This window comes from Cupressus sempervirens, chromosome 9, assembly GCF_028749045.1.
Source record: "Cupressus sempervirens isolate cs-2001-9-10 chromosome 9, ASM2874904v1, whole genome shotgun sequence".
Taxonomy (NCBI): Eukaryota; Viridiplantae; Streptophyta; class Pinopsida; order Cupressales; family Cupressaceae; genus Cupressus; species Cupressus sempervirens.
Genome location: NC_143126.1, coordinates 341,162,055 through 341,450,412, shown reverse-complemented (window position 1 = coordinate 341,450,412; position 288,358 = coordinate 341,162,055). Strand labels below are relative to the sequence as shown.

The window sequence follows — 288,358 nt, the reverse complement described above, 5'->3', positions numbered from 1 at the left end:
TTTTATGTGCAAATCCTTTTACAACTAACATGACTTTAAATATTTTCTTACCTCCATCCTCTTCTTTTAACCTATAAACCCATTTATTCTGTAAAGCCCTTTTACTTTCAAACAACTTACATAAATCCCAAGTCTTATTGTTCAGCAAGGAGTTCATTTCTTTTTCCATCACAAACTCCCACTGAATCATAGTATCCACCTACATAGCTTCATCATAACATTTAGGTTCACCAGCATCAGTTAGTAAAATAGAGTACTAAGAGGGAGAAAATCTTCCTAGAGGTCTACTTACCTTGTTGATCAACTAACATTCTAGGTGTGGTATTTTTTTCTATAGGTCATGAAGAGTTGTTGGAACATCATCTTTTAGAGAATCATCCATCACTACATAATCATTTTCTTTCTTCTCATGTTGCTGCAATAGATCTTTGTACAAAACTTTCTCATTGAATATAAAATCCATACTTCTTATAATTTTACAATTTTCAAAATCTAAAAGCCTATAACCAAATTCATCAATGTCATATCTAAAAAATTTACATTTCTTTGACTTAGCTTCTGGCTTGGTTCTATTTTGAGAATCTATATGTGTAAATGCTTTACAACTGAAGATTTTGAGAAAAGAATACTCACCTTCTTACCAGTCCATGCTTCCTCTAGAATACCACAACCTAAAGGACTAGAGGGACCTCTATTAATCAAATATACAACAGTATTGACAATCTCTACCCACATGTTTAAGGGCAACCCAACAGGCAACTTTATGCTCCTTGCATGCTCCATTACTGTCTTGTTCATGCATTCAACCACTCCATTTTCTTGTGGAGTCCTTGGAACAATTTTCTATCTATGAATGAAATTAGTGGAGCAATAATCTTCAAATTCATGACTACAATACTCACCACCATTATCAGATCTGAGACAGTTTAATCTCTTACCAATCTCATTTTTAACCAAGAATTTCCATTTCTTAAAAGTTTGAAATAAAATAAACTCATACTTTTCTAGTTGTATCATCAATGAATGTAACATAATAATGAGAGTAATCAATGGAAGATACCTAAGTTGGTCCATGTACACTATAAATGTGTCACACTCTATACCCTTCTATCCAAGTGATTCCATGAGCTGGAATGCTTGAATGTTGGCTTAGAGCTCTCTATCCATGGAGTGCAAGAAGTGTGTTTTAAGCATGAAAGGGGCTCTCAATAGAGGCTTAGTGCCACATTCCTTGCTAGTAAACCATGCAATAGGAGGTTCTTTGAGACAAGAGCAAGAATGCAATTTTCCACAATGACTTCCTCAAACAAGCAATGCAAATATGATCTACACTAGAATGAGATGCACAAATCCAAGTAGATTAAGCCAATTAGATGTGTGACAAAACTAGCCTAGTTATACTATGTGAGCTAGAATATTGCAAAGAGAAACTAAGCTACATGCATCTACACTAAAATGCCATGATATGAGAGAATGAGACAAGGATATAGAAATTCTCCACAAAGATCTCAACAATATCAACGATAAACCTACATCATAACAATACTCAAGAGTGTGGATCCTTTGAGAAGGGGAGAGCTCTTTCTTTTAAAGGTGTGTGAATGGTGGAGATCAAGATCAATGGATAAAGGATCAAGGGTGAAAGTTGAATTTAGCATGATCCATGTGCAAGAGGAAGTCAACTAATAAGAAAAGAGTTGACTTTACATGTGAGACAAAAAGATTTTTAAAAAGAATAATTTGAAATAGGAATAATGCTTTATGTGTGCACATTAAGTAGGTTAGAAGAATGGGGTCTTTTATTTAAGTAAAAGGAGAAATGTTATTTTAATCAAATAATGAAGTTAGGATAGTATAGTCAAACTATAGGTTATAATCTAATTAATTAATTTTTAGCAATTTGGTCTAGGCAAATGATTAATTAATTTAGTCAAAATGCTGAGAAGGCGGCTAATAGTCTAGGTGACTATTTTCAAGTGATTACATTTGCCCCTCTTTGACTTATGTGTGATCGATTTGATAACACATGATGTCAAAGAATACATAAGCCAAGTAGGCAACAATAGATAGAGATATTCAATTTTGAAGAATGAAATGTAGAAAGAGATAGAAAATCCTGAATGTGCAGCCGAATAGCAATAGTACTGAACACTAGGAAATAGATGATGTTAGAACTCAAGAAAAATGCTAACATCAAGAAAATTAGATGGATAGAGAGAAAATGAAAAGATCAAACATATAGTCCTCAAAAAATAGATAGTTGTAGCAAGCGATGATAGAGTATTTCTATTCCCTCACGATTGAAATTGAAATGAGATAAAGAGAGTACAGAAAAAAGCTAGATATAAGAAAATTGAGATATAGAAAATTCCATGATGAAAGATATATGATTAGAACCAAAGAGTGACCATAAGAAAATGATAGAATGCCCTAGTTTGACTAGAGCTGACCATAAAGGATAAAGTGTGAAAATTAGGTCAAATCAAGTAGAAAGATGATTTAGAAGTGAAAGTTCTGAATTGAAGTAGATATGAAGTGTAGAAATGGTGAAGATATGGAGAAATGAAGATGCCCTAGTGAAGATTCAATGATTAGACCTCAAAAGGTTAACTAATTGCATAAAAGAAGGTAGAATTTTGGAATGCAATTTTGACTATCAAGATGAACTCAAATTTTGATTTCAATCTCGAAAATGGAACCATGACATCGAATTAGCTAGGGGTGCAATTTTAGAATTTTGAGGTGTCCAAGTGTCATTTTCAATTCATTTTGTCTTTTGTAATCTTGAGAGCTTTTGAGTGGTCTGGAGAGAGAGAAATGGCTTTAGCATGCATTCCAATCCACAAAAATCATTTTGAGCATAGTCGACTACATAACCTGTCACCTCACTATGGGGCGCTAGTAAGTCATCAAGATTTTGTTGCATTTTTTATATATTTATGTTATTTTTGCATGTTTTAATGGTTTAAACATGGAATACCATGTGATATTTTAGAAGTATCACATGATTACTTTGAGAAATATCACGTGATATTTCTGTTACACAAAAATTATCACTCGACTTTGTGACGTATATCATCTCAAACATACCCAAATATTGTCTAGTTCGGTGCAAAGTATCACTCGGGCAAGAAGTATCACACACAACACTGCATCAACAAAATGTATCGCCTAGATATAGAAAGAAGTATCACACAGTCTATTTTTTGATTTTTTAAGTTGAATTTTGGCATGCTTGATCATTTTTTTGATTTTACTAATTTTTCTTGATTTTGTTTTGCAGATTGTGTATCCTGCACTTCTTGTCAAAGCCCACCAAGGTGGTGGGATTGTGTGTTTTACAAAGATTGACTGATGACAAGAGGATCGCCATATCAAGTATGGGGCTAAAGTGAGTCACACGGATGTCATACATATAGATGGGCCATGAGTTGTTGACTGTGCTAGCCAAGAGATGGCATAGTGAGCACAAAACATTTCATTTGCTGATTGGAGAGGCTACCATCACATTGGAGGATGTATATCACATCCTTCGGGTACCATGCTATGCCAATACAATGAGTGTTATGTTTGATTTCTTTTTTGTGTTTTTAGTTTCTGATATCCATGTGAGGTATATTAATGTGTGGTTTTACATGTCATAGGTTTATTATGACCAAACCTCAACAGAGGGGAGAGTAGTCGTTCAGGAGATATTTCAAGATGTTACCATCCTAGACCACCATTTGAGCTAGGAGAGGCTCATAAATGAGTATGGGGACGAGTACCCATTACAATGTTTGATGTGTTCACTGGTCTCTTAGGCTCTAATTACTGATAGGGGCCATACGAGCTTCCCACTAGAATGGGGTAGATTGGTATTAGATTTGATTGGGCAACCCCCAAGGATGGCATGGGAACCAACTATCCTAGCAGATATGTATCATGAGCTATATGAGGTTGTATATTGTAGTGAATAGCCTTGGGCATGTGGGTCTATGTTGGCTCAGATATGAGCTTGGGAGCACATTGTAGTGATTGGACTGCATGTGTAGTCGTGAGAGCACAATCAACCCTTTATCTTTAGATACACAGGGTTTATACCACAAAGTCACAGCAGGGATGTGACATACTACTAATGGTTCTTGGATGAGCTTTGTGTGGCAATCATACCAATAGTGTTATAGATGGTCCGACTCTTGGGAGTTAGAGTACATGTGCTAGAATTGGCCACTAGTTGGAAGGCACACATATATAGTTGTGTGCTTCATTCTTAGCCAGGTATGGTGCTAGTTTTTTGAGCAATAGGTGGTCTCAGTAGAGACTACAAATTATGTGTAGTACAATGGAGAGGAGACATAAGGTTGGCTTCCTATGCTTAATTATCATGTAGTTTTATGAGAGACATCATCTTTGATGTGCAAGCCCTAGGACTATCGATTGGAGGTGGAAGATGTGGGGGTAGACCCAACATATCTATATGAGATGCAAAGGCATCCATTTTTGAGGTTTACATTACTAGAGGCCTCACTTGCAGTAGCAAGGCAAGGGGGAGATGGAGGAGATGACAATAGATGTCGAGGCAGAGGAGGTAGATGGATGTAGGTCAAGAAAAGCTCCTAAGAAAAGAGGAGACAAACGTGGGCCTAGGCCGCAAGGGATGAGGAGGATGAGGAGGAGGAGCATCCAATGAGATGCAGGAGAGTTGAGAAAGTGGAGGTACAGGTAGAGTAGCCTACTAGAGAAGAGGGAGGGGATGGAGGGGTTGGTGAACAAGATGCTAGGTTTTAGGCTATAGAGGGAGAGTTATAGGCAGCACGAGTGACCATCACAGTGCAGGACCAACAACTAATAGATGAGTGGGCACGAGGAGAGGTGCTCCACAAGGAGTGAGATGCTGCTAAGAAAGAGTCAGCACATCATGGGGTACGAGTTGCATACTATTATGAAACAAACAAGGGTGTGGTACCACTAGGGTAGGGACTTCCTAACTACTCAGAGCAAGATAATAGATTAGAGGGTGCAATACAACCGCCGGAAAGGAGACAAGCTCCTCCACTAGGGCCACCACTAGCTGCAAAGGGTGGGAGTCAGTCTTAGGTCTAGGATTGTAATCACCTAAAAATGGTCATCTAGACTATTAGCCCCCTTCTCAGCATTTTGGCTAATTTAATTTAATCACTTACCTAGGCCAAATTGCTAATAATCAATTTATTTGATTATAACCTATAGTTTGACTATGTTATCCTAAGTTCATTATTTGATTAAAAGAACATGTCCCCTTTTAATTAAATAAAACACCCCATTCTTCTAACCCACTTAAAGTGCACACATAAAGTCCTTTTTCTATTTTACAATTAAAAGAAAAGGCTTTGTGACTTTTGTCTTATATGACAAGTCAACTTATATTCTATTGGTTGACTTGTGTGTGCACATGGATCACTCCTCTTTTCAAATTCCATCGTTGATCATCCACCATCTTCATCTTGATCTCTATTGTCCATACATCTTTAAAAGGGAGAGAGCTTTCCCCCTCAAATCCATCCTCATTTTGAATATTGTTATGCTACAGGTTTTCTAACAGGTTTCTTTGGAGCTTTGTGGAGAACTTCTATTTCTTGTCTACATTCTCTCATCCATGGCATTATGGCATTCTAGCTTAGCTTAGCTTTCATTTTTACATGTATCTTAATCTCACATAGCTTAATAATGGTATTGTAACACTCTCATACATGTTTTAGCATAGCTCCACTTTGCATCTCATTCTAGCTTAATTTTCATTTGCATTGCATTCTTGAGGAACTCCTTGGGACATTTGCATTCTTCAATCTTGTCTTTGGAACCTCCCATTACATGGTTTACTAGCAAGAAGAGTATCTCTAAGGCTCATCTGAGAGCTCTTGAACTTGAAATACACTCTCTTGTACTCCATGGATAGGGAGCTCTAAGCCGGCATCCAAGCATTCCAAAATTTTTAGGATTTTTTTCAGCATCATATATGATTTTTTTGGATTTTTTAGAATAATTTAGAGATCACTAGTTCTCAAGCAAGATCACGTCATTTTCTCCCAATGTCTAGCAAGGTATAGGACACGATGGAGAAATAAGTCGGTGGATAAGCAAAGATGGATGAAAAAGGAGCATGAAGCAAGTGAAAGTGATCTTCAAGGATTGACTCCTCAAGAGTACCCAAGTTAGGGAAAGAGGTGAAATGGTCATATGAAGCATGTGTTGGATAAGAAATGGAAGTGATGAGAAAGTTAGCATGTAGGATAAGAAATGAAGCCAACAAGTGAAATAGCATGAAGCATGTAGTCCAAAAGAGTAGCCATGTCAAGAGACCTATGAGAACCATGTTTCATTTATTATGATCAAGACCAAGGGGTCAACTAGATAGGATAGCGATGGGATAGAGAAACAAAAATAAAGCTCAAGATAGAGGCTATGAGTGAATGGGAGAGCACGATGGAAAGGGATATCAACATCTTTAGAGTGAGCAACATGGTCAAAGCCATCAATAGACTCATAAGTACCTTTGATAGGAACAACATTTTTAATAGAAGCACTTGAAGCTTGAGCACAATTTTGAAGTGGATGTGGAGAAGTAGAACATGAGGGGATGCTTTGATCTTGACAAGTAGCCTTGGATAGCATATGAAGAGAACTTTTCTCATAATTTTCAGTAAGCTCAAGGGAGATAGTGGAAGTGATATCTTCATCATACTTAGGAGGTGGACAAGATATAGGATATGGAATGGAAAAATCTTGAAAGAGATGAATGGGTGCTTGATCTTGATCTTTCTTGACATTTATAGCTTTTTCTTTTTGAGAGTCCTCTTGACATGGAACCACTTCTAAGGAAACGGGAGAATGAAGAGTGAATAGAGTAGTGCATGGATTAGGCATAGTAGTGCATGAAGGTTGAGGATATTTAGGATTAGTAGCATGGAAAAGGTTTGCAGCCAAGTGAAGGTTAGCTTGAGTTTCTTTTAGAGGTAGCCCTTGAGGGTACACATATTGCATATGAAAAGCACTAGGTTTTTTGTTTGATGGAGGCATTTTGGAAAGCTTTGAAGTGTTGGGAGATGCATGAGTGTTGGAAGAAGTGGAAGATGTAATGGAGCCACTACTAGACATAGGTTCATCAATGTAATCTTGCTCAAGAGAAGTATCTTCACCACATGAGTCACTAGAGGTTCCAAGATCAACAATCTCATCATCAATGAGATCTTGGATTTTATGTTTCAGCTCTATACAATCAAAAGTAGCATGGTCATTAGATTGATGATAGGCACAATAGGTATCCAAGAATGGATTTCCATATGAGCTAGACTTAGGTAACATGATGATCTTATTGCCAAGAAGTTTTTGCAAAGTGTCATCATAAGAATCTTCCAAGGGAGCAAAAGTTCTATTAGAAGTATGTCTAGAGTCCTTTTTTTGTTTCTCAAGTGAATGGTATGCATCCATGTCTTCATCATTAGCTTGGTCAAAGATAGGTCCATCATGAAATTTTAGCATAGGCTCAAAGGAGGTACCACTTGCTTGTCCTCTAAAGAGGTCTTTAGGTCTAGAAGATGAAGACATTTGATTTCTTGAAGTAGAGCATGTAGACCTAGAAGAAGAGGATGACCTCAAAGAAGGTGATTCACATGCATGTAAAGACCTTAAGGAAGATTCATGTAATGATGCAATCTTCTCCTATAACCTTTTCTCAAGTTTAGACTTCATTTTTGTCATGCGCTTAGAGAAATGAAGGTAAGAAAGATCATTTGTCTCTTCTAGTTCTTTGTATTGTGCATATAGATCTTGAAACTCTTTAGTGACATGGAGGATATCATGATCATCTATATTTGGTTGAAGTTTGGTAGCATAAGGTTTAGATCCCATAGTTTTAGATGCAAAGCCAAGCATAAAATAGTCTAGAAGATAACTTGATGTTGAAACTATAGGAGGTAGAGTGTTCACTTGCCAAGATATTAGAGAGAGATTAAAGTGACTTGTCAAACAATATGTCCAAGAAATTTACGACATGAATGATTCAAGTCAATAGCTAGGCAAGATGCCAAAATAGCCAAATAGATAGAGCAAGCAGGGTGACAAGTGAACAACTTTCCCAACCCAAGAGTGTAGTCAAGAAATCAAGGTAACTATTTTAGCAAAAGGATAACTAGCAAGCATGCATAGACCATGAAGACAAAAAGACCAAGAGCACTAAGACCAAAGAGCCACTTTAAGCATGTTTAAGCACTAGATACATAGAAAATAAAAATAAAATGATGAGACTCCCCTTAGCAAGCAACACAAGAAAATATTTGCATTTGATGTTTTGACTTGGTTGACAAAGTTTGACAATAGTTGATAGCATAGCAAGTTTGATGTTCAAAAATAATTTCTTTCCAAGCAAGATAGTGACACATGGAGTAGTCTTCAAACAATCAAGCAAGGGACAAAGCAACCTTGCATGATACAAGCATATGTGAGGTCTTAAAAGAAAGTCGTATAACTATCATCATGTGTATGTTCCAAAGATTTTCACAGGTCTAGCACATTCAAGAACACATCAAGCAATATCTACCTAGACGTCATGGTTCATTACTCAACAACTTGGCCCACACTTGATGCTCCTTTGCCTCACACCAAGTGGTTTCCCACAAGAGATATTGGCTTTTTCATGGAAGTGCCATAAGCATAACCAAGGGAACACATATGGTGAGTATAAAAAAAATGATAAAATGCCCCAGTTTGATAAAATAATAATACACTCTCTTGTACTCCATGGATAGGGAGCTCTAAGCCGGCATCCAAGCATTCTGAACTCATGGAATCGTTTGGATAGAAGGGTTTAGAGTGGGACACTTTCGAGTGTACAAGGATGATGTTTCATGATAGTTTTTTTTATTGTACCACATGTATTTTGAGAAATATATCCTAATTTTGGATCTCATATTGTATATGTATTGTGACACATTTTGATATATATGAGATACTAGATTTGAGCAATAGTCTTGTGTACTTGTCTCATTTTATGGATGTTTCAATTTCTTGCTCATGTATGCATTGTTCTATGTTCATGTTGATATGTTCAAGGATCTCTCTCATGAATAGTTTTTAGCTCTCATGTGTATGATATGGACTCATGTTTTGAAAATTTAACACTTGGATAGATTAGATGTGATTGTTAGATTAACCCCTTTGTGATGATAGGATAGCAAAGAGGCAAAGCGAAAGATCAAGAAAGTGAAAAGACATGATCAAGAAGAAAGAAACAATGATATGAATTAAGTTATCTGATATGTCCAAGAAAAGATGAAGAGAAAGCTCTCCCCATATACAAAAAATGCAAGACTTAGCTAGGAAATGAGCATATGATGCAAACTAATATGCAGTTTGGTCTACTTGCAAGAAATGCAAAACATTTAGACTCTAATTTCATCATTGAGCATTTATTAGGGACATCATAAGATCATAAAACCATCACTAGTATAACTATGAGGATATGAATATGTTCGATATTAGCTAGGAATGTGGAATTCCAATCTAAGCATCAAAGACATGTAAGTCAAGATTTCTATGTGATTAGATTCCCCAAGTTTAATATAGCAAGATTACATGAGTATCAAAGCATAAGTGCTAGGATAACCCCCAACTCTGGTCTTGCAAAATAGACAAGGATGATATGTTTGTAGGTCCAAAGTGTCAAGTAGGACAAGCATGAATGCTCTAAAAATTGTAGACTAACAAAGTATACCCACAAGAAGAAAGAACATAAGCATGCCCCATGCCCACAGTATTCAAGTCCATGACATTCTTGAAAGACTATTAGAGAGGCCACACATAGAAAATAAATTTTCATAGACAACACAGAAAGAAAGATAAAGTTCATCATAGCTCAAAAATTTAAATGTTAAGTGTGTTCATGTAAGTCACTTGGTCATTTCTTCAAGACTTGATTCTGATAATGAGAAATATCACAACAATCGAGAATGTAGGTGTACACTTGATTTGTGTCACGCTCTAAACCATTCTATCCAAACGATTCCATGAGTTGGAATGCTTAGATGCTAGCTTAGAGCTCCCTATCCACGGAGTGCAAGAAGCTAGTATCCAAGCATGAAGGCTCTCAGCCAAGCTTTTAAAATGTGCTTCTTGCTAGTAAACCATGCAACGGGAGGTTCTTGGAGACAAGAGCAAGAATGAAAATGTCTACAATGAGTTCCTCAAAGATGCAATGCAAGATGGAAGACTAAACTTGAATGGAAATGCAAGATGTAACTATGCTAAACATGGATGAGAGTATTACAAAACCAAATATTTAAACTATGTGAGATTATTGCAAGAAATCAAAGCTAAACTAAAATGCAACTATGCTAAGAATGCCATATGATTTTATGCTAATATGATGGAATGAGAGACTGAGACAAGAAATGAGAAGTTCTCCACAAAGCTCCAAAGAAACCTGTTAGAAAACCTGCAACATGACAATATTCAAAAGATGGATGGATGATTTGAGGTGGAAAGCTCTCTCCCTTTTAAAGTCGTATGGACGGTAGAGATCAAGATGAAGATGGTGGATGATCAACGGTAGAATTTGAAAAGAGGAGTGATCCATGTGCACACACAAGTCAACCAATAGAATATAAGTTGACTTGTCACATAAGACAAAAAGTCTCACAAGCCTTTTCTTTTCATTGTAAAATAGAAAAAGGACTTTATGTGTGCACTTTAAGTGGGTTAGAAGAATGGGGTCTTTTATTTAATTAAAAGGGGACATGTTCTTTTAATCAAATAATGAACTTAGGATAGCATAGTCAAACTATAGGTTATAATCAAATAAATTGATTATTAGCAATTTGGTCTAGATAAATGATTAAATTAATTTAGCCAAAATGCTGAAAAGGGGGCTAATAGTCTAGATGACCATTTTTAGGTGATTACAGTAGGTAGACTATTTGAAAAGTGTTAAGAAACACTTGATGTCAAGTTGGGGGTAGTGTTGAGAAACACTATTTTTGTGATTTGCCAAAAAAACCCTAATGCACAAGGAGACCCCAATTGGCTAAGAAGCTATGCCCCCAAGACAAGGACAAGGGACAATTCCAAGCTAGGAAATGTGTTGTAGATTGAATGGATGAGATTGATAGTCATAGGTGTAAGGGTCTCAAGTAGCACCTGTTTCTAGGTTTTCACTACTGGGCAGATTTTTTTAGGACATTTTTGTATTTTTTAAATTATTTTTATGATACATCAAAGCACCTATTGTTAGGTTTTCACCAAGATGATCATTTTTTAGGACATTTTCTACTCTTTAGATTTTTTTTAGGATCAATAGATATGTACAAATAGCTAAATTGTGAGCCTTTAAGCATAGAACTTTTTTAGATGTAGGAAATTGATAGGCTCCACAAGTTGTTCCCTTTCCGGAGTATAAAGTTGATAGACACCATACCCAAATGTTGATGTGATAATGTAAGGGTCCAACTAGTTAGGTTCTGTACACTCGAAAAGTGTCACACTCTAAACCCTTCTATCCAAACGATTCCATGAGTTTGGAATGCTTGGATGCTGGCTTAGAGCTCCCTATCCACAGAGTGCAAGAGAGTGTATTTCAAGTTCAAGGGCTCTCAGATGAGCCTTAGAGATACTCTTCTTGCTAGTAAACCATGAAATGGGAGGTTCCAAAGACAAGATGCAAGAATACAAATATCACAAGGAGTTCCTCAAGAATGCAATGCAAATGAAGATTAAGCTAGAATGAAATGCAAAGTGCAGCTATTCTAAGCATGGATGAGAGTGTTACAATACCATTATTAAGCTATGTGAGATTAAGCTACATGTAAAAATGAAAGCTAAGCTAAGATGCTATGGTATGAGAGAATGTAGACAAGAAATAGAAGTTCTCCACAAAGCTCCAAAGAAACCTGTTAGAAAACCTGCAGCATAACAATGTTCAAAAGATGGATTGATTGAGGGGGAAAGCTCTCTCCCTTTTAAATATGTATGGACGGTAGAGATCAAGATGAAGATGGTGGATGATCAACGGTGGAATTTGAAAAGAGGAGTGATCCATGTGCACACACAAATCAACCAATAGAATATAAGTTGACTTGTCATATAAGACAAAAGTCACAAAGCCTTTTCTTTTAATTGTAAAATAGAAAAGGGACTTTATGTGTGCACTTTAAGTGGGTTAGAAGAATGGGGTCTTTTATTAAAAGGGGACATGTTCTTTTAATCAAATAATGAACTTAGGATAGCATAGTCAAACTATAGGTTATAATCAAATAAATTGATTATTAGCAATTTGGTCTAGGTAAATGATTAAATTAATTTAGCCAAAATGCTGAGAAGGGGGCTAATAGTCTAGATGACCATTTTTAGGTGATTACATTTTCCCCTCTTTGACTAATGCGTGATCGATCTGGGAACACATTATGTCAAAGAAAATCGAAGCCAAGTAGGTGATGATAGATATAGATGTCTAATTCCGAAGAGTGAAATGCAGAAATAGATAGCAAGTCCTAAATGCACAGCCTGATAGCAGTAGTACTGAACACTAGGAAGAGATGATGTTAGAATTCAAGAAGAATACTAAGACTTAGAAAAGCAGATAGAGTGAGATCAAGTGAGAAGATCAAAAAAATGCTCCTAAGTAGTGATAGAGTATTTATGCCCCCTCGGGATCGAAATTGAAATGAGGTAAGGGGATGCAAAAACTGGCTAGAAATGAGAAATTTAGAATATAGCAATGTCCAAGATGACAGATAGATGATTAGAACCCAAGAATGACTATAAGAAATTGATAAAATGCCCCAGTTTGACTAGAGTTGACTTTGAAGAATATAGCATAAAAATTAGGTCAAAACTAGTAGAGAGATGATTTAGATGTGAAAAGGTGAATAAAAGGAGATATGAAGCATAGAAATGATGAAGACATGAAGAAATGAAGATGCCCCAACGATGATTTAGAGATTAGATCTCAAAAGGTCAGCTAACTACTCAGAAGAAAGTAGAATTTTAAAAGACAATTTTGACCATCAAGATGAACTCGAATTTGGATTTCGATCCCGAAAATGAATCCAGGATGTTGAAATTATTTAAGAGGTCAAAACTTTATATAATGTGATGATAAGATAGAAAAGAGATGAAGCAAAAGATTAAGAAGGTTAAAAGACATGAACAAGAAGAAAGTAAATAAATATATGAAAGAAGTTAGCTGATATGTCCACAAAAAGATGAAGAGAGAGCTCTCCCCATATGCAAGAATGAAAGACTAAGCTAGAAAATGAACCTAAAATGCAAGCTAACATGCAAAGTGGTTTACCAGCAAGAAGTGCATAATATTTAGACTCTTAATTTCATCATTGAGCATTTATTAGGGACATCATGAGATCATACAACCATCACTAGTATAACTATGAGGATGTGAATATGATCGATATTAGATAGGTATGTGTAAATCCAATCTAAGCATCAGAGACATGTAAGTCAAGATAACTACACGATTAGATTCCCTAAGTTTAATTTAGCAAGATTACACCTGTATCAAGGCATAAGCGCCAGGATAAACCCTGAGTGCGGTCTTGCAAAACAATCAAGGATGATACATTTATAAGTCAAAGTGTTGAATAGGACAAGCATGAATGCTTACAACACTATAGAAAAACAAAAGTATACCCACAAGCAGAAATCAAGAAAATATGTCCCATGCCCCCAGTCTTCTAGTCAATGACATCCTCGAAAGATTATTAGGGAGGGAACACATGGCAAAGAAATCATCATAGATAGCACACAAAGTAGATAAATGTCAGCATAGCTCAGTCATTTAAGTGTTAAAGTGTGTGTGTGTAAGTCACTTGGCCATTTCTTCCAGACTTGATTCTGATAGTGAGAAATATCGCGACATCGGAGACCATAGGTAAACTATCTGAAAAGTGTTGAAAAACACTTGATGTCAAGGTGGGGGAAGTGTTGAGAAACACTATTTTGTGAGTTGTCCAAGAAACCCTAATGTACAAGAATACCTCAATAGGCTAAGCAGTTGTGCCCCCAAGACAAGGACAAGAAACAATTCCAAGCTAGGAAATGTGTAGCGAAGTGGGTGATTGAGACTGATAGACATAGGTGCAAGGGTTTCAAGTAGCGCCTGTTTCTAGGTTTTCACCACTTTGACATATTTCTTTTTTTTTTTTTCAAGGTTTTTTTTTATTTTTTTTTTTGAATTTAGATAGAGCTCAAGCTTTTTGAATGTAGATAGTGCTCCTATAGGAAAGATAAGCCATGATAAGCCAAGACCATACAAAGGTATGCTCAAAGATGTTGATAGGGTGATGAAAGAGAAATGGTAGTAGGAAGAATATATGGAGGATAAGAGTTCATGTATAGAAAGGAGGTGTAAGCTTTAGAGGATTTCATCTGGGTAGCTAAAATGTTGGACAAGATCAACATTGACACACACCTTGAAGGGTATTGGAACAATGGAGGAATCATGGATGAAATAGCTTGAGATTTAGATGTATGAGGTGGTAGAAAAGATTTGGAAAAAAGTGGAGTGAAAGGCTTTAGAATATTTTTAGGAAGATTTTTGGAAGAAGATGGAATGGAAACCTTTGGAAGCTTGAATGTCAACTTTGAAGTATTTTCAATATTCAAGTCTTCTAAAAGAGACTTGGGAATCCATATAGCTTTAGATTTTCCTTTGGATACTTCAAAACACATTTCTTCAATAATGGGTTTAGGAACCCATATTTTCTTTGATTTAGCTTTTTGAATAGTGGACCTTTGTGGTCTCTTTTGTGCATTCTCCTTAGCATCCTTAGCATTTTTTGCATTCTCCTTCTTAGCATTCACATGTCGATTAGATGGGACATAGTGATCTTTCTTTTTCAATGGATTCTTATGTTTATTCTCACTTCCAAAGGACTTGGGATTTGTGGATGAATAAGGCTGATATGACTGGTTTAGGTGGATAGATGGGTGAAAAGTCATCAAGGATGAGTGTCTTTGTTGATCTTGAGGTATGATGGGAGAGCTAGGAGTGGAAAGTGTAGGAGATGAAGGAACATAAGGTCCCAATATAGATGGAAGGTTTGAAGGCTTTAGCTTTGATGGATAAGGACCAAGGATAGACTTAGGAGATGCAAATGGATAGTGAAAAGAGATATCAACATCTTTAGAGTGAGCAATGTGGTCAAAGCCATCAATAAATTCATGAGTACCTTTGATAGGAACAACATTTCTAATAGAAGCACTTGAAGCTTGAGCACAATTTTGAAGTGGATGTGGAGAAGTAGAATATGAGGGGATGCTTTGATCTTGACAAGTAGCTTTCGATAGCATAGGAAGAGAACTTTTCTCATAATTTTCAGTAAGCTCAAGGGAGATAATGGAAGTGCTATCTTCATCATACTTAGGATGTGGACAAGTTATAGGATATGGAGGGGAAAAATCTTGAAAGAGATGAAAGGGTGCTTGATCTTGATCTTTCTTGACATTTATAGCTTTTTCTTTTTGATAGTCCTCTTGACATGGAGCCACTTCTAAGGACAAGGGAGAATGAAGAGTGAATGGAGTAGTGCATGGATTAGGTATAGTATTGCATGAAGGTTGAGGATGTTTAAGATTAGTAGCATGGAAAAGGTTTGCAACCAAGTGAAGGTTAGCTTGAGTTTTTTTTAGAGATAGCCCTTGAGGATACACATAGTCAATGAGGAAAGCATTAGGTTCTTTATTTGATGGAGGCATGTTGGAAAGATTTGAAGTGTTGGGAGATGCACGAGTGTTGGAAAAAGTGGAGGTATCAAGGAAACCATCACTAGACATAGGCTCATTAATATGATCTTGCTCAAGAAAAGTATCCTCATCACATGAATCATTAGAGGTATCAATAATTCCATTATCAATAAGATCTTGGATTTTATGTTTTAGCTCAATGCAATCTGAAGTACTATGCTCATTATGTTGATGATAAGCACAATAGTTATCCAAGAATGGGTTTCCATATGAGCTAGACTTAGGTAACATGATGAGCTTGGTGCCAAGAAGTGTTCTCAAAATGTCATCATAAGAATTCCCCAAGGGAGTAAAATTTCTCTCAAAAGTATGTCTACAGTCCTTTGGTTGTTTCTCAAGTGAATAGAATACATTCATGTCTTCATCATTATCTTCATCAAAGATAGGTCCATCATGAAATTTTGGAATAGGCTCAAAGTAGGTATCACTTGCTTGTCCTCTAAAGAGGTCTTTAGATCTAGAAGACGAAGACATTTGATGTCTTGAAGTAGAGCATGTAGACCTAGAAGAAGAGGATGACCTCAAAGAAGGTGACTCACATGCATGTAAAGAACTTAAGGAAGATTCATGTAATGATGAAATCTTTTCCTCTAACCTTTTCTCAAGTTTAGACTTCATTTCTATCATGCGCTTAGAGAGATGAAGGTAAGAAAGATCATTTGTCTCTTCTAATTCTTTGTATTGTGAATATAGATCTTGAAACTCTTTAGTGACATGGAGGATATCATGATCATCTAGATTTGGTTGAAGTTTGGTAGCACAAGGTTTAGATCCCATAGTTTTAGATGCAAAGCCAAGCATAAAAGAGCCTACAAGATAACTTGATGTTGAAACTATAGGAGGTAGAGTGTTCACTTGCCAAGATAGTGGAGAGAGATGAAAGTGACTTGTCAAACAATATGTCCAAGAAATTTACGACATTAATGACTCAAGTCAATAGCTAGGCAAGATGCCCAAATAGCCAAATAAATAGAGCAAGCATGGTGACAAGTGAACAACTTTCCCAACCCAAGAGTGTAGTCAAGAAATCAAGGTAACCATTTTAGCAAAAGGATAACTAGCAAGCATGCATAGACCATGAAGATAGAAATACCAAGAGAACCAAGACCAAAGAGTCACTTTAAGCATGTTCAAGAACTAGAGACATAGAAAATCAAAATCAAATGATGCGACTCCCCTTAGCAAGCAACACAAGAAAATTTTTGCACTTGACATTTTGACTTGGTTGACAAAGTTTGGCAATAATTGATAGCATAGTAAATTTCATGTTCAAAAGAAATTTCTTTCCAAGCAAGATAGTGACACATGGAGTAGTCTTCAAACAATCAAGCAAGGGACAAAGCAACCTTGCATGATACAAGCATATGTGACGTCTCAAAAGAATTCCCTAGAATTATCGTCATGTGTATGTTCAAAAGATTTTCACAAGTATACCACATTCGAGAACACATCAAGCAATATCTACCTAGAAGTCATGGTTCATTACTCAACAACTTGGCCCACACTTGATGCTCCTTTGCCTCACACCAAGTGATTTCCCACAAGAGATATTGGCTTTGTCATGGAAATGCCATAAGCATAACCAAGGGAACACATATGGTGAGTGTAAATCTTGGGGTGATCCGGGTAGTCCACTAGGATCAATCCTTGCACCAAGAAGTTGAGCGGCTAAAAAAGGTAGTTACTAACTTAGGGTTTTTAGATAGGGCTTCCGTTCATAGTGTTCCTCTTGCTCCCAATTACGGGACACCTCACCTTGCGATGAGTAACCGATCTCGCGATCACAAGAGTACCTTAAGCATTCTTGCCTAGTGATCTCCCTATGGTCGAAATCCCATAAGCAATCACACTAGGCGAAGATAAACACTACGTCTACCAAAATTTTGTGTCCTTGGTAGCCTTGAGTTTATAGTGGGTTGGAAGAGCCAGGTAATCGGCTTGTCCCCACTTGGGTCGTCCCTCTCAGGTTGTCCGAGAGCAGGCCCTCTAAAGGATCTTAACTATACAAAGTGGATCAACTTTCGGAAGTCAAGATTTCTGATTCACCACAAGGGTGAAGAGCATACTCTCCTATTCCAATTGTTTTCTCCCAAACACGCCAAGAAGATTCAGTTACCCCTTGCTTTTGAAACCAAATGGCAAGTCAAGATTTCTGATTCACCACAAAGGTGAAGAGCATACTCTCCTATTACCAAAAGACTCCAATCACAAGTTTTATGTGCCTATGAAAAATGAACAATTATTCAATGCCACACATGAAAACAAAAAAGCAAGAAATTTTGAGTTTTTATGCTTTGGGCAGCGCTGCAAACAATCGTTAGTAGCCCTTGTGCATTTGAAGCTTTGACATGCGTTCTTTTTATGCAATGTTTTGATTTTTTTCACAAGGATGGCAACCTGTAATCACAACTTGTTAGCACCAAAAGTTAGTATGAAATAACATAAAAATCTGCAATAAAAAGTGGTGAGTTGCTTCAAAAATCTAATTTATCCTCCAACCAAGTACATGCAAAGAAAGTGCAAGTTAATCACAAATGCTTTCATTTTTACTCTTTGGTTTTGACCTAGTCAACAAGATTGGACTTGTTTGCTATGATTTCGTATCCAAAAATGAAAATGAAAAGAAGAGACCCCTGTTAAAAATTAGAGAGCTTTTCAAAAATGTAAGAAATTTTAAAAAATCTCTTCATTTTCTCCCTAGAGATTGATTTTGTCAAAACAGGCCAAATTTATCAAATCGAGTTTTTGATCTTTAATACGATCTCAAAATTCAAAACACAAAGAAAGAACCCCCATTAGAATTGAATAAATTTTTTGAAAATGTAAGTTTTTAAAAAAAAATCGCTGATTTGCGATCAGAAATGACTTTTTATAAAAAACAAAGAAAAACTCATAACTCCCGAAAATCATGTCAAAATGCTCTGCAAATCAGACTGAGACATTTTGAGCATATATCCAACCTGTAAAAAAAATTTCAGAACCAAAATCCAAGCGATTTAAAAGATATGATCAAATCTTTAAACCAACTAAGTTTTTGGCCTTCAAACCAATTTACTTATGGCTTGGCCTTAAAACCAAAGTGATAATTCTACAAAAGCATTTGATTAGACCCAATATGCTGCTGTAAAAAACCAGAGATAAGAAATGAAAGCAAATGAAGCTGAAAATTTGATTCAAGCCCCACGGTGGGCACCAAAAATGTACACTCGAAAAGTGTCACACTCTAAACCCTTCTATCCAAACGATTCCATGAGTTTGGAATGCTTGGATGCCGGCTTAGAGCTCCCTATTCACAAAGTGCAAGAGAGTGTATTTCAAGTTCAAGGGCTCTCAGATGAGCCTTAGAGATACTCTTCTTGCTAGTAAACCATGCAATGGGAGGTTCCAAAGACAAGATGCAAGAATACAAATATCACAAGGAGTTCCTCAAGAATGCAATGCAAATGAAGATTAAGCTAGAATGAAATGCAAAGTGCAGCTATTCTAAGCATGGATGAGAGTGTTACAATACCATTATTAAGCTATGTGAGATTAAGCTACATGTAAAAATGAAAGCTAAGCTAAGATGCTATGGTATGAGAGAATGTAGACAAGAAATAGAAGTTCTCCACAAAGCTCCAAAGAAACCTGTTAGAAAACCTGCAGCATAACAATGTTCAAAAGATGGATTGATTGAGGGGGAAAGCTCTCTCCCTTTTAAAGATGTATGGATGGTAGAGATCAAGATGAAGATGGTGGATGATCAACGGTGGAATTTGAAAAGAGGAGTGATCCATGTGCACACACAAATCAACCAATAGAATATAAGTTGACTTGTCATATAAGACAAAAGTCACAAAGCCTTTTCTTTTAATTGTAAAATAGAAAAAGGACTTTATGTGTGCACTTTAAGTGGGTTAGAAGAATGGGGTCTTTTATTTAATTAAAAGGGGACATGTTCTTTTAATCAAATAATGAACTTAGGATAGCATAGTCAAACTATAGGTTATAATCAAATAAATTGATTATTAGCAATTTGGTCTAGGTAAATGATTAAATTAATTTAGCCAAAATGCTGAGAAGGGGGCTAATAGTCTAGATGACCATTTTTAGGTGATTACAGGTTCAAATTTCCCTTTTTGCTCTTCGTTCTACTAATTTTTGGGATTTTATCTAAGCACAAGTTCACCCACTTGGAACTCACAGCAATAAAATTTCTTGTTATATGTAGTAGACATGCACTTTTGATAAGCCCTCATATGGTCCAAAGTAGCCTGGTGACGCTCATCAAGGGTTTCTAGCTCTTGTACTCGCATAGTCCTATGATCTTTGTTAGTTATCAACCCGTGTAAGGAGACTCGCAATGAGGGGATCTCAACTTGTAAGGGGAGGACAACCTCAAAGCCATAGACTAAAGAAAAGGGTGTGGCCCCTATAGGAGTACATATGGTGGTTCCGTAGGCCCACAGTGCCAAATTGATCTATAAGTGCCAGTCTTTCCTTGATTTGTGAATTTTTCTATGCAAGATCTTGAGAAATGTCTTGCTAGAGGCCTCAGCTTGGTCATTCCCTTGGAGATAGTAGATTGAGGACCAATGTTGTTTGATTTCAAATTTCTTACATAACTATTTGAGGTCCTTATTCTTGAAATTTCATCCATTGTCAATAACAATGGAGGAAGGAATGTCATAGCAACAAATAATGTGGTTGAGAATAAATAAGGAAACATGTTTTCTTGTAGAATTAGATAATGTTATAGCCTCAACCCATTGGGTGAAATATTTAGTTGATGTGATAATGAACTTGTGGCCACTAGACGAACTTGGATGAATTTTTTCCACCAAGTCAAAGGCCCATTTTTGAAATGGTCAGTATGTAATAGATGGTATAAGCTCAAATCCAAGAGCATGAATCAAGTTTCCATGAGGGTGACACTTCTTATAGGATTTAGCATAACGAACAATGTCATCTTGCATAGTTGGCTAATAATAACCCAGCTAAGAAATTTCTGAGCAAGTGCAAGGCCATTGGAATGTGCCTTGCAAATGCCATCGTGGACTTTGACTAGTGCCTTTTTGGACTCTTCTAGCTCTAGAAACCTAAGAAAAGTTCCATCTAGACCCTTCCTATACAAGTCATTAGAGACCAATGTGTAATGTGAAGCATTGTGAAGGAGTTGGCATTTTTGATTGCGTGTGAGGTTTTCAAGAATAACCTAATCACTTGGTAGGAGAAAATGGTAGCATAACAAGATGAATTGTGACCCACAATGGTGTAGATAACATGATTATTAGAGGAATCATAGGAAGGATGACATAATTCTTCCACCAGGAACTCAAATCACGATTCATGTTCTTGTAACTAGAGGATAGATGCTAGAGTGGCCATAGCATCTACAACCTTATTTTTTTCTTGAGAAATTTGTTATAATATCACAAATTTAAAATAGTTCCTTAGACCATCAATCAAATTTTTTTAAGGTACCAAATTTTCATCTTTGTTTTGATATTCATTGTTAACTTAATTTATGAAAAGTTGAGAATCTCCCTAAATGTGCAATTCCTGTGATCCTCTATTCAAGAGCCATTTTAACCTCATTTGTTAAAGCTTCATACTCCACAATATTTTTAGTGCAAGGAAATAAGAGTTTGTAAGATTTTGGGATTGTATAACCATGAGGTGTAATAAATAGGATGCCTGCCCTAGCCCCATTCTGAGTATGAAAACCATCAAAGAACATTTTCCAAGTTCTTTCAGTAATGTACATGATTGAAGCATTTGGAAACTCAATCTACATAGGTGGTGCATCTTCTAATGGAAAATCAGCCATTTGATTTGCTATGGCCTGCCCCTTGATAGCTTTGCATTTGACATACTAAATGCCAAATTCAAAAAGAATCATCACCTATTTAGCTAGGCAGATGGTAAGCACAACATTACTTAACAAGTATTTTAGGAGATCAATTTTAACAATAAGATGAACCATGTGCACCAACTTATAGTGTCTAAGTTTTTGAGAAGAAAATACCACTACAATGCAACCTTCTCAATGTTGTAGTTCATCTCATAGGCCACCAAAGTGAGACTGATGTAGTATATAGCATGTTCTTTTCTGGTCTCATCACTTTGTGCCAATAATGCTCTTAGGGAGAAATCCGTAGCTGAGATATATAATATCAAAGGCTTTCCTAGTATGGTTGCCATCAATACCAGGGGTTTAGCCAAATATCCTTTTAGGTTATCTAGACTTTGTTGACAATCTTCATTCTAGATATAGGTAGAGCCTTTATGCAAGTTTTTGTTGAAAGATTGAGCCTTATCAGCCAATTGAGAAATGAACCTTCAAATTAATTGTAGACATCCTTGAAGACTTCTAAGTTGACTGATATTTCTAGGAGGAGGCATTTCCATAATGGCTTGCACTTTTTCAGGATCAACCTTAATGTCTTTTGCTGATATGATGTAGCCTAGCAATTTTCCTGATGTGACACCAAAGGCACACCTTTTTGGATTTAGCCTAATATGAAATTGTTCCATATGGTCCAATATCAAACTAGGGTCAACAAGATGTGTGTCTCTTTTTTTAGTTTTCTAGTGGATCATCAACATAATCTTCCATATTCTTATGCATCATATCATGGAAGATAGTGGTCATTTCTTGTTGATAGGTAGCACTAGCATTCTTGAGCCCAAAGGGCATGACATCCCAATAGAAGGTACCCCATGCACATGTGCACGCCATTTTTTCATGATCACCAGGGGTGATTTTGATTTGGTTATACCTGGAGAATCCATCTATTAAGGAGTGCATTTCATAACCTACTGTCATATCCACTATCATGTCTATATTGGGTAGTGGAAAGTCATCCTTAGGGCATGCTTGTTTAGATCTCTAAAATTAGTGTAGAATCAAATGGATTTGTTGTACTTAGGCATAAGTACAACATTTAAAATCCACTCTTCATAATCAATAGCTCTAATCAAATTTGTACTTAGAATTTTCTGATTCTACTTTAACTAAGAGGGCTACATGTGGACACATCTTTGTCATTTTTTGCTTAACAGATTTGACACCAAGATAAATAGATAGACAATGCATAATTAGATCCATGTCAAGATGGGCATATCTAAATAAGTCCATGCAAAATTTATTTTCTTTTCTTTAAAGAACTTGGTAAAACTCTCCTTTTCTTTAGTTGATAGGGTTTGAACCACATGAATAATTTAAGGAGATTCCTTTGTACCCAAGTTGATAGGTTGTGTGGGTTCAATGAGAAATGAAGATTTGTCTTGGAAATAGCTTGGTAGACTACCAAGTACCTCATCCATAGGCACCTCAAGGAGGTTTTCACCATTGGATATGTCTTTATTTTTTTACTCTTCTTGGGTTTAGATACAACCACAAAGTTGTTTTCTCCATCTAACCACTTTTTTTTTCTTTTAATTTTGTGACTGAGGTATTTGATTTTTTTTCTATCATTTTAACCATGGATTCATTGGTGAAAGAAGTCAAGGGCTCAATGGTGTTAAGGTAGCAAGAGATCTCATAGTCATTCTAGAAAGACAATATTTCAGGTCTTTAATGTTGAGCTGAAAATTCTATGAGATCATGGTGAATTAAGGAAAGAGATGTGGAGGCTTCAAGGTTATTAATATGTAAGGATTCATCTCCGAAGACATGAGAAGTTCAACCTATAATGAATGTTGCAAAGGAATCCAAATCAGGAATAGACCCAGAGGAAGCAGTGTGGTCCACTAAAGAATTTTGAAAACCAAACTTGTCTAACCCTAAACTAGACTCTTCAACTACATTTGGTTGGGTAGCATAGGTTTGAATGACATCTGTGCCTAATTCACAAGATGCATATGAGAGACTTTCCCATTCCTACTCACCAAAATATCTACTCTGGTTCCTAGCAATTAAGTGAATAATATTTTGTCTAATCCTTCCTTTTTTTAAGTCTTCATGGTTAGATTCATCTTGTTCATGTTGTCTAGAAGTAGAAGCTTCAACATCATTGTGGGCAATTATTGATTCTTCTCTCCAAAGGAGAGAAGTGGGTGCATGAAATCTTCATCTTGTAGAGTGGTAGCAACAAAGGGTGAATCATCATCCTCTAATTAACTAAACATGGGAGCTCTTCTATCAAATATAGGTATTTCATCTTCAAAGCCAAATCCTAAGCTAGTAGTATGTTGAGTGTTGTGACCTTCATTATGACTTAAGGGTTCTACGAGAGCTTTTTCCTTACTAGTTAACGATTGTGGCCTCAATAGCCCATGTTTGTCAAATTTTTTGTTGTAGCGCTTATGAGAGATGGGAGTAGTGACCATGACTTCTTTCTCATCTTCCTCTTCCCTATATATCCAATCCTTGATTGCTTGTTCTTCTTTTTCTACTTCTAGGGGGACTAAAGATTGAACAAAAGTGCCAAAAATAGTCATTGCAGAAGTTAAAGGCTTCAATTTGGTAGAAGGTTTCCTAAAAGATCTAGGGAAAACTAGTAAAGCAATGATAGAATCCAGCTTGTACTCGCCCATGCCTAGGCTCATCATTTTTAGGTTTTTTTCATACTTTGTAAAAGATGGTTTTAGCTCATAAGAAGAGTGATTGTGAGGAACTAATGTTTCTATAGTAGATAGCATGTTTATAGACATTGAGTTGTCATTAGGAACAACTATCTCAGTAATGTTGAAAGGAAACTTTATACACTAGTGATATGTGTACGGTATTTCTTGCATTTCATGAATCCAAGGCCTTCCCAACAACAAATTTTACTTGAGCGGTATGTCTAGGACTTTGAAAATCACATTTTTTCAATCAAACCAACTCAGATTGGGACCACAATGAGACCTTTAGAAGGTCTTTTGACTTCATCATAGGATTTGATAGTGATCTTTCGCTTAGGATCAATGGAAAATTTAGACATACCTAGTTGTTGAACAACATTGAATGAGATAATGTTCAACCCTACACCATTGTCTATTAGGCCTTGATGAACATGAGTATGAAAGATTTGAACTTCAACATTGAGGGCGGGATTGTGGGGATGACTAAGAGATCTTCCATCTTCTTTTAAAAAAGTGAGATATTGAGGTGAATAAATATGGTTCACCATAGCTTGGAATAACTCAACGTCAATATCTGTGGGGATGTTGGTAGAGCATAAGGCTTTTTTGAGAATATCCTTGTGCAAAGGAGATAGCTCTAACAACTCACAGATGGATGTTTGGGTTGGCATTTTTTGTAGTTGACTGATCAAGTCATAACTATATATTGTTGAGATAGTTTTTTTCTTGGAGGATGAAGCATTTTTAGGATTGTTAGCAACTTTAAGAACAACTTTGGATTTCCCCCTAGTGATAGCATTAAGCAGTTCACTCTATGAGGAAGAAGATTCTACCACTTAAAGTACTACCTTGAGTTGAGTGTTCTTATGTTGTTGTCACACATTTCATGTTTTGAGGAAAACCTTGGGTATTTCATCCTCAACATCATAATTGGGTTGTTTTTCAGAATTAAAACCCATCATGCAAAGATATTCAATGGGCTCAATCATGTTTCTAACATTGTCTGTGTCAGCGTATGCATAGTTGATCTTAGCATCATGGGTTTCTTTGTAGTCTTGGAGGATTTGCCTTTTTCATACTCTGGAAATGGTTGTTTTAAAGCTTTGTGATCAGAGGTTTTGACTAAGCCATCTGTGACAACTTTTCTAGCGTCTATGAGATCTTGAATGAAATCTTTGAGCTCAAAACAATGTTCAATGTTATGGCCTTTACTTCTATGATAACTACAAATATGATCCTCTCTCCACTAAGGGGGTCTGACAGGTGGGTCATAGGGGTGGAAATTGTATAGAAGCATAACCATTTTATTTGCAATTAAGGTCTTCAAGACCACTTCATTGGGTTCAACCATTGGTGTGTAAACACGTCTTCTCTTAGAAAATTTGTTATTTTTGTCAGATGTTTGAGGCTTTGAACCCTCTTGTTTTTTTGCATTGTAAATGGCATTGGAAAGGTTGAACATAGAATCCGTGGTCTTAGGAGCATCCACTATTCCATCATTGAAAACATATTTGTTTTTTTTCTAAGGCTCATTCTTGTCCTTGCCATTTCTGTTGCCATTCTTGTCTTTGTTCATGACAATGTCATCTTTCTTGATAGCAACATCCTCAATACAATGTGCACTTTCCACCATGGCATTGAAGAATGTGAGAAACTATTTTCTCATATCAAAGTAAAATTTTGGTACAAGCATATTGACAAAGATTTCAATCTTCTTGGTCTCAAGAAATTGTTGAGGTTATCTAGATTGTAAAGATCTCAATCGCTAGAGATATGTTGCAAACAGTTCTCCTAGTTTTTCCTTAATGCTACAAAAATCATACATAGTGATAGGATGTTGAATGCTATAGGAGTATTGTTGAATAAAATGTTGTGCAAGTTCATCAAATGTCTTAAGAGGGGGGGTCAATTTTGTGAACCATTTCATGGCTTGCCCTCTTAGACTTCTAGGAAACAACAGCATGAGATAGGTGTCTTCATGCATGAAATCCATGCTAATAGCATAAAAGTTCCTCACATGATCATGAGGATCACCATTTCCATCATATTTTTCATAGTTGGGAACCTCTATATCCCTAGGAAATAGAGGCATGTAAAGACTCCTATCAAAGGGAAGAGCACATATTGATTCAAAAAATGAAGCCTTAGGTTGTTCTTTGGATGTTTGTAGTTGTGTAAGTTGTTTCCTAAGTTCTTGTATTACTTCTCTCAAGATTTTAGCCTTGGTGGGCTCTCATTTTTTAATTATTCATTGCACATCAAAATCTTGAGGGAGTTTCCATCCTTTTGCTATCATATATTGAAAGCATTGGTCCTCATTCTGTTCTAAGACTTTGAGCATCAATTTTTGGGCAACCTCATCTTGTTGAAATCTTATGACCTCTTCACTAGTGATTACATCATCACTTTCATGATGTGATTGTGATTGTCTAGGTGGTGATGGACATGCTCCCACATTGACTTTAGGATTCCTAAGAGGTGTGTTTTTTCCATCATTTCCACAAAGAGGAATGTTCTCAAATGGATTGTTGTAGTAGCCTCTTCTATTTTCCTCGTTGCGTGCATGATTATTAGGCTCGGCTTGTTGATAATCTTTTTCTCTAGCACATATGGCCTCTTTGGGCCTTTCATTTTCTTGTGCTTGTTCTTCTAAGAGACATCTTATGTCTTCAAGATGTATGGTGATGAAAATATTGTCTTTACCTGTAGGTGTGTCAAAAGGTGTACCAAATGGGTTTTCAAAGCTATAGAGAGGATTATGTCGGATGTTGGTTTCTAGCATTTGATTAGAGTCAGGATCTTCCACACAAGGTTGTCCACAAGGGCGGCTAGGTGAAGTTTCTAATTGTGTGAAAGTGAAAGAGGGACGACTACCATTATCAACTTGGAACTTAGTTCTGACTGACATGTAAGATATATCTTTGTTTAGTAGGACAAGAAAAGTGTTTCAGATTTGAAGCTCGTACAATCAAGAATAATCACTTGTCAAAGTAAAATAGATGGCTTGTCAAGAGTGCTCAAGAATTTACAACACTAAAGACTCGAGCTGAGAGAGTAAGCAAGAAGCTCAATAGAAAATAGCTAGCATAGAATGGTAACTAGATTTTGACAAGTGATCATCAATGACATTTTGAGACTTACATCTGGAGACTAGACCCATCTTTTCAACTTAGGATAGTATGTAACACAGAGGTTTGTGACTAGATTCAGGAAGGATGAAAAAATAAGACCCCTAGATCAGCTAAGACATGTTTCAAACTTTGTTTTGAAGAAAAATTAACCTAGGCGATACTTTTCTGAGAGTCAGGCAATAGTAGGACAACAATTCGTATTGTACAATATAGTTTAAAGTAACTAGACGACACTTTTCTTGTGGGCGACAGTTTCTCTTAAGCAGGGCAACAAAGTTAAGTATAATCAGGTGATAGAACTCAAAAAAACCAGGCGATACAATTTTGAAAAAAAGTATCGTATGATATTTCTCTAGAGATGGTATGATAGTATGCCAATGAATTGCAAAGAAGGAAATTTTTTACTCAAAAATTTTGCATTTCAGTTTAAGACTCAAGTAGTTTTTAGATCAGAATGTTGTGTAAGTAGTGTAAAACTTTAGTTTACATCAAAGAACATCAAGGTTTGCAAATAGCATTGGTATTTTTCAGGTCTCAATCAATTGAACAAGGGACAAAGCAATCTTGCCAATACACATTTGTGATATCAGAATAGACTTTCCACCAAAGCTATCGAGATGCATGATTCGTGAGAATGTTTACATATGTCAACACATTTAAAAATACTTGCTAAGAATATGTACCTAAAATTCATGGTTCATTACTCAACAACTTGGCCCACACCAAGTGCTCCTTCACCTCACACCAAGTGGTTGCCCATAAGAGATATTGGCTTTGTCATGAAAATTCCATAAACACAACCAAAAGAACATAGATGGTGAGTGTAAAATCTTGAGGTGATTTGGGTAATCCAATAGGGTCGATCCTTTCACGATGAAGTTGAGCGAAAAAAGAGGGTAGTTACTAACTTAGAGTGTTTAGAAAAGACTTTTGTTCATAATGTTCCTCTTGCACCCAATTACGAGACACCCCACATTACGGCGGGTAATAGACCTCACGGCCACAAGAGCACCTTAAGTGTTCTTTCTTAGCATTTTTCTCATGGTCCCAATCCCACAAGTACTCATACTAAGCGAAGACAAACACTATCTCTACCAAGGTTTTGTGTCCTTGATAGCCTTGAGATTATAATGGGTTGGAATAGTCTAGTTCACTTGTCCCCACTTGGTTCGTTCCTCTTGCTTACCCAAGAGAAAGCCCTCTAAAGGATTCTAACTACAACAAATTGGATCCACTTTCAAGAGTCATGATTTCTGATTCACCATGAGGGTGAAGAGCATACTTTCTTATCTTGATTGTTTTTCCAAATACACCAAAAAAATTCAATTAATCCTCTTGTTCTCAAAATCCAAAGGTGAGTCATGATTATTGATTCACCACAAGGGTGAAAAGCATACTTTCCTATCATCCAAGGATCCCAATTACAAGTTTTATGTGCCTAGAAAATGAAACAACTAGTAAAATGCCACACATAAAATGAAAGAAATACAAGCAAGTGTTTGGTTTGTATGCATTAGGCAGCCTTGCAAACAAGTGTTAGTAGCCTTTATGCATTTGAAACTTTGACATGCATTCTTTTCGAGGTAAGTAAGCAAATGTTTTAAGGAAACACCCTACAAGCATAATCATTAGTCCACCACAAGTTAGTCCAAAATAGCATAAAAATTTATAATTAAAGTTTTGTCAGACTGTAATGAACTTGTAAAACTCGACAGACAAACAACGAAAATTGAGAAATTGATCAAATCTCCCAAACAACAAGTAATTTCAAGAAGGGTATTATTTTTTGTTGGAAGAATGTCATTTGATACTTCTCATTATACCCATGCGACACTTTTCATTTATGTGATATATCTCCCTAAGCCATACGATACTACTCACTATATCGAGGTGATATAGTTCAGTAAGGGTGTGTGATACTTTTACTGGCAAAGTATCACCTGACAGTACAAACAATATCATACGATACTGGCAAAATATTGCCCAATATCTGTGACAATAAAAATAAGTAAAAAGCCGAACAAAGAACAGAAAATGCAAGAAATGAATACAGATTAGGAGGGTAACCTAAGTGTTTAGCCCCATGGTGGGTGCCAAAAATGTACACTATAAATGTGTCACACTCTAGACCCTTGTGTCCAAGTGATTCCATGAGTTGGAATACTTGAATGTTGGCTTAGAGCTCCCTATCCATGGAGTGCAAGAAGTGTGTTTTAAGCATGAAAGGGGCTCTTAGCTAAGCCTTAGAGACACATTCCTTGCTAGTAAACCATGCAATGGGAGGTTCTTTGAGATAAGAGACAGAATGCAAGTGTCCACAATGAGTTCCTCAAACATCCAATGCAAATATGATCTACACTAGAATGAGATGCACAAATACAAATAGATTAAGCCAATGAGTGTGTTACAAAACCAACCTAGTTATACTATGTGAGCTAGATTATTGCAAAGAGAAACTAAGCTACATGAATTTACACTAAAATGCCATGATATGAGAGAATGAGACAAGGAAATTGAAATTCTCCACAAAGCTCTCAAGAATTCGAACAATAAAACTGCAACATAACAATACTCAAGAGTTTGGCTCCTTTGAGAAGAGGAGAGCTCTTTCTTTTAAAGATGTACGAATGGTAGAGATCAAGATCGATGGATGAAGGATCAAAGGTGCAAGTTGACTTTGGCATGATCCATGTGCAAGAGGAAGTCAGCCAATAAGAAAAGAGTTGACTTTGCATGTGAAACAAAAAGCTTTTTCTTTTACTTTTGAAATAGGAATAATTCTTTATGTGTGCACATTGAGTGGGTTAAAAGAATGGGGTCTTTTTTAAATTAAAATGGGACATGTTATTTTAATCAAATAATGAACTTAGGATAGTATAGTCAAACTATAGGTTATAATCAAATTAATTAATTTTTAGCAATTTGGTCTAGGAAAATGATTAATTAATTTGACCAAAATGCTGAGAAGGGGGCTAATAGTCTAGATGACTATTTTAAGGTGATTATAGTCCTCATACATTTATATGCACAAGCTCTAATTTATCTTCTTCTTTTTTTCCTTCCCACTCTTTGCAAAACTCACTCTCTTTTGTTTTCCACACACAAAACTTTCACAAAAATTCATATTGACACATTTTAGACATGGTAAAAATTTCTCTGAATGAAGTAATTTCATACCTTTCTCACTCATGTGCCCAAGTCGGTGATGTCATATCATTGTATTAAAATCTACAACAATTGTTTATTCTCCGTGCTCAACTATAGTAACTATTCCTAAACATTCATTTTTCTCTGAAACATTTAAAGTAGAAGGAATAGTATGACCTGTACAAAGATATAACGTGCCTATTTTCACACCTTTTTCTACTACAAGGGAAGTTTTTGAAACCTTCCAATTTTTATCATTAAAAGTAACTACGCAACCCTCATCATCAAGTTGTCCTATTGAAATTAAATTTCCACTCAACCTTGGAACATGTCTTACCTTATGTAGTAGACAATGATTTCCATTCTGTAACTTAATTTTACCTGTTTCCCTTTCCAACAATCTGACTAGGTTCATTATGCCCCAAATAAAGAAGCCCAATATCCCCTTGGATATGATCAATAAAATAACCTCTATAGGGTGTAGCATGAAATGAAGCCCTAGAATTTAAAACCCAATAATCATCAACACTTTCTTAAGAAAGAAGCAAAGCATCCTCTTTGAATTTTTTACTTACCACATTTGTCTCCTTGTTCCCTTCTAGTTTATCTCTTTCATTGTTCTTTCAAGTCCAACAATCTTTCTTCTTATGTCCTAATTTTTCATAGTACTAACAATCTCTTGGTCCTCTAGATTGAGACCTCTTTCCCTTTGACTTTACTTATATTCCATCCGATCGATATTCGAATAATTACAATATATTGTTCATTAATATTTTTCTTATTAATGTTTTAATGGCTAATATTAATATTTTTTAATTAGATGAGAATTATGTTTATAAGTGAGTTGTCTTTCATCACGTGAGTCAACTTTTTAGACATATCAATGTTTAGACCTTTAAATTAATTGCTTTAATTATTAACAATCATTTTGTCAACAAAATTTCAATTTTGCAACATGTACTTTCTCTTGTGAATCAAACATCTTGAACTTAGTGGAAATTAACTATTGTTTTTTTTTTTTTTTTAAATTGTGTTTTGCCCATATTCTAGGCACAACAACTTTCCTCTTGATTTCTCATGATTTCCTAAATTACTTCCTCTCGTAGTCATTCTGCCTCTACTTTGTGTGTTCAAAGCACTTCCTGATGTAGATCCTCTTGAAGTTTTCCTATGAGTTTCTTCATTTAGAATATTGCCAATAACATCATCAAATTTTAGGATATTAGATCCAAAAACATAATTACACACAACCATTACCAAGCCATTCCATATTTTCGACAAAGAACACAAAATCAAAAGAGCCCTAATTTTTTCATCAAAATTGACATTCACAGAAGATAATTGACTAGTAACAATATTAAACTCATTCCAATGATCTGCGATAGATCCACATTCTGCCATCTTCATATTAAATAAACGTTTCATGAGAAATACCTTATTTTTGCCTCATGATAATATTAATGAAGGATAGATATCAATTATTTGATTTCATTTATTAGAATTCATTTGATCGAAGCAACAATCATTAAGACTCCCTCTTAGCTACGAATGATGATTTCTATCTAAATAGACAATGCAGAGTGCAACCGTTACTTTATGGTAACATCAAGAGTATGACATGCCCAAGAATATCAATCGTATGATATTCACATAATTGTATTTTCTTTGGTATGTGCACTGGCATCATGTCTCATGATGCCTACCAAGGAAAACATTTGCACATTGTCCCTCCAATAGTACGTCTCATAGTATACACCATGCCATATATCAGTAATGTAATTTCAAAAGTTACATAAGAGACATGTACTATCATGATCTCCAAGGACATCAACCAAATTATATCCATCACAATAGTAGGTTAAACCATTGTTAAGATCGTCACCTTACAACAGTAACCACAAGTAAACTTCATTGAAAGATCATCAACTCTCAAGAAGTTTCAACAAAATCATGTAATAATTCACATGACATACACCACAATCCCTATCAGAGGGTGGGTCCACCATGAATAATCTAAAGTGGTAGAATAAGAGCATTCACCTCAAGCTTTTTTTCTCACAGAGAAGGACACATTAAAGTACATCTTAGGAAATCACTAATATTGAGTCCACGATCCATAACTCCAAGATTGTCTTCAATAATGTACAAATTTCACTTTGACAAAAGGATTTGAAGAAAACATTAGTTGCCAGGTCTTCAAGGATAATGCACTCTAAATGAATAGCATTCCAGGTATTCATTTATGGTTTTTGCATAAAGGCCTTCCAATCTACACATCTGAACTTCATCTAATGAGTCACAATCCTCTGACTTCTATCCATTTCGACATGGTCTACTCTCTTTGAATCAATATGACCAAGATCCTCAAAAGTCAATTGAAGCATATCTTTTATCTGATCCCTCTTTCATAGAAGTGTATCTTGATGCATAGTAACATGAGTGAATGTATTAACTTGTAAATTATCCTTAGGCTTGGCGGCACCAGATATTAAGATAATGCAATTTCTTTTTTTAGCTTCAAGTACATGCATTAACCTCCTAACCTCTTCATCCAAGGTTACCTCTAATGAAATGTTAGACTCCCTTTTGATATAGAAGGATCTTCATAATCTCGATCATCAAAGATATCTCTCTCCAAGAATCTCTTATTATCTGACATGATCCATATGTAGTTGAAAATTTTATATGAAAGACCACTTTGAAGCTACTATCATAAGATCAAGTCTTAGACCAAATAGTTATATGACCATCTTGACATTAGAACAAAACCCCCTCTCAGTCAATTCCTTCCCACTTCCTTCTCACTGGAAGAAACCCCATATATCAAACTCGAACACATACAACTCTTTATAATGTTCAACGGTTTTTCTTGACAAGTGCTTAGTATTCTCACAGTTGACATATGGACAGTTTTATCACTGATTCTACTACTTCCATGTAATATTTTCTCAAACAATATAATGTAACACTTCACTGCACAGATATAATTTGAAATACTTACAATCTTTACAAACCTAATCAATCAATCTGAATAAATTGTTACTTGCAATTCAGATAAAACTGAGAGATGTTATAAGTTTTGCTGCCTGTAATATTAGATCAACAAAACTTATTCAAATCACACTCTCACACTGTTATATCCTTCAATTTATACTAAAGCTTAAATTCCACAATCTTTCACTTTGAAAAGGATATGTGACATGATATTCTAATTATAATTGTAGATCACAAGCATGCTATAAAAAATAAAAATCTACACATGTAATGACTCTTGATGAACAACCTTTCAATCCAGTAGTTCTATCCTATAGCAACAAATAGACAATTCTCTGAATCTCTAATACTTGCAACCGATATATCTCCATTTTGTTTCCCTGTGCAAAGTTTCGTCATCTTATAAACTTTAATAGACCTGGCAATCATAGATGAATATTGACGCTGAAATAATTATTTCGCTGATTGGCTTAAATTGGTCCCATCAAGATATCGTCGTGTCTTAGAAGCGTAGGTCAAGATTTTAAACATTTTAAATCTTTTCCAAGCCATTTCGAAACCTGCAAATAAATATATGCTCAAATCAAAGTTCCATCTTTGTCTTCCAAATTTTGACCTCCGAACCGAATATACCATTATTGTTGTATGTGATAGGCAAAGTTTTACTCTACCATTCTTCTTTTAGAAAGATTCGCTCTAAGCACTCTTCTTGCCAACGAGTTATGCTTTTATATTTCTCGCGGAAACCAACGATTTTCTTTAAACATCAAAGACGATACATGGAGAGACATGAATTAATATAGATGTCTATGCACTATGCCCAATCATACAGGGGTCTCTGTGGTAGGAGTTCAAACACGACAATTGGAACCTTCATAATCTTAGATGACAGTGGTAGAAACATATTTGCAGATAAAGTATATCCCGAACAAGTCAATAACAGGTGCATAGAAGAGAATCCATATGAACAGTGTAGACTAGATTATTATAAGTATAGATCAACATTACAAAAATGTTACTAAGAACTTCACAACAAATCATTGTAGGTATGAAAGAGCAATATGTTATCACTTTTATAATTTCTTTGTTCAGATCTTCCTCCTATGTTATGTTCTGATATCTGTTAAATCATTGTATGCATATTTTAATTTATCATGTTAAATCATTGTATATATATTTTAATTCATTGTTGTAACTTGTAATAGCACTTGTTTAATTTCTGTATTTTCAAGTTATATATATATATATATATATATATATGATATGATATAAAGAGGTATGTCTTTCGTAAAGACATGCCTCTTTTTAATATCTTAATTAATCATATATCACAATGACATTTGCTCGATGAATTGTCATGATTATAATATATGAAGGATAGATATCAATTATTTGATTTCATTGATTGGAATCATATGATTGAAGCTACAGGCATTAAAAAAATGTATCTTTTAGATTCAGATTCATTATGCTTATTATTCTTCTCCCTTTTTACGTAGATCTTCCATAAACAAATAAGGCCTTCTTTTCACTTCTATAAATCTTCCTCATCTTTTGAGAGAGCAAAGAAACCATTATCTTCAAACTTCAAAATAACATAAGTATTGTTGATGGCTATAGTGAGAGAATCCTACAAATTAGGTAAAGAACAAAGAAATATTTGACATTTCTTCTCCTCATAAATCTTGTCACCATATAATCCTAATCAAGCCATCAACATATTAAATGTTTCCAAGTCTATAATTTCTACACCCTCCTCCAAGGAATATAGTTGATCCCTTAAGAGATTCTTGTTTACTAAATATTTAGCTTGATACATTTTACCAACTTTCTTCCATAGTTTTTTTTGTGTGGGACTCTTCATAAACATTGATTAAGGTAGAGCTTGCAAAACACAATCTCATTAGAATATTGGTTGTACACTCAATAACATGTTTAGAAACCTTTCCCTAATTTGGACGCCTCATAACATTCTTATCAACACTCCACTGATCTCAATCTATTCATAGATCATTTGCCTTCAACTTCTACATTTTTCATCTGTATTCTCCCTAATGAACTAGCCATCTAAAAATTACCACAACAAGGAATACAATATCTTCTACACAAACTCCCACTCAAGTCTGGATCAATTCAAAAAGCCCAAACACTCACAAATGAAACCAACGGTGACCATACTTTGGTACCTCTTGTAAGGAAACTAAGGTAGTGGAATAACTTCCTACACTAAGCTTGAGGGTAGGGCAATGTAAAAACTTGGACATATCTTTACAACAACTATAGAAACTTTATAGAAATAACATGCATGCCGCAATACAATAATTTACATGGGAAAAATCCTTTCAAGAGAAAAACCTTACAATCCAAAAGTCACCTAATATATTATTCAAATATCAATGACATTGCAATATACTTGTACAGGGTTAGGGGCATAGGCAAGAGCTTTTTATGGTAAAGCACAGATCACAAGGTCTAGTCTCCCCCCAACTAGCATGGTACTAGAGGATGCATCACACCTACATCACTAGTCAAATTAAAAAGTTTGCCTTGCACCCTACAATTTATAAAGGGTCTTATACTCAATTCCCACAATCTAAAAAAAATAAATTTAATTAGGCTTGTTCTTCATATGTCTTGGGTTTGACTCCCTTCCCAAATTTAAGAGTGGGGACTACATAGAAGTTGTGGATCCCCCTTCCCTATAGTGGACTAATTCTCACCTCTACTCGCCCAAGGCAAGGCAAGTTGGGCCACTAGGTTGAGCCACTAGAGTACTTGATGTACTCCAACATGAAGTTGTTGGTATGTTTTTCGTTGCGCCAAAAGCTCGAGCTATCAACGAACGTCACAAAAACCAGACTTACCCAAATCCACAAGAGATAGTTAAGCCATGTTGTGAACCTCGAAGGAGGTATTGACCACCAAGTCAATAATCTCCCCCTTAGCACCAAGGATTCCGCACCATCAGAATGAAGAAGACCTCCCAAGATTCAAACTCGTGATACAAGGCTCTGATACCAATTGTTGATATGTTTTCCATTGTGCCAAAATCTCGACCTATCAATGAACGTCACAAATACCAAACTTACTCAGATCTACGAGAGGCAGTTAAGCCATGTCGTGAACCTTGAAGGAGGTGTTGACCACCAAGTCAACATAAGTACCACATGATATTCGTCTCAAGTATAATATCTATATATCATACACTATATAAGATATTCATCCTAAAAAATTTGTTATACAAACTATTATATGGAAGCATCCATAAATGTCAAAACATATAGCCCCATCAAGCACTTCATATTGAGTTATAAATATCTTTACATCAAGTAAAAAGTCAGAAACTATTCACCACCCATAAACTTATGACTACAAGGAAAAATTGTGCACACAAAAGCATTGTTAAGGATGTAGGTTTCTAGACCTAATCTTAATATGTGGAAAAAGTACACATCCTTTCTTTGAATTGAAAAATATAAAACGTGCAAACATTTGGCCAACCAAATCAATTTTTGCTAATACAATTTTTGCTATTACAAGATTGCCTTGTTTGTTTTCTTAAGAAGATAAGAGAGAACTAGTCTTAAATTACGAACCTTTCTAGTCTCCAACTATTGGTTGTAACTTAAAATTAAAAACATATATGTCTTAATTCGAATCTATAACTTATGATAATCAGAGTAGCATAACAAAGGGTGGATAATTAATTAGACTCCATGATCATTTCATTGTTTCTTGACACTCAATTTTAGGAAAAATATACTATTATAGCCTCATGAGAACAAGATCACAAAGTGAACCAATAAATAATATACCCTACGTATGTCCTATCCTTAATAAAGCCTACCTAGATAAATACATAGTATTTTTTATTAATTGAAAAGAAAGTTTAAGGGACCCAAAACCCATTTACATATCAGATCTAAAGATATAAGCATTACTAACCCAAGTAGAACAAAACCAAATTAACGTGGCAAAATAGGAAGAAGCCAACCCAAAACCAAAAGGATTGTTGTATAAAGATGAATAAACAAGAAACACCATAATGTAACCCAAACCAATAAAATACATCTAAGATTTCCCTTCCACCTTATCCTTATGGAAATGAATGGTCATATCATAAGAGGACTAAGGAGATTTTGATTTCTTACCTTTACCTATAATCCAACCCTCTTCCACCTTAGCATATGTATAGTTACATGCCAATTTTTTGTCTCTTAAACTAATCATGTAGCCGTATACATTTCATGGGATTGGTAGTTAGTTAAAATCCATTGAATGTTATGATCATGGGAAATGGAAAATTTTGGTTGATTATTGATTCATGTGAAAAGAACTTGTTAGTTGCGAGTTGCCAATAAATTGAAATGATCATTATTATTAATATTTGAGCAATATGTTACTATCATGGAAATACTCTTTTTGGATGTAGGAGCCGATAAATGGGGGGGAAGCATTGCTATACGAGATTTAACAAATGGGAAACCAAAAAGGTCCATTGTCAGGCTATTAGGTATGGGTTCTAACTATCTTGGTGAAGGATTTAATGGCTAGACAACATAGAGTACACCTTAGACATTCATGAGTTACCCAATCAATTCCTAATACAAAAGAAACATTAAACATTTAAAAAATTAAAAGAAATTGTTACCCTCTTTTTGTTTTTGAGACGGTTCAGTGGTTGTCAGGATGTAACTCTATGTATTGACACCATGCTATTACGCTAACATGTGTGTGTGTGTGCGCGCGCACGCGCGCGTGCATGCGTGCGTGCGTGCGTGTGTGTATGTATGCATATATGTAAATGTGTGTATATGTATATATGTATATGTATGTATATATATATGAGTCATATGTGCCTTTAAAATTATGCATGCATATATGTATATAAATATATGTGTACGTATAAATATAAGTTATATCGAATAGCATGATGTCAACACATTCATATTAATCTTGGAATATATCTCTAAGCCTTTTTATTTGGCTCCATGACATTGAGTGTATGCCACTTTTAAATTGGCATATTCCCATTTTAATTTTAAAAATAATCTGAAGAGTTTCTTGTGCCCAATGTTGGACACACAAGTGGCATTCTTTGGTAACTGATGGAGCAATCAGGAGGCTTAATACACACTTTCTTCCACCTTAGATCTTTACTGAAAAAATTCCTTTTTTCACATTTGATTGTCTTGAGTTGCATGCAAGAAACCCTTACATTTGTTTCAACTCTTTTCAAAGGATCGTTGTTATACTTGTTGCATATCACAGTACCACTATTGTTGGAACAATCACGTTATCATCCTCAATACAGAAGCTTGTTTGGTGACTTGAAGCTTGTTGATCATAACCATCACTCACAAGTCATGCAAATTGTTACTCAAGTTATTTTACATTTTTTTTGTCTTTTCCAATTGTTTGAAAACAATATTTCATGATGGATTGTATGACTATTGTGCATCCATGATCATGGATATGCATACTGGCCACAACCAAAAGGCCCAAAGTATATTGATTTTGAAAGAACATGAGCTATTCCATCTTATTTTATTCTTTGTTTCATGCATATTAGATGACAGTAGAGTTCAGACCCACACTACCATGCATAGTTTGACATTGTTGTAATTGGATTTACAATCACTTGTAATATATTCAACATGTGCATTGTACATAAAATTGAATATATTATACATTAAGGCATATGTCTGATTTATACAGTTGCATCATCCATATGTCGTTGAGATAAGATTAGATTGAAGAAATCAAACTCTGATTTAAATTGTGAATGCAAATACATATAGAAATCTCCTAGTATACACCCAATAACTAAAAGGTCAAGCATAGATGGGTGAACAGGAGAAGTATCCTTGTAGTAACAAATTGAATGTTAGTAACAAAAGAAAATAAACAATTAAAATTGCTTAGACCAAGTCCGCTCATGATTGTCCAAAGTATACTTAGTTGTCAAGTCAAGCAATGGTAATCGAGTTTATATAATGCCCATCTAAATCCTTGGCCAAGGTAGGTAGATGCATGCTTGCCACAATTGATCATTAGAGGTCAGGGTGCTAGCTGACAGAGGGAAGGTTGATGGATGATATCCACCTACCTTGTCTAATGCTTTGCCAACGCTCAAACACCAATATGCTTAGATGGCAAGACCATGGTACCCCAAGCCTAACCAGAGGTAGGGAGAGTCTTTCTCGTAAGAGATTGTGTGGGGATAAGTTAAATGTCAATGCTTCTCCTCTTCACTAATTGTTGAGGCTTGCACAACATGTTATTAGTTATTAACACTTGTATGACTCTTGAGCTTATGTACATTCACTCATCTTATTTAAGGTTATTCCTTGAATTGTATGAATTTGTTAATGTGTTCATCATGGTATTAAATGAATGTGATAGAATTTAGTTATGGAAGTTATAGTAGTTTCCTTTCATGTATCTAGGAAAATGATTGTTTTCTTAAACTGTTGTACACATTTTCATGTTCATTGAATTTAGTTATTAGTTTCATTTCTAAATGGAGTAGCGAATATAACTGCTTTATGTCTTTCTGTTATGATGGATAGATTATCTCTAGCATTGATCTCTACCTTTCAGTTCATGAAAATTGGTATGTTACATGTATCCTGCCAAGAGATTGAATCCAAAACAAAACCCCCTCCTTGAGAGGGTGGACAAGGACCCAGGGATGGGTCAACAACTATAGCAAGTATAGCAATAGGAAAATGTGAGACAAATATTGTAAACAAAATAGGTTTAACAAAGGTAGTCAAGCCAACAAAAGACCAAGAAAGCAAAGAAGAACCAATAGGAACTTGACATCCAAAAGCAAGGATAACTAGAGAGGGACCAACAACCAATCGGTTAGGAACATCTCAATCAAAAGGTTGAAAAGAAATGAAATCAATGGAGTCACTACCCTTCAAAGACTCAACCTTAGCAGGGTGGTTGATCCATAACAACATCCACAAGATGATAAGAATAAACCACACGTGGATCTTACACAATGACCTTAGAAAAGATCATCTTCTAAATCAAATAGTGCTTTGAAGAGACACCCTTCAACTAAGAAGCAACAACTCTTTTCTTCCTTTGCAATCCACAATGAGAAGATACATGACCATGACCAATCTTAAAACATCTTCTACATCTAAAGATGATACCTTCATAATCAAGAGGTTGAATCCAAGAACCCAAAGAAGAATCAATTTTTGATCTCATTCAAAAGGCCCTTAGAAACATCCAAATCTACTAAAATGCGGTTGTAGGTGTAATGGTAGTTGATCCATGACAACATCCACAAGATGACAAGAATAAACCACACGAGGATCCTACACAATGACCTTAGACAAGATCATCTTCTAAATCAAATAGTGCTTTGAAGAAACGCCCTTCAACTAAGAAGCAACAACTCTTTTCTTCCTTTGCAATCCACAATGAGAAGATACATGACCATGACTAGTCTTAAAACATCTTCTGCGTCTAAAGATGATACCTTCATAATCAAGAGGTTGAATCCAAGAACCCAAAGAAGAATCAATTTTTGATCTCATTCAGAAGGCCCTTAGAAATATCCAAATCTACCAAAGTACGGTTGTAGGTATAATTGTAAATCTTGGGAGATTGGGAAGTCTAACCCAAATGGGATACTTGTTGAACAATTCCAAAGACAGATTAAACCCAAGGTTTAATGGCTTAAACATCATGTATTAATCCTCCCAAGCTAAAAATTTGATTACACAAATCCCTAGATCTATCAACATTATCATAATTTAGCAATAAAATAAATTTTACATGGGAAGATGTGAACAATACCCTATAGTAGAGGCTCCCAATACAAGGTAATACATTCGAGGAGGTGAAGAAGACTCAACAAAGCCCCAAAAACTACAAATAACCCAATGTGAAGAAGTTTTTTTAGAATTATAAGCAATCTCCAAATCAAACTCCTCTAACAACTTAAATGCAATAGACTTGCAAACTGAGAAAGGAAAAGATTGAAGAGATTTAACATTATCCATACCATCCACATAAGAAAGACTAGATCAAGAGCCCACCAGACAACCAATACAAGGAGGCACAAACAAACCTCCCCCACTTACCAAAAACTCATTGGACTAGCTAACAATATCCTTAAAATGAATGAGGACCTTGAACATAGTCACAAAGGAAAAACCCCCTTGACTCCCCATGGTGCACAAGAGGGAACTTGGAGAAAGATCCTCAACAAGAGAGTCACCCCCAGGAACAAGCATGAGCTAGATGATAAAGAATGACTAAGCATAGCGAGGCCCTCCGAAGAAGAAGATTGCACACTAGTCAAAGTAAACCGATAAACACTAATGTCGTGAAACTTCAAACTAGAGTTGGATAACATTATCGAACCCCGTAGGAACATAGATCCCAATGCAAGGCACCTTTGAAGGAGGATTCTCGATCCCATATGGAAAAAAGCTAGGAGGAGCCAAAATCACATCTTTTGCAGAGGAAGACTCCATAAAAGTAATAGGTGTTGAGGAAGCCCTAACTAAAGAGGCAATGGGAGGCTTGGAGGTAGAAGGGTCCTCAATGCTCAACAACATAATCTTAACCAAAGGGGGACAAACATTGTCTATAGAACAAAAGAAGCCCTAGCGCAGGAGAAGCAAAACAAAATTTTGAGTAACTAGATAAATACACAGTGTTAACCAAGATACAAGGTAATAAAAATAAATAATCAAAACTTGGTTAATTAATAAATGCAAGGTTGCACCCCAAAATATACTGGCCTTTTCGAAACTATGAATGCAAGGAAGCCAACATAAATCCTAGAATTTTTTAATGGGAGACAATCCAACATAAATAATAATAAATAACTTATGTTAATTATTAAGGAGTGTTGACCTAAAATCTAACAAGAGACATCAATTGTTATGAAGAGTAATGTTTCTAGCCAAGCATTATGTTCCTACAACTTCCCTTAAGGGCTATATAAGGAAGGTCTTCACTTGGAGAAGCATTGATTAGATCATAGAGTTTTAGATATAATTAATTGTAAAAACAATGAATGTTAACACTACATTATGAAGAGTCTGTCTAATTGCAAATAGATTGTTGAAAAACTATGATCCCCACATGAAGATATAATAAAAGGACAAATCATTTGAAGAAAGATATTGAGATGGGATTAAAAAAATATGGAATGATAAAAGAAAAATGGGAACAAGTCCTAATTAAAGATAAAAAGATAAATTGAAGTAGAATCTAAAAACATAATCAGCCACTAAGCAATTTGATCATTTATAAAAGGAATGAAATATATTAGTTTATAAAATAAGCAAATTTATTATAGATTTTAGCTATTGGAAGTGAAACTAAAATTAGAAGCAATCTTATACAATTTAGGAAGGAGACACAATTGGAAAGGAAAAGACAAATTCTCCATCTAAGTAATAGCTTACACCATGTGGGATGAGAAGAGTTCCAACTACTTGTGGGCCAAGGGGTGTTACATCATACCCTTGGGCGTAGTTATGGTAATTTTTTGGGCACCCCATCTTCCCTAATCCTTAAAATGATTAGTTGTTGGAAGTGCAACTAAAGAATAGAAACAATCATGTATGAGTTTGTAAGGAGATGGGACTTAGCCCACAACATGTTGGATGGACAAGAGTTCCTTCCATTTGAGCCAAGGGGTGTTATATCACACCCTTGGTCTTTGTTGTGTTGAATGTTTTGGGAAAATTCTTGTGCTCTCCTCTCTTATCCCTACTACGGTTGGTTATTGAAGTGAGAATGAGATATAAAAGCAATCATGTATGGATCATTAATAGATACAATTATAAGGGTAGATATGGACTCCTTATGTAGGTAGACTGCCCTATGTTGTATGAACAAGAGTTCCTGTCGTTTGTGGATCAAGGGTGCTATATAATGACCTCAAGCTTCATTAGAGAAAATGTTCTAGGCATCCTATCATGTTCTCCATTTCAGTCCCTCCTATGGTTGAATATCCGAAATGTAGCTATAGATTAAAGAATGTGATGATATTAAACTTAATTGTTTATTTACTTATTAAATGTTCAATAGTTATTATATGATCAAACCATAGAATACTATTTGTAAACAAATTATGTCGTGGAATTGTTATTTATTTTGTTACTTAGGGCAAAAACCATATATACACTAATTAGGGACATTATAGTTTCTTTGATTAAACATAATCAAATTAATATCTACGTTGAGTTTGAAGCTTTGCATTATTAAGGAATCAAGTCAATCATTTATTTTTCCCTCCTTGTTCATTTAAATGCAAGTTTTACACATAAAATTCCTAAAGATGAACTGAGTGATGTGATTGGGACTACTCAACCTCAAGGAGTTGAACATTCCTTTTTTTTCACCTAAATCGTATGTTAGGGAGTGTGACATAAAATTACTTTTCTTTTACCAACAAATCTTATTGTCAACAATTGAAAATTGAAAATTTAAGCTATCCAAACATAGACTCCCCAAACAAGGATGTAAAGTTAATTTTGGTCCCCAATAGAAGAAAATGTTGAAGTGAAAGTGGTCATCAACCACGAGGGATTTACTTAGTTAATCTAAATTGTAGAATGTGTAAGTAGCATACTAAGAAATCCCCCCTATTTTCAAAAACAATTGTCCCAAACTCCTTTTTTGTCACCCCCTACCAAAATACACACCCAATAACCTCCACACTTGTAAATAAAACCCCACCTCCGGTCCAAAAAAAACCCCTTCCACCCTATTTGCAATATATTACCCCCTTTTTTGCCCAGTTGAATCCCCTGAATATGAATGCATGTGGTATTGTATTGCTCCTTCTATGAAGATCCCATGCCATCAACATGTAGGAAAAGATGCTTGGTTCATAAAGAGCACTCTAGGACTTAGTTCTCACCAAGTTTGAAGGTCCAACATCATAAACCTTGAGACCATATTCAAGTCCCATGCAAATTTGGCAAAATAGAAATCCATTAGACCATAATACCTAAGCCAAAGGAAGTCAATAGCATAGACACTTAATCGATGAACACATTTGCAAGGTAAGTGTGGAACTGAATTCAATATACTTCCAACAACTAGAAAAGGCATGCATTGAAGGGCTATTGTGGGTCAGTAAAGTGCTTTTGAGTATTTTCAGAATAATCTTCTCATGCCTAGTAATTTGTAGTCTAGGGTTTCCAATGATGTAAAAAAAGATTATTGTACAGAAAATGCTATTACTAAATCATGTTAAATATTTAACATGATATTCATACTAGTCTGAGAAGTGCAAACTGCACCTTGATCTTCTCCCCCTATACCATACGAAGGCAATTTATATACTACACTTGACAAATAAATAAGGTGGCAATCCTTGAGGAAAAACATGTTTGTACTAATCATGACTAATTGTAATGTTAGTTACCATTATTGTTATCTTCTTATGGGCGCCAATTTATTTAAGTATTGTATGGGCCAACCCAGAGAGGGTCATGTCCCTTCAAGGGACATACCCTTTGGTCTTGGTACAAGGGGTGGATGTTATTGTAGTTTGTGGATACACAATAAACACAAGTCTGCTCCTTCAAGCAACACCGTCCATCCAATTTTATTGTAGAGATAATTAAATTCATAACAACATTCAACATTCTGATAACTCCTACATTCAGAAGTTAAAGAAGATTATTTGCATCAACTCAAGGGAAAAGTCTAATTTTATAACAGAATTTGTAGAAACTTTACATGGTATCAGAGCTATGGTAGTCAAACCTAAGCTCTACAAAATAAGTAATCAGACCTTATATATATCTAGCATCATTCGAATATCTTCAATGGCATACACAATCAGACCCGAGGACAAGTTTGATGGGAAAGAACACTTTGATGCCTGAAAATTCATAATTATGATGATTCTTGAAGAAAAATGATGTAAAACAATTTGTTGTATCAACATCCAAACAACCTACAATTGAATCTCATAAATCTATCTAGATTAAAGGAAATAGGAAAGTCATTCAGATCATATTAGATGGAGTGAAAAATGATATTGTACCTATGCTAACAAAACATCAAACAACATTTTCTATAATGAATGCTCTACTAAATGCATATGAGTTTAACAATGCAACTAGAGTTCTCACACTAAAAAGGCAACTAAATAACATATAAATAAAGAAGGGACAATCGATGAATTCTTACTTCCTAATGTTGCTAGCCTAAGAGATGAACTCGCAAGTATAGGAACCATCATTAGTGACACGAAACTAACACTGATGGCTATAGATGGATTACTAAATTCATGGGAAACATTCACACAAGGAATAAGTGTCAGAGATAAACTTCCTGACTTCAATAGACTTAAGGGAGATTATCTTCAAGAAGAATCTAGAAAACTAAAGAAATGAGGGAAATTGAAAACAAAACATGAAGAACTTCATGTTTTTAATACAAACTCCTATAAAGGCAAGAAGAAAAGGGGTAATCAAAAGAATGACAAATCTAAGAAAGATTTATCCAAAATAAAGTGCTTCAGATGTGAAAAGTTTGGACACTATAGATCCAATTGCCTTGAGAATTCTAAACAACAAGTGAACTGTACAAATATTACCAGGGAAGAAGATAACTATGATCCTAAAAATCGTGTATTGTATTTGTCACTATCAAATGAAGTCTCAAATAAAGCATGGGTGATTGATAGTAGATCATCTAGACATATTACAGGATACAAAGAAACACTAGACTCTATATCAGGGAAACTTAATGGCGAAATCACAATCAGTGATAATTTAACACATTTTGTCAAAAGAATTGGAAATTGCACCTTGAAACTAAAATTAGGAAATTATTTTCTTCTCAAAGGAGTACTCTAAGTACTAGGAATAAAAAAAAAATCTAATCTTAGTTACAACACTTGAAGATGATGGACATAATGTTGCATTAATGGACGATAAAGTAATAACTTGGGCTAAGAACTCCTCAATTAAGAAAGTAAAATTGATTGGTTAGAGAAAAGAGTATTTGTATGAATTAAATTCATAATCTAGTTGACTTATTCAAGCCTTAATTAATGAAGCTACGAACATAAATGAAATATGGCACAAAAGGTTAGGACATCTAAATTTCAACACCTTATCAACTATGGAGAAGATGGTTATTGGTTTACCTAAACTAAATAAAGACCACTCAAGCATATGCAAAGGGTGCGCTTTGGATAAGAACACCAAAAGTCCATTTCATGATAGCACTAAGAAAACTAACAATGTTTTGGAATTAATCCACTCGAATTTATGTGGACCTATATTTGTTCCTTCTCTCGAAGGATTCTGGTATTATATTCTATTCATAGATGACTTCTCTAGAAAAAATTGGATTTACTTCCTAAAATGCAAAGAATCAGAAGAAATCCTAAAGAGATTTAAAGAATTGAAAACCTTAATTGAAAACTTATTAGGACATAAAATTAAAACTCTTAGAACTGATAATGGAGGGGAATACAACTCAGATTTGTTTAAAAGGTTATGTAAAGAAACATGAATTAAGAGGGAGTATATGATTCCTTATAACACGCAACAAAATGGGGTAGCAGAATGGAAAAATAGAACAATTATAGAAGTTGCAAGAGCTATGATATTTGATCAAATTCTAGAATATTATCTTTCGGTAGAAGCTTCCTGTACTATTGTCTATATTCAAAACAGAAGCCCTCACTCCTACCTTAGAGATAAAACTCATGAAGAAGTCTTTACTAAGGTTAAACCCAATATAAGTCAATCTTAAGATTTTTGGGTGCCCTGTATATATCCATGTTCCAAAAGAAAAGATAACTAAGTTAGAACCCTCCAGGAGGAAAGGTATTTTTGTAGAGTATAGTGAAACATCTAAAGCATATAGGATTTTCATACCTGGATAGAAAAATATTGAACTTAGTGGGAATGTAATTTTCTTAGCATTCAAAAATGTCTTAAGTTCTGAAGAACCCTTTCCTTTACCTAGTTTTGAAAGAAGTATTGAATCTGATCTTAGAGGGAGAACATTGAAGAAATTGAAGATGAAATTCCAAATATTAATTTTGAAAAAACTCAAACATCTAAGAAAATACCACTCTAGGCCATTAAGACAATAAAGGAAGCACAAGACTTTGTTGCACCTTTCGGAACCATCAGAGAAAGAAAAAGACCCAAAAGACTTTGTAGTTATACAACAAACATGAATGATTTGTTTAAATCGAAACCAACCAATGTTTCAGATGCTATTAAACATACAACTTGGAAAGATGCTATGACAGAAGAATACCGATCTATTATGAAAAATCATGTTTGGAAAATTGTTCGTGAAAGAAAATCTGTTATTTCTTGCAAGTGGATTTTTAAACTAAAGCATGATGTAGACGGTAGCATTGAAAAATACAAAGCTAGATTTGTAGCTAGGGGATTCTTTTAGAAAGAAAGCATTGATTATGAAGAAGCTTTCGCTCCTATTGCCAAATACACCTCTATAAGAGCAGTCCTAGCCATTGCAACATCGAAGGGATAGAAAGTACATCAGATGGATGTAAAAACAACATTCCTGAATGGAAAGATTACATAAGAAGTATATTTGGAGCAACCTGAAGGATTTGAAACTCATAATCCTAACATTTTTGTTTGCAGGCTCAAAAAAGCTCTCTATGGGCTTAAACAGGCTCCAAGGGCTTGGTATGAAAGAATTGATAAGAATCTCACCAGTTTAGAATTCTCCAAAAATGAAGCCGATCCAAATCTATATTATAAAAGGGATGAAGATGATATGGTAATTCTGATAATATATATTGATGATTTACTAATAACAGGTGGTGATCATCTCATAGATCAATGCAAGAAATATCTAATTAGAGAATTCGAGATGAAAGACTTGAGACTCCTTCATTACTTCCTAGCACTAGAAGTAAGGCAGAATTCTAACAGCATTATACTTAATCAAGGGAAGTATACATCAAATATTTTGAAGAGATTTGGAATGTGGAATTGCAAGTCTATGTCTTCTCCAATGGAGACTAATCTACATAAACTTAAAAAAGCAACAATCGAATCACCTTTCACAGATTCTAATCTCTACAGACAAATGATTAGGTCCTTGATGTACTTGGTAAATACAAGACCTGATATTTGCTATGCGGTTAATGCTTTTAGTTAGTTTATGTGTGAGTCAAAGGAGATTCACCTAGTTGAAGTCAAACACATTATGAGATACTTACAAGACACTCCTTATCTTGGGCTCAAATATGAGAAAGTTGATTTCGATTTACATAGATTCATTGACTTGGATTGGGATGGAAGTGTTAAAGACACTAAAAGTACTTCAAGATGCTATTTTAGTTTAGGCTCAATGGTGATATCTTAGATATGCATAAAACAGTCTTTAGTAGCACAAAGTTCCATGGAAGCCGAATACATTGCAACAATGATGACCTCTTGGGAAGCAATTTGGCTTAGAGAGTTACTTGTGGGATTATTTGGGTACGCCATGAATCCTACGATGATTCATTGTGATAATCAGAGTTCCATCAAGCTTTCGGAGAATCCATTTTTTCATGACAGGTACAAGCATATCAAAATTCCTTACCATTATGTAAGAGATATGGTAGATAGGAATATGGTAAAATTAGAATACATTTGCACTGCAGATCAGACAATAGATATTCTCATCAAACCTCTAGAGTGAAGATAGATCACTTAAAAAAGACTTGGTATGGTTGAATTGTAATTCATTTGTATTCTTTAAATTATTAATAAAATAATTTTATTGTCAAGCTATTGACTGTTATGGGCTCCACCATCTATATGCATTATTTAAGAGGTGACGATCTCTAAAGTAATGAATACTTATATAAAAGACATTATGAGAAATGATGATTTCTTAGATAATGTATTGAATAGTATAACTGTTAGATCTAGGTGAGTTCAAGATCATTTGTGACATAAGCATTTCCATGTCTATGAATCACAATTTGGATGAAGGAGGAATTTATTCTTCATACTTTATCCTGTGGTTTGGTAGATCTTAACTCAAGATCAAGTTGTGATATAGGATTGCCAGTTCCTATGAATCACAACCTGGATAAATGAAGAACTTAAATCATTCTTCAAATTCTATTCCGTGTACATGCAATATTAACATCACTAGTATAAGTGATAAGTCATATCACAAGATGGTTATATGACTCAGTATCATATGTTACATGATACTATTTTTCTCAAAAGATTCAAATATATATAGAGTATCAATCTATGCTTATTCATCGTAATTGATGATGCTAGATATGTTCTCTCTCAGTATGATTATCAAGTTAAGAGGGAGTGTTAAATATTTAACATGATATTCATACTGGTCTAAGAAGTGCAAACTGCACCTTGATCTTCTCCCCCTATACCATACGAAGGCAATTTATATACTACACTCGACAAATAAATAGGGCGGCGATCCTTGGGGAAAAACATGTTTGTACTGATCATAACTAATTGTTATGTTAGTTTACCATTATTGTTATCTTCTTATGGGTGCCGATTTATTTAAGTATTGTATGGGACGACCTAGAGAGGGTCATGTCCCTTCAAGGGTCATACCCTTTGGTTTTGGTAGAAGGGGTGGATGTTATTGTAGTTCAAGGGACATACCATCACAACTGCAAGCATTATACTCACTAAAATTTTTGGATATTATCCAATGAGCAAATGGTATTGACCAAGCAACCAAAAATGATTCAATTGAATTTTTTCTGGCCCCCTAGATGAGCTTGGATACATGGAGATGCCCCTAGAGGCACCAAGGAAGCACATAACAGGGCTGTGGATGCACAGCCCTGTGATGTCCTTCCTCAGCAGCTCCAAGACGCATCCATCTCTGCCTCCAAATGCATCTGCATCTGGGGGTGGGGCAAGAGAATCCAGTAACTTCGCATTTTCTCACCGTTCACAATTCCTAACAAATGGGAATTTAGTAGAACATCCAAGATCGTGTGACCAACGGTTCAGAGGACACATGATAGCAGGTATGGCAAGGAAGGAATGCCTGCAGAACTAAAAATTGGAGTAGATATTATTTAGACTTACTGTAAGTTTCTGAGCTAAAAAATTTGAAGACCAGTTCCATATTTCAATACAAAACTGCTAGTTAATTTTCTTGTACTCCTTATAATCAAATAAGAATATTCAAAGAGGCACTTACAATCAGATGCATCTCAACCAATTTAAAGTAGAAGTAGATCATGTTACAAGGAAGATTTTAGTACCAGAATGCTTAGAGGACACATGCAAATCTCAGTATTTGTGAATTAGAAGTACGACAGAAAATTAATGTGGTTAATTTCATAGGAACCAAATTTAGAGAGGATTTACAATCTCTCCCAGCATAATAACTCTAAATTAACCCAAAGTATCTGCTGGAAACTGAATTTTACATTATCTGTACTTTTCAAGAAATACAACTCTGTTATTCTACCATCAAAGAGTTCAGTCTGCTTGCAATTTTGGCAGTTTTATAGTCTTCCCGCAGCTGAATAAATCTGCAAAAAAGACTCAATTATATACTCGTGATCCACCGACCATTAAAAGCCATATGTCCACACAAAAAAATATCATACCTGAAAGCATCTTTGCGAATACTTGGGCTTCCTTCAAACAAAGTGGGAAGACTTTCCGGAGCAACTATGAATACATTTGCCAAGCTGCAAATATTCATAATGCATTTTACTCACATCAATGTGAAAGATAATATGTAAAGAGTAGAGGATACAACTAAATTCATCTATAACTTACATGCCCAGTAATTCAAACTTTTCATCAACCGCAGGAGCATTGAAGCTCCGCACAAAATCTGTATACTCTGTAATGTCACGCTTTAATCGTAATCCCCCACTGCAAAATAGTTGGTGTTTCCCTTGTTAGAAACAAATTAACTGGCAGCAGAGAAGCACATGCTAGTGAAAAGTTCAGGATAGATTTATAGTCAAAAAATCTCCATGTTATAATTTCTTGAATTAATCACATATATATGTTGGAGTGTACAATGAACCCTAGCTTGTGGATCCATAACAACCTGGAAGTAAAATCTTGAGAAGTAAGATGGATTTAGAAAACAAGCATAAAAATGCAGGTTGACAGTAAGTAAAGGTTGCAGAATGTAAAGGATCATTTCAATGTTTTTGATTGAGATCTGTAGCTGCAAAGGTTGATCCATGCAGATCGGTTCCACATCTATAAATTTATTCCTTGAGTGCAAAGAGAACCCTAACAGTTGCAAACTTGGAATTGAAATGAAATAACATCCCTTGCACTACCATATTTGAGTGTTTTCTCCCTGGGTCTGCAGGCAAGCTTCAGCATCAGCAACAACTATAAATAAGAGATGATGGGGATCAGTCAGAAGAATTAGAAGATTTCCGCAGTTCATTAAATTGTGGAAGATAGGCAAGAGTGTAGAGGGTGATCAGTTTTGCATCCATTTGTTGTATTCATTCTTTTATGTTAAACTGTTAAGACCCTGGGGAGGTAGAGCATTTTCCACTACCAAATGACAGTTTCACCTTGTGGGGTTTCCAGGATAGATCATTGAGTTTTATGGGCTTACATTTTTATACTTTTTTTAAATGAGAATACTAAGAAGGATATCAAACAGATTAGGTACAGTTACATATCAACCTGCTAGCTATTTTTTCATATGTTGGTTCTTGTGAGCTTAAAATTCTGAATTTCTCACAATATTCATACCTCTTTAAATACCTTCATTTGTTTAACCAAGTGATTCAAGTCAAAAGGTGGAAATAATTTAAGATTCTTGATTCTATGAGCTTTAAGAATTACGGCTAACTTATCATTCAAAATAATGTATAAATAGAATTGATCCTTTTCAGTACTGTTTATATAAAATTTTAAGACTTGAAATAAAAAGTAACATTTCATTCAATCAGCTAGCTCATAAATGATAAATGAGATATTTATGAGCTGCAAAGCAAATATATCTCTGAGGGTTTATCATGAACCATCAGTTACCTATCAGAGTTGACTAGATTATAGTATTTCCCCAACATATATGGGTCAAAGATAGAACAACTTTTGTAACCTACAGCATCTAAAAAACTAATGAATTTAATTGTTCTTCAGAAATTTACACATTTTAACACAAGGAACCCATTTCATGCAATATCCAGTAATACAAGGCAGCTTAGAAAGTCAGATTTGGAATGTTCCATTTCATCATTACTGTGTTTACCACTTAGGGTAAACTAGATTAATGCACACTACAGTAACAAGATATAAGACATGTAATGCTTCAGGAACCAGAGATATCTTTCCTTAATGCTTTAATGCTTCAATTACATCATACACCAATACACAAGATAAATAGCAACGACTAATATTGAATGAATCCTTTCTCCCAACGGAGAGTGTACATAAAGACCATGAATGGGTGTGACTCAACCATCACTTCATAACGGAAAACCCTTCCGTTACTAACACCCTTAAAACATGTTTTACAAATCCCAATGGCATAACACAATTTTGCCAATAACATCATCCCCCCCAAAAAGAAAGTCATCTCCAGATGATATACAAAAATAGAGACAATGCAAATCCCAATGGCATAACACACTTTTGCTGACAACATCATCCCCCCCAAAAAGAAAGTCCTCTCCGGATGACATACAAAAATGGAGACAATGCTACTATATACAATACATCAAATAATAAGCTAGGAGGAAGGAGGGTGTGTCTTTGGAGGTTTTGGTGTTGAAGGCTACAACTGTGCTTGCAACTTGCGCACCTGCTCGGTCCTCTTCTTCAAATCTTCTTGAACCTGCATCTAAATCTCCAGTGTTGTCTTCATCATCTCTGCAATGTTTCAAAGTTTTGTCTCTTTTTCTTCAAACTCCTCTAGCGAACTCTTCTCTTGCTTCATTGTCTCGAGTTGAGCTAGAAATGTTGTCCTCTCTGATTCTTTCTCCTGCTTTACTGCCTCAAGCTAAGCGATAAGCACTGCCCATTCTAACTTCCAAGCTAAACTGCTATGGAGCCAAATTCCCTTCTACTGCAACTAATCGGGTAGTCATCTCCTCTCGAGCCCTCTCTACTGCTACTTTAATATGCCTTACTCTGTCACAGAACATAGTAGGTGTCTCGGTACACTTGCACTATCTCACGAGTAAGGGTCTCCACTCGGCTTTCCAATACCAACTCTCTAGCAATCCAATCCTGTCTCATTTTGGGAGTCTTTGTGTCAAGCCATCCTTATGCCTCGAAGCATGTAGTGAATGCAATAGGACAACCTACTCTCATAAATGAGAGAACAGACGATCACCACTTGGCGACCTCGAGTCACTGCATCTACTAAGTAAGCCTCAATGTTCTCTCCCATGTCCTTGGACAACCCTAATGCTAGCTGATCCTACGTGCCAATCGCCATATCTACTGCCTCCAACATCCTTTGAGCACTATCTACTGGAGGTGGTCACTCATCCACACAGGTGGGGTGACTCTCTCCATTTGGAAGAGCTATAGGAGATATAATAAGTTCCCTAACCTTGACCTCAAGTACCTCCCTCATAAGTGAGAGAATGCTAGATGCTTGTGCCACTAGTGTTTATTGAACCTTCGACTCAAATAAGCACTCAAATCCTGTGGTGTACTTTCCCAGTCGATACCCCCTCTAGTTGGGTTGACTAGCAATGCGACATCTACTATGACACCAATCACATCTAACCAAACCTGTGGCACCTCTTAGCTATCATGTGTCTACTCTCGCTCAGGTACCTCCACCTCTTCTAACAAAGCCCTAGTTGGCGAGGTGTGGGATTCCGTCTTCAGTATAGGAATGGTCTCAAGTATAACTACTACCTCAGGAATGGGCTAGCTTAGAAATCACCATGGGTGCTCTCTCTGCCACTACTACAACTGGAGTCATGTCAATAGATTACCTAATCTGTTTGAAGGTAGGACTGTGCATACCCATAGTGGTGATCAAATAGGTTGTCATAGAGAGAAGAGGTCGTGGGAACAATAATGGTGTCGACATGATTACCTCGACCTCCTTATCCTCCGTCTGTATGTTGTCCCCCTCATCTGTGTCACTAGCACTTTCAAATTAAGTGTCATGTCTACTATTGTCCATTTCCCATGCTCGGACCTTGAGCCTACATCTTGTCTACGTTGTTTTCCTGTCATGGCCTTCTGTCCGCTAGGTGTGTCCAAATGGCACCATTGCATAATGGGAAGTTCTCCTAGAGATAAGGGTCCTGGTTTGATTTCAAGCCTATCAACTGGAATCAATCTTGTTGTGGCATCCAAAAACAGTCCAATACCATAGTGCGACATATAGAATGTTTTATGCTGCAACGTCATAAATTCATACATACGCTTTGAAAGCAATGTCCCCCAGTCATATACCCTTCCTATCATAATCTCGTTCATCAATGCCACCTACAGAAATGAGATGTCTGAAGCACGATTGTACCCCATAAGTCTTCTCTTCACCAAGTCCATAATGCAGTGCCATAGTCCCTCTCCAATGTCTGATTTCTTCAGCCCTCTTCCTCTAGAAGTCTGCATCAAAGCTTGATTTTCTACATCAAATAGGTCTCTACACACCATGGTTACTAGTTGCTCCTTTGTGTCCTTTTGCATCTTCTTTTCTTTTAAATCAATCTTTTTGCCCCCTTTGGCATATCAAAGTATGCCGAATACTCTGGTAAAATCTTGTGCCTTGAAGGAGATTTCTACATCTTGGTCCACATAGAAAAAGGTGCTTGTATAGGTACCTATTATTATCCATAAGGAACCCTCAAAATCTTTAATGCAAAAAATTGGCTTTTTATTGCCCATTCTACCTGCGCTCTCCTTATGCTGCCCTTCACAAGATCATTGTCTAGAGTTTCCTACCACCACTTTTGGCACTCTAAGCCATTCAACCCTTCAAACTGTATGTTCTGAGGCATTACATGAGATGTTGCAATTATGGGTACCTTTGGCCATACCTTCTATTTTCCTATCTATCTGTCCTACAACTTTCACTCCTAAAGATAGTACTTGGGTATTCTAGGACATTGTGTTGCATAAACTTGAACAACTGGCTTGTGTCTATAGCTTTTCTTTCCATGGTCGCTTGTCCATGACAATTTCTTGATTTATCTTTTGCATAGGAAAGACTATTAGGGCTTTTCACTCTCCTTCCTTTGTACGGCTATCTCTCTACCGTATCATGTACTTGTTGAAAGATTTTCCTATTGTCGGTGCCATGCCCTTTTGCTCTCTAGTTGGTTGTACGATATACAGTGAAGATTGTGAGGTGCTTATATGGTCGCTTACACTTTGAGGCTATGGCTTGGTTTCTATGTCCTTGTGTTTCCTTTGCTCTAGCACTACTCCTTTCACTTACTACATGATTCTCTTCATCTTTCTCCCTAGTTGTATATGCATACAACTTCCCCCTCGTGACTACAACTTCCCCTTAGTGCCTGTGGACATATAATCTTTCCCAACAAATTTTGACCCTTTTCACTTCATGGCCGCACGGTACCAGTACGCTTCACTTCGTGCTTGTGTTTGATAAATTTCGCACAGTAAGTCAATGTTTGGTGTTGTTTGCTTATTTCCTTCAGTCACTTGTCACTTTTCCCTTCAATCAGTTTTCACCAATAGATATTGATGTTTGTTCCAAATATCATGCCTCATTCGTTCGAATGTGTCTAGAAAATGTGTACGCTGTCACAATTTTATACTGTGCTTCTCCTTGAATCATTTATACGATGTTTGATGACTATGTGTGTACATGACTATATTGTTTCCTTCTACTCGTTAAGTCGGGGTTGTATGGCTAACAATATGCAACCATATGGTATTATTGTTTTATTCCATGCGATTTGATTTCATCATATGTTAATTACTCCTCCCTTCCCAGCATAGTCATGGTGTTCCTAAACTATCATACAATCTTGTATATGTTTCCAAATTTGACTTGCACTTGTATCATATGGTACTCTGTCATTGTCATACGATACCAAAACATTGCAATTTTTTTTTCAATTTTTAATTTTTTCCTAAGTTATTTTTTTGCTGTACACGTGAACCATTATCCCTTTGCCCTTCATTCCTTTGATGGTAAGTCATGAGTTTCAAGCTATTGACCGGGTTGGCCAGCTCTTTCCCATCCAAAGTCCACAACTTGATTGCTCTATTATCGCCAACTTCACGTACTTTGTATGGTTCAGTCCACTTCACCTTGAACTTACCCAATTTAATCTCATTGTGCCCATATACTTCATGCAATGCCCTACGCCTGAGCTGAGATACTTCGGTGGCCCACTGCACCATTCATCTCCATTCATTAAGCTTGTTCAGATTGTACAACCTTTCTCTTAGACTCTCCATGTCACCCAACCTGTTTTCGATTGCTATCCTCAAGCTCGACACCGTAAATTCGACCGACACCAAAGCCTCTTGACCATACGTCAATTGGAACAGAATTTGTCCTGTCATAACCTTATAAGTCGTGTGGTAGGCCCATAATGTAGATGGCAGCTTTTCCTCCCAATCCTCTTCTAATCTGTAGGACTTAAAGATTGTTGATACCAATATCTTATTCGTTGATTCAGCATTCCCATTTGCTCTCGAGTAGTACGGGCTTGAAAAGGAATGAGAGATTTTGAACTCCCTTGTAACTAATCAGATGACATGTTTCATGAAGTGTCCTCCCCGGTCACTTGTTAACTGGATTGGAATGTCATCAGTAGTAATGATTTGTTCATAGATAAACCTTATCATACTTATTGTTGAGTTGTTTGGTAAGGCTCGTGCCTTTACCCACTTCGTGAGATACTTTGTGGCTATGACAATGTACCAACATCTTTGAGCTTTGCTTGCCTTCACGAATCCAACAAAGTCTAGCCCTCCTCGTTCAAAAAGCTCTTGCGCGTGTGATGGTTAAGCAGCATAGAGTCTGTCTTAAATGGCTTTCCTGCCCTCTGGCAAGTATGGCAGCCCATGACCCCTTCTTTGGCATTGTTATAAAATGTAGGCCACCATAACCCTGCCAAAAGTATCTTCTGTGATGTTGTGTCAGGCCCCATGTGTCTGCCTGTCGGACCTTCATGTGCTTCTCTCAATACGCTCTACACTTTGTCTTCCATAACACATTGTCAAAGGACTTGGTCAAGTCCCATCTTATACAACAACCTGTTAATTAACTAAAACCTTAGAATCCTCAGTATAAGCTTCCTCCTTTCGCTCAATAGCATCTCTCAAAAATTGCCTTGTTGAAAGGTATTCTCCAATGCTTGTATAGCAGGATGGCAGTACAACAATTCAAAACAAATGTGCATCCAAAAAGTCATCATTTATTCTTTCAGGTGGTTCTCCTGACTTGATCCTTGATAGATGGTTTGCACTTACGTGACACCATACACCATGTCTGAGGGCTTCCCTCTCCATTGTGCTATAATTACTTTTGCCTTTTCACAATAGTCTGCTAGCAAAATAAACAAGGTGATCTAATCCATGGTCACAAGTATGTGCTAGTGTTGCTCTGATTGCAAAGTTCAATGCATCCACGTGCACATGAAACTCCTTATCCCAATTCGGGTATGCAAGGATAGGTGCTCCTACCAATCTCATCTTCAGTTCTCCAAATGCTTCATCTTGCTTTGTTTCCCGCGTGTAACGCTCCCCCTTCCGAATCAACCTATCCAGTAGGTAGGACACTTGAACAAAATTTTTAATAAATCTTTTATAGTACCCAATGTGTCCCAGAAATGACTTTAGTCACGTTCGTGGGAGGTTGCATCTCCACAATTACTCAGACCTTTTTTGGTCCATCTTCAAGCCTGTTTTGCACACAATGTGTCCTAGTAGTTTCCCCTAAGGCACCATAATCTGCACTTTTTAGGGTTCAGTGCTAACCTCACCTGTTGGCATCTCTCCATACATTGCTCGAGGGCTACTAGGTGTGTGTCCTCCATGCTGAAAATTGACCAATCAAACAAGAAAACCTTAAAGTTCCCGAACGACATCTTGTCGAAGATGTGCAAAATGATTCTCTAGAATGTTGTTGGAGTGTTATATAGTTCAAAAGGCATCCGATTGTATGCATAGACTCCGTCTTCTACCACGAAAGTCGTTTCTAACTTGTCCTCTTCTTCTGCGATGAATATCTGGTTGTAACTAAAAAATCCATCCATGAATGAATAGATCTCATGTCCAACAACTTCCAGTAGAATACTATCTGTGAACGGTATTGGGAATGGATCCTTAAATGGTTACTGCATTCAGACAGCAGAAGCCGATACATATCCTTATTTGGTTGGCCTCCTTTTTGAGTGAAATTACAATTGGAGACACCCATTCACTTCTTTGTTCATGGAATATGATGCCTGCATCAAGCATTCTTGCAATCTCATCATTAACCTGTGCCGCATAATTTTTATTCATTTGGTACGGTTGCTTTTGCACAAGTACATGAGTGGAATCCAATAGACAGTGTTTAGGCAGGACCCTTGTTAGATCCTTTTAAGTCCAATATGTCCTTGATTACAGTAACGAGACTCGCCACGAGTCACCTAGGTCGGCAAGTCGGGTTACCCCTGCCAGGTCAAAATGACCCATGACCCTGACCTGCCAAGTTGTCAAATATTTAATATTTCTCTAAGGTATTTCTATTAAGATACCCTAAATCGTCAAATCACTGCCAAGTCATGACCAAGTCCAAGTCAGGTCACAAGTATAGACGCTCAAAAATGGTTCGCGTCTATTGTTTAACCACTTTCATACTAACACATCCCACTTTTCCCATTCCACTAATTCTGATCTTTTGGCCAACTTAATTAACATTTGAGCATATTGCAACAATATTCTTCATCACTTGTATCCCCTTTCAAATCAATCATAGATCATTTCGGAATCGGTTCCCGTCTTATCTAAACTTTTCGGAATCGACTCTGAACCATTTCAACATCATCAAAATCACATCAAATCAACCCAAAATCATCCCAAATCGACCCAGATTGACCCTAATCAACCCAAAACATGTCAAATATCTAAAATTTGTCATCATTTGTCCAAACCTAGGCATTATCGTGTCCCTCAGTGCCTTGGCAATCTATCAAACCTATCAAATCCGACCTTATGCACTGTCATGTCCCTCAGTGCTAGGTCAAATCTATCATTTTATCATCCGATTATTGACATTGTTGAGTCCCCCAGTGTCGGATCATGGCATTATCCAATCAACTTAATAACATTTGACAATGTTCGTTGATGTTATTTTATGATCAATCTTATCAATCAATTTCAATCATGTAGTCTTTACTATGTCCGTTAAATGTAACATGTTATTCATCCATGTCATGTGTCCTTAGTATGTTACCAATCTTAATCACTCAACCAATTTGATCATGGCTTTGGTCTATCCACCATCGACCTAGTCGATCCACATAATCATCTCATTTCATCAAAGGATAATCTCACATTTATTTTATCAAATTGGCTAATCATTTACTAATTTGACCTATAGGATTGGTTAACCCATAATCTATTCCTATGTCATTCCAACCCTTTTGATCTTGCATTACTAATTATTCTTGCTAACCAACATTTCTCAATAAATTGATATTTATTAATTAATTGATTCATCCTTCGCAAACTATAAGAATTCTCAAATTCCTAACTCCTATTTTCTATTTCTAATTTCCATTTGTGAGGAATAATGAATTTTTAATTCAAATATTCCACCTAGTCTTGACAAATGGACATCATATGTCATAGATTCTCCCTTTACACATGGCTAATATATGTCATATTTGACATATTATATTCCTTACACATGACTATAATAAGCCACCTTCGTCATAGATTCTTGTCTACAACTGGCTTTGAGGTGTCATATGCACATCATAGCTTCTCCTCCACTTTTAGCCATGTTGACTTTCATCATCATACAATCCTACATTTTGCATATTGCGTCATGTTTGTCATATATATTCTAGGGCCCGTTTGGTTGCTGGAATATGATTTGAGAATTAGCATTCAGAATCTTGATTTGGGATTCTAGAACTTGAAATCTAGATTATGGTTTTGAGAATTTGATTTGGGACCATTTGGTTCACCAAGAATTCATTATGAGAATACATATTTCCTCTGTTTGGTTGCACATTTCTAAAATTGGAATACTGACGAGAATAAGCATTTTTTTTACAAAAAAATTTAAAATGAATTGAATGTGTTTTTAATATATTGTTTTAGCATGATGTGATTAAAATGTACCTTACATATTATATGATTTTAAAGTCACTTTATTCAATGCCATTAAAACCGTGCTAGACATAGAAAATATTAACTCCCAAAAATAAACTACATTAATTTATAAATTACGGTGACATTAAAAAAATTTCACCAAATGTTCATATACGAAATAAAAATAGACCAAGTTGCAAGGGAAGTATATGGGATACTAAATTATTTTTAACTCCAAGGAAATAGGAAGAGCACTGAGACAAGATGAAAATGGGCAAGCTTTGCATTCCTAGAAGCTTGAGGCATATTAAAGAGTTTTTCAAACAAAGAGTTAACATGGCACTGCAAAGTTAGAAATAATAGTAATCATTTCTACAATGATAAAACAAAATCATTGCAAATGGGAATGGAGTGGCCCGATCAAATTTTAACAGGGATATCATGAGATTCTATTTCGTGCCTAAGACTTGCACAATTCTTGCTATTTGTATTATCTTACAAATCTCTAAAATGGTCTGCAAAAATCGACCCATTGTCAGACCCGAGCTGATGATAGCCTGCTCATGAGAAGGAAAGCAACATCAAAATCACTATGTAAATGATAAATGTTGGCGAAATGTTTGGAGTTAAAATAAGAATACCATGCATTTCTACTTTGATAAAACAAGATGCAAAAATAAAAACACTTCGAATAACAAACAGTCCATACATGCAGAGATGACAACGAGTAGAGAAAATATGAGCAGAGGGGGCAAATGCGGAAAAATCTCGTGTTGCAAAAGAGAGCACCAAATCAAATTTCAAATAGCTAAACGAGCGGACGTCAAAAAACAATTTTATTTCAATAATTTGGAATGCTCATATTTGGAAAAATAGAATTAGAATGGGTATTTGGGCAATTCCACCTATTTAGATGGAAGATCAAATCCTGGTTTATGAGGGTAAATGAGGATACCGGATTCTTTTTTTTTTGAATTCCCATTCTCATTTGACAGACCCAAACAATGGATTTGGAAATTTTGAGAATTCCATATTCTAATTCCTGCTCAAATCCACGATCCAAACGGCCCCCTAAGGAATATCATGCCAAGTTGCACCTTCGCAGTGACAAATGTCCATCTCCTCATTCATGTCTCACCTCTTGCACTTGGATTATAAATTGAGCTATCTTGCTCTCATTTTCGATCCTTAAGAGCCATATCCTTAGAACATCCTTAGAACCCCTATCTTTAAAACATCCTTACAATCTCTATTCCCACATCATGCCCAAGCCACACTTCTAGTACTCTCAACAGCATCATCATATCATTGTCATTTGCTTTCAATTGAGAGTGCACTAAAGGCAATTGGAGCTACATCAAAATGTAGAAGAAAGGACATGGGAACTACAATTGAAGAGGGGGTTTCACTTCCTTTTATTTTAATTGGTTTTCATGGCAGATTAGAAGGGTTTAGAGTATTTTGATTGAGTTTTTGTGGTTGCTCATAGTATGCTAGGTTCTAACCCGTTTTCTAGTCCTACGAGTCGGGTTACCCTTGCCGAGTCAGAGTTGGGTCCGAGTCTCGTTATTTTGGTCCTTGTATTCCACAAATATCTTAAATATTACTACTTTCAACACGGTGTTCTAGTCATCACCAAAGAAAAATGTTCTTTGGGTTGGCTTCATCCCCTAGGTTCATTGCATTCACCAAAGGTCAAACATATTTGATAGGTTTTTCCTTGTCAAATGCATGTGCTAGCATTTCGTCCATCTGTGCCCCCTCTTCTTTATATTCCCCATATTCCATCGGGAACGAGTTCTTTTCATCCCCTTCATCTACCCCTAGCATATTGTGTCCTTGAAACAACTCATTGTCTTCCATTTCCCAATGGAAGAGTCGATTTAATGAATCCAAGTCATCATCGAAACATCCCTTCAATTCTAGGATTCCCTCTTCATTAGGTTCCATGCTTCTCTTCCCTTCATCATCTTCTTCTCCGACTTCGAAATCGGGCGAGGACGCCAAATCATCACTCACCATTTGTGTTCGTAGGTTCATTGTGAACTTGCGACCCCTTCTTTCCATCAAAAGAGTATTCCTCTTCCAATCGTGTTTCACTTTTGCTTGCACCAATCAACCCCTTCCCAGGATTGCGTCATACCTTTCCTCTTTCGTGGGATCCCTACAAAGTCTAGGACAAAGGGTTGCATTCCGATCATCACCTTCTATGCCATTAGAGTCCCAAAAGGTTTAATACCATGTTGGTAAGCACTTACCAGTTGAAATGTCGATGACCACGACGTTGGTTACCCTAATTTCCTCCATGTTTCCTCCGGCAATATGTTAACACTAGAACCTCCATCTACAACGGTGTCTGTAAAGATAGTCCCCACCACTGCAACGTGTCTTCCCATATTTACCACAAGTAACATCAATTCCTGCTCTACCCCAAGAGGAATCTTCTTGCCGATGGAGTTTTCCCGTTCATAGGAAATCCTCTTCGCTGGCCCATCTGATGCCTTCAGGGATGGTGTCATGTTTAATATCATCGTTCTCAATTGTGGCATTGCAAGGAGGTCATTTAGTTTGATTGGAATTTCAGCTTGCATCACCTACCTTATTATGTTTTTCTCTGCCTAAGTGATTAAGGTGCTCGCCATATCATTCATTTCCCTTCTTTTTGTCATCATTTCCTTCTCTATTTCAACTTTTTCTTACTGCATCCTTCTTTTCTCCTCTTCAAGGTTTGGGTACGTGGCTTTCTTTCCTTGTGCACAGGTAACTGCTAACACTTCTTCACCACTTCCTTCGATGTTCAACAAGTTCACATCCGGCTTCAAGCATTGACTTGTCATGGTCTCCAGGACCACACCATCTACACCAAAATTGTTGTGCTTCACTCTTCGTATGGTCTCTGGCGAAGTAGCCCCATTGATTATAAGCACAACACTATATCATCAATTGCCCACTTGGGTCATACTACATACAGCTGCGACCTCCGTTGTTATTGTTGTTGTTTCCACCTCTTCCTCGTTGGTTGTTCCTATATCCTCTCGACACTGCCTCGTTAGTATTTGCATTCCCTATTTTCGCAACACCTGAGGTAGATACTTCTTGTGTCATCAAAACTTGTTGGTGGCCTTTAGTTTTCATGTCAAACGAACATTCTTTAGTGGAATGCCTAAATATTTAGCAGATATCACAGAACTAATTTTTGGAGTAAGAGCCCTTCGTGTGGCCTTCCTCTTTACAATCGTACACCATAAGTCCCCATTGGTGCTTCGGCCAAGGTTTTTCTTCATGTTCTTAAATTCCTTCATCATGCGCAACATGTCTTTTTGTAGTGCCCGGATTTTCTTGTTTGATTCTTTATCGTTGCTCTCTCTGGAACAATCATCTTCCTCATCGGATGATCTATTCTTCTTCTTCCTCATCTTGCTTTTGCTTTCGAGACCCATTGCTTTGTTATATGCATCAATGTATGACGTTGAGGATACTATTCTCATTTAATTACGAAGTGCGGACTTTAATCCTTCAATTAACCATTATTTCCTCAAGTCATCAATTGGTGGGCTTTACATCTTCCCCACCAACTCCTTTAGTCTCCACCCATATCCACGAATGATCTCATCCTTCGCCTATTTGGTGTTGTAGATTTCTGCTACGATTTCATTATCATCTCTTAATAGCCGAAACTCTACCCAAAACTCCTTCAAGTCCAGCCATGTGGCTACCTTTGTTTGATCAATATCAAAGAGCCAATCGATCACTACTCCCCTTAGAGTGGCTGGGAATCGTCACACCCAGGCATCCTGATCTATTATGTCATTGGTCGTCCATATAGTCTCGCATGTTTTGCAGTGTTGCACGGGATCTTCTGTACCATCACCCATGAATTTTGGCAATTTCTACTTCTATCCTGCCATAGCTGGTGGTGGTTGTGTTGTTACAGTTGGTTGTGTTGGCTGTAACGGTGGCTTTTGTTGTAACCTGTGAGGGGACTATGTTTGTGTCTGTGCTTGCGCACTTGTGTTGCGCTATGGTGTGGTAGGTTCTAAAAATAAGGTTTGGTTACCACACTGTACTTGCTTGTTCAGTGTGTGCGGAACGAATGGAGTGTCTCAGTTACCCCGCGCTCATGCTGCTTTGGAACCTCTAGTCACATTGGTTCCCTCTTCATCCTGCACTGATTCTCCACCCGTGGTGTGTGAGACAAGTTTATGAACTCCCTCGTTTCCTCAATCCAACTTAATTTTTGTCGTGTCTCTTCTATTAAATCCTCACTACTTCTCACTCGTCGACGCTCATGCAAACCACATTCTCCGTCGGTTAATGCACCTCCCATGGAACCATGGTTACCCTACGTGACACCACCATGGTCCCCTTTAGCAAGTTGCCTGAGCCTTTGCCTCCATTCAGCTTGTTGTGTGAGGATTAAAGTCTAATGTGCGGCGTGTTCATCATTTTGTGTTTTTCTATTTCTATCCTTATTTAATTGGTTTTGCATCAATTCAAAACATCATAAATAACAAATAACACTTTTTATTTATTTATAATCTTCGTACATCATGGGTTGTCTACGTTATAGAGTTACAAGTGCTCTTTTTCTTCAACATTCCCAAGGCCTAAGGGTCATGGGTTGGATCTTTGTCGAGTCTCATCTTGTTCCTCTTCTTCCCAGCGGTTACATTCGAGAAAGTTTCTTAAGGTTTGTTACCAACGTTGCTCCCTCTCAATTTCCTCCCTTCGCCTCACCTGTACAAGGAATGCTTGTGCAAACAATCGGGGAAACTAGTGTTTTCCGTGGGACTCACAATCAACGCATCCCAAATGGTGTCCTTAGGAACTTTTGCGCATAAGGCTTCTATTCTACATGAATGTTTCAATCATTGATCAAAACAATTTTTGGAAGTTTTCCGTGAGCGTGTGCCTACCTTCGAACAACTCGGTCACTCCATCTTCATTTGTTCCGATATACTTCGATATTCTCATTTACCCTACATATGTCATTCATTGCGTCGCTCTTTTTGGATTCAAGTGAGCAACAACACCAAATGTTTACCACTTAGGGTAAACTGGATTAATGCATACTACAGTAACATGATATAGGACAAGTAATGCTTTAGGAACATGAGATATCTTTCCTTAATGCTTCAATGCTTCAATTAGATGATATGCCAATACACAAGATTGATAGGACTCTCTTCGGTTACTAACAAACACCCTTAACACATGTTTTACTAATCCTAGTGGCATAACACACTTTTGCCAACAACATACTGATCTTAAAGTGTGGTCTACAATGGTGTCCTACTTTGGATCAGGTTCATTAATGCCTGACAAATTATTGCAACAATCCAATCAGTCACTTGGCCATGTGTTGAGCTAGAATTATATGCATGAGTGACATGACACTTAATGAGGTATGTCTTGTTCAGCTTGTCCCTGTGTACCCCCTCCATTAACCAGTTGATTGGATCATAAAGCAAGGGCTTTTCATGTGCCCCAATGCTACACTGGTCAAAAGCATTGTTTCCCTCCTATTGATGAATGCACTCATCCACTTGTGATGGATATCATAGATTATATTCTCCTAGAAAGAGTGATTTGTTTATCATAATCCTTAGTTTTATGGCCAACATCTCAACTCAAGTTTCCATATTGTTCATAGGGTGTCAGGAACAATGAGATACCAAGAGTTAAAGTAGGAAACGAAATTAATGCGCAAGATATTGGCTCCATTTTTTCCCAAATACTGCTGTGTTTTTATCTGGTTTATATCAAACAAATAGTCTATTTTCGCCAATTAATATCATTGACAAGTCAGAAAAAGACAAATCCTGTTTACCTCAACACATTCTATTGTTTCATTTAATAGTTTTAAGTTTTAAAATTTTAGCAAACATGTCTAACAAAAATAATGCCGCCTCAAAACTAAGCGAATGATAGGAGCACATAACATGGAATATAGATCGTTCGTCTTTACCACGTAAAGTTTGAGCATTTGCATATATCCTCTTCACTTTAATCAAAGCATATTTGGTCCTTGGATTCACCCCACAATGACGAAATGAAATTTAATGGAATGGAATGGGGAGCTCAAGCTGATTAAACGGATAGGACACTGACAAAAGAGGATATTTTTGCTGGTAGCTCGACTAATTTTGTGGGACATGATCAGGGATTTTGATTGTGGCTCTCTGGTTTGGCAACAGATGCATCCAAATTGAACTTAGATTTTTTTTTTTTGGGAAGACTTGAATTAACTTAAGCTATCATTTTCATTTAAACTATCATTTATGTTATTAACTTTGTTTATTTTCATTAAATGGTATTTTATGTATTAATAAATTTATAAATAGTATATTCTTGTTCTAAATTGAATTTATATTATTATTTTATTTTAATTTTTTATGTTTTATTTTTTCATATTAGTCATTTTGTTATCTTTATGGTTTATGATTCTATCACTATGTTAATTTACTAAGTTTTGGTCACTATGAATTATTATTTAACTGAAAACTTTGATTAATATATGGTGGATATCTCAAATCATTATAAGTTTTACAAATTTTGTGTGTATGTGTGGGTTTTTAAGAATATTTTAATAAATTATTTTATTCAAATGTTTGATAGAAGTACTGATTTGTTGGCCAAGTTTTTGCCGATTCTGAGATTTTCAAAAAAATTGGGTTATACTTGCCAAAACCAAATTTTTCAATTATGGGTAAAACAATAGTTAAAATGTGTTTTTCACATGTTTTTTGGAAAATTCATGCATTTTCCGTTTTGGGATATCAATTTTTTAATTACTACATTTAGTTATTTATTTATACAATAATATATATGTTCTTTTGAAAGATTTTAATTTCTAGTGTTCTCTATGTTGCTAATTGTTTTACTAGTTTTTGTTGAGTATTCGCTAAGTTTTTTGTTGAACTGAAAATTTTGGGCTTGCCGAGTACTCTTTGAGCCTGAGCCTGCGAATTATGGGGTACATAACTGTGACCTAAAAAGATACCATTTAACATACACGTTTAGTCTGGAAGTATGGCATTGCAGAACACAGTTCAAAACTGTGCAAGCCTACTGAACATGATTTCTATGGGTTTTCTTATGCTAAACAGTTAGGTTACAAACAGTTATGCAACAATCATTTGAAGTATGTTGTGTAACAAAGAGTTGGTAAGGAGCCAATGCCTAATCTGACAGAGAACACACATTTTCCAGGTATGCATAGGTAAACTATTGGACTTTTCTTATCTGTATCATTTGTGTTTTGCAAAACTTCCTGGGTTGGAAGAATCTTTGTGTAAGTAAAAACAGCTAGGAAATCCCCTTAATGGCCATGACAGTAACATAAACAAGCAATGCATTGAGCTACACCAGCTCAAACTACATGAGGAAAAATGTTTTTATTTTACACTTGATTCAAGGGAATTACTGAAATTTGATTTTGGCCTCAATTCAAAACCTATAATTATATAAACTGGTGTCAATCACATTGATGTCCCTTATATTATTAACAGGCTAGCAGCTTCTATCATCCCCTAAATCTTCACAGAAATGTTCCAACAATACAAAATTTATCAATGTACATCAGCTGCGTTCAATATTTGTCTGCATGTCACTATGTTTATAACACATGCATTCATATATGTTTCTCTATATTACAAACACATTGAGATAAATTCACTGGCTAACTTACATAAAAGGTCCAATGTTATAAGTACTGATTCAATTTGAAAAGCCTAGCTTCCAACAGAAAATTACCTAGGACTGAATGTGAATCGTTGCCAGTGATTGAGAAGACCCTTATGCAAGCGATTTCCCTGGAATGGAACAGTAACAAATATTAAAGGTTATCAACAAGTTCAAAATTAAGAATTATTGAACATACAATCTGAAATTATAAATAACAACTAGTGGGCTGTAAAACATCAAGTGGACATTAAGGAGAGATAATATGATAATATGCTCTAAATTAAAATCTCAAACATGCATTAATAAAGAAAAGTATTAAAAAAAAAACTTTGATCACTATGTAGAATACAGAAATACAAACAATATGGGGGAGGCAAGGGCAAGGGCGGGGGGGAGAGGGGATTCAGTAGTACAAACAAGCTTTGTTCCTTTTCAAACAACTTAAAGTTTTTGGCAGGCTTTAATCTGAAAAATGAAAGATTAGAAATATGCAACAGAAGAAACCAAAATATACATTCGCAAGAGTGCAACACACAAGATTTTACATGGAAACCCAAAGTTGGAAAACCACAGTGAAGAATGCTGCTAAGATCTATTATCTTAATCCGGCCTCACAATTGAAATGCACTGCAACTTTTTAAATGTCCAACCCAAGGAGTCTCCCAATCCCCTTTAAAAGCAAGAACACAGAAATACTACCGATATGGGGGAGGCGGGGGCAGGTGGGGGGGAGAGAGAGGGGATTCAGTAGAACAAACAAGCTTTGCTCCTTTTCAAACAACTTAAAGTTTTTGGCAGGCTTTAATCTGAAAAATGAAAGATTAGAAATATGCAACAGAAGAAACCAAAATATACATTCGCAAGAGTGCAACACACAAGATTTTACATGGAAACCCAAAGTTGGAAAACCACAGTGAAGAATGCTGCTAAGATCTATTGTCCTAATCCGGCCTCACAATTGAAATGCACTACAACCTTTTAGGTGTCCAACCCAAGGAGTCTTCCAATCCCCTTTAAAAGCGCCAACTCACTACACTTTACAACTTTGTCAAACTGAGCACCAATTCAGTATTCTGAAAAATCAACTATAAAGCTTATCAGATTTTCTGATTACATCCACAATGCCACAGCCTTAAATATCATATGAAATGTTTCCGATCTGCAACTACTAATCCCCAGTGATAATCAGTGTACAAAACAGAATTTCAAAACATTTGAATAATACTGCTATGGCAGTCATTCAATAGTTTGTAATTGTAACTGAGAACACTTCAGAAATATAGAAAAAGCTTTGACAAAAATTGCTTTGAAATTATACCAATTGACTGGAATGTTGAGTTTTATAAGATCGTTCTCTACAAATGTAATAACGTTGCCATCGTATTGATATATTCCAAATGCAGATTTGAATGACATATATATATAAGAGGAGACATGTCTCTATGGTAAATCATCATTAAATTATATATATAAAACTACATTTATATAATATAAATATATACATTATATATATATTATAATATATATAAGCAGATATAAGAGTATTTTCTAAATGATGATTTACCAATAACCATAAAAGATTTATCTCCAGGTCAATTCAATCCAACTAAAGCTACAACCTTAACACTCCCTTTTAGCCAGGGAGGATTGTTATAGAACACATTATGCTCTCAAGTATATGGAGAGATATCATCTTAGTATGATATTCCTGGAATGGCATAATTAAGGATATCAATATATATCTATCAACTTAGACATTATCAATATAATCAAAAGTATGATTCAACAAGAAATATCAATCATATGTTATACATCATACTTATATTCTTTTGGTATGTGCACTAGCATCAAATCCTAGATGCCTACCAAAAGAATATGTTCTATATGGGAAAGATGTATGTTATTTGATCTTCGGCACTCTGGGATAACAACTGAATGTAGTCTATCAAATAACAATCATGATCTCAAGGATAACCACTTAATGTAGTCCATCATGACAAGTATCATGACCTTCGGCACACTCCGGGACATCAACTTAATGTAGTCTATCATAATATGTTTATTATCATTGATGTCAAAAATCGATGAGAGAAACTATATATAATATGTTTATTATTATTGATGTCATGAATTGATGAGAGAAACTATCTCAGCATATATTAATATATACAGCCCGATCAGGGCATGATTATAAAATATCAAATAGCATGAGATATCAGTATGTGAAGTAAATCAAACATATACATATATGTATGTATATGTATGTTCCATATATTGATATCATATCCAACTGAAGCTATTACGTTAACACTCCCTCTTAGCGAGGGAGGATATGATCAATAATTTAATCTGAATAATCACATATTCGAGTTTGCATAAAAAATGCTTATACACAATTATATCGCTTAAAGAATATATATACTATCTGATTTCCGACACATTCCAAGACACAGACATAATCGATCAGATTGTCAATCTCGATCTCATGATTTCTAGCTCAATCCAGGACTATCACGATTTACTTATTGTCATGAATTTTGGCACAATCAAGGACAGCAAGTTAATGTAGTCTATCATGACAATGGGTGAAGAATACATCACAACAACCACAATATCATGATTTCTGGCTCATTCTGGGACTGCAATTTAATGTAATCAATCATGATACATTTTGTTAACATGATTACTGACACATTCCAGGACAACAACTTAATGAAGTATATCATGATAACATGGTCAAACTATTGCTAAGATCGTCACCTTACAATAGTGACCTCACACATATGTCAAATGAAAGATTGTCACCTTTCATGACATAAATCACAACACCATAATGTAGTAACTCACATGATATCCACCATGAACCAAGTCACATGGTAACCCACCATAGCTGCTCCTAGATAGTGGAACAAGGATTTTCTCAAACTTCTCTATCAAGGAGTTTCACTTCAAACTTTTCTTTCGTAGAGAACTCATTAACAATGAATTTCACTATGTAATTCTCCCTTTGAACAAAAGATCACTATGTAATTCTCATCTCAAACTTCTCTATCAAGGAGTTTCACTTCAAACTTTTCTTTCGTAGAGAACTCATTAACAAGGAATTTCACTATGTAATTCTCCCTCTGAACAAAAGATCCTAGGAAGTCACGTCCTCTAGTTACTCCCTTAGAGACTCTCTTCGCCAAAGCATGCTTGTTGGACTCCCTCTAAATCTGATATTAATCTTTCAATTTTCAAGTGACAAGTCATTACTTCCTCGTGATGTTTATAGGTTTAGACCCATCAAAATCATGCAATCACACACTTGTATTTTTTAGATGCACTCTAAATGTCAATCTTTTGAACCCCTACATTACCTTTGAAGAAGTATCAGACTCCATCTTAATAGAAGAATACTCATAATCTCAATCATCAAGAATATTTGCTTCTAGATGACTAATGAATTCTAGATCACAACTTCTTTAGAGTTGCCGCCATAAGATTGAGTTTGTTAAATATTTGGTAAAGTACCAATCTTATTTTCTTGCAAGAACATCCTCATACATTAAGGAAAAGATCAAAGCAAATAACTCTTATAGTAGGATTACAAATAGGAGAGACACTATAATGAGTAGATAAATGCAAAAGATAAGAATACTTATATGCACATGAGGGTCCATAGACATGTGAGAAGGGAACATTTCCTTTCTAAAAATGGTTCAAGTGGGAATGGAACAATGACTATTATTCCCCCACCAATGTAAAATTCCCACTCTTATATCCTCCTATTTGAAAGAACACTATTCACAAGAGAGACTATCTCAAAACGGTCCACTTCCTTTGAATTAATATGATTAAAATCCTTGGAAGTTAGCTGAAGCTAATCCTCTAGTTGCTTCTTCTAACATGAAAGCATGCATGGTTCCAATCGTGAAAGATGTCTTTCTTATCATTTGAGTTTATAATATAAATCCCTTCTCAATCTACTTCCTCTCATTGCTGAAGCCCTATTATCTTGGCTATTCTTTTTAATCCTCGATGCTTCATCTTTTACATATTTTTTATCAAGTTCCTCTATGTGCACTAGGATCGATATCAACTTCAATGATTGCAATTGTATAGCATGATGACAAAAAATCTCATATTTACAAGCTTGCAATTGACAGCATCCTCTTATATATATGACAGTCATTTGGGTATGGATTCAAATTTAAGATTTGACACAAAATCCCATTTCTAATCCTTTATGGTCACATCAAAGGCTTATGTGTTGAGTCTAATAACTTCGCCTAATGCTTCTTCCTCTAATTTCCATTGCATTTAAGAAGTGGGTAGACAAAGTGTGAGTTGGTGTCTTTTATATTTTCAACACAAAGTACAATCCTGCTGTCACCATTTTTTATACGAAATTTGGGCTATTGTGATTATCAACTCCAGCTCTCTGCTTGATTGACTAACACCAGTTCCATGTGGTTACTTTCTTGTGAGCTAATCTAACTGCAATTTCATTCATGATGTGAGAATCTGTTGTTGCGATGATTATTTTTCAAGATCCCAACAAACTCTCAACTTCTTATGCTTCACCAAATATAACAGGTTAGGATATTAATCACAGTTATCAACATACTTTGTTTTCATTCTTATCGAACATACTAAATAAATTGATTCTAGTATTGGTCCACAGATCGCAAATATTTGACTCATCATTACCCTTGGCTTGTGGCTTCACTCAACCTTCCCGATTCTCTAAACTATCGGCATTCACATTGTATTACAAATCTCTGCAACATTAACATAGAAATGAACCACAATCAACCCATACCTTCAATCATGGTGTGCAGCTCCTTATAGTTCCAAATGCATTATACATTGTGTGCCCAACTTCTATTCTCTTCCAACTCTCAAACATACTATTCATGCACCGCACTTGGTCTATTATTGTCTCAAACTCACAACTCCAACCCAACATTCTTCCATGTCAATATCTACAATATCCTCCATATTCGATGACAGTCAACTTCACAATCCCAATCCTTGGCCTCCATCTTCAATTCTGAATGGCAAAGTCCCTCCCCAATTTGCATTCTCTATCTATACCTCACCACAAGGATCATTCATAGCCCACCTTAGAGTTCCTTCACAGCCCGAGATCTCCTCTCATAGTGTGGGCTCAAATTGGTAAGTTGGTCTGCAATCCCATCGATGGAGTATATGTACATACCGAGCCCCTATTATCGAATTTTGGGTTGTATTTACTATTGGCACAGAAACATATTCATTATGAATGATCTAACAAATGCCCACACTGAGAATGGGCTCATACAAGACACAGAATATTCTGCAGCTTAATAAATTGAGCCTGATCTTCTAATTTGCAATCATTATCACCAATTTCAATTTAAAGCTTATGGAAATACTTCAATTATTAAGAATTGTCGTTCCATATACGAACTTCACCATCTTTTGATTCTTATGAGCTGACTATCAAAAACAATCAAGATATCAATAAGACACAGGTTGAGATACCGGAAAACATAAACTTTCACTATTAATATTCTTCTCAAACATACTTCTGTAGTTACACCTGATCACTCTCTCTTCATACCCAATCGATACCCATCTATCGGGCTTCTTACATCCCACTTTTCTGGTTTAGTTTCACGATGATTGTCTTGAGAGTTATTTCTGACTTACAGCGCTTCAAATCAATTTACGAAAGTTGAGGGTAGTGTCTTGTTCAGTGAATATGCTGGATTGTTCTGTATTGTTATTGTCACCAATATTGAAGGAAGTCCACATTCTTCAAAGTTAAGTATTTTGTAATAATATCACCATTTCAATCCGAATACAAATAATCAATCACGTTTTCCTCAGTCGATATTGTGGAACACATTGTTTCAGTAATTTGATGAGTGTGCAGATTATAATGTTTGTTGGATGCAATTTCCTTCTTTTCCTCTACTTTATGTTGTTCAGTTATTGCGACTCCCTAATCTATATCATGGGTCTTCCTTCTTGTCTTTTTCGGTTCTCTGGATGTAACAAGTCTCGATCTTTGATTTTCTCTTATATATTTATTTCATTATATATGAAATCTGGCTTTGATACCATGTTGAGTTTTATAAGATCGTTTTCTGCAAATGTAATAACGTTGCCATCGTATTGATGTATTCTAAATGCAGATCTGAATGACTTATAAATATGAGAGGAGACATGTCTCTATGGTTAATCATCATTAGATAATATGTTAACAATAACATATATAATATATCTATTAATTTTTTATATATAATATAACTATATCTATATATATAAAAGTAGATATAAGAGTATTATTAATATGATAATGTAAATATAATTTATGTCCCACTTAAGTAATATTTTATCAAAATTAAATTGACATGTACTTATTAAAATCACTTAAATGTGTTAAAATCATTTGAAAGTGGACTATTTTCAAATCATTACATGTAAAAATCACTAAAAGATAAAATCATTTAAAAGTGGGCCTTTTTGATGCCATTGCATGTAAACTCACTTAAAATGTGCAATGACATATATATATATATATATATATATATATAAGAGTATTTTCTAAATGATGATTTACGAATAACCATAAAAGATTTATCTCCATGTCAATTCGATTCGACTGAAGCTACAACATTAACACTCCCTCTTAGCCGGGAGGATTGTTATAGAACACATTATGCTCTCAAGTATATGGAGAGATATCATCTCAGTATGATATTCCTAGAATGACATAATTAAGGATATCAACATATATCTATCAACTTAGACATTATCGATATAATTAGAAGTATGATTCAACAAGAAATATCAATCATATGCTATTCATCATACTTATATTCTTTTGGTATATGCACTGGCATCAAATCCTAGATTCCTACCAAAAGAATATGTTATATATGGGAAAGATGCATGTTATCTGAATCTCCGACACTCTGGGACAACAACTGAATGCAGTCTATTAGAAAACAATCATGATCTCAAGGACAGCCACTTAATGTAGTCCATCATGACAAGTATCATGACTTCCAGCACACTTTGGGACATCAACTTAATGTAGTCTGTCATGATATGTTTATGATCATTGATGTCATAAATCGATGAGAGGAACTATCTCTGCATATATATTAATATATACAACTCGATCAGGGCATGATCATAAAATATCAAATAGCATGAGATATCAGTATGCAAAGTAAAATCAAACATGTGTGTGTGGGTGTGTGGGTGTGTGTGTGTGTATTTACATATGCATGTATATACATATACATATGTATATGTATGTTCCATTTACTGAAATCAGATCCAACAGAAGCTATTACTTTAACATTGAAAGCATAGAAATTTTACCCCTTATGCTAAGTAAATGGACCTTCGATCACTGCAAACTGAGATCACAACATACTCCTGTTTGTTGGCATTTGTAAAAACCCTCCATCTTTTAATCAAATGTCTGTATTTATGGCACTATATTATAGAGGCAGAGACTTTATTGAAGACGAAGAATATCTAGAAATAAATACAATTCTTCCTTCACATAGACTGTATTAACCTCTTCAGCATCTTATATAAGAAGACGGTTTCTTTAATTCCTCACCAAGACTCAAAACAGAACCATTATATGTAACCAGACTTGTTGATGGAGATCTTTTATCTTAGTTAGTGAGTTGTGACAGTTTGCAACCAAAAGCCATCCTTTGTTATACTTCACCAAAAACATATACCATATGTTAAAAAAACAAAAAGTTAGGTTTTTTGTCTTTGAAAACTGATAGTTGATTCGGACATCTGAACAACAGCTTGTATAAACTGAAGACAATTGTTCACTGACAAGTGGAAATAACAAACTGCAACTTCCAAAATCAACCCTCAGAATTAATAATAACACCACTGTAATGAGAAAACTTGTAATTCGATGTCATCTGCACCAATTCACGATTCAAACTAAGACCCAAATGCTTTTCTGACATATGCCACTGCAGAGATCATGAGAATACGATGAGTTCATACATATGCACATGTCACTTTTACTTTGTCGTAAACACACCATCTTCAGAAGTTCCAGACATGGGTCGTAAAGTTTCCATCATTCCAGTGCAATATGATCAAATCTGAAAGCTAGTATGTTCATGAAAAGAAAACATATGCTTTACAGTCAAAACAATGCATTTCAAAAGTATGTGTCAAATACTATGCGCCATTAGTATCAGGAGGAGGTTTCATCATAGATAGATACCATATCATCAGCATATAAATTTTTACACGACAATGATGAGAACAATAACACTAGCAAGTAATTTCTCTGACACATTCCATATTACTGTGAAATATTTCCTTGTGCATTGGTAACAGCTTTGTTTGAAATCTTTATCTGTTTACATGAATTTAAACTTATACAATTTTTTATAAGTTTATTGATACAGAGTCCAGACGACCATTTCCATTCTCAGTACCTGTTCAGTGAGCAGTTTTATATATCAGATTTATTCAAGCTATCATTTCCAATCAAAACTTGACGTCAATGACACTCAGTAACCTGATGTCTAACACATTATTCAGTATTACTTCTTAAATACTAGATTAATTTATAAACTCCTAATATCCTTTTTTAGAACATTTCTTATTTTTGCCTTGAAAAATATTTCTGATTGACGTTTATAAATATAACTCACATCAAAATCATGAATTTTAATGTAACATTCAGATTTTTCACATTGACATAATTTTGAAAATAATCATATCTTGACTCTGCTATGTTGCTTCTGCCAATTTGCAGCTATTTTTCCTTAAATGTTTGGCCTCGATAGCTAGACAAGTCACGGATTTTTGTCTTTAAAAGTTAAAACTTAGTTTTTCCTTGGAGGGTCGGCATCATCCTTGGCTGTAATATTTATTTCTGAGTCGCATGATATTATCTTCCATTTGATTGATGCCTCTTTCGCATGGACTGATCTCCCATATACATCATATTTGTGAAAGAATTAAACCTTTTGTACACAGCTGCTGCCCTTTGGTAAATTATAGATTAAGTTTTATTCAAATCCTCTTTATTCCCAATCGCTAGTGTGAAACTAGAAAGCACTTTTCCTTGTATGCATACACTAACATGATAATGACACCACTGCAAGCGCTTGTTGATTTAGGCAGATTATCATTGTTTAATGCTGGAAAAGAAAACCCTGACACTAGCAGTTTTTGTCTTTTTGTGAAATGTGATTCATATTGTGATTCCAAGCCATCCCAACTGTCCAAAAGAAAATGTTGTCTCCTTAAATGCACTGACTATGATGAAGATGTGAATTGCCAGATTTAGGAGTGTCGAAAGGTTTTGTTTTGAAAACAGAAAATTACCCTCTTCTGTTTGTATGCATCCTTTCCTTGTTTTCTTCTTACAAAACACCTAAAATGATCATATAGAAGTCTTAAAAAAATATCATGTGCATAAAGTTTTTTTCAGTTGACTAAACAATTTATAACATGCATTAAAATCATACATAATTAACCACTGAGATTTCAGAAAAGGAAATAGTACAGTGCTCATCATATGGTATATCATACAATTATATAAATTGTAACAAAATGTTCCCTGGAATTATTAAAGGTCATCAAGTCAGATATTTTAAAAGAATTATAACTGAAAAAAAATAAACCAAATAAAATATCAGCATGGAGATTATTGGCAAACTTAAAATATTAGCTCAAAATCACATACATGATTTCAAATGTCTATTGTTCCATATAAAGAAAGGTAAGTGATCTTGACTCAAATATTAGAGGAATTTCTCCAGAAGATCAATAGCACTATAGCCGATAGAATATCAATTATGAAAGAGCCACAATGTGGACGTGAAGGAGTTTCTTGCAAACACTGTTTTCATCTAGTTGATATGATGTAAAATGACTTTTGATGATATTACATTAGTTTTGTGTGACATACTTTAACTGATTCATGGAAAATTTAGCAACTGAAGTGCACGTCAAGCTCCACCTTTTAAGTATATTATTATGTTGGTTAAGTGTTCAGGCTAATTATGTTACAAGGATAAAAGTTTTACTCATAGGTTTAAATTGATTATTAATCAATTAATCAACATATATCATAGTGAGGTGGCTGCTTACCCACATGAATCACTTTCATCTTACCACAAAAATAGGAGCTATAACCTCTCCCTTTTTAGCGTTGGGGGTTTTTTGTATTATTATTAAGTGTCTACAATCTACATTTTTGACAGGTTTTAACAGGCCAAACTTATCTCTTTGTGTTTTTTTTGGCTTTGTGGAATATTACTCACAAGACAACATACATAGATGGAAAGTTCTAAACCTCATTCAGGCTATGATCCTAAATTCTAAATAAAAAAGCTAGCCTGTAACTAATCAACACTGTGAATTACATTTTGATTAATAACATTCTAGATAGATGATATAGCAAGCATAGATGCATAAATTATCCTTCCAATATATTCTCCCTACTCAACATTTGATTTTGAGCTTTTTTAACAATAAACCATAAAACAAAGATGCACTCAACATAAGAGAAAAGTGTCTTATTGTCCAGCGCTTCAGTAAAAGTTGCAACCTCAATTTGACTAAAACCCAATTCATACATGAGAAGAGCTTTGGAAATTATCACTACAGAAAGGAATAAAAAACCCAGAAAAGGTGCAATAACAATGATATGCTTATGCTATGAAACATAACGTATCTATACTCAATAAAGGCTAATGAAGTGGCACTACATATTAACCTTGATATGTTTTATAATAAATGCTCCCGAATATGTAGCCTTTCCATCTATGATATGCCTTGAAACTGCTTCTCATGTCCTTACGAATAGCAAAGGGAAGAGAGATTTTTAAAAATAGTACTTAAAAATTCATGCGCTGATAAATAGAACCTTTATTTGAACGGTATTGTGTATGAGCAACAAATAATATAACATTGCTATTATTTTTGTTATTTTCTATTCTGTAGGAACAACAATTGTTTTATTTATATTCAATCAGATAAGAAGCTGGTTATTTTCATGTATGTGCTTGTCAAACTGAGAACATGTAAAACAGTGCAAAGAACATTTACGTGATAAGCTAGAAATTAGCACCATGTGCTCTCTGATAGGTTGTAGTAGAATCACATGCCACAAGATGATAACTACATAGCTGTGTAAGTATGTGAGATGTATTATAGCCAATACTAGTTAAAAATGGGGAACACATACCAATTCTGTCATAAAAGCTTGCTTGTTAAGCCCTTCTAGAGCACTATATGCTGCATCAAGAATACGAGCCAAGTACGCCACAACTCTGTCCTCTCATTGGTATTGAGTTTTGATACAACAAATTTAGTTACAATTGAAATCACTTAAGGTCAATAGTTGCACTGAAAGGTACTCAAGAAAAAATTTACAAACCGAGTACAAGCAACAGTCGGACGGTGGTCTGGGGCATTTCCATCATCTAGTGAACGATAATCTGTTGCCTTCTGTTCAGCAGCTAGAAGACGGTCCACCTGAAACAAATACAGAATTTTGAGATTCACCAATTTACTTTGTTCTGAAAAAAGAATTGTTTGTAAAAGCAGTTAAAGAACTATTTTGTGGTGATGTTAAACTCTTCTACAAAAACCAAGCCTGGAGCAATGTCTAAGGCTTGGAATAGAATGAAGCATGAAAAATAACAGCCAGAACAAACAAATAGAACATAACATGAGCATTAATAACCTAAGTTGCCAATTCAAGTTCTGGTTCAGGTACGGATATGGGGTTTGGGTGTGTGGGTACGACAATTTTTTCCCTCCTTGTGGATTCAGGTTTGTCCATATATGTATGTATTTATGTTCAAAGTTACAAATACAAAAAGAAGAGTGATACTCATAAATCCATATTGACCAATACAATTATAAATAACTAATTGTATTATTAATATAGTTTCAGATTACATGCATTACAAACTGACATCAATCCGAACATGATCAACAAACATAACTATTGGCTGGGTTATACAAATCTATCAACAGTAATATACTCAGATCTTCAAATTAAAAAAAATCAAACCCTGACCTTCAAATGAATTGAAGTTGCTGTTCACTGCTGTCATAAACTAAGGGCATTACATAGAACAATTTTAACATGAATAAGACTCTCAAACATCATAACCATGATCTATCAATATAAATATCCAAATCAAAATGTCACAAACATGTATCGAGAAGTCACAAATATCAAAATGTAACAGGCTACAAGCACAGCAAACAAAACTAAGCCACATTCTACCTATCAAAATCCAAAGGCTCAAAATTGTCTCCTCTGGCAGAAGTGGATCATCCAATGGTAGCCTGACCAATCTTGGTTGCACCTCCTTCATTTGAATTTTATCATCCACAAACATGAATTTGAACTATGTGGGGCCCCCACATTGCTGCTTTGGCAAAAAATAATTTTAAAAAGGTGTCATTTTTTAGTTTTTTGATGCAAAAAATATCCAAATGTGTAGAAGGCACTTTATTGGGGGACATGGATCCTGAATATTTTGGGCATCCCCTAGGCGTTTCAGGGACGAGTAGTCATCCCCAAATGTCAAGGGGATGTTTCCTATCATTTCCTATAGCTTTTTGAAATCGAGGACGGTTCGGGATGTCCCACTATCCCTAAAACATTGTGGGGACAAAAACTAGTCTTGTGGGGTCAAGAAACATGTCCCCATGTAACATAGCTCTGAGTTTTATGACAACATTGAAGGGTTGAAATTCATACAGAACTGCAATTGAAGAGCAAACTTCCAATAAATATTGAGAGAGGGACCGTAAATTCCAAGACATCTGATCTAGAGCTCAATGAAGATAAGAAACTTAGGAAGATATGAAACACTTGGAAAACCAAAAACAAGAGACACTACCAAAAAATTGTTATTCATTATCTCCATACTACCCAAAGGTCAAGTTGCCAGTTCAGGTACAAGATTAGGATTTGGGTATGCCAATACGACAAAAAAATGATTTGTATAGTCAACACAGAACTACAATTGAAGAGTAGACTTCCAATCAATATCAAGAGAGAGAGATGGTAAATTCTAGGACATCTAATCCAAGGCTCAATGAACTCAACGGAGATAAGATGCTATAAAAGATATGAAATGCTTTGGAAATGAAAAAAAGGAGATGCTGATAAGTAGAAGATAATTTCCACAGCAAGTCAAATTGTGATATTGCTATCAGGATTTAACTGTGCGATTTTGAGTCAAACTCATTGACCCATGTTTCATGAGTAGTGATTCAACATGAATCCATCTCTCATGAGAATAAATGGAACACTTAGCACTCACTGGATCTAGGTGATGCTCAAAAGGGTGAAGCACCGGGACTTCCCAAGAGGTCACCCATCCCAGTACTACTCTAGCTTGAGAACGCTTAACTATAGAGTTTCCTCCATAGTTAAACCCAAAGCTTGCAACCCCATTTGCAAAACCTTCAACAAGTTTTGTGCCTTATGAACCATTCATTAGAAAGCCCCTTAAGCTCATCGATTGATAAGTAGGAGATAATTTCAACAGCAAGCCAAATTGTGATATTGATATAAGGATTTAACTGTGTGATTTTGAGTCAAACTCATTGACCCATGTTTCATGAGTAGTGATTCAGCATGAATCCATCTCTCATGAGAATAAGTGGAACACTTAGCACTCATTGGATCTAGGTGATGCTCACAAGGGTGAAGCACCAAGACTTCCCGGGAGGTCACCCATCCCAATACTACTCCAGCCTGAGAGCACTTGACTACAAAGTTTCCTCCATAGTTAAACCCAAAGCTTGCAACCCCATTTGCAAAACCTTCATCAAATGTTGTGCCTTATGAACCAAGGAGATGCTACCAAAAATTGTTATTTAACATGTCTTTATTGCCCAAAGGATAACTTGTTAGTTCGGGCACAAGATCAAGATTTGATTATGCCAACACAAGAAAAATTATTATTTGTATTTTCTTTATTATAACATGAAAATATATAGTAAAACCATAAATAGAATTTTTCATAATGTGTTTAGTTTCATTTCACACATCAGTGTGTTTCTTTCCCTAATGTTCACTTTTTACAGTTTGAACTTATATAAAAACTTTTCTTAGAATCTTGTAATGTCTCCTCTCTAGCACATGTTGTATAAGTTTGTTATTAGCATAGTTCTCTATGGTCTCATAGGCAAACTAGGGCATTCAATGGATTTTGAGAATATTCACCTGAGCACTTTCAACTAAAAGTGATCCTAAGGTGTTTTGGTGGTTGAGATATTAGTTATAGTGCATTCAATACAACAATCCTTGCTAGAGGACAAATCCCAGTTAGGAGACCTTGAACCCTTGTTTAAAGGTTCTAACCCTATTAAAGGTTAATAAAGAGACATATAGACCCACTATCTAAATGCTCTAGCAATTGTGAAGATCAAACTTCAAGATAACAAATCCAAATAAAGTGAACTGACTAATATGCAACTTACTGGCCAAAATAGCTCCTTTGAAGCTCAACACAAACAACCAACTCAATCTATGCTCTGCTCTGATATCCAACATAAAATCTCGCATCGACAATATCCACAATGACCATACAATTCTCACCCAAACAATGAAAACAACTTTATACCCTCACAAATAATTAATTAGGTCGGCCTGTTAAAGCTTCCCCAATATACATTAATTACATAGGTATATGCTACGGCATACACGCTTTCATAAGCATCATTACAAATATTACATTCAAATTCCCACAAGCTACAATACAATTATTACATTATACAATGATAAACAACACATTTCCACAACCCACTTGACTACGAGTAATGCATATTGCATGTTTCACAACAACGACCATCCCAAAATAATCCTCAAGCCTTGCTATCACGAACATGTCTTCTACCACATTCCAAACTCCTTGATACTAATTCCACCTTGCTAATAAGATACAACAAATATGCTACCATCTCTAACATTATTTCCTATACACTAGTCTACTACCAGTCTTCATCAAACATACTTAAACTTATCCAAGACTCAACTTAAGGTCCAACAAACATAGATATGATATCTGTACTCATCCTTCAACACAGATCTAAGCTCGTGTAGCTTAACTTGTTACATGCTAGCTTCATTGTACCAATAATCACTCTACAATATACAAAACCTTTGTCTATCATAATCACATAAACATATGTTAGTCATCAATACAACACATAAATAGTACATTCAAGTGCCAACCAAACCTCTATTTCTAATATAAAGTATCTCTATTAATCCCACATTCTCTGGCAAATTGTATGGGCTTTCTAGAGAATGTTATAAAAGGCTTTTATTAGCTCATTTTGAGTATTTTGGCTTGAATAAAAAACTTATATAATTGATTGTAGAGTTCACCTTCGAGGGCCTGGAAGACAAAATCCATTTTTGCCAGCAATCTCTACACTATTGAAAGACATAGACGGATATGGGATTTGACTGAGCTTCAACGTAAAATCAGTGTTTGTAATAATTGTTTCTTCCATTGAATGTGTTTGCCAATCTGTTGGGGTTCCATTTTGAGTATTAGTTTTGCGTGTTGGACTCTATGACAGTTATTATGGGCATGCATTGTTGTAAAGAACCTTAACTGATTCTAACTCCAAACACAAATTGCTTCACTTTTAGATGTTTCACATTTTGTCAAACTTTTTGCATGCATCATCTATCTTGCTGTCCTTTAATTCCAGACAGTATTTGCTTGCTTGAAATGATTTTAAATAAGTTTGAATGCTTGCCAATGATTATTAAAAAAACCAGGTAAAGAACTGAAACACATGCAATCCTTTTTAACCATTTGAATGCATAAAATATATTTTTCACATGTTAAATGTACATCTACAGCCAATAGACATTTTTACAAACAACTGGCATGCAATCTAAATTATTAAATAGAAACTTGTAAATATTGTTGGCGACTAATATATATTGCACTACAACCAAGTAAATTCACACAAAGTGATAGCTTTTACATCCAATGCAGCTAATCCAATAATAAAGCTGCTAAGAGACTGCATGTGTCACCCTCAAGCAAATCGCACCAGCTGCAAACTTGAATGTGCCCAGTAAGGATGATCCCAATACTTCAATCTGCCCTCCAATGAGAGTAATAATGACCACAAATCAGTAGAATAGTGGCACCAACAGTTCAGGAAAATCATCTAAAAACAACTACAGTTTCAGCAATAAATCTCACCCACGAAACCCTCTTTCTTAGATGCCAAGATCAGATTGAAGTCACAAATCAATTCATTATACAAAAGCAGTGAATTAAATGCTCAATTCAGATTCAAAACACTAATTCAATTGCTTTACAATAGCAGCAATTGATGCACAGATTAAGAGGAATTAGTCCTCAAGAATTCTCAACCTTCAAACCCTCAAGAAACTTCATGGGTCGTTAAAAAGCAATAAATAATAATGAATTCCTTTTCTCCATGAAGTCTCTTCTATAAGGCAACTTTGCTTCCTCCTCACACTTTTCATTAAAGGGCCTTCATCTATACACCTTTCAATTAGAAGCTCTCATTTAATAATTAAATGATAATTTGACCACTAAAATAATAATAACTCCTTGCCAATAGTGGCATGTTGTGATGGTTAAGTTGTTGAGTTGTTACTCTTGCCATCAAGGTTCAAATCTAATGGGGATGAGGTCCCCTATTTGTGGCCTCACTGGTTCATAGCTCCAGGTCAAAGCATTTACCCCTCTTTGAAAAAAAATAATAATAATAACTCCCAAAATACTTATTCTTTAAATATCTCGTCTGAAACTGGAGTCACACCTATTATTTCCCATGTGACCAAATGTACTTTCCTAAAATAGAAAAGGTCTCTTTCAATCATCACCAGACTTTCCATAAATAGCAAGTGTATAAAACTAAGCCAAAACGAAGTCCAAACTGAATAAAATGAAGACCAAATTGAAACATATTGAATTGTGAAGAAGACAAGACCCTCCCATAGCCAAACCTCTACCTCACAAGACCCTCTATCTAGAATAATTAGCCTACGAGGATCACAATAATAGACTAATCCCTAAAACTTTGATGCTGGCGAAAATGGGGACATTACAATCTACCCTCCCTAAGATTGCTTGTCCCCAAGCAATTTTAGAAATAAATAACACATCAATCCACCTGGGTCCCAAGAGTAGAATCGTGTAATGTCCCCGTAATCACCAACTAGCTCTTATAGCATCATCGCCAATCTAACTAACAGAACCTACCAAACTAAAATGAATGTGACTACGGATGTCACAAGAGTGAATATCTCATAGAGAAGCAACTTAGAAAGTTGAATAAGCTTGCTTCCTCAAACTACGCAAAGTGAGCTACCATACACTATTTGACCATGCACAATTGAACTATACACCTAAAAAAGATCATGCACATGAGAGTCAAAAGTAAAACAATATATACTTAGTAGTATGTACACATTCTAAAACTCCTCTACGAGCTCTATCTGAAACCCTAATGCACTAAAAGGATCCCAAATACTGAACAAAAGCCCGCCAAGAAGAACATCCTTAGCAAGGCTCCCATGGATGTGCTCACTTTGCAAGAAATCCAACTTGCAACCACTGATCCCATCTACTACAGATGGTAAATACTCACACCCCAAAGGATGGTACACACTCGAAACCAATCCACACTGATGCATCATCAAATCCTTTGTATGTGGATCTGAGAAGTTGTGATGAATACTCCTCCCTGTGCAATATAGATAAAAAGCTCTCACCTCGGTCAAACGCTATCATAGCTCTGAATGTAACCCCTATCATGCAACTCATCACCAACATCTACAATGGATATAATCACAAGAGAACCCGATACAAGGTATAGGTTCTTGTTACTCTCTACAGATGCTCTTATCCCAATTGTGTCAACAACACCTATAATTGCAATGGATGTAGCTACATCCACATCATAATCTGAGAATATAGGAACATCACCAACTGTTGGTATAGGAAACTAAATTGTGTCTGCAAATGGTGTAAACTATTCTTAGCTCCACTCAGGTGAGTGATCAACATCAACCTCAAAAAGTGGATTGTCATAAGACAATGTTGCATATGTCTCGAACATAGGATTGTGCACAAAGTGAACATCACTACTGTGCTAATTTGTACTATAGCATGATGTTGTCTCTATATTGGTCACCTCATAATTCACAACATGTGTGCTATCATCGATGCACACATCAACAATCGCATGCATAATGCTAAACACCTCAACAAATGACTCAACCAGCACAAAAGTAGCTACTAATCTGACAATATCACCACACACTCTCACTTCCAACTACAAATCTGACATATCACCGCACGCTCACTTCCACTATCACTGCATTGCCATCAAATGCATGATCATGGGAACTCATGCTAGCAACTGCATCATCTGACTCAACCTGACATGAATTCCAATCACACTTCACATTCAATATGTCCAACACCTAAGCACACATTCAATATGTCCAACACCTGAGCACCAACACGTGGTAATTCAAAAGGAATGTAATGAACATTTGTAGTTGCCACAGTATCATCATGATGCCAAAAATCCTCAAGGCTGTCATGCAAATCAGAATTAATGTGACAATCACTATCAATGTTATCTCCCTCGATATCACCAATAACATGCACACGATCATCCATTACTATATCCACAACAGTTTACGACTTGGAACATCCTCTACAAGGCTCCCATGGATGTGCTCACTTTGCAAGACATCCAACTTACAACCACTAATCCCATCTATCCTGGATGGCAAATGATCAACCCCCAAAGGATGGTACACTCTCGCAACCAATCCACACTGTTGCTTCATCAAATATCTGTATGTGAATTTGAGAAGTTGTGATAAATACTCCTCCCTATGCAATCGAGATAAAAACCTCTCACACCAGTCAAATGTTGACTATCATAGCTCTGAATGTAACCCCTATCATGCAACTCATCACCAACATCTACAATGGATGTAACCACAAGAAAACTTGATACAAGGTGTGGGTTTTAGCTACTCTCTACAGATGCACTCATCCCAACTGTATCAACAACACATATAATTGCAATGGATGTAGCCACATCCTCATCATAATCTGTAGATATAGGAGCAACACCAATTGCTACTATAGGAAAGTAAATTGTGTTTGCAGATGGCGTAAACTATGCCTAGCTCCACTTAGGTGAGCGATCAACATTAACCTCAAAAAGTAGATTGTCATAAGACAATGTTGCAGCCATCTCTAACATAGGATTGTGCACAAAGTGAATATCACCAATGTGCTAATCTGTACTATACAGTAACATTGTCTCTACATCACTCACCTTATGATCAACAACATGTGTGCTATCATTAGTGTACACATCAACAATTGCATGCATACTACTAAACACCTCAATAGACGACTCAACTAGCACAAAAGTAGCTACTGATATGACAGTATCACCGCACGCTCTCACTTCCACTATCACTGCATTGCCATCAAATGCATGATCCTGGGAACTCATGCTAGCAACTGCATCATCTGACTCAACCTGACATGAATTCTAATCACACTCCACATCCAATATGTCCAACACCTGAGCACCAACATGTGGTAACTCAAAAGGAATATAATGCACATCTGTAGCTACCAAAGTATCATCATGATGCCAAAAATCCTCACTGCTCTCATGCAAATCAAAATTAATGTGACAATCAATATCCATGTTATCTCCCTCAATATCATCAATAACATGCACACCATCATCCATTACTATATCCACAACATTTTTGAACTTTGCTATGACACCAGCTACAACTACAATCCCATGTGGGGAATTGCTGATACAAAAATCAGACTTCGAGTTTTGACTCAAAATATTTTCTTGCTCCTTAATAGTTTCCACTATACCATCATGTTTCTTCTTTTGAAAAAATGATATCATGTTCTGCTCAAATTCTAGATTTGAAATCAGTTTTGTCATCCTTTGGTGGTTTTGATTCAACTTATTCACTAACACATTCAACTATTTCACAATAACATTCCATTGTTTATGATTAGTGGCCATGATTCTGATATATGCGCAAAAAAAACAAAATTTCCCTCCCCCATAGGATGGCAAAACCACTCTGATACGATTGTACAAAACCCCAACGAGTTCTAACTCTAACAAACATAAATTGCTTCACTTTTAAATGTTTGATAGTTTGTCAAACATTTTGCACGCATTGTCTATCTTGTTGTCCTTTAATTCTAGACTGTATTTACTTCCTTGAAATAATTTTAAATAAAGTTTAAATGCTTGCAAATGATTATTAAAAAATCCAGGTAAAGGATTGGAACACAAATACAATTCATTTTAACTATTTGAATGCATAAATATGATTTTTACATGTTAAATGTGCATATACAGTCAATAAACAATTTTACAAACTATTGGCATACAATCTAACTTATTAAATAGAAATCCATAAATATTGTTGGCGACTGATATATATAGCAGCAGAACCAAGTAAATTCCCACACCAACTCAATAAGTGATAGTTGTTGGTAAAATGTCCAGTGCTCCCCTTTGGATTCATGACAAGTGTTTAACTGTCTCCTGTGTACTATAAGTTGAAAGGTTGTATTGGGCATTGACAGACCAGTCTTCTGGTGCAACGGCAACCCCACTCTAACAAGTGGTATCAAAGTTTGGTCAGAAGTTCGAATCCTCAAACCCTAGGGTAACGTTGAGGGGGAGGTTGTTGGCAAAATGTTTAGCACTCACCTCAGTATTCGTGACAAGAGCTTTACTGTCTCATGTGTACTATAAGTTGAGTGGTTGTATTGGGCATTGATAGATCGGTCTTTTGGTGCAATGGCAACCCCACTCTAACAATAACTTTGATATGCAATACAGCTAACCCAATAATAAAACTGCTAAGAGACTACTTGCATCACCCTCAAGCAAATCGCACCAGCTGTAAACTTGAACACTGCCCAATAAGGATGATCTCAACACTTCAATCTGCCCTCTAGCAGAAGTAATAATGACCACAAATAAGTAGAGTAGTGGTGCCCAATAGTTCAAAAATATTATCTTCAGACAACTCCAACTTCAGCTATAAATCTCACAAACAAAATCCTCTTTCTTGGTTGCCAAAATCAGATTGAAGTCACAAATCAATTCACTATACAATAGTAGTGAATTAAATGCTCAATTCAGATTCAGAACACCGATTCAATTTCTTTACAACAGCAATTGATGCAAAAATCAAGAGAAATTAGTTCATAAGAATTTTCAACATTCAAATCCTCGAGAAACTTCACAAGTCATTAAAAAGCAATAGACAAGAATGAGTTCTTTTTCTCCATGAAGTCTCTTTTATAATGCAACTTGAATTCTTCCTAGCACTTTTCATTAAAGAGCCTTCATCAATACACCTTTCAGTTAGAAGCTCTCATTTAATAATTATCCTTCAAATATGTCATCCGAAACAAGAGTCGCACCTATTATTTCCTCATGTGACCAAATGCACTTTCCTAAAATAGAGTCCCTCTCAATCATCACTAGACTTGCCATAAATAGTAGGTGCATAAAACTAAGCCCAAACGAAGTCCCAACTGAGTCCAACAAAGACCAAACTGAAACATATTAAATTGTGAAGAAGACAAGTGTCTCCCATAGCCAAGCATCTTCCTCAAAAGACCCTCTATCACCAATAATTAGCCTGCAAGGATCACAATAATAGGCTAATCCCAAAAACATTGATGCTGGCAAAAATAGGGACACTACAATTGCATGTGTTCATTCATTGAATATGCTTTATAATTCCATTGTAGATATTATCTATGCATTTGAGGAAATAAGTTAATCCAAAAATTAAAGTCTGAGTTGAATATTTGCATATTGTTCTAGAAAAGCGTTGCACATAGTTGTCTTGTTCATTTAAATTGTTGTTTTTTCGTAAAAGTTGTTATTAGCTCTTGTGCCAAGTTGGGTCTATTGGTTCCCAAAACTGCAGAATTGGAAATCCAAGAGCCTGCAACTTCTCCAATAGGATTCTACAATCAATTTTGGCAAACGAAAGAGAATCACCTTGATTCCTCTGCACTTTAGACTCCGCTACACCCATGCAGGTAAACCTTCACCCCAAACGCTGACAGCCTGGTTCAAGGTTTTCTATAGCAAATATAAATCTTGTGTGAGTTTTTCGGCCGCCAAAATCCTTGAACTCAATCAAAATGAGATTGAATGTTGAGCGCTTAAAATGATTGAATGCTAAATGTTTGAATTGGATGTTTTGTATAATATTTGTAAATAATGGTTTTGATGCTTGTAAAAAGGAAATTGCAGATATTTTGACTTCAATAATAAAAGAACGGTGCCTCAGCTCATCCAGGAACAAAGTTAACTACAATGAAGATTTTTATGTACAACTTTATAATGTTCTATGCAGTTATACCATCAACAATCTACTAATCAAGATGCAACAAATCAAATATATATGCAATCTTAAATTAGTCTAGATTGAACTTTAACTCCTCTGGTAGGGAGACAAACTGGACAGATACGGAAACAAATTGATATTTCACTATATCTATGATGATCACATTCAAGATGCTAAATGATCGTGTCCACTTATCTGATATTTAAATCGTTCACAGAATTCAAAGATAATTATAAAGGACGAATCAAGTGCAATTGAAATTTCCATGCTTTTAATAAAAATAAACAAAGGACCGTTTATTTTATAATTAAAATAGAATAAATGAATTTATATTACAGAGTCATATTTAAGCTTCTCATTCCTCCTTACAAGTAAAATATTTCTTCTTATACTTCTTATTGAATCTGTTTTTTTTTTCGAATATCTTTTTCAAATGAAATAATTCTTCATTTATACTCTATTCAAAGAAGGATGTGACCTTTCAAAAAGTCATATCACTTTATTTAATAATTACTATTTACTCTTAACTGTTCCAATTATAATAGAAGAACATTACTTTCAACAAGCTTTCTTTTAATTATTATTTCTTCAATATTAATTGATGATAGTCATGTTTGCATGATCAACAAGATCTTCCTTAGTCTTTAATAGTTTGAGATTTTGATATATGTTGATTAATTGAGGATATACAACTGAAATCGATGTATATAACTCTGGAGATATGCACCTCTTCTCTTATCTTCATTCAATTAAGATATCACACATCTTTTAAACAATTTCTGAATGCACTCCTGTCTTTATCGGGCTTCATTTATGTCTTTCTTTTTCGTGATTGTTGCTTGTGTGCGCGTCTTTATTAATCCCCATCGATTTCCCTTCCATCATGCCCAAATTCCCATTGATTGCCTCTGATTTCTTAAGTGCCTGGAGTTTATTGATTTGAAGTATGCATGTCTATATCATTACGCCACAATTGTTGGTGACAAATCCCTGCCACGTTAACAATTACCAATCATGCTTCAAGATTGCAAAGACTCGGTATTATGAAGTTATCAGGCTTTGAATATTTCTCAGTAGTTTATCACTTATTACTATTCAAGTATTTGTTGCCTTAAAATATTCATCTGATACCTGTCACCATTGCCACATAGGGTCCATAAGTGTTACAGTGTGTCATCTCCAGTGAATTGCATGACTTCATCTGTGTACAACCACTAGCATTAATATTTTATCAAGGCTTATTTCCATGGTGTATGATTTGGGATGGCATTTTTGTTTTCAACAAATTGATCTATTCACAAGTTGATAAACTTTTATTATCAAGAAGTAGTCTCTGAAGCACTATCATCAATAACAATATTTGGGGTACTGTCAGTGATACTTCCATTTTCACAGTCTGAAACTATTGTAGAAATGTCCATATGAATGTACAATACATGCTATAATGACCATTCTATTCAGATTGTAATGATGGAGGAGCTTTATTAGCTGAGACTTCTGTAAAGATTCTCTTCCATACCTCTTGCAGAGGTTAGTGCAACTTACTTTAACACATTGGATATTTGTAAAAAGTCATCTTTGGAGTTATTTATTTTATCAACAATACATGCGAATGAGTATTGTTTGGGAGTGAAATATTGAAACAACCTTTTATTAGCAAGAGTAGTTCATAGAAAATGTGCAAAAATGGAGACTCAAAAAATTTGGGCTCCATTAGGATCCTTGATCTATTAAATGGTTTTCATAATTCCAAAATGCAAAATTATAAATGTCCTAACCAAGCATCCAATTACAGTGATACCAAGATAGTGTATTCCACGACCCACCATCCTATTGTGTACAAAATGATTGGACAGTGACATGTATGATTGGGATGTGCAAGCATTGACTCATCATGGTAATACATGAAGGAATATGAAATTATTAAATAAATTGCCAGAAGAACAATGACTTCTAGAAGAAAATAGGGTTATAAGTGAAGATTACATGAGTCGTGTAGGTAATAGGACACAAGAAATATGGGTGAGAAGAGATCCTAAAGTGAAGAGGCTTCTCAATTTAGTAGCAAAAGATATAATGGAGAGCCCAAGAACAAAATCAACAAATCGAGTTAATGACGCAAATGATGGCTAGATAGATGGGTGTAGATGTTAATGGTGGTGGAAAAGACAAAGGGACCAGTGGTGGAAATCATGAGCAAAATGGTGGCAATGGAGGGCATCTGGATGATAACTTTGGACATGCAACTCGGTGAGAATGAACAATGAACTTGTGACCTCTTATACCCATCTTACCACCTAGGTCTCCAACACATTCAAAGAACAAGACATAGATTACAAAGTTATGGGAATAGTTTCAACAAGATTGGGAGAATGGAGGAGAATAATATCAAGCAGTCATCACTTCCAAGGAATAAATGGATGTCAGTCTCAAATATTAGACTCACACTAGTGCTAGGGCACAACATCGTGACTTGCAAAATAAAGTGAGCAAGCTTACATTACCTTACTATGATATATTGGGGAAGACCATGGCTAGACTGTGGGTGCAGAAGGTGGATACTTATTTTCAATTTAACCCCATGTCGAAGGAGGAAGATACTATGTGGAAATTCATTTGGATGAGTGAGCCCATGATTGATGGTATCATGGCATTGACAACATGGGACATAATCAAATTACATCCTATGTAGAGTTCATCGAAACACTAATAGAATGTTCGATAAGAAGGATCCAAAGTTGCATTTTAAGGAGCTACATCAAGTTAGACAGTAAGGATCAATTGAAACCTATATCATAGAGTTTTAGAGGGTTTTGATTTTAGTAACTAGTATCTCACAACGATGGGTTAGCAATTTCATTGGAAGGATGGATCAAGGGCCTTAATCCTACCATACTGCAAGAGGCTATCAAGAAAGAAATGGAACCTTCATCATCAAAGAGTAAATTTCATTTCAGGAGTTACCTTCAAAGAAGGATAAGGATAAAAAATCATTTTTAAATGAATCACAGAAGCCTTAGAGTGATCTTTATAGTTTGGACAACGAGCAATTGAATGACCTTAGGAGAAGAAAATTATGTTTCAGTTGCAAAGAACCATTGGACCCTTCACATTAATGTGTTGTCAAAGCAAAGGATAACCAAATCGAGCACTTCTCAACTGAAGAATTGGCTTCAAAAAAATCAAAACAGCTTCTCAACACTCAACAGATCTGTCTTTTTCATATATAATTGGGTAATTGTAAGATAGTGGTTCGTTTCTATGTGTTTCACTTGGGTGATTATGATGTCATTCTTGGTATGACATGGATGAAATCCTTTGCAGGGTTTACTTTTAATGTAGAGAAATTGAAGATGAGATTCTAGGATTAGGACAGGAAGGTAGTGCTTAAAGGCCTGTTTGGTTGCTGGAATAGGAATAGGAAATTAGGAATATGTTTTCTATTTTCCATTTGGTGTGCCAATTGGAATAGGGAATAGGAATGCATATGCCCATTTTGTCCCTAAAATGAGCTTATGTCCATTTCAAAAAGTAGTTGTTATTGGAATATCCATTCCTATTCTCGATATGCATTCTTATTCTCAATTCCTATGCCTGCAACCAAACAAGCCCTAAGGGATTGTTGCAGACTTAGAGTGGTTTCACTTAGGAGAGTGGAAAGGTTGTTCAGGCACAATGAGGTGGAGCAAACAGTAGAGTCTTGTTATGCCAACATCTTCGGAGCAGCAATTCAAGAGTTCTCATCTAGATATTCATGAGGTGTTATCGTGACACACTAAGTTATTTGATAGTATTCCCCATGGAGCTCCCCTAGAGAGAGGCATTGGGAACGTGAGAGCTAGAGGAGGGAGAGAAACCAATGATTACTACTCCATAGAGACATCTGGAAAAACACAAGAATGAGATAGATAGAGAAAGAGATCAAGGAATTGTTGGAAATGTGTCACATTAAACCTAGTAAGTGTACCTTTGCATATGTAATTACATTGATGAAGACAAAAGATGGGACAATGAGGATGTGCATCAAATATAGGGATTTGCACAGAAAGATTATTAAGAAAAGATACCCTATACCCCAAATAAATGAGCTTATCAATGACTTGCATCGAGCCTATTGTTTCTCCAAGATAGACTTGAGGTAAGGGTACCACTAGATTAGGATGATGTTAAGTTTTACCCAGATATTAAAATAAACAGCAAAGAAGAGAATAATCAATACAAAAGATTCAATGCATTTATCCTGGGAAAACCCTACCACTTGAAGGGAAAAACCCAGTCACACTAGCAAAATATCTCATTTGTTAATAATGAAAAAATGTTCAACTACAAGGCTTTCACTTGATTGATTTACAATATAGCAAACAATCACATAAATAGATTGCATGAGACTCTTCATCTTTCACATGAAGGTCTCTTTGAGTCCCAAAAATAAGACCCTTCGTATTTCCACATATGTAACACTTGATATTTCCCTAAGCATGCTTCTTCACAAGACAAATGACAAATGTCTTGTAACATAATGTTAACTTAAATATAATCACCAATATCTATTTCAGCTGAAGATGACCATAACAGTCATAACAAACATATTTCGATCTTATAAAATCAAAGATGAAGAAATCTATCGCAGCTACAAACTTCAAGACTCCCTGCTAGCAAGTGAGAGATCTTTAGTCAGCTATGCACACATAGCTGCAAACAAAGATGATAAGTTCACATATGTAATCTCAGCATAACACAATCCACCATAATTACTTCATAAACACATAGAATGAATTCACACACATGACTGTCACCATGACTACTCGCAGAGGGTAGTCACACCATACCTACTCCCAGAGGGTGGAACAAAGGCTTTTCACCTCAATCTTCTAGAGAAGAATGCATTTCCACCATGCCTAATCACAAAGGGTGGTCTACCACACCTCTTCGCAAAGGGTGGAACGAGGACTTTTCACCTAAAACTTCTCCTAGAGAAGAATGCATTTCCACCATGCTTACTCACAGAGGGTGGTCCACACCACCTACTTGGAAAGGGTGGCTTTCACCTCAGTCTTCTCTTAGAGAAAAATGCATTACCACCATGCCTCAGTGCAGAGTTTGGATCAACCATCCTACTCGTAGAGGGTGGAACAAGAAATTTCAACTCGAACTTCTCTCACATAGAAGAGCTCATTAACATCGTGTAAAAGGATGACAAAGATACTCTATTAATGGAGACTCTCTCACCACGAACGACTCTGATCGTCACAATAATATAGCTGATGTAACCTCGTCAAACATCTCCCTTTGAATCATCAAAGCAACAACCTTATTGCTTCTTGTTGCGCGCACTTGCACATAGATTCTTGCTGCCATTCTTGAAGTCGTCCCAACGGCTTCTATAGCACCAACTGCAAGAAGGATGAGACTTTGGGAATGATAACATCTCCTTGGTCACAATGTCCGCCTTGTACTAGATATGACAATAAACCGCCATAAATCCAAAGATATCAAGCCTCTTTGACATTAATGATCAGTCCCCTATTGTGACCTTTGTGCTCCCACCATGGCCTCCCAAAACTCCCTTAATACCACAAATCCCAAGAGTACCTACATAAACATCCCAAGACTGAGATAATAGAGGCATTGTAGACAAACAATCTAAGAGACTATTAGCCATGGATCCCAAACAATCATTCCATAGAACATCCTAGTTAGACTTGATCCTATATGGCTAGTATTTCAAATTAAATGAATAAGACAACTTGCTCGCACAATCTGGCAACCATGTAATCTAGTGCTCTTTATTCTTGCATCAACCAATCTCTGGTCTAATCTTTGTCCATATTGTGTGAAAATTTGTGACTAAGTAACTTGAACCAGCTTTTCAGCATTACAAACAATCTGAATCCTATTACTCGACAACCGTGTGGGAGAATTTCAACCCTTCAACTAACAAACTATAAAGAATTACCTCTTTCTGATGTGAAAACTTATTTTGGAAAATATATACATCACAGTAAGAATTTGAAATTTAATGCTTTCAATGTCAAATACAAAATAAGTCATTCGTTGTTCTTCCAAAGTCAAACATTCCTCCTTTGTCACCACAACCGCTACTCTGCATTAGTTGTTCAATCTGCGAGGTTCTTCCCTCTTCCATGATAATACACAATGATAGCGCTTCAAGAAGATGCTCTCTTTTTCTGAAAAACAGAACACAACTACTAAAAAGCAAGGTTGCATGGGTACTCGTACCCACACCCCTGGTACTCGTACCCACCGAGTACCCACGTACCCAAGTACCGGGTAGACATATCCCACGTACCGGGTACTCAGTGGAGAGCATCATAGCTAAGGACCTTGATTAAGATTCTGATTTTTTTTTTTTTTTTTTAAATTTTTGTATTAGCTTGTTGTTTATCAAACGTAATTCAATACCAAATCAGTTTGAAACTTTGATACTCATTAACAATAAACTTTATCACTGTTCAAGTCATAAGTTTATCATTTGCAACATGTCATTGTTATATGATTTAGGATCCTCTTGTTCATGTTTAAACTCTGCCTTCTTTGTTATGCATCTTAGCATTTATCATCTATTATTATTTCAAACATATAGCAAATCTGAAACTGAAAACAATACATTACATTTGCAAACTTTATCACTGTTCTTGTTTTGAAAAACCATTGTCATGACTCATAATTTCAGATGTTTTATAAATATAAAGGTATAATTTTTAAATAAGTTTGACATACCCAAGTACCTCCGTCCCCTATTATGAAAAATACTTTAAACATTAAACATTCAGCAATAGCATATATATATATTTCAAATTTCTTGTTTTGAATGCTCAATGTTATGACTCATGACATATATTTTAATTTTTTATATTTTCTATAAAATATTAATTATATAGAAAATATAGGCATACACACGTACCCCCGTCCCCTATTTTGAAAAATATGCGTATCCATACCCGTACCCGTTCTTGTACCCACGTACCCGTGCAACCTTGCTAAAAAGTAAATAAGATATTAAAAAAACTCCTCGAAAAAGCACTCTCCGTAAGAGGTTGAAGAGCCAAAAAGACGGTCATTGAATATCTTTATCGCACAAAAATAATATAAACTTAAAGAACTATCTCACTTAACGATGATATTATTCACCAAATTTGAAGCGATACAAATTGCCACTGGCGAGAGATGGAACAATAATAGAACTGCTTGACAAAAGATGTGAAATACCAAGATTTCTATTCAAAACTCCATCTTCCTCTGTGAAAATATCCAAAGATTCCAATGCCCGAATTTGTGAGTCAACCATTAAGACTCTGATGATGGCAATATCGTTCCCCATACACTCACGTGGTAAATATGCAATCTTTGTTCTTGCAACTACTGTCTTTAACACACAACCCACTTATCAAAATACTCCAGTTATCGGAATGCTCAATTGGATTCATTCCTTGCTTGAAAAATAATATGACAATAACAGAACATGAAGGTAAAATTAAAAAAACTGCAACTTGAGCATACAAACTAACTTGAAAAGAACAAATAAAGGAACATGAAAAGGAACAGACGAAGATGATGAGATGTCACTACATGTACACAAAGCAAAAAGCATAGTAACGAGAATAACGATGATTTTTTGTGAATCAGTGAATCGAATCAGCAATAAAGGGTTTATGAAATAAGTTACTAATTTTCAAGGATTTTTTAAATTTGCCGATTCATGGCCAATTCTATTTCGATTCACGGCCGATTTGTGATTCGATTCAGCTTTGCTGATTCCGATCCGATTTTGATTCTCGTCACTTTGGAAAAAAGGTCTGAAGACATTTCGTACTCATTAAATAGAAATAGCAACTCAATACTCAAGTTGTAGCATACTCGTTTCATAGGCCAGTTGTCGTCGCTTAGACTCCTTCCCTGAACGTTATCTTCCTATCGAGACTGATGATTTCATTCTCGACAACTGATTGAACCAAGCTACAAGTCACTATATGCAAGCACTCCAATTGTCTCTAGAATAGACATGACCGCATTATTTAGATCTCTATACTTCCTTCTCTATAAAAATTGCCAAAAATTAAAATTAGAGGTCATGATACATAGAATACTCAAACTGATGCTCAAAATCTAAAGACTATATAAAATAAGCAATAGTTAGAGCTATGAATGTCACAAAAGAACTTTCAGTAAAAAGTTCCCTATAGCATGAATGCAACAACAAATACTATTCAACAAAGGTATGTGGGATTCATGCATCTGTGGACAATAACTATGAAGGTTGTGTTGATTCCCAAATCCAAAAATTGGAAATCCAAGAGCTTTCCAATTCTCCAATAGGATTCCACAATTAGTTTTGGCCAACGAATGATAATCACCTTGATACCACTGTACTTTACTTCGCTACACCTAAGCAGGTAAGCTTCATCGCAAATGCTCATTTCTTGGATCAAGGCTTTTTTCTATAGTGAATTTAAGCCTTGTGAGTTCTTCGGCTAGCAGAATCCTTGAACTCGATCAAAATAAAGTTGAATGCTTGCTTGAAATAATTGAGCGTTTTCTATATGGTTCTTAACAACTGGTTTGATGCTTGTAAGAAAGAAGATATAAATTTTATGACTTCAAGTATAAAACTAATAATAACACTTCAATGATTCAAAAGACCACTGCCTTTTCTTATTCAGGCAATAAAGTCAACCACAATGAAGATTTTTACATACAACTTTATAAAGTTCTACATACTTATATGTCAACAATTTAATGATCAAGATGCGACAAATCAAATATATATGCAATCTTAAATTAGTCCAGATTGAACTTTAACTCCTATGGTAGGGAGACAAACTGAACACAGATACAGAAACAATTTGATATTTCACTATATCTATGATGATCACATTTTAGATGCTAAATGACCGTGTCCACTTATCTGACATTTAGATTGTTTACAAAATGTAAAGATGATTATAATGGACGAATCAACTACAATACAAATCTCTAGGCCTTTTAAATAAACAAGAAGCAAAAACGGCTTTTATTTATTATATTTTTATTTATCATCAAAATATAATAAATAAATTTATATTACAAAGTCATCTTTCTTACTCTTTATCCCTCCATACAAATAGATATATGAATATTTCTTCTTTTTCTTCTTCGAATATGTCTCTTTTTCAAATTAAATAGTTCATATTTATATTATATTTGTTTGAGGACGTAACTTTTCAAAATCTAGGGTCATATTATCTAGAAATAAATCTCGCCTTTTCAATTTAATTATTTTCCTTTATAATCGATGCTTTGACTTCTGTAAAGTCTCTGACATAGAACACTCTGTTATTTCATCGTTTAATAATGTTTTACTGAAGACAATCACCTCCTCACACTCGATGATTTATGATGGTATCAATTAAACTTGATGACAAGTTTCGATTTATACTTGGGTTTTATTTATGCCGCTCATTCGTTGATTCATAGGTGATGTGGCAACCATTGTTTCACATGGAAAACTTTATTTTCCCTTATGCTCATTTCATTCACGATAAGTATCTCCCGTACGCTGCAGTCCTCAGACCCATATCGCTTTGTTGACTTGGCCGCCTATGTATACTCATCGCTATTTTACTTGGAAACTATTTATTTGTCTTTATCCTTCACCGCATGAGGTTAGATGCTAGCATGTATATGCTTGTTCGTATTATGGTATATTGCTGTGGCTTCTGTAGTTTCTAAGGTTTGTCTTCATGTTGTCATGTAACCACCAAGTATAACATTGATTTTAAACATATTTCCTCAAGACATGTTCGTCCATCGCAATTCAAAGTTCATTGTTGTTGTCTGTACAAGCTGTATGACGTGGATTTAGGGATTGAATCGCTGCTTTTGCAATCTCTGTTATGATTGTTGACTTCTGCGTATGTGTATTTTATTTTTGGTAATGAATGATGGGACTCATACTTAGCAGGCTTCTCGCAATTTATACATTTGCCAATTTTATTCGTGACGTCACTCCATCGCTTTGTGAAACTCATCAAATAATCTATAACTGCCTTTGAATCACAACTTGCACTTAGCCTCGATATCAATTAATATGATGACTGTAAGACTGTGATGTGGTTGTCATTCTGAATGTTGTTTCTAATATGCCTACTTGCCTTCATTCATGCTCCAAAATATGTCAATGTTGTCTAATTATTCTGAGGATTGGCAATGTGAAAAGTGGCGTGCCAAGTTGGTGTTTTCATTCTTTGATAACTGGTAGGCTGCGTACAATGTGCAGTTGTGGAAGTGTACTCAAATCTGTTATTTGAATAGATACTAAAAATGCATCTACTTGTTTGTCTTTGTTCATAGACTGCATAACTCATATCTTTAAAGGACATTTATCAATAGCTCCTGAAGCATATATTGTTAATTCTGTAACTCTGACATCATACTGGTTTGATTCTACAGATCGTACAGATCTGATAAAGCATGAATTTCCTTTATAGCATTAGCCTTTAAGACATACTAAACTATAATACAGATCGCAATCCTTTGTGAACACTAAATGTAGTTAGTTCAACTAACTATTAGTCAGCAAATGGAGATGCCAATCTTGGCAAAATAATGTCTTATGGAGGGCCGACCTAGAAAGGGCCATGTCCTTTGTAACGACATGTCCCTTGGGTTTACTATAAAGGAAGGTAAGAATGTGGATAGAGGACACACAAATACAATTAAGTCTGCTCCTCTTGCATTACTGCATTATGTGATTTTTAGCAGGGATAAAAAAAAAAATCAGAATAATTATTATACTTCAAGTAACACTTCATCTACAGGTCTGTATATTCAAGACCATCTTCAGCAATTAGAAAGGCATTATATCACTTTGATTTATAGCTGAATTTGCTAAAACTTTACATGGTATCAGAGCTCTGGTAGTCGAACCTTGCCTCTACAAATTAGTAATCAGACTTAATTCATATCTAGCATCATTCTTCTACCTACAATGATTGCAAGGGCTAATGCAATCAGACCCGAAGATAGATTTGATGGTAAAGACCATTTCATTGCCTAGAAATTCAGAATTATGATGGCTCTTGACGAAAATGATGTATCACGATTCGTTGATAAGGAATCCAAACAACCTGATATTGAACCTAATAAAACTACCTGGATCAAAGGAAACAAAAAAGCCATGAGAATGATATTAGATGGAGTAAAAAATGAAATAGTACCTATGCTAATGAAACATCAAATGGCATTCAAAATGATGCGTGCACTAATCAATGCATATGAGGTTAATAATAAGACCAGAACCCTATCACTAAAAAGGCAACTAAATCATATAAAAATAAGGGAGAATCTATGAATTCATACTTCCTAAGGGTGGCTAGTCCAAAAGATGAACTTACAAGCATTGGGTACATAATTGAAGATGAAGAATTAACATTAATGGCAATAGATGGATTACCAAATTCATGGGAAATATTCTCACAAGGAGTAAGTGCTAGAGACAAACTTCCAGACTTCAATAGACTTAAAGGAGATTGCTTTCAAGAAGAATCTAGGCAACTCAAGGAAGGAGGAAAATTGAAAATTGAGAATGAAGAACTTCATGTTCTCAACACAAATTCCTATAAAGGCAAGAAGAAGCATTTCAAGAAGAAGGGTAATCAAAGAAATGACAAACCTAAGAAATATTATCCAAAATAAAATGCTTCAAATGTGAAAAATATGGACACTATAATTCCAATTACCCTGAAAATTCAAAACAGCAAGTAAACTATACAAACATTACTAAGAAAGATGAAAATTATGATCCTGAAAAACATGTATTGTATTCAGCGTTATCAAGTGTATTATCAAACAAAGCCTAGGTCATTGATAGTAGATCATCTCGACACATTACAAGATATAAAGAAGTACTAGACTCATTATTAGATGCAATTTATGATGAAGTTACCATAGGTGATAATTTCACTCATCCTGTCAAAGGAATTGGGAACTGCATCTTGCAACTAAAATCAAGCATTTCTCTTCATTTCAAAAGAATACTCTATGTACCAAGAATCAAGAGGAATCTAATCTCTAAGGCAGCACTTGAAGATGATGGACACAAAGTTGCATTCATGGGTATTAAAGTAATGACTTGCTCTAAGAACTCTTCATTTAAAAAATCGAAGTTAATTGGTCAAAGAATGAGATACCTGTATGAATTAAATACAGAACCTAGTCAACCTATTCAAGCCTTAAATCATGAAGCTACTGATGTAAACGAAATATGGCACAGAAGGTTAGGACATCTAAATTTCAAGACCTTATCTACTATGGACAAGATGGTTATTGGTTTACCTATTTTGAATAAAGATCATTCGAGCATATGCAAAGGATGTGCTTTAGGTAAGAACACCAAAAATCCATTTCACAATAGCACTAGAAAAACTAACAATGTTTTAGAATTAGTCCACTCAGATTTATGTGGACCTATGCTTGTTCCTTCTCTTGATGAATCTGGTACTATATATTTTTATAGATGATTTCTCTAGGAAAACATGGATTTACTTCTTAAAATGTAAAGAATCAGAAGAAATCCATAAGAGATTCAAAGAATTCAAATCCTTAACTGAAAACCTATCAGGATACAAAATTAAAACTTTTAGGTCTGATAATGGAGGGGAATACACTTTAGATTTTTTTAAAGAAGCAGGAATTAAGAGGGAGTTTACTGTTCCTTATAACCCACAACAAAATGGGGTAGTAGAAATGAAGAATAGAACAATTATAGATGCAGCAAGAGCTATGATACTTGATCAAAATTTAGAGTATTATCTTTGGGTAGAAGCCTCCTATATTGCTGTCTATATTCAAAACAAAAGTCCTCACTCTTACCTTAGAGATGAAACTCCAAAAGAAGTCTTTTCTAAGTTTAACCAAATATAAGTCATCTTAGGACATTTGAATGCCCTGTATACATACATGTTCCAAAAGAAACAAGAACTAAGTTGGAACCCTCCGAGGGGAAAGGTATTTTTGTTGGGTATAGTGAAACATCTAAAGCATGTAGAGTTTACATACTGTTGGCTTCTGAATTAATAGTTTTTGAATAACCCAGTGATAAGAACGAATACGCCTAGGGGCAGCTAATTCCCATGTTAAATGCACCTATTCAGACACTAGGGACAACTATAAGGCTATTTAATCTCCTTCTCTTCAAGCTTTGCAAGACCTAGGTAGGTGGACCTTGGATTCTTTATATGGTACCAGTATAAAGGCATATATCTGAATCTATATAACAGATAAAATCTCTGAATCTTCTATGTTTATGCAAACATTCATGGACATGAGATAGCTAATAACAAGGCACACAAATCTAATAAACTAAGTGAGGGTAACTCTTTTCAGCTCCTAAACATAAAGGGAAAAGATGTTCGATTAATGATTGAATCAACATAACCAAGGAATGCAACAGCAAGAACATGTAATCTCCAAGATGATTAGTCACTTATCCATTGGGCATTCAATAAGTCAAAAACACACACATGGATACCCGAAATATACTTGTATACTCAGATATCCGATCTATCTATCTACCTTGCAAATAGACATCAATCGTCAAACAAAAGTTGTACTCATCAAATCCTCCTATGATTCCTGCAGTTCTATCAATGTACATCAAGAAAATTTACTTAGGTCCTTGACCCAACAGCAAGACATACAATGGCATGCAACTTCAAAAACAAGTTGCAACTGGACAATATGCACTTTGGGCATATATCAACAGAAAACTACAAACCCATAACAAAGGAGATAAATTTAGAATGAAACTATCAATGAAACTCTGTATTCAATTCCTTGAAATCAATACATCATGTACATGCAAAATTTAGAGGATACACCAAGAATGACTGTATAACTTAAATGCTTCAAAAGAAACTACAACTTGTTCAAAATAGAGAAAATGCTGAGAAATGTGGAATCACAGTTGTGGAGGAAGTTTCAATCACACTGGAACCAACCAAGTAGTCACACAACACTGACAAATGTCCAAAACCAAAACCATCTATGGTCTCACAGCAACTAGTGAGACTCTCGACCCAAAAAACTGGAACCCTTACAATGAGAAAAGAAGAAGAATACATAAAGAAAAAGAAGGCTCCCGAATCAGATCCCGATATTGACATGTGTCCTATTGAAAACTCCTCTTTTCTGTTGTTGTTGAACTCATCTCCTTTCTCCTCTACCAACAGATCAAAACTAATTTAATGATGTTGCAAAGCATCTGATGTATCCCCTTAAAGTAATTAGTAAAAACCCTTCTAAAGGAAAATCTGATATGTCATAAAGTATGGGAGATCTTCAAATTTGATCTTGCTTTGTTTTCTACTACTCTCACCGTGAAACTCCAACTGCTCCTATCAACATAACCTTTACCCTCTGCAACTGCCTTTAAATCATTCAATTCTTCCTTTATGGTCATCGGAGCATCTAATCTTATCTCAATCTGATCATAATCCGATCTTATTCCCATCCTAAACATCAAATCTTCATAAAAACTAACTACGCTCCCGAAAACACAAAACTACTTATAACTTTTTCTGTTGAATACCTGTGTAAAATCTGACTGCAAAAATGGAAAATTCAAATTCTCCCGATTCCGACGTATATCATACTCCATGTTTCTGATAAAAATAGTGTCCCTGAATTCGATTTGAAAAATCTAGGCCCATGCAATGAATAAAGCATTAAAATTGGAAAAATTTAAATAACTATATAGTCCAAACTCTATAATATCAAATTCAATTCAAATTTTCCAACTCCAACTCCAGATGTCCATTCAGATTGGAGATATCTGAATTTGAATAATTTGTTTTCATTTTTTATCCTCTCCTCCAGTCATTGGACACCACTTGTTGATTTCTTATTTGTCAACTCACCCAGGCGGGCCCCACATTTCCTTGTGCAACATTTGAAATCCATTTGAATTTGTCTTATGATCTTACGATCCTACAAATTCACGATGAAATCATAATATCTTAACATTGAAATTATCCTCTTACAATCTCCCAACAAATCGTAGCATCATAAGCCTTATGTTTCTCATTCCCAACTATACGCCACATCGTAATATCTTAAGTTGCAAATTTCCTTATTATGATCTTACGCCCTGTCCTACTGTTTAGAGCCCTCCAACTTGAGCCTTTCAATCCTATGCAATTACAGTCTTATGACAACCTCGGCATCCTCCGTAACATCATAATACTTTGAATTTCATCTCGCAATCTTACAAAATTTCGTAGCATCTTATCATTCATATCTACTCCTCCTGATCTTTCGACAACGGCAGATTTCGTAATATCTTACCTCCAATATTTGCTCCATCCGATCCTACGGTTGATCATAACATCGTAGCCTATCAAACCTTGCCCTCCGATCATATGTCGTAAGATCGTAGATCTTTAACTTCCAGCTCCCAACCTTACGACAATCTTTGAATCTGCTACATGGCGCCGCCAGCTCACTCTGCATTTCCTTAGTCAAGATTTTATTTGACTTTGCCGCCAACCTAGCCACGGTGGGCCCCTCCACGGATGAGCTACGAGTTGTCTCTAAAGCAAATGCCTTTGAGACACTATGATGTTGAGCATCAAGACATTTAAAAAACTTATTAAGCCAACCCACCACCAATGTGGGATAAAAACCTCACACCTTTACCTCCACATCTTCAATTGTTGTTGGGAACAAAGGCGTCCATTGCTTCGCTTAGGGCAAGCTTAACGTCTTCTTGCCGTGGATGTTGCCTATTAGTCGTGGAGCTCTCTTCCATCGTGCCCTCAAAACAATTGGTGGGATGTTCCTATCCCCTGTCGTGCTTACTCTATGTCATTGTTCTACTCCTTTCTTGCGTGGATTGTTTTGCCCTTCTCCCTTGTGCCACACCATGGACACTCTTCATTTCATCCGCCCTCTCTGCCATGTTCACCCTTCATGCTGTCGTGGATGCTTAGCATCATGTCGTCGTTGTTATTTCTTTGGCATTCCTGCCAAGGGGCTCCTCTTCCTCCCAGATTGTCATTCCAGTGTTTAACATGGGTACTCTGCACCTTGTCTTTGTCGTGGGTACTCTGCCTTGTCTCCCTTTTGTGTGGAGCTTGCAAATCAAATGTGTTTCTTGGCATGTGCTCTATTCCTGCTTCAAATTGTCGTGGACTACGGGAATCTGCCTTCCTCCAATTCAAGACATATCCGGACGCAATGTAGCCTCCATCCCTCCTCAAACTCATGGCTTTCACGCATCTTTGCTGTGGTTTTGGTAAAATGCCCAAAGGCTCATTGTGGAGAACCAATTTGGTGTTAGAGACAATAGAATAAGGGAATTTCTACCTTATTGGACAAAACAATCACAGATATGAAGGATGATACAACTATAACAATATCAAGAGCCCCATGCTCTGATTCATACAGAGCACACCTATTAGTGAACAAAATTGATGCAACAGTAAAAAACTCATCTTGGGATTGAAAAGAAAACTAGGTCTCCGGGATTAATTCACGAGGTAACTGAGTAAAGATGACAAAAAGAGATCAAGGGGCATTAATTCTATTGAATTCACAAGATATCATATCACGCCATGTCATGTGTCTCCACATCAAAGACATATTATAAAGTTATGAACCCTTTTAACACCCTTGATCTATGTTCAAAAGCAATACTTTGCGATGTGGCCTACTTTCTTGCATATTTATAGCACTTTGTTTATTGGTATCTCATCTATATTCATATTATCAATATAATATCTCTATTTATATTGACCTTGTATCCCTTAACCGGATTTTATATCTTTTATCTTCTCAACATCTTGTCACTCTGATGAAATTAGTCGGGCCCCAAAGTGTGTCTGGCTAAAAAAAATTTGTTTTCAAACAATTGAGATCCCAAACTAATCTGATGAACACCCGATACTGACTGGATTCAAATTCACGTACTGAATCATCATTTAGAACTCGTTTTACCACTTCCTGCAAACTGAGATTTTCGAACAAGGAGGCCTACAAGCTGGCCTTAAAAACTGACTGAAATAGATAACCGGGCTCTGAAAACTAACATGCTAATACTTTGTTCCGCATTCTTGCACTCTGTCAGATTTCATCTCATGATGATTTCTGGATCAAAAGATATTGACTGTCAAATTTGCCTTCTTCAAACTATCTGTAAATAAACATGTTAGAAAACAAGAAAGCGCATTTGGATTTGGCTTCAAAAATAGGTCATACGAATACTTGAGGGCTTGAAAACTGGGGCATTAGTTCACTGTAATGAGGGGAATATAATTCTATGATTTGGGCTCATGAGGAATAACAAGGTGCATTTGGCAAGCACGCAAAGTGGGGTACTTGGAATTACAGAACTGGAAATATTAGAACTGTGGTTTTTGCAAACGGAATGGACCTGGGAAAGTGTGCAGACGGATTCATCAAGACTTGTAAACTGGCACACTTAACGAATTTTCGGAGTAGAACACAATGGTACAAACCATTTCATCTCATCATTCACGGATTCAAAGTTATGACATCCCGAACAAGGGTACCGATCAATCTGCATTTCTTCACACCAATAAAACTTTATAACTTGCATTCGAAATCGTGTTTGAAAACTAATCAAACAGATTCCTCATAGGCTCAAATCTAGAACATACCAAGTGTGTGACCTCTAGAATACAATGCAAAAAGAATTTTCTCAGTATGGTCAACTGGGTCAAAGTTATAATCGGTCAAACAAAACCTCCTAAAATTCAGGGCAATTTGCATCAGCATGACAAAGATAAGTAACCAACTTTGAGAGACTCAAAACCTAGTCAAAAACATATCAAAATGACTTGAAAACTAAAACATAGGTTCTCTGATATGCGTACTAAACAATCCCAAAGCGGCTAGTCATGAAACATAACCGGGCACAAGATACTCAAATGCAAACTAGGCTTCCTGTTGCTGTTTGACATAGGCAAAAATGCAGAACTGAACAGTGCTCAAAACAAAACTTCACAGAATGACTCAAAATGACAATCTATCATCATAGGACGCATAGATATGTTGAATGCAAAGTGTTAGAAACATTAAACACCTCTTGGGCCTCAAAACGACAGTCAGGTACATATGCAAAAAAAAAAGCTTATAGGGCTCAAAATGACTCAAAATTTTGGAATGGTACTCAAAATGCGAATGTAGTTTTGATTCCCATCACATGCCTGGCCAGAAAAACATTGAACTTAATAGGGATGTAATATTTGAAGAAGATTTAGCATTCAAAAGAGCCCTAAGTTCTGAAGATCCTACACATATACCTAGTATTGAAGAAAATCATGAATCTGAGTTTCAGAGGGAGAACATTGAAGAAATTGATGATGAACTTCAAACTCTTAATCTTGAGGAAACTCAAAATCCCAAGAAAAGACCTCTTTGGGCTATTAAGACTGTAGAGGATGCTATGATAGAAGAATACCAATCCATTATTAAGAATGATGTTTAGGAAATTGCGCCAAGGCTTGAAAGAAAATCTATTGTTTCTTCTAAGTGGATATCTAAAATCAAGCTTGCTGCTGATGGTAGCATTGAGAAATATAAAGCCAAATTTGTAGCCAAAGGTTTCTCTTAGACGGGAATTAATTATGAAGAAACCTTTGCTCCAGTTGCCAGATACACCTTTGTAAGAGCAATCCTAGCTATTGCAGCATCGAAGGGATGGACAGTATATCAAATGGATGTGAAAACAACATTTCTAAATGGAAAGATTATAGAAGAGTTATATTTGGAACAACCTGAAGGATTTGAAACTCATAATCCTAAAATCTTTGTTTCCAGACTCAAGAAAGCTCTCTGTGGGCTTAAACAGGCTCTCAGGGCATGGTATGAAAGAATCGATACATATCTCACCAATTTGGGTTTCTCTAAGAATGAAGCTGATCCAAACCTCTATTATAAAAGGAATAAAGATGATATGATAATTTTTATACTATATGTTGATGATTTACTAATAATAGGTGATGATCATCTTATAGATCAATGCAAGAAAGATCTAATCAAAGAATTTAATACGAACGATTTAGAACTCCTTTATTACTTCTTAGGACTGGAATTGTGGTAGAACACTGACAGCATCATACTTAATCAAGTAAAGTATACATTAGACATCTTGAAAAGATTTGGAATGTGGAACTGCAGACCTATGTCTTCTCCAATGGAGACTAATCTACACCAACTTAAAGAAGCAACAACAGAATCACCTTAAATAGATTCTACTCTTTAGAGACAAATGATTGGGTCTCTTATGTACTTGGTAAATACAAGACCTAATATTTGCTATGTTGTTAATGCCTTAAGTCAGTTTATGTGTGAGCCAAAGGAGATTCACCTAGTTGCAGTCAAACACATTATGAGATAATTACAAGGCACTCTTAACCTTGGGCTCAAGTATGAGAAAGTTGACTTGGACTTAGATTGGGCTGGAAGTGTTACTGATAGGAAAAGCACTTCAGGATGTTGTTTCAATTTATGCTCAGTGACGATATCATGGATATGCAGAAAGCACGCATCACTAACAAAGAGTTCCACATAAGTTGAATACATTACAACAGCAATGGCCTCGCCTTAGAAAGTTACTTGTGGGATTATTTGGTCAACCCATGAATCCTAATATTATACACTGTGATAATTAGAGATCCATCAAACTTTCTATGAATCAAGTTTTTCATGACAGGTCCAAGCATATTGAAATTCCTTACCATTATGTAAGAGATATGGTAGACAGGAATACTGTAAAATTAAAATAAATTTGCACTGATGATCAAACAACAGATATTCTTACCAAACCTCTCTCTCAAGTGAAGATAGATCACTTCGGAAAAAAGACTTGGTATGGTTGAATTATAATATATTTGTATTCTTTAATTATTAATGAAATAATTTCGAGTTAAAATTATTATTGTCAGTCTATTGATTATTATGGGCTTCACCATTTGTATTCATTATCTAAGAGATGGCGATCTCTAAGATAATGTAATGAATAGTAGAGAACTACTATCAGATCTAGATGAGTTCAAGATCACATTGTGATGTACACATTTTTATGTCTATGAATCACAACTTGAATAAAGGAAGAATTTAATCATTCCCCGGATTATATCCTGTGTACTGGTAGATCTTAACTCAAGATCATATTGTGATATAGGTCTGCCAATACCTATGAGTCACAACTTGGATTAAGGATGAATTTAATCATTCTCTAGATTTTATCCTATATATTGCATTCCATGTAATATTGTTATCACAAGTATAAGTGATAAGTAATATGACATAGTATCATGTGTTCAATGAGACCACATGCTTAGAAGATTCAGATAGATATAGAGTATTCTAAGAATTTGGTATAGCTCTAATACTATGTAAGATTTTGCCTAAGGCAAGAAATAAATACGAAGATCTAGAAGCTCAAGAGATAGCACAAGAGAGACAAGATGTGATCAAATGAGAATGGATTAATCAAATAATTGGATGAGTACATCATAGAAGTGCCTTGTATATAAAGGCAATTAAGATAACTAGGAGTCATGCAAAGAGATAAGCATACCAACTAAGCACATATCCACCAAGAGTGGATTATCCTCCATTGTGCATGAATGTACGTGCACCAATATGAGGATAAGAATACAAGGGTGTATCTCATAAAGAGATATAGTAGACAACACGTGTTCAATTGGAGTGCAAACTATTGTGTTGTCTACATGACAACTCATATGAATATGCAAACTCTTAGGTGTCTACATGAACACTAATAGGAATATGCATTATCCTAAGTAAACTTAAGTGAAGTCTAAATAGTAAATACTTAATTACACCAACACCCCCCCTTACGTGCAACTTAGGAGAATGTACTTAAGCTGACAAAAAAATAGATAATAATGCAAGATGGGTCTCAGCTACTAGGCCATCTTAAGTACCCATGTACAAGATGCAAGTGCAAAAGATGGATGTGATGCAATCTTTCATAAAGCTGAGAAAGAGAGAAAACCACATGGGAAAAAAACCCCTCCAAAAAGAGAGATAAGTACAATAAAAGAAAATGAGAGAGAAGAAGACCTCATGTGAGGAAAAGATCCCCCCCATAAGAGAGAAGAAGAGGAAGATAGACCAAGTAACCTCCCTTCAATGTAGAATGTACACATGTGCTAGATGCACAAGGCTCAATGTAGAAACTCCTCCATGAATGTAGAACAACATTCCTCCCTTTAGGAAGAAACAAAACCAAAGGTGTACCAATGAAGCCTCTCCCATCTATAGGAAGAAACCTCAAAATGTATGAAATCTCTGAAACCTACTCAAGTGTCCCCATGTCAATACTAAAAAGTGCCTCCTCCAAATCATGTGTACTATGCCACTCTGTTAAAAAATACAAATCAGGCTCAAGTGAGGATGAATGTAGAACATGTATCAAAGACTCAAATATCTTCTCTAAAAATAAAGGGACCTCCTCCAACTGTTGTATCAAAGGATCTACCATCATGTCAACCTCGAAAGACTGATCAAGTAGAGAATGAAGATGAGGGTTAGCATGCTCCCTCGCAACAACTGGAGAAGAATCATCTTCACCAAAGAGGAGATGAATGTCATCAATGGTGTCTCCCAAATCTGCAATGTAGGACTCCATAAACAAACTAGAAATGTCTGTCAAGTAGTCATCCTAAGTCTGGAAGACAATGAATATCCTACCGCACTAAATCACTTGAATCCATGGCTATGTGAATAGAACTATCATTAGGAACAATAATTGATGGAATATTAGTAGGAGAAGCAATGGATGGCTCAAGAACTCGATCACATGTGAGAATACCCAAGTTCAAGTAGCCAAAGTGCTCAAAGTTTGAATCAACACTAGAAGTGTGATCAAAATCTGCTGAAGAATCTACTAAGAAATCATTGTCATCATCATGAGCAAAATCTGAGAAGTAGTATAGCCTAGATGCGTGATCAACGACCCCTGTAGCAATGATCTCTCTAGTCTCCAAGTCTCTGATAAAAATTGAATCAAGTGTGAATTCCACAGTCCTTCCTCTATCTCCATGGGTGAGCCAATAGATGGAAAGAAGATTATGACTTAGATGAAGTACACACAACACATCTTTGAAGTATCCCTCTCCCTTATCAATAGTTTCCTTCCCAATCACATTCATGTAAGTATGATTGCCCATCAAAATAATTGGAGTATGAAAAGGATCAAATGATGAAAACATAGACTGTGAAGATGCCATATGATGATAAGCCCCTGATTCTAGAAGCCATCTCCCTGAATCTTGACTTGAAGTAGCTACTAAGGCTTGACCTTTTCTCATGTGATCCTTTCCTTTATCAAAATCTAAATGTGAAGAAGAGGGTGAAGTAATCATTCTTGAAGGTAGACTAATTTGATTCTTCTTGAGAAGATTCTTGAGTTCATTAATTTCCTTCTTGTAATAATGATGTTCTTCATGTCCATTCTTCTTGCAATATGCATAAGTAAGAAACTCCTTCTTGGATGATTTTCCCTTATTGTTGGAGTTGTCTTGTGGTGAGGAAGTTGAGTGTTCTTTCTCTTGTCATGAATTTTGTTGCGATGACTTTTGCTTCTTGTTAGACCCTTTTCCTTGATTCCCTTTACTAGCCACCAATGCTTTGGACTTTGAAGACTTGAGAATCCCCATGCTCATCAAGTTTGATTGTTCTACCATTAACATCTCTGTGAAAGAATCAAATGAAGGCATGGTGTAGGAAGAACCTAAGGTTAACTTATGAGTGTTAAAGCTCAAAACAAATGATGCATACTCTTGAGGAAGTTTTCTCATCAAATTATAGATCAATTTTTCATCCTCTATAGTAATTCCACAATCCTTAACCATTGACCTTAGCTCATGTGCCTTGGTGATATAGTCTTGAATTGTGTCAAACTCCTTTGGATCTAATGACATGAGATTTTCATCAAGTTCAAAAACCCTAGCTTTGTTTACTTTTGCATACAAGCTAGCAAACTTATCCCATACTTCCTTTACTGTTTTATAATTATCAATATGGAAGATAAGGTCTTCATGTACGTTCTTCCTAAAAGTACCAATAGCAACCTTATTGTTATGATTCCATTCATTTAGTTTATCAAGATCAGATGGTGCAACCATAGTTCCATCAACATAATCAATTAAACATTTTTCCATCATTTTACTTCATGCTCTAATTTTCCATGTAGCATAATTATGTGGAGTTAAAAGTGGAAACCTAGGAGAACCCATGATGCAAAATAAAAGAACACAAAAGAAAGAGAAGTGCAAACACTCAAGACACACCCCCCAAATCACTCAATCAAAGAACCCCCCCAAAATGGATGATTTCGACACTTTATACTTAGTGCATGTACAATTTCAACTTGTCAAAATGACCCAAAATTGACTTCTGATTTTGATGATTACAATAAAAAGTATGAATCTATATCAAACTCAAAAATATAACACACAAGATCTTTAAAGGATCTAATTACAAGTGCCAAAAAAGGCCAAAAATGACCACATGTTGAAAGTACTATGTCTACTCATAATTACTCCAAACTGATACCATATCTGGAAAGTAGACAAAAAATCATGCATTTTCAAAAAAAATAGCACCTGAATATGTGTCCATATGAACCCGAGTAAAGCCTTTGAAGTTGCAAAAATCGAGATTTGCAATTTTTAGAAAAATTCAGGAACAGGGATTGCAAACAACTCTAAGCAACGTGTAGATCATGAATTTCTACCCCAAAACAAAAAAAAATTGCTCAAAAAAAGGAGTCCGTACGAGGGAGATATTGCTGTTTGAAAATCACCTCTGTAATTATTTTTCCTTAATCGCCGCCGCCACACTTCCAAAAATCAGATGACTCTAAATTTCACCTCAAATGTCCAATTTTGATGAAAAAAATGTTGATTTAGGGGTTTTTTGACCTTTTGAATGTGACACCAACATCTGATTTGCACCAACAAGCTCCAATCTTGACCTGCAATAAAAGAAATCTCTCCAATGGCTATGCAATGAAGCTCCGATGGCTCTGATACCATGTAAGAATTTGGTATAACTCTGATACCATGTAAGAATTTGCCTAAGGCAAGAAATAAATGCCAAGATTTGGAAGCTCAAGAGATAGCACAAGAGAGACAAGATATGATCAAATGAGACTAGATTAATCAGATAATTGGATGAATACATCATAGAAGTGTCTTGTATATAAAGGTAATCAAGATGACTAGGAGTCATGCAAAGAGATAAGCATACCAACTAGGCACAAGTCCACCAAGAGTGGATTATCCTCTATTGTGCATGAATGTACGCGCACCAACGTGAGGATAAGAATACAACGGTGTATCTCATAAAGAGATGTAGTAGACAACATGTGCTCAATTGGAGTGCAAACTATTGTGTTGTCTACATGACAACTCATATGAATATGCAAACTCCTAGGTGTCTACATGAAAACTAATATGAATATGAATTATCCTAAGTAAACTTAAGTAAAGTGTAAATAGTAAATACTTAATTACACCAACAAGTATCAATCTATGCTTATTCATTTCAATTGATGATGCTAGATATGTTATCTCTCAGTATGATTATCAAGTTAAGAGGGAGTGTTAATTTTGTAACTCTTACATCATACTGGCCTGATTCTACAGATAGTACACATCTGATAAAGCATGAAATTTCTTTTATAGCATTAGCCTTTAAGATATACTAAACTATAATACAGATCGCAATCCTTTGTGAACACTAAATGTAGTTAGTTTAACTAACTATTAGTCAGCAAATGGAGACGTCGATCTTGGCAAAATAATGTCTTATGGAGGGCCGAACTAGAAAGGGTCATGGAAGGTAAGAATGTGGATAGAGGACACACGAATACAATTAAGTCTGCTCCTCTAGCATTACTGCCTTATGCGATTTTTAGCAAGGATAAAAACATTTTCAGAATAATTATTATACTTCAAGTAACACTTCATATACAGGTCTGTATATTCAAGACCATCTTCAGCAATCAAAAAAGCATTATATTAGTTTGCTTTATAGCAGAATTTGCAGAAACTTTACATATATCACTTAGCATGTTGGCATAACAATAATTCCAAATGCTCTTTACAGCTCATTCTTCATAACACAAGCACATTATAACTTTCAACTGTCCTTTGACCTTTGACATTAATGACGATATTTCTATCAATCTCCTGAATTAATTCTCAAATGGAGGGCCTAAATTTAACAAGAATTTGGGCTCCATTTGGTTGTAATCTTAGTCATTAGCTAGAACACTTGGAATCAAGCATTTCCCTCCATCTCTGTTGAGATTCTTGGCACAGATCTTGTAAATTAAACTAATCATAATGCATCGGGCAGCTATTATGAATCTTAGAAATCAATCTCCGAGCGTAGTGACAGAGTTCAGCAATCTCTATGTTGTCGAGTTTTCCCTCAGTTGCGTAGGCTCCCTAACATTCTAAGGATACAATCAGATGGTGTCATTGAATTTCCAATGACCCGCCAGCCTTTGATCTTGGACAATTTTATGAAGTTCTTCCAATAGGAATCCTCAGACAACAACTATTATTTACTCTCCCTTAATGATGTTGAATTTGCTTGGATAGCTTTTCTCCAGCATGGTTCTGATCACTGAATCATTGTTTTTCAATAGACTTCAAAACATATAGCTCTGCAATAGAGCAATCTTTATTGCATACAAAATGCCTACTGAAAATCTAGACCACAAGAGAAACTCCCTTAGTGGTGTTATCAAACATAGCTCTGATGCCATGTTAAGTTTTACCCAGAAATTAGTAAGAGCATAATCAATACAAAAGACTCAATGCATTTGCCCTGGGAAAACACTTCCAATTGCAGGGAAAAATGCAGCCACACCAACAAAATATGTCTTTTACTAATTCTAAAAAATGTTCAAGTACAAGGCTTTCACTTGATTGATTTACAATTTAGCAAAGCAATCACATAAATATATTACTTAAGACTTCACCTTTCACAGGAAGGTCTCTTTGAGTCCCAAAAATAAGACCCTTCATATTTCCACATGTTTAACACTTCATATTTCCATACGCATGCCTCTTCGCATGACAAATGACACATGTCTTTTTGCATAATATTAACTTTAATATAATCACAAATATCTCTTTCAACTAAAGACGACCATAACAGTCATAACAAACATATTTCTATCTCATAAAATCAAAGATCAAGATCTCTGTCGCAGCTACAAACTTCAACAGATGAGAGCTAAGGATATTGAGAAGATAATCTGTAGAAGCCATTACAGTCACCTCAAATTCTTGTTACTGCCATTTCGGCTTACCAACAATCCTACCACATTTCAGAGCTGCATGAATCGAGTATTTAGTTGGCACTTGAGGAAGTTTGTGTTAATCTTCTTTAATGACATTCTGATATTTAGCAGGACTTGGGAGGTGCAATTGTGACAGTTGGAGGAGGCTTTGAGAATCTTGAAGACAAACCTTTGTTTTTGTGGCTCGTGACATTGAGAAACGCAGAGAACCCTTCACAGATCTTGTGTGAGTAAAAAACCAGGTGAGTTGAAGTAAAAAGATAAATCACATTGATCAACAACAAAATCCCTTCACAAACACAAAAAATAATCTGCCAAAACAGCACAATTTCCTTCGAAACAAGTGCAAAAAAACCTTCAGTTGTGTCCACATCCTTTAAAAACCAATCCAGTGTTCATAAATTAGCCGCAGTTCTTTAAAAAATGCTCGTCTAAGGACGCTCTCCCCTAAAACGTTGTTTCTAGGAGCAAAAACTTGAACAAAAAACCCTCTTGTAAAATATAATTGATTTTTGTTGAAGCAAAAATTAATCTTATTGTGATAAGCATCCACAATTTTTTTTAAATCAAGCAAAATCCTTCTGAAAATTTCCTCAAAATGCTTAGAAAAGCCCCATAATTTTGTTTTATAAAAAATGATCCAAAAAACTTCTTAAATTTCCTCAAAATTTCTATGTAATTCGACCTCAAATTTTATTAAAAAAATTCACCAAAGACTACCCTAAGCTCTGACACCAGGAAATGGTAAATGATTGGTCTATTAAGAAAAGGAAAGAAGTACTCCTTATATAAGAAATTACATAAGATCTTTCCATAACAGAAATGACTGAGAAGTAAAGACAAACAAAAGATTCTAAATATTAACAAACAAACAAAATAGAAAGATGCTAAAAACTAACAAGATGTCTTAAATGACCATTATAAGCTAATTACTTTAATAAAACCATCCTCCCATGAATCATGGTACTACTTTAGTTTTACTTTCTTCTCCAAACTTTTGTAAATTTTTATTTTGTTTGCCAAGGATATCCACCTTATTTTGTCTAGGAAGTTTCATAGAACTACTTCTACAAAAGTGTACCATATGTCCATGATTGTTGCATTTTATAACAAATACATTATGATCCACAGAAGGGATAGAGGAGCTTACAGGTCCTATTTGTGGATCCATAAGGACAAATGAGTTAACGTTCACATCTCTAATAGGTTGTCTATTCCAGAGACTGCATCTAAAGACATGTTTCCACAACTTAGATTTCAATTTGACCTATGCATGTAATTAGTCAAAACTCTAACACCTAGAAGTGTGGTATCTCTGAAGTATAACAAGAAAACAGCAGCAACCATTGTAACTAAAATAGCCATCAGTCATACTTGTTTTACTGTTGAGATACAAGATACAATGAGTAAATGATAAATCTATCAAAGAAGTAAATTAGTTTCATCCTGTACGAACTGTGATCCAATCATTCCTTTTCTAAAATTGTTTTCGTTTAAGTACAGTGAATTATTGGCAACAGCAGATCCATCACTCTCAGAAAATTTCCCTGCCACTGGATAGGAATACATCTACTTCTTATGCTATTTTATTAAACCATTAATTCATACAGGTTAGGTCAGTGCATAGGAAAAGATATTTTGTTATCTATTTAATTATTATTGTCATGACTGAATATGTGTGTTTTTAAAATAGCATTTTGTATAAGAAGTTTTCCTCTCTATCTGAAGCTTTACCTCAAGTCCGCCTACATTAGTAATTTTTTTGTAAAAGCAAACAGATAAAAGAAATTAGATATTGTCAATTGAACAATAATGATCTTGGAAGAAAGCAATCTACAATAATGTAGTCCGCAGTATACAACCAGAGCTATCAGCTGCAAACCTCCGCCATGACTGTGTCAATACATTGTTGAAGTCCTTTTAAAGCCGCACTCTCAGCACATGACATAGCTGTTGTCATTTCTTCACAACAAGCTGCATGAGCACCATCAACAGGTAATAACAATCTTGTAATAGTGTTTCCAAAGTGCTGCAAACATTTAAAATATGAATCAGTTAGTAACTAATTGAAATATTTTCAAGCTAATATAGAGAAGACCGAAACATTTTGATTTAGATCTTATCTAGTATATTCTGCATTATAATACATATAACTCACTTGCTGAACCAGAGCTACATTGCTGGTGGCACGTTGCACAGAAACCATGAAAGCTCTGAAACTGCTTTCACCTGCTGCTGCAGCAGCTTCTGCCTAGAAAGAATTGACATGGAGAATAAGATCAAAACATTTAATAACTTCTAATCCAATATGATCCAAAAACGAATATTTTTGTTTATACCTAATAAAATGAGGAAAGTGAAAACTTGCTAAGATTTTTTATTTTTACCAATATCACTTCCTATTTTCAAGCTCTGACTCATGCTTACTAAGAAGAACCTATGCTTGAGCCATTATAGTCTATGATATCCCAAAAATCTCCAGCGTAATCTCAGTAATCTAACTTTAGACAAAGATCATCACAGTTCCAGAAGCCTTCCATTCAAGTAGCCTCTTCAACACATACTAATGATTAAATAAGAGATGAAAGAAAAAGAAGAAAGCCTGTGCCACAAGTTATTGCAAGCAAGCAATATGCTGGCAGAATGCATATTCCAAGTTCCCCTCCCTAGTGTGAAATTTCCTCCATCTAAAATTCTCAAACCTCTATAGATAGAATGCAAACTGTTAAAAAAAATTAACAAATTAATGAGAAAAAGCTTGACATTTGTCACTTACAGCAGAAGCAGCAGCTGCAGCCACTCTTCTGCTAACGCTTGTACCAATAACAAATCGCTCCCTTAAAGCTGCAGCATCATTTAGTGCCTCTCTAGTTCTTTCTAATCCTTCTGTTGTATATTGGCTGACCTGCAAAAGAATGTGTATTTATATCTCTGTTTTATATGTCCTTAACATTTCTTTTTATATAACCTTTATAATGATGGCTCGGAATGTTAGGTTGCACAATCTATCATACCCAAAAAAAGAAAACTATGTGTAGGAAACTATTATACAGAACTTACTTGATCAAGTAGGCAAGTAAAGACTGCTTTGACATTGTTTGCAAGAGCAGCAGGCTGTATCAACTCATTCCAACAAAAGTTCTTGATTAGGACTTCCATGAAGCCAAATATGCAAAAGGAAAGATGTCTGTGAATTTCCCGTAAGTTATCTTGCATTATGACTTGCCTCTTGTTAATTTCTTAACATATGTAATAGTGAATTGAGAACATAATCCTTACCATTATCACCATTAACAAAAAGTGCATTACAAGAACAAAGTTACAGCACAACATGACAAGAAAAGTCTAATCTTTGTGTTTAAGCAATCAAGATATAGACGAAAGGCATCAATTTCCAATATATACTGTCAAAAATGGCAGAGTATTTAGTAGTGCCTTGGGTTGCTCCTCCCTTCTAATCCAGTGCTTATTACTATATTTGATATAGAAGAAAAACTAGACCGAGATAAATCAACTCGAGATAGTTGTCAAGGTATAAAGTGATTTCAGGATATATGATTTTGAGGGAATTCAGTATAAAAATTTGAGGGTCTTGTTTTTAGAAGATATTGCTAAAGGAATTAATAGTTAGATCTAAATAAGGAACAAAATTCTATGGTGAATTTAGTTGGATCTTATGGTCATTGATGAGGAATTTCTAAAAGCAATTTTACATTTAATGTAAACTTCTCTGTTACTTATACAATGATTAATTACTTTACACTCATTCGTTGTATTTTATCTTTCTATTTAGGTAAACAAAAGTTTAATATGCACTTAGCTAAGAAAAGATTTTTCAGTGGTGTTACTGTCAATACCACACAATGACCTGCTCTCCCTAATCAATCCATTTTTTAAACAAATCTTGCATTTATCTATTTGATCCATATTCTTTGCCGGTTGCATCCCATGAGCAACCTTAAGATAAACTCACATGCGGAATCAGATCCATATGTTAACACTATTTTCTTGTTGTAGCCCTTCTAGCATTTTATCTAACAGATATTATTATACACCAGCAATTCTAAACATGTTGTCTATAACAACTCTTTGGCTTCAACTACACTACCACATATCTGTATCTACACAAGAATTATAGTAAAATAGATCTCAAATTCCAACCTTCAAGGAACTTCCTTCAATCTTCCAAACATACTCTAATGCAACCACTCATAGATATCTCCTCTACCCTTCTATGGTGTAAGAATATATTTCTCGCTAAATGTCCATGAATGACCAAACATACATTAATGACAGAAAAGCTTAACAGTTTAAGAAAATTGTCTTTAATGAAATTTTCCTTCATTCACCAATTCAGCCCATAAACATCTAGGTGCCTATGCAATGTCAGATATTCATGGCATTAAAATAATCTGCATTCATACACCAAACAACCTATTAATCAGCATACATACATGATAAAAAGAGGTCAAAATTGTGAAAGCACCACCAAGGTGTATAGTTGACCTCTGTGAAGGGACAGATGAATATCCTCAGTCTTCAACACACTGTGCCCCTGACTGCAATTAGTTAAGTCCATGAACAGGTTCAGATACTTGCATTTAGAGACGCAAGCAATTATTGGTAGCATGTGCAACTCACTTTACCCTTGATCCAATCCTGATTTCAAGCACAACCTCACGCACCAGGATCCAGGAAATTCAAGCAACTCTGCTCTAAAACTATTGCAGGACTTTGATACTTTGAAATCTTCCCAGAGCTTTCCTAAAAGCATTGATCTTGAACAGAATGCTGAGACTCAATGTTGCAGGAAACTGATACCGAACAAACATAAAATAATATAATGTTCAACAGTAAGACTGGTAGGGATTTCATCCCACCAGGTTTGAGCCACTTAGGTCTGCTTCCAAGTGGGCCTTAGCATTCATGTCATTAAGTGAATATAAAATACTTCAATGCCTTTAAGCTTCTTTGATCTCTTATTAATACCTTGCATGACTAGATCGACTAGAAAGGAAAATTTGGCTTAGGGGTGATTAGAACAAATTGACACAAGAACTCACATAGAATTTGTTTAATAGTTCCAAGTCGCCCAGTTCTGTTTAATATGTTCATTTATTATTTATTTTGAAATTATTTTATTTAAGAGCATGCATAGGGTTTGATTTCTCCGCAAGTGTTGAGTGACCTAATATTCAAGGGAAACTCGTGCATGTAGCAGAATCCATTCAAGTCCATTCACTTTCACCAATGCTCATCAAATTTATTAGCTAATATGGAGAATGAAGACCGTATTAGGGGCTAGGGTATCATGAATTGTATGCTTCACCCAATCGAAAACAAAACACTTGGACTGAATAAGGTTGGAGCTACTAACTCCTTTAGTGATAAGTCTTTTGAAAAAAGTTCTTGTGAAAAACCCTGTGGTGCAGGGGGACCCACTCACGCCAAACAAAAGGATAAGGTCACCTAGGACCTTAGGTGGAACCAAGAAACATTGTGAAGTCATTTTGTTTGTTTTGATCAGTTAGTGAAGCAATAAGTCCAATTTATAATTGGCATTTCCATTTTGGCATGTTTATAAGCCAACATGTGCAACTGACCAAGGATGGACATAAGGAGTCAATTTTGGGTTGCTTTAGATGTTATAAGGTCCTTTGGGAGGTTTTAGTCATGTGGAAGTTGGATCTTTCCTATCAATCTCAAAATGTTGTCATTGTGACAACTTTTCTTGTAAAATTGCAACAGTTGCATTTTGGCAACTTTGCAACTTTTTGGCAAAATTGTGCAACTTGGAAGCCCAAGAGTCATTCCAATTGGACAACCATGGGAACTCATGAGTCGGGTATGTTTAAGGTCTTGAAGCTCAATGAAATTCATAGGAGGTGACTATGCATGAATATTGATGTATTGACAAGATTGAATAAATGAAAAACATACAGTTTTGCAGTTAATTTGTTATTACAGAGACTGGTCCAGACATACGGTTTGGTCAGAGCCAAAACCAATCAGAATCATTAGAGGATTGAATTAGCTTACCTATGCATCAAATTTGAAGTTCATGTGTGCTATAAATTGAGAAAGAACTGAGATTTTGTATCTGTAGGTCTGTTATTGCATACTGAAGTAGGGTTTCATAAAGAATTGGTGATAATTCAAATTTCCATTGTTAGTTTTTAATGACCCTTTGAAGATTTCAAGCCAAGACAATACACTTTAAGATTCTAAAAGCCATTTTTGTATAGGTGGAGTGAGTTGATAGAAAAGTGATGCCCCAAGGGGTAATGGTTGTGTAGTTCCAACGTGCACAGAGAAACAAACCTTCAAAACTTGTTGAGCATATTGAAAGAAAAGCTGAAATCAAGGATTTAGGATTTTTTGGGATCCTCTAGGTCTTCCAAGTGTTCGTTTTGACAAGCAGGGTCTAGCTTAGGTAGTTGCTTCAAAAACTAGGCCTAATTAAGCCTACTAGGTCTTTGCAGTTTGTCAATGTTTGTGAAATTACTGAGAATCAACGATTGACGCTTTGGGGTTAAATAGAACTCCATAAAGGGCACCTGAAATGCCCATTTGTTTGAGAAGTCCTTTGGAGAATTTGGGAGTTGTATGGGAAAAATTGGTTGGACAGAGCTACTAGGAAATAGGGCACCTGAAGAAGTGAGTGTGACATATTGGATTGAGAGATCAGTTTTACTGGTTGGAACATGTTGTATTGGAGGTATTAACACCAATCCCAAGCTTTCAAGGGCTCATGTGCTGTTGAATGTGATTTGAGGGCCTAGAACCAAATAGCTACTTAAAGTCACCAAGAAGGTAATGAGGTTATTAATGTTTTGAGGTTGGTTGGGCTTGTGCTAAGGTCTATTGGAGAAGAGAACGAAGTAGGTGAATATTGAGGAAGTGAACTTGTTCAAACTTCTTGAGTTATCCCTTAAGAAGTGTTCTGAAGCAGAGCTCAGCATCACCCTGACTTCGAAGTTCTGCATTTTTCATTGCATACCCTAACACTGATTTGAAAGGTAATGGCGTGCGAGAAAGAGAAGGTAAGTACCCTTTCCCTAACCTAAGAACTTCATCTATTTCTGCTGATACGGAAATGGGTGCTGCCATTAATAATCAAAAGAACAGACTGAAAAATGTTCCTAACTTCTTCACAGTTGTACATAGAGATAAAGTGCCAACTAGAAGATTTTTTGATGATTTGTTAAATTTTGTCTAGCTTAGAAGGCTAGGTATTTGAATTTCATTTTGTAGCATGGTTCATAAAGGATTGTTCCTTCTTTTCTTCAAGGGTTGCAAAATGCAAGAGATTTTTACCAATAAACTCTATTGGAACATAGGTAGTTGTGTGTTTAGGGCCATAAAATGGACCCCTAGGCCATTAACAAAGAAATCCTTGAGCTTTTATTGGAAGATCCCAACAAATTCTGACCCAAATTTTCTAATTTATTTGGGTGCTGATTGCAGATATTTTAAGTTCATTTTCCAAGATTTGGTTTGAGCTTCAATGCCAATTGATAGTTTGGAGCAGAGTTCCCAGACTCGGACTTGACATGCCCAACTCGACTCGTGACTTGTCTACAACTCGGCAATGACTCGGCAATAACTCGGCAAAATGAAAAAATCCCTTGAAATTATATACTTTTATAATTGTCTATCATATACCATGACCGGCCAAGTCATAAAAACTCAGCAAGGTTTACTGCCTGCACGACTCACGAAGAACCGTGAAACTCTGGTTTGGAGTTCAACAGTGAAACAAATTTATAAAGGGCTGAAATAAAATTCAGAGTCTGATTTTGAGAATGAAATATCTCAAACCGGATATGTACTCGATTTCTTTCTCAAAATAACATTTAGATCATAAACATATGAAATCGTATTATAAATAAACCAGCAATGTAAACCATAAGAAATAACCCAATTGATATTTATCTGGTTGTTTCCTGAAACTGATATTCAGCACTTGAATATAGGCAGATGTATTAGGAAACACAATAGAAAACCAATAGATCTACCAATAGATATTAACTCGTTCTTTGATAATAATATTCAAGAATCAGGCATATGAAAATGCCTTACAACCAACAATATAAAACCACTAAAAACTCTCATAACATTCCTCAAAAACATGTTATTGCATTATACAAAGCAATACAATAACTAGCAATTAGAACCCAATCTTAAACACAAAATTTACAGTCAGATTGGAACACTCAGAGAAGAACCTGTAAGCGCATACAAGACACCTAAAGTGACGTCTCCATGGACAATGGGTTTGTGTCCATTGTCTGTCGACACGAGGGGCTACGTCCTCACACTGGCTGAAAGCTAAAGCATTCCAAATACTCTCGCAAGAGAGAAACTAAAATCTGAATAATAAACCAAGCATGCCAAAGGAATGAGTCTCCTCTCCTTTTATATTCACAACTATGATTCTTCAACTCCCTTCCTAGCCTTTCATCTTATCTCTCTTTGTCCTTTTAGCCCACTTTATAATATCAAATTGACCTTTTTATAATTTGAGTCCACACTCTCCAAGTCAAATTTAATATTATACAAATATGTCTTTTACTTTCTAATGTCCCAAAAAGGGGACATTACAGGGAACAGCAATGCTATCATTCACAATTTGGAGGATGAGTCAGCAAGAACAAGGATTTGCATAACTGGAGTCCACTACTTAACTAGATGAGAAATTTTTTTATGGGACAAAGGAGATCACAGTATATGTGCATTCAACTTTATACAATGGTGCCTACTAGTTCTATTTGCATCAATAATAATCACTAAAAAACAAAGTTGCATGGTAATGAGGCTACTTGGGTACTACTTAGGATAAGGGTATAGGTACAGGTAAGGCTATTTTTTAAAATAGGGAACAAGATACTTCAGCACCCCAATTTTTCTAATATAATTTAATATTTTATTGAAAAATTGAAAATATGAGTCATGACAATGAGTTTTCAAAACAAGAACAATGATCAAGTTTGCAAATGTAATGTATTGCTTTTAGTTTGAGATTACAATATATTTGCAATAATAATACATACTAAATGTTTAGATGCGTAATAGAGAAGGCAAACCTTTAACATGAACAAGAAGATCATAAATTATATAAAAAATTAAAATGACATATTGCAAATGATAAACTTCTGACTTGAACAGTGACAGAGTTAACTGTTAATCAATATTGTGCCAAAGTTTCAAACTAGTCACGTATTGAATTAAGCTTGATATATAGCAAGCTGATATGCAAACATAAAAATAAAACAAAATACAGAAATGTTAATCAAGGTCCTTAGCTATGATGCTCTCCAACTAGTACCTTTCGAGTACCCACTGAGTGCTCGATACTTGGATACATGTACCAATACTCAGTACAAATCTCAGGGGTATGGGTATGACTACTTGTGCCCATGCAACATTACTAAAAGCAAATATTGATAAAAACAATGGAGTTACTAAACCCTACGCTTGGCTTGCAGGCAAATTTATTGAATTAAATGAGAGATTACTTTGTGTGCCAAACAACTTGATCCACAAAATCATCTTGTTCTCTAATGAATCCCAAATTTGCTGCTGATCCTTACTGATCAAGGAATCTGCACAAACCCCAATGCCATTTCTGGAGGATACACCCTACAAGAGGAATTGTACGACAAGGGAATCGGTATGGCTAGTCTAGTAAATGGTAGGACTGGCAAGAAGAAACTTCTAACCCACTAGATATGTTCAAAAATTCACCAATGTGCACTTCAACCAATTTCATCATATCCTTTCTAGAGAATTTCACTCGTCAATGACCAAAACAACTTCTTGGCAACATTTATTGTTATTGAATTTGACTCATCCAAATCGCAAAACCTTAGAAACCTTGTTGTAAGAATCAGTGGTGAACTGGGTTTTTGTCCAATTCACATTTTTCTAAGGGTTTTTGTCCAATTCACATTTTTCTCAAGGTTTTCATTCTCAAAAAATACCTGGCAAGAGTTTCTCTATGAAAGAATTTTGAAATTGATCCCATAATAATGAGTGAATAGAATGAGGAAGCCTCTTTTACAGAACCCTTCTCCATTTTAAACTCCAATGCCTCCCTTTGTCTTTTTTTTCTATTTTTCTTTCAATTCTAGAAGTGCTATCTAGGCCTAGGGTACATTATAATTGCTCTTTATAAAATATTTCACTAACTTTATTTGTACAATTTAACTTTATAAAGTTACTTTATAGCATAGTTACACCGCCCTACGAGACGAGGGCACAGTAGGACAAGTTTTCGAGGTAGGGGGGCACAAGGGCCTTGATTTGCGAACAACGAGGGACAAGGGGCCGGCGGGGGGAGCAAGGGTGTATATACTATACATATGGCACTTTAAATGTTAGTTATGAAAAGATGTACTACAATTATACAAAATAAGATATAAAGATGTAAAAAACTTAAACATTGAACATTGCATTGAAGTTTGATCTGGAACATCATGCTCCATGATCAAATGGCAAACAATGAACATTGAACATCAGCAAATTAAAGAGTATCAAATTATATAATTGTAATTTCATAATATATATCAAATCAATATTATGAGTATCTACTATCTAATAATAATCAATTATCATATGAGTCATGACATAAATGATAAAGATGATTACAATAAGTACCATGTGCCATGAATCATGATAAGTATATAATGCAAACAAAAACTACAAGTTTCCAAGAGTCCAAATCAAAATGCCAAATGAATGATCAATGATCATCCCCTGGAGGTTGGAAGTTAGAACTCATCGCCACTAGAACTATTAGTCTCTCCAAGATGAAGAGCTGAAAAGGGAACACCAACTAGCCTTGTGGCTGGATCTAAAGCATCCTCCTCCTCATCAATCTGCGATGGCTCCTTAGGCTCTACGTCTCATCGTGATGCTAGGCTCTCCTTGTACACACATGTCTTGTGGTCATTGATACGAAACACACACTAGCTTCTCCACTCTCTGAGAGTTAAGTCTATTCCTCTTAAGAGAGTGGATGAAGCTATATGTAGATCAATTCCTCTCGGAAGCTGAGGAGCTAGAAACCTGAGATGAAAAATAATTGGCCAATGTGAGACTCGGGAATTAGAAGCTGAACAATGATCATTAAACAATGAAAACTTAAGTTGAATAGGTTCAAGTTGGGGAACTAAGTACCTAGGACAAATGAATAGCTAGTGTAGTGGTTGTAGATTTCACTCCATAAGTCGACCACTACAAAATGGGATCCTCTTGTGCCATAGTCTTGATATCTACATTTACTACTTGACTGTAACCCCTAAGAGTAGCAAATTTTGTTCACTCAGTGTGAACCTTAGTTGTTGTCTCAAGGTCATACATCCTATCTATGCACTTGAAGAACCCTTCCTTCACTTGAAAAAATTTAAAATTACAAATTATTAGCAAATAGAAGAATCAAGATGCTAGTAATGTAAATGATTTTAATTTATAAAATGATAAGAGTCTAAGACATAGTCTTAAAGATGATTAAAATGAGTAGTGTTATATAATAAATTAATAATATGAATCACCTCATCATCGTGAAATGGCGTAACTCTACCAGGCCTAGTCATGTACCACTTTGGATTCAATGCATATGTAAGGCTGTCCCATCTACACCGAATAATAGGCCAAATGTTATCATTGTAGAATGCTAATGTGGGGTCCTTCTCTCGCACAACTGCCCTCATCTGCCCAAGCTTAGAATCAATGCACTCGTACACCTCTCCAAGTGTAAGTGCATCCTCATCTCCATACCTGATCACCTCGAAGACTAGCCTAATGATAGAGACAATGTATTTTGCATCGCTCCAAAATACATCACTCTTAGCTATTTCCTTCACCCTCATCCCCTACTCTAACCTAGAACCATCCCACATATTCCATTCATTCGTCATAACCATTACTTGCAATGGCTCCTGCAACTCAAGCATTCTCTCCAAGAGAATGAAATAGGATTCATATCGTCTCTCAACTGGCTTCAGGAACTTCTTGGCGAAGCTCCTAAATAGTGCATGTGAGGTGTGGTGGTTGCAAATATACATCAGCTCATCTCTAGCATCACTCACCACGCCCTTTATCCAGCTAATCTTCCCCATGTCCCTTAGAGCATTGTTCATAACATGCACATAGCAAGGAGTCTACCAAAATGCCAATATGTGGCCTCAACAAGCCTCCCTACAACTCTGCACACATGAGTTGCATCTGTCACTACTTGGACCACATTTTGTGGCCCAATCTCCACAATGGCTTCTCGAAGACTCTGAAACTAAAAATCAGCATCTTTCGATGCCCTAAACAATCAATCGCCCTATGAAAGAATGGGCCCTCTGTGCATGTGACAATGACATTGATGAGTGGATAGTGTCTAATGTCCGTCCACCCATCCATGGTAATGTTGCTCCCTGAATCCTCCCAAACAACCCTAATTCTCTCCATGATCTCACTAATCTTGGAATACTCATCATCCAAGATTTTAGTCCTCAATTTGTGCTCACCTAGTGGTACATATGATGGTAACCCCGCCTTTGCTACATTATGAAATGCCACCTTAAAATAAGGAGACCAAGCAATATGAAGTCGAATGCCATTGGCAAATAACATTCTCCCAATGCATGCATCTAACTTTTCTCTCGTCTAGGTTGTAAACAAATCTGCTATAGAGGTGTTGTCCCTAGACTATGCCCTGCATTTCCCCTTGCTCGATTGGGCTGCTACTACACCCATAGAGCTATAAGTAGAGGAAGGTGCGGAGGCTTCCCCTAGCAATGTAGTAGCTAAAGGTCTATACTTTGGTCTAGAAGAAGACATGTGTCGGTGTTGTTTCCCTTGTATTTGTTGCTCATGCACCTCCTATCTAGTGTGAACCTGCTGCCTACCAACCATGGTAGTAGGCACTGGAATGCCCAAGTACCCTGGAACTCCCCAAACTTTGTTGAATTCAATTATCAAGTTCAACTTTTGGATTCACTCAAAAACTTACAAAGTCCAACACCTTTACCTGTCCAAAAGAGGAGGTGTACATTCACTCTAGTGATGCTACCATACCATTCATCACCACAAATATTGCATCTCCACTTTCTTGTGCCACCCGATGCTGATCCGCTTGTTATTCTAGTAGCAAATTGTTTAAGAGAAGATTTTGGATCAAACTTACCCCTAGCCCACTATGCCAAAGATGGGGAGGGGCAATCAATAGATGGCGTACCAAGTAGTTGAAGTGCACTACCCATGGAAGTGGAACTAGTTTGGGCCCCTTGCTGATTTGCCCCAACCCCAATGTCACTCTCATGCGCACCCCTCTCAAAGGTGTCATGATCATCCTCAACCCCAACCTCAGGCTTAGGTTCATATTTTGATTCACTATCACTATCTGAATGAAATTCCATCTCATCATCACTATGAGAATCAATGTGGGAGCTCATTTTGACATTGCATTGCACAAAATGAAAAACAAAAATTAATAAACAAGCATTCAGCCTATGTCGTACTTTAAATTTTCTAAAATTTGAAACTAAATAACAAGAATTTGCAAAATGAAACATCAAAAATCTTAATCTATTATTTATAAATGACTCAATAAATGAATGATAACTATAACAAAATGAAACAACATACATTTAGAACAGAAAACATTGAGCAATAATTTACAAACATGCATTTGAAAATCAAAAAAATAAGTTTAAAAACCTACCTTTTGCTTGACAAACCCCTTCAACAAGATGCTAAACTCTCCTCTTCTTCTTCTTGCTCCTAGGCTCTCCTTTTTCACTTGCAAACACTTTCTTCACTCTTGTACAAACCCTTATCTCAGCTCTTCACTCTTCTTTTTCTTGCTGTTGCCAACAATGAGAAATGCAAATGTGAATAAAAGTGAAGAATAGAAAGCTTTTGAACAAAGGAGGAAGGAATGGGCCCCAAATCCCATTATAACAAAATAGAACCAAAATGATAATAAAATAATGCAATGTTTTTTTGTTTTTTAATGTCCCCCATCTTGTTGCCATGGGAGATGTCTGGCGTCCCCCCGCACTTAAAGGGGACGCAATCGCATCCCTCTGCACCCACAAGGGATGCGGAGACATCTCACCGTCTCCAGTGGAGGTGGCATTTTGACTGGTGCTACCTAAGATGCTAAGACTGCATCCCCCTATCTCGAGTGCAGCCTGGTTTGGGTGGGGGGCACATCCTTGTGTTACACTTCTTTATAGTTTAATATTATAAAGTTACATTAAGACTTTAATTTTATAAAGTTGCTCTATAGTTTAACTTTATAAAGTCACTTGATCTTTGAAATGAGAAGTGGCAAGAAAGGGAGTAATTCTTCTAAGTTGAGGATTTCTGAAGGAGATTCTGAGCCAAGTGAGTCTTCAAATGATCATAGAAAGGTGGATTTCAATCGTTTCCTTCCTTGGCAGGTTGGGTTTTGATCATTGAAGGTGGTGGCATGGTCTAATTATGTCTTTTTTCTCTAATTTTCGTGGTTTGTTTACTTCTTTCCTTCTTTGTGTGTGGTTGGTGTGCACGCTTTATGGCCTTTGATCTTTGGCGTGGTTGCTTTATTCTCTAGGTTGGTGGTTTGCCATCGGTTTGTTTTTGTAGTGTTGGTCTGTGGACCTTGCTCTTGGCTTGGAACTTTGGCGCTCCATATTTGGCTAGTGTTTTTGTTGGACTCTTTCACATTTTTTGGGACTTGGTGACATAAGTGGGTGGCTCTATCTAAACCTTTTGTGGTTGAAGGGAGGGGTCAAGTGGCATTCAATGATGGGTTAAGGCTTTTCTCTTTCCCTCTTGTGCTTTCTCTTACCTTTTGTCCTCTTGTGGAGGGTCAGTGGTGTTTGTCTTGTGGCTTTATTATTGTGGAGTTGCGCTACTTGTTGCCCTTTGCGGTTTCTCTCTATACCGTTCTCATGGGTTCCCATATTGTTTGGGTTTCTTTGGGCAGATGGTGTGATTCTTTCACACTCAGCCTTCTTTGGGTTGGCTATTTGCCATTCTCAATGTTGGACCTCTTTGGAGGGAATTCGTAGTTGCTATTTGGTTCTTTTGGTGAACCTTTGTTAGGGATTGTTTTTGGTCTTTTGGTTTTTGTCGTTGGGATTGTCTAAGTTGGAGTATGGCATGGTTATGGAAGCTCTTTGTTGAGCCTTGGTGTGATTTTGTTCTATCTTTTGTGGTTGAAGTTGTCAAGTTGGTTCCTTTCTATTGTCCATTTGCCTCATTTCCCTTGGATAGACCAGTCTTGTTTAGTGTTAATGGTTTTGGCCAAATGGTTGTTGACAATTTTCAAGGGTTTGCTCGGGCTTTAAATTGTTTTCGGTTAAGGAGGATTTCTAGTTTTGGGGTTGACTTAACCTTTGGTGAAGTCTGGTGCTTGCTTTGTTGTTGCTTGGATGAACTCTTATGGGCTCTCTACCATCTCCTCCTTTGAAGATTTCTATAAAGGTGATGGTTTTCCTTGTTTTCATGAGGCGCCTTTTTGCGATGTGATGGTGAGTTGGGCACTTTTTGTTGTCGTTTTCTTTGCTCTCATTACCTATAGAGGTGGTTCTATCATCTCTGGAGGTGGTGATATGTTTTGAGGGTAAGTTTGATACCCGGATAGAGTGGCTTTTGACTAAAGCTGGTTGTTGGAGTGTGTGGAGGTTTCGGTTGAATTTTTCAAGGAGGAAAACTTTCTTCTAACTTTCCTATAGAAGTGGGATCCCCTTCTTTTTAGGTGGAGGAGAATTCTATTAGGGGAGATTATTTTCTTCTAGAAAATCTTTAATGCCCATGTTGGGGTGGTTTGGGGTTCAATTCTAGAAACTGTAGTTGCAGCTAATCATTACAAGTGCAACATCTTAATGCTACTCTTATGGGAAATCTTTGTTGTCCCTTATTCGTTGGTGAGGGATACCATGCTAAAACCCTATATTCTAGATGGCCTTTTACTATATATTATTTTTAAAAGGCTAGAACTTGTTTTGGAATTCTTACAATTTTCTGTTATGGTTTTGGGTACCATGTTAAAACCCGACTTGGTTATGGGTTCCAAAAGAAAACTCAATTTAATTTGGGTGTCTATCTTAACCCCATAGTCTTTGTTGGCTTTTTGATGTTGTAACTTATGTAGCAGTCTTTGATTATGGTTTTGGGAACCATGTTAAAACCCTATGTTATGATTATGGATTCCTTGAAATACAAGGCTTGCTCCTTTTTGTAAGGCTTTGGCCTTGTAGGATGAGTTTTTGGAGCAGTCAGTGTTGTGAATGCTTTGTACATTTCAGTCATTTGTTTGTTGGCTTTGGGTTGTTAGTCTGTAAATGCTCTATCTATTGCAAAGTCTCTTCTTAGTGGGGTTCCAAATCCCCATCAAAATATGATTGCAAGGGTTTTCAGGTCCCTTCAAAACTTCCTTTTGCCATAATCAAAAACTCTATAAAGTCATTTAATAGAAGTTGTTTAGCACAAAGTAATTTTCTAATAAATAACATTATTTTCTCATTAAACAAGTCATCCAAATGCCAATCTCTAGTAGTAGAGTCCTCAAATGTCAAGCATAATATCTCCTACCCACTATATTTGCCTATAGAGATGGGTAATGAGCAAATCTCAACATCTAACTGAAGATCTAGGAATAAGGGGAAATTACATCCATGCCCTAGATGGGTAATGGTTAAAATCATGCAACCTATTCTCTAGGATTTTGTCCCCCAGGTTCCTGCCTATCTTGGCAAAGCCTTTAAAAATGAATGAAGCAAAAGTTATTTTACCACATCTTCATGCTAATGTTTTGCTATCTATTAATTAAGGCTAAGAGATTTTGAATCATATCGAGACTAATATGGGACACCACATTTTCTAATGGAATCAATATCCTTGGTAGTATAAATGTGTGTTTTGTTTTCAAAAAAGATCATCTCAATAAATTGTCCCATTCTCTCTAAGAAATCATTTGCTTCACCTAATCAAAGAAATAGCAAGGGGAGCCAAGATTGTTTTTGAAGCTTCCTAGAAGGAGAAGGAGAAGAGGACTACTACAGCAGAGAACTTCATCAAGGGTTCATGAGCTGAGAAATTCTTAATGTTGCAATTGTCTACTTGTATCTTGTTCATGGGTTTTATCATTTTGCTTGTCAAGCATTTGAGTTGTAGCGAGCAGGTCCCTTGATGATGACTTCCTTTGGTGTGGCCCAAGCCAGCTTTTTGTACTTAATTCAGATTTTTTTCCCTATAGTCCCACATTAACCAATTAAAGAAGAAGAAAATTAAATGTATTACAGCAAGAATTGTCATAGTTTAGCAAACTGCTCACCCCACTATACAATTGAAGCTCCTCCCCTTAATACAATTTTGTTCAGTGTAAACTGACCCTACCGGACGAAGTATATAGAAATCATAAACTCTAATTTGCATTTAAGTTAGTTTAGTCTATAAAGTTATAGCTGTCAAGTAGCAATACCCCCACCTCGCCTCCCCCCATATTTTGCATTGGTAAAAATCTAAGTTACCAATGCTGATTCTGATGCGGGTGCAGGGTGTTGATGCGCGAATGAGCAGGATTCTTTTTTTGGGGATTTTGGATGCGTTTGAGCGTGTCCATACATATATAACATGAACACTTTATTGTTGTAGTAGTGAATATTTTGTAGATGTCATCCCCACCATAGTTTTACCTTCAATTGGAGGATATTTGGATTACAAAATATTTATTTAATGTGTTGATTACTTATTTATGTTTTTATTCATGCAAGCATTGGTAAACAGATTTGTTCTTTCCAGTTCTGACTCACAAGTGCCCTGTATATATATATATATATATATATATACACACACACTAAAATTTATGTATGCAAAGAAATGAAAGAAATATACAAAAATAAACCATTCCATAGCTTGATGCTTCACCATTGATAGTTCAACTTCAAATTCACTAATCAAATTTTCATTCAGAATCATAAGGATTCTCAAAAAAATCCACATTCTCATCATCATCAATTAAATACATGCTACAGTTGACATCTAAAAGGCATTTTTGCTGCAGGTGCTTTCTAGATGGGCCCAGATGCTTCCCGGATTCTCCTACGAAGCACATCCTAGACCTGTGGATTCTTGTTGGATGTGCTGCAGTGCATCCACCAAGAACCCACAGTCCTAGGATGCGCTTTCAGGGAGAATCCGTGCAGCATCCTAATGCACCCAAGCATCCAGACGCATCAGAACCAGCATCCAGCCATTTCAGCAGAGAATCGGTAACTAAGGTAAAAATTGACCACACAAATCCTTTTATCTCCAATTGTATCTTGAATATAGTCTCTTTATTACCTGTGAATCTCGACTAACTATTCATACGAGAGTTTTAGAGATAATAGTTTTAAATATAAATAGTAGCACTACATTTAATTATCATATGTACAAATTTACAATAGATGTATAGTATCATTATGTTATAGTAACATATTTCTATTTGATAATATAAAATATATGTGTTGCTGATGGAGCATTATATATGTCATTGCACACAATTTCCTACTCTTGTCCTAAAAAATGAAATGTTTATAGAACACCTCTCTGTTGGATTGGATTCTCTATGACATGCTGAAGTCATACCCGTAGGCAGATTTGTACCAAACCTGAATGAATATAGTGGGCACACTTGCTGAGACAGAAAGTAGAGCAACAATCAATGGCATGTACAATAGGTGTAAATCTTCAAAAATATGCAAAAATCATGATTTTACAAAATATGGTCCTAATGGCAAACTTTTTTATTTAAAAATCACAAGAATTCATTACCATTGGTTAGCATTTTTCAGTGATTGAATCAACATATATTGCTTTAAATTTGCAATTAATTCTTAGAAATGCCACCTCATTTTTCTTGCAAACCACCACTCCACAAAACCCTATAAACACCAAAGAAACTATAATTCCCTATTGTGTCACATGTTGCAACGTCAAGTATGTGTGCAAGAAGATAAAAATATTGAATAAAAGCAATCGAAGTCGAAAGAAGATGGCAAGTCAGCAAGAGAGAATGCTTCAAGACCTTTACATAGGCAATTTTTTGTAGTTTGTTTCACCCACTTGTTTGTTTGTGATTCAACTGATAAATTTCTGACTTCTATTTTCATTTTCTCAAATATGTTTCTTCTCAATGTCCTTTTCTCATGTTGTATTTAAATGAGTGTCGTTCCATTACTGTTGATAGATAATGTTTCCTTGAATAGTTTTTGGTTTGCACCCTCATTCATATTATTACTTCCTAATTTCATTAATGTTCTTTGATGATTCCTTTCTTGTATTCAGACATTCATTTGTTTTATTCTTTTTGTCAAACATGTCTTTTAGCATAATTCAATAACATTCTTGTATTTCCAACTTACCAAAAAGTTCTATACTTGTGAACTTCTTCTCTTTTCATTGTTCCTAAACCTTTCCCTTGTTTTGCTTGCATGGTTTTCTGAGAATTGTAGTGCTTAAAATTATGTTATAGTTGCACATTCATTAGTCCTTTGCATTAAAAGCAATAATTATCTTGAGTTTATTAGTTTAAATTATTTTTTGTCTGGCGTTTAGAATAGAAATTCCAATTACTTTATCAATCTTGGATTAAGAATGAACATCCCTTACAACTTGCAAGAATATCAGAACCTGTAAGAACCTCCCACCTTGTTCTGATCATTTTCTCATCATTTCAACTCTCAGGAATTTTGACAGACAGTTAGTTTGCAATTTGTAACTGTGACTTGTTCAGATTCTCAAAGTAATGAATGGTTTATTTATTGAGTGCATCCAGATTTCTGTTGCTTAAAAATCAAATGACGCAAAACAATATTCGAAAATGGAAATATATGTATAACTAGTTCCAGATTTCAAGATAAATTAACTAGTTTTAGAAACACTTGTCAATACATTTTCAGAAAAGAGTAATATTGCAGACCTGATTCAGTTCACAATAAAACAAACCAATTTATCAATGATTACATTTATTTGTTTGCAAAACACAGCATGCAATATTGTAGGTGGCATACCCAGTTCACTGTCCTAGTCTTGTCCAGTCATAAACAGCCATCTTCCAGCATCAGCAGCACCCAAAACCCTTGCAGATCGCTTCAACACTCTTGCCAGTCATATATAATACCTTAAATCTGGTTTAGATCAGTCTCTGATCAACAAAGAAAGAAATATGTACTTTCCAGATCCTATGAAGGCTCTTGGAATGATTGTAAAGCTTGGACAACACCTTAAAACAATAGGCCAGTCATAGTTCTAAATCTGACTGCCCACAATCTCCACCACAGTAAATTGATTTTCAGCAGTTCTAATAGCAGATTAATCTCTTAAATGATTTTCAGTCACAAACCTTTGAAATCCAAACTGAATTTGCCTGACAACTGAAAATAGAAATTAACCAACTCTCCGAAATTTTAGAAATAAATTCCAGAGTCCCCCTTCCTATTCTGATAATTTTCTGATCTTTTCGACTCTCAGGAATTTTGTCGAACAGTTAGTTTGCAATTTGTAACTCTGACATGTTTGGATTCTCAAAGTAATGAATGGTTTATTTATTGAGTGCTTCCAGATCACTTTTGCTTACAAATCAAATGACATAGCACAATATTGATTCTTGAATGATAGGAATTTTGTCAAACAGTTTGCATCCAGCTCCTTATTCCTATGTTTACTAATTTAACCCTTTATGATTTCGGAAATGGGACGTTTATATTGTTTGCTTGCATGCAAATGAAAATCACACAACATGAACAAAAAGAAAGTACAATGATATGCAGATTGGAAATTGTATTAATGCTAATAAGATGTTATTTTCAGAATTTAATAAAATCAAATACATGGCAGATTATCAACTCACTAATTGCTCCAATATTATTGACATAATGCTCCAGCAAATGTTATTTAAACCTGCTGCTACAGTGACATGGATAGTGCCACATAAACAGTACTTGTGTGAACAGTGTTGCTACAGTATTTTTGTCTTCAAAGTTCAAACAGTCCAATATCTTCATAAAATCATTCCCTTAAAGTAGCATCAGCGTTGGATGAGCAATGAAGAAGATATGAGCAAAACATCAAATCTGGCTATAGCTAGAAACGCGCCCAATCTGCCTGATAATGAAGCTGATGACAATGGATTCCAAAGGCCAAACACCAAGGGAATGACATCTAGAATGTCACAAGAGAGGATAGACGTTCTTTAATGCCAAGAACAGATCTGCAACTCACACATCAATTTCTTCTCATATTCAACCTGTTGAACAATGGCCACCAGCTCTCCTTTTATTTCTACTTCATAGGGTTGACCCACTTTTCACAAGCAATGTGGGAAAAAGTGTTTTAAAATAAAATAACATATCATGTCTCCCTTGAGTGTCCCCTCTCAAACACACAACCCAACATAAATAATATTAATGTAGCACTTTATCATTTTAACATTTAATTTAAATGCTACTGTAATAAACTTCAGGCATTAAAATAATATATCAATCGGACTCGAAATGAAGCAAGTGATAGCTTGTCGGAAAGCTCTCGCACAAAGCTTCAAGTCCAATCATTAGTAATATGCCAACTTTGATGCCCAATCAACTTACTATAACTAGTAATTCCATCCAAAGACCCCACAAACAAACTCGAATTGGCCTCAAACTAGGAATGACTAGGCCAAATCACTCCAATATCCCTCTCAACTCCTCACTAGCCCTTGAGACCATACAAAACTAGGCTAGCGGCAACATAGCTGACAATTGCTAACGAGGGGACATTATAGTCCGCCCCCTTAATTTTGCTTGTCCTCAAGCAATCTCAGTCCCGTTTGCTGTAACACCTACTCACCTTCCCATGCAGCATCCTCATCTAGCAAGTCTTTCCATTTTACCAAGTTTTCCTTAACTACCCTGTTCCTAAGAGTCATCTCCCTGGTATCCAGAATAGCTTCAGGGACCAACACAAGCTTCCCCTCTTCAACCAACAGTAGCAAATCTGCAGAAGGCACAATTCTTTGACCAATGGCTTTCTTAAGCCTCGACACATGAAACACATTATGCACTCGACTGCCCTCCGTAAGCTGAATCTCATAGGCGACCTCGCCCACTCTACGAATCACTCTATAGGGATCATAAAAACTAGGCTTTAGCTTCTCGGCTCTACTCTTCTTGAGCGATGATTGTCTGTATGGTTGTAGCCTCAAGTAAACCATATCCCCTACCTCAAAACTACGCTCTACCCTGTGTTGATCAACATACAAATTATGTTGATTTTGAGCTTGTTGTATGTTCTCCCTGAATACTCTTGGGATATCCTAACTATCCTACAATAAGTCTTTGGCTTTGGGCACTCTGTTGTCCCCCAAAACTAAATCAATGAAGCTAGGTACTTCATAACCATATAGTGCCATGAAAGGAGTCATCCTAATGGGCATATGATAAGTGGTGTTACAACATTACTCTCTCATATGCAGCCATCTAACCTAAGCTCTCTGTTGTGCACTCACATAGTTCCTCAAATATCCCTCCACCCATTTAGTCACAATCTTTGTCTGCCCATCTGTCTGTGAATGATAACTAGTGTTGGGTGTAAGGTATGTACCACACAACCTAAACAATTCATACCAAAAAACACTCATAAATTTACTATCCCGACCACTGCTTATGAATCTAGGCAGCCCATGTAACCTGGATATCTCTCTCATGAAAAAATTTTCCACTTGTGTTGTTGTGTAAGTAGATGGAATAACAAAGAAGTGAGCAAACTTCGTCAAGCAGTCTACCACCACATAGATGCAATCTCTCCCCTGCACTCGTGGTAACCCAGTGATGAAGTCCATCGAAATACTTACCCATTTCCTGTTAGGAAAGCACAAAGGTTGAAGCAACCCTGCGGGAAAAGTGTGCTCTCCCTTATTCTATTGGCACACCACACACTCTCTCACATATCTCTGCACGTCATCCTTGAGTCCCCTCCAAGTGAATCTCTCATGGATCTGCCTATAAGTTTTGAGCACCGCAGGATCTCCAATTGTAGGCACATTATGAAATGCCCTCAAGATCTCCTCTCTACACTATGATATAGGAATTAAATAAATCTTGTCTTGAAATCTAGTCAACCCATCCAACAATACATACCTATCATCTTGAATGGTGCCCGCGACTATCTTAGAAGCCCAATCATCTCCTACATACTCTGCTGCAATCCGATCTCTCCAATCTCCTAAAATTTATGCCAGAGCACATGAGTGAGGTCTCCAAGATAAAGCATCAGCCATCACATTTTTCCCACCTTTGACAAACTCTATGTTAAAAGTCATAAGCTTGCAATTTGGTAACCCATTTTTGTTGTCGGTCATTAAGATCACGTTGGCCCATGAATAATTTAATACTATTTTGTGATCAATCTTGATCACAAAACGCCCACCTATCAAATAAGATCGAAATTTGGCCAATGCATGCATTATGGCCAAGATTTCCCTGTCATAGATAGAATACCTCCTCTCAACTCCTTGGAGCTTCCTACTCTCGAATACAATGGGGTGTCTCTCCTACATCAATACTGCCCCTATCCCATCTCCTGAAGCATCACACTGAAGCTCAAATGGTTTCGTGAAATCAATTAGAGCTAATATTGAACAAGATAACATCACCTGTTTGAAGTGGTCAAAACATCTCTGCGTTGCCTCTGTCCATGTGAAGGCCCCCCTCTTGGTGAGATTCATCAAGGGTGCGTGCCTATCAAGTATCTCCTGGATATCTGGTGGATGACTCTTCACCTGTGGCTCCCGTGAAGCTAGCATAGTGAAACCAACTGCTGCCCACTCTACGTCATCATGCCGAAAAAGTCTTTGCATTCTCCTCAAGGAGATTACTCTACAACCCCCATGTGAAAGTCCTCTAAGTACAACAGTTTTGTCTTCATTCTAGAATCTCATCTCCAATTTTGCTAGGTTGAGTGTGAACTCAACTAGCAAGGCCATCCATGTCATGCCAAGGATGACATCATAATCTCCCATGTCTACTACATAGAACTCATAGCCATCTCCAAACTTGATGTGAAGAATAGATATCTTCTGAGTGCATAATAATTTGTCACCATTAGCCACCATGACTCTAAACCCAAAATGCTCCTCAGTTTGTAAACCTTTCTTGGCTACCAATTGTGCATCTATGAAATTATGTGTAGCCCCAATGTCAATGAGTGAGGTCACTTTATGCCCCTCGATAGTACCCCTACCTTAAATGTGATTGCTTTTGAGCCCCCATTAAATCTGCCAACAACCTCTCATCCTCGGGAATGTTGCTCTCTTCTATAGTGCTACCCTCATCTGAACCAAAATGTTGATCCTCCCTCTCTGACTGTGACTCCTCTGCTAAAAAATACTCCATTTGATTTGCCTTATCCTTGAGAGGACACTTATGAGATAAGTCCCAAGGCTCTCTATAATGAAAACATAGCTTCTTCCTCCTCAACTCATTTAGGGTGTCATTATCCAACTTATTATCCCTTTTTGGCTGAGCATCCTTGTGAAAATGTTTTTTGTCCTTCTCCTTATCCTTCTTTGTATGTGAATCCCTAAGCTGAAATCTACTCCTAGACGAAGGTGCTAAGTCAAGAGCCTTCTTGGTGGCTTCTTATAATGTAGCTTGGTCATACCCCTTGACCCAACCCCTCAAGGAATCTAAGAGTCCATCCATAAACAACACTACTAATCTCCACTCTAAAATATCTATGACCTACACAGCTAATCTTTGAAATTCACTAATATACGTCTCAACTAATACCCACTGCTTGAGTTGTGCCAAGTGCTTAAACTGTAACTCGGGATCTTTGGTATCAAATCTCTATATGAGCCTCTCAGTGAACTCATAGGATTTGATTTAATTATGCCCCAAGGTTACCATGCCATGGTGCCACCACTCATGCACTGGGCCATCCAAATGAATACCCGCATACTTGATAACCTCCTCCTCGGGCATAGGATTCAACTACAAGTATGTATCTACCTTCTGCACCCAAGCTCGTGCAGTCATCTTCCCTAAAGCATCATAACAAGGTAATGAAAGTTTTCCAACTTTCTTTCTCAGCTCAAAGTTTTGATTCCTTGCTCCTGCTCTAGGTATGTATCTCATCCTCAAGTCCATATAATCTCTCAGGGAAATATTTGCCTGAAACTCCAGTCCACTAGCCTCCCAGTCCCTCTAGAACTGATCCTGTAACTCGGTAATCTACGGTTTGTTTACTGGTTAAACCGGATCTCTAGGTGGGAAGGTGGGGAGAAGAGGTCTCGAGCTCACTGTCCGAGTTGGGCATGCAATGTGTCTAAAGTTATTGACCTCATTCCCATTGTTGCCATGTCCATTATTACTACCATTAATGTTATTCTCACAACCACTGTTGTTGCCTCGGCCTCCATTATTATCATTGCCCCCATTGTTATTATTTCCATTGTTGGCGTCACCTGCACTAACATTGAGGCCCATGTGTCTAGCCATAAGCTACAACATCATGTCCATCAGCTATTTTGCTCCTACTACATACGATGCCCCTGCTCTAATGTATCCAGTAACTATCTGAACATTACATCCCCTTGATCTGAACCAATATTCTTGCCTCCACCAAGTCATGTATTCCTATCATCTTGGTCACCCATATTGTTTTCCTAATCAAAGAATATCTCATGTGTCTGTATGACTGATTCTATGTCCATCGACACAAACAAACTAGACTATTCGCTTTGCAACTCCAAAATCCTATTTTGTCTTACTCTGGTATTGCAAAAGTTATAAGGCCCCTGCCGCATGCTCAAACATACTTTCTTAACCTGTTTTATTCCTAATTTTAGTATTTTAACATTTCATCAAACACTTTTCCCTCTCCCTTGCTATTCTAAATTTCCTATAATGCCTGCACAAGATGGCAGGAAAACTAGGCTCTAATACCACTGTAATGGGCACCCCTTATATGCCCAAAAACTAAGACAACTGTTGATAGGAATTTTGTCAAACAGTTTGCATCCAACTCCTTATTCCTCCGTTTACTAATTTAACCCCTTATGACTTCGAAAATGGGACATTTATATTGTTTGCTTGCATGGAATTGAAAATCACACAACATGAACAAAAAGAAAGTACAATGATATGCAGATTAGAAATTGTATTATTGTTGATAAGATGTTATTTTCAGAATTTAATAAAATCAAATACATGGTAGATTATCGACTCACTAATTGCTCCAATATTATTGACATAATGCTCCAACAAATGTTATTTAAACCTGCTGTTACAGTGACATGAATAGAGTTGCATGAATGGTAACCATGTGAATAGTACCACTTGAATAGTACTCGTGTGAACAGTTCTGCTACAGTACTTTTGTCTTCAAACAGTCCAAAATCTTCACAAAATCATTACCAAAAAATAGCATAAGCGACGGATGAGTAATGAAGAAGATATGAGCAAAACATCAAATCTGCTTGTAGCTAGAAATGTGCCCAATCTGCCTGATAATGAAGCTAATGACAATGGATTCCAAAGGCCAAACCCTAAGGGAATGACGTCTCAAATGTCACAAGAGAGGATAGATGTCCTCTAATTCCAAGAACGGATCTGCAACTCACACATCAATTTTCTTCCCATATTCAACCTGTTGAATAATGGCCACTGGCTCTCTTTTTATTTCCACTTCATAGGGTTGACCCACTTTTCACAAGCAACATGGGATAAAGTGTTTTTAAAATAAAATAATATAAAACAACATCTTATGTCTCCCTTGAGCATCCCCTCTCAAACACACAAGCCAACATAAATAATATTGAAGTAGCACTTTATCATTTTAACATTTAATTTAAATACTACTTTAATAAACTTCAGGCATTAAAATTATATATCAATCAGACTCGAAATGAAGCAAGTGATAGCTTGTCGAAAAGCTCTCAATGCAAAGCTTCAAGTCCAATCATTAGAAATATGCCAACTTCGATGCCCAGTCAACTTACTATAAATAGTAATTCCATCCAAAGACCCCACAAACAAACTCGAATTGGCCTCAAACTAGGAATGACTAGGCCAAATCACTCCAAGATCCCTTTGAACTCCTCGCTAGCCCTCCAGACCATGCAAAACTAGGCTGCCAGCAACATAGCTGACAATATGAAAAGGAGGGTACATTATAAATATAGTGCAAATCAAATGAAAATAAATTTTGAGGGTGCAAGTCTATCTAAGTATGAACCTATGCATGTGGCAAGTGACCATGGGGCTGATCCTGAAGCCCAATCTACTTATGTTGCTACTGGACCAGCTTCAATAGATTGCCTCTCTCAATTTTTGATAGAGTTTGTTAGGGGTCCTTATGATCAGAAGTTTCCTCTTAAACAATTTGCACTAAGAGTATCAGCCCCAATGTCAATAAGTGGTGGTAGAAGAAAATGGAAATACAATTTTTGTGGTGCAAAATGGTTCGGGGCTAATGTACACTTTCTCTTTTGGACAAGATTTGTTGCGAGTGTATGTTAATTTTTCATGGATGCTAAAATGTCAAGTATAGAATTGAGATAAACAAGGTTTGGGACATTTCTCAAGATAGTCTAATTTCATTGCCTACTACTTTGGCTGCTAGGCAACAGGTTCAGGCCATTCAACAATCACAAGGGAAAATATGATGCATCAAAGAGCAAAGACCATGTCACAATCAGCTTTAGGACCTTCGTCGATTCAGAGTTGAACAACAGAGGGCAGCAAGGGGAAGGTCGGGACAAGAAATTCAAGCAACCCCATAGCTTATTTGTTTAATCAGAACATGAAGGCTCAGTTAGAGGATATCATTGGTAAGTTCTTCTTTGCCAATGGCATATCATTGCATGTGTGATGTCCCCTTTTTAGCCAGTATCAAAGGATGAGTTTTATCCCATCATTGCAACCCTTTTGGCATAAAGTAATGGATAGGGGGTCTCAATTGATTGAGCAAATTGCTATTTTCCCACTCTGGTGATTGGGGATGTTGAGGTTTTCTCTTCATTTGAGTCAGATTGGCACATAGTAAGTGCCCAATTTTAGGTAAGATAGAGTTTTATGTTTAGTATGGGGCCTAAACCACTTTGTAAAGTTTCTTACCAGATTTCAAATTCATGGCTTGCTGATGCACAATTTTATTATAGGTATGAACATTGTTGACAAAGGATAGATTTGTCCTGAAAAAATGAATGATGACTTCAACTTCCTCCACATTATTACCAAGATCTTCACGGAAATTTTAGTTGCAAAAGTTCGGAGCTCCATCAGTGGCTCTTGCTGGGGACATATGTCCCTTGCGGCATAGCAAGGTCCTAGTTGTCTCTGGAGGAGCAAACCGAACATCTATGCTTAACATCGTGCACAGTGAAAACTGGGTGGCCCCCGGCCTCCCAAAAAGTGAACATTTATTCTTTCCTCTATCGAACACTTGATTCTGATCTTGTAGCACCTTGAATGCCCTGACTATGATATCATATCTTTCGTTAGTTAAATCTAATCTGTTAGTACATATAAAATAGTCATCACATGATATTTGTTTGCCTTGTTCAAGATTAGAATTAACATTACCAATAGGATCATAAATTTCATCATCTTTAAATCCAAACATCTGATCTCTTACTTCATTGATTTGATCAATATACGTGGAAGAGAAATTTTCAAAAGAAAGATGATAAAAACTTAAAAGCATTTCCCTAAGCATATTGTTAACAAATATTACCACAGGATCTTCAAGGATACTTACCTCAATAGGCTGCTCATACTTTTTCCCTATATTAAATGTATCATCCTCAATACTTACTATCTCTTCTTCGTGAATGCAATCCTTGGCATTTAACTCTTGTTTAGCCTTTGATAAATCTTCGGGTATACTGTTTTGCTCACCATATAAAAAATCCCTTAAGTCACGCTCTTGATTGGTCATACAAGCATCCAGATTAGTTTTTCTGTACAATTTGCTTGATCTCCATTCACTGGATGTCGTTCCTCATAACAAAGAGGCTTTGAAGATTGTTCATATTCAGCAACTATTACTCCTCTTCTATCAAAAATCTGATCATACATGACAGCTGGAGAATTTTTAGAATTATTCTCATATGTTTGAACCTGCTCATCATAAGATGAATCAATACATATTTCATCTTCTAGTTGCACATCATGAGTTTTATCCATTTCAAAACTATTATCAGGCATGCTGTCTTCATTATAATGCTGATATACTTGATTGCGTGAAAGATCTTCTTCAAACAATGGACTGAACATAGAATGCCCGGGCACATCTCCGTGAGATCCTTCATATGAAATTTCATCCTGCTCATACGGCACATGCGGATCTACCTCATCTTCATAAAATACTCTCTCAGGATTCTTTACGGTTTCACTGCATAAAAAATCTGAAACAATTTTGTAATCCTTACTAGATGCATTTTCTTCTTCATGTACATTCACATTGTCTTCAAAACTTAGAAATGTATAAGGACTATATTCTTCATTCTCTTCTGCTAGTCCATCATATGTAGGATCTAAAAACTCTTCGAAATAGTATTCAAATATATCTCTCTCTATACTTGGACTACAATACTCATCTTCAGCAGACATGTCATCCTTTTGAGAACTATATGCTTCTTCTAGTTTGTTGATTTCCTCCTCGTGAAAGTGATATGCTTTTGCTGAAATCAAATTTTCTTGTTCATTAAATGTTTCATAGGACATATCCTTGATCTGATTTTCTTTATGTATTGGAAGAAAAATTTGACCACCCCTTTCAACATACTTCTAATACTCCATGTCTAACAAGGTTGAAATCTCATCCACACTAAGAGAATCCTCTTCATCATTTCCATTTTGTTCAGTTTTCTAATTCCTTACCGGTCTCATCATGATCGACTTCCTTTTCAATTTCTTCTACACGTGAATCTGAAAAAGTACTAGTTCTTGTTTAATTTTAGTACCTTTTACTTCATCTTCAATACCTTGATCCCATATCTGAAGAAGAAGTTTTACATCAGGGTCTTGTGGAGAGATTCTCAACTTGACAATTCTGTTCAGAAATTCCATGTAAGGAGGTTTTATGTTTGATGGAATCTCATGATAAGTATTTACCATCCTCAAAAACAAATGGGCTGAAGTCTCGCCCTCATATCTTTCTATATTGAAGAATGCATCAAGTAAAGACATATCAGGATCTTCTTCCATGTCGCAATTTTGATCTTCATATTGTTCATAGCACATCTCTTCTTTATGGCTTGCATCATCAAATTCATATAGGAACCATCCTTCAAATTCTTTCCAAGAGGAGATACACCATGTGGGTAATGATTCGTATGCTTGCCTTGCATCCTTTTTTAATGTTCTGGCAAACGACTTCATCACTTGATCTTCTGCACAAATCTCATAATCTTCTACAAATGTATAGAATGCATCCAAATGTCAAAATGCCAATTCATCCCATTCTCCATGGAACTTTGGTACCAACTGTGAAAGCTTTGGGGATAACCGGCTAGGTTCATAATCAAAATTGCTGAAATCCAATGGCCTAATGCCATCTAGAATAAAAGGCTTTCTCTCAAATAACCAGTACATTTGTAAAAACTGTATAGCACTTCTTTTGAGTCTTCTCCCTTAGCAAAGTCACTAATGATTCAGGCACTTGTTGAAGTACCAATCAAAACACAATAGAGCCACCACCTCCAAATGGAGGAAATGAATAATCTCCAAGCATCTGAGTTCTTCCTTCTAGTAGAGTATACCTCACCAAAGATCAAATCTGTAGAAAAAGCTTAAAGAAAAACATACAATGCTTCTACAAGACCAAATCTTCGTAAAGCAATTTAAGATTTATAAAATAATAACAAGAGTTTGAAATCTTCAAGGAAATTAAAAGCAATGTAGAAAACTTATTAATTTCAAATTTCAAATATATCAAAATGTTTTAACAAATTAAATAAGATCTAACTCTTACTAGTCTTGAAAACAAAAATTTTTAGGGTTTATTTTGCAACTCTTCCCCAGTAGAGTCGCCAATCTGTTGGTTCCCAAAACCGCAGATTGGAATCCTACGAGCCTTGCCTGCTCGATGCTAGGATATCCAACCGGTTAAGGCCAACTTGACGGGATTGATCGATGCAATCCAATCCCCTGCACTTCCGGCTCTACAAAACCGAGGCAGGTGTACCTGATCCTGGACAACAATCTCAAATCCAAGATGGTTAAAGCAGACCGATTAGAACACGAATACAATGAAAGTTTTCCAAATGGCAAGAAATATAGGAAAACTTTAAACTTGCGATTTATGAACTGAGAACAAAAGTAAATGATTGAAATAATGTTTTAAATAAAGAAGTATAGATTAATGCAACAGATGAATATATTAATTCCTCAAAGGCAAGAAATGAAACATTTGCCAACATATGGATTATGAATTAAGAGCAAAAGACCAGTGCTTAATTGAATGGGCAATCAGAGTCAACATTATAAGTTGAGACATACAACTTTATACAGTTTAATATATTTAACTATAAACAATTTTAATAATTCAGATGCGACGGATCAATTATATAAATGCAATTTAAACTAGTCTAAAATGCAGTTTAACTCCTACGGAGACAAATTAGACATAAACAGGGAAACAATGAAATATTTCACAATATCTATGTTTATCAAATTTAAAATGCAATTATGATCCAATCCACTTATCTGAATATTAAAATATTTATAGAAAATAAATAAAAACGTTTACAAAGCACACAACTTAATAATAATTTAAACTCCAATACAAATAAAAATAAATACGCTTACAGATTGTGCCGGAAATTAAAATAACACGTAGAGACACTCCTTACGAATAATCCATCTACTGCAACTTTATACGGACCGCGTGAAATTTACCCAATAATCGACCATCCACAGGCTTAGTTCAAAAATTTATTTCTCCGCCAATGAAAAATATAATACATCATGGATAGATAGAAAATTTAAAATATAAGAATGAATATTGTCCCTTTTCTTGATTTTTTACATCTATAATTATAAATGTTCAAAGGGTATCGGTTGCTTAACCAAACATCGCAACCCTTCATAAATAAAACTAACCAATGTTAAAAACTTATATGTTTTAATTTTATCAAAATATAATTAGACACCTGTGCTTTATATCTTCCATTGGCATTTAATGCATAACCTTTGCATCCATCGACTTGGGTATGAATTCACTAATTCATGAAGTACGTGTTTGAATCTCTTTGCAAAACCGAATGTAATTTCTTTGACTCATGTTCTCCCTACACATGAAGACTTCCACATTCTCCTACATATGAAGACTTCCGCATTCTCCTGTGCTTTATATCTTCCATTTGCGTTTACTGCACAACCTTTGCATCCATCGACTTGGGTATGAATTCACTAATTCATGAAGTACGTGTTTGAATCTCTTTGCAGAACCGAATGTAATTTCTTTGACTCACGTTCTCCACATTCTCCTACACATGAAGACTTCTGCACCCGATCATATACTTGCCATAAAAATACAAGATTAGAATGATTGCACAAATGACTGCATATTTTATTTTTGATTTCCCCAACAATGGGAACCACAACTGCAACCAGCGAATGAACGAAAACTCCCGCAGTCGCTAATAGTGACTCCTCCAACATACGCTTTGCTGCCCTACTAACCCAAGCACCGGCGGTGAACAGATACGCGAGCAATTCTAACCCGATACGAAAAATGATTGTGAATCGTCCAGCCCTAATCTGCGCCTTCAATATTCCTTGCCGATATTATTGTTGTATTTTACCATTTCAAATATTAAATAAGTATATAATCACAGCTTTACAACAATAATTCTTCTTTTGCTTAATCAGACTCTTAGTAAGATTCATCTCCTATCTGCCTTCAAATTATCGAAGCACAAATATATAATATGTTTTTCAACACACATAGGTCCTGACGTGTCTATATAATGAAACTTCATCCTTTGCAAGTCTCCACGTCAGGTCCTTTTCTCCGTTATATTCTCTTGAGAAAAATAATTTCACAAGGAAAACTATGATTCCAGTAGGTACCGAATGCTTAATGTATTTCTTCTTTGACCCACGGCAGACTGTTTTCACCTATAGATGACTGCTATCACATCGGCAAACCAAGTTGGGCATCGTCCTTAGATTTGCGGCTTCACCAATCTGCTCAATCATACTCAGGGACCACTGTCTTCGAAAGACCCAGGCAATCTGTTTGAAAAGTTGGGTGTGGGGATCACATTTTCTAAATATACCATGGAGCCGTATCACCTCAATGTGCCGCCAATGACCATCTAGGGAAGAATATAAGACTTTGAACACAGAGGATAACCATAATCTATTTAGGAGGAAATGACTGTTAAGTCTGATCCTATCCTCATCCTCAGCATAGATTGTGAAGACTCATTAATGGGAACTTGCTTCTCCAAATTTGTATAAGACCTGGAGCTAATATTATTTTGTGACCTCTAATATAGAAACTTTCCAAGAATACTTTTCCTTTTAAGGTCAAAACTGCTGCAACACATTACAATAGAGTGGTTTGAATGAACTGATCTCCTACAAGTTCTCATTTTGATCTGGTGGCATATTTTCTGAAGATTGTGTCAACAGAAGTCCAATGAACCAAGTGCTTCATTATCTGAAATAGTCTTGTCTGCTGTCTTTCGCAACTCTCCTGTGTTTTACTTGAGATTGATGCTACAAATCTTCATTGTTTCATACCATTGGGTTTAAACGAGTCAATTTTATATATTGCAAATGTATGTATCACACCATTATTTCTTTGATGATAAACATACTTTCTTCAATCTGTTATTTCAAAAGGCAAGAAATTAACCATACCATAGCCATTGATCAGTTCTGCATGTCACTTATTTAATTTTGCTGAGTGTGAAGCCATATTTTGATCGAGTTCTGACAGCAACAACCTTGTACCTTGTTATGTCTGAAACAAACTGTGAATCAAGCAAATATACAGCATGTAGGGTGGATATTTTGCAACTGACAATTTTGGGTAAAAATTCAGTCGCAAAATAAGATGACCAGCCATAGCGTGTGAGACAGAGTCTCTCCTACTTTAAAGGGAAGGCTCCCCCTTCTCACCATTCCTTGGATCAACTCAAGGAAAGCAAGAAGTTGAGAGATCTTAAACAGGGTGTTACTAATATCCTTTCTTCTTAACTTTCAAGAAAGAATCCACTTACTCGTAGAACGAATAATGGGCCAGGTAAATCTTTAACTACACTTCTATCAAGAGCTGGAAACAGTGATACCGATAAATCTTCACTAACTCAAAAGCTAGCGAAAACATACCGGTTTGGCTCTAAGTCCGGTCGTACTTATATATGGTAAAAGTTTTACAATTAGGGCACAAAGACTCCTAAAAGTAAGAACAATCTAACTATTTTGCGAATTAAGATGAAAATACAAGCCACAGACAAAGCTTCTAACTATGGATTTTCACAATTGTTCCTGGTCAAAGCTCGGGCTTCAATTGTTTCTTAACTCTCTATGCTCTTTTATTGAACACATAATAATAACATGAATCAAGACAATAGGCACAAATTATAGTCAAAGCTTCTAATTTGTTCTATCACAATTGCTTCCAGTCAAAGCTTCAAATCCAATTGCTTCTTTTATTCACTTTTCTCCCAAATTCATACTACACAATCAAAGTTATGCTTGCACAAATGTGGCAGAGCTTTCTTGCATACAACAAAAGATAATTTTTACAATGAGGGGGCACTCCTTTATATAGGCAAAGAAGTTGAGAAAAAGGGGGAGGAAAAAGTGGGAGCAACTCAACCAACTTTGACCAAGTCTAACTACAAGAGAAAATATAGGGTTACATGCAACTCGCATTACATCTTTTACATACACATGTAACTCGCATTACATGTAATTACACTTTTTCATGTAATGCATCTTCTCCAACTACAAACATGAAAGAAGAAGAAAGAAGACGGAAGAGAAAAGAACAATTCTGAAAGGCCTTATACTTGACGATGCAATCCTAGATGATAACAGGATTGGGAATTCCTGTACCTTGTATTCCATAGTGTTGCGTCTTTTGATAACCTCTAGCTCTCTTTGATGAATTGTCCATTATCATGTGGAAACTTGATGTGATCCATCTTTTCTCGCTCAAGTTGTCGTAAATTCTCCTTTGTAGATCAGCACAAACTGGAGTCTTTGACACTTTGAAAACCTTCTTGACGATGTTCGGATGTACACTCGAACCAACTTTCCATCAGCACCTTTAACTCCCTTTTTTTTTTTTAAGTAAAGTGTTTGGCGCATGGGAATGCGTGTAAATGGAAATTGTCGATTTTCAAAAAGTGACTTGGGCTTTCAAGATGTCACTGCACGAAAAATGGATTACATGTAAATGCAACATGTAACAGAAGGTGGAGAGTGAAATGAGATGCAAGTGTGAGTGAAAGATACACTTTACATGCATATGCGGATGAAAATGAAGAATAACATGTAAAATATGTTATGAGGTGGAAACATGTACTTATTCATGTAAGTGCGAATGTGTATATGAAGATGGAAATGAAACAATGGAGGTGAGATAATGAATTATATAGTCACTTTTGGAGGAAGAAAGAAGTCAAAATTCACGGAAAGTGAAAATGACATCTTTTTTGTCTTTTCAAAATATGACTTTTGATCAAAATTGGACCTTTTGGATGCAATTACACGTAAGGCATTTCGTGTAATCATGTTGTGCAAATGGAAACGAAAAATGAGATGGATGAAAATGGAAACGAAAAATGGGATTACATGCATATGTGGATGGTGAATGAAGAGAAAAACATGTAATCGCATTTGTTGGATGAAATGTGAGATGTAATAACATGGAAACAGAATGTGAAAAAATGAAATGATAATGCTTTCCAAAATGGAGAAAAACCGGCAACAAGCACACAAAACCAAAACAAAAGAAAAACATACCCTTGAAAACAACTCAAAACATGCCAAGATGCAATGCACTCCAAAGATGAAATTCGAATTTGGAACTTGGGGAAGAACCAAAGACATCAAAATGAAAAAGAAATTCATATTTAAAGGAAAAATGCATATTCTAAGGCAAAGATTTTCACAAATGGCATCCATTCAACGATTTCATGCATAAAATCAGCAGGGATAAGCATGAATTAAAATGTAAGAAAGAAGAGGTCCACTTACATGATGAATATGTGCCAAAAATGAAGGAAAAGATGCTCTTTGTTTGAATTTTTCTTCAAAAAATGATGAGAACTTTTCAAATCTCCAAAATCCGAATGATGAAGGGCAGCAAACAAGGAGATTATTTAGCAAAATGCCAAAACATGCCTTAGATTAGCTCCTCCTTGCAAAGTTTTAAAGATTGCATGTTCTTGAGCCGTTTTTGCCAAAACAAGCAAAAATCGTGATCTTCAAAGTAAAACATTTTGATGATTTAACACCAAAATAATGATCCTCAACCAATGTAATCACCTAATGAGGCAAAAACGACTTGATCTCATGCAAAAACGTGATCAAACTTGGCAGATTTATAGAGTTTTATGCAAAAAACGTGCCCTAGCTTGGGAGTTTCAAACACGTTTTTGGGTGCAATAACTTGATTTTTTATGAAGGCAAAATGATCACCTCTCCAAAACATGATAAATGCAACTGATTTCATTCAAATCCATGGAGAAAATCAAAAGTTATGATCAAACTAGGAGGTTTTTGGAGCAAGAACATGTTTTCTTCACATAATAGGACATTTTTATGTTCATTACATATTTTAAAACATGTTGGAAGGCAAAAGAGGACCTTTTTGAGTCCAATGCATGTTTTAAAATATGTCTTGAGACATAATCTCACTTTTTGAAGCCCATTACATATTTTAAAATGTGCAAGTCTCCAAAATCTCATTTTTTGGAGTCACTTACATATTTTATAAACATATCTCACCTTTTTTATGCACAAGCATGAAAACTCAACTTTTCATGTCATTGCATCAAAAAGGTCCACTTTTACAAACTTTTGATGTAATGACTTGAAAAAGGTCCTCAAAATGAGTTTTCATATGCATTAGCATGAAAAGTTTCCACTTTTCATGGTTTTTTACATGCATATGCACATAAAATGTCCACTTTTAGGCTTTTAAGTTATGCATTTCACTTATTTTTATAAAAATGTCAACAATATGGGTCAAAAATAACATTTATGCATTATATTAATCAATATAAGTTATAAACATTAAGTTAAAGTGACATTTATATAAGTATTTGATTTAAAAATCAAAAATTTAAAAATTAACTATATAAATCTATAGTCACTTTAAGTGAAAAATTAAAAAGTAACTCAACTTAAAATCATAACATAAAGTGCACTATAGTCACTTTAAGTTATAAATTTAAATGAAAAGTAACTTCAAAACATAACAAAAAGTGAATAAAATGTTATATTTTCAAAAAGTGAATGTCAAAATGAAAATATAACATCATTTTTTTAATTCGTGTTGTTGCACCTAAAATGTCCACTTTTGAGGCACTAAAATGACCATATCTCTTGACTGACAACTCCGATTGACCTCTAGGTTAAACCGAATTGAAGGGGAAATCGAAAGGCATAACATGAACAAATTCAAAAGACCAAAAACAAGCAAACACAAACTCAAAAGCAAAGAACGGACTGTAAAGGCTTCAAAAATCAAGCAAAGGCTCGACAGAAAGCAAAACGAAAATGACTTGATGAAGGCCTTCAGTAAAACAACTTGATATTCGAATTAAAATGGATCAATCGATCAACATTAAGCAATCGAGTATCAAATTCAAGCTTAGAGAAACACGAAACTAGCTTGGAAAAGTTTCGTGCTGTTAACAACATTTTGTGGTGACAAAATGCAGGACAACACAGCACAAACATTGAAGTTCCAATGCTTGAGTCAGTCAACAGAAGTTCAGAATACAGGAACATGTGAATAAAACTTTATTTGACCCGGATATTTGAACACAAGACAATTATCATCTAAATATCGTTCCAACTGTTGTGCAAGCTAATCATCTATATTCTCCTCCAGATGTTCCAAACAATAGGAAAGACCTTCATTTGAAACCTGTTGTTGTCCTTCTGGATCAATGTATGTCGCTCAAGCAAGTCATAATGAATATATATAGTTGCTTGTATCACTGATTTACATTTACATATGCTTTCAAATAATATCTGGTGTATCTTTAGCATAATGAAACCATGGTAAAAATATATATCAGGTGAGATATTTATATTCTTTCTCTAAACAAGAACAAATGAAGTGGATGCTGCATATAAAGCCTTCCACTGTAACTAACTTGAATCTGATTTATGAGATTCTGGCAGGTAGACTACTTGATCTGTTCAACCACAATCTAATGCCTTCCCAACATATCCATCGTCTCAAATCAAAAACATTGCCTTTATAGATGCTGCTACCAAAACACATAATTGTTGCTCGATTAATCCTAAATGTGAATCAACAAAAGAATATATTACTACATTCTGATGAATGCATCCACCATTAATTTTCCTGAATGATGACTTCAACTTCCTCCACATTATTCCCAAGATCTTCACGGAAATTTTAGTTGCAAAATTTTGAGGTTCCATCAGGGCTGAAAGGTCATGTCTCCGAATAGAGACATGAACATTCATCCTCACGCCTGTTTGGTGTTAACTAATCATGCCTGATTTGTTACAGACTTAACACGAGTCTAATAATGTATTACCAATCATTATGATCTGCAGCCCAATATAAAGTATAGATTGATAGCGATATAAAGTATAGATCGATAGTGATCCAAATATCAAAGGAATCAGAATAAGTTTTCTATCATGCCTTAAATGATCTCAGAAAATATATATATGATCATCGGTTTCAACTGTGCATTAATTCACATACAACAATAATATATATATATATATATAAAAGTATGTGCATCATACTGTTGTACATATATACATATGTATATATATGCTGATCACAGTTAATGTCAGACCAAAGCTACATGCTTTAACACACTTGATGGAAGTGTTGAGGTATAATATCGTTGATTGGAGTTATTCAGAGACTTGCAATATATAGTAAGTCATTGTTGAGGAGTTGCTACATCCGAAAATGGCACCTAGACTCATGGTATGCACACTGATTGGCTCGCTTATCAGTTGGCCTAGTTTGTTGGATTTACTATTTATAGTAAGTCAATTATGCCCATGTTGGTATTTTTGGCAGTGCACCTGGAGCTGGACTTGGTATTAGCAGACTTTGTCAATTGGGTCAGTTTCAAGAACTTACTATTTATTGTAAGTCAATGGATGTTAGATAGGGACCCCTTACTATTTCTATAAAGCAGTTGGATGTACAATGGATACAATGGTTAAATCCCAAGTTTAGACAGAAACAAGAAAAAATAATTATTTTTGGAGTTATGTTATTTTAATTATTAATGAAGTAATATTTTATAAGAATTAATGATAAAGTGCAATTATAAAGCTATATTTTCACTTTATGTGAATGGGGCCACTTAATCATTTAATAAAGTGCATCACAATAATAGAATATAACTTTATGGTTTAAGTGCACTTTATTCAAAAGGAAGATATAAGTGTTTAATAAAGTATACTTTATATTGTGCACCAAAAGAAGCGGTAATAATTGAATTGCAACAACAGTAAATGATTTCAAAAGCTAAGTAATTTTTAAATTATGAGAGGTGTGTTTGTGAAGATATCTCTTGGAAATTTATAAAGATGTCAAGGCAAGAGAAAAGGGATTCATTCATGACTTTGTATTTTCTTTTGTTCTAAGAAGAAAATTTGGAGACAAGAGTTTCAAAAGTTTCAGCTTGGAGAATTGAGAATTCTTCATAGTTTTCAGCACTTTGAATTGGTGTAATATCTAGTGAATTGTACAAATGGAAATGGCTTTACTCAGAGGCCATGATTGGGTTTATTGGTGAAGAAATGTCAAGGGTTTGTGCATATATTTGATGCTTATTCATTGCAAACCTGTGGGTTATCATTGGCAGACATTATTAGTCAGGTATCAAGCATTTATGATCAAATTTGTGAAGTATATTCAAGGGTTTTGAGAATATTTGGGAAATTAAAAGATGCAGGGGCTTAAGTGCAAAAAAGGGTATTTCCAAAATCGATTGTGGCAGCCATGTCAATTATACTGGCATTGAATATTTATTACTGGCTGTTATCTACAGGTTCATACATTTCCAGGTTTTATAAAAAAAGTTTGAGGACCTCCAAGAATGAATGATTAATGAAAAGCCTTATAAATATTTATATATTATACTCAATAAGAATCATTGCAGCACTATTTCATTTCTAGAATATTTTATATTTGCAATGTTATTATATCTAGCTAGGCAAATGGTTTATTTTTTATTTTAGAATTACAAATTTAAATCAAACATTTAAAAATACAAACATTTGCAAGTTGGAGGTTGGATAACCTATAGGGGTTATTACAACATGTAGCTTAATCTTCTTATTATAAGGAAATGATCTTCTTGGTGGTGAAAGCGGGGAGGGTATCATTTGCACCGCCAGGTGAACACAAATTAAGGACCACAATCTTAGATAACCAGTATAACAAGATCAGTGTTTTGATGGACCAAATGAATGATGCAGCCAAGTTGTGGCATGGTTATGGATGGGTGGACGAAGAGTAGCCATTGTCCACTCATCAACTTCATGGTTACATGCACAGAGGGCCCATACTTTATGAAAGCAATTGATTGTTGAGGGCATCACAAAGATGCCAATTTTTAGTTTTACATCCTTAGGGAGGCTATTGAGGAGGTTGGGCCACAAAATGCAGTCCAAGAAGTGACAAATGCAGCACAAGTGTATAAAGCTGCAAGGAAGCTTGTTGAACCAGCCTATAGACATATTTGGTGGACTTCCTCGTGTGTGCATGACATGAACAATGTAGTTAATGACATGGGGAAGATTGACTAGATTAGAAGAGTTGTCAATGATGTGAGATATGTATAGATGTTTATTCGCAACCACCACACTTCACATGCACTCTTCAAGAGCTTTCTAAAGGAGTTCTTGAATCCAATTGAGACTAGAGATATATCATATTATATTCCCTTGGAGAGAATGTCTGAGTTGTAAGTGCCACTACAACACATGGTTTTGACATAAGAATGGAATCAGTGGGCTCGAGCCAAGACAAAGCAGGGGAATAGAGCGAAGGAGCCGGTAAAGAGGGATCAGTTTTGGAAGGATGCAAAATACACGGTCTCCATCATTACTCTGGTTTTATAGGTGATCAGATATGGTGATAGGGGTGCACCCTACCCTTGGAGAGGTGTATGAGTGCATCGATCCTATACTTGGCCAGATGAAGGTCATTGTGCAAGGGGTCCCTACTTTAACATTCTACAATGAGCACATTAAGCCAATCATTTGGTACAAATGAGAGAAGCTAAAAACTCCCTTGCACATGGCTACCTATGTATTGAGTCCTAAGTAGTACATGGCTAGGCCTAATAGAGTGTTGGTAAATAGATTTGTTCTTTCCAGTTCTGACTCACAAATGCCCTAATTAATGAACAAATCCTATTTACAACAGTTTGGAAAATGACTTCTTGAAGATTTACTTTCCTCTGAATTGTTAGGTACAGCTCTCTATTATGAATTTGCAATGAATTTTGTTTATTCCTAAATCTAAAACATGATATGTTCTTAACTAGAGAACAGGAGAGGGAAACCTAAGTCAAATCCATACGGAATTCAACTTGGGCGGAAATCAATGCATTGAGAGTTATTCAAATCTAACGAATTCACACATATTATGAATTCATAACTAATATGCACTGAGATTAATTGATCTATCTAGGAACTAATTAGTGGAGAAGATTATATTGAATGAAAAATCTAATGAATCTCTTTGAATTTAAAGTGACAATTCCTATCACGTTCAACTCACTGTATTAAAACAGGGGAAGTAAAACTATGTTTATTCCTCGCTTCAATTCCAGTTAAAGAGAAACAACAAGCTAATAACAACTATTTCCAATGGAATAGAAAATGATTGATACAAAAATACCATTCAATTGACTCTGCAACCTCAAGTCTTTCATACCAAAAATTTGCCGACCTTTTATTTATCTTTCATTATCATACATATAGGATTTCGAGATGACCGTTACACAGGAAGTTTAATCGGCTCATCTTCTCAAAACTAACAAATGGCAAAGAGCCAGGCTGTCTATTACAAAGATTACAAAATGAAAATGGAAAGGGCGGAATATGAATCACTTCGCCTTCTTTCCTTTCTCTACTTTTTCCCTATAGGCCTTGGTGGCAACAATAATCGGAATCAGCTCTTCATGTCTCTGTACATGCACATTAGTATATCTCAAGAGCCATCTGGAGTGTTCCCTAGCCAAATCTTTGATGGCATTTAGTCTATCTTGCAATTCCTCCATGGCTACATGTATGCATCTGCCAAGTTTCTGAAGCTTGGACACTCTGTTCTAATGCCCTGAAGATATGCTTGTCAGGCTATCTATAAAATTGGAGAAATTGTTTTGCATGACAGTGACTCCAATTACTTCTTTTCCTTGCCCACTAGTCTGTGAATCTGTGTGTAGTCCTTTTAGAAGTTCATAATCTCTATCTTGATCTTTCTTTACCTTCTCTTCAGTCTCCTTTAGACCTTTCTCTACCTCCAAGATCATTTCTGACTTGAACTGCATGCTTTGCAACCATTCAAACAGAGGCTCATCTCCTTTGGGCAAGAATTTAGCTTCGACAGCTTCCTTTGATTTCATTTGAATAATCATCCTCAACAAGGATACACAATCATCACTTCTAGTCCTCTCCGCGGCCAGGGTATTTCTATTAGAGATAATGTTATCTTTCTCTGTTTCTAGTCTTAAGATAACATTTTCGATTTGTTCTATAATGGAGAGTCCTTCTAATTTAAGCTTGTCACTCCATTCTTTACCAATCTAGCCAAAATGCCTATCTTCCTGAAGCTGAGAGATAAGTGCATGAACCTTAGCTGCAGTAGGATTACTAGTCATGGGCATTCCAGTGATACTCGCCAACGAAGTGACCAATTGTCTAATAAATCTGTTCAACTCTTCTATCTCCACCTTCATCCTAACCTTTGACAATTTGAGGCTCTCCAACTGTCCTTCGATCACCTCATTTGTCGACTTCCACAAGCCGACCTTGGTGTCATGTCTGGCTTCCCCAAGATCTATTGAATGCAGAGTAAAATAATTGGCAAACATATATATCTTCAATTCTCCCATATTTGGTGGGTTTTGCAATCTCCATTGTTAGGTGTCCTATTTCTGGATCTTATCCCAGGATAGACAAGGTCTTCTGCTTCTTGACCTTACTCAATGCAGATCCAACACGAACTGCAAGAGATAAGGTGTCCTTATTGGGAGCACCTTCATCCTTCCTCTTTCTCTTTCTCTCCAGAGTGTCCTCCAACCATTAGTGCCTATCACCTTAGAAGTTATCCCGAGTGAATCTATACTAAACATTTTCCTCTTAACCGAAGTAATTGCTTTCATGGTCGAGGAGAATGGATTCTTTTGAGCTTGAGAGACAAGCTTTGAAGACTCTTGGCCTTTCTCTGTTTCTGCAGTCTTCTTAGCCGCTTCCTCTGACTCGATGGACTCACTATCACTGCTTCCTCCATCTCCCAAATCGACTACTTGCACTTGAGGGCTACTTGGCTGGAGAAGTGTAGCACTCGTGGTTGGAACAGGACTACCATGAGGTGAAGGAACTGGAGTAACAATGTTGTCTTTGGGTTCCTCTACTTTCTTCTCAGCTTTCGATTGAGTACCAATCACTGAAGAAGAGCCATCTTGACAAGTTTTTGTCAAACGAATGTTCTTATCCAGAGGTTGATCATCTCCGCCTGTCGGTTGAGCTGGTCCTTGAGTGATGGTCAGGGTCACACCTGATGTGCCAGCTTGTGAGGGAGGAGTAGATGTTGAAGGAGCTTCAGTGGGGGTGCTCTTACTTCGGCTTCTTCTCGCTGTAGTCCACTCTACCCACTTCCCAGTCCTTTTAACAATTCGAGCCATCGTAATATCTAAATCATCGCCAGCATCTTGATAGGGCTCTGAACTGATAGGGGCATTTCTTATCTTTGTCAAATATGTATTACTATACATATTCTACCCATCATCTTCAATTCCTTCAACATTAAGGTTGACTTGATACATTTTAACTTGATCCACTGTTAATCTGGCAAAAGCACGGTCTCGACTTTCAAATTCATCTTTACAATCCGCCCAGTAGTCTTTGACCATGGTGATGTGCTTGATCACACTCCCAATCTGCAACACTTACCGTGCATACCCATTTGGGTCAAACATGGGTCTTAAGACCTCGTACATTTCCAATCTGTATTTCATCTCGAAGGCCTTCAGCATGTTCTTTGCGTCAGAATGGGACTCACAATTAAAAGCTCCCACCTTCATAGGGAACTCGTATCCCTTTTTCTTCAAACTCTCGCTCAGCATGTTCACTTGGATGGCTTGCCTCACTATCTCGATTAGCACTATCATGTCGCTCAAGTACCTCGGCAGCTTCAAGGGGAATCCATCGAAAGTTGCAAGACGTAAATAAGAGAAAGATGATAACTGGATAAAATAGCTCCCAAACTGACTAATAGTGGCCATTGCCTCTGGACTGAATCTCCTCTCCGAGCATCCTTGAAGCTCCTTGCAAATTCTCATTGTAAACACATCATTAACTCTTATATATTCAGCATAATTGTTTTCCAACTGCAAACATGGGTAGAATTCATAAGACTTCACATCATTAGGGAAATTTTCTACCCTTCGGAGGCCCATAACTGTAGAGAAGCTAGCATGTAAATCAAAAAAGAAAACATATAGAAGGTGTTGTAGAACTTCGCGGCGCTGAGAGCACTGGACAGATTCTCACTTACCTCATGAGCCCAATCAATATATTGAGTATCTAAACATATAACTTGTACCAAAAAGAAATATTGTTCAACGAAATTTAGAGCTTCTACCTCACCTTTTAGTCTATGCAAGAGAACCAGAATGTCTACAATCTTGGGCTTGAGATTAGTACCAAAAAGGGTCTTAGGGACCTTACTCTTGGCGCTCCGCGGCTTTTGAAACCATGTTTGCATAATCTCCTTTCTCCAGACCATCTTCTTTGCACAAAACTTAGAGACAACTCCACCAATTGTCAAGTCTAAAAACTTCTCTCGCTCTGGAATTCGTAGACAATTCACTACTGTTTGTCTATCAATGGAGATAAATACCGTATCGTCAGGCAATACAATCTACCTAGTATCTGGATTGTAGTAATTTATGCATTCATAGATCAAGTCCAGAGCTTGGACCACCACCAAGAAACCTGTTGCTTCCACTAGCCCACATCCTCGGAGCTTCTCAGTTATGGGATGAATTGGCTCCGATTTCACCCTCTTTTGAAAATCTTGCATATCATAAAAATGGAGTGAAGTATCCGTGAAATTTTGCAGTGTAGACTTGATTCCATTCAGCCCATCAAAACCCGCAAACGTGGTTGCCATTTTGTCGGAGAATAAAATGAATTCAATTTTGAATCTAGAAGAAGCACAAGATAGCGAATTCACAAACACGGGCTATTTGAAAAAGTTGTGCAAATTACCAAAATAACAGTTCAAGAAAGAGTGGTAGTTTGAATAACTGTTTATGTTTCCATCTATATAGGAGTCTCAATTCACCTGTTGATCTTCAAGATTTGCGCCACACAAATGAATTAAAGGATAAATCCGTTTAAACAATAAATGCGAGGATCTTAACAGATAACTCAGTATCTTTTCACTGTGGAAACTTTCCATCCTTTCACACTTACTTTCCCATTTCCCTTTAAGTTTCGGGAAGTTATGAACAGAGTACTTCGTAAGAAAATATCCGCCAAATCAAATTCTGCCTAATAGATCTTTCTCGCAATGATTGGATTGTTTCCATTATCTTCTTGAAATATTTTGCATGCGAAATGTGGGTCCAATTCACTTATAAACTTGATTTTCTTTTAAATGCGAAAAGTCGTCCTCATGGGTTGAAAACCGATCGACGAGAAGACGATTTTCGATTCTCCGCCCAGGCCTCTTTTTCACCTTTACCTTTTAACTTATTTCTTCCTCTAAGTTTGGAAATGTCCATAAGGAGTATGAAACTTTGTTAGGGGCCCATTTTTTGTTTATTTCCTTTAAAATTGCCTTTTGCGGAAAACGGACTTCATGGATTGAAAACCAGCCGAGGAGAAGTCAATTTTCATTTTTCTGCCAAAGAGGATTTTAAGAGTTGTGATGAATCTTTAATACTTCTTAAGGAAGATAATCATAAAGGAAACAGGAATCCTTATAAGGCACTTTATCTTCCTCTTATTGTAGTTCACATGCATCATTTGGTGCTCTTCGTGGGAAATTGCCTTCGTGGGTTGAAAACCCACTAAGGAGAAGGCAAAGTCCAATTTTCTACAAGTTTCTTCTTTTAATGAAGAGTATGATAAGTTGCAAGCAAACTCAACTTTGTGAAGAATCTTTGCATGTTGCAGGAATCTCCATCGGATTAGGTACTAAGTTACCCGTAAGACTCACAACATAAAGGAAAACCACCTGACTATGAAATGTGGGGAAGGGAAAGATGAAAAATCCGATGAAGACTCATTCCACCTAAAAGGACTTAAAACCAGACTCTGACCTACCTAGACTCTACTAAGACACAAAATTTTCCCACTTTGCAGAATGGTTACAAGGTGAAAAGTGGGGCAACATAGAGTTACACCACTTCAAGATAATGAAGTGAAGGTAGGGTTCTTTAGGTACATTGCTAAGATGTATGATGATGATATTAATGGCGAGATTCACTTTTGAGTGGATAGAATTCCCCACTCTTACAAGTTATTAGTAATTCAATAATTTTTATTTAATACTTAGAGTTTAGTAACTTTAGTTTAACTATTGGGTAGTTTATGACATTATGTTACTGTGTTGAATGTTCAATGGTTCTAGTTCATGATGAATTTTGCTATGTTACAGGTTACTCGAATGTGGCAAAGATGGATATCAAAACTATGGCACAGAAGAATTTTATTTTGTGGCAGAAATGTCATCGATTACAAAGGTCAAAGATTACCACACAAGCAATTCAATTGCTATCTTAGGTTTCTAGTACTCTAGTTGTAGAGAAGAACTGGTCTACTTATACCTTCATCCACTTTATTAAGAGGAACAGACTTACCTCTAAGAGAGCACAGAAGCTAGTTATTGTACATAGTGTCTTGCATATCCGGCATCGCAAGACATGCATGTACAAGGAGAGCCCAACAACACGATGAGATGTAGAGCCAGAGGAGCCATCTCAGAATAATGAGGCCGAGACTACAGTAGACACAGACGTAGGATTGGTTGGCGTTCCTTTGGTTCAAGAGATGATCAAAGGCCTTCCTTAATTATATTTTTACATAATTTTGTGCTCATTTTGATACAAATTATAACTCACTACAATAATAACTCTAGCAAACTTTAAAACATGAAAACAACCTCCAAACGTTAGCATCTCAGACGACTGCAAAGATCTTCATATCTGTAACCCAAATTGAAGCATCAACTTATAGCACAATGGTGGTCTTTGTATGAAACCATACCAACTAGCTAGGGGGTTTTTTGTCCTTAAAACCAACTACTCCAAGAGGATTTTCATCCTCAAGAACCTTTGGAAGAACTTAGATTATCTACAATACCTAAAAACACAACACTATCAAATCTATCTTCACAAATGTGCCCACATCCTCCTTTTATAGCCTTCTACACAGGGAGATTCATAATTTTGAAATAATAATCCTACCATTCTTCAAAATAACCTTTTAGAAAAATTAGTAATATTTCAATATGCAAAAAGGCCCATTTCCTTAGGTGTCGAACTAAAAAAAACAACTTAACACCTTTAAAATTGGCTATTACAATAAGTTCTCATATTTAATATTTTGTTAGACAAATTAAGTGGATAACCAACCAACCATTCAATAGATTACCCAAGTTATGGAAAGCACTAAAATGACATAGAAAACATATTCTGATCATACCAAAATCATACTTAATGTGTGGTACAATGATCAGAGGCAAATGGTGACTTAATAAAAAAGGTATACTCGTCCAAGAAGTTTGAAAAACTCCCAAAAGTTTAGAAATTGTTCCTAAAAGAATTACAAGACTCACCAAGGCCAATTGAACTCACTACCAAGAACCAAAGTCATTGCCTAACCATGCTAAACACTCTAGGAAGCTTAGAGTTCTCCTCACCACAACAATTACCCTTGACAACTCTTAGAAATTGGCTTCTTGTTCACAAATCAATACTGCTTAAAATGGGGATATTACACTCATCATCCCATTGAGGATGTGGGACAACATGACGTTCAAGTCATATAAGACAACAAAAAGCATTATAGAGCTTTGAGGTTTTGGGAAACACTATTCACACATCTTTTGGACACCTTAATTAGATCAAAGAGTTGTATGGAAAGGCTGAGAAGATCCAAATATTAATGGCCAGCCACCACATATCACAAGGCATATTAAAATCATTTGCAAAACCAGAGCTTTTGAAGGTAAGTCGGGTCAAAATAAAAGTTTTAAGTATCACTTAGTTACATAGAAATCTAGACTTTAGCTAGTTAAGTGCAAATTGATTGTGTATTCTAATCGAATAGATTTAAAAGTGTAAAGTTTCTGCAAATTCTATGACTGCATCAGAGATTAGATTCTATCTTCTTCCTCTCCTTGTAGCTTGCTATGAATAACTTCAAGTTATTGTCTTGAATTAAATTAGAAATATATTCTGAAAACTGTCTTCTGTTCTGCAAGTCGTATGTGGGCAGTATTGACTAAGGAGCAGACTTATATTTGTTCTTGTATGCTCTTAGACTTCGACCATACCCACTATAAACAGAGAGACCTAGGGACATGTCCTTACAAGAGACATGTCCCTTCCAAAACATCCTTTAATTTTATCCCTACAAGTCGGCAACCTTTTCAATTAACACTAACACAAAGGAGTTTTAGTTTAAATCTAAACTAGCATTTTAAGGATAGACGCCGATATCATAAGGAGGATAAAGCAAGGACATTTGATCAATCTATATCATCTAAGAATAGATCAAAATGATCTATTATCAGATCAGTAGCATTACAAGTTACAGAATTAACACTCCCTCTTAACATGATAATCATACTGAGAGATGTCATATCTAGCAACGTCAATAAAGATGAACAAGCAAGAATTGATACTCTATATCTATCTGAATCTTTTTATCATGTGGTATCATACAACACATGATACAATATCATATTACTAAACCTGTGATATGACAAATCACTGCTACTAGTGATAACAATATATAGGATAAATCTGAAGAATAATTTAAGTTCTTCATCTATCCAAGTTGTGACTCAGATATTGGTATTCCTATATCACAACATGATCCTGAGTTAAGATCTACCAGAACACAGGATAAACCCTGAAGAATAATAAAATTCTTCCTTTATCCAAATTGTGACTTGTAGACATAGCAATGTCTACATCACAATATGATATTGAACTCATCTAGATCTTACAATACAACTCTATTGTTTAGTACATTATCTAACAGATTGTCATCTCTCATAATGTCTTTTATACAAGTGTTCATTATCTTAGAGATCGTCATCTCTTAAATAATGAATACAAATGGTGGAGCCCATTACAGTCAATAGCCTAACAATAAAATTATTTTATTAATAATTTAAAGAATACAAATGGATTATAATTCAACCATACCAAGTCTTCTCCTAAAGTGATCTATCTTCACTCTAGATAGAAGTTTGGTGAGCATGTCTGTTGTCTGATTTGCAGTGAAAATGTATTCTAATTTTATAGTATTCCTGTCTACCATATCTCTTACATAATGGTAAGGAATTTCAATATGCTTGGACTTGTCATGAAAGACTAGATTCACCGAAAGCTTGATGGAACTTTGATTATCACAATGAATAATTGTAGGACTCATGGCTTGCCCAAATAATTCCACAAGTAACTTCCTTAGCGAAACTGCTTCTCGAGAGGCCATTGCTGTTGCAATGTATTCGATTTCTGTGGAGCTTTGAGCTACTAAGGACTACTTTCTGCATATCCAAGATATCATTGTTGATCCTAAACTAAAACGACATCCTGAAGTACTTTTTTTGTCTTTAACACTTCCACCCCAACCTGAGTCGGTGAATCCATACAAATCTAAATCAACTTTCTCATATTTGAGCCCAAAATTAAGAGTGCTTTGTAAGTATCTCATAGTGTGTTTAACTACAACTAGGTGAATCTCCTTTGGCTCACACATAAACTGGCTTAAGGCATTAACAGCATAGAAAATATCAGGTCTTGTATTTACTAAGTACATTAGGGATCCAATCATCTATCTGTAGAGAGTGGAATCTATGGTAGGCGATTCTGCTACTTCTTCTTTAAGTTTATGTAGATTAGTCTCCATAGGAGAAGACATAGACTTGCAATTCCACATTCCAAATCTCTTCAAAATATCTGATGTATACTTCCCTTGATTAAGTATGATACTGTCAGAATTCTGCCATACTTCCAATCCTAGGAAGTAATGAAGGAGTCCCAAGTCTTTCATCTCGAATTCTCTAATTAGATATTTCTTGCATTGATCTATAAGATGATCATCACCTGTTATTAGTAAGTCATCAACATACAGTATCAAAATTATAGTATCATCTTTATCTCTTTTATAATATAAATTTGTATCGGCTTTATTCCTGGAAAATCCTAAGTCGATGAGATACTTATCAATTCTTTCATACCAAGCCCTTGGAGCCTATTTAAGCCCATAGAGAGTTTTCTTGAGCCTACAAACAAAAACGTTAAGATCATGAGTTTCAAATCCTGCAGGTTGCTTCAAATATACTTCTTTTGTAATCTTTCCATTTAGGAAAGTTGTTTTTACATCCATATGATGTACTTTCCATTCCTTCGATGCTGCAATTGCTAGGACTGCTCTTACAGAGGTATATCTGGCAACAAAAGCAAAGGTTTCTTCATAATCAATCCCTTCTTTCTAAGAGAATACTATGGCTACAAATCTAGCTTTAAACTTATCAATGCTACCATCAGCAACATGCTTTATTTTAAATATCCACTTGGAAGAAACAACAGATTTTCTTTTAGGTCTTGGAACAATTTCCCAAACATCATCCTTCATAATAGATTGATATTCTTCCATCATAGCTTCTTTCCAAGCTGTATGTTTAATAGCACCTGAAAGATTAGTTGGTTCTGTTTTGGACAAATCATTCATGTTTATTGTATAACTAGAAAATCTTTTAGGTCTTTTGCTTTCTTTGACTATTCCAGAAGGTGCAGCAAAGTCTTGTGCTTCCTCAACTAATTTAATGATCCAAAGTGGTCCTTTCTTTGAATTTTGAGTTTCTCCAAGATTTAGATTTTGAATTTCATCTTTAATTTCTTCAAAGTTCTCCCTCTGAGACCCAGACTTAGTATTTCTTTCAAAACTAGGTAGAGGAGAAGGTTCTTCAGAACTTAGGGCTCTCTAGAATGCTAGATCTTCTTCAAAAATTTACATCCCTACTAAGTTCAATACTTTTTTGTCCAGGTATGAAAATCCTATCTGCCTTAGATGTTTCATTCTACCCTACAAAAATACCTTTCCTCCTAGAGGATTCTAACTTGGTTCTCTCTTCTTTTGGAACATGGATATATATGGGGCACCCAAAAATCCTAAGATGACTTATATTGGGTTTAACCTTCGTAAAGACTTCTTCAGGAGTTTTATCTCTAAGGTAAAAGTGAGGGCTTTTGTTTTGAATATAGACAGCAGTACAAGAGGCTTTCGCCCAAAGATAATATTCTAAATTTTGACCAAATATCATAGCTCTAGCAGCTTCTATAATTATTCTATTCTTTTTTTCTACTACCTCATTTTGTTCTGGATTATAAGGAACAATGTACTCCCTCTTAATTCTCGTTTCTTTACAAAACCTTTTAAACAAATCTGAGGTGTATTCTCCTCCATTATCAGTTCTAAGAGTAATAATTTTATGTCCTGATAAGTTTTCAGCTAATGTTTTGAATTCTTTAAATCTCTTTAGGATTTCTTCTAATTCTTTGCACTTTAAGAAATAAATCCATGTTTTCCTAGAGAAGTCATCTATGAACAAAATATAGTACCAGAATCCTCCAAAAGAAAGAACAAACATAGGTCCACATAAATCTGAATGAATTAATTCCAAATTATTATTTGTTTTTCTAGTGCTATCATGAAATGGAGTTTTGGTGTTCTTACCTAATGCACACCCTTTACATATGCTTGAGTAGTCTTTATTTAGTTTAGGTAGACCAGTAACCATCTTCTTCATAGTTGATAAGGTTTTGAAATTTAGATGCCCTAATCTTCTGTGCCATATTTCATTTATTTCTGCAGCTTCATCAATTAAGGCTTGAATAGGTCGACTAGATTCTGAATTTAATTCATACAAATATCATTATCTCTGACCAATTAACTTCACTTTCTTAATTGAGGAGTTCTTTGCCCAAGTTATTACTTTACCGTCCACGAATGCAACATTATGCCCATCATCATCAAGTTTTGTAATTGAGATTAGATTTCCTTTTATTCCTAGTACATAGAGTACACCTTTGAGAAGAAAAGAATTTCTTGATTTCAGGTTCAAGGTGCAATTTCCAATTCCTTCGATAGAAGAGAATGTGCTGAATTATCACCAATGGTCACTTCGCCATTAACCTTTTCAGATATAGAGTCTAGTGCTTCTTTGTATCATGTTATATGCCTAGAAGATCCACTATCAATTACACATGCTTTACTTGAGATTTCATTTGATAGTGACGAATACAATACACGATTCTTGGGATCATTGTTATCTTCTTCCCTAGTAACATTTGTGCAGTTTGCTTGTTGTTTAGAATTCTCAGGACAATTAGATCTGTAGTGTCCAAACTTTTCACATCTAAAACATTTTATCTTGGATAGATCTTTCTTGGGTTTTCCATTCTTTTGATTTCCCTTTTTCTTCTTGAAATGTGTCTTCTTTCCCTTATAGGAGTTTGTATTAAGAAGATGAAATTCTTCATCTTCTGTTTTCAGTTTCCCTCCTTTCTTTAATTTTTTGGATTCTTCTTGAAGACAATCCCCCTTAAGTCTGTTGAAGTCAAAAAGTTTATCTCTGGCAATTATCCTTGTGCAAAAGTTTCTCACGAATCTAATAATCTATCTATAGCCATCAATGTTAGTTCTATGTCACTAATAATGGTACCTATACTTGACAATTCATCTCTAATCACGGCAACCCTTAGGAAATAAGAATTCATTGATTCTCCTTTCTTTATTTGTATGTGATTTAGTTGCCTTTTCAATGCGAGAACCCTAGTTGCATTGTTGACCTCATATGCATTTAGTAATGCATTCATCATATCAAATGTTGTCTGATGTTTTGTTAGCATAGGTACAATATCATTCTTTACTCCATCTAATATGATTTGAATGGCTTTTCTATTTCCTTTACTCCATATAGTTTTATGAGGTTCAATACTAGGTTATTTGGATGCTCTATCAACAAATTGTTTCACGTCATTTTCTTCAAGAATCATCATGATTCTCAATTTCCAGGCATCAATGTGTTCTTTCCCATCAAACCTGTCCTCGGTTCTGATTGTGTATGCCATTGAAGATAGGAGATAGATGCTAGGTATATATAAAGTCTGATTACTGAATTTTGCAAAGCCTAGGTTCGACTACTAGAGCTCTGATACCATGTAAAGTTTCTACAAATTCTATAACTGAATCAAAGATTAGATTCTATCTTCTTCCTCTCCCTGTAGCTTTCTATAAATAACATCAAGTTATTGTCTTGAATTAAATTAGAAATATATTCTAAAAACTGTTTTCTATTCTGCAAGTCGTATGTGGGCAGTATTGACAAAGGAGCAGACTTACATTTGTTCTTGTGTGCTCTTAGACTTCAACAATATCCACTATAAATAGAGAGACCTAGGGACATGTCCTTACAAGGGACATGTCCCTTCCAAAACATCCTTTAATTTATCCCTACAAGTCAGCAACCTTTTCATTAAAACAACAACTTTAATTAACACTAACACAAAGAAGTTTTAGCTTAAATCTAAACTAGCATTTTAAGGATAGACACCAATATCATAAGGAGGATAAAGCAAGGACATTTGATCAATCTATATCATCTAAGAACAGATCAGACCAATCTTTTATCAGATCAGTAGGATTACAAGTTACAGAATTAACAATAAGAAATATCACAATCATGTTATAGAAGAGAAATAGATTGGTTATATATCTTCTGTCACATTTAACTCTCTTAACCTTGCACCCAGATTATTTCATAGTAGTTCCTCTCTGGAAAATAAGATTGACAAATTATCCAAAAAAGATCCCAAAAGTTCACAACAATTTGACCCCTGATTGTAAGGAATTCCACTGTCAAATAAGAAATATTTACTCAGAGCTTAGTTGGAATTCCAGCATCAAATAAAGAAGAATTGTACAGTTTTATAAGCAATATCATGCTCTTGACATAGATGAGATATAGACTGGTTATATATCTGTACTGACATTCAACTCTCTTAACCATGCACCTGGATTTTTCTACTGTACCTGTGTTGCATACCCTCCCTCCAAATAAATTCATTCTCAATCTTTCTGTTGTCCACCAAAACTCCTCAGATTCAAGCCACAGACAACAAACCATATTTCAGGATAGATAATGAAATTGTACATATGCAAAACATTTGCATTACCCTCCCATTAGTATCATCTGAAAACTGTAATAACAAAACAAGAGAACAATTACCGACAACAATCCTAAAGCAAAGAAAAAGTGGAAAAAAAAGGTAACATTAAAGAAAAGAGAGATAATGTTAGTGATTGGTGGATTACCCGTATCTATATTTTTATATTAAGGATATATACTACTATGTCAAACTAGCCATGTTTCTACTCCAATGCCTGTGCATATTTAAACTCAAAAGTGCAGAAAAAATATTTTCAAGAAGTTTCTTCCTCTTGTCTAAATGATGAAATATTAGTAACAATGCATTTCTATATCAATATATATAATCTTAGTAAAACTAAACAGCTCAAAGACAGCCAGTGGTCTAGAAAAATAAACTGTAAAATCAATTAAATTGAATTCCAACACAGTAGCAACACAACATATGTTTGAAATAATATTTATTATTTAATGTACAGCCTAGAGAAAAAATTTGCTACACCATAAGAAAGTTGATTACCCAGTTCCTTTACAGAAGGAAGATGTAATGTGCTAACTCAAGAACCAATTCACAACGCCATAAGCAAATTGATTACCCACTTTCCTTTACCTGAGGAGATAGCAAAGTGCACCGAGCAACTGCCTCTTCGTTCCAGCGGACAAACTCAGTAACAACACTTACTGACATCTGTTGGTGTGCAAATGCAGCAGATGTTTTTCCCCGGGAAAGTGTACCAGAAACTTCAGGCAATGATTGTGCTCCAGAACGCAACTCTACCATCTGAAAAGAAAAAAAATGTGTTCTGATTCCTTGCACTCTTTATTGAAATCCATCTTATAGAAAAAAAAAAAGAAACTTCAGAATCAAATCTAATATATTTACACAAAGACCTTGGCTTGAAATAGTTGGTTTAGAGAAGCTTGTTCCTGTTCTGGATACTCATCTTGGTGTGCAGAAAATAGAGATTCTGCCAATCCTGAAATCATTGGATAATCATTCAGCAACGATTCAGATTATACAGAATATGGACATCTATACACAAAAACTGCCTTTCTAGGTTACATTTATACACAAAAAATGATCATGCCCACCGTTGAAGTAGCCATTCAGTTACAATTAGCTTGTAAATCTGTTCCTATGATTATTTTTAAGCTAGATGAATGGGCCTTCAAAGTTGTCAACTCGAAAAGTGAGATGAAAAATAAAGCAAGAATAATGAGAATAACTGTAGCCATTTTCAAAATATTATATAGACTATTGATTCATGTAAGGACACACTGTCACTGTTATAGGGACAAGGTGTACCTGCGCATATGTAAATTACAATAATGATTAGAATTCTCTATACAGATTTATTGGTTAAATGTTTCTTCATCTTTCATAATGATAACTAACCTAGTTGTAGGCTCTAAATCAAGATATAAAGATGGCAAGTCACATTCCTAAATCTACTTCATACCTTATTTGGGAATTCTAGAGCAAAATGGAGTAAGGTCCCAATAGGGCACATTACAATATTCAAAAGATAGAAAATATCATGTAGCATTACAGCAATGAGAGCCCCTCTCATGATGATTACCTCATAAAATTCCTCCTTGTAGCATCATAAATTGTATGCACTGCTTAAGTGTGTCCAATTCCACACCTATAAAGTGCCCATTTTTGTGTGTATTCATTCTTCTATGCATTATAGGATTTTCTGATATGCATTTATGAGGCACTCCTCTCGGATGGGATAGCCCATGAATGGTGGTATCATGGGATGGTTACTGTGGGACATTCAAAAATTACTTCCTATATAGAGTTTATGCAAAGATTGATAGAAATGTTTCATAATAGAGACCCTGAGATGCATTTCAATGAACTAACTCAAGTCATATAGAGGGGTTCAGTTGAGGAGTACATGGAATTTCAAAGATTTTTAGTTCTTGTCACCAACATATCAGAAAGACACTTGGTTGTTCTCTTTGTGGATGACTTATTGGATCCACTAAAAGGTTGGGTCAAGGCACTCAATCCTAACTCCCTACAAACAGCCGTCAAAAAGGCACGAGATATGGAGCCAAGATTAACCAAAAGCAAACTTTCATCCAAGGAGATATTAGTTTCTTGACACTTATGCTCGTTGGAAGAACAAATCCATAATATTGAATGAAGTCCCAATAGTGAGGATGAGGAAGACATTATCAATAGTGATGATAGTGACCATAATACAAACAGCAAACCACCCTTGGGTCCAAAGAAAAGTGGGACCTTAGCCACCATGAAAGGATCTCTTTAAAACAGCTTTCAAGTAAGAGGCAGCCTACAAGGGAAAAGTATAAACATCCCCTTGGATAGTGACTCCTCCCATAACATCATTAATCAAATCTTAGTGATTTCACATGACATACCAAGTCATGAACAGGAAGTTATTAAGATTAAGAGGACCAATGGAAGCACAGTGTATTCAACACCATAATTCCCAAGCTCACAATCACCATGGCAGACTATTCTTATAGTTACCACTTTAACATAATTAAGCTTGATAACATCGACATAATTCTCAGCATTGGTGAATGAAACAGATCAGTGGCTTTAAACAAAATTTTCAGAACTTGACGTTTGACTTCAAGATGCAAGACCGAAAAATACACCCTACGCGGATTGCTAAACAAGGATGTACCAAACAGTCACAACCAGTAGAAGGCAATCCAGAAACCGAAATCGTTTACATTCCACAAAACTTTCATCAGTACCATAACATCCTTCCCTCTCCAAAAAGTCATAAGGAAGTTTGGTAATTGGAATAACCAACCGCCTAAACCAATCATAGTTTTCAAGAAGAAAGATGGTGGAACTAGAAAATGCCTCAACAATAAGAATTGTCTTACAAGGGAACAACATCAAATGCTTGTGGGAAGCATTTTAAAGGAGGAGAGACTGTAATAACCCCAGTTTCAAATCATTTGATTCTGTATAAATAAATACATGTGAACAAACAAGTAGTGGCAGACCTTGTCTATTGTCAATAAGTTTTGTAATACATATTCAAAAAATGAATGAACCATAGCAAGGTTCCTGATTACCCAGTGATTAATACAATTAGATAATCACCATGGCATCGAGGCCCCATGGATCCAGTCCTATTCTGATGCAATTTAATACTTATCTTTACAGCAATCGCTCTTAAAGAGCACCATAGCAGGCTGAGTTCATGAAGGACTGGTGGAATGATGATCGGTTGAGTCCACACATCATCATGTATCCCACCTTTCACATTTACATCAGGTAGTGATGATTCATGATTGCATTTATATGCTTCAATTCATATTTGCACCATATAAAAATTCTTCATATTTCATCGCTACATTGCACAGCCATACTTAATGTTTGCAGCACATCTTTGTTATACAGCATCACCTCATGATTACAACATACCATGTTTGTACTCGCCACCACCCATAGATACAAAGCTCGCCGACTTATCTGCCCTAGTTGATGGGTGCACTTGGTGTATGCCCTCATGCAGAAGAGGATGCTTCCCCAAGTAGATGCAAACACGGATGCATGTCGAAACTCACAAGGAGCGTAGCATCTCCCTGTGTATGCTTTGTGATGTGCATCCCTACACATCAACAACCATCAACAGGGAGACATTATGCTCCATGTGGCATTTTGTGTGCATGTGAGAGCATTCAAAGGCATCCACGCACTGACCCGGCAGAAAATTAAAATAACTTTTTTAAGTGAACCTTTCCTTTGGCTGTCCCATAAAGTTAATGCTTCAGCTTTAATAATTTGTTTGACTTCCACTCTCATGTGAACTCTAAAGTTAAATTATTTAACACAAACACTGTATGTTAAGGTTCTATAATTCATATAAGCATGCTTTATCCATGTTTTCATATGGATATTTAAAATTTCCCTATATATTTGTAAAAGAATCCTATTTTTTATATAGCTGTTCCCATTGTCGTCCCCTGTCATATCCTACTTCGAGAAAAAAAATCCAGGAAACACGTTTCCCTATCCCGTTCTCTCGGAACCCTAGCGTAAAATAGCTTAAAATATGTGCAAAAAGTATTTTTTTACTATGCTCCACGAGGACATGTCCCCTACCAAATTTCCTACACTCATCCCAAGAACAATATGAGGAGGTAGGAACGGGAATTTCCCATCCCCACATTCGTTTTTTATTTCGAAAAAAGGGATATTTCGGAAACAACACTTTGGAGACAGCAAGGTAGGGGGGTACAGCTAGGGGATAGATAGAAGTCCCCTAGCCATCCCGATGACTTCTATTTGTCCCCTATGGCTCAAGCCATTTTTAGACTATCAGTGTAAAAAAAACAAGACATTTAAATTTGAAAAAAAAGGTTTGCTAGTCCCCAAAGACACCCAAACCACATTTAACAATACTAAAACCTGACCTAAGCATAAAATAACCAGAAAAAGAAAAAGAAATTCATTTTCACATTCACAAAAGAGAAGAGCAAGCAAGAGAAACAGTAGCTAGTAGATGGTCAATGAGTGAGAAGTAGTTGAAAGGAGATTATGGCATCAAATTTACAGTTTATTTACTTGATTTAGACTCGTACACATACCATCTATTGATTATGGACAGCCATGTATTATTCTGAACTTATATGTTTACTATTTAGTAGTTTAGTTATAGTATTTACATTTTAATACTATTATAAACAGATGATTATGGAGTTCGACTTCTATGTTATTGTTTATTGTTTAGTATTTTACTTATAGTAGAATGTCCATTGTTTACATTTCAATATTTTATATCATTTCATGCATGAAACGTGTGGCCTTTAGGCATTTTTGCTATATGTATGTCATATTTTTATGATGAAAGTATTTGAATTTTGTTAATTTGCCATGTATTGAGCTTCTAAAATGTCTATGGTGAATGGTTTATCAATGTCACGATATGCATATTTGAATTCTCTCTCTATATATATAAATTCTCCTATAATTTTAGTAGTCATCCCCTGACGTCATGTTCCCTAAATTTTGGCTTTAACCCATTCTTGCACCGGAAACACATCCCCATCCCCTAAAATGACCTTGGGCTGAAACTCCATGGAACATAGTTTTTTTATTATTAGTTTACAACTAGACCCTAAAACAGCCATAATAGGAGTCATTCATTGTTTTTTGCCTCTCAATTCATCTCCAATTTGGCATTTTGAAGGGTATGTGATTATTTTTGAAGAGGATCATTCATGGGGTGTCAAATAGCTTCCACAAAGGAGATCTAAGCATCTAAGGTAAGCATTTGATCCCATTCCTGAATATTTCAAAGACTTTTTTAAGATTTTGATGAATTTAATCAAATTTGGTAAGAAAATTTTCGATTTATTTTCTAGTTTTTTAAGAAATAAAGAAGCGAATTTAGCTCACCACTTTAATGTTTTTGTATCTTATTTTGCACTTGCATGCTTGAACATTTTAGTTTTCTTTCTTGCTTAAATTTTTTTAATTTCTTAATGATTGGTAGTGAATGTTTAGTGGGCAGGTAAGGAGCCAATAAATTCAAAATTGATGTAGGATCTTCTTTGTGGAGACATGCCACAAGAATATCGCAAGTTGTCGAAGGTGGGTCATATATTTGGATGTATAGTTACTGTGATGGTAAACCATTTAATAGCTCATATTCTCCAATTAAACTTCACTTCATAGGCCCTTCTGGTAAAGGGATGGAAATGTGCAACCGCAAAGATAAGAAGGGGATAACTCTTGCACAAATAGCAGGATTTGTAAAAGAACAAGAAGAGGTTGATAGATTGGTTAAAGATCAAAACAAACTTCTTGCACTGGTCCATCCGAAAAGAAAAAAATGCAGTTACCCACTGAGACAGTTGTATCCTCCAAGCATCCATACTTGCCTGTACCAAAAGTGGCAGAGAAAGAAGTACAAATGACTCGCCGCAAAAGACAGCATATAAAATGGAGGCAAGAGAGCTTGTTGATCAAGATTCAAACATTGGATGTTGCCTATATGTCAATGTTCTTCCTTTCAACTTGGTGAAATCACCATATTGGAAGGAGATCATGGCGGTCATCAAACCCATATTAGCTTCTCAAAAACCTTCAACAAGCAACCAATATAAATTGCACAAAATATGATTTTGCAGTCAAAATCAATCAAAGCTTTCATCCATGAGAAAACACAGAACCCTCAAACACAACAAACAAGACCTCCAAAAAATGCAGTTCTAAGACTAAAAACCCTCACACTTTGTAGAAACATTTTCAATATCAGCGAAGGAAAGATTTGAAATCTACAGAGATTTGCAGTTTCAAAAAACCTCATTGTTTTAAAACCTTCTATTTTTATTAAAAATTTGGAAAAGCACTAAAATATTCTAGAAGATTTCTAGGATTTACACAATTTGTCATACAAATTGTTAAAAACTTCTTGAATTAAATTTGAGCTATGGAACTATGAAACATCTTCATGATTACACTCATCATACTTGCCCTAGTCTTTTCCCACTACTGTAGGGCAACCCTAAACAACCAGGTCTAAGCATCAATATTCCAAAATCAAGAGCATACTTTGTTTCCATGTATTGTAGTTCTTGTCGTTAAAGCATTGTTTGATTTACAATATGACATTGGTCAATGACGTCATCCCTCTCATTTTCCTTGGACATGGAAATCAATTTTAGCTTCTCAAAAACCTTCAATGAGCAACCAATATAAATTGCACAGTATATGATTTTGCGGTCAAAATCAATCAAAGCCTTCATCAATGAGCAACTGTAGAAACCTTCAAAGTTCAAACACAACAAACAAAATCTCCAAAAAATGCAGCTCTAAGACTAAAAACCCTTGTGATTTGTAGATACATTTTCAAAATCAGCAAAGAAAACATTTGAAATCTACAGAGCTTTGCAATTTCAAAAAACCCCATTTTGATAACCTTTTATTTTTATAAAAAAATTGGAAAAGCACTAAACAATTCTTGAAGATTTCTCAGACTCCACACAATGTCATAAAAATTGTTTAAAACTTCTTGAATTTAATTTGAGGTAAGAAACTATGAAACTAACCTATGGGCTCTCATACCATGAAATGGCAATCAATTGATGCTCAATAAGTAATTAAAAAGTAGATGAAGGCTCCTTAAATAAGGGAACACAAAGACAGTTTCTAAAAGAAACGATCGTTAACTGAGAGGGAAAATAGAAATATCTTAAACTATCGAACTGACTAGATACATTAAGTGACCAGATACATTAAATGACTTTAAAGGCCATTATAAGGTATATAATGCAATATTATTCTAATAGGACCCTAGCCTAAAACACACTATTAAAACATCAGTATTCTAAAATCAATTGGCATGCAAATGTGTGGGTGTTTACTTAATTTTCCAAATATGGCATCCTCTTACCCTCATACTATTTTGTTGTATGAATGTACAATCATATCCTGATAAAATGTTTTCTCTATTTGTGAACAGTAATATACGTACTCATTCCTCAAATAGTGTTTGTCCAAAGGATTAAGCAAACTAGCATATAGTTCATGATGTAGAACAACCCGAGGTGGGGAAATCGTTTAAATTTTTGCTATGTTTGCATATTCAACACCATTGTACTTTGTAAGAAGCAAAATTCACATTCCTGCACACAGATCAAGCTCTTTTAACAGGCACATTTACCATGTCCTTTTTTACTCACCCTCAACATCTAAGTCACCACATCCCAAGGCCCGCAGTTCTTTAGCCAATTCTCGTGTTTTCTCATATGCCACTGCTAGAATTCTTAGATACTGCAGAATAAACCAACACAGGATGTTCAACAACTTAGAAAACAATCAAAACATCTCATTCTGAATCATTTTAGGAGGAATGATATGGCTTTACCAGTAAAAGACCTCCTTCTTCCATAGGAGGTGGGTTTCCAAGTGATGGCTTTGGCAAAAATTTATCCAACACTGCAGAAACCCTCTGCTCCAAAACACGCTGCAAAACCAGAAAATAATGTATCGACATACATCAGGCATTCTGTTGGAATATGTAATTGGTCTCCAAATACAGCTTAGAATCTTCCAAGTAAAAGAGTAAGGGTATAAAAAAACAAGAGACTGTTTAATCAATAATTAATGATGTTCGCTATTTAACAAATTCAAGAAACAACAATAATAATAAAAATACAGCTACACATTCCACGAACCTGCACAAGGATTGACATAACTGCATCCGGAGAAGGAAAAACAGCTGTGATTGTAGCAGCTTCTTTTCGGACAGTTTCTTTGAGTGAAAACACAGAAGAGTGAAAACCCATACAAATCTACTCACACTAAAAACTTGAAGTTTTGAAGAGAACAAAAACATCAAATCCTAAAATCATCTTTTTACAGAATCGTGAAACATATGTAGCACCTATGATCTCTTTGTACAATGCTGAAAGGCCACGTGCTACATTGTTAGGGCCTGACTGCAGCCCCTGGTCTCCCAGAACCATTCTTGCATCTGCATTCATGATATCAACATCTATGAACATTGGTCGTGAAGCTACATATCGTTGCATAGCACTTGTGCCTCTGTTAAACTGTAAACAATAAGAAAATGTTAATAAAAACATAGTAACATTCTATTTACACAGTGTTGGCAAAGTATCATAAAATATAAATAGAATTAAATTACCAAGGTTTGAATCCAGAAAGCTCAAAAGGTACAGACCAATGTACCAATTGTGAAAACAGAAATTAACTAATTTTGATAATTCTGTCAACTATGGTACATCTGAAGAAAAGTGAGCATTATTTATTTGATATATTTCATATATATGATATGCCCTAACACTAAGGCTAACCTAGGAATACACATAAAAGCAAAAGATAATTATTTTTTTCAATTACTCAAGAAAAATCACCATAAAATTTGAAAAAATCCAAAAACCCTAAATTTTGACTAAAAATTCGTGATAATTTGTCTGGCTGAATCATGACCTATGATATTCTCCAGACTTAATCACAAGTTTCACACTCAAAGAGCGTTGGCTCTGTTTTGTAAATCATGAACCTGCCCATGCAGCGATTTACCACAATTAGATTGTGCTTTCTGCAGCTATGCAGTTATCTTTGCTTCAGTCTGTCTCTAAATGTACTCATGAACCTGTATGCATGTGTGTGTAGACATAGATACACATTCACAGATGAACGTGCATCAATACTCATATGCTTCTTTAAGGAAAATCAGGTATATGGGTGTAAATCTTTCATTTTCTATTTCCTATGTAATTCAATTCCAACATTATTCTGGAATGTGATATCCTCTTAATTTGAGATCTTGAAATATTAAGATGTGTGTGTGATTTTTCCCTGATAGAGAATTTCTCTGCCTTGTAATTCATGCCAGTGTCTGATGTGATTAGTTGCATTTACTGTCAGCTAAACCTGTGAAGGTCTGTTTTGCCTCCATTATGGATAAGAGCTAACAGGCATATAAGCAGCTTAAACATGAAACTATAGACTTCCAAATGGAATGAATATCATGCATTTATTAAATAAATTACTCAGTACTCGGATTTCAACAAACTCTAACTTTGATTCACTGCTGAATACAAGGCTTAGTTCAATACGGTAAGATGCAGATAATAATTTGAAGAATCTAAAGAGGGCACCTGTAGAAAGAGTTCACTGTCCAACCAATGCTGATGCCATTATTGAAAGCACAGTCAACCCACTGTATACAACAACACAGAAGGTCGTTCCAATATGGATAGACTCGTTCCGACCACCTTTACACAGAATGTGTAAATGTAATGGTTTCTTAGGCAAAGAATATCTCTGTGGTGGCAGACCCAACCACTCAAGCATATAGGAACAGAGGTACTGATCCTTGCTGCTTCCCACCATCCTGTCCCATGGTTATTGTTAAATAGGGACTAGCTGCGTCCAGAGGAATCGATCGTGTATCCCAAATAATTGATCCTACCCCACAAGCCAGATTCCTTATGCTGGCAACACCTTCACCTAATAAAATGTCACACAGTCAAGTACCTCACGGCTTGCTTGTAACCAGTCCTCCGCCCTCCAAAACACTAGTGTAGTCACTCTGTATAGTGCCCATCAACTTGCACACCGTTCTCTTGCAAACTGCTATACCACACAAAATCTCCTTGTCACCATGCAAACATCAAACCGGAATAGTCCGCCAATAATACTACTAAAGATCAGATTAAGAGAGTTTGGGGCTACGTCAAAACATCCTACACGATTTTTGTCCTGCACTAACAAAGGTGATTACGTCTCAGTTTATTGCAAACTCCTAGAATCAATTTCTTTTGCATAACCGTCCTTTCCCAACTTCTTCCTATAAGAATTCCCGGACTCTACTATTCCCGTTAACAAGCAGAAAGATAGGTTAAGGTGTAACGGCACTGACAAGGCATAGATAGGCCTGCAGGAGCATTTGGACTCCAAACACAAGTCATAGTACGTTGACCAGGTAACAGCCACAACCCCTAGTCCAACATGGCGCCACATATGTTGAGTGTTCATGTTAGATTCACCACCTCTCAAGAACTCATGGACGATTGAGAGCGAATATTAGGCCATGACAACAATAGGAAGCCACCACCAACACAATGAATTAATTCCTCAATTGACTCTAACATCCCTTTAATCAAAAGAAAGCCTATTCCCTTTGTGCATCCCGATAGGCTAAGGGGTCAAGTATGGGTGTTGACTATTATGCAATGCAAAGGGACATAACAGTCCTCCCTTCTCGGGATTGCATGCCCTCAAGAAATTTGAGCACTGGATGTTGGTAGCATTTGTTATCCTTCCCAAGTTGCATCCTCAATGGGCAAGTCCTTCCAACGTACTAGATATCTATTAATAGATCTGTTCCTTAGCGGCTTCTCCCTTGATTCCAATACTTCCATGGGCACTAACTAAAGTTTTCCTTCTTCATCAATAGGGGGAAATCTGGGAGAGCTCACTGTGTGCTGACCTAGTGCCTTCTTGAGGCAAGAAACTTGGAAGACATTATGAATCCCGCTGCCCTCCAGTAACTCCATCTCATTGGCCACTTCCCCGATCCTTCTCATTACTCAGTAGGAGTCGTAGACTCTTGGCTTAAGCTTTTCTAAACCACTTTTCATCAATGAACTCTGCCTGTAGGGCTGAAGGCATAAGAAATCAATGTCCCCAACAGCATAAATATTTTGTTGATTTTGGGCCTGTTGCGTATTCTCCTTAAAAGTTGCAAGAATATCTTGTTGTTCTTGTAACCAATCTTTAGCCAATGGTGTGCAGCTATCAGCCAAAGCTAAATCTATGAAAGATAATGGTTTATAGCATAGTTTAAAAATTCAGTATCGGCAATATCTCGGCTGGCCCAAAAAATTTGAAAAACTCGGAATCGGCAAAAACTGGACGAAAAAATTGGCATTTTTATCGAACATTTGAAAATATAAACTTTCTTAAAATATATAATAATTTGAGATATCCACCATATATCATTCAAAGTTTTTAGTTAAAAGGTAATTCTTAGCAAGAGGATCCCATGTTTCCATAAAGGATCCTTTACTCTCGATACATTCGACGTGTCAATTACTTATCCTTGGGATCCCATGTTTCCATAAAGAATCCACCAACCATCTTGTGAAGAAATAAGAAAACTTAGAACCTAACAAAAAAAAACAATTTATAAATTAGAAAGCATCTAATGAGTAACAATCTAATATTTAGATTTGTTAAAATACTATTATTAAATTATAAAAAAATATTGTTATTATAAGCTAATAACAGTTTCTAATAATGAAAATAAAATAGTGTTATTGTGTATTTAAAATACAGTAAATTAAAATTAAAATTACTTTAAGTTTACTATATTTTAAATTTATATTAAATATTTTATACTTATTATATTTAAAACTCAAAGTCTTAAACAACTTTACATTTAATATAATTTAAATATTTTAAATTTAAATTTAATTTTTTTTAAGAATTAGTATTAATGTATTATAGTATTTTAAAATTTAAATGTTAAATTTTCACAAAACAAAAGAAATTAAATTTGAACAAGTGTAAAAATCTATTAATTAAATTGAATCATATCAAAATTTACAAACTTTTATAAAATAAAATAAGCTTACCTACAAGCTAGAACTGGAAGTCGACGCTTGGACAGAGCCGAGTCAGCCGACTATTTAAATCCAAATGCAGACTGTACGATGCTCGATGTTTGTGCTTGTGCAGAAGTTTGTTGATGTTCAAGCATGCAGTCGTAGTCGGTGAATGAAAGCTACTCCTAAATGTAGTCCGTCGCAGTTGGAATAAAGGTGAAAAGTAGAAACGAAAAGTCTAAATTAAAATACCAAAAACTTCAACCTAACTCATTTTCATGTTGACCACACAATCGACGAATTGTTTTGCCGGTTTTTTTATTTTAGCGGTGTTTCAACTCCATAAACCGCAGCGAGTTTTTTTCATTATCCGGCACCAATATATGGTGCGTTTATTTCGTTTCCAGGGTTAGCTCGCAATATATCGCGATTTTTGCAATATTTCGCAGATATTTTGAACTATGGTTTATAGCCATAAAGTGCCCTAAAAGAAGACATGTCAATCGACATGTGATAAATCAAAGTGCAACAGTACTCACCCAAGTAAAGCCATTTGAGCCAAGCGTGTTGCTGCCCAAAAACATAGTTGTGGAGGTACCCTTCAATCTAGTTATTCACTATCTTCATCTTCCCATTTGTCTAAGGATGCTAACTAGTGCTAGGCGTCAACTGTGTCCCAACAAGTCTGAATAACACCTGCCAAAATATGCTAAGAAACTTACTATCCATGTCGCTGACAATGGTCTTGGGTAGGCCATGTAATCTGAAAATCTCCTTAAAGAACAGTGTTGCCAGCAATTGTACAGCAAAGAAATGAGCATACTTTGTCAATCTATCCACCAACACGAAAACATTGTCCTTACCCTGCACCTTCAAAAGTCTTCTGGTGATATCCATGAAGATATTCTCTCATTTATGCTCAGGGATCGATAATGGCTGCAATAAACTTGCTAAATATACATGTTTTGACTTGTTCTCCTGAAAAGTCACTTCTTGCATAATTCAATATTATGCATGTAGTATCTATATGTAATAATCAATTATCAACAGCATATCCTAATTAGTAATTAGAAGGTATATATAAAACTTATTATGCTATGCTACAAAAAGGTGACAATTATGCATTGTTAGTTACCCTTGTGTAGATATAAATGGTACTTATCATGCCATGTATAAGGAACTCGTACCAAAGAACACAATATACGTTCGAATCTGATGTGTACCAATAATTAGCAATGCCAAATTTTCTTACTTCCTTCCGATTCAATTATGTTCTACATCTACTTTTATTTCCACAACATTCTCTACTTCCCTTTCCTTAAATGGTATCAGGGTTCAATAGGAGAGAGGCATCCTCGTGTCACATTAATTATTGCTTCTTAAAACCTGCACAACTCTATGTTTCGCTATCAAAGGTTTCCTTACTTTTTTTATTAGAGTTCCTTCATTAATCCATGTATGAAATTGATGTTTGGTTCACTTGTGGAAGATTAGATTCTTAGCAAATTTTAGCACCCCTTGATTGTCACAAAACAAGGGCGAAGGCACTTCTTGAGACATTTTAGTATCACAAAGCATCCTTTGTAGCCTTACTACCTCACATGTTGATTTAATAGCTCGTCAGTATTCTAGTTATATGATGAAACAGCTACTGCCTACTGCTTCTTAGCAATCAATGAGACAACACCTATACCAAGATTGAAGACATACCCTGAAGTAGACTTCCTGTCATCAACAAAACTTGTCCAATTCGAGTTTGTAAAACCAATCAGCCAAAAATCTTCGCTTTTGTTCTACAAAATGTCAAAGTCTAGTGTCCATTCACATATTTCAGTATAGGTTTCTTTACAACCCAATGTTTGGCCTTAGGGGTTGTCATGAAATGAGATATGTACCTCACAGCACAACTTACATCATGTCTAGTAATTGTAAGATAGATTAGGTTGCCCGCTAGTTGCCGAAAAGATGACTCACTCACCACTAGTAAATCTAATTTGGCTATTAGTTTCAGCCCTTTCTCCATAGATGTAGATGAAGGCTTTAAATAAACAATCCTAGACTTAAAGAGCAAACTCCTTAGCATACTTCAACTTAGAAATGAAAATTTGTCAACTATCTACCAAAACTCTACATTGACACAATAATGCAGAAGTCCCAAATCAGTCATATCAAATGCTTCACATAAATTCAACTTGATCTACTCAAGCAACTGTCTCACTACTAATAATGATAATGTCATCAACATAGATGACCAAGAAAATGTTGTCACTACCAATACTTTTGAAATACAAATTAGGATCTGAAGGAATTCGTTAAAAACCCTATGCAACCAAATAGGTATGAGTTTTGATGTACCAAGACCTGGTGGCCTACTTAAGGCTATAAAGAGTCTTGAGGGGTCTATATACCTAGTGTTCTTTACCTACAACTTTGAAATGAGGAGGTTCTAACATATATAATTCTTCCCCTAAATCTCCACTAAGTAAGGCACCCTTCACATCCATTTGATGGACATTCCAACCGCATGGTGTTGCAATGGAAACCAATTGGATGATGCTCCTCTTTGTAGTAGGAGCAAAGGTTTCCTCATAGTCAACACCGTAATTCTACAAGAAGCACTTAGCCACTAAGTGCACTTTGTACTTATTAAGAGTTCCATCAACTTTGCACTTCACTTTATAGACCAATTTGCAGCCAATGCGTTTCTTCCTTGATAGAAGACCTAACAGAACCAATGCGTTGTTCTTTAGAAGACTCTGATACTCAACTTTCATTCTCTGTGCTCATTCAGGTATTCCTTTTCCTTTGAACAAGTATAAAAACAAGTATACGGCTCATAGACACACTGAATGTTGGTCGTAAGACTTGTGCAAAATTGATTATATTCTTCTTGCTCTTGGCTTTAGATGATCTACCCTCAACAAGATCATCATCCTAAACAACACCGATAAGCTTTTCCACCACTTAGGTCGAAGAGTAAAACCATGTTCTTCCGATGAACATCATGACCTTGACTCCCTAGAATAATATCATCTGGATGCTGATATAGTTTATCTTGAGGGAAATTTGGTGGTACTATGTCATGCCTAGGAAATCCCACCAATTCATGTTCAAAATCTTTAGAATCCCTCTCTTTAAGTGAAGAAAATGGAAGCTTAACACCCAAATTTATTTTCTTCATAGAATGATGTGAAGGATGCTAGATAGGAAAAGAAAGCATAAAGGGCCCACCGTCTTCATCAAAAACCACATCTCTATTGAATGTGAGATGACCAATGTCCACATCAATCAACTAATAGGCTTAATGATTGCATTGTATCCTATAAGCATCTACTTCTAACTTTTAGAATCCAATTTAGTCCTCTTTTCATTTAGATTCCAAGAATAAATTGTTGCACAAAAACCTTCACGTGACAAATATTTGGCCTCCTTCTAGACCAGGCCAGCTCTAGGGACTTCTTCTTGATAGGTTGTGTGGAAAAGCAATTCATAAGGTACACTCCAGTATACTCTACCTCTACCCAAAACTTCTTAGCCTATGCTCCAACACAAACCAAGCAATTTTCGTAATAGTATGCTTCCTCCTCTCAACAACATGATTTTGCTTTGTAGGGTGTCGTAAGTTGAAGCTTAATACCGTTTTAACAAAGAAGTTGGAGAATTCATTTGAATAGAATCCCCCTAATGGAGCCCTATTTTTTTCAAATTAGGGCCTCCATTTAAGCACCCTCTATGATCCTTTATCATATGACTAACATTATATTTCTATCATGCATATCTATATTAGGACATGGACTTAATCATCTTTGTTCATGATTGTTCAAGCTTGTAGAGAAGATGAAGGCACCATCACAAATCGAGGAAGATTAGAAAATGAGTAACTCCTATAAGACAAATTTGAAACCTATCAAAGGAATGTATATGGTCAACAAGTCTCCAAATCTGCAGATTGCCATTTCTGATCTCAAAGTTGAATATTTAGATGAGCCTGACAATCTCTCCTACTTTAAGTATCTAGTTGTTGATGGTTCTATTGATGAGTTTGTGTCAGAACCAGAGAGAATGGTTAATTAAGGATGACAGAAATTCAAGAACATCAATAGTAGACTTTTCAAAATTCCTTGACAAAGCATTCAAGACACAATTCATGCACGAAAAGTAGTATATGTCAAGGAGGACTTCGCATATAGAATGTACTCATAGAAATCACAAAATCTATTGCAGATGAAGAATGAATTTGCACTACATGTAGTGCATTCTATGGAGTTGTAGTGCATCGGAAACTCCTTTGAGACCCACAAAGAAGTTACAAATATGCTCAAGGCATGAATTTGATAAAATCAAGGAGTTTTGCAATATAACTTGTCCAATGACGGAGTCCAAAGAGTACCCATGTGCAAAATAGATGAGGTTAAGAAATTGTGAATAGAGAATTGTTCATATTGAAGACTAGAGTAAGTTGGAAGCATATATTGCCAACAATGAGGTAACATTGTAAAAGAAATTTGTCTGCCACAACCCCCAAATCATGCCCGGGCACTACTTAGAATAAATCATGGAATGTGTGAGAGGGAAATAATCCTTAGCCAGGTCTTAAATGTGCTTGAACGTAGACTCCACCATTTCAAGGACACCCTTCCACCATCCATATAATCTGACCTATGAGTAATGATCTAACATCCTAACTCTTTTTTAAATAATGCTTTCCATTGCAAAACTTCATTAAATACATCTTGCTTTTCCTTTTTTAAAAATAACCACATTTTATTACTCAAATCATCTACAAATTGAAGAAAATACCTAGCACCAGTAATTGATGCAATATTCATTGGTCTACAAACATCTACATGAACTAGCTATAAGACTTTGGATGCTCTCCACGAGTCTTCGTCTGAAAAGGGAATGTGATGTTGCTTCCCTATCTAGCAAGCTCAACAAATGCCATATGTTTGGGACACAAGCTTGGGTAAGTCATTCACCACATTTTCTCAAGCCAACTGAGAGACATAGAATATGTTGAGGTGACTATATTCACTAGTTCCAAAGAGAGATAATAGATGAACCCTTTGTAGCCATTGCAATATCTTCAGACTCTCCAGTATTAATAAGGCAAACAATTCCATGGCATTCGAGGCCAACAACATTTGTAGTCGTTCACTCTTTGTCAACAATATAACACTTGTATACTGAAGACGACATCCACATTCAGACAACTATACATAATCTAACTCACTGAAAGCAGATTGAGCTTTGTGCCTGGAACAAAGTATAGATTGAGAAATATGAGATTCATTCAATAGATGTAATCTAGACATTACCTTGCCAAAATTTGTATGCTCTTCACCTGTGCCAAAGATCATTGAATAAGAGCATGGTGTACCAGAAGCTCTAGAATAAATGTACCAAGAAGATGTTTTGACATAGTATGTATGTCTTTTGGCCATAAATAAATAAAAGGCAAATTCCTTTATTTCCGGATGCTCTATAACATGGATCTCTTGTTAAGACACTCACTTGTTGTAGTTTTTATCAGCAAAAAATTATGTACGTTGATTCTTAATATGACCAAGTTTTCCATTGTAAAAACATTTGATGACCTTCTCAGAACTCTCCTCACATTTGCTTTGTCCCTTTGTTGAATAAACTTTCTTTTGCCTTTCTCATTGGCTTTGGTAATAAAGGTCTATTCCACAGTAGGTGTACGGTTGTTCCCATAGTTCAAACCATAGTTCCAAAAATCGCCATGAAATCGCCAAAATCGTGATAAGATTCATGGCTCACGATTTTTTTGGAATCGGAAATCGCTAGTGGCGATTTTTTCCTGTGAATCGCTTGAATCGCCAAAATCGGCGATTCATGGCAAAAATCGCCAAAATCGCCATCGTGAATCTCCAGATGTCAGCCGCGGTAGCAAGGATAGAAAGTTCAATTTTAAAAAAAAGACACATGTTTTATTTGCTTTCTAAGTTGACTTTCCTCTTTGTTATAACCCTAAAGAGCCTTCTATTTGCCTAGTATGAGTAGAAGAGAGGAAGAGTGAGAGAGAAGAAGAGAAAAGAGAATCCATAGGTTTCCAACCGGCAAGAAGGAAGAGCACCAAAGAGATCAGAAGTCCATCTGGGGAGGCCATAAATTGCATTGGGAGCATTAAGGAGTCAATATCAACACTCCTCAACTCGTTTGCAAGAGGTAAGTGTTGGTTTTTTTTTTGCATGTTAGTGTAGTATGCATTTTTTGTTAAATTTTTTTAGTGTTCATTTGCAAATCTTGAATGTTTTTTATTTTTACTAAATTGCAAACTAGGGTTTGTTGTTTTGTAGTTTTTGTTTATTAGTTGCAAACTTTGATTTTTTACATGAATTTTTTTATTGCAGCAGCCCTTTGCTTTCATTTTCCAATTTCCACAATGGGTAAAAAAGATGAATGCTGGAAATATAATGAAGAGTTTCCTGGGAGAACCAAATATCAAACAAAATGTATATTTTGCAAAGAAAAAATAAATTCGGGAGGTATCTATAGATTGAAATACCACATTGCTGGCATACCTGGCCATGATGTCACAGTTTGCACTCATCAAACCGCTGAGGCAAAACGCTCTTGTTTAGTGGCATTAGAAAAAATTGAACAAGACAAGTTGACTAAGAAAATGCAACTTGAAGGGTTAAGAGGTATTAGCTCCCGTGCTCCCACATCCGCAACCGCATCTACAACTGCAAGTGCATCTGCATCAGCTTCCGCATCCGTAGGTTGTGTTGGAGAGGGTTCTTCTAGGCCTCCTTTTCATCCTAGTGCTAGTGCTCATGCGAGTGTTAGTGGTAGTCGGTCTCATACTGAGACAGAGTCCAACACCAACCTATTGCGGCCTAGAGTGCAGAAAAACAGAATAGATAGTTACTTTGTGCCCCGCACTACTCCTGGCTCCCAACCCACGCTTGAGGGCATGGGTTTGAACAAGGAGATTCATGATGCTGCCAGAAAAGAGATTTGCAAATTCTGGTACTTTTGCAACATTCCATTTATTGCAGCCAGGTAATTGATTCTTTTTTCTTTGTTATCTTCAAAGTTAAAGTTAAAAGTAAAAGTAAAACTTTAATTATATCTACTTATTTTATGATTTTAGTTTTTGACATCTAAATTTCTAATCAATATCATTATCTATTTGTGACAGGACTCCTTATTGGCAGAACATGATAGATGCAGTTACCATTTGTGGTCCGAGGTTTAAAGCCCCAACTGAGGCTGAGTTGAGTGGATACCTCCTGGAGGAAATGGTTGAGGATATGAGGCATGAGCTTGAGGACAACCGAAAGGAGTGGATCGAAAAGGGTTGCACCATCATGACTGATGGTTGGACAGATAGGAGGGGAAGAACACTCCTCAATTTTCTTGTATCATGTGGAGGTGATTGATCATTCTACTTTCCTACATACATAATTTTGAATCGTGATTGACTATTTCAAATTTTGATTTGTTGATTGCTAATAGTAATTATAATTCGTTGTTTGTTACTTGTAGGATATACCATGTTCCTCAAATCCATTGATGCTTCTGCTCATGTAAAAAACGCCACATACTTATGTGAGGTTATTGAGGAAGTTATAGCAGAGGTGGGGGAACAACATGTGGTGCAAGTGGTGACGGATAATGCAGCAAGTTATGTTGCTGCAGGTAAACTTTTAACTTTTTAAGTTTTGAAAATAAATTTATTTGAATTTTGAACTTTTTCTAATTCTAACTTAGAATTTCTAAGTTTCCTAAGTTCTAACATGTTTGAAATTTGAATTTTTAATTATCTTAAAATTGTTGTAGGCAAACTTTTGATGGAGAGGCACCCCACCATATTTTGGTCCCCTTGTGCAGCACACTGCCTTGACCTCATGTTGGAAGAAATTGGCAAACTTGAGTGGGTCAAGTCATGTGTGGAAAGGGCAAAAAACATATGCAAGTTTATTTATAATCATTCATTTGTCCTTAGCACAATGAGGAAGTACACAGGAGACAAAGAGTTAGCTCGTCCAGGGATCACGAGGTTTGCCTCGAATTTCATCACCTTGCAATCCTTGTTGACATCAAGGGATGATTTGAGGAGCATGTTTGTTGGGCGGGAGTGGATTTCATCTTCCTATGCTACGACCACTGCAGGGATAGATGTGGTGGATTGCATATTTGATGATGATAGTTTTTGGAAACCTGCTAGAGAAATCCTTAAGGTAATTTTATTGCAATTTAACATTTAATATTTTACAGTTTACTATGCTAATTGTTTAATGATTTAGTTTTACCTTAAGTTATATTATTGAATTATTCTATGTTTAAGTTTTGACTCAAATTTTTGTTTTACTTTATATGTAGGCCACTGAGCCCCTTGTATCTCTCCTACGAACTGCTGATGGGGAGAAGCCCTCTATGGGCTACATATATGAGGGCATGGATAGGGCCAAGGAGGCCATTAGAGCTTAGTATGCAGGAGTGCAGGAGAAGTATGCCCCTATTTGGGACATCATTGATAGGAGATGGCAGAATCAGCTCCACAGACCCATCCATGCAGCAGCTAACTTTTTGAATTCGGCATTTCGTTTCCGTCCTAACTTCAAGGCGGATGAGGAGGTTCTCACCGGATTATATACAGTGATCCAGAGGTTGAGTACTGATGAGGATAGCAGTGCTGCAATTATTGAGCTTGATAAGTTCAATAATAAAGAAGGGCCACTTTTCTCTAGCAGGTTAGCCATAGATGCTCGGGAAACAATACAGCCAGGTAAAAATTAAATAATATATTCAAAATTTCAATGTTCATGAATCTAGATTCTAAACTTAAAGTTGATTATGTAATTTTAGAGTTAACTTGTAATTTGTAATTTGTAAATGAGACTAATTATTTTTATTTTCCCTTATTTCAGATAGATGGTGGCAAATGTTTGGGGCCACAACCCCAAAACTTCAAAAAATTGCCATTCGTATTCTGAGTCAGCCAAGCAATGCTTCTGGATGTGAGCGCAGTTGGTCCATGTTCAAGCACATCCACTCGAAGAGGAGAAACAGGTTGACAGTGCAGAGGTTGAATGATCTTGTCTTCGTTCATTACAACCTCTGTCTTAGGATCAGACAGATTTTGGGCATTGACTCCTCTCCGATCATTCTGGAGGAGATTGATCCAGAATCAGAGTGGCTCACAGAGGTTGTAGATCCAGTCTTCACTGAGGAAGACCGTGCGTGGATTGACCAGGTGGATATAGAGGCTGAGGCAGCTAGAGCATGTTCTTCAGGCATTGGTAGACGCACACGTGCACGCACAGACACAAGCCCTAGCGACATTCGTGAGCCCATCTTATATGCGGGAGATATGGCTCGACAGTCCTCTAGGACCTACATTAGACGCCTTGCTACTAGGCAGACTGGATACTCAGAGGCTGAGGCTGAGGCTGTAGCCGAGCTTGCGGATGATGTTGAGGATGATGATGACTATGAGCCTGAGGCTTGAGCTGGAGCCTTGTTTTTATATTTTGTTTACAGATATTGATACTGAATCATTGATAGACATATGTTTCAAACTTTCATGGATCTTCATCTTAGATTCTTACATAAATTTATGATTTGATGTCTTATGGATCATCTTACATACATTCTATGATTTAAATCATTATGATCATTTGATTTCTATTTACTTCAGCTAGCCTACAATTTACATTTTAGATAACATAGTTACGTATGTGATGGATTTTATGTTCCATGTTTATGTATGTTAAGTTTTAACTTCTATTTGATGATGTTATAGTGTGCTTAAGTTATATTCAATAAAGGGTGCATGAAATAAGTTTTAAATTGTTAAAATCTTTAAATTTAAAGGATTTTTTCAAATTTGCCGATTTATCGCCGATTCATTGCCGATTCACGATTCGATTCGGCCTTGCCGATTCCGATCCGATTCCGATTCACGTTTCTTTGGTTCAAACTATTGTTTCCACCAGTCTTACAGCAAGAGCTTGTTGCACAATTCATCAAACATTAAATCAACATTAGCAGATTTAATGTTGAGAGGTTTGATGAAGTGCTCAAATGGATCGTGGTAGGGTTTTCAGTGTCATAACGACCACGTCCTCTTCTTTCATCCTGCGACTAATCACTTCCAACTAATTATGAATACCCTTCTTCATAAGATGCTCCTATGGAGACACCTTATTCATAAGATGCTCCTATAGAGACACCTTATCGTTTATCATAATGAGAAACATGTTCTTCAAAAAGAATATTTTGCCCTTGTTTGATTGTTCATGGAGATTCTCCAAATGAGTATAAAGGTCTGCAGTTATCTAGCTAGATGACACTTCTAGAAGCATGTCATTAGTGACTGATAACTAGATGAGTGTGTTTGCTTCCTGATTACACTCATCGTACTTGTCATTAATTAAGACAAGAACTAGAAACTAGCTAAAGGAAATAAATTACTTTAATAATGGCCCGTTTGTTTGGTTAATTTGAACAGGAATTGGCATTATTTAATTCTGGAATTGACATCTTCTTGTTAACTTCTTAGATTTCTGCAACTGTACTAATGATTGCCATTGTAATTGATTGTTTTCCAAATGCATATTGAATGACTTATAAATATGAGAGGAAGAGACATGTTTCTTGTGGTTAATCATCATTAAATATATAATATATACAATTATATAATAAGTATATATATAATATATAACTAAATAATGATTTACCAACAGCAATGAATCTCATGATTGAATCAATCTAACTGTAACTATAAACATAGCACTCCTCTTAGTTAGGGAGGATCGATATATAATACATTATGCTCTTGAGTATAAAAAGAGATATTCCTAGAATGACATATTAAGGATATCAACATGAATCCATCAACACACATATATATTAACATATTTAACATATGGAATTGACTTCAATTCACTATGAAGCTAGATTCCTCAACACTTCCTCTTTAGCAAAGAGAGAATTTAAGAAAATATAATACAAGATTAAACGCCCCCTTAAGTGTGGTCTATGATAGATTTAAGTTATGGTTTCCGGCAATATCCAGCCTAAAGAACCATAACAAATGATTTTCATGGTGTCTGGCAAAATCCGGCCTAATAACCATGATGGCTATCAATGTGTCCAACAAAATCCGGCCTAATAACAATGACACCAATAATTATCATGGTGTCCAGCAAAATCAAACCTACTAACCATGATGGATATCAATGTGTCTGGCAAAATCCGTCCTAATAACAATGACACCAACAATTTTCATGGTGTCCGGCAAGATACGGCCTAATAACCATGATAACACTTGCTCCAACACATTTTTGGTGTTAGGAGATAAGTCTACTATTGATAAGATTGTCACCTTTCAATAGTTACCTTATATTTGTTATCATAACTTCTGGCACTTCGGGACAACTTAATGTAGTTTGTTATAATAACAGGTCCAGCTATTGATAAGATCATCACCTTCCAATAGCTCCCTTTTAAATATATACATCAATGAAAGATCGTCACCTTTCATAACATAATCACAACATCATGTAGTACTCACATGATATCCACTATGAACCAAGTCAGAGGGTTTTCCCAGCATAACTGCTACTAGAGGGTGGAACAAAGGGTTTTCACCTCATACTTCTCTCTCATAGAGGAGAGCGTATAATAAAGAATTTGTCTTAGAACTTCTCCTCATGGAGAAGATATTATCCACAAAGGATTGCATCTCAAAATTTCTCCCTCTGAACATCGATCCTGGGAGGTTAGGTCCTCTAGTTACTCCCTTAGAAACTCTCTTCACCCAAGGATGCCTATTGAACTCACTTTGAATTTGATATCAATTTTCTGATTTTCTGATGATAAGTCATTGCTTTCTCATGATATATGTACGAGTAGGCCCATCAACATCAATGCAGTCACCCACATGTAATTCTAGACTCCCTCTGAGTATCAATCTTCTACGCTCCTGTGTTTCCTCAGAAGAAGTGTCATACTCCCTCTTAATGTAGAAGGATCTCATAATTTCAATCATCAATGTTTGCTTCAAGAGCCTCACTTCATCCATCTTGGGGTCTTTGGAGCTACTATCATTAGATTGAGTCTACACAATATTTGGTAGCATGTGTAAAGTACCAACCTTCTTTCCTATAAAAACATCCTCAAACATAAAGGAAAAGATCAAGGCAACTAACCCTTATAGTATGTATAGAACTACATGTAACAACTGGAATTTCTACAACTGCTTTATCATTTATCTAATCCGATTTTACATTTCATTTTTTTTTTTTAAACACTTATTGAGTTTACATTGTTTGAAATTTGTTCGATTACATAATCAGTTGAATCTAAATTCTAGACTAACTGTTGAGATCAATCTAGACTAAATACTGAAGTTAAACTGAAATTAAATCTATTCTATTTACTGAATTTAAATCTAATCTAAATTTTGAGAATAAATCTAATCTAATATTGAAATTGAATCTAAATGCTGAAATTTAACCCTAGTCTGAATTGTTGAAATGAGAAGTTGCATCTAACATGCTATTAAAAAAAAAACTAATTAGATTTCTATGATAACATCTATCTTTTTCCAAGAAAAATCTTTCAGTTGAAAAATAAAGAAAACTAACTTAAAAACAAAGATACGTACTGATTTACTTGAGAGACTTTTCCAATTAATTGACCAAGCTCTGACTTTGGTGAGAGGAGAAGCATTATCGTAGGCTTAACCTCCCAACCGTGGACCTTTTTACTTATCCCCACAGGTTCTAAATTAATAGAATGGCCCTCCCTACCCTGAGGTCGGGCTTGGGACATTCATTGATCCAGTCATTGGAGTACTCAACTGGTTTGAGGTCCCAACAGCTATTCGATTGAATAACTGAAGCATTAGGACAACAACACGATCATTTTGTTGTGGCAAGTCTGCCTATTATTGCCCTAGCCAGAGATTTCAGAGTTGGGTTTTTATAACCCGATCTCCACCACTCCGCTTGACAACTAATTATCAAAGTTAAATTACATGAGCTATTTGCATTAGATTAATTTGTGTATTATCAATTACTGATATCATTCTTGTTTTTCTTTTATCAGATTCATTTACACCTCACAGCATCAACAGATCTTCAGATCGGTGTCTCCTCGGTACCTGAACCATTACATCATATACCTATTTATAAGATTATGACTTTACATCCTATGAAATTCCTTGGTATTCAGAATTGATCATTACTACTGTATGTTTGTTTGAGAACAGAACATTTCAAGACAAAATCTACAGATTAAGACATATATGGTTTGATAATGGTATAGTCTATATTCAAAAGTATTTTTAAAGTGATGTCAATCGGTAATAATAGACAAAGAATATGATGAGAACATAAAAGCTTTAATACTTCCATAGTCGGCTTTTATTATAAACACCAACTACTTCATTAGCAACCATGTATACAAGTTCTATTGGCATTCTCAAATAATCTGAGTGTATGGTAAATAGCAAGACTCAATACTGTGCAAGTAACTCTTATGTTTTGAATCAACCCGACTCAGAAAGGACAAAATGTGATTGAAAGTTGGAAGATAAAAACAAATATAACACATCCTTACTTGGCTTTGGCTATACAGACGGGTTACTGTATCTTGCTTGGTGGTCTCTTCAGATTTCCGCTGGAACCAATGACCAGTGATATGCAAAAATAATTTCGTGGGAGCTTAGAGGTTATAATATCATGGCTGGACAGGGTGATATTTGCAGGTGATAAACGTATTTGCAGGATGGTTGACGGATTTTGCAGGGTGATAAACGTATTTGCAACAAGAGTTTGAGACAGATATCTCAAGGTCCCTGAAAGACGACAAGGCCAGCTTATTTATTAATTCGAATCTAGACTCATTTCGACTTCTAGATTGGAAAAGAAAGAAAGAATTGAAAAGAGGTGGAAAGATGAATGGGTCCATATAACAATATCATTTCATATTATTTTATTATCTTTATTAAGGTTATAAGTATGTACACACAAGGTGGCATTATTGACCTATAATTTTTAATGTAAAAGTGCCATCGTGTGTTTATATATTTATGATTTTAATTAAGCAAATAAAATAATGTAAGGTGATATTATTATTATTTGATAAATTAAATTAAGGTAAGAATTTTGTTTATATTTATTATTTATATTATTATTATTTTATTTTAACTTTAGTTTTTAGCTCATGCGGATTCCACTAAGAAATTTGTTGTCAAATTCAAAATAACTTGCCATGGCGATTTTTAGGTCAAACCTGTCATTTCTGATGACTGGATCTTATGACCATTCCATTCCGATGACCTCGTTTCATAATGCTTCCCCTCTTTCTCCGGTCTTTATCTTGCAACCTTTAAAACAATCATTCTCGCCAAAACATCAATTCATGATTCATAATTTGTTAGATAATATCATTAGGAATTTTATCATAAATACTAACTAAATGTACAACGGCTAAAAACTATCTTCATTTCACATGAACACAACAGCTAAATTTAACTGACTTAATTTCATATAGTAATTTGATCGATGCAATGTCTTAAGATAACTGCTTCAATTTCACATGAACATGAACAAATAAAGCAACGGCTATAACTACCATGATAAAACAATAGTTAATTTCACTTGAACATGAAAAATTATTTTGGTTCAACGACTATATTTAGCTTAAAAATTTTAGGGCAAAAATTGGGATGTAACACTACAAATAAGAGAGACTACAATGAGTAGATAAATATAAAAGATAAAAATACTTATCTACACATGAAGATTCAGAAATTGTCTTCTTAGATTATTTGAGAATGGAACATGTCCCCTCTACAAAAGGTTCAAGTGGGAATGGAACATTGACTATTACTCCCCCCCCCACCACAATGTGAAATTCCCACTTATTACATTGTCAAGAGAGAATACTTGTCTTACTATTTTGGAGAAAAATCTCATCAAATCTTTGTAGATGTAATTTTCTTCTTTCTTCTTTCAAGTTCTAATTTGGTCCTTTCATTCAAACATCCATAAAGTTTACCAATAGTAGGAGATATGTCTTGTCATTCGTCTAAACCCATCCACGTTATACCAATATCTTGAAAAGGAATGCTTGTGCCACAAGAATAAGTCACTCATACTCCGAGCTCCATTCATCAGAGGGAGACCAATAGATGGTTCAAATGGACTCTTAAAAATTTCATCAACTTCTCACAACAACTCTAAGCTCCTTTGATCATGTAAATTTATATGTTCAATCCTCTGAAATAGAGTTGATAATATCAAATTCCTTTTTAGAATATCACCAGTTTCCTGATAGTGTTGATGACTTCAATTATTATGTCCACAATAGTCTAGATGTCTAGATACTAAGGTCTCTATTGATAGAGCAATGAGATTGAAATTCATATTTCTACAATCCTCGATTTTCTATAATCCCTTACATAACTTAATATGCATCCCACACAATATTGATGAAGATCAATCTTCCTCATAGACCCTAGAGTTCATCATTAGACATTGATATAATCCTATAAAATTTGCTGCATTCACCATTCCTAATCAATGTGAACTTTACATATAGTTGGTATAATTTTTTATGGACTTTAATTACATCATCTTCTTGGTCAAGTTCACAGATCAATTTCTTGAGCCACTAAAAACAATGTCATATTGAGTCTTGTCAAGGACGCCACTATATTGGCTAGTCCCAAGATCCTTTTAAGCCATTGTCTATGATGTTTTATGTTGAATCTCCTTTGCATTTTAGGGCAATCAAACACACAGGGAAATTGTCACTCCCCAAGTGCATTGTTTTGCCCCTCATATTTTCAGTATCACAACAATCTCCATGCCTTATTTCCTCTAAACATCCATTACTCTATACTACAATATCATTGCATCATGGGACATCTCCAACCCAATCTTTCTCATAAGAAGAAAATAATAGACAACTCTTGAACAATGACTTTACTAAGTTCCTAGTTAAGGAGTGTGGGGTTTATCACTCTCAACTACCATCAATCCGCAAAAGGATCAAGAAACCCTGGTCAATACGAAAATTCCTTCACAGGGCCCGACAAGTACTACAACTCTTCAGAGACTTGGGATTCACTTTGCACCAGATAAGGACTAAGCTTTCATTTGGAAAATCAATTGCTCCACCACTTTCATAGCTATAAAGGCATCTTTCTGATGAATGAAGTTCACACAGGTAGACACTTGAGTCTTGCGCTTACCCCTATCCAATGTAGGCACTCGGAGAGTAACCCGACGTCTCTTCTTCCTTAACTCCAACATGGATCTTCTGAAGTTCAAAATAGATATTCTCACCACACTGGGCCTTACTAGAGAAGAACTGGCAATGGAGATTCTCACCATTTACGTCCTCCGCTTGCTCTCTATTTTATTTATTTATTTTAAACTCTCCTTTCAATTTGATTTTTCAATCTTCAAATGGCAACATGGCAGGTCCTCAATGAATATTCTTTAATAGGTAGTGTGATGTCGCAAGGGATTCACATTTACTTTCAATTTAGACACTGCTAGTGTCATATACCTTCCATTTCTCTCACTTTCATTTCATCTGGAGCACCAATATTCATCTCAACATCGACCGGTTCAATATAACTGTAATCAGAATATGTTTTCGTTCATTGCTATAATTACTGCCATTATTTATGTAAATTATTGATTTTGTTCTCATATCCCATTCCATGATTGGAATGTCTAAGGTGGATGTAGGTTTGAGCTCCTTACGACAATGATAGAGTTAGGCACAAACCCACTAGAACCATAGAAGTCCTTCACCACACAACTATCTTGACTTAGAAATAACACCGACAAGTATATGCTACATGCTCAAACGACACTATATGTTGCAAGTGCAATTACGATTCCCAATTAGAAATCTTTATGAATTGATTTCCTTGGGCCTTGGCTAAGATTTCCTCTAAGGTGATACAAACCAATAGGAAGGCTAAATTAAAAAACAAAGAGACTTTAGCAGAGCTAAAGTTCAAAATATTTGCCCAATTTTGTTCGCTCACTCGATTAAATTACCCTGCCGCCAATACCATATAATATTTAACCCTTGAATATATGAATTCTCATGAAAAATTAATGGAATATTAATGTCCAGTGCTAAGCGTTGACTCTGTACATAACATCGTTCAGAAATAATCTCCTGTAGCAATAGAGTTCCATCCAAAACATTCTCAGAAAAATGCCTTCAATCACGATGCTTAGTCTGCTCACCATACCGCCGGTTGACTATGGCTTTTTAACCACGTATGACTAGCATGCCACAATAGATGACTCAGGCACAAAATCTGTCAATGGAGGTCTAGACCATCCCTCACAGATCGTTGGAAATTGTCATCTCTCATGAACCCATCATACAAACGTAGAGGAAAAAGTTGTCTGTGTGCTATCGAATGTTGAGATGGATCCCATTCATTTTTATGGATGAACGATGAGAGGTCTTAGTATTATCAGGGCGTTGATGCAGCAAGAGTGGAGGTTGGGCATAATCGATATTGGTAATGTGATCTCAATCAGGAAAATAGCTTCCATAACTCACTTGACTACAACTGTATATATTTGAATTTCTTATCAATACAAGAAAATTTTGGTTTTCATTCGTAGTAAACTTGCAGTTTAGCTCTGATACCATGTTAACTTCTTAGATCTCTGCAAATGTACTAATGATTGCCATTGTAATTGATTGGTTATCAAATGCATATTGAATGGTTTATAACTATGAGAGGAAGAGACATGTTTCTTGTGGTTAATCATCATTAGATATAAATAACATATTAACAATAATATTATATATATATATATATATATATAACCATATATATAATATAATATAATAAGTATATATATAAGTATATATAATATATATAACTAAATAATGATTTACCAACAACAATGAATCTCATGATCGAATCAATATGACTGTAACTACAAACTTAAGACTTCTAAGTATGGGTTCAAAATACAAAAAGCAACTAAGGATTTGTAAATTCCCATTTGCCCTCCTGGATTTGAATCTTCCATCTGAATAGGACTTGGAAAGTCAATTCCAATTCCTCTAAAATGAGAAATGGGGATAAAATAAATTGCAAACATTTTGAAGTCCACCTATTTCATTTTTGCATGTCATGGCTTTCATTGATGATTCATGTGTTTGAGGGTTGTTGGTATTTAGTTTTGGGATTTTTTTAACATACGAAGATCTGGTAAGCTTCAACTTTTTGAATGCAAATAGGACATTTTCTTGCTTGGGTACATCTCCGACCAAGTTTCAACATATCAAGTACTATCTGTAACTCGAATTCCATCTTCTCTATTTGTAACTCAGATTCCATCCTTACATACTTTGTAGAGGTTGTAGCACGGTGCTATTCTTAGAGTTGGGAAATCCTTGCTATCTGTTGAAAATTCTTCCTTGTATTTCTCCAAAGATTATTTGTCTTCAACAATGCTATTTGATAGTTTTGGGTGGGAAAAATTAGGATTTTCTACCTCTTGAGCAATGTTCTAAGCAAAGAAAGGGCTTAGAGAAAATATGATCCTAGAATGCGGTGCTTTCTTTTGTAAAGCCCCTTGATAAGCTATTATTTCCATTGTCTACAAATAATGGGGACGTGTGTATCTATGATAGATGGAGTATTAGAAATCTTATCAACAAATATCATTAGACAAAATCAATGTTGGGGGTTGTTCCACCCCAAGACCTTCATCACAAAAAATAATTGCAACATTTTTGCTGCCCCATCGTAATCCACCCATGCATTCCATATCAAGTTGTTGTTGAGAAGACCTTCACTGACAAAGAGAGATCCATCTTGGATACAATGTTGTTCACATTGATTCACCCATGGTTGTCATCCACGTCAAAAGAATTCCTAAACATATCAAACTCCACAACCATAACTCAATTGGAGAAGTTCCCATCAGATGTCAAATTAAATAGACCAAGCCATTGTCCCTAACCCATCTTAGGTGGGTCCAAGTCAAAAGGAAAGCGATTCCATCCCCACATGCAATGTTTACAATATGAGAGGTAATGAGGGCAAAATGGGGAAGATTCGACTAGTCTTCTCCCATGGTAAGCTCTATTGCATCCAAGAGCACATGCCCACCTACTTTTGTGGGCTTCTAAAACCCACTACAATGAATACCTAATCCCTTTAGCTTTTGCAGGATAAGAAAGCAATCCTTTCAGAGTATGTTTGCATTTTCTCCTAAAATAATGGTTAAGCATAGAGCCTATTATCCTCAGATTCAACCAACTTGCAAGAGTAGCAATAGCCTTAGCATCCTTATAGGTTGCAAATTTGTGGATGCAATATACATGCTCTTCCAAAACAGACATGTAGAAATTGCCTCTGAAAAATGGGTAGCTCTCACCTACTATTATTAGGGCTTCTTTGTGGTCTGGTGTAAGGACCACCATATAGTCATTATCTACCAATCCACAGTGCCTAAGTACTCTATTTTTGAAATGAATCTCTAGCATTGATATGGAGCTTTCAGGAAAGGAGACCTTCTTTGTGAGTATGTCTAGGAGCCTTCAAGGCTCCAATTGGGTTGTGCCCAAATCAGGGACATTGTTTCCAAAGGAAGAAGAAAGGTCCCCAAGGTTTCCAGGGGATTTGGACCTGTCATTAGGCGTGGATCCATCATTCGAACAAGCTGTTGTTTGCATGGAAAGATTGTGGTTATTATCAACAACCCATCCTTCATATTGATCTACATATTGAGCCAATACATACTACTCCACATACTTCATTTCTAATGGAGTAATAGGACCAGACCATCTCAAGTCCAATCCATGCAAGGAAGACATGGCCTCTACAACTATGTGTGGTGGTATTATACATCTCATTAACTATAAAATTTCAAACCAAAATTACAAGAAAAACCAGTGTGCAACACCTTTGTCAGATGGAATGTCTTTCTGGACACATTTTTCAATATAAAAGATACCTCCATTAACAAGGCAGATCTATAGATAAACACCAAAAGCCAAAAGTAGGCTACTCTCTCTCTCTCTCTCTCCCTCCACCAAAGATTATTTAGATGTACATATTGAACTAAGTGAACAAGATCCTCATCACACCCAAGTCTTCACCGCTAGCAAAGAAAACAAATAGACTACAATTCAAGATTGAATGGTGGAAATTCATTGTTTATCTTCCCTAAGTTGGTCACTTCCTTGGATATCTAAGTGATGTCTCTTTTACTTCTAAATAAGTAATGGTGACATCTATGGTGCCTTCTTAGCAAATACATGATATTATTGCTGAAAATATAACTTCTTAGAGATATTGTTGATGAAAATATAACCACATTGAAATGCAAATCAATTAAAACCATGCTGTGACACACTGACCTTTCTACGTGCTGCATGAGAAACTAATTTGGTATCTTTAATTATAATAACAATCCCATGTATCGTTAATTATAAAAATTAATATAGGGACAAACCTTATTGTGGCACTTTTAAATAGCTTTAGGCTATTACTTTCTCCTCTCTGAAACAGATGGCATAGGATCTTTCTAATTTTGTCATTTGAGTGGAGACTAGAGAAGACGTGTGACACAGATAGCATTCAGGCTTTCAGATTTTGGTATCAATGGAGTGAAGACTTTAGAGATATAAATGATGAAGTGGTTAGGTGTTTAATTATTTCTTAAGAGGCAATATAATTTAATTTATTGGCCCATGGTACCGGTGGGCGTGTCGCACCAGCGCTGCCGGTCACGTTAAAAAGTTTACCCGGCACACTGCAGTTTATAGGGGGGCCGTGCTGCACCCGATTCCTGCAGTCTAATCTAAAAAAAAAAAATTAATTTATTGGCAATTCCAGATAAAGAAGCTTCATCCTTGTAAATGAAGGAAATGGTCACTTTGGACAGCACGTTTTTTCAATAAGATCCAAACTAATTTGAAGTGATATTTCAAAAGTATTGTCATCCGATCATATTAGTTTACAGTATAGCATTATACAGTATTGGTTCAACTGTAAGGTGGTTGAACCGGTTGTTTTCAGAAGTATAGAGGTCAGCAGATCAAAGTCAGGATATGAAGCTTTGTATGTTGTTCCCTTCAATTCTGAGCTAAGGCATGAAACTATAGTACTCGGTTTTACTGTTGCTTTACATTTCAAATTGTGTTTTACACAGCTTTAGTTTTGAAAATATGTTTTATATAGCTGTAGTACTCTGGATTTACCTTTATCTGCATTCAATTAATATTCAATACAAGTATTCATGCTACACCGAAGCATGAGCTAGCTGGCTTAATGTACGCCTTAACTCAGCATCAATCTTTGACCTAAAAGCAGGGCTTCACTACTGGTCATTTTATAACAGAGTGCCTTTTGATTAAGATGATCATCAAGAGGCTTGGTCGGTCTCTTTAAGCTATTAGCTTTCAATTAGCAGCGGTTGAGCATGGTGTGCATTCATTCTCCCTGTACCTATACTGTTACTTAGGCTTAAGTGAACCTGAAGGAATGGAGCTCATCTGTACTAAATTACTAATCGACTGCTAATATTTTGTTAATGTGAACTACCAGGCAATTAAACTTGTTGGAGCCTTTCAGGGATCTCTGTTACTTTTTATAGAAAAGGTTCAGCACAGTGTCACCCATTCCTCCTCTACCTGTTATGCTATTTCAGCTCAGGGGAAGTTGTTAGGTTTTTGCTCATCCAGAACCTGCACTTGTATTACGGTGCCATCCATTCCTCCTCAACCTGTTTTGTTGAGTCATGTTGTCTTGAAGATTGTACAGTAAAAAAATAGAATCTGCATTTGTATTACTTAGATTACAAGTTAATTCTATATGTATGTTTTGTATTATACGTACAGCTTAATGAACTCAGCCTGTTGAATTTACACAATAGTTTTATATATTATAAATTATCATGCATTTATTCCCATTTTTACTACAGCTGTAAGTCATCTCTGAAATCTTTGTCTCTGCATTGGTTTTAGGTCACTGACGGATCTAATTAACAATATAAACATTCAAGGACACATTGTTAGGAAGACCAGAGTCATTCGTGCTGTTGCCGCCTAGGCTGCAGCCATAGCAGCATCTGCACAAGAAGGTAGAAGAGAAATATGTAAGCGCAAAAGAGATGAAATTCCTTTTTTTTCTAAAATATTATCCATTCCAATGAAGACTGATTGCAATGACACATGACCGGCTTCACATGAGTAGAGGAGCTTCCTTTCATCAAGCAAATAATCTAAGGCAAAAAGGAAGCATTACAAATACGCTACACATAATGTTAGAAGAACAACTAGAGATGTCTTTTAGCTAACTTTCGGTGATGAGGAAAAGAGTTTGATGATAGTACAAGATTTCAAAGGAAAAAGAGCTTGATGGCCTTAACATTTATCTAAAGTATATTTATAACAGAGTTCTTCTATCGGTCTTATTCACCATGACCAAATTGATGTTTTGCTATAGCAGAATTTTTCTAACCTTCCCTTTTACCATTGTTTCAAAAGCTATCAGGGACTTCAGTTTAAAATACTGTTGACTGTTGAAAATTCTGTCGTTTGTAACTTGTTTAATTTTCTGTTGTGTTTAACTTGTTCCATTTTCAGCAGTAGGAAAGGAGTATTAATTCTGTAACTTTGATAATAATACTGTTCTAATTGTAGATTGCTCAAGATCTAATATAGCATGAAGTTCCTTATGAAAGGATCAGCCTCTTATATAATCTAACCTAATCAATGTCTATCTTGGGAAGATATTATAATGCTTTTTTGCATAGTTTTAGTTAGTATCTTTACTAACTAATTATATTTCCTTGAAAATGCCGATCTTGGCAAGATAACTTATATTGGGCTGACTTGGAAGGAGTCATGTCCTTTCTAAGGGCATGCCTATTGAGTGTAATATAAAGATGAGGTAAGAATGAGGATAGAGGACACACACGATACATTTAAGTCTGCACCTCTACATTACTGCCTTGTACAATTTATTGCAGGGATAAGAATATTTCAGAATAATTATAATATTATTAGTTACACTTCATATAAAGGTCTGTACATTTAAGACCATCTTCAGCAATATAGAAAGGTATTATCTCAGTCTGATTTATAGCAGAATTTGCTGAAACTTTACATGGTATTAGAGCTCTGGTAGTCGAACCTTGGCTCTGCAAATTGACTATCAGATTTAAAATATCTAGCAACTCCTACCTTCAATGGCTAGCACAATCAGACCCAAAGATAGGTTTAATTGAAAAGAACACTTCATTGCTTGGAAATTCAGAATTATGATGATTCTTGAAGACAATGATGTAATACAATTTGTTGATAAAGAATCCAAGCAACCTGATGTTGATCCTCATAAAACTATCTGGATTAAAGGAAACAGGAAAGCCATGCAAATCATATTAGATGGGTTTAAAAATGAAATAGTACCTATGCTAATGAAATATCAAACAGCATTTAATATGATGAATGCATTATTAAATGCATATGAGGTTGACAATGCGACTAGAACCCTTGCACTAAAAAAGTAACTAAATCATATACAAATAAAGAAGGGAGAATCTATGAATTCATACTTCGTAAGGGTAGCTAGTCTAAGAGATGAACTTGCAAGTATAGGGACCATAATTGAGGACAAAGAGCTAACACTTATGGCTATATATGGGTTACCGGATTTGTGGAAAACGTTCTCACAACGAGTAAGTGCTAGGGACAATCTCCTGACTTCAATAGACTTAAAGGAAATTGTCTTCCAGAAGAGTCTAGGAAACTTAAGAAAGGAGGAAAATTGAAAACTGAAAATGAAGAACTTCATGTTCTCAACACAAATTCCTATAAAGGTAAGAAGAAGCACTTCAAGAAGAAGAAGGGTAATCAAAGAAATGACAAACCTAAGAAAGATTTATCCAAAATAAAATGCTTCAAATGTGAAAAATTTGGACACTAATGATCATATTGCCCTAAGAATACAAAGCAGCAAGTAAATTGTACAAAAGCTACCAGGAAAGAAAAAAACTATGATCCTGAGAATCGTGTATTGTATTTTGTACTATCAAATGAAGTATCAAGCAAAGCATGGGTAATTGATAGTGGATCATCTTGACACATTACAGAATACAAATAAGTACTAGATTCAATATCAGAACAAGCTAATGGCGAAGTTACCATCAGCGATAATTCCTCTCATTCAGTCAAAGGAATTAGGAATTGCACCTTGAAATTAAAGTCAAGTATTTCTTTACATCTTAAAAGAGTACTCTATGTACCAGGAATAAAGAGTAATCTAATCTTTGTTATAGCACTTGAAGATGATGGACATAATGTTGCATTCATGGACAATAAAGTAATGACTTGGTCTAAGAACTCTTCATTTAAGAAATCAAAGTTGTTTGGTAAAAGAAAAGGATTCTTGTATGAATTAATTACAGAACCTAGTCAACCAATTCAAGCTTTAATTCATGAAGTTGCAGATATAAATGACATATGGCACAAAAGCTTAGGACATCTAAATTTTCAAAGCCTTATCGACTATGAAGAAGATGGTTATTGGTTTAGCTAAGTTGAATAAAGATCATTCAAGCATATGCAAAGGATGCGCTCTGGGTAAGAACACTAAAAGTCCATTTCATGATAGCACTAGAAAAACTAACAATGTTTTGGAATTAGTCCACTCAGATTTATGTGGACCTATGTCTGTTCCTTCTCTTGGAGGATTCTGGTACTATATTATGTTCATAGATGACTTCTCTAGGAAAACTTAGATTTACTTCCTAAAATGCAAAGAATCAAAAGAAATCCTAAAGAGATTTAAAGAATTGAAAACCTTACCTGAAAACTTATCAGGATACAAAATTAACACTCTTAGGACTGATAATGGAGGGGAATACTTCACATTTGTTTAAAAAGTTTTGTAAAGGAGCAAGAATTAAGAGGGAGTATACCGTTCCTTATAACCCACAACAAAACAGGGTAGCAAAAAGTTAGAATAGAACAATTATAGAAGCAGCAAGAGCCATGATATTTGATCAAAATTTAGAATATTATCTTTGGGCAGAAGAATCTTGTCCTACTGTCTATATTCAAAACAGAAGTCCTCACTCCCACCTTAGAGATAAAACTCCTGAAGAAGTCTTTACTAAGGTTAAACCTAATATAAGCCATCTTAAGATATTTGGGTGCCCAGTATATATACATGTTCCAAAAGAAAAGAAAACTAAGTTAGAACCCTCCGAGAGGAAAGGTATTTTTGTCAAGTATAGTGAAACATCTAAAGCATACAGAATTTTCATACCTACTCAGAAAAAAATTGAACTTAGTAGGGATGTAATATTTGAAGAAGAATTAGCATTCAAAAGAGCCCTAAGTTCTAGATATCTCACACATTTACCTAGTTCTAAAGAAATTCATGAATCTAAGTTTCAGAGGGAGAACATTGAAGAAATTGAAGATGAAATTCAAAATCTTAATCTTGAGGAAACTCAAAATGCTAAGAAAAGACCACTTTGGGCTATTAAGACAGTAGCGGAAGCACAAGACTTTGTTGCGCCATCTGAAACCTTGAGAGAAAGAAAAAGACCCAAAAGAATTTTTAGTTATCTAGCAAACATAAGTGATTTATCTAAATCAAAACCAACCAATGTTTCAGATGCTATTAAACATATAGCTTGGAAGGATGCTATGACGGAAGAATACCAATCCATTATCAAGAATGATGTTTGGGAAATTGTTCCAAAGCCTGAAGTAAAATCAATTGTTTCTTCTAAGTGGATATTTGAAATTAAGCATGTTGTTGACAGTAGCATTGAAAAATATAAAGCTAGATTCGTAGCCAGAGGTTTCTCTTAGAACGAAAGAATTGATTATGAAGAAACCTTTGCTCCAGTTGCCAGATACACCTTTGTAAGAGTAGTCCTAGCTATTGCAGCATTGAAGGGATGGAAAGTACATCAAATAGATGCAAACAACATTTCTAAATGGAAGGATTATAGAAGAGGTATATTTGGAACAACCTGAAGGATTTGAAACTCATAACCCTAAAGTTTTTGTTTGCAAGTTGAAAAAAGCTCTCTATGGGTCTAAACAGGCTCCAAGGGTATGGTATGAAAGAATTGATAAGTATCTCACCAGTTTAGGATTCTCCAAGAATGACGCTGATCCAAATCTCTATTATAAAAAGGATAAAAATGATATCATAATTTTGATACTATATGTTGATGACTTACTAATAACAGGTGATGATCATTTTATAGATCAATGCAAGAAAAATCTAATCAGAGAATTTGAAATGAAACATTTAGGACTCCTTCATTAATTCCTAAGACTGGAAGTATAGCAGAACTCTGACAACATCATACTAAATCAAGGAAAGTATACATTAGACATCTTGAAGAGATTTGGAATGTGGAACTGCAGACCTATGTCTTCTCCTATGGAGACTAATCTACACAAACTTAAGGAAGTAGCAGCAAAATCACCCTCCATAGATTCTACTCTTTACAGACAGATGATTGGGTCCCTTGTGTACTTCGTAAATAAAAAACCTGATATTTGCTATGTTGTCAATGCCTTAAGTCAGTTTATGTGTGAGCCAAAGGAGATTCACCTAGTTGCAATCAAAAACATTATGAGATACTTACAAGGCATTCTTAAACTTGGGCTCAAATATGAGTAAGTTGACTTGCACTGACATGGATTCACAAACTCATATTGGGGTGGAAATGTTAATGATAGGAAAAGCACTTCAGGATGTTATTTCAGTTTAAGCTTTGCAATGGTATCATGGATATGCAAAAAGCAATCATCAATAGCACAGAGTTCCACAGAAGTTGAATACATTGCAGCAACAATGGCCTCTCGAGAAACAGTTTGGCTTAGAAAGTTTCTCGTGGGATTATTTGGTTAACCCATGAATCCCACTATTATTCACTATGACAATCAGAGTTCCACCAAGCTTTCTGTGAATCTAGTTTTTCATGACAAGTCTAAGCATATTGAAATTCCTTACCATTATGTAAGAGATATAGTAAACAGGAATACTGTAAAATTAGAATACATTTGCACTACAGATTAGACAGCAAAAAGTCTTACCAAACCTCTCTCTTGGGTGAAGATAGATCACTTCAGAAAAAGACTTGTTATGGTTGAATTATAATACATTTGTATTATTTAATTATTAATAAAATTATTTTGTTTTAAAATTATTATTGTCAGGCTATTGACTATTATGGGCTTCACCAGTTGTATTCATTATCTAAGAGGTGACGATCTCTGAGATAATGAACACTTGTATAAAAGACATTATGAGAGATGACAATCTCTTAGATAATGTACTAAATAGAAGAGAACTACTGTCAAATCTAGATGAGTTCAAGATCACATTATGATGTAGACATTTCTATGCCTATGAGTCACAACTTAGATAAAGGAAGAATTTAATCATTCTTCGGATTTTATCCTATGTACTGGTAGATCTTAACTCAGGATCATATTGTGATATAGGCCTGCCAGTACCTATGAGTCACAAGTTGAATAAATGAAGAATTTAATCATTCTCAGGATTTTATTTTGTATATTGCATTCCATGCAATACTATTATCACAAGTTTAAGTGATAAGTCATGTCACAGGTATAGTAATATGACATAGTATCATGCATTCAATAATACCACATGCTTAGAAGGTTCAAATAGATATAGAGTATCAATCTATGCTTATTCATCTTAATTGATGGTGCTAGATATGTTATCTCTTAGTATGATTATCAAGTTAAGAGGGAGTGTTAATTCTATAACTTTGACAATAATATTGCTCTGATTGTAGATCGCTCAAGATCTAATATAGCATGAAGTTCCTGATGAAAGGATTGGCCTCTTATATAATCTAACCTAATCAGACAGTGTCTATCTTGGGAAGATATTATAATGTTCTTTTGCATAGTTTTAGTTAGTATCTTTACTAACTAATTATATTTCCTTGAAGACATCGATCTTGGCTAGATAATCCCTGCTTTATATTGGGCCGACTTGGAAGGAGTCATGTCCTTTCTAAGGACACGCCTCTCGAGTGTAATATAAAAATGAGGTAAGAATGAGGATAGAGGACACACAAGATACATTTAAGTATGCTCCTCTACATTACTGCCTTGTACAATTTATTTCAGGGATAAGAATATTTCAGAATAATTATTATATTATTAGTTACACTCCATATACAGGTCTGTACATTCAAGACCATCTTCAGCAATATAGAAAGGTATTATCTCAGTCTTATTTATAACAGAATTTGCAGAAACTTTACAAGGAGTACCAACTCGGCTTTATTGTTACTTTGTGACTGCTAATGTCATACACAACACTCCTGATGAGCACGGACGATGATGTTCAAGTGACCCAAATAGCTGCTTCTTCAAAGAAGATTGTATGGACACAAGAAATGGAATGCAAGTTTCTAGACTTACTCTGCAAACAAGTCCAACTTGGAAGGAAAGGTGGGGGAGGTTTAGAAAAGAAGCTTGAACAGACATTGAAAAGAGGTTGAATTCGGAGCTGAACTTGAACTTGTCAATAGATAATTTCAAGAACAAACTCAAAACATGGAAGCAAGGATATAGAATAATGAAAGAGTTGAAAAATACTAATGGTTGAGTGGAAAGAGACTGCAAAATCTATGGATACTGAGAGAGGGTTTGGAAGGGCTTTTGAATGTAACATGCCCTTTGAAATCTTTCATTTTTATTTAAATCTATCTTATTAAGTTAGCAATGATAGTCAAATAAGTAATTCAATCTTTATGCCAACATGCAGAAAAAAGAATTCAAAAATGCCAAAATGTTTAAAAGGTAGCCAATTCAATACTACGATGACTTAGCCTTAATTGTGACGAGTTACATGACTGAGGGTGTCATAGCTGCAACAGCTCAAGAGACAGAAAAAGGACACCTTATGGATGAGGCCCTCAATCTTGATGATGATGATGATGAGAACGTTGTTACACCTCTTGAGGCTGCTACTAATTTGGATGATGAAGATATGAATACACCTATATCCAATCATTCTAGTGCGCAAAATGGCAAACAAGTTTGTTCAACATCATCATCAAGGAGGCCAAAGAGGAAGAAGGCAAGCATGGCTAGTTCCATGGATAGGATGTGTCAATCCATCGATAAGCTAAATAAGGACATCAATAAGCCTCAAATTATCAAATTGGATCAATCTCATTTAGAAAAAATTTTACAAGATGTGTATGAATGCACTAAAAGCCATCCCTCAAATTAGTCGAAGTACTATGGTTGTGGCATATGACACTTTTTTGGTTGAACCTGAAAGAGCCAAACGGTTCTTGACAATGACTGAAGAGGAGAGAGTAGACTACATTCAAATAAAGTTTCAAGGCCTTTAGTAGCATTTATATAACATTCTTAGGAGAGTACTAGTCTTAAATGTTTATATGAAAGTCTGCTAACTGTTTATATAGCTTTTATAAACATTCTAACCTGTGATCTTTTAGTTGTTAATCTGGACAAATCCTACTCTTTATTGTTAAATCCTACTGTTACAGATTTGTTTCCACACTACTATTGGACAGATTTGTTGATTTGTTTCCACATCAATGTTGTTTAAAATTTGTTAATCTGATAAGAGCAATTCAATAGTTTTATTAAAATAGCAGTTGACTGTTGGACAGATACAACCCATTAATTTATATTATTTCCAAATGAAGTCTATCTTTGAGAACTAATAATTTGACTATGAGCACATATCATAGATATGATCAAATTCATTGCCCCTTTCAGGTCTCCTAAACAAAAAAATAATGAATGCCCATGAGTTAGTTATTTACTTGCTCTGGCAGTCCATGAATATCAATTTCTCAAAAATCCATTTCAGAAATTTTAAGCTTATCAATGGTTCAAAACAATGTTTAGTATTAGCCTTACCATTCATTTACTTTTCAAGAGACAATTCCATTAACTGAAACTTGAACAAACAACACTTTATCATGTATCAGCAAGAAGTGCTAGAAAAGAAGCAGAAGTGCAGCTAAAAATCATAAATGCGGGAAGCAATGTAACAAACATAGAAGACAGTACAATCTGTTAAATATTAACCTGATAATCTTACTGGTCTGAAAAGTGCAGACCACACTTTAGTCTTCTCCCATTATATCATATGATAGCCTATATATACACTAGACTTGGCAATAAGATGGGCGGCAATTCTTGGCATAAATTATATCTTGTACTAACTATAACAATTTGTTATGTTAGTTAAACATTTGATAATTTCCTTTAGATGCCGATTTCTTCAAGTAGTGTTTGGGCTGACCTAGAGAGGGTCATGTCCCTTTAAGAGACATGCCCTTTGGTCTTGATATAAAGGGTAGGTTTTATTGTAGTTTGAGGAGACACAGTAAACACAAGTCTGCTCCCTCAAGCAATAATACCTAAATGAATATATTGCAGATATAAATAAAATTCAGATCAGAGTTAAAGGTGATAACTCCTCCTAACTTCAGAACATTACAAAGATTATTTTCAGCAATTGAAGGATATCATAGAAGTCTGAGATTTAGTACAGAATTTACAGAAACTTTACACAATCAGAGTAATCAGAAAGGAGTTATAACAGAGAGAACATAAACAGTCAAATAAGCTACAAGTCATGCAAGCAAAAACAAAAGAAGCAGCATACATAAATTTATTGCATGCCAAAAGACAACCTGTTTTGTCCATTTAATTTATCAGCATTCAAGGCATCTCAAGGACTAACCAGCCCCCATTATTCCTTTTCACTTTATTGTTATTTTTCTGTACATGATCACATTAGAGTCGGGAGTATTTTGTAGTTCTTTAAGCTTTAGTTTGGCAGTGCAACAATACAGTTTGTAGTGGGTTGTGAAAGTTGCATTTATGCAAGGCACGATTTGCTTGCTTGTGTACAGTCAGAATGGTAGCAAAAGGAATGATTGAAACTCATATCTACAACTTTACTTTTGTCACTAGGTAACCTTATGGGCTCAGGGTGCATTGATTTCCATGTCTTTGAACCTTTTACATATCCTGTTTTCATAGGATATGAGTTGTAATGTGGAATACTGTTTATGATTGTTATCTATTATTCAAGTCTAACTGTTGAATACGTATTGTAGCCCACGTCTGTGGTATGCCTGGTTCATATATGGGTTTTGTATTAATTAAAGTTTTGGTAGATAGGCTATCATATATTGGATTTTCTTCTCAACTGTTAAAGTGTTCTAGCACAGTTTATTATATTTGTGATTTGTTTAATGTTGCTTTTGAATTTACTTTTGAGATATCATATTTGTCAATTACAAAAAGAATAGTGGGTTTCATACTGATGCCTCAACTGAAACTGTCCACTGTTTTGTGTTGGCAATCTATTACATCATAACTATCATGAAATTCATTACTACCTTATTTATTTATTGTTGCTTGCTTCACACTATTGTTACAAATGTACTTTTCACGGTGCATTATTTATTGATATAGGATTGATGGCTTTGAGAGGGGTGTCAATGTGGTGCTGGGGCATGCCTATTGAAAATCTCGCACACGACGAGTAATCTTGGGCGCCAACTTTTGTGTTACCCAAACGGGAAAAAGGTTTTTAATGCTTATATATTGTATGTTTCAAATTAATGACCGGTAATCTCTATACTACAAACTAATGTAGATTTGGTATTGTAGTGGAACAATGGTTGTGGATATTTTAGGTGGGTTGATGATGCCCCGTCTACATCTATACATGATAAAGGAAATGATTGCAAATTGTGTAAGGCTTATGAGGTGGCTGTTGAGATCGCTTTAATGGCCAAAGCTGAAATTATATTTTTATGCTGCCTTGTTTGTTTTATTATCGGACTTGTATGTTGGGACCACATGCGTAAATGTGCCTAAAATAGAGGGAACTCTCCTAGCAAAATTGGTTGATCTTCTGAGTTAACCATATATTTAATTTGTTTATAATTTGTATACATACATTTGACTAATTTATCGTCATGTCATGACTATTTGCAAATTAATGTAGTATTTTTTGTGGAATTGTTAATTTTCTTTTCTAGCACAATATTAATCACAATAAATAAATCACATTTAAATCTTGTAACATAAACCACATTTTAATCACATTAATAAATTATATTTAAATCACAGAACCAGAATAGCAGTTAAATTGTATTAAAAAATCACCTTTAAAAAAGACATTTAAACCACATAAAAAATCACATTTTAATCATGTAAGTAAATCCAATTAAAAATACAGTTAAATGACATTAAAAAATCAGATTTAAATCACGTAAAAAATAACATATTTAGATCACGTAACAAAAATTACATTTCATCCATGCTAAAAAAAAATATTAATATTCCAATTCCAGAAATATGGAACCAAAAGCAGAAATGTATATCATTGTGAATTCTAGGTGAACCAAACGGTCCCAACCGTATTCCCAAAACTGTTTTCCAGATTTGAAACTTCCAGAATTTGACAATTCCAACGTTTTTTACTCCAGCAACCAAACAGTCCCTTAGTGACCACTGAATATGAAATATACTAATATAATTCTAATACACCCTTCGAAAGAGTCATAATCCCTCATCCTTTCTACCCTTTGAGAGAGTCACAACCTTTCATAGTTACCACCCTTTGGAAGAGTCAAAACCATTATCATTCCTACGCTTGAAGAGAATCATAACCTTTCATAACTACAATTATTTGAAAGAGTAACCTTTATATTTTCTTCCCATTCCTTCCTTCTTCCATTATCTTGTTGGTTCCCAAAACCATAGATTGAGATCCTATAAGCCTTGCCAACTTAATGCTGAGATTCCAACTAGTTATGACCAACTTGACAAGATTGATCAACTTGATCAAAATCCTCTGTGCTTCAACTCTGCAAGGCCAAGGCGGGTATGCCTACTCCTTAACCAATCTCTTAAGCCTTAGGAATTTTAGCAGATTTGTTTATCCTTGGACGCAATAGGGTTCTCCCCAAATAACAAGAAATTAGAAAGCCTTTTCAATGCACTTCTTTAAATAAATATGTGAAAAACACTGAATATTATTTGCTTCAAAAATCTTTGAATGATAACTTCAAGATATAGAAGTTTTTGATAAAATTGCTTTAAAAATCAACATTCGAAATTAAAATGCTTATGTGTACTTTATGAGAGAACGAAATTTATAATAAAGAAGTACAGATATATGTTAATAGTTTCAACTGCAAATTATATAACAAACTCTTAATGACTTTAGAATTCAGTGCCTTGTTAATTTGGGCCACAGAGCTATTATAGTGTAGAATTTTAGATACAACTTTGTAGGACAATATATTAATTTCTATATCATCAATTGCTCTGGAACTTAAATGCAAAGGATTAATTCACATATGCAACTCAGTAATAGTCTAAATGGATTTTAACTTCTTTGAAAGGAAGACCAATCAGATAAGGGTGATAAAAAATTATATCTCTCTCAAGATCCTTAGTTGTCAAACAATGAGTGCTGAGAAATAATCTTACTGTGCAAATTAAAAAGTAAACAACTGACCAGTTGCTTGTGATGACTACAAAGGATCATTTCTGCCAGCAAATAATCTCCTTGCCTCCAATGAACAATGACACAATACTCTTCTATTCAAGAGATAATTATATTTGATCTACCGCAGAACATTAACTTTCTACCACAGTTCCAGTTACAAAAGGAGAATGTAATAATAATACTTTATCTTAATATCGCATGTCCCTTGTTTATTTTTTATACTATTATTCATAACAATATGAAAGGTTGCAACACAACCAATCGTGTCCTTTAACAAAATAACTAATCCTATGTCAAATTTACTATTAAGGTAGAAGATAATCTGCGGTTATGCTTCAATTCTTTACTCTATAAACCATGAAGACATTAGTGATTTGGAGTTTTCATATCCGCAGAGGCTAGTCTTTATTCTCATCGAATATCTTCTTAGACCTACAGCAAATACAGTGCATCTATAGATGATTGTTCTCAAATTGGGAGACCAAGCTGGGCATCGTTTCAAATGATTGTATATCTTCTAAACCTTTTGGCTTCTCCGATTTGCGGAACATATGCAAATCAAATTCCTTAAGCGAAATTAACTCTAAGACTCGGAAAGTCGCATAATTCTGGACTGTCATATATACGGAGTGCCTCCAGTGATATTAGTATTTTCAAATCCTTCTACTTTCTTCACCTTCCTGCCTGTCGTGCTACCTATGAGTACAAAGGTTTGTAGAGACACTAACTATGCAAAACATGGAAGGCACTCTAACTCTCCAGATCCATATATTTATAGATCCTAAAGCTTCCTCAGGCCATTGATACCTCTTATGTCATTGAGGACACCACAGCTTTCAACGTTTATGGTCTTTAATGTCACCGGCAGGGTTTCCAACTACTTTAATACATATTGTTTCAAAGAACAAAAGTCTTAAGGAAAGGACAACAATTTCCACAAATTGATATATTGGAAACATTCATGTGCTCTAGTTGTATCTCCTCGACCAAGGACCTAGGCTCAAGACTAAGCTCCATGATTGGCATCCAAAATATTATCAGCCTCTTAAGATGGATTAATGTTTTCAATAAGTACTTCAGTCCGGACCTCACTATCCATAAATCTGTTAAGAACTTAAGCAGCTCCATGGAATATGGTAAATTTTCCTTTGACCAATGAACAAATAGACTGCATCCAAGAACATCTCCTTCTCTTGTTTCCCATGAAGTTTTCCCCCTGTGACTTTGATTGTGTTGCCTTCTATTTCCAAGCTTTCCAAGTATCTACACACTGGACTTATGCAATTGATCAGAAAATTAGACATGAATAAGTTAAAACAGAGCAAGTTGAACCACTTAAATGTTAAAATTAAAAGACATGGCAACATTATAGAACTATCCAATGAGAATAATGATTCATGTGAAAATTAAGATTGATTCTGCTGTAAAACTGTGACCTTGATGTTTATAAGAATACTTATCTGGATCAGTTATTAGCAAAGATCATTAAATCCATGTCCTAATACAAATATGCAAGATAGAGATATAATGCTAGTCATATAATAAAGGATTAGATAGAATTTAGGATGCTTGAATGGAGGCCATAATCTGCAAAAATAAGGGCTCCCTCAGATACTCCTTTAATTTCTATGCTCCCCACTTTCCTCCTTCCTCCATATCCTCTTTCAAATGAACTCTCCTTTCTTTTATATCTTATGTTGAGGGAGTCGCAACTCTTCATTATCTCTTGACCTTTCATTAAACTTAATTAATTTATATCTTAGTTTATCATTTAGTTATTTTTCTATTTTAATTGTTATTTCTATTATTATTAAATCCTATTTCAAAAAGGCAACATTAGATAGTAGGGTGTAGCATAGCCTTCTAGGTTGAGCGAGGAGACATAGCTAAGTGCAGGTACTTGACACTTACCAATTCTTACTATAATGAGGTAGAATCTTGAAATTTTAATCTTGCCTAGATATACAATTTATGATGAAGCTTCTCGAAGACTGTTATAAATGCATTATTGTTATTAGCTAGATATTGTATTGTACTGCATGATGAAATGAATTTTTACTCTATTTGCATTCAAATCTCATCAAAAACACTTCCTTAAAGTCTAATACATTCATAACCAGTGTTACCAGGAAATGCATTTCTACCCCTAATGACCAAGATTCAAAAACGAAAACATGTGGATTGGGGGGTGACAGGAAACGTTTCCAAGCCATCCCTTTTTCGAAACGCCAAACACAGTCAACACGCTCTCGATCTACGTTGACCATCCCCAGAATGGCTTGGGCCCCACACATAAGCCAACAGTAAAGACTATTAGAATATTAAAATTTAATATGTTATAAAGTCATACTTATAAATTATAATCTTATGAAATCGCATGTTTCATGTGTTCGCACGATTCATACACAGTTTATAAACTATACTATGTGGTATATACTATATTTCCTTCTGCCTTGCACAGAAAAAATGGTGAATGACAGAGAAATAATAGAGCCTGTCTGCAGAGCTCAAAGTTGTGTGAGAAGAGAAGAAAACAGCTATGACATTATATAATACATTGTCTTTGAAGTTTCAGACTTTGAGTCTTCTGAAATTATATGATGCATTAACAGAGATAATTGAATCTTGATATATGATATGATACTTTTAAGTCTTTAACTTTTAATTGATATATAATGTGAATCTATATTACATTTCATTGTTTCAATGAATTATATCGATTAAAGTATCAGATTGAAATTTGAATTCTCATTTGATGTCATCCTACATTCCTATTCGATGCTGATCAATTTGATTCATTTGATGCCATGGTCTATGATGATTCGATGTATATATATTTCGGTCCTCTGCTCCAGCAAAAAAAACATCATGAAAACCTGTTTCCTCATCCCCCAATCCCGAAAACTTCAGGTAGCATAAGAATTGTAGCTGAATCTTGGATAAATTTGTGCTTTTAAAAAAGAAGTCGAAGTAATTTTTACGTTGTCAAACTCTATTAATGATTCTTATGTACTAGAGATGCATATTTATTTACCTTTGGGGAGTATGTTTGAAATTGACCTCTCATCAAAAAAGACAACAAAAAGAAGTATAACATATAGCCTCTATACAACTAATTGATATTTCATATTTGATTATTCACGTCTAATTAGAAAAATGTCGATATTAGAAGTCAATACAAATTTTAGGCTCAAGCATCAGAAAGTTTATAAACATCACCAATGACCTGGGATAATATCTTAGCACACTCTGCCATGGTTGACAATTCTCTCCGTTGGGAAGCAGCATCAAACCGAGCCAACAGACGGTTCTCTAATTCTGGCAGCAACATTTCCAAAATTAAATTGCAGAAGTTCAAATATATTATATGAGTTTTTTCTCCAAATAAATAATCCTTGGAACAATTCAAGAAAATGCAAAGAGACATACTAACCATTACAATAATCCTGAAGATTTGCAACAGCAACTTCTAAGCCCCTGCTAGCATTTGCAGTACCCCTGATAGATGCAACAGCCATTCCTTGTCTTCCTACATCTTCTTCGGAAAAGGAGCCTGCAACAAGAATCCACAAATTGGCACATATGTCCATGAACAAAAAGTGAAGAATATATCCTTCTGTGGAAGACAAAAAATGGCACACTTCCCTCCACACAGAAAATATAATAAAACTTATAGAACAAAGGGGGCGCATTAAAAATCACTAGATCAATGAAATGTAGAAAGATATTTAAAAAAGGATTAGATATGAAACTACCATGGATTTATGTTTCAATAGCTTAATTAGGTGACTTGTTTATTCACCATAATTTACCACAAATATTCCCTAAGCATCCAATGTCAAATCTGCTGAATATATGAAGGCTTTGAAAAATAAATACAGATTTTTAGGACAGCAACAACATTGCAGGTCGCATTCCTTGACCCATCAGCAAGATGGATGAAGTAATTGGATTGTTAGATATTGCTAAACCATGGTAGCATTCCATTTACATGGCATTGACATAGCATGGCAAATGTGCAATAGGAACTTTACTACCAGTAGTTAAATGTTTTCTAAAAAGCTTTAGAAAGGCTTAAGAAACTAAAGTATGTGTCAAAGTCACAAAAGCTAGAGAGGAAAACTAATTTTGTGAGTTTTTGTCTAGCTACCATAATATAAACATGATAAATAAAAAGGGAAAACAATAAATTTTATGCTGTGCCCTCCTCAAGCAAAGCCTACTGTTACATGAGCAGCACCCTGGTCCTTTGCCTTAGTCCACTATTAGTGTTAAATCTAACTTTAAAATAAATAGGTTCTCAAGAATTTACAATACCAACTCTAAACAAAAATAAAATATCTGCCTGTGTCAATTTGATCTGGAGATGGGACAGGTAATGCAATTAACAAAATTCAGATAACAAAATTTCATAACCACTTTCAAAAATATCATTAAAAAACTTAGAAATGACAGAGGTAATGCAGTAATCTACCATTACTTGCAATTGATTGCAAACTGCATGTTATTCAAGAGTACCACAACTGTGCTTTAAATAGATGCCTTTGTTAAGGTCCTGGAACTAACAGGACACTGCACAAAAATTAAAAATTAATGAAATAATTGCCTATCCTGACAACTGGTCCAGACTCATTTCTAGTTATGATAGGCCCAGAAGCATAGGTTAAACTCAAACCATCATAAATATTCAAATTCAACAGGGTTCGTGTATCTCTACTTCCTGCCTAGGCTGACATTGATAAGTAGGAGATTGATTTGTGGAAAGTGATTCTATTAATATTGATTTACCTACCCAAGTACAATGCAGATCCAAACAATGTTCAATTGTCCAGATTTGAATGGATCTAAATGTTCTGCTGATGTATGGCTGTCCAAAGAAGCAATGAACGCACCAGATAACCCCATTTATGTTGGATAAATTCAGTCCTCAGAAAACCTAAGCATATTGTTTAGTACCAAATAAAAAAGCAAATTTGACTTATTTTGTCATAAAATTATTGCAGTTTTATTGGGAAGACCATCTATCCTTCTTAACAAGACAACAGAACTATTTTATGAAATAACAACTGCTCATTCTTGATTCTAGCCAACCAATAAAGTGCCTGGAAGCAATATTAAAAGGGATATCCATCAATTCACCTGTCAAAACAACTAGCGTCTTCACCAAGTATAGCGAAGCTTGATAATTGACACACAAATTGGTATAGTTGACCAATAAAGTGCCACAGATTATAAACGAAATGCTTCACACCTAATGTCTCTCACAGTTGAACTATCAAAAATAGATAAAATGATCTAGCTTGTAATTCGGAATGCATCTATGGTACAAGAATATTTCTATTCTAAACAAGATTGGTTAACCTAAGTGCATTAATAAATCCCTTCTTAAAAAAGATGCCATAGGGATATGACAATTGTACAACATTCTACCTGAAATGCTTGCAACACTGCACATGAATAAGAAAACACTTATCCTGGTGCAGATCCCCTTATAAACAACCCTCATCACATATTTTATCTGGGTACATCTACAAACCAGATTGAAATTCCATTGCACCAAGCAGCTTTCCATGAAGTCTGTAAATATGGATTTCCTTGTGACTATAACAGAAAATCATTGAATTGAGAATGTCAAAAATGAGACAATATTAGCATGTCAGAATCCCCAAATACTGAAATGACCCTGAATAAAAACCTGTGATTGAAAACTGCTTCCATTCAAAGCAAAAACCAAGCTTGGAAAGTTCAACAAATGGTACAGAAGTTCAACGCTGCAGAATATAGTTAATGTACAAACTAACAATAGCAGCAATAGTCAACTTCGAAGTGGTCAGAGAAACAGGAGATGATGTTTAAGAATTTATAAGAACTCAAAACAGCAAAAGTCAATGTCCTCTAGAAGCATAAACATTGTCAGCTTGTTGGTACAGGCCTCTTTCAGCCACTTTGCTCTGGAAAGAGCAATAGGAACTTAAGAGAACAATGGGTCAAATAGGCCACAAGTTGGGGCACTTTTGAAAATTATATCCAATCAAAATAGGTTAATATTGAACAGGTCTCCCAAAATACCATTATTTTAAAACAATGAGTAATTTAATGCAGCTACACAAAGAAAATCAAGAACATTGGTCAAGCCACTTGAGTAAGCTAAAAGTTGAAGTAAACGGTATGACCCAGTCTATCTAATTCATATTACTGATTTCAAAATTTAAATTCTGAATGTGTTGAAAAAAAGAAAATATAGAGACGTCAACAAATAACAAAAAATAAGAAAATATATCAACTGGACAGGAATGTACAGCAGATACAATAGCAAAGAAGGGCAAGAAAGAGGGCTACAAGAGAAAACCCAAACACAAATTGGGCTAACCTCTAAAAGGCCAAAAAAACTGGGTTTAAAAAAGGAAAAATCTGATTTAATGAAATATGTTATTATATTATGGTAATTTCTTGTTATTATATTATTTTATTATTATTATTTTAATATATCATGATTCTTACAGTATATTTTTTATTATTATTTTTATATGCTTAAATTCTTATAGTATATTTTTGTATTTTTATAGTTTCAAAATAAAGAGTATTCCATGGGGATGTGTCCCTCCTGGACCCCTGCATTCCCAAGACAGCAGGACCAGAACGAGGTGTCTCCTCACCTCATTTCGTCCTCCACCACTATGCTGCTAGGATGGCACAGCATCACCAAAAAGGTGTGGGGATGTCCTAGCATCCTTCAACTGATCCAAGGATGTCTGCACATCCCCCATCAAGTAAAAATAAAACATGCATTGAAATTTTAAAAATCATGTTTTCCAATTGAATTTTGGGTTCCATTCAAACTATAATTGGAGGTGGGTCCCATCTAGGCCCCTACAAGCTTCACTTTTATTCACAGTTGCATTTATCATTGTTTGCTACAGTAAATAGAGAGTGGAAGAAGAGAAAGAAGGGATTGGAGAGGTGAAAAGAGTGAGTGCAAGTGAAAGAGAAGTGCCGAGGAGCAAGAAGAAGACAAGAAAGATTCTACAACTTCCTTAACGAGATCGTTTAAGCACAAGGTAGGCTTTTTAGTTTTATTTTCTAATTTTCATTTGTAATTGTTTGTGTTGTTTCAATGTTTTTAACTTTTGCTTCTTCAGTTTTTAAATCAGTTTTTATGTTGAAACCTGTGAATGTAATTAAGCTTCTGATCAGACTGGTAAACGTCTAGCAATTTGCAGATTGTAGTAAACTAATTTCTTTTAATTTCTTGCAGGTTAAGATCAGACTTGTGTTCTTGAAGGAATCAGTATTTTAAAAACAATGGAATATGAATTTAGATCTGAGAATATTATTGATCTTCAAGTCTGAAAGTGCCGAACTACAAATGAGAGAACATTTATTGATTTTCAATGTCTCTCTTGGTCTTTTGGTATTGGTATAAGTATAGTCTCCAAGAGACATATCATGAGAGGACATGTCTCCACAATGTGGGACCATGCCAGCTCATGACATGGCTCTTCAATTAAACTAAACCTTTAACATAACCCTGATCGGGTTAGTTAACCAATATTTATCTTGCAAATCACCAATCCGCATATAAATGAATAGATCATTTGCTTGATCCAAATTATGTTTGAACATTAGAATACTCAATCATTACTTGATCAATTCTATGCATAGATATAAGATCATTGCTCGATCTATGCCAACAGAAACTGAATAATATTATAATCTGCTAATTCAGATTTCAGTATACTTAATCAGATATATAGAGTTTCAATTGAATGCAAGACTGATTGTTTTGTCTCCAAGGTATATAAAATGATAATTCTTATTGAGCACAATATGTGCATGTGTATATGTATGTCAGTTCACATAGTGAACTGACATACATACATACATGCACATATGTATATAATCAAACACAAGCAATCATCCTTGTATCTGACCGAAACTACTATGTATCAACAGTCCCTCTTAGCTAGGGAAGATAATTAGGTATAAATCAATGGAGATATCACCTAACTCATGATATCAAAGCATATAAAGAACATCAATTTACATGACATTCTTCTTATATCTAAGTTATGGTATGTGCACTAACATCAAGTCTCATGTCAGGGCATATCCACGGATTTTAAGTCATGTAATATCCACCATGATTTTCTCATAAAGAAAATAATGATCTAGAACTGATATCAAGTCTCATGATATCTATCAAAATATCCAAGAGATACTAACTATCATGACATGTCTACGAATATCAAGTCACATGATATTCATCATGATAGTGAACATTGTAAAGTCGTCACCTTACAATGTTGGATACAAGTGCATATTATCAGAAAGATCATCACCTTTCAGAAATGTACACAATGGGCCCATACTGTCATAGAGTCACACATATAACAAAAAAGAGTTTACACATTAACCATCTTATATATATATAAACAATTTTGAGACTTAGTCTCAATAACTTACATTTCAACCATACCAAGTTTCTTCCTAAAATGTTCAACTTTAACTCTAGAGAGAGGCTTGGTGAGAATGTTTGTTGTTCGATCACTTGTACTAATATTTTCCAACTCGATCACATTCCTTTCTACCATACCTCTCGCATGGTGGTAAGGAATCTCTATATGCTTTGATTGATCATGGAACACCGGATTCACTAAGAGCTTAATATAACTTTGATTATCCCAGTGGATAATAGTAGGTTTCAGGGGCTCACCAAATAGTTCCACAATCAACTTCTAAAACCATATTGCTTCTCTTGTTCCCATAGAGGTCGTAATGTATTTGGTTTCTGTCCAACTTTGTGCTACAGAAGACTATATCCTACTTATCCAAGAAATCATGGCAGATCCCAAACTAAAGCAACATCCTAATGTGCTTTTCCAATCAGTCACACTTCCATCCCAATCTAAATCAAAGTATCCAAGTAGATCTAGATCAACTTTACCATATTTGAGACCGTATCCAATGATAACTTAATATATGTTTTGTAGCAACGAAGTTTATCTCTCATGGTCTGCACATAAATTGGCTCAAAGCATTTAATGGATAGCAAATATATGATCGAATGTTAACCAAGTACATCAGCGATCCAATTATCAGTCTATAAAGAGTAGGATCTACTAATCTAGATTCTGTTGCTACCTCTTTTAACTTATGTAAGTTGGTTTACATGGGTGTAGACATTGGTCTACAATTTGACATGTCAAATCTCCTTGGAATATCAATAGTGTATTTTCCTTGATTTAGAAGAATACCATCAAGTTTTTGCTAGACTTCTAAACCAAGGAAGTAGTGTAAAATGCCTAAGTCCTTCAAGTTGAATTTTGAGGCCAAGTCCTTATATTGGACAATAAGGTGATCTTCTCCTTTAATTAGTAGGTCATCAACATATCGGATCAGTATTAACATATCACCTTTAATAATTATAAAATAAAGATTTGGGTCTACATCATTGTTTGTAAACCCTAGTCCCATAAGATAGTTGTTGATTCTTTCATACCAGGCTCAAGGAGCTTGTTTAAGTACGTATAGGGCTTTCTTCAATTTGCATACATGTGAAGCTGCATTAAGAATTGCAAAACCTTTTGGTTTTCCTAAATAGAGTTCTTCGATAGTCTCATTCAAGAATGTAGTTTTAACATCCCTCTGGAGAATCTTCCAGCCTTTAGCTACTGCAATGGCTATGACTGCTCTAACAAAACTATATCGGGCAACAAGTGCAAATGTCTCCTCATAAACAATAACTTCCTAGAAAGCCCTATGGCAACAAAGCATGCTTTGTTTTTTTTTGTATTTCCATCTGTAGCATGTTTGATTTTGAAGAGCCATTTGGAAAAGACAACAAAATTCTCTTTAGGTCTAGGTACTATGTCCCATACATCATTTTTCAAAATGGGTTGATACTCTTCTATCGTAGCATTTCCATACTTGATGTCTGAGAGCTTCTGTTACAATAGTAGGCTCTTGAGTTAATGACTATGTTCATTGGGGCAACATAACTTCAGAATTTGTTAGGCCTCTTGCTTTCTCTAAAACTTCCTTTGGGTGCTACAAAGTTTTCAACTTCCTCAATCATTTTCCTAGCCCAAAGTGGTATTTTCTTATTCTTAATATTTTGATTTTCCTCTTAATACTCCCTTTGATTCTCAGGTTCAGTTTGGTTTTCATTTGAAGTTTCTTTTGGATACTCCCTCTAAAACTCTAAAGTAGGGTCCACCTCCATATCTTTAGGTGAATCTTGAATTTCTAATCCATTAGAGCTCTTTTCCCTTTTGAAGGCAATGTTTTCCTCAAAGATGACATCTCTGCTCAATTCTATTTGTCTTTGTCCAGGTATGTACATCAAGTAGGCTTTTGAGGTTTCACTATAGCCTACAAAAATTCCTTCCTTCTAGAAGGTTCTAATTTTGACCTCTTCTCTTCAAGCACATGGATATAAATAAGTCAACCAAATATTCTTAGGTAGCTTATGTCAAGTTTTATACCAATTAAAACCTCTTTAGGAGTTTTGTTATCAAGATGTGAATGGGGACATTTGTTTTGGATATAACAATTGTTCTAGATGCTTCTGCCCAAAATGAAGTATCTATATTTTGGTCATACATCTTTGATTTTGCAGCTTCTACAATAGTTCTATTCTTTCTTTCAGCAACCCCATTTTCTTGAGGATTATAAAGTACACTAAACTCCCTCTTAATTTGCCATTAACACAAAATTCCTTAAAGATTTATGAGGTTTATTTTTTCCCATTATTTGTTCTCAGTGTTTTAATTTTCTTTCCAGAAGAGTTTTTTGTTAAGGCTTTGACCTCTTTGAACCTTTGAAGGATCTCTTCTGACTTTTTACACTTAAGGAAATCGATCTAGGTTTCTAGAGGTTATACACAAAAATTACATAATATAGGAATCCTCCCATAGAGGGGGCAAACATGGGTCTACATAAGTCAAGTGGACTATTTCTAATATATTTTTGGTTCTGCTCAAACTATTTTTTTTAAATCCCTTAGTGTTTTTCCTTAAGGCACACCCTTTGCATGTCCCACCCACTATTAGTTCGATTTATTTGTAGTCCTATTACCAATTTTTCCATGGAGGTTAGGGCATGAAAGTGTATATGTCCTAATCTTCGATGTCAAATCTCATTTGAGTCACAAGTTTCACAAATGAGGGCTTATATTGTTTCAGTAGAGTTTGTATAGGTATCCTTGCCTTATACCTATGGTTTTAGAATCTGCAACATGTATAGGTTTTAGAGTTTGTATAGGTATTTCCATCTCATCCTCCCACCACATTGTATCTGCAATTTGACCTCGTCGAAAACTATATACACTTCTCCACCAAAAAGGATAGAATTGATAAAAGTGAGAAGTCTATAAACCAATTACACCAATGAGTGAAGTGTCGAGAAGTATTGGAGTCTATATACCAAGAAAAACATGTCGCACACTCTACAGGTTGCTTTAGCATGAAAGCATAAAATGCCTTTCTACTTGGAAGGCTCTATAACATTGACCTTAGGATGAGACCCTCCTTACTTCTGATGTTCAGAAGGAATCCAACTCCAACGGTCATGTGTCAAGCAATGAAATGTGTGCTAGTAGTTACACTAAAGTTTCTTCTTCGAGCTATCCTAACACTGACTAGAACTTTTCTACCTTGAGGATTGAGCTTTACCTTTATCCTTATAAAAGAAATTGGCAAAAAATATTTGTTTTGAGGAGGATGAAATGGCACTACTACCAAACTATCGTTTCCAATGATCCTCCTGCAGAACTTTGGTGTATATGTCAAAAATCTTAAAGTTAACATTAGTTGTAGCATGTTGAGTGTTTCTATAAAATGTTCATAGGATTTAGGTAGACTTTGCAAAGTTATGACTACCATAGCCTCTTCCTCCCTTTTTCGACCGATGGTTTCAATTGATCTTTGATGTCCTTAATCTATGCCAAATGCTCCTATAAGGACATGGACTCGTCCATCATGATAGAAAATAGTTGGTTCTTCAAGAAGAATACACGATTGTTATCTGATGTCTCATGGATATCCTTCAAAATAGTCCAAGTCTTTGCAGTTGTCTCATCGGACGACACTTGTGGTAGTTGATCATCAATAACAAAAAACTTGATAATTATGACCGCTTCTCGATTGTGCTCATCAAACTTATCTTGATCTTGTTGAACTCCAATAGGAAGAGACTGTGTGCCCAAAATGATGATTCTCAAAGATAGTCACCATCTATTGCTTCCATGTGTTGTAATTTTTGTCATTGAATCGTTGATCGTCATCCAACATTATATTGTTCAAAGACGCCATCTGCACTTTTTTTGAGGTGCAAAAAACAAGAAAAATTGAAAGGTGATAAATAGAGTGCAAAACTTGAGGCATAGATTCTAATGCACAAAGGCATATTCAAGTGTAGACTTCAAGAAAGATGAAGTACAATTGGCACAAATTCTTAGGTGCACATTTTTTTACAAACCTATAAAAAATTAGTGAAGACCCAAAAATCTCCTCAAAAACCCCACAAAAAAATGTAGGTTAAAAAGACGACCGAAAAAATAGAGGGTTTTAAAGGAAACCTAGTCAACTAATAAACAAGGTTTCCAAATAGTGAAAATGGTGCAAATATGAAAAATGCAGTCGTAGAAAACCCTAGACAAGCATAAGCTTCATTGAAAAAAATTGCTGCAAAATGCAGAAGCTGCAGAAGGCATACGTTCTCCCCAACATCATCGTAGCTTTTCTTCAAGAAATGCAAAAATAGATTCCTGTTTGCATATAAATTGGTGACATGGTCCTATCAAGACCTTATGAAGTCAAATAACGATCATAAACAAATGGTTGCTAACAGATAGGAACTTCGCAAAAAGTGTGAAAGAAAGTCGCATTAAAAATCAGCTGAGGATTCAAGGTAGAAGTTTGCAAAATCACATGCTAAAAACAATGAATAAGGGGGACATGGGCACCAAAAATATCAAGAACCGATCTATAGCAAGAAGACCTCCTGTCACAAGCAAAAAGGGGGACAAAATGATGAGAAATCTGTTGTTTTGACTCAGGTTGAGGCATTTGGCAAATAAATTTGGGTAGAATCCCCAATTTCGTGGGTATATAAACTAGACTTCTTTTTTTAATAAATGCATATGTATATAAATGTATGTATGCATGTATATTCATAGATTCCATAAATGTAACATGTCAATGCTCAATCATCATTAGTTCCAAAGTTCAAAGGTCAAACATATAATAGTAAAAGTAAGAAGTTAGAAGTGTGATTTTCCTAACATGATAAATACATAATTGTCAATATATAATTAACCATTGTATCATATTCATACTTTGCCAAAAAAATCAAAATGTCATTACATGCTGAAAATTTAAATCACAAGCCATATTCCAATGTTTCATATCTAAAAATGAAAACACTAAACTTAACATCCAATTCCATTTTCTTCATCATCTTCATTAGAATCAAGGTGAATGTTTTGTTCCTCTTTAACTTCATTTGAACTAACAATTGTAGCACTCGCCATCTCATGTGAAACATTTATCTCTTAGTCATTGAGCAAGTTGTGCAACCGTGGCAAGTTGATCACTTTAAAGTTTTTAAAAATATAAAAAAGTCAAAGTGGGCCCCCTTTTCCTTGCCCAAACATCTAGATTCCCACGAATTCTGTCATGATCCAAGAGGAATCTAGGAGGGATCCGAATCCAAATTGCACTGGAATCAAGATCTGGTTCTTTGCAGAGGGATCCAATATCTCAAGACAATATCATGATTTCAGTCTTGCTAATGTTGAGTAAAACCATTTAACTTGTGCTCCTCTTCAACTACAAATACAAAATCATACTGCTAGCAATCTGAATTTGCAGCTTTTACCTCATACTTATGTTAGAGTAAAGGGTTAATTTTATTATATTTATTAAATTACCTTTACTCCCTTCTTAAGATTTCACTTTATGCACTTGCATTTTCATTTAATAATTAAATATTAATTATTAAATGTTATTTACCTCTTAAAATTTTCCTTCTAGGTTTTACGATCTCCTTCTATAAGGATTGATCAATTGTAAATTTCCATTATTCTTTCAAACTGATACTATAATTTTCCATAATTTCAAAGCGAAACCCTTGCCTCTTCTATCTTTTCTTCTCTTGGACAGTGTTACATCCCAATTTTCAGTCAAATTTTAAATGTCCTTTATAGTGTTCGTTAAAATGTCAAAGTTCATCGAGGACGATGAAACACAAGGGGAAGGGTATGTTACATCCCAATTTTTGACTCAATTTAAAATGTTCACATAGCCGTTGAGGATTCAAGTGAAGTCAGTTGACAATTAAAATTAGTTATGATCGTTTGAAATGGTAAGATGGTTAATCATTATAATTTCATACGAAGATGACATGTTAGTTAATCGTTATGATGCTATTAAATTGTTATCTTGAAATCTGCTTTTCAAGGAAGACATGGATATACTTCCTTAAGTGCAAAGGATATGAAGAGATTCTTTTTAAGTTTAAAGAATTTGAAATAATCATTGAAAACTCCTCAGGAAAGAAAATTAAAGTTTTGAGAACAGATAATGGGAAAGAGTACACTTTTGAAATATTTAAAGAGTTCTACAAACTTGTTGGGATTAAGAGGGAGTTCACAATCCCCTAAAATCCTCAACAAAATAGAGTTGCTGAAAGGAAAAACAGAACTATTGTAGAAGCTACTAGGGCTATGATTTTTTATCAAAACTTGAGCATGTCATTTTGGGTTGAAGCAACTAATACAGCAGTCTATTCAAAATAGATGTCCTCACTCATATTTGGACAATAAGACCCTTGAAGAAGCATTTTCAAGAAAGAAACCTGACATCAGTCACTTAAGGATATCTAGATGTCCTGTGGAGTACCTAAGGAGAAAAGGACAAAGTTAGAACCTTCTAGAAGAAAAGGAGTTCTTATTGGTTTTAGTGAAACAGTAAAAGGATACAGAGTCTACATACCTGGACAGAAACAAATAGAACTAAACAAAGATCTCATTTTTGAAGAAGACATTGCCTTCAGAAGAGCCAAAACTTCTAATGAGCTAGATATACTTGATGTATCCCTAGAAGAGGCTCTTGCTCCTGAGATTTAAAGGGAGTACCCTAAAGATATTTCAAATGAAACCAAGATCCTTGCTGAGACTCAAGAATAGAGTCATGATCATTTTAAAAGGCCACTTTGGGCAAGGAAAATTATACAAGAAGGAGATGGATTTGCAGCACCTTAAGGGACTTTCCGAGAAAGCAAGAGACCTAGAAAATTGACATACAATGCTTTCATGTGTGAGAGTCCAAACCCTGAACCTTTAAGTACTTTAGAAGTACTTAAACATCAAGCTTGGAAAGATGCGATGGTGGAAGAGTATCAATCGATAATAAAAAATGATGTTTGGGATATAGTTCCTAGACCTAAGGGAAAATTTGTTGTCTTCAAAATGGCTCTTCAAAGTTAAGTATGTTGCAAATGGCAGCATTGGAAAACATAAAGCTCGTTTTGTTGCTAGAGGTTTTTCTAAAAAGGAAGGAATCAATTTTGAAGAAGCTTTGGCACCAGTTGCCAGGTATACCTCAGTTAGAGCTATAATAGCCATTGCAGCAACCAAAGGGTGGAAAATCCATCAAATGGATGTAAAAACTACTTTTCTAAATGGAAAAATTGAGGAAGAAGCATACTTGGAACAACCAGAAGGATTTGCGACTCATGATGCTGCCTCTTATGTATGTAAATTGAAGAGGGCTCTATATGGACTCAAACAGGCTCCCCAAGCCTCGTATGAAAGGATTGACAAATACCATTTAAGTCTTGGATTCACCAAGAATGTAGCTGATCCAAATCTCTACTTTACGGTAACTAAAGGTGATATGATAATTCTAATTCTTTATGTTGATGACCTTCTGATTACAAGGGAAGAACATCTCATTAATCAGTGTAAGAAAGATTTGGCTTTTGAATTTGAAATGAAGGACTTAGGAATTCTTCATTACTTTCTTGGTTTGGAAGTATGTCAAAAGTCTAGGAATATCTTTCTAAATCAAAGGAAGTATATTGTTGATATTTTGAATAGATTTGGAATGTGGGGCTGTCAACCTATGTCTACACTTGTGGAAACCAACTTACACAAGCTAAAGGAAGCAAGTGTTGAATCCAGACTAGTTGATCCCACTTTATACAAACAGATAATTGGGTCCCTGATGTATCTTGTAAATACTCAACCTGATATATGCTATGTTGTGAATGCATTAAGTCAGTTCATGTGCGAACCTTGTGAGATTCATCTTATTGCTTTGAAGCATATATTAAGGTATTTCCAAGGTACTATTGGGTATGAACTTAAATATGAGAATACTAGCTTGGAGTTGCATGGATATACTGATTTTGATTGGGCCGGAAGTGTAAAAAACCGGAAAAGCACATCAAGATGTTGTTTCAACTTAGGATCAGCTATGATTTCTTGGATCTGCAGAAACCAAGCTTCAGTTGCTCGGAGTTCTACTAAGGCAAAGTATATTGCAGCAGGAATGGGAGCTAGAGAAGTAGTGTGACTTCGAAAGTCGCTTTCTAACTTGTTTTGTGAGCCTATGAAACCTACCACTATTCACTGTGATAACCAAAGTTGTATCAAGTTATCTATGAATCCAATATCTCATGATAGATCAAAGCATATAGAAATTCCTTACCAATACGTAAGAGACATGATGTAAAGAAGAGCTATTCAGTTAGAATTAATACAGATGATCAAACAACTGACATTCTCACCAAGAGGCTCTTCCTAAAGTGAAGGTTGATCATTTCATAAAGAAACTTGGCTTGGTTGAAATGTAAGTTTATGAGATTGAGTCTCAACTTTGTAAATTTGTATTATTTTAATAAAGATGTTTAAAGTGTAAACTCTTTTGTCATATGTGTGACTCTATGACTCATGGGCCTACCCTATGTTCATTATTTAAAAGGTGACAATCTTTTATAATGAAATGTTGATTCTAATAATATAAGGTGACGACTTTATAATTATTAGATTACTATCATGATGAATATCATGTAACTTGATATTCATGGAAAAATCGTAATAGTTAAAAGAGCATGTTGACGGATATCATGTGACTTGATAATTGTTGAAGATCAATATGTTCAAACTCATGGTGGATATTATGTGACATAATATCTATGGATATACCATAATCTTTTATGGTGGATATCATCTGACTTGATATTTGTGTGCACACCATAACTAGAAAGAATATCATGAGACTTGATTTTCTTAAATATATCTAGGGGATATTACTTTTCAAATAAAGAAAACTTATATATATGCACTTTGTCTTCCCTAGCTAAGAGGGAGTGTTAATGCATGTAGCTTCGATCTGACATTACTGTGATCAGCATATACATATGTATATATGTACAGCAGTATGATGCACATACTATTATACATATATGCATACATACGTGTTGTATGTGATCATTCATAGTTTGAAACCGAAGACATATTTTATGAGATCATTAAGGCATGACCGAAACTACTTTTGATTCCTTTGTTATTTAGATCATTATCAATCTATCCTTTATATCGGGCCGCATTTCTTAATGATTGGTAATACATTGATTGCTTTGGTTAAAGTTCGTAACAAAACGTGAAGATTAGTTATCTCCAAATAGGTGTGTGGATGAATGGTCATGTCTCCGAATGAAGACGATTAGGAGACATGAACATTCATCCCCACACCCTTTCCACTTGATATATATACCAATCTGCTCGAACCAAACAAGGCACCGAAATCTACTAATGCAAGCACATCAAAGGATCGAAGGAAATTCTGAGTTCAATAATATTATTTTATCTCTGTTATCACTGCACTAACTTCTACAAATTCTGGAAGCGAATCAGTCCATTGGCATTAGTGTTCATACCTGTAACAAAACCGTGCACCAGTCTGCAATCGAATTAAAATCTGGTAAGAAACTTTACAAACCCTTCCAATTAAAGGGAAAAACTCAGCCACACAACAAAAATATCACTTTTATTGATAATGAAATGTCCGAGTACAATGCTTTTGCTTGATACAATATATATAAAGAATAGAGAGATTCTTCATTGCCCAATTGAAGGTCTCTTCAATTTCCAAATACACAACTCTTCATATTTCCATACCCATGACTCATGACTCATGTCACTTGATATAATATTATTAAAAATGACTATTTCAGCTGAAGATGACCATAACGGTCATATTTCTATAAAACTAGAGATAAAGATCTCTATCGCAACTGCCATCTTCAACAAAGGGAAAATGTTTCTGCTGGGTGGTGAATATAATGGTCTACTGTTTTCAAAAGATAAGATATTTGAAGCATACGATTTGATGATTTAGGTTTTAATTTATTTCCCAATGCTAAATATTTCATGAAGGGCGATGCAATGTTATTTTAATTGGAAGTCAGGATACTTATGGGAGTTGAGCATGGTCATTTGTAGCGCGTAAAGATGCTGAACTCATGAGTAAATAGAGTATAATGGTGTGGATTTGCCTTATCGCTGTTGGCTGTTGGCTGTGCATGGACTTTCAGAACTATATAAATGTGTGGGTTTACTTTATGGCTGCAGCAGTGTAATTCAGATTGATGGGTATCATGCAATTTTGTATAATGGATTGAAGTGTTAAGTGTATGTTGAGAATGTTATTTTAGTTTCAATGATTATTTTGCATTTAGTAATCAAACTGAGGTTGGTGCCTCAGCCAATCAATGTTGGTGCTTCAAGGAGAGTAGGTGCTCTCAGTGAGTTGGTGCTCACTTATGTAATATGTGTTGGTAACCATTTTGTTAATGAAAGTTATTGTGTGCCGTAATTTTTTGCCCGTAAGGATTTTCCATGAGAAATTTAGTGTCTGTGCCTTGATGGTTGCTCTCTTTATGTTTTATGGGGTTTCATGCATTTAAAAGTTTTAAATTCTGCAATACTAATGCCCCCCCTCAAGTATTTACCATTCATTATGTGCTCTTCACCACCAAACATGCTTCGTATCTCAACACAGCCCCAAATGGATGTGAATCCCAAGGGAATCTCAACAGAATAGAAACTCCTTGGATATGAGCTCTAATCTGAAAGGATCCTAAAATTGTAAGGTGTACTACCCTATGTTTTCCTAAAGGCATGTTGATGACTAATTTGCTAATCAACAAAAAAAGGCCCATGCATTTGATGTAGTTTGGAAAAGAGTGCTTACGGAGTTTTTGTGCAATTGCTGCAGCCTCAGAAACTCGGCTATCATCAGAGAAGAGTGGTGAGAGCTCCATTAGATCGCCCGGATTGCTGTTGAACTCCATTAGGTACTGCAATGTTATATAAACAAAATGAACTATAGCGGAAAATCTTATTTTCAAGTTACTAAAAAACATGCAAACATAACATAAGATTCATAGAATGATTTCAAAAATGCTATGTGAAATTGCACCATTAAAGAACAAGGAGTAGAAGGAGAAATTACCCTGATGAGTTCTATAGTTTGATTAGCGGTGTCTCTTTGTGAATCTGCACTCTACGAAATTGGTTTAAATCATTTAGTACATGAAACTGGATATCTAGAATATACCAAATATTTATAAGCTTCAATCAGTTTTTCAATGGGATTTCTGATTTCTAAGAAACATTTAATTGAAGAAACATTCATCCATATAAGGTGCCAATTCACCTGTAAATGGTCACCAATCTTTGCTGCAGTCTGACCAACAACAGAGATGCGAGAATCCAGCCTGCTGAAACTCTCAAATAGGCCATCCACTCCTTTTTCTAACTGAAAAAACCATGAAATTCATATCTACTAGCCTTAAAACATGGAATACAAACAATTACTACATCTAAAAGTGACTAGCTTGTGTGGATGATCCCAATTTTTGTACTTGATAACTCATATTTACAGGATGCAAAGTTCACCCATGCAGCATCACAGTTAATGAAATTTATGTATGAGGCTCCTATAGTCATAGGATGTGGCTCAACACCATAGCATATGACTAATGCAGAACAGATGAGGAACCAGCTTACTGCAGTTGAACAAAATTTTCATATAACAAACTGGTTAATTACCTTGCACATTCTATCCATCTTTTGGGGATTTTATGATTATGTTATGTAGAAAATGCAATTTTAATAGAACATATAATACAAGCACACTTATTGAGCACTACAAGGGTGAAAATCATTTGATCCATATCAAGCAGAGTTTAAAAGCAAAAGAAAGTAAAATTTCGACCAGCAGAAAGAAGAAAGTGATATTAATGTGTATGGATAACCAAAAATGGTTGATGGGACTCGACCAAAACCAGCAAAAATAGCTCGGGGATCTAAACAGATACTCCTAGAAAGAGGCAAGAAGCTATGGAATTATGTATTACGAAGTAATTGGTAAAATACTTGCTTGATATTAACAAAGACCAAGAGGTATATACAAAAGAATAAAGCAATGTTTCCTTAGGAAGCGATCGTAAAGAATAGAAACATTCTACTCTAGCTAAAAGAAAGCTAACAGATAACTACAGACTAACTAATATTAGAAACATTCTAATATTTACAATAGATTACAAATAGATAACCATTAACTAATAATAGAAGCCTATCTATTATCTCTGTGCCTTTTGAATAATCAAAAAGCAAAAAGCTTTTATTTATCATTAAAATAGAATAAATAAATCTACGTTAAAAAATCATCTTTTCACTCCTTATTCCTCCTTACAAGTAAAAATAAAATATTTCCTCTTCAAATGCTTTTTGTTGAATGTCTTGTTATTTTGTTTACAATTATCTCCTTATTTATATCCTAATATTTAAAGGAATGTGGCTTTTCAAATTAAAGTCACTTCCCTATTAAAAAAAACACAACCCTTTTGTGATAATTGATCTAGTGCTTAATTAGTTTAATGTCTAAACCTTTGCTGATTCAAACTATAGACTGACTTATGTATTTCAAACATTATGAAAAATTGATCGCCTCTATAAGCAATTCACGACAATTCACTTTGATCACCGCACTCTTTTACAGTCTTTGAATGTCCTTCCATAGTGTGGGTAAAGCACTTTGGTTTAAATTGATTGATCATTTAGATTAATCATTCAGCGTCCCACAGAACTCTGAATATGTTCTAAGTTTTTGTCTTTTATATTCATCGTAGGCTTTGTATGTTTTCATGCATAGCATCTGACATCAATCGCTTTGTTTTTTAGACCTTAGTCGTAATCAAACGTGTATAGATTTGTTCCTAATACATGTTCCTCAATTTATTTTTTGAGAGAGCATTTGATATTGTTCATAAAATTTTCTTCGGTCGCCAACACATACTCCATCGCACGAGGCTTATTCTCACCACTGGTGGCTTTTATTATATCATCTATTTATCTCCATTGTTCAATTTATCAGTTAGAGCCACCATCTCTTCACACAGGTGTTGAGCATTGAAGTTAACCCAGTCACGCATCATATGCACTATGTCTCGAACATTTCTTGTCATAGTATTCAATTTGATCAATCTTCTGGTGAATTCAACCTTGTTGTACCCATTCTAGAACACCAGCACTTAGAATATACCTTGTGTGTATCTTTTGACACCGCTCTTCTATATTAGAGTGATCAACTATCAAAACCGAGACGTTCAAACACCTTTGGAGCATTTATTTCATTCATTATCAATACACTTTCACATAAGCCATTGCAGTGAGGAAAAGACTCTTTCGGATACCGGCATCTTCGGTCAACTGGAAGTGTAGCAATTATCACTAGAAATACAAACATCAAATGCACAACATAGCTAATATGGACACTATCATTCAGACCCAGTAAAGTTTCTTTACGGGTGAATGAATAAGAAATACATTCGATGATGTCTCTGTTTACACAAATGAATGCTCAAAATTTGGAATTTCCGGGCTCCATCAGAGGCCAAAAAAGAAATTCAAGCCAGCAATGAAGAAGATAAAAATCTCACAACCTTGCCTCTAAAAAGTATCACAAGTATTGGTTACATAACTCTCTATATTGGTGACTTGGAGTTGGCTATAGACAAACATCTTGAAGAATATGGTCTAATTGGAGGAAAGAGCATGTTGGAGACTTCAGAAAATGAGAATTTGCCTGAAAATGATAAAATGACAGCCACCTTGTCATTCCACACAACTGAATCAAACAAGGAGCTTGAAGGATACGATGATATTGATGATATCCTTGTGAGGAGTGACGAATCATGTATTTTTTATGACAACTCACTTATACACGATAGTGATTTAGTGGAACAATCAAAAAAATATATTGCAGGATGGTGGTGTTAAGGGTGACCAATTAGAAAATAAATGTCGAAGTGACAATGATTCTTTGAAAAACCAGCTGAAAGTTGATGAAGAGATGATTGTTGCAGCCTTGGTATGTTATCTAGTGATATTATAGAAGAGAGGCACATATAGAAAAGAGGCAAAAGGGAATGGAAAGTGATTCTACTGTTGCTGATTTACAAAGGGTTAAAGTAGCCTTAGAATCTCTAAATCAGATTATTTGTGTTTGATTTCAGACAAGGAATATAGTTTAAAAGTTGTTGAATTATATGCTAGTCAACTAAGGAAAAAAGAGGATGAGGTCAATAGGCTCAATAGGGAGCTTAAGAATGCTCAAAGGGATTGAATAATACACGAGTTGCTCTTTAGTTAGTAGAAAATCAGATTGCTGTCACCAAACAATCTAGGGAGCATGAGGATTGAATTTTTTCAGGAAGTGATTAAGGAAATGATACCATTCAGCGGACTTACGACTTGGATAGCTGCCCCAAGAAATCAAGTAACGAAACTTTTACTCATTTTCAGCTAGTAGACAATTCCTTGTTTGAGGTGGATGCAGATTGGACATTTGATAATCCACTTTTTGAGCTAACTAAAGAAGATCTTTCAGATTTCCATGATGAGGATGATCCTAACTGAAGGAGATGGGACCCAGTTGCAGTTCCTAGCAGTGAGTTTGGTTCACATGATTGGTGTGGTCACTTGTTTTTCAGATTTAACATTGTTTCTCATTCTTTGATCAGCTTACACATGGTTTCAATTTCTGACTTACAATGAGTTGGTTCGACTCTTTACTTCACCAGTTGAACAGATCATGGTTGAGGGTTGATAGGAGTTATAATTTGATCATGGGGGATGGATTTTTAGTCCTTTCTTTATCCATGACAGCAATGTACCCAGGTATATTTCAGACGGATGACAGAATGTATGGCCTCTCAGCACCCTTGGTATTGATTTCAGGCATTAAGCAGTTTAATTCCTTCATCAATAGTTCAAGATGGACAATTATGACGGAGATTAGCACACATTTCCATGATAGATCACTCATAGATGGAGAGTTGTCCAGTATTAATAGCTCCTCAAGACATTAATATATACTCATATTTGATGGTTGTGATAGTATAATAGCGCGGGATCCTAGTATCTGTATGATTGTAGCTTTACTTTAGTAGCGTATTAATCAGTGGCTTCTCAATTTTCGACCCATTATTTATATCAGATTAGCACAGCGGGATGTTTGGGCATTTTTTCCAAGGCTGGTTTGGAATCCAAGAGTTGATAGGATGAGTACCTTACCTCTTGAGGATTATGATGAGTTACTATACAAACTTGGGCTTGGAGCAGCTTTAATCAAAGTAGCGCAGGAGATGGGTGTAACAGTAACTTTCAGATTGGGCTACAGGGTTACTTGAAGGTTGATATAAGATACTGGCACCGATTGCTTGAGGACAAGCAATCTCGAGAAGGGGAGACATGCAATGTCCCCTTTCTGGATATTAGGAATTTTGAAGATGAATTCATAAAATATTGATATTGGCTTATGAGAGTTTTAAGCAAGTTTATAAAATGGCTCAGTTTAATATTATAGAGGGAGTTAAAAGGTGTCAAAGAAGTTAAAGGCCGTAAGGAGAAGAAGGAAGCTCAAGAGTGAGGATGAGGAGCTCATTTGGATATGCTTGGATTATTGTTTTGTTTGGAGAATTTGGGTTTCTCTTGAAGAAACAATAGGAGAGTTTACATCTTCCATTTTCAGACTTGAGGACGCAAACCTTCAGGCCATCTCTGGTGGATTGGACGTAACCCTGATTCATCATCCGTGGTGGATTCAAATCAGAATTCACATTTGAGCCCGCAGGTGCACTTTATTGTTTATTTCCAATCTGACTATATTTATGTATTTAAGATTGGACTTGATGTTTGTTACTGCATTGCTGATGTATAATGCAATAGCATATTTCTAAGGAATTTGTATGGATTTGCTGGTTATGATATTGTATTGCTGAAAAATCATAATACAATAGTAAATTTTTGGAGGTCTTCTATATGAGCATTTGTTATTGAGTATGAAAGTTTATTGCACGAACTATTTGTTTATAATTCTGAAAACTGATTGAGGAAAAATTGGAGAGTATATCCGACAGGGATATTACATTGCCCAAGAGGAAGAAGACATAAGGCATCATTGAGTTAGAAATGAAGTCCTTGGCTTGTTGTAAATTCTATTTTTAAGTTGAGTGTACGTCTTTTGGCTGAACTTAAGTTATTTCTAAGTGAACATAAGTCATTATAAGTTAGGCACATCTTTTTAGGCAACTCAAGTGATGCCTAGACAAGGAACTTAAGTTATCCCCTCTTTTATGTACTTAAGTGACTTAATAAAACACTTGACAAAAACTCACGGTGGGCCCCAGCTTCAAAAAGTTTCATTGGTGCACACTTTAGGTTATTAATTTGGAGCATTGTATTAAGAGGTGAAATATCAAGGGTGGAGATTGATTCATCTTTTTACAAGGCATTATAAAACACCCTAACGGGCTCATTATGAGTTCATTATGTGATGAAGATTTCTGCTTATTGCTCCTGCAACTTGGCTTAAGGATTCAAACCCTTGAGCATCTCTGATTTCAGTGAGACATATGGACTCTCACTCGTCAGAAGGGTGTGCTTTGGTGGGAGAACTACAGTTTGTGAAACCCTAGCACATACTTAATTCTCAGCTACAAGTGTTCACCCGGTTTAGAAGCCAAATTAAGGACAATATTAGTGCTAGAGACTCAAATCATCTTATTCTGAGTTTTCTGTGGATGGTTGTTAAAGAACATCAATTTCAGACTTGATGTTGGTCATTTGGGAGCCTATCACCACTTTCGGAAGGTTAGCTAGGGTTAGAAAATATTCTGACCCAAATGTAGAATATTTTGTTATGTTATTTGCATCATATTGCTTGATGGAAATGTCTAATTCATGGTTTTAAAAATTCTGAGCTGAAATAAGGGTTTTGGCTGAATTCTCCTAAGTTCAGGAATAATATAAAATCCATATTTTGTTTAGCTGTAATAATCAGATTTGAAATATTGACTAGAATTATGGGTTTGTCAAGAAGACATTTATATGCAAATAAATTTCCAAATTTATGCCCTGGTTTGTAATAGTTTGTGTAATCAGATTTGCCCTAGTTTGCATAAATTATTCTTTCTTTTTAAGTATCCCATTTGGGGATATTACAATGGTATCAAAGTGGCAAGACTTGGGAGCCTACTTGGTTTTGTTACATGTGAGGAATGTAAATTTATTTGATCATTATTGGTTGAAACTAACTAAACTCTATTTTCAATTTGATGTACAGATCTTGAGCAATCTTCAACTCTGATCTGAATATGAGTTTACTTACTTCTTTTATATATATATATATATATCTTTGTACTGATAATAATAACTCTTAATTGATGTGTGCAGACCTTCCTTCTACAGTACTGATGCAGATTTATTTTTATAAGTATATATGCTGTTCTGAATTTACAGACTGAGATCTATATGCCTTGTTATTGATATTGATCTGCAGTTTGTAAACAATGCACATATATATGCATTGAGACGTGATCACATAGGGGCATGACCCTACTATTACAATAATAGGTAAGTCATCTATTATTAGTTAATGGTTATCTATTGTTAATATCTAATAAGCTTTAGTTTGCTTTCGTTTTTTGCTTTCTCTAGAATAGAATGTTTCTATTCTTTACGATTGTTTCCTAAGAAACATCGTCTCATTCTTATGCATAAATTGACCTTTCGGTCTTTGTTAATATCAAGCAAATATTTAGTATAAATTGACCTTTCGGTCTCTGTTAATATCTAGCAAATATTTACCAATTACTTCGTAATATGGTATTAGAGCTAATACTAATTTTTTTGAAAAAAATTATAATTTCTTTTTTGAAATTATTTGTTTAAATTTTTTCAAAATTATTTCAGTCAATTTTTTTAAAACCCACCTAGGGTTTTCTGCCTAGAGAAATTCGAATCAAACTAATACAATCTCGAGCTCGAGTTTGAGGATTGAAAATCGTGATTTGTAGAGGAGATCGCATGGAGAAAATCGTGATTAAATCACGCATCTCTAAGGGGTGATTTCTCAGCTCCTTGCGTTCAAAAAAAACGGCAATAACCAACACAAGGGTCATTTTTTGTGGCATTTTTCTGCTGACGGCTTTCACCACTGCAGACCTACATTTACAGTCGTTTGTGGGGTTAAATCCCCACATATTAAGAACTCTTCAGTTTCGTCTCAACCTCGAGTCGAGCTCTGAAACAAAAATCCGAAAGTTCTATCTCAAATCACCATTTTTCTGTTGTTTTTGACCTCGATGGCCGCCGACCTGTTTTTTTGCTCCAAACCCTAATTTTTGGGTTAGAAAAAAAATTTGGATTTTAGATTCTTGGTGGGTTTTTCGAGAGCCCAACTGGGTTGTCCATTTTTCTGGGTGCCTTGATTTTCGTGCCTCAATTTTTGAGCCAACGGATCCAAAAACTAACAACATATTCCTTCTAGGTTTTTCGAGCTCCCTTCTAGGTCACTCTCTATTTTTCTAGGTCTTTCATATTTTTGCCTCGAAGAACATGCATTCATAGATTTTTACAGTTTTTCATTGAGAAACGTGCCATGGCATCTCTGACAGATATTTTGCTCTAGCATAACTCCAAATTCAATGGTCAAAATTATGGCACCTGGAAGCAGCGTATCATCGTAATTTTTGAATATCGGAACACCGATCAACTTGTCCTAGGTGTTACGAAGCATCTGACTTCTCGGAGTCCTAATCAAGATACATGGGATCTGAATAATCGAGAGGCAGTGTTGCTTTTCAAATTATCCGTGGCTGATGATCAGCTTTCTCAAATTCCATCCGACAAGATAGTTGTCAAGATCTAGATACATCTCAAAGGTCTTCATGATACTTCTGACAAAAGCAAAGCCTTCCTTCTGAAAAACACTCTATTTTCTATTGTCATGGATGAGTGCACCTCGCTCCAGGCACACCTGAATCAAATTCAAGAAATCCATGATCAATTACTTGCCATCGGTCACAAGATGGAGGAAGAGGATATTGTGGTTATCACTCTTTGGAGTTTACCATAATCCTATGAGCATTTTATCGAGACTCTCAACATCACATCTTCTGGTGTTGATTTCAAGTTCACTGATCTCTGCACACTGCTGCTTCAGCAAGATCAATGGAAACAATAGTTCGGTAGTAGCTCTAGTTCCACCTCCACATGGCAAGCCTTTGCTGCGAAATCCTTTTAGAAGGATAAAGGCAAGTTTCAGTAGCCATCTCAGTAGATATCTTCTGCTCCATCATTAGATGGTTCTTGATCCAAGAAACCAGCCTATGATGGCTCATGATTTGAGAGTTCGGCTTCCATTAGGTCCACTTGGTGGGAGGGCTCCAGTAGCTCCTGCAGCTCCAGTTATTCCAGTGATACCCGTATAGAGAACTCCGACTTCTCCTGCAAGATCACCTCACTTTGCAGATGCTTCACCTGAGTTTGATCCAGATTCTTCTGATGAGGATCCTGCTGATCAAGCATCTCCTAGTACTAATGTTGGTCATTCTCCTATCCGGCCTAAGTAGTGGGCTAAGACACTTGCTGATCTTCGTGATGATGAGCTCATTGATGGGAGAACTGCTCGAAAAATAGCAAAACTACAAATACTATTAACTTTGGTCTCATGACCAACATTCACCGTGTGTTTGAACCTCAAACATATTTCGAGGCTAAAGGCATTCCAGAGCAGGAACAGGCCATGACTTCTCAACACCAGAGCCTACTGAAGAACAACACCTAGGTCCTTTAAGAAACCCATTGGCTGCAAATGGGTCTACAAAATCAAATACAAATCGGATGGTACTTTGGATAAGTACAAAGCTCATTTAGTGGCAAAGGGCTTTTCTTAGCATCAAGGCATTGATTATGAGGAGACCTTTGCTCCTACTACAAAGATGAGCACCATCAAATTAGTCCTAGCCGTGGCAGCTCAATTTGGCTGGAAGGTCCATCAGATGGACACCAAGAGTGCTTTCCTAAATGGTGATCTCCATGAAGAGGTCTACATGACGCAGCCTCCTGGTTTCAAGGTTGCTAGTAAAGACCATCAGGTTCTCAGAGTGGTAAAAGCTCTCTATAGCTTGAAGCAGGCCCCTCGGGCATGGTACATAAAGATTGATAAGTACCTCAGTGATCAAGGCTTCAAGAGGAGTTCGTCAGATTCAAATCTGTACATCAAGACTACTGACAATGACATCATCCTTCTAGTTATTTATGTGGATGATTTGATCATCACTAGCAGTTCGGCATTTTTCATTCAAGGAATCAAACAGAATTTATGCCAATATTTTGATATGAGTAACCTTGGGCTCATGCATTATTGCCTAGGTGATGAAGTTTGGCAATAGTCTTCTGGGATATTCATCTCTCAGTCCAAATATGCCAGGGCCCTATTAGACAAATTCCGTATGCAGGATTGCAAACCTGCATCTACACCTATGGAGAAAGGTCTCAAATTATCAACAAAGTCTAATTCTCCTTCCGTTGATGATACTACATACAAGCAATTAATAGGTAGCCTCATCTACCTCTCTGCTACTAGGCCTAATATCAGCTTCACAGTCAGCTATATTTCACGCTTTATGACAGCTCCTAAGGCTGATCATTGGATGGCAGCAAAGCGTTGCTTCATTATGTGAAGGGCACTTCAAATTATGGACTTCTGTACTCTCGAAGTTTGAATCCTAAACTTAGTGGGTATACAGATTCAAATTGGGCAAGCTCTATTGATGATAAAAAGTCAACATCTGGATATGTGTTCGTTATGGGATCCGGTGCAGTCACATGGACCAGTAAGAAGCAGTAAGCAGTTTCTCTCTCTTCTACAAAGACCGAATACAGAGGGATTGTTAAGGCAAGATGTGAAGTTGTTTGGCTTCGTTGGATGCTTGGAGATATGCATGTGTCACCAACAGGACCGACTAGTATGTTTGTTGATAACGAAAGCATTATCAAGTTAGCACAAAATCTAGTCTTCCATGAACGAACCAAGCATGTGGATGTTCACTGTCATTACATACGACAGCTGGTTGAAGACGGGACTATAGATTTGCAGTATGTTCCTACCACAGATCAAAATGCACACATTCTCACCAAGCCTCTTGGTCCTGATAAGTGTCAAATTCAGAGGACAACTTGGTGTGTTAGATAGATTAACCATTAAGGGAGGGTATTACAATAATAGATAAGTCATCTATTATTAGTTAATGGTTATCTATTGTAAATATCTAATAAGCTTTAGTTTGCTTTCGTTTTTTGCTTTCTCTAGAATAGAATTTTTCTATTCTTTACGATCATTTCCTAAGGAAACATCATCTCATTCTTTTGTATAAATTGCCCTTTTAGTCTTTGTTAATATCAAGCAAGTATTTACCAATTACTTCGTAATACCAACATGGTCATGCCTCAATACATATCAAGGGTGCCCGATACAATAGCAATGCTTTACAACCAAATATAATCGGTGATAAATACACCCAATATATAATAAATGTAATCGGTACATAGTGCTCGTTAATCAGTTTACAACTGATACAAATGATCGGTCACTTTGGCATTTTGATAATATAAGTTTATGATAGCTTATATATATATATATATATATATATATATATTTTACAATCAGACCTTCATAATTAGATTTATTATCAATCATATATTATTTTTACTTATAGAGTTTGCTTCAATTTACTATGAGGCTAACATTCTCAACAAGGAAAAGGTGATCACAATCTAGAGAAATTTAAAGGAATAATGGCAGGTTCAGATCAGCTCCATCATCAAGTGAAGAAGCAAAACGGATGTTTTCAGACATGATAAGACTGTTGAATGATAACAATCTGTATTTGAGTCAATTGGCTCATAACACAGCAAATGGTAGGACATTGGTGCATAGAGAAGAAGGAGAAGAAAGCAAAACTGCAAGGCACATTCTACAGGCAGATCCTCACAGCCCAAACCAGTTATGCCCACTTTTATACAAGAGGATGAACATGCACAAGTTGAATTGGTTGAGGAAAATGAGGATGCTACAATATTAGCTAAATATCAAGCCCTGGGACCAGATTTCCAATCAGCCATTGCTTTCAAGGATTACTTGGAAGTCACCAAACGCACAAGACAAAGACAAAATCAGAACAATCAAGGGAAAAGAAATAAGGGTTGCAGAAAAAGTTGGGAAGTTTGTCTATACCTAGTTTTGATGGATCAACTAGATGTACAACGAGAGCTTGGGTTCGGAATTTGGACACCTGCTTTGCCTTGGACCAAATGAAGGAGAGTGATACCATCAAATTTGCTATACTCCACCTTGAAAGGGCTGCACATGAATGGTGGTATCACAATTTAGTAACACAAGCACATGGTACCATAGTCTCTTATAACTAGTTTTGCACTACACTAATGGAGAGATTTGACCAAAAGGATTTGGAGACACATTCTAGAGAGTCTAGCTTAATTGAAAAGGTTGGCACACTTGATGCATATATTTCAGAATTTGAGTGATTATCAGTTATGTTTATTGATGCATGTGAAAGGAGATTAATTTTCTGGTTCATAGAGGGTTTGGCTGAGCCTCTTAAAGGTTGGGTCAAACGTTTTGACCCACCATCCTTGCAATATGCTATTAAGCATGCAAGGAATATGGAGTTATCCACACCACAGGCTAGGTTTCCCAACAAGTTTCCAGAAAGATCCTCGCCATAAAATTGGCCACAGAAAAAGGACAAGAAACGTGAATTTACCAAACCAGCAGGAGAGATATCTAAACCAAGCGATGGGACAGTTCTTGATACGAGGTATGAGTTCAGGCGGAAGAGGCTTTGTTTTGATTGTCATGAGCCTTGGACACTTGGCCATAAGTGTAAGAGTGGGGGCAAAGCACATTGGATCGAGGTCTTTGAGGAGCCTAGTGATAATGAGTTGAAAGAGAGACGCAATTTCAGGATGCGCAGCAAGAGCAAACAGATGGAAAGACACAAATAAGCCTCAGGATGATTTGACAGCAATGAAGGGTGCAATAGCAACTCTTTTCTACCACTCTTCATTATAGTGCTTTCAGAGTTGAGGGTGTTGTGCAGGGACAACGAGTTGTTGTATTGCCACAACTTCATTGATGCCATCCCATGTAAAGAAGCAGGTTTTCAAAGTTGAGCAGCATGAAGGTTTTCATGTGAGGAAAGAAAATGGCACATTGAGTTGTGTAGCCCTTGTTCCACAGTTGGGCATGGCATTGGGTAATTACACCCATACGGATGATTTTTATGTGACTGACATTGAGACCAATATTGTTTTGGGTGTTCAGTGGTTGCATACTGTAAATCCATATCTGACAAACTTTAAGACTATGCAATTGAGTTTTACAGCGCATGGCAAAAGGGTGGCATAAGTACCTAGAATTGTTTCAGCTAGGAGAATGGAAAGAATTTTACAGCATTCGGTGGTAGAGTGGGCAGGCCAGTGTTTTATTACAGGTAAATCCACGGAAACGGGACAGCAAGGATATCATGTTTACATACAAGGCTTGTTAGACAAGCATAGCTTGGTGTTTTCAAATTTAATACATGGTTTACCTCCAGATTGCAGTTTTGAGCTTGTGGATAGAAAGCCAGTTATCACAGTTTCGTACCCTCATCCCAAACAATTCAAGGATGAGATTAAAAGGACTATTCGAGAGTTGTTGGATGCAGGACATATGCAACCCAGTACTAGCCTATTTGCTTCTTCTATTGTTTAGGTGAAGAAGGATGGAACTATGAGGATGTGCATTGATTATCGTGCGCTTAATAAGAAGACCATCAAGAACAAGTATCATATTCTATGTATTGATGAGTTGTTGGATGAGCTACATGAAGCAATCTATTTTTACAAAATAGATCTTAGATCAGGATATCACCAAGTTTGAGTTCGGGAGCAAGATGTGTGCACAAAACTGCTTTAAGTGCCACTAAGGACATTTAAAATATTTAGTGATGCCCTTTGGATTATCTAATGCTCTATTCACTTTTCAGTATTGTATGAACCATGTGTTCAACAAGCAATTGCAAAAATGTGTTGGTGTTCTTTGATGACATCCTAGTGTATGGCAAGACGTGGGAGGTATGTTTGTCATCTTGATGAGGAATTAGATGGAAAAAAATATAGAAGCTGTCAAGTTGACAACTTTTGTTGTCAAGTTAACAACATTGTTTAAGGGGGCAACTGACCAAAAGTAGTTGACTGGTGGTTGCAAAGAGTGGTTTTCAGTTTTCTAGGATGTATTTGATCTATATAAGCTTGTAAGGCACGAGAATAGTCAATAGAGTCGATGTAAACAAGTTGAAATCAATTAAAGTACAGTTTTCTGCATTTTCCTTTATTCTGTCATAACAGTACAGTCTGGTTGTAGACGCGTATTTCATTTCATATTCTTATTGACGCTTCTGAAACCTATTGTATTTGAAGGAGGTATGAATCCACTTTAATTTTGCTTTGGAATCAGTCGTTCTCATTAAGAATTGACAAGTTATTCAAATTTTAGTGGAGGGCAGTCAAAACCCTCATTAGGGTAACCCGAGAAGCACCAAAATGTGATTAATAATTTTGTGAATCAGAGCCCTAGACTAGGTAAGGGGATGGGGGATGACGAGTATATTAGTAATCTGAAGTTGCAGGTCACCATGCATTGGGCTGCACGTGCATTGGATCAATAAAAAGTGATTTGTGAAGGCTGTCTCAGAATAGACAGAACAATAATAGGGTTAAGTTTGGTAAGATTTTGTCCACATTGTATTTGGGAGTGGCATGAGGGGTATGAAAAGTAGAAAGGGTAGTCTTAAAGGGTTCCAAGAGTTTGTTGAAGGGATACTTGGAAGTTATGGTCAAAGCAAAGACTATTATGCAAGTGTAGACAGGACTATCGTAGTTGGACAGCAAGAGTATTTAGAATTAATCATTGTTTAAGAACTGTATTTGATAAGTTGTTGAGTATTGGAGATGTGTGGTAAAAGTCCAATATATTGCAACGTTTAGAGTCCCAAAGGATCAAAGAGAATGAACCAAGAAAGAGAATTCTATTTTCAAGGGTTCGAGGGTGTAGGACAGTGAAAAGATGATAGGATTGGTTGGGCATGGTAAGAACCCTAAGAGTGAATGGAGAATGATTAGATGGGATCAGTGAGGAGATCTTGCGTTGAGTCAATGGAGGATGGGATGTGTAGTTGCTGTCATAGGGTACATAAGCAATCAGAGGTCATGAGGATAGGGAATGAAATCTGTAAATGAAAGGGTTATGTTTGCAATCAGCAAATGAAGAATATGCAAGCAGGATAAGGATGTGATCATAAAATTCTTGAGAGTAAAGTTCTGATGAGAGATAATGAGTTGTAGAGGCTTAATTCTTGGGGCCTGAACATTAAAGGTCACTTGGAAGAAGACAAAGGTGTGTGATCAGACTGTGTGGACCCATATAAATTGATTCTTTTGGGAGATAGAATGGAGTGAAGTGTTATGGCACATGATAGAGAAGTCGTATCCGCATATAGGAGATTTTGTCCACAGAGACAATGCATATTCAATGGGCCCATGATGCATCTGCATCAATAACGATGAACTGATCCCTGGTAATAATATGGACAAGCATTTCATGTGACAATTCATTTAATAAATATAATTATATAACAATCAAATCCATCAATTCACCTGTTTCATGCTAAACAATAACAGTTGTTGACAAATAATTTCAATAAAAACAAGTATAACAATCAACAGATTCCTGGTAAATAATAACAATTCATACACTTCAAAAACAGTAACTACAAAGAATCTTTTATACTGAAGCAACCAGAGGGGCAAAAAAATAAAAAATCATTTAAAAAAGCAAAAATATTGACCTCAGATAGTGTTTTCCGATGCTTGGAATCATGAAATGCCACTTCCTTCTTCAGATTGCCCAGTCTTGCGTCCACCTTTAAGATACAAAAGATTACTATTATTCACATTTTCTCAAATCCAAATTCTCATACTCTCATGTAGCACAGCACAAAATTCTAAAACACCAACCTGGTGACTGAGGTCTGCTAACTCCTGCCGGCAGTCCTTGAAAAGAGATAATAATGACTCTGCCTCAGAAAATATTGGTGGACCTGCTCCTAAAGTTGTCTTTGTTGCTTCTGAAGGAAAACGTGAATGCCCATTGTATATGACATCCTGCCCTCCTGCACTATTTCTTCCCTCGGAGGATTCGGTGTCATCCTCTTGAAATGAGGGCAGCAATTCATTCACTAAGCTCCCAAATAGGTCATCAAATGAGAAAACACCCTGCTTGCAAAATTTTAAAATGGAATAAAAATACTAAAGAGCAACCAATTGTTTCCTTATCCATCAAAGAAACAAAATAGTTGAATCATTTCAAAACAAGAAAGGTCTCCATTATCACCAGTATCATAAATCAATTTCTTAGCATTGACCATGTGGTTCATGTATTTAATAATCAAGCTAATCACAACAACTCATCTCTCATGACTGGCAAATCACAATAACCTATAGGTTCCACTTCTCAAACATTCATTAGAAACCTCATCCTACATTTATCATCCCATCAAAACTTCAGAACAAAACCCCTAGATAATGGTTTCGCAACATGATCCATGCATCTCAGAAAAAAAAATTATAGTGAAAAAGAAAACTTAAATTTTTATGCTAGCTGCCAAAGATATGGTATCCATGATGTCTAATTACCTTGAAATCTTCAATATCTAGAATAGGTGAAAGGGAGCTAACTGATGACGGCGTTGTAGCCTTTCCTGATTTCCCCGTCTTAATTCCATTGATTCTTTCTTGCATCTGTACCACAGTGGGATGCAAATTAATATGAAAGTGTTTGCATCAATCATAAAAATACATGTCTTTCAAAATTATGTTATAAACCAAAATGGTTAAGTCATTCCAGTTCCATGGAATTATGTTTTGAGAGAAAAAGTCTTACTTTACAATAGTTAAGGCTCTCGTCCTCCTGTCTAAAATAAATCTTCCTTACTGTTGACGTCAACAAGGATATGAGATAAAATTCAGCAAAATTTCCACTTCAAGTAGTCTGCAGAGAGCAATTTGATAGTCAACACATTTTATAGATCAAGCAGTATGCTGCATTTACAGTAAAGTTTAATCATTATGAAGACTCAACCCAAAAAAACTTGATAACTTAAAGATAACAGATTTCCACAATCCATGATAATGAGATTCTTGCTTCTGGGTAAGATTGTGTGAGAGTTTTTTGCATCAACATTTCAGATCATACTCAATGATCCATCATCAAGATGAGAGTGCTAAGAATGTGTCAAAATATGTTGCAGACCCAGACTAAATAAAGAGAGGAGGAAGAGGGGCAGACGTAAGCACGCAAATCCAAGGAGAAAGATAAACTATAAAAATACGAGAAAAAAAAGAAAAACCAAGGGGCATGATGAAAGAAAACAAGCCCAGGGGAGACGAAACATGCAAGATAGAAGAGAACGAAACAAGCCCCAAATATGTAAACATATAAATATTAGTAAATAAGTGGAAAATAAATTATATATAAAATACTAAAAATAATAATAACAAAAATAATCACAAAAAGGAAAGATACAACACCCACCAAACATAAACACAATGCAAGACTGAAATAAAAAGAAGGATAAATAGACGCAAAATAAATAAATAAATGAATAATCAATAATAATAATAATATATATACATATATATATATATATATATGCACACCCAAAATTATAAATATATATCTATATACATCCATTAAAAATATAAAAATAAATAATAAAAGAAATAATAATAATAATAAATACAACTCACACCAAACAAAAACACAATACAAGCCTAAATAAAATGAAGGATAAATAGATGCAACAAAATAATAATAATAATCATAATAAGATAAAATAAAATAACATAAAATCAAATCAAATCAAATCAAATCAAAATAATAATAAATTAATAAATAAATATTTTTAAATTAAGAAAACGAAATAAAAATATAAAGACAAATATAATAATAATTTTATATATATATATATATATATATATATATATATATATATATATTAAATTAAAAAATGACTATGCATGCATAAAAGAATGGGTGTGCAGAGATAAAAAATAAAAAGACAAGAACCAAGAGGACGAGAAAGGAGGAAAAACAACGACACCTAAACCAGAAAGGGGGAGGGAACGAAAACCACAGAAGCACAAATAAAACAAGAACCGAGAGACAACGCTAGGCGAGGGTGGGGGGTGGAGCGTGGGGGGAGCGTGGAAAACACTTAGATCCTTGTAAAAGAGGACAATTATCATAAGAGGAAGATGAAGGAGGCTATTGAAATATTTAATCACCCCTCCAATCTCAATCGAGATGAAGGTTGGGCACTCAGTATTTCTTGGCATCCATTATTATCCTCCATCAAGAGTCCCGTTAACCCCTCTTGATGTCCTTCTCTCACGTCCCCTTTTGGGGCCCTCTTGCCCCTCCTTTTGGTCCTAGCCCCCTTTCGCCCTTGTTGCCTCCCTCCCTTTCTCTCCCTCCCCCCCTAGCTCGCCCCACTCTTTCGCCCCGCCCTTACACCCTTTCCCCCATGGTCCCCCCCCCTCCCCTACCATTGTGTCTCAATGCTTGTTTTATTTGTGCCTCTGTGGTTTTTGTCCCCTCCTCCTTTTTGGTTTAGGTGTCATTGTTTTTCCTCCTTTCTCGTCCTCTTGGTTCTTGTCTTTCTATTTTTTATCTCTGCACACCCATTCTTTTATGCATGCATAGTTATTTTTTAATTTAATATTATTAAAATATTATATATATATATATGCAAATCGATTTAGCAATATATATATTTACATATATGTATGGGCGTGTATATATAGATAATTGTATATATATATATAATTATTATTATATTTGTCTTTATATTTTTATTTCATTTCTTGATTTAAAATTATTTATTTATTTTTTATTATTTTGATTTTATTTTATTTTATGTTATTTTATTTTATCTTATTATTATTATTTTGTTGCGTCTATTTATCCTTCATTTTATTTAGGCTTGTATTGTGTTTTTGTTTGGTGTGAGTGGTATTTTTTATTATTATAATTATTTCTTTTATTATTTATTTATATATTTTTTATGGATGTATATATATATATATAGATTATTCATTTATTTATTTATTTTATTTTATTTTTTGCATCTATTTATCCTTCTTTTTATTTCGGTCTTGCATTGTGTTTATGTTTAGTGGATGTTGTATCTTTCCTTTTTGTGATTATTATTGTTATTATTATTTTTAGTATTTTATATATAATTTATTTTCCACTTATTTATAAATATTTATATGTTTACATATTTGGGGCTTGTTTCATTCTCTTTTATCTTGCATGTTTTGTCTCCCCTAGTCTTGTTTTCTTTCATCATGCCCCTTGGTTTTTTTTTTCTCCTATTTTTATAGTTTATCTTTCTCCTTGGGTCTGCGTGCTTACCTCTGCCCCTCTTCCTCCTCTCTTTATTTAGTCTGTGTCTGCAACATATTTTGACACATTCTTAGCACTCTCATCTTGATGATGGATCATTGAGTATGATCCGAAACGTTGATGCAAAAAACTCTCACACAATCTTACTCAAAAGGAAGAATCTCATTACTAGATATCTATAATAATTATATCTTTGAAGTAATAAAACCAAAGAATTCCATTTATGGTTCCCTTGGTGATCGCTTTCCAGATGTACACACACAGCATTGCTAAATCTATGTCTGTGTTCATAAGATAAATGGATCGTTGATGTTCAAGATAGCGTGTGTGATGGGATATGTTAATTTCAATACTCTATTTTGCTAAAAGAACACTTCGGTGTGCATGTATTGGGGCTTGGGGACGAAAAACCTTCAAGATTCCTAGGTGGATTGGACGTAGCCCCAATTCATCGTCTGTGGAGGATTCACATCAGAATTCACATCTGAGATTACAGGTGCATTTTGTATTTTCTCTACAATCTGACTGTAATTATGTTTTTAAGATTGGATTTTATGCATTTTGCTGTTGTATTGCTAGTTTATAATACAATGACAATTCTGAAGCTGTATTAAAACTGAGTGGTTTAATGAGCATTATTGTACATAGCTGGTTTAATCTGCTGGTTTTATTTGCAAAAGATATATGTTGTTTTTCTGAAAATTATTTGTGAGCAAATTTGAGGAGAATATCCATTCAGGATATTACAGTGGTATCAGAGCATCAAAACTGCCATCATGTTCGGTAGATCTGGTATTTTGCACGAGTGAACAAACTGGCAAGGTGTTTATAGTTCTGATTTATCAGGGGAAGTAAAAATTGTGGGCTTTCATGTATGAGATGGTGTCGTCTGATTTGAAAGATTACTAAAATCAAATTTTAAGTTGGTTTTAATAGTTCTATGTGAACATTTTTCCTACGACTATATTATTACAGTGCAGCAAAGGAAAAAAATGTTAAGGAAATAACAGATTAAGTCTTGAGCAATAGTTTGAGAAATTTGTGAGCGCGATTTATGAAAGTAGACAAAGGAGATCGATTAAAGTGATAACACAGTCAGTCTTTCTAAATTCTGCCATGAGAATCGATTGTCTGCAGGATATGAATATATTGTTAAATGTCAGAAGCTTCTCTTTGTTGTGTGAATCTCATTGGGAGATAGAATTTGATTAATATTTGAGGAAAACGAGCATATATCTCTGTCTAAGGAAACCACAAAGTCATAAACGAATAGCAGAGGCACGGAACAAATGATACATTGCACCTGAAGATTTCCAAATCTGCTAACTCCTGTGTATTTGGAAACTGGGTCATTATCGTGGCCTATCTTGGTCCAAAAACAAAGAGACCACTTTCCAGTTTCATCTTTGGATTGACATTCCCATCTTAAATGGAGTTTCTGAGTAGAAAATTTGTCATAAAAAACTATTTTGGGGCTTTACTTAATTCATTGTTGTGAGTAATAGTGGGGAATATCTAAATGCCCAAGCGAGCACAAAGGAATTGCTAGTAAGCAATTCACAGGAGGGGCTTTCAGAAAATCTCACCCATCTCAGAGCTGGCGTCTAATTTGAGGATCTATTATTATTTGTGACTGTTGTTATAAATTGTTGTAGACGTTTATTGCGACAGTTTGATTAGTTCAATGATAGCTGGTTGTTTGGTAGCGACACTGTATATGGTTCAAGGGAGTATCGTGTTCCGTCATATATGCGCAGGATAATGAAAAGATAGTTAATTCACGGTAATCAACATCAACAGATACCATCCAAAGAGGGGAATCGATGTTCTAGCGAGTAAAGTCAGATTGGTTTGTTTCTAAATACACCTCTTTTGCAGTTACAAATTTGATTAGCTTGATTAATATTCTCCAGTCTGCTGTAACAAAAGTTAGTCAATTGTTTCAGAATTGTAACGACAATTTTGCGTAAAAGCGCATAGTTGAAAGAAAAAGTTTTTTTTTTCAGGGTCTAAAGTTTTCCATACCAAGAGCGCACTGGAGATTGGAATCGAGTGCTCAAGAGGCAAGAAGTTGCATAATGGTATGGGGAGTTGCGGTATGCATTGGAGTTGTTTTGGAAGACCGAGTTGTTCAGTACCAAAATTAGAGTTTTTGTTGAAGAACGTTGAGCAAGCAAAGATAGGAGTATCGTGAGTTTAAGATATTGGTACTGAGTCTGAGCGATCGTGGACATCGTGCTTGAATTCAAGTTGCCAATCTATAGATGAATTTCACCAGGACCACGATCTTTTTGAATCAATGGGACTATAGTGTTTTCTGGAGTGGCTGTCAAGCATCACAGGCAAGTATGGATAACCTGAGATAACTTGGGAGGTGGACATCAAGATATTCTCAACCAGGGTTCATGTCTCCACATTGGTCCAAGCATGGGTCAAGGAAGTTGGTTGACCAAGCAGTGGAAATAATCACTCGTCCACAAGATTGACATTGTAGTTACCTAGACGAGCAATTGAATATGTAACCCAATTGATGTTGCAACTATTCTATATAGTGAGCTAAAAATGCCAGTGGAAGCAACTATTGTCGTTAAAGATTTCTGTGCATAATCTGGGGTGTGCAGAGGCTATTCATTTTTCTCAGTTCTTGCATCAAGGAAAAGATACAAGTGTCAAAAGGAAATCAACTTAATTATTCATTGTGGGGGAGAACTATTTACTCCAAATATTTTATACTGTCATCGACATATCTGCATAAGTGAAGAAACTATTTGACAGATACAGCTCTGCAATCTCCATTATAACTTGCCGGAAAAGAATGATGAATTATGTGAATAGGCACTGGGATTGCATATTGTTACACAAGCAGACAAGTGAAGATTGGACATTGACAGAGGATACAATGGATGAGCTGAAACGGGAATATTAGAAGGGGAAGTAGCTTTTAATAAAATTTGTGGAAGCTTCATTCATGCTATTGTGGGCCTGATCATTGTAGACACCAAAACAAAAATTTCTGCAAACAAGATGTGCGTATTCAGGGGGCTTGGCATGGCATCACAGTTCAGAAATCATATTTCTAATTGTCACCAAACTGATGCAAATTTCATTTCATCATATTAAGTAGCAAACAGAAGTAGCATCAAACAGTGCATTAGTTCAAGGGAGTTCAGACGACACTTAAAACAATGGAAGGTCTGAAAATCAAAATAGTCTCAAAGGAATTCAATGAAACCTTTGATGGTGAGCAGTTAAGGGACTTGCATAAGGAAAAAAAACACTAGGAAACGGATTGTACATCATTGGATGGCAGTTAGGGACCAAGAACTCGGTGGATGATCTTCTACCAAATATGGAAGAGCTGGACTATTGTCTGTCTAAGATGGATCAGACTGATTGGAGGCACTTGAATTGGACCTTACAGCCTTCCATGATTGCCTTAGTCCACCATAGGTTAATGAAGCATCCGTGTGAAGAGGTGAGGTAAAGGGTTGCAACATATGCTCCACGGAGTTTTTGGGACGGGGACGTCTTAGGGGACGAGGACGTGTTTTCGGTACAGGTACAGGTCGAAGCCAAAATTTAGGGGACAGGACCTCATGGGATGGCAATTAAAAAAAAAGGGAATTTTTTTATATATAGTGACAGAATTCAAATATGCATATCATAACATTGATAAACTATTCACCATAGACATTTTAGAAGATCAATACATGGAATATTATAAAATGGCAAATACTAAGTACTTCCATTGTAACAATATCACATACATATATAGCAAAAATCAAAATGCCTAAAGGCTCCTAGTATCATGCTGAAATCAGAATTGTAGTCAGAATAAAGTAACTATTATGTTTAGTACTTGTTAAAGCTAGTCAGGTTGGGTAGTTAGGAGGTGAGGGAATGCGTCAGAAACCAAACGACCCTTCTATAAGTACTTGGAATATTGTCAATGTACTCATGTTGTTTTTGGTATTAATAAAGAAACCAATACATTCTATGTTTTACTTTAAGTGTATCTCAATTGTGTTATTCTCTATGATTAGCATATCTCTGTGAGCTTGAGTGATATTTCCAATCTACATTTTTGGTGCCACTGCCTAAGTCCGAATCTAGAGGTTGGCAGGATGGAGTAATGGGAAGGCCCTTTGTACCACTCATCCAAGTAACAAATAGTGACGGAGAAGAGGAGGAAATAACCAGGGAAGAACAGTTGACACATGATCTGGTGACGGCCTGGGAAGTTGTAGTTGATCAATACATACAAAGGGAAGCTCATGAGAGAACGGTCCCTGAAAGTATGGTATACAACGAGCTTTCGGTGCCACTAGTGGTGTATGATCTCCTAGGAGAGAGTCCTCGCTTGTTAGCGCACAATTTGTTACCAGTAGAAGAGGAAAGAGCCAAGACACAAAGGGAACAGAGGAGACAACAAGTACTCCAGTAGTTAGCGGAAAGGAGCACAGGGGAATGCGAGGAATGTGAAAATTCCAAAAAGGGAAACAGAAAGCCCCACATAATGGCAATAGACAAACAAAAATTGCCAAGGTTCACTGGGGATGGCTCAAAGGACCCTGCTCGCCACTGTAAAACATGTATAACAATATGGCAAGCGAACGGAGAAAATAACACAACAGAATGGCTAAAAGCTTTCCCAACCACATTAAGGGGTATTGCCATTGATTGGTATACCAATTTGGAGGCAACATAGAAAAACACATGGAATAATATCCGTACAGCCTTTGAGGAAGAATTCAGATTCCTGAGGGATGATGATGAAATAGTAACAGAGATTTATAACACAAGACAAGGGAAGAGTGAATCCATCAAAGCCTATAGTAGAAGAATGAAAGAGCTGATAGGGAAAACAGACAACAAGCCGGCAGATGGACTAAAGAAACAATGGTTCATTGAAGGATTAACACCGTCCCTTAGGAAAAAGATGAAGATAGTCCCACCATCGACCTTTGGGAATGTGTGTACTCATGTCATGGACATAGAAAGTGAGAGTAAAACTTCCAAGGCAAGAAGGCATGGAAACGTGGTGGAAGTTCAGAGGAGAGCGAAGAAGAATCCAAAACCATTCAAGCCCTGAAAAAAGACCTGATGCGATTAATGAAGGAAGTGGCAGGGAATAAAGAAGAAAAGAAAGAAGGGAGAGAACTTTGGTCACTAACTGTGAAAAAGAAGGCCATACAAAAGGAGCATGCCCAAAGAAAGTATTTTATGAGATTTTTCAGGTACTAGGGCACGCAATTAAAGATTGCCCCTACAATTTAAAAACAAGGAGCGCTCAAGTAATCCTAACCCAAGGGGAGCAATCTACACCCCCCTTCACTCCTCTGAAGAACACAAATACAAAAGCCTCACTAGGAGGATACAGAAATAACAGGAGAGGAAGTAGTACTAATAGCAACAACAACAACAATAAAAACAAACCACGGCATCCACTCCAGTATGATTCCAAGGGGAGACCGATGATCCAATGTAGGAGATGCAATGAATGGGGACATTTTGCACGAGATTGCCAAAGCGGAGGCGGACAAAATGGAGGGATGCTCTATAAATGGTGTGCGCCAGGCAATCATGAGGATGTGAATTGCCCGAGACAGAAGGGGTAAATATGCTAGACATTGAAGATCCAAAAGGTGAAATTCTTGCAATCACAAGGATGCAATCCAAAAAATTAACCTATCCAGATGCTACTATAGAGACCAAAAGATTTCAGGAAGGAAAGAAAGTCATTCACGATAGCATGGGAGAGGAAGGAAAGACAAAGGCGAAAAAAGCCTACTTCCAGGAGGAGTGTAACAAATATCGTGCGGCAAGTACTAAAAACTACTATCCCAGTGAAAATAGGTGATTTATTAGAAACATTACCCCAATTGCAAGTAGCACTAACACAGGGGGCAAACCCAAAAGGGACAACCTCAAAGAAAGAGAAGGAAGGAGAAGTACGGACAGAAGACAATACCCTATTCACCATAGGAATGGGAGAACACCAGCGGTAGTAGAGATGGAGATACTAAGGTGCAAGCTCTCAAATACTATTGTTGATGGAGTTTCCAGCGTAAATGTCTTATCAAAAGAAACATGGAAGGAAATAGAGAAACCTACACTCTAGCCACCAACATTTCAACTAGTGGGAGCCGGCCAACATGGAATCAAGAGCATAGGAACGCTGATGGGACAAAAAGTCATAGTTGGTACACAACAATTTTTTCTGGATTTTGTGGTTATCACTTTAGAGAGGAAAGGGTACGATACTTTATTAGGAAGAGGATAGTTGGTTGCAGCAAAAGCTACCCATAACTGGATACGGAACACTCTATCTATTGAGTCTGAAGGTAGAAAGTACATCATAGATCTCAAGAACCAGTCAGTAAGTTAGGACTTGGCATCAGTCTTCGAAGGAGAAGAAGACTATGGAGGGATGGAACCAAATGAGAAAGGAATACTTAGATTAGGGGAATGCTCGGTAAATGACACAAATTTCCTTAATGGATTATTTCACTGGCAGATGGGAGACTATGAAGTTTTCCATGTGGAATGTAATATGCTGGAAGTACAAGAATCTGAGTCGGAAGAATGATACCCGGAAGGGTACACAAAGTATAAGGAAGGGGTGGCAACTCTCAACAAGACACCTGCACAAATCTTTGAAAAAAAGGTGGAATACGAAAAGGCCAAAATAGTTAGAAATAAAGAGAAGTTCATTCTACAAGAATGAAATAAAGAGAAGTCCAGCTACAATAGTTAGAAGATACTAAACGCAATCTTTCCTCACTAAACACAATCTTTCCTCACTGTTGCTATTGCTCTCAAGTTTTTTTTCTTCCTCTTAGCAACTATGTCAAATCTAAAATTAGAAGAGTTAGTGTTCTTATGGACCAAATATGGATTGCATATTTTTATTATATGTCTTTAAGACAACTAGGGGCCGTGCAGACAACAAAAAATAGGAAAAATGTATTTTTTTGGCGGCATTTTGCCTCTAGCAGATTCGCTCGAAAAAAGGAGATAGCCAGCAGTTTCAGGGACATATAGGGGACGGCAAAACCATCCCCACTACTGCTGCCTGTCCCCAAGTTTCCTGCTGAAAAAAATTGTCCGTTTCAGGGACGTTTCCCAATTTTCCAAAAGGGGGACAACTCGGGGGATGGCCATAATCTGTCCCCGCATCGCCGTTTCATCCCCGGTATGGGTATGACCCCAAAACCATAGGGGACGCGTCCCCGTGGAACACTGGTTGCAACTCATCTCAGTGAAGTCATTTGAATAACAGCTCCTTTTGCTCCTTATAATGATAGCATCTTGAAGAAGGTTTTGCGACTAGTTGTGGACAGCTTGTGTGGATTTAATGATGTCATAAGCCCTACCTTTGGTAGACAGGCTAAGACTATGGAACTAATGGCAAAGCCCAAATCTTCTATCATCGTGTTGGATCTCAATTGTGAAAGAATGGTGCTACAAATGTTTCAACGTTTCTTAAGGGAAGTTAGGAAGCATCATCCAAACAAGGTTAAAACTTGCATAAAAACAACCATGTCTTTAATTCTAGATGAGGATGATAATGTATGTAAGCAATTAAAATCAGACTGGTTGGCTATATGGAGGAAGGAGGATAGGATCTCACCCATGGCTTACGAGCTTGTAGAGGAAGTAATTGAACATAAATTTGACATGTTCAAAGAATTTATGTCTGAGCATGAGCTGAGATCAGTAGGCATATGGATTACAAGATCTTCAAATTTGAGCCGGAACCAAATGAGAGAAGAGCAACTTTGTTTCACATGCAAGCGTTCTTGGTCACTTAATCACATTTGTGAGAAGAATAAAAGATAAAAATTGAGGAAGTCGAGGACTTATTAGTTCAGCTGAAAAAGTACAGATCAAAATTGAGGAAGTTGAGGACTTATTAGTTCAGCTTCAACATAAAGCTACTCAAGCTTGCAAAGAGATAGGATCAGCTATGGTTCATGATAAGGGATTTACAAGCCTCTTATTTGGAGACTTTGGAGGTTGTTCTTGACAAAAAAATTGATATTCATAAAGAGGAAAATGAATCGTCCCATGTTGGTGAATCATTCGAAATTGATGACATGATAAAAGATAAGGCCATGCATTTGAAGATAGAGGAAAAATCCAAAAAGGGTGCAGCTGAAAATGAATCTAGTATTCAAGAACTAGAGCAAGATGGCGTTACTATAGAGGGTGGTTTGAAGGACCAATCAGAAAAATCATTTTTAGGCGATGATTTTGGAGCATATAATTTGGAGGATAAGCTGAAAGTATCATATGATATTGCTACTGCAGTCTTACCACACTTTGATAACACTCATAACAGCATTGAAGAGACATCGTGGGAAGTTCAAATGGAGGAAAGGGAAAAAGGGATAATGAATGAAATTAACAGTGCATACCTTCACACTCTTAAGAGGGCATTTGAAATGAGAATGATTGAAGTTGCTTCAAGATAGGGATATGGCAATCAAACATGATGAAGATAAAGCAAGGCAGATAGATGAGTTATGTATCCAACTAAGTATGTCAAAATACTCATTACATCAGGCCGAAAATCAGACTTCTAGGACAGCCACTCCCCAAGATGATAATCAAGAACTTAAGGCTAAGGAGATCATACAAATAATAGAAGGAATTCACACTTTTGGTAAGAATGAAGAAGAGCACAACGTATGGATTTTGCCTTATCTGTATGAGGTTCATATGATGATGCAGGCTTTAAGGACCAGCAAGAAGTACACAAAGAGAATTCTGATTTTTATGACAGCAGTTGTATATCTTCACCATGCCATGTAGATAAATTTGAACCAAGTGAAAATAATTTAGAAATTTCACTCAATGATGATGTTCTCGTTAATGAAGATAGTCATTTGGCTGATGATATTTATAGTGAACCAAGAAATGAAGTTGATAGTGGCTGCTCCAATTGGTCTGCTATTATCTTTTCAGATTTTGGCTCAGTTTTTGAAAGATAATGAGTTGCAAATTGATTTCCTCTTGAGGCATATACCTCATGATGTTTTCTCTTCTATTACAAAGGCAAAATGACAACATGGGTATCATTCCTATTCCTGTTTCAGATTATAGCAGCAGCATGTAGTGGTCTTATGAGTCGGACTTCTTACAGATTGGAGGCGTTTTTGGTTTTGGTGGGGTGATCTGCTTATTCCTTCAGATGATTCACGATGATGTCAGGTTCATAGACACCTATTTCTACTCCCACAATCAAGTTGACAGGCTGGTTTGAAATCCAGGTGTTAATAGGATGTATGTTTTACATGTTGTGGATTATATTGTGATGCTACACAGTTGGAGATTTATGATCAAAGTCACACACCATACAGATGCAACAGTGCTTCACCGATTGATGTGTGACCCAAGGATCATAATGATAGAAGGGTTGTATCCTCATTGTTGATTCCGCAGTTTGGCACATCCTGACTACATAGTTATTAGTTTGAACTATGATGCAGCTTGCAGATGGACTTGGGACCTTAGCATTGGACTATGGATTCATAATTGCTTGAGGGCAAGCAATCTTGAGAGGGAGGACTGTAATGTCCCCTTTTTCTAGGACATTAGAAAATTAATATGCCAATGCAAAAAAATATTAAAATTGACTATGGAGGACATGATGCAGAATTACTAAAGTCGATTTAATACTATTTAAGAGGTCAATAAGAGACAAAATGGTAAGAAGACAAGAAGACAAGGAAGGGAAGCTAAAGGGTCACCTTTTGAGCATTATAAGAGAAAGTCCCATTCATTTTTTAATATGCTTGGATTTGAGATTGAATTTATGGTTTCTCTTTGGAAAACTTTTGGAAGATTCTAGATTTCTCTTGTTAGGGCCTGAGGACGGAAAACCTTCTAGATTGGACGTAGCCCCAATTCATCATCTGTGGTGGATTCGCGTCAGAATTCATATCTAAGATTACAGGTGCATGTTGTATTTTCTCTCCAATCTGACTGTAATACAGTTTTTAAGATTGGATTTTATGCATTTCGTCGTTGTATTGCTAGTTTGTAATACAATGACAATTCTGAAGCTGTATTAAAGCTGAGTATTTTAATGAGCAGTATGGTTCATAGCTGGTTTAATCTGCTGGTTTTGTTTGCAAAAGATGTATTTTGTTTTTCTAAAAATTATTTGTGAGCGAATTTGAGGAGAATATACATTCAGAATATTACATACAATGTCAAATATAATCTAAATTTGCTTTAAAAGTACTGTACTCTCCTCCCACCAATGTGCAAAAATCTCAAGAAATCGAAATTTAAAATTATAATGTAAAGAGTATACAGTTAACCATATCCTTCAATTCCACTGGCCAATTATAATAAATACCTTACTTGTTATGTTTCTCTGATCAAATGCAATACTTGCTAAACTCCAAATTTTGAGACTGGAAAAGACGTGAATGCTTAGACTAAGTGCCAGTCTGCTAATCACAAAAAAAAAAACTTACCAGGAATAAATAAATATAATGTAGGTGCAGCATTTCAAGCTCAAACAACGAAATTGGGCTTCCAGAGCTGAAATAAAAGTTACTGATCAGTTTTTACGAGCAACTACTATCAGCTAGTTTCAAATATCATGAGATTGGATGGCTTAGAAACAATATCAATTGTCCTCAGTTAAAACCAACTATACATCATTAAGAAAGAGATTGAATTAATTAGCCGTGGTGCAAAAGCCACTTAATTTTCAAATATTAAGTTCTTTCTTTTCAATTAATATAAGTTCATGTGGTAAATCAATAGGCCACTGAGATATTACCCAGATTCAAATTCCTCAACCATATGTTAACTTGTAACATACCGTTACCTTTAGTCCCAATGAACAAACTCATGTGCTCAATCGACCTTTAAGAGAAGTCCTAAGTTCGTATGCCTGAAAGTTATATTAATTTTCGGTGCTATGTAATGTATTAAATGCAATTAGCAGTGCTCACGAACTTCAAGAGATAAATGTCGGCCAAGATGCCCAAGCTAAATTGAATTTATTCAGCAAAGTCCTGGTTTCAAATTCCTAACATGTTAATGTGTAACAGGGAGTACCGTGTCACATCCAGCTCACAATGTGTCACACCTCAACGGACAAGCTCGAGCTGTTAATCAGTTTATCTTTCTACAAAGCCCCAAATTCAAATCTTTGAAAGGCAATTTAGTATGCAACGCAGAATGAAAAACGATATCCAATTCTAGGTGTGAGAACAGATGATATCAAAACGTAGAATAATTGGACATTTAGAAAGACCCTATTTTCGAATTCCTAAACGCGGTAATGTGTAAAGTGAGTCATATATCGCATCCATTTAGCCAATGCCACATACCTCAATGGATGAGCTCTGCACAAAGCTCAACAGTTAAGGCTGGCATCTGAGTCCAAGATAAGCTTTGGTTGTTATTTGAAAAATGTCTAGTTACCCAACCAAAGAGGCAAGGAAAAATGAATAAAAGAATTCCCATATAAATCGACTTTTTTATACCAACCGTAAGCCATTCGTTCAACAAGCGAATCAAATGAGCGGGAAGCAGCTATTATTTCATCCAGATCTGTTCATACTCAGCTCTTAATTTCGGAATCCTGACTCAATGTCACCAATAACCTATATTTCAATCAAATTCGCAAAAGGATGTCCAAGTTTTGACTACTGCAGAAACTTTCACGGATTAGAATATTCAATTTTAAGAACAACAACCTTCTTGTCTGAAATGGGTACTCAAGTTCTAACCGCCCAAAGCCTCTTCGATCGGCTAACATCAAAAATAAATTCAACAGTTCCTCAACCAAATAGATGCAAAATTCTCCATACTGGTAAACTCTTTTAATCAGATAGTTGATCCAGTTTTAAATGTTACAGTCCGTCTAATGAAATGAGTACATTAAAATTCCCATTGCAGGGAGGAAGACGGAACAGTTTTGGCTTAGATCATGTAACATCCAAATTTGACTCGAGAAAAACATAAATTAAATGAGAAGAATCAAGGTTCTACCGTGAAGACAGTGCATTTACGAAATTTTATGGATGGAAGATCCTGACAAATCCTCGACTGCATATGCTCTCTTATTTGGCTTTGTTGTCCAAGCGGTTGTCGATGTTTCGTGCAATGCTGCCTGTACAACAGAAATCAAAAGGACAAAAAGAAAACTATTCTCAAGCTCCTCGTTATAATTAATCATGTATGACAAGGGGTGTTTCGTTTATGAAGTGGTCTGGCTATGAATGAGTCCATATTGTGTACGCAGATATGTCAATGTGTTCTTCGTTTATTAGTAAATTTGTTTGGTTTTTAATGAGTCTATTATGTTTCTAAAGGTTCTAGAATTATACGATATGAGATTAGGATTGTGTTTTCGATGAATTTTGATCTTGGTATTTAATCGAAAAAACTCTCTAAATATGTGGAGACAAGAAAGTCAACAATATTTCTTATCCTAATGATGGATCACAGAGTGTGATATGAAATGTTGATGCTAGAAAAACTTACAGAATTTAATCCAGAAATAAAATTTACATATTTCAAATAGATTGTGGGAATTTGATAATGTTAAACAATATTACTGTCAACTTTGTCTTCCATACTGCACACCAAAGGATTTTTTGCAAATTAGAATAGGTTTCATCCCTCCTGCTATACAGAAGAATATAATTGTTAATCTCCAAGCTTTTGTCATTGGTGAGCTTAGGTTGGGATGGGGGCAAATAAACCCTAAAACTAATTTAGGGCAAACTATGCCCCTCTAAATAAAATTGTGATTGGATCGTTGAGAACCAATTTGAAGATTCCAGTCGTCATCCTCCTCATGGCCATGGTGTCATCAACACTTGATATAATCGCTTTATTGTTAAGAATGGAGAAAGGGAATGATGGCTTGATCCACAAGAATATCCTTAGCAACCTATGAGATTTAGGTGAGGGTCTCATGGGTACCGGCTTCCTTAAAAATAGAGTGGGTGTCGTTGAGAGTTTTTAGGAATATCTAAAAGGAAGTGGTCCCATGAATTTTATATGTGAATGAACTTTTAAAAATGAACTCCTAAATTCCAGGAAGCTTGTGGTGTTATAAATTTATAAAATAAAATTTTAATTTCTTAATAAATTTCTTTGGTGGGATTATATCATTTTGGTGAGAAAATAAATAGTAGGTTTTGACAAGTGGTTGATTTCTCCCCTAAGCTTGTGGGGCTATTTCCAACCCCACCCCATTTTCACTCGCTCAAATTGAGGGGGCTAAAAATTCGGAGCTCCTATTTTGAGTAGATTCCAAATAAACCTGGAGCCCCCTTAAAAAAGTATTATGGGGCCACCCGCTCCACAAAAATAAAGCTCAAGTTCCTCCCATGGGACCCCTACCTTAGGAACAAGTATTTTGCTTCGTACAAGAGAGGTTGGGACCTTCATCCCCACCCACAAACTAAAGTAGACTAGGAAGTGGTCAAATCTAGGTGATTAAGGAGGTCTAAGAGAAGAATGCCAATCATGAGTAGAGATATATTTGGATCTGAGTGTGGAGATTCGTAATTTTGGGTATTGCTTATAACATTATTGACCCCTAAACTTGCATCTGGGGCAAATTGGATCCCATTGGGAATGAGAAATTCTCTATTGATGCCTCTGATAGCAAGAATGTTTCAATGGCCACTTCCTCCCACCAACAACCAATTGTAAGTATCGTATAATGGTTGAGAGGGTTTCCTAAAACTAGCCCCTATATTTAGGAATCAAGGTTAAGCTTTGAACTACATAAACCCTAGGTCAAGAAATTACAACTACACTAATTAGATTCAGGGGAGATGGGGAGCCAAGGAATTCTAAAGTCCATCAAGAAATATCATGATGGAGGAAAATCCCTATTATTGTTATCAATATACCTAGGGATGCATCTTGATCTTCTACAAAAATGTCTAACGAGGGCCCTATCCCTGTAATGAAAATGAAGAAGTTCTTGATTGATATCGATAACAAATACACTAAAGGTGCACAAATATTGAAAAACTTGTGACTTTTGGTCATTGGTGTGATTTTGACTCTCCTATGGGAGATAGTGCAAATTGACTCTAAAACTATTTTAAGGGACTGGATGAAGGTTTTTTTCCTTTATAAAGGAACCCATTATTTGGTAAGGATGTGGAATACAGAGGATATACTTTTAATTTTTTTGATTGGTGCAATGAGTTTGATCCTTACCAATTTGAGAATTTAAAAGTGAGCAGAAGGATTAAATTAGCAAATCTTCTAGTTAAATTAATACATAGTGTGGTTCTAGAGTACTGACAATGAGTTAGGGGAATTTCAAGGGGTATAAGAGGTTTTTCTTTCATACTTGGATATTATCATTATAGAAAAAATTGTTATATGAATCAAAAACCTCAAATAAATTAAACTCACATCAAATGATATAATATGCAATATTTATTCTTCATTCTTCTAGAACCTCAAACACAACAACCATATCAATAAGACAATCTCTGATCACTCAATTAATCTGCCACAACTAGAGGTTAATTTCATTAATAGTGACAATATAGGAGGTCTTGTATTGGAGGAGCTCATATGAGATCAAGCTAGAAACAATGCAAACACCCCTATAAAAGTATGTAGTAAGGCAGAAGCATGAAAGAATGTGGCCATTATTGCATGAGTCACATATATTAACTATGAGATAAGTGGTAGGTGATCATTTTTTCTTACCATCGCATATTGATGTTAACCTAACATTACTTATTGCAAGCTATAAATAGGTTATTGAAGAGTCATTTACCACTTCGCAAATTTGAACTCTTGAGTAGTTTATTTGCAAAAACCTAGCCTAGTGATAGGCTAACATTGGGGGCAAATGAATATGAGATATTTAATACTTTAAATGAATGTTAGCTTAGTCTATGCATGTCAATCCAGGGGCATAATCTTGTGAAAGGTGTCCAAGTAATATACCATCAAGGGGTGCTAATTATGAGTTGAGAGATTATGGATGCAACTAAAACACCCAAAAATAAACCTATAGTAAATCCAAGCGATCCTAACGATAGGAGTTGTCACTTCCTACCAACAAAACATCATAAATGAAAATCTTCTTGAAAACAACAATAATAACAAATATAACAATTCACAAATCCAATGAAAATTAATCTAGAAGAAACAACAAAACACCATGCATATAACTAATGTAATAAAATAATTCAATAATGCAAATCTGATGTAGCTTTATTGTTTTGTTTCTTGATGAAAATAGGAATCTTTTAATCATCTATATAATAAGAATGACAATTTCCTATGTGGATTCAAGTTCAAAAATTCACAATGTGAATTAGTTTAGTGGAATGAATAAAAACTTGGCAAACTATCTCATTGTCTTGCTTAATTATAATGTTAATCAGATTGCAGAAGTACTCATACAAATTGACTTTTTTTTTAAAATGAAAACTTTAAAAAACACCATACTAAAATAATGAATTACAGAAAACACACACCAAAGTCAAATTACAAAAATCACCAACATTATGAGCAGTGGGCCCTTCCTCCTTAGTTTGTTGAGTGATGAAATCCAAATGTTTCTCTCTTGAACTATCTCAATCGTGCAAAGTTTTATATTTCTTATCAAAGTTTTTCATACAAATTATCTGCTCAAGCTGATACATACAACTTCAAGATGATAACCACCTCTATCTAATGTGGTATAAAATAGAATGGTTTGTTTTTTACTTGCGGCCAATAAAATGGAGAAACAATTATATATATATATATATATCAAATTACTTGATTAAAATAATTATGTTATAACAGAATGCATAAGGATTATAGCACCACGAGTTTTCTAGCATCCACACCCGCATGTATCTTGCTACAAAAATGAAACATATAAAACTGTGATATAGATTATTGTTACGAAATAAGATAAGTCTTGTACATGGATTATATGTACCACTTCTACTAGTTGTGATGGTTGATATTGATTCAAGCCCCTTTTCGATCCATCAACCATATAGTAAATATATATCTATTATAGTTGTACCATACATAACAAGTTATAGTTTTCATAACAAATGTCTCATATCTGATTCAAAAATGAAAGAAATAATTAACCAATCATGTACAATAGTTTCAACCCAAATGTGACAGGAAGTTATCGTAAAGTAGGCAACAGGAAGATATGTTCCACAAGTCAATATGTCGTGATAATAAAGATCAGTAAAAAGCAATCAATAATGAATTTTCCATATTTTAATCCCAAAACAATATTACATACTACTTATATATATTAAACCATATGCAACATATAATAGTAAATGGGATGAAACGTAATGGAAATGGAATAGGGAAGTGATTATGAAAGTACATGAAATGGATTAAAATATAGCATAAAATGGGTCATAAATAGCTCTCATCACCTAGCACATTGTGTTCCATTATCCTTCAAAGAAATAAATAGAGGTAAAATCAAGAGGTGGAACAAGCGGTTGTTACTACAATCTACATTGTATCATCCTCTAGTCAGAACTCCTAATAGAACGAGGAATTCACAAGGTGAAGGTGGTCAACTCTAAGGAAGTTTAACACCCAGAATACAAGATCATTACATTGAAAGGAGGCACAAAGGACATGAATGGAGCATTGTCATTACTACCAACAAATGTCCAGCTCATAGAGAACGTGGGTGCATATCTAAAGGTAAACTTCTTGGAACTCTGTGATGAAAAAATTTGTAGCCTATTTGAGTCATTCTAAGAGAATGGGGTTTTGAAGCCAAAAAAAAGTCATATGGTAAATACCACACTACACCATGTTCTAGATATTCTTGACCTTTTCCAAGACAATTGGGTAAAAATTTTACTAAGTAGAGTCCATGACCAATATATGTGACTAGACAAGCCCAATAAAATTACCAAGGAATTGATCCAACAAGTTTTTGGAAATGTAAAGGAGTAACTGAGAGGGGAGGAGTGAATCAGTTAGAACAAAAAAAAATCTAAAAATCCCTTTACGATGTCACCATGATACAAAACCAATAACTTATTATAACTCGATTAACACTGAACATTCTGCTTTAACTCGGTTAACACTGAATATATTACTGTCACTCAATTAGCACAAAGACCTTAGGATATTAATGTGATTAACCTTAATTAACTTAGTTGCAGAAATATAAAGTAAATAAAATGAACACATAAGACACCAAGATTTAATGTGGAAACCCAATTTGGGAAAACCACCAATTACAACTAGTTATTGTTTTTCACTCTTCTGAAGTAAGCCCTGTCAAGAACCAACCAGGTTAAAGGTTACAAAAAACATTGTTAGGTACCTTGTTAAAGGATTTAATTCACCCTATTAGGAGTGGCCTTGTTAGAGGTCTTTAGACCCTTCAATTTAGAAATTCCACCTTGTTAAAGGATTTACCAAATAGTTGTTAAGCCAACTCTGTTAGGAGATTTGATTCACTGATACAATTATTAGAGAGTAACAATGACTTGGCCTAATTGCTGATGCAACTATCTTTGCTAATTTTAGATCTTTGTTTTGGCTTGATTACTTGATCCTCTTTGACCAAAATGTTATTTGCAGCTCGATCAACTCGGATACTTTGGCCTCTTGCAAATATCCTTCCAATTCACTTCCTTAATTCATCTTCTTCAATTTCATGCTTACTCTCTTCAATCCTCAACTTGACCTTATACTTATATGAATAATCTTGTCAAGTCATATTGAATATACTTTTAATCAATCAATTTTCATCCCTTAAGTTTGCTTGAATTAACCAATAAATCTATCAGACTCAATATGTTGTTAGTCAGCTAATATAAAATTGAGTACTTGGTCAACTCAAAGAAACTCTTCGTTCACCAACCCAACTCCATCAATACAGAATTCTGAACTGACTTTCTTTTGGTAACCAAGTGAACTCGATCAACATAGGATCCATACTAACTTTCCTTTGGTAATCAAGTGAACTCGATTAACACAAGATTTGCCTTCGATGCCCAAGTGAGCTTGGTAAGAAATATCTATAAACTTATTAGAACGCTCAACATACATTGGAAATTGTCTCCAATGCCCAAGTGAGCTCGACAATCACTAACTTGCTCAATAAGGCTTGATATTTTATGTAACATCAAAGACAACATACAATTGAATGATTGTTTTCAACAATCTCCCTCTTTGGCATTGATGGAAACACAACATGTCATAGTACAATGAATTTTATAGAAAAATAGCAAGATAATATTCTTAGTTTCATTCTAATTCTCATCCATGAGAACTTCCTCTATCAGTGAGAACTCCCTCTAACATCAATCTCTTCCTTTGGAACGATTCTCTAATTTCTCTTACTATAATTTCTCCCTCTAACAACAAACTTTCCTTCTTTACTAATACAAAATTTCTAATCTGATATGACATCAAACTCTCCCTCTTTGACATCTCATGCCAAAGACAACAATCAATGCATTTTCCATGTACCTGATGTACTATTTCATATGCAATCTTCTTTGAGAATAATGCATCAACTTGATTGATCTTCAAATGCTTTGTTGATGCACCGCTAAAATCTGATTAGTGAGCTTCAGATAGGGGAATGACCCCTAGCTTACCTCTTAGATACAAAAATGCATCCTTAGGCAATGGCTTGGTGAATGTCTACAATTTGCTCTTTTGTATTCACATATTCCAATATCACCTCCTTTTCTTGCACTAATTCTCTCAGAAAATGATACTTTATTGCAATGTGCTTTGTCTTGGTATGCATCACATGATTCTTGGAAATGTTGAATGCATTGATTTTATCACAGATGATAACTATTGGATCCTTGATTTCTTCCTTCATACCTGCTAACAATTGTTTGAACCAAATGATGTTGGAACAATTGACTGCTGTTGCAATATATTATGCTTCTATTGTAGACTGAGAGATACAAATATGTTTCTTGCTTGTCCAAGACACTAACCTCTTTCCAAGAAAGAATACTCCACCACTAGTGTTTTTCCTATCATCAATACTTCCTACCCAATCAACATAATGAAGGCTTTCAATTCAAAGTTGCCTCCTTTCTTATACCACAAACCATAATCTTCAGTAACTTTTAGATACCTCATAATTCTTTTTATTACCACCGTACAATTTTCCTTTCTTGCCACCACACCAAATGCTAATGCAATATTAGGTCTTGTGTGCGTACACTCAATTTGTGTCACACTCTAAACCCTTCTATCCAAGTGATTCCATGAGTTCTGAATGCTTGGATACTAACTTAGAGCTCCCTACCCACAAAGTGCAAGAGAGTATGTTTTAAGCATACGAAGGCTCTCAGTTGAGCCTTAGAGATACTCTTCTTTCTAGTAAACCATGCAACAAGAGGTTCTTTGAGACAAGAGCAAGAACACAAGTGTCTACAATGAGAACTCTCAAAATGCAATGCAAATATGAAGTAAGCTATATGAAATGCAAAGTGCAACTATGTTAACAAGAATGAAAGTATTACAAGATCCAAGTTAAATACTAACTGAGCTAGATCATAGCAAAAGAGAAGCTAAGCTGCATGCAAAATGATTCGAAGCTAGTATGTGATGGATGAGAGAATGAGATGAGAAGTAGAAGTTCTCCACAATAGCTCTTCAAGCATTTGAATGATAAACCTATAGCATAACAATACTCAAGAGTGTGGATCCTTTGACAAGGGGAGAGCTCTTTCTTTTAAAGTTGTACAGATGGTAGAGATCAAGGTCAAAATGATGGAAGATCAAGGGTGGAGTTTGAAAATAGGAGTGATCCATGTCCACACACAAGTCAACCAATAAAATAGAAGTTGACTTCCATATAAGACAAAAGTCACATAGCCTTTTCTTTTAATTTGCAAAATAGAATAAAGGACTTTATGTGTACACTTTAAGTGGGTTAGAAGAAAGGGGGCTTTTATTTAATTAAAAGGGGACATGTTCTTTTAATCAAATAATGGGCTTAGGATAGCATAGTCAAACTATAGGTTATAATCAAATTAATTAATTTTAGGAATTTGGCTTAGGTAAATTATTAATTGGTTTAGCCAAAATGCTAAGAAGGGGGCTAATAGTCTAAATGACCATTTTTACATGATTACATTTTCCCCTCTTTGACTAATGCATGATCAATTTGGGAACACATTACGTTAGAGAAAATAGAAGCCAAGTAGGCAACAATAGAGAGCGATATCTGACTTTGAAGAATGAAATGTAGAAATAGATAGCAAATCCTGAATGTACAAACTGATAACAATAGTATCGAACACTAGGAAAGAGACGATGTTAGAAATCAAGAAGAATTTTAACACCAAGAAAAGCATATAGATTGAGAGCAAACAAAAAGATCAAACATATGCTCCTCAGTAATAGATAGTTGTAGCAAGCGATGATAGAGTATTTCTACCCCCTCGGGATCAAAATTGAAATGAGGTAAGGGGGATGTAGAAACAAGCTAGATATGAGTAAATCAAGATATAACAGTGTCCAAGATGATAGATAGATGATTAGAACCAAAGAGTGACCATACAAAAAATGATAGAATGTCCCAGTTTGACCAAAGTTGACCACAAAAGATTAAGCATGAAAATTAGGTCAAATCGAGTAGAAAGGTGATTTTAGACATGAAAATATGAATAGAAGAAGATACAAAGTTTAGAAATGATGAATGCATGAAGAAATGAAGATGCCCCAGTGATGATTCAAAGATTAGAAATCAAGGGGTCAACCAGCTGCATAAAAGAAGGTAGAATTTTAAAATGTAATTTTGACTATCAAGATGACCTCGAATTTTGATTTCGATCTCGAAAATGGATCTAGGACGTCAAAATTAGCTAGGGGTGCAATTTTCACGAAATTTTGAGGAGTTTGAAAAATGGTCAAAATTAGGTTAGAAGGTTATATAAGGGGTCCACGTGTCATTTTCAAATCATTTTGTCTTTTATGATTTTTGAGAGCTTGTGAGTGGTTGAGAGAGCATCATGGCTTTGGTGAACATTTTGACTCACTAACACTATTTCGAGTGCATCTGGTTGCACAACCAACCATCTGATTATGAGGTGCCCGTAAGTTTTCAACTTTTTATCTCTTTTTTGAATAATAATGACATTTTTTCACATGTTTTAGAGGTTAAATACAAAATATCATGCGATATTTTAAAAAGTATTGCATGGGTACTTTAAAAATATTGTTTGATACTTCGTATGAATAATTATATCGCACAACTTGTCTATAGTGTATCATATGAACCATACCCAAATGATGCCCAGACTGATGTGAAATGTCGCCTGACAAAATTATATCACTCAAGTATTTTGAGAAATGTGGCATGAATTTTAATCAACATATTGTGTCACTTGTGTATAGAAAAAAATGTCACACAATTTATTTTTGGTGTTGTTTTGTTGATTTTGCATGTTTGTTGATGTTTACTGATGTTTCCTTGTCTTGTGTTACAAATGGTGTTTCAGGCCCTTCACATCATAGCCTCCAAAGTTGTGGGGTTGTGAGTTTTAGGGCACCTCGACGGTGGTGAGAAGGCGGCCATAGCAAGCATGGGGTTGAGGTGGGTTACGCGGATGCCCTACATACAAGTGAACCACGGGTTGTTGACTACGCTAGCCGAGCTATGGCATAGTGAGCATAACACCTTTCACTTGTCTACTGGAGAGGCGACCATTAGTTTAGAGGATGTGTATAACATCCTTCGAGTACCTTGCCATGGTGATCCAGTGAGTTTTACATTTTTTTTTTTTTGCATTTTCGGGTTTTGATATCCATGTGAGGTATGTTGATACAAGGTTTGGCTATATGTCATAGGTGTACTAGACCCTGACAAAGGGGAGGGAAGTGATGCAAGAGATATTCTATACCATCCTAGACTGCCATCTAAGTTCGGAGTGACTCATTGATGAGTATGGCATTGATTACCCACTGTCATGTTTGTTATGTTCATTGGTGGCACAAGCTCTGGTAATTGACAATGGCTAGAAGAGCTTCTTATTGGGATGGGGTAGACTGGTGGAAAATCTGATTGCATGGCCTCACAGGATGGCATGGGGACTAGCCATACTTGCATATATGTATCACAAGTTGCATGAGGTGGTATACCATGAGGGTCACTCTTGGGCATGTGGAGCAGTGGTAGTGTAGATATGACATGGGAGCACATTACTGTCATCTAACCATGGGTTCAGCCAAGAGAGTGTAGCCAGGCCTACATCTTCAGATGGATAGGGTTTGTACCATAGACCCATAGTGGGGATGTCACATACTATTGGTAGATTTTTTATGAGTTGACAGAATTTGAGTGGCAACCATACTGAAATTGTCATAGATGGTTTGACTCCTAGGAGCTAGACTATAAGCGGTATAGTAGACCACTGGTGGGGAGGCACTTAGAGATAGTGGAACAGTTCATGATTAGTTGAGTATGGTAGTAGTTCATAGAGGGATAGTTAGTCTCAATAGAGATGATGACTTATGCTTAGTTCCATTCAAATGAGGTACGGGGCTAGCTACCCATGTTAGATTATCAGATGACCATCTGAGACACAACAACCTTGGTTCAGACACCTCGGGACTATTGTCTAGTTGTAGTAGATGCATGAGAAAACCCAACATATTTGTATGAGAGGCAGAGGCATCCATTATCTCAGTTTACATAACTAGATGCTCTACCCATAGTAGTAGGGCATGGAGGAGATGGTGGTGGCGGAGGCAAAGGCAGAGGTGGAGGGGGGAGACAGATGGAGGTTAGAGTGGCTCCAGATCAAGGAGGAGATAGACACAGGTGCAAGTCATAAGAGAGGAGGAGGAGGAGGAGGAGGTGCCACTAAGATGACAGGAAATGGGGTGAGTGGAGGTGCAAGAAGAGTAGCTAGCCAAAGGGATGATGATCATGATGCTAGGATCTGAACCCTAGAGGCAAAGCTATAGGGAGCTTAAGTGATTATCATTATACAAGATCAAAAACTCATAGATGAATGAGCGCAAGGAGAGGAGCTCCGTAGGGCGCTAGATGCTACTAGGTGAGAGTTAGTGCATCCTGGGGCATGAGCTACGTACTGTTGTGCAACCTACAAGGCTGTGGTGTCACCTGGGTAGGAGCTTCCTGACAACTCAAAGTGAGCTGGCATATCAAAGGGTATGGTACAGCCACCAGATAGGAGATAAGCTTCACCACCAGGGTCACCATTAGTTGTAGAGGGTGCAAGTTAGCTGTAGGCTAAGGTTGACAGTTTTGTGATTGTACTCCATGTATTTTTGAGACAGATATCTAGATTTTGGATCCCATATTTGTATATGTATTGCGACACATTGATATATATGAGATATTGGATTTGAGTGACGAATTTTGTGTACTTGTCTCATTTTGATGGATGTTTCAACATTTTAAGTTTTCATATGACATTTTACTTTCTTGCTCATGTATGTGTTGCTTTTATGTTCATGTTGATATGCTCATGTTAATGTGTTCATGGATGTCTCTCATTTATGATGTTTAGCTCTCATGCGTATGATATACACTTATGTTTTTGAAACATGTAACACTTGGATAGATCAAATGCGATTTTTAAATTAACCTGTTGTGATGATAGGATAGCAAAGAGGTGAAGCGAAAGATCAAGAAGATGAAAAGACACAATCAAGAAGAAAGTAAAGAAAGATATGAAAGTAGTTAGCCGATATGTCCATGAAAAGATGAAGAGAGAGCTCTCCCCATATGAAAAAATACAAGAATGAACCTATAATGCAAACTGATATGCAAAGTGTTTTACCAACAAGAAATGCATAACATTTAGACTCTTATTTCATCATTGAGTGTTTATTAGGGACATCATGAGATCATACAACCATCACTAGTGTAACTATGAGGATATGAATATGATCGATATCAAAGACATGTGTAAGCCAAGATGACTACATGATTAGATTCCCTAGGTTTGATATAGCCAGATTACACCTTTATCAAGGCATACGTGTCAAGATAGCCCCTGAGTGTGGTCTTGTGAAAACAATCAAGGATGATAGTTTTGTTAGTCAAAGTGTCAAATAGAACAAGCATGAATGCTTTAAACACTATAGACAAAGAAAGTATACCCACAAGAAAAAAGCAAGAAAACATGCCCCATGCCCCCAGTCTTCTAGTCCATGACATCCTCAAAAGACTATTAGGGAGGGAACACATAACAAAGAAATTGTCATAGACAACACACAAAGTAGATAACTTTCATCATAGCTTAGTCATTTAAATGTTTAAGTGTGTGTGTGTGTGTGTGTGTACATCACTTGGCCACTTCTTCAAGACTTGATTATGATAGTGAGAAATATCGTGAGACATTCAAGACTATAGATAAACTATCTGAAAAGTGTTGAGAAACACTTGATGTCAAGTTGGGGGGGGTGTGGTAGTGTTGAGAAACATTTTTTTGTGAGTTGCCAAAGAAACCCTAATGCACAAGGATACCTCAATAGGCTAAGTAGTTGTGCCCCCGAGACAAGGCCAAGGAACAATTCCAAGCTAGGAAAATGTGTTATGGAGTGACTGATTGAGACTGGTAGACATAGGTGCAAGGGTCTCAAGTAGCGTTTGTTTCGTGGTTTTCACCACTTGACAGATTTTTTTAGGACTTTTTTCAAAAAAAATTGTATTTTTATATTTTTTTGGTGATACATCAAAGTGCCTATTGCTAGGTTCTCACTAAGATGATCATTTTTTCAAGACATTTTTTTTATTTTTTAGGATTTTTTCTAGGATCAATAAGTATGTACAAGATAGCTGAGTTGCAAGCCTCTGAGCATAGAACTTCTTCAAATGTAGGAAATTGATAGGCTTTGCAAGTTCTTCCCCTTCAGGAGTAGAAAATTGATAAGAACCAAACCCAAATATTGTTGTGATAATGTACGAGCCTAACCAATTAGGTTCAAACTCTCCCTTCTACTCTCTATGCTACTAATTTTTTGGATTCTCTCTAAGCACAAGTTCACCTACTTGAAACTCACGAGGATGAACTTTCTTGTTATACTGAGTAGACATGCACTTCTGATAAGCCTTCATGTGATCAAAAGCAGTCTTTCAGTGTTCATCAAGAGTCTCTAGTTCTTGTACTCACATAGCTCTATAGTCTTCATTAGTTATCAACCCATGTAAGAAGACTCGCAAGGAGGGGATCTCAACTTCTAATGGGAGGACATCCTTTGAGCCATAGTTTAGAGAAAAGGGTGTGGCCCCTATAAGAGTACGAAATGTAGTTTAGTAGGCCCATAATGTCAGATTAATTTATAAGTGCCAATCTTCCCCTAACTTGTGAACTATTTAGTGTAAGTTTTTCAGCAATATTTTGTTGGAGGCCTTAGCTTGGCCATTCCATTGAGGGTAGTAGATAAAGGACCAATGTTGCTTGATTCTAAATTTCTTGCACAACTATTTGAGGCCCTTGTTCTTGAATTGTCCTCTGTTATCAATAACAATGGAGGAAGGAATGCCATAACGACAAATGATATGGTTTAGTATAAATAGGGCAACATGTTTTCCTATAGCAATAGATAGTGGCACAACCTCAACCCATTTGGTAAAATACTCAGTTGTTGTGATGATGAACTTGTGACAATTAGATGAACTTGGATGATTTTTTCCTGTCGAGTCAAAGGCCCATTATTGAAATGGCCAATATGTCATAGAGGGAATAAGCTCATGTCCTGGAGCACGAATTAAGTTGCCATGAAGTTGACATTTCTTATAGGACTTGGCATAAAAAACAACATCAACTTGCATGGTTGGCCAGTAATAACCCGCTCGAAGTAGTTTTTGAGCAAGGGCAAGGCCATTAGAATGTGCCTCACAAATGTCATCATGGACTTCGATTCGTGCCTTTACAGACTCTTCTAGCTCTAAACACCTAAGCAACATTCCATCTAGACCCTTTCTATACAAGTCACTAGAGACTGAAGTGTAATGTGAAGCATTGCAGAGGAGTTGGCATTTTTGGTTGTGTGTGAGGGTTTCATGAATAACCTGAACACATAGATAAGAGAAGATATCCATAGAGAAAGAGGAATCATGACCTACAATAGTGCAGATCACATGATTATCCAAGGAGTCATAGGCAAGATGATGTAGTTCTTCCACTGGGAACTCAAATTGTGATTCATTTTCTTATAGTTGGAGGAAAGATGCTAGAGTGTCCATAGCATCAACTGCCCTGTTTTTTGCTCTTGGAATTTGCTAGAATGTCACAAAAGTGAAATAGTTCCTTGGAGCGTTGATCAACTCCTTATAGGGTATCAACTTGTCATCCTTTGTTTGATATTTATTATTTACTTGATTTATAACAAGTTGGGAATTTCCATAGATGTACAATTCAGTGATTCTCCATTCAAGAGTCGTTTTGATCCCATTTGTTAATGCCTCATATTCTGTAATGTTGTTTGTGCAATGGAATAAGAGTTTGTATGATTTAGGGATTGTATAACCATGAGGGAAAATAAAAAAGACACCTACTCTAGCCCCATTCTGTGTATGAGAACTGTCAAAGAACATTTTCCAAGTTCTCTTAGTGGTTTACATAATTGAGGCATTTGGGAACTCAATTTGCATGGTGTACACTTGATTTGTGTCACACTCTAAACCATTCTATCCAAACGATTCCATGAGTTGGAATGCTTGGATGCCGGCTTAGAGCTCCCTATCCACGAAGTTCAAGAAGCTAGTATTCAAACATGAAGGCTCTCGGCCAAGCCTTAGAAATGTGCTTCTTGCTAGTAAAACATGAAATGGGAGGTTCTTTGAGATAAGAGAAAGAATGCAAGTGTCTACAATGAGTTCCTCAAAGATGCAATGCAAGATGGAAGACTAAACTAGGATGGAAATGCAAGATGCAACTATGCTAGAATATGAATGAGAGTGTTACAATCCAAATATTTAAACTATGTGAGATTATTACAAGAATGAAAGCTAAACTAACATGCAACTATGATAAGAATGCCATATGATCTTATGCTAATATGATGGAATGAGAGAATGTAGACAAGGAGTGAGAAGTTCTCCACAAAGCTCCCAAGAAACCTGTTAGAAAACCTGCAGCATAACAATATTCAAAGATGGATGGATTTGAGGGGGAAAGCTCTCTCCCTTTTAAAGTTGTATGGATGGTAGAGATCAAGATGAAGATGGTGGATGATCAACGGTGGAATTTGAAAAGAGGAGTGATCCATGTGCACACACAAGTCAACCAATAGAATATAAGTTAACTTGTCATATAAGACAAAAGTCACAAAGCCTTTTCTTTTAATTGCAAAATAGAAAAAGGACTTTATGTGTGCACTTTAAGTGGGTTAGAAGAATGGGGTCTTTTATTTAATTAAAAGGGGACATGTTCTTTTAATCAAATAATGAACTTAGGATAGCATAGTCAAACTATAGGTTATAATCAAATAAATTGATTATTAGCAATTTGTTCTAGGTAAATGATTAAATTAATTTAGCCAAAATGCTGAGAAGGGGGCTAATAGTCTAGATGACCATTTTTAGGTGATTACACATGGGTGTTGTATCCTTTAGTGGAAAACCATCCAATTGGTCAGTTATGGCCTACCCCTTGATAGCTTTACATTTGACATATTGAATGTCAAATTTTGAAAGAATCATCATCCATTTAGCCAAACGATCAATAAGCGTAGCTTTGCTCAACAAGTATTTCAAGGGATTAATTTTAGCAATCAGGTGAATTGTATGTGCCAACATGTAATGTTTGAGTTTTTGAGAAGCAAAGACAACTGTCAGGCAAGCTTTCTCAATATTGGTGTAGCTCATTTCATAAGCCACCAAAGTTTGACTAATGTAATATTTAGCACATTCTTTACCAATCTCATCACTTTGTGCTAATAATGCTCCTCGAGAAGAAGTTGTAGCTAAGATGTACAAAACCAAAGGTTTTACCGGAATGAGTGGCATCGAAACTGGAGGTTTAGCCAAGTACCCTTTGATTAGGTCTAGACTTTGTTGACAATATTCATTCTAGATATGAGTAGAGCCTTTATGCAAATTCTTGTTAAAAGATTGAGCTTTATCAGCCAACTGAGAAATGAATCTTCTAATGGATTGTAGACATCCTTGTAGACTTCTAAGTTGACTGATATTTCTTGGAGGAGGCATTTCCATGATAGCTTGGACCTTTTCAAGATCGACCTCAATACCTCTTGTTGATATAATGTAGCCTAGCAATTTTCTAGAAGTGACACCAAAGACGCTTTTTTGGGTTCAACCTAAGTTGAAATTGTTCCATATAGTCCAATATTAGACTAACGTGTTCAAGATGTGTGTCTCATTTTTTAGATTTAGCCAGTGTGTCATCAACATAGCCTTCCATATTTTTATGCATCATATCATGGAAGATGGTGGTCATTGCTCTTTTGTATGTAGCACTAGCACTTTTGAGCCCAAAGGGCACAACATTCTAGCAGAAGGTGCCCTAGGTATATGTAAAAGTTGTCTTTTCTTGATTAGCCAAAGCAATCTTAATTTGGTTATACCCAGAAAAGCCATCCATGAGGGAGTACATTTCATAACCCATCGTCATGTCCACTATCATGTCTATGTTTGGTAGTGAAAAGTCATCCTTGGGGCATGATTTGTTTAGATCTATGAAATCAATACAAAATCAAATGGATTTATCATGTTTAGACATAGGTACAATGTTGAAAATCCATTCTGCATAATCAATAGCTTTGATAAAGTTTGCACTCAAGAGTTTTTCTAACTCTACTTTGACCAAGAGGGCTACATGCGGATGCATCTTTCTCAATTTTTGTGTAATGTCCCTATCTTTTTAGCATCTCAGTGGAGCTCTTAGCCTTTAAATTTTTTGAAGGCTAAGTAGAGAAATAAGGAGAAACTGATTGAATTAATTTATTATAAAGTTATTAAATAAATTAAAATTAAAAAGTGACTTTATATTTAATTAATTTAATTTTCTAGAAGAAAAAATAATTATTGTATTGCAAGGGAGAAGCTTCTAGAGAGTGCATTTTCTAGAAATAAAACTAATTATTGTATTGGAAAGGGGGAAGCTTCTAGAGAGTGAAATTAAATAATATTTTATTTCTTTCTAGAAAAGTGAAGGGAAAGAATAAATAGAGGTGAGAGCTTCATTGTTAATCATCTGATTAATGTGAATTGTATTTGATATAAACTTGGGAGAAGAAACTAAGGTTTCTGATTTCAGTCAGCCATTGGAGAATGTCAACTCTTCAGTGTTGCAACCATTTGAGGTGGTGAAATATTCATTGAATTTGGTATTTAGGAGAGCTTAAATTTAGGAGTTCTATTTGTGCTTAAATTGGAGAATACAATTATTGTTGGCTACTATAGTAATCAAGAACGATGTCGCACTACAGTGCTTATGCTTGATTCATCTCCATCCTTGGGCATCACTATTACTAGGTTCCTCTCTCAACTATTAGTAGTTAGCATTATAATTTTTAGGCATATGATTTTACTGTGATAATTTAGAATCAGATTTTGGAATTATTGTAGTCATTATTGTAAGCCCATTTGTCTTGGCAAACTCATAGCAACATTGTACATGAGAATGAATTCAATAAAGGTGATACATATTGTAATCACCTAAAAATGGTCATCTAGACTATTAGCCACCTTTTCAACATTTTGGCTAAATTAATTTAATCACTTACCTAAGCCAAATTGCTAATAATCAATTTATTTAATTATAACCTATAGTTTGACTATGCTATCCTAAGTTCATTATTTGATTAAAAGAACATGTCCCCTTTTAATTAAATAAAAGACCCCATTCTTCTAACCCACTTAAAGTGCACACATAAAGTCTTTTTTCTATTTTGCAATTAAAAGAAAAGGCTTTGTGACTTTTGTCTTATATGACAAGTCAACTTATATTCTATTGGTTGATTTGTGTGTGCACATGGATCACTCCTCTTTTCAAATTCCACCGTTGATCATCCACCATCTTCATCTTGATCTCTACCGTCCATACATCTTTAAAAGGGAGAGAGTTTTCCCCCTCAATCAATCCCCATTTTTGAATATTGTTATGCTGCAGGTTTTCTAACAGGTTTCTTTGGAGCTTTGTGGAGAACTTCTATTTCTTGTCTACATTCTCTCATACCATAGCATCTTAGCTTAGCTTTCATTTTTACATGTAGCTTAATCTCACATAGCTTAATAATGGTATTGTAACACTCTCATACATGTTTTAGCATAGCTTCACTTTTCATATTCATTCTAGTTTAATCTTTAGTTGCATTGCATTCTTGAGGAACTCCTTGGGACATTTGCATTCTTGCATCTTGTCTTTGGAACCTCCCATTGCATGGTTTACTAGCAAGAAGAGTATCTCTAAGGCTCATCTGAGAGCCTTCTTATTCTTGAAATATACTCTATTGCACTCCATGGATAGGGAGCTCTAAGCCGGCATTCAAACATTCCAACTCATGGAATCGTTTGGATAGAAGGGTTTAGAGTGGGACACTTTCGAGTGTACATTTTTGGCGCCCACCGTGGGGCTTGAATCAAGTTTCTAGCTCCATTTACTTTTATTTTTCATCTCTGGTTTTTTACAGTAGCATATTGGATCTAATCAAATGCTTTTGTAGAATTATCACTTGGATTTTAAGGCCAACCCATAAGTAGATTGGTTTGAAGGCCAAAAATCTAGTTGGTTTAAAGATTTGATCATATCTTTTAAACCGCTTGGAGTTTGGTTCTAAAATTTTTTTTTCAGGTTGAATATATGCTCAAAATGTCTCAGTTCGATTTGCAGAGCATTTGGACGTGATTTTCGGGAGTTATGAGTTTTTCTTTGTTTTTCATAAAAAGTCGTTTCTGATCGCAAATCAGCGATTTTTTTTTAAAAACTTACATTTTCAGAATTTTTTTTCAATTCTAATGGGGGTTCTTTCTTTGTGTTTTTAATTTTGAGATCGTATTAAGGATAAAAAACTCGATTTGATAAATATGGCCTGTTTTGACAAAATTGATTTCTAGAGCGCAAATGAAGAGATTTTTTTAAAATTTCTTGCATTTTTGGAAAGCTCTCTGATTTTTAACAGGGCTCTCTTATTTTTATTTTCATTTTTGGATACAAAATCATAGCAAACAAGTCCAATCTTGTTGACTAGGTCAAAACCAAAGAGTAAAAATGAGAGCATTTGCGATTAACTTGCACTTTCTTTGCATGCACTTGGTTGGAGGATAAATTAGATTTTTGAAGCAACTCACCACTTTTTATTGCAGATTTTTATGTTATTTCACACTAACTTTTGTTTCTAACAAGTTGTGATTTCAGGTTGCCATCCTTGTGAAAAAAATTGAAACATTGCATAAAAAGAGCGCATGTCAAAGCTTCAAATGCACAAGGGCTACTAACGATTGTTTGCAGGGCTGCCCAAAGCATAAAAACCCAAATTTCTTGCTTTTTTGTTTTCATGTGTGGCATTGAATAATTTTTCATTTTTCATAGGCACATAAAACTTGTGATTGGAGTCTTTTGGTAATAGGAGAGTATGCTCTTCACCCTTGTGGTGAATCAGAAATCTTGACTTGCCATTTGGTTTCAAAAGCGAGGGGCAACTGAATCTTCTTGGTGTGTTTGGGGGAAGCAATCAAGGTAGGAGAGTATGCTCTTCACCCTTGAGGTGAATCAGAAATCTTGACCCTTGAGAGTGGATCCATTTTGTGGTAGTTAGATTCCTTTAGAGGGCTTGCTCTCGGACAACCTGAGAGGAACGACCCAAGTGGGGACAAGCAGATTACCCGGCTCTTCCAACCCACTATAAAATCAAGGCTACCAAAGACACAAAACTTTGGTAGACATAGTGTTTGTTTTCGCCTAGTGTGATCGCTTATGGGATTTCGACCATAAGGAGATCACTAGGCAAGAATGCTTAAGGTACTCTTGTGATCGCGAGATCGGTTACTCATCGCAAGGTGAGGTGTCCCGTAATTGGGAGCAAGAGGAACACTATGAACGGAAGCCCTATCTAAACACCCTAAGTTAGTAACTACCTTTTTTAGCCGCTCAACTTCTTGGTGCAAGGATTGATCCTAGTGGACTACCCGGATCACCCCAAGATTTACACTCACCATATGTGTTCCCTTGGTTATGCTTATGGCATTTTCATGAAAAAGCCAATATCTCTTGTGGGAAACCACTTGGTGTGAGGCAAAGGAGCATCAAGTGTGGGCCAAGTTTTTGAGTAATGAACCATGACTTCTAGGTAGATATTGCTTGATGTGTTCTCAAATGTGGTATACCAGTGAAAATCTTTTGAACATACACATGACGATAGTTCTAGGGATTTCTTTTAAGACCTCACATATGCTTGTATCATGCAAGGTTTCTTTGTCCCTTGCTTGATTGTTTGAAGACTACTCCATGTGTCACTATCTTGCTTGGAAAGAAATTGTTTTTGAACA

The 288,358-nt window shown here is 35.6% G+C and overlaps 3 protein-coding genes across 6 annotated transcripts; 2 read left to right on the top strand and 1 right to left on the bottom strand.

Annotated features, from left to right (window-relative positions):
* Positions 1-50,729: 50,729 nt before the first annotated feature.
* On the bottom strand, positions 50,730-268,138 carry SEC10 (exocyst complex component sec10). Of its 4 annotated transcripts, XM_089800056.1 has the most exons (27): positions 267,907-268,081; positions 266,376-266,442; positions 253,360-253,467; positions 253,113-253,217; positions 252,435-252,692; positions 252,266-252,340; positions 237,661-237,762; positions 237,457-237,507; positions 237,196-237,301; positions 221,370-221,489; positions 221,163-221,254; positions 180,657-180,825; positions 180,448-180,524; positions 180,138-180,236; positions 179,953-180,043; positions 173,158-173,243; positions 172,877-173,047; positions 120,424-120,477; positions 120,140-120,268; positions 119,522-119,614; positions 119,246-119,392; positions 79,947-80,044; positions 79,755-79,839; positions 68,594-68,652; positions 51,380-51,478; positions 51,205-51,288; positions 50,730-51,126 (listed from the first exon to the last, which is right to left on the bottom strand). In XM_089800056.1, exons 4-27 carry the CDS (start codon positions 253,215-253,217, stop codon positions 51,054-51,056), a joined length of 2,523 nt encoding a protein of 840 aa, XP_089656182.1. In that variant the 5' UTR covers positions 253,360-253,467; positions 266,376-266,442; positions 267,907-268,081; the 3' UTR covers positions 50,730-51,053. The 4 variants fall into 4 exon arrangements, with proteins under 4 accessions (XP_089656182.1, XP_089656181.1, XP_089656183.1 ...); XM_089800055.1 differs by lacking the exon at positions 266,376-266,442 and having other exon boundaries at positions 267,907-268,138; XM_089800057.1 differs by lacking the exon at positions 266,376-266,442 and having other exon boundaries at positions 267,612-267,961.
* On the top strand, positions 191,244-191,759 carry LOC149538725 (uncharacterized). Its single transcript, XM_089800215.1, has 2 exons — positions 191,244-191,379; positions 191,519-191,759. Exons 1-2 carry the CDS (start codon positions 191,291-191,293, stop codon positions 191,757-191,759), a joined length of 330 nt encoding a protein of 109 aa, XP_089656341.1. The 5' UTR covers positions 191,244-191,290.
* LOC149538724 (uncharacterized) lies at positions 191,877-193,360 on the top strand. Its single transcript, XM_089798902.1, has 2 exons — positions 191,877-192,560; positions 192,703-193,360. The coding sequence occupies exons 1-2, from the start codon at positions 192,171-192,173 to the stop codon at positions 192,808-192,810; spliced, it is 498 nt and encodes a 165-aa protein (XP_089655028.1). The 5' UTR covers positions 191,877-192,170; the 3' UTR covers positions 192,811-193,360.
* Positions 268,139-288,358: the final 20,220 nt, after the last annotated feature.

Coding starts and splice junctions, on each gene's coding strand:
- LOC149538725 (XM_089800215.1), top strand. CDS start 191,291: ATGGGTTTGAACAAGGAGATTCATGATGCTGCCAGAAAAGAGATTTGC. Junction 191,380..191,518: donor ATTCCATTTATTGCAGCCAG/GTAATTGATTCT, acceptor TATTTGTGACAG/GACTCCTTATTGGCAGAACA.
- LOC149538724 (XM_089798902.1), top strand. CDS start 192,171: ATGGAGAGGCACCCCACCATATTTTGGTCCCCTTGTGCAGCACACTGC. Junction 192,561..192,702: donor CTGCTAGAGAAATCCTTAAG/GTAATTTTATTG, acceptor CTTTATATGTAG/GCCACTGAGCCCCTTGTATC.
- SEC10 (XM_089800055.1), bottom strand. CDS start 253,217: ATGCAAGAAAGAATCAATGGAATTAAGACGGGGAAATCAGGAAAGGCT. Junction 237,763..252,265: donor ATCGGAAAACACTATCTGAG/GTCAATATTTTT, acceptor TGGTTTTTTCAG/TTAGAAAAAGGAGTGGATGG. Junction 120,478..172,876: donor GCACTTTGCTATCTCCTCAG/GTAAAGGAAAGT, acceptor GAGTTGATACAG/CCTGCTGCTCTTGCAAACAA.